The sequence below is a fragment of the Crinia signifera genome, chromosome 5, assembly GCF_055691185.1.
Source record: "Crinia signifera chromosome 5, ASM5569118v1, whole genome shotgun sequence".
NCBI classification, from domain to species: Eukaryota; Metazoa; Chordata; class Amphibia; order Anura; family Myobatrachidae; genus Crinia; species Crinia signifera.
In genome coordinates, this window is record NC_139221.1 from 50,104,723 (window position 1) to 50,393,080 (window position 288,358).

The following is a 288,358-nucleotide window of genomic DNA, read 5'->3' on the forward strand; positions in this document are numbered from 1 at the left end:
GCCCATACACTAGTCCGATATAGACCGATTTCACCGGATCCAGAGGAATCGGCCTAAATCAGATGTTTGACATCACCCTCTGGTCCGATGCAAGGTGTCGGGCACATCGGACCTGAGCCGGAGGCCAGACCTGCTGCTCGTGTGACCTCTGACTCAGCCCCCCTCCCAGCGGCGGGGAATGGGGTTGCATGTGATACATCGCATCTGAAAGGACCGCATGGGGGGGTCGGATGGCCATACACTGCTGTGATACATTGCAGCAGCGTATGGCCACCTTAAAATCCTACACTTTAGTAAACCCATATAGCCACTAAATATCCTTTAAACTTGTAGCATGTGTAAATTTGGGATAGTTTCTTGCCTACATGTATGAACAGGTGCCACAGTTTTAATTAAAGTCATTAATCTGGATATTGAAAAAAAAAAATAGGAATAGGGATATTCCCACACCCCTTAGTGGTGGGTGTGGGGTGACAGAATGTTTAATATTACAATTAATAGTTTTCCTGCTCACAGAGTACAATATATGTCTCATCAAGCTTTGCTATGCTCTGTTTCATGGCTGCCCTGGCATTGTGAGACTGCTGGCATCTGCAGTCCAACCGGAGTAACCCACCTATATACAAATGGAGCATGTCAACATCCCTGATCCATGCTTATCAAAATAACAACAACTACTCTGGTGCCATAGGTAACCCAGCGTAAATGACAGGCTCATACACACTTGGTGGTTATGCCTAGCGTGTAAGGACAACAATGATGGGTAAAATTGCTGGGCTGAAAAACGGTCAGTGCATACACACAGGCCCTTATTCTGGTTCACATTCAAATCCTTCTCAAATGGACAAAACCATGTGCACTGCAGGGGGGCAGATGTAACATGTGCAGAGAGAGTTAGATTTGGGTGAGTTGTTTTGTTTCTGTGCAGGGAAAATACTGACTGCTTTATTTTTACACTGCAATATAGATCTCACTTTAACATAAAACGTCACCCAGTGTGTATGGGCCTTTAGAACCTGTCATTCATGTTATACGGCATGGCTTTGCTCTGACAGGATACTGTGCAATGACGACTGAGTAGGAACCTACATTTATTTATTAGTATTATTTGTACTTGTGTATTATCACGGCGCTCGTTAAGTAGTTAACGTAGTGTCCTATTCAGCTTAGTAGGATCATATCGTATCGCATTGCATGCGATTTGCGTGCAATGGCACTTGTGCAGTTTCACGGCACCCCTGTCCGCAAATCGCATCACATCGCAAATGTGATTTGAATGCGTGTGATGCAATGCGATTTAGCACACCCCCACTATCCACATTTAGCACACCCCCACTATCCACGCCAGCCCCAAAGCGTGGAGAGCGCAGCGAGCCCCGCGACAAATTTGTCTAGATTAAGAAGCAGCAGATAATGGGCAGGATATGCTGTCATTAGGTCACAGTCAAAAGTTCGACCACTATTGGCCAACTGGTGAAAAGGTTGACACAAGCAAAATGTCGACATTGAACACACTAATATGGTGTTCATGTCGACCTATGTGGACATTGACAAAAATAATAAAAAAATCATGTGGACCGTTTCCATATTGACTTAATGTGTGTCGACCTTTTTGAGGCATCGACCTTTTGCTTATCAAAAGGTGGTCAAAAGTGGTCAACCTATTGGTCTGTTGACCTAGACACTGTCAACCAAACAATCGATACACAATGGCCAGAGTATCTCAGTGTATTTACTCACGATCTCCTGTTCATCTTGAAGAAGTGCATTATAAATAAATCAGATGATTCAAATGTTCTGCAGTGGAGTGTGCTAACCTGTTGGGAGAGGGTGCCCTATTAGATATTGTGATTACCAGGGATGTACCTAAGTGTGTGCCAGTGGTGCCATGCTCACAGCGAATTAGCACTGTGGGTGCACCATCTGGCAGGACAACCCCCCGCTGCCATAATGCCGCTACCTACTGCTCAGCTCCTAGGCTGCAACTGAAGGACATTTCAAATGTGGTGTCGGTCACCAGCCGAGCCAATCAGAGCTCATGGACCGGCAGTCACAATTAATGATTGGCTCAGCACACTCTGCATGCTCCACTCTCCTCCTTGGTTTCAGTAACAGCAGTGGTAGGGCTAGACTGGATTACATGTTAAGCATTACTGGGGGCATACTGCAATGGGCACTACACTGGGCATTATGTAAGGGGCACTAGTGGTGGCATTATGTGTAATAAGCACTACTGAGGGCATGGTGGAAGGGGCACTATTGGTGTCATTAAGTGTAGCAGGAGAACTGGGGGCATTACTTGCGGCATAATGTATAGGGGTCATTATGTGTGCAGAATATTGTTATATGGGCATTACGATGTGTGGCAATGTGATATGGGCATTACGGTGTGTGGCATAATGTGTAATGGGTGCTACTGTGTACAGCATAATGTGTAATATACAGTACATTACGGTGTGTGGCGTAATGTGTAAGGGGCATCACAATGTTAGAAATACTATTTTGTGACCATGTCCCTTCCCCATGAAGCCATGCCCCTACATTTTATGGTGCAGTCGCTATTTTGAATATTGTGGGGGTGTGCCAATTCCCTTTCTGGCACAGGGCACCAAGATGTCTAGTTACAGCTCTGGTGATTACACTTGCTGACTTTCTGAGGGCCCCATCTCCTTTCTGTTTAAAACGATTTGCTGCATTGTACAGAGGGGGGCATGGCCACACTTCATTGTAAATAAAACTGTTTTACCCTTTTAAACTCTGTGACAGAAAGAATCTTCTTGTATCATCTTGTAGTGCTACCCATGAAAGCAAAGGTAACGATTGTGTATGCCCTCAAACGTAACTATTTGTATAATAAATGATGGACTGAGTGAAAAACAATCTTTGAAATGCCAATAGGTATTCTCAGTCCCAGTAGCCAAACCAGTGCGCTTAGGGGCCGATTCAGACCTGTACGCACAGGTGCAAATTTGACCATGTCCCCGATGGACCTTCGGTAAATTTTTCATTCACCGGGGGCACTCGCTGCCTTAATTGACAGGCAGGAGGAGTTGCGAGTGGGCAACCGGCATTTCATTGGCATGCCCACAAAACCGGCAGGTGTGCCCATAGAAACGCTGGGCAGGCCCATCGTAATGCAGGCATCTACAAATCGGACATCAGCGTTCAGCCAAGACTTGCTTTTAGCGCAAACAGGAAAAATCTTTAGGTGGTGAGTAACCGTGGAATGATTTTTACTCTGATACGTAAGCATACACCTCCGCTAAGTTGTAGCGTACCGAGGGGATCCGGGGGTGCATTCAGCAGGGTGGCGCCTGCTCATTAGGCAGCGACTATACGCAGCCCTCAGTGAGGTCACAGTGCTCTTACTTTCCTGCAAAAGCTTTTCTAAATTATGATGGTTGTCCTGAAACAGGTCATATACTCATAAATGTCATTCTATAAACTGAAACAAAGCAGAAACTCTCGTGCAACATTATTTTCGTAAATAAAGCGCTGTCACAGCACTAAAAAGGGTAAAATACTGCTTTGTTTTTTTCATTGCTCACACGTGTAGTAGTAGGGACGCTATTTATTTTACCCATTAGTTGCAGTGTATTAAATGTGCCCAAATCTTTGATTTTTATTTAATATACGTGCCATTGTGTTCCCTCTGAAGTTCATAAGGGCTATTAGTGGTATTTTACAGTGTGTGTGTGCAGGGCTGCCACTAGAAATTGTGGGGCTGGGGGAAGATTTCTAGTCTGGGCCCACCTCCCCCCATTTATTGCCCCAGCTGGCTCTGCATATATATATATATATATATATATATATAAAAGCAGATATGGGGTCCGGCATTCCAAACAATAGAAACTCTTGCGGTCGGTGTGCCTCCACAGCTGAAAGAGAAATATAGACTCACGGCAGGGCGGTTGTATCCTCAACATTTCAAATTCAGGATGACAAATTAAATTTGAAATGTTGATGATACAATCGCCCTGGCATTTATTTGTCTTGAGGAATCTGCACACTTAGATTTGTTATTGAGGGTGCCCGTCAGAACTTGATCATATGAAAACTGTATATCCAGGGATATTTACAAGGCAGCACTCCTGTATCCACTTATAATCCACAATTTATTAATCCATAAAATTGAGCATCAAAGGCTTAGAAAAACAATATGCAATTTCGGCAATATCATGCCATTATTAGTAATGGGGGTCACAAGCATATTCACCCATCCTTGCAATAGCTAGAAGTCGGCAGTCGACTAATCCGTTTCGGCTAAAGATGCCTTTCTCACAGACAGTCAGTCTTTAGCCGAACCAGAATAACTCCCAATATGGCTAATTCAGGTTGGATCGCATGAGAAATCTAACCCACATTATGCCCAATGATGGGTTTCTGCGCATGTGCAGGATGCAGCGGCGTAAGTTCGTCCCAAGTTGCCTGGAGGCAAGATAAATATTGGTGCCCCCACACACACACACACAGCACCTTATATAAGTATATGTATGCAAGCAAGCGTGTGTGTGTATGTATATCTATATTATGTTTAAAATACAGAGTGTCTGATGTCTATAGTTCTGCTAGAAGGTGGAGGCAGCCAAAAAAGCGATACTGACAGCTCTCAATGGACGGATTCAAACTTGCAGGGGAGGAGAGGTGCCCCCTTGGGAGCAGGAGCCCGGCGGCAGATGACTCCATTGCCTACCAGAGTAATACACCTCTGGCAGGATGAGTCCTACAATATGATTGATAGGCAGAGGCATTTGCGGGTAGGGCTAGGGGTGGACAACATTTCTGAAAATGGGGATTGTCGCCCCCTTTTTCAGGGAGTGGCTGGACCAAGGCCTGTGTGTGGGGAAGGGGGGGGGGGGTCACCAATCTTTTAAAAAGTTTGCTCCTGTATCAAGTTGAAGTGGTTCATCTCTCACCTGTGGCAAGTTGCATGCAATGTCTTAGTGATTAATCCATGAAGGTGTGACTAGTGCAACCGCAATCTCTACTGTATATCCTGTCCCCATAGAGAGAAACACTTTTATGAATGCTAGTGTTAATGTATGTACTTACCCTTCATGGATTGGGAAGTCTATTACAGATCATTGTAAATGGTCTAGCACCCCTTGTGTTATACGGCTGAAATTATAGTTACATACAGTAGTTACAGAGTAGTTAAGGTTGAATAAAGACTCACGTCCATCCAGTTCAACCTTGGTGTATTTTACTGCTTTCACATTGCAGAAATGGGTAATGACACGGTATTCTTAAATGGGACTTTAAAACGGGTCTGAGCCTTGAGACCTTTCACATTGCAGGTGAAAACCGTTTTAAAAATCATTTAATACCATTCAAAATTCAACCCGTTTAACCCCCAAGGGACACGTTTCAAGCCATTGAAATAGAGCCATTCACACTGCCTAAAAAACGGCTTTAAAATGTGTAGGACTCTGCTTTTTAACCGTGTTGAAATGCCGGTTAACTTTAACCGGTAAATCAACTTTGGCACTTTCACATTGCAGCCTTAAACATTTTAAAATGGGAAAAAAACGGCAATATACCGTTTTAAAAGTGCAATGTGAAAGGGGTATTAGATTGCTCCCCTTTTTTTTGTAAGGACAGGTTATGATTATTGATTGTAGCCCTGTATATTTTTAACCAATAGATGTTTGTCCAACCTTATTTTAAATGTGTTTATTGTGTCAGCTGACACCACATCCCCAGGTAAAGAGTTCCATAGTTTGGCTGCCCTGACTGTAAATAAATGTTTCCGTCTAATGGAACAGAATCTTATTTCCTCTAATCTAAACTCATGCCCCCGTGTCCTTGATTCTTTCCTTACAGTAAAAAGGGCGTCTGACAGTTCCTTATATTGTCCCCTGATATATATGTACATGTTTAGCATGTCCCCCCTTAAACGCCTCTTTTGTAGCGTAAACAATCCTAAATGGTTCAATCTATCTTCATAGCTTAAATTATCCATTCCTTTTATTAGCTTTGTTGCTCTTCTTTGAACTTTTTCCAATTCTATGATGTCCTTTTTTTAGTGCGGGGCACAGAATTTACTCCATATTCTAGATGTGGTCTAACCAACGCTTTGTACAGTGGCTTAATTACATTTGAGTTCCTTGTCTGTTTTATGCATGCTAGTATTCTGTTCACTTTTTTTTTTTACATTGAGCACTACACCCCAGTTTATTGGCTATTTGGACTCCTAGGTTCTGTTCAAGTTCTGAAACACCCAGTGCCTCCCTGCTTAATTTATATCTAGCACCAAGGTTATGTTTCCCAAGGTGCATAACTTTGCATTTCTCCACATTGAACCTCATTTTCCACTTTTTAGCCCACTTGTCTAATTTAGTAAGATCGCTCTGGAGCGTGGAGACATCCTCGGTTGATCTAATTACTCTGCTCAGTTCCGTGTCATCAGCAAAGATGGAAACATTGAGTATATCCACCCCAATGTCATTAATAAATATATTAAATAAAAGGTGCCCAAGCACCGACCCCTGTGGCACTCCACTTAATACTGGTATCATTTTTGATACTGCACCGTTTACTATCACTCTCTGTTCTCTTTTAAACAGCCAGATCCTTACCCATCCACAAATACTTTCCCCTAGTCCCAGATTTTCCATTTTATTTATCAACCTCTTATGGGGGACCATGTCAAAAGCCTTAGCAAAATCTAGGAAGACCACGTCTGCTGCATTTCCATTATCAAGGTTATTACTGACATCCTCATAAAAGCCTAGTAAATTTGTTTGGCATGAACGATTCTTTACAAACCCGTGTTGGCTATTACTGATTAGCCTGTGAAGCTCTAAATATTTTGGATACCATCCCTTAAAAATCCCTCAAATAATTTACCCACTATTGATGTTAAGCTCACAGGCTTGTAGTTAGCTGGGTCATCCCTTTTTCCTTTTTTTTTTTTTAATATTGGTACTACCTCTGCTATTCTCCAGTCTTTTGGTACCTTACCAGATGATAATGAGTTCTCAAAAACATAATACAGTGGTATTGCAAATTCCTCCCTAGTTCCAATAGTACCCTAGGATGAATCCCGTCTGGACCTGGGGATTTGTTTGTTTTGATTTTACTGAGCCATTGTGAAAGTGTTGTGAAATTGATTTTAAGATCTGAGTTTCTTGCCCCATTTATGGTACCTGTATGCTCCACAGTCTGCTCTTCCCTAGTAAACACTTATGAATAAAACTAATTTAACAATTCTGCTTTTCCCTTATCCTCTGTAATGTTATTACCGTTTAAATTGTTTAATGTGCCTATGTTCTCTTTAATTATATGTTTACTATTGATGTATTTGAAAAAATTGTGGGATTGGTTTTGCTGTCAGTGGCTATGCACTCTTAATTTTCCCTTTTAGTTATTTTGATTACCCCTTTACAAATTTTGTTTGATTCTTTGTACTTGCTGAACGCCTCCTCAGTCATGCTATCCTTGTAAATTTTAAATGCTCTTATCTTACTGTTAATTTCTGTCCTTACTTTTTTGTCCAAACATGCTGGGTTTTTCTCTTATTGCCTTTAGGAATATATTTAGTAGTTAATGTATTAAGCACATTTTTCAGCGTATCCCACATTTCCTCTGTATTCTTCCCCTCAAATAACACTTCGCACTCTATTTTTTTTTTAGAGTCCCTGAATAATTTTAAAGTTAAATTTCCTAAAATTTTATATTTTAGCTGGTCTTTTGTGTTGTAAATTACAGAAGTTGATTTCCAGTGAGACCATATTATGGTCACTGTTACCTAGATGTTCTATTACTTTGGTATTTGAAACTAAATTTATATTGTTTGTTAATACTAAATCCAATAATGCCCTATTACGAGTTGGTGTTTCAACCGATTGTGTGATAAATTGATCCTTGAGTAAGTTTAGGAACCCACTACTTTTTGCTGACTTACATGTCGCATTTGTCCAGTCAATGTCTGATAGGTTGAAATCCCCCATAATTAATACCTGCCCCTGATCTGACGATATCTGTATTTGGTTTAAAAGTAGAGATTCATACCTTTCATTAATGTTCGGTGGTCTGTAGCATACTCCAATTAAAATGTTATTAGATTGTTATTAGATATTATTAGATATTTAACTTCACAATGGTCAGGATGTGGTACCAGAGGTGGCAGAACTTAATTTCCCTAACACTGACCCCCCCCCCCCACACACCCCTCATTAGGCAGAGCTTAGACCAGTGTCAGGGAATTTGTGGTCACACAATAGTAACTCCAATTAAAAGTACAACACACAGTAGCACAATCATATTCACATTGCACCGCATGTAGTGCCCTTTATTCATATTAAATCGGACAGTAGTGCCCCTTATACACATTATGTCCACATGTGTCTCTGTCCCTCAGCAGCTCTATGCCCTGTGCCCCTCCAGCAGGTCCCCACCTTTAAGTTCCTCCAGTCCCCTCTCACCCTGTTTTCAGCAATCACAGATCCTTCTCCTTAGTCACGCTTCTTCATTTCAGCGGCGGTGATGGCATGACATCACATACACCGTTCCAGAAGAAGCTGCTGGGACAGGCTTTTCTGTTGGAATTACTGTTCAGGGCTGTGGTAGAGGTGGAACTCAGTTCCCCCTACCATTAGAGGTGGTGGAACTCCGTTCCACCCCGTTCCCCCTCACTTTAATTCTTGGGTACATCCCACCACCTATTACAATTACACTACTCGCATATGTACTTACATAAGCAATTGGTTAAACAACGGGCTGCTCGCCCAATAAAACCTGCCCTTTGTGATGGCTGCTGGTCTCTGGACTTCCGGGTTTGTGAGTGGAGAGTCACTTGTGGCAGGCACAGTGACCTGCTGGCCCCAGGGGATGCTGGGAGGGATATGATAGGATCCTTCTGACAGCACCAAAGTGAAAAGAAGCCCCAAGGCTTATCACCTATACCCTGAACTTCCTTACTCCTCTTGCCACCTATAACACTCACACGCTACTGCTAAATGTTAAATAGAAATTAATTTATACTTTAACAATGATTTTAAAATGTGCAGCTGCACGAATGAGGATGGGTCTTTATAAAACAATCCAAAAAAGAGATTTCTTTTCCCCATCACCTAAAGTTTATCTTGTGCTATCCTGGTCCTTCCTAAATGTGTTCCTCTGTTAACCATGGTAATGGTCTAGTAGTGAGGGAGGCTATTCCCTAAATGGTCATAGATGCCAAATCAGGTACAGCACAACTGGCACACAAGTCTGTATTTTTCACACAGCTACTACTTCAATAAAATATCTCAGTGACATCCGTGTTTGTTTGCGGTTATTATGCTGCACTCACATCTTTCATTTAGTAAAGTCTCTCCTCTGCCGAACTTAGGTGGCATTCGCTTGCCGAAATGGATTTTTGTGATCCTTCTGAGCTTGTGCAACCTCTAATGTCTCTGGAATACGGGCAGCCCCCCCACACACACACAAGTTTAAAATGTTAGAAGTTATTCTCTTCACTGGTGGGTTACACAAAACAGCAGGGTTTCAAATTTATGAAACAAATAAGACCAGAACCACAAGTATTTTAAAAGTCAGTTGGCTACTTTATTTTTAAATAGGTTGGACAAACAGGAAGTAGTAAGGAATTTAAAAAAACGTTTACTTTTCTGCATATGCTCATTAGTTTATTTGAACGTAATCCTGAAAAATGTTAATGAGAAGTGTTTGCAGGAAAGTTTTACCATTGAAGTTTGAACATGTGCAGATGTCCATGGCCTGGTGCATTCACGCCACATACTGTAGACTCTTTACTTGAGCAACAATCTAATATTCTTTGAAAATATGGCACACGTGCCAGAATTTTTTTTCCTTAAATACTCGTTGCCAGGGGTTTCATGCTCGTTGCCAGGGGTTACATGCTCGTTGCCAGGGGTTACATGCTCCTTTCCAGGGCTTTCTTATTCATTGCACTTTAGAATAGGACAGATTGGAATGGTTGCAAGATGTACAGTTTGGAACCCCTGGACCAGGTGGTATTATGTACCACACACCCTACACTTTCGGGATAGAAGACTCTTCCCCATATAAAATAATGGTGTTGACTAATAATTTGCACAGTGATCAAATTGAACCCATTAGTTCATGCATTTTTCATTGTCGTCATTGTTTCCAGCTTTGTCGACATGAACATTATAGGTTTCTTTATGGGAACACTTTGCCTTTTTATTCCATATAATTAACTCACCAGAATTCTCAAGTCCAGTGGCGAATCCTACCTCCGTGTTGGAGGGAGGCTGCCACTGGCTGCGATGCGGACCCCACCTCCGCAGTATCGTCTGCGGTACTGCGCAGGCCCACAGCTTTTATGGCAGTTCGAGGGAAAATGTTAGCAATATCATTCATAGAAGGATACATTACATCTATAGGGATAAGGACCTGGTTAAATTTAGTAAGTAAGCAAAAAAAAAGTCAAATGTCGTCCTAATATAGTCGGTGCCTCGTTGTCCAAAAAAACAGCAATGTCCAAATGTAATGTATGTATTGTTTTTTTCTCTGTTTTTGTTATATTGTATGTCGTGTACTGTAATTGCATAATGCACGGTATGGCGGACAGGTGCAGTGGCACCATATGTTGTTATTTATTGGTATATGGATTATGCAGTGCACTGTTTGTTTTTTGTATATAAAATAAAATAAATTCAAATTAAAAAAAAGTATTAAAAAAAAAAAAAAAACAAGCAACTGGGCAAAACCACGCTGCACTGCAGGTGAGGCAGATGTAACATGTGCAGAGAGATTAGATTTGGGTGGGGTGTGCCCTAACTGAAATAAAAATTGCAGCGTAAACATATAGCTCTAACATTTCTGGGCTACATGCAAAAGCAGCAAGTATTTACTATATACAGAAAAACTATAACCCACCCAAATCTAAATCTCTCTGCACATGTTGATATCTGCCCACCTGCAGTGTAACAAGGTTATGACCAGTTACTTGCTTTTTTACTTTTCTTACAGATATGAATCAGGGTCTAAATACAAATTTTTTTTTTTGATGCTTGGATCGAACAATTTTTAAAGCATATAACAGAATAAGGTCGTTAAACGCAATGATGGCTAACCAGATTTACATGCTTTTGTGTTTCACGTTCAGAATACTTTGTAGGATTTTTTTTTACAAATGTTTTTTAATAATGGAAGGGTCCTTGACAGATAAACATATTTTTATTGTGTCTTTCTGAAGCACTGTAGCCATAACTCTAACATTTCTAAAATTTGTCAGAATTATGTGTACATTTTTTCAAGTGATCATGTAAAAAAATATATAAAGAGACTGGGCTATTTCCTATTCATATGGAAGACAATTGTAATGATTACCATGTATAGTATCCAGTGCTGTACTCTGCAGCAGGCTTAGCCAAACTGGTCCTCGAGATCTACCAATGGTCCACATTTTCCAAATGAACTAGCTGGTGCACAGCTGTATTCATCATTAAGAAACATGCTGCATTCATTCCAAATGCAGGATTTTCAGAAGGGGGATTCCAGAGGGGCGCAGCAAAGCATGCCAGGTCAGTATTTGGTCTATCTATAATAAAGTATTATAGATAGACCAAATGCATATAGAAAATAATAAATATATATACAGGTTGAGTATCCCGTATCCGTGCATCCCGTATCCGAATTATTCCAAAAACCGTGGTTTTTGGAATAATTCGGATTATTTTATTTTTTTTTTACCCCCCCTAACCCTCTTTTCATACTTACCAAGTCCCCGGGCGTCCACAGCAGGCCTCCGGCATCTTCTCCAGGCTCTCCAGCGGTCCCAGGAATGCATTGCGCGAGTGTGTGCGCGCGCCGGTGACGTCACCGGTGCGCGCGCACACTCGCGCAATGCATTCCTGGGACCGCTGGAGAGCCTGGAGAAGATGCCGGAGGCCTGCTGTGGACGCCCGGGGACTGCGTGGAGGCCGAAGGACCACCGGACACCATCAGGGGACAGGTAAGTATGCTAAAAAAAAAAATTATTCCAAAAACCGTAAAATTCCCCTATCCGAAATACTCGTGGTCCCGAGCATTTCGGATAGGGGATACTCAACCTGTATATATATATATATATATATATACTTGCTTCTGGCGGCCCGGCACTCTCCCTAGAGGTTCAGCATGCCCCGGTGCCCCCCCGGATGGGTATGTGTAGATGGGCAGGAATGGGCGGCACTCTGAGGTAACTTCCAGTGATTTATTGAGGTGCGGCAAAAACCTTTTTTTTTGCCGCACCTCAATAAATCACTGGAAGTTACCTCAGAGTGCCGCCCATTCCTGCCCATCTATATATATATATATATATATATATATATATATAGATATATCTATATATATCAATATCTATATATATAGCAAGCCAGTAGCAGATGGCACTCCCAAGATTGAACAATGACTGCGCGGCGGCAGCAACACATGAACAAAAGAATCAACACAGGTTTGTGTGTCAATGTTTAGGGCAAAGCCCTTTATCAAGTCATGTCTTGATAAAGGGCTTTGCCCGAAACGTTGACACACAAGCCTGTGTTGATTCTTTTGTTCATGTGTTGCTGCCGCCGGGCAGACATTGTTCAATCTTGTGAGTGCCATCTGCTACTGGTTTGCTACATGTTTCCTTTGAAATAAAAGGGCACCCCAAGTATCTGCACACACCAGGACGAGTGCCGGGACCCCCTTGTCCTATATATATATATATATATATATATATATATATATATATATATATATATACACACACACACACACACACACACACACACATACAGGGGCGTGAACAGCAGTGTAGACCCCTGGGCATAGCAATGTATTGGGGCCCCTACCGATCCTCCAGCAGTAGGGGTGGGGGAAGCTTTGATGTCCCGCAGGTGGTAGGGGGTATTATATCAACCGCTCAGCATTTAGGGCCTGGATCAGTAATTTCCATTAATTACCCCTTTACTGCACAGATGGTGGGAGATGGGGTGGGAGAAGGGAGCATTGGGCTGAATTAAGGGGCCCTGATACATAACTTCCAGGGTGGTAGAGGACGTTTCATACGCAGAGGAGGGGTGTTTAGTGGAGTGGGCTTTTTATTCATAATTTTCTGGTGGGAGGACAGCTTGCTTGACTGCAGATATCTCCAGCTTCCGAAAATAGATTTCTTAGATTTTAATGGAATTAAAAACTAGAGAATCCCACCTACCAAATGGTATTGGGGACTAGGGGATCAGAGTTCAGGAGGCATAGCAATCTGCCAACGAGTATATAAAACTACATACCAGGTGTGTGGAGCTGAAGCAGTAACCAGCTGCTGGAAGGCTGATATCTCTGGTTCTGGGAAAAGTAGAGACAAGCTACTAGTGTCCATCAAAGGGGGAGAGTCCCAGATTTTGGAATATATCCTCAGAAAAACTCTAAGTCAGACCGAACCTGAAATATCTAACTGGGAAGAGCAATTAACAGGCTTGGATGGGGACCACTGCTTTGAAGTCAGATATCTCTGGTTCTCCGTTTTTTTTTAATTCTTGTACCCATGGAAAGAGGGGACCCTCAGCTTAGGGCCCTTAGACTCCTGGGGGGGTTTCTGGGTGCTCAGAACCCCCCCCCCTGCGTGCGCCACTGTATAGATCCACAGGTTGCCTGAAAAACCATGAACTCTTGATGAATCTTGAGGACAGGTTTGGCTGCCTGTTCTAGAGTACTCAGATCAAAGTACAAAAATCAAAATTTCCTTGGCTTAAAACGAAAATCAATATCAGAATCAGGTAAAAGGATTCCAAGTCCGGAACGACTGTTATCTTGTCCAATAGATTTGCGTTCCACCAGTTCCATATCCATGTACACAAGAAGGACAGTAAGAAACTGTTTTATTTCATTTACTGCAAAGAACCGGCCAGGACATTTGGAGATTCCAGAACCAAAGGGCATTAGATAGTATTTCAGTTTTTTACCCTTTTTATAGAAAACAGTCTTCTCTTTTCCATCTTCTACAAAACGATCATACTTATATTTCTGGGAAAAAAGAAATGGGAAAATTATTTAAAAAAAATTAATGAATGTAAAATGCAATATAACAGTGATAAAAGTCTAATACTAAATTATATCAATTATATTTAAATGAGCATTTAATGATGTGTCATTTACCAACCTCATGTTGGCAAGAGTAGAGCATCACCGGCTAGGGGACTCTGTTTTTCACTCTCAAATCACCAGGAGATCTCAGCAGAGTTTGGTCTGCCCATTACACTGATTTATGTTATTTATTTTGGTGAAGGTTACCGCGTGCATGTTTTGTTTAACCTCTTCATAGTAGCATTAGGATAATGATTTTTTGAATATTGTAGGTTAAGATTCATCGTACAGTACCCAGTGGCAATTTAACAAGAATTCTGTGTTCTGAACCTACCCAATAAAATAATTGGTGCACTGCAAAACAAAAGTCTCTCGATAAAATGCGGAGGTACTGTATTATAATATTTATTTATTTTGTGCATAGAATAGAGTTGCTGTTGCAAATGTCAAAACAAAACATTACAGCCTACACATGATTAGAAATATGCAAATGAGGCATTTTATGCCCATTAAAAGCATCTTTATTGTTTTTACAAACAGGTCCAAGGTAAAGTAAATTTTAGAAATACTGCTCAAAAAAATTATTTATTAGACCATTAATAAAAGAGAATAAAAAAAAATACTTGAATGTAATGGGGAAAGCATAAAAAATGGAATACTACAGTACTATAGCCCAAACTAGGCCAACATCAAATATTGGAACTTGCTCTGTTCTTTTAAACCAGGTGAACAGAAATCTGTGATATCTTACGATATTCAAGATTGGTTACTAATACAATTCAGTGAGCTGGGGGAAACCATGTCTTTGTTTACTTACTCAGTATATTAACCCCTTCCTCTCATGCACCTGAGTGGTATTACTAAACTAATTGAGCATCCCTATGTATGTTGTGAGAGGCAGAAAGGAGCTTGTATTAGGAGGAGATGCAGGTCCTGATATGCCACATGGAGTAGTCTGGGATTGCTCCAAGGTAGGTAGCTCTTAGTTTAGATATACCAAGTAAGGAGCCATTATCATGTGGCTCCTTGCTGGTTAATCGTAGACCCAATTTAGGGTAACGGTGGTGTGGGGTGCGGTGCCCCTGAACTGGTTGAGCTGGGTGGCTCTAGTGTGGCACACCCTTACATTCTATTCACAATTAGCACAATTTTTTTTATTTTCCTCACTAACACTATTTTTTTAATATTTTAATTAGATTTCATTTTTTCCTCTTTATATATATATATATATATATATATATATATATATATATATATATATATATATAGCTTCGGCTTCCTTTCTGTAATATTTATTAATACTATAGTATTTCACTGGTGTGCCACTGTGGGCTTTCTAGCTTATGCTAGTTGTTTGGGGTGCCTAGATATAGCGCTAGGGACCCCCAATATACAGAGAAGCCTTGACGTGACTTGGGGGCATATCATTCACCTGCGCAGGTATATGGGCAGTACGGATGGTGTAATGGTTAGCATTACTGCCTCGCAGCACTAAGGTCATGGGTTCGATTCCCACCATGGCTCTAACTGTGCGGAGTTTGTATATTCTCCCTGTACTTGCATGGGTTTCCTCTGGGTACTCCGGTTTCCTCCCACAATCCAGAAATATACTGGTAGGCTAATTGGCTCCTAACAAATTAACCCTAAAATGTCTGTGTGTGCATGTACATGTGGTAGGGAATATAGATTGTAAGCTCCACTGGGGAAGGGACTGATGTGAATGTTCAACTATACTCTGTAGAGCGCTGCGGAATATGTGTGCGCTATATAAGAAACTGTTAATAAATAAATAAATATTTAACCAATATCTCTGAATTCTATTATCATGTAGTGTTCAAGATTGGTTACTAATACCATTCAGTGAGCTGGGGGAAAAATGTCTTTTTTTACTTACTCATGTCTTATGATATGCCAGACCCAGCCAAAACAACGATCACTATCTACCAGTAGCTTGTGGAGCCCGTCGGTATATTGCAATCCGATTTTAAAATAAGTGTTCATATTAATAAGCCTCTGAAGGCTTTGAGGCCTCAGCATTCCCATTACTGCAGCGCACAGGTGATGACATGACACGTAAGGATCTAGTCGCCTATAGTGGATCCAGTTCCAGCTTTAAAGGAGCCCGCCCAAAGGGAAGCAGCCAGTGTGAGATGATGTGGGATGATGTCACTGCATCTGTGACCTAATGCCCGTGGCTGCATAGAACTTAGCTCCCTCATAGAATAGACCATATACAGCTATTTATTGCCTATACTGCTAAAAGAGAGCACTGTGAAATTATTGCTGTACATACAGTATACTACATTTACCACTGTTACTAAATACATTCCTCAAGCCAATTTTTATAAGTGGAAACCCTCTAGCGCTTAAACATGAATGATAGTACTTCCCTTTGTAGGCGTAGATACTTCTTTACAAACGGGTGTGTGGAATGAATTGTCCTTGTAGTTTAGCTCTCATAGATTATTATAGTCCATGTAAAGAAATAAACAACAGAGACATCAATAATCCACACTATACGATTATGTTCTACACCCGTGCGGATAGATGGAGACTGTGAAGTATTCTTTCTTCCACCCGACACAAGGGACAGACAGATGTAATCTGTGACAAATAGAAATTCTTGTCACGGGGATGCGTACCCACACTTGAAAAAGATCCCAGAGTGGATCGAAAAGCGTTGTGTGTACTTAGAGGAAGGTGATCCCTGGATGACTGCTGGACCTTGGAACTTTGACTGACCTACTCCCTGGCTGGATCATCCGGAAGACCTCCCAGGTTGTAGACTCCAAGTTTGCACCATTGTTCTATTGTATACGGCAGTCACAGTGATTACTCTGTTTGATTTCATTTTATATTATCACTTCTGGATGTGGAAGTTATTAAAGCACTTTTCTGATTTATCAACTGAGTGGCCTGAAAGATACCTTGATGCGATTACCACAGCATTTGCACCAGTGAGTTGGGGTACGCATCCCCGTGACAAGAATTTCTACTTGTTGGGTTAAAAGATACCTTTATATGAGGATACCATACTTCTTAATTGTGAGTCGGGTACGCACCAAAGATTAAAAGATACCTTGATGTGTGTAACCAGACACATTTTTATGTGAGTTTTGGTACGCAATACCATTCATACAGATTACATCTGTCTGTCCCTTGTGTTGGGTGGAAGAAAGAATACTTCACAGTCTCCATCTATCCGCACGGGTGTAGAACATAATCGTATAGCGTGGATTATTGATGTCTCTGTTGTTTATTTCTTTACATGGACTATAATAATCTATGAGAGCTAAACTACAAGGACAATTCATTCCACACACCCGTTTGTAAAGAAGTATCTACGCCTACAAAGGTAAGTACTATCATTCATGTTTAAGCGCTAGAGGGTTTCCACTTATAAAAATTGTATTGTATTTCCATGTTGTGAGGAGTGGTGACTCCTCAATAAGTGTATTGAGACCCATAAGCAGCTGCGCCCTAGGGTGATCCAAATTATTTTTTTCTCTACATTCCTCAAGCCGTATTAATAATAATTGTGTGAACAAGCAATAACCTGTCCCCAACACTAAACAACTTGACTGTTGAGGATATGATTGTACACTGGTATATGATGAGACACAGATCCAATTAATGAAAAACACCATAAGAATATTGCCTTCACCAGTTTATGGTCCGCCGTGTTTTGTCCTTCCTATTATGCATCCTACGTGAATGCTTTTGATAAAAGCTCCAGGGCTAGAATTATTAAAATTTCTAACAAAAACAGGGCAACATCAAATTCTAGATATCTAGGATATTTAATATTGGGAGAGCTATTTAACTTCCACCAAAAAAGATAACTTTTTGGAACTTGCCTGTAGTGGCTAGCTCCATCTTCAGATGCTGTTAATTAGTGGTTTTCTTTGGAGGAAGCTTGGTCTAAGCAAGATCTTGGAAAGATCCCTCTCTGGTGGGCCAGAATGCCTGGATGTCATCACAAGCTTTGCGCATTATGCGTGTAGGGATGATTGGCCCTGCATGCACAGTTTTGTGGCTCAACTTAGAAGTGAAATGATAGCAAACCAGTCAGGAGATTTGGAGTGGAGACAACAGAGATAAGAAAAACTTATTATACAAAGAGGACTCTTCATTAAAGGGGGCCTGTTGGCAGGACCATCTTAACAAAAGTGTAGGCCCCTGGGCAAAGCAATGCCCTGGGGCCCTTACCCATTCTCCCCTCCTAGGGGTGAGGGGTGCTATCAGCAGCAGCTTTGATGTCCCACAGGTGGCAGGGGGTGCTCTATCTTCCACTCAACATGTAGGACCTGGAGCAGTAACTTCTGCTAATTACTCCTTTACTGCACAGGTGGTGGGAGGGAGAACACTAACGTATGGAAGGGGGCACTGAGCTGAATGAAGGGTCCCTTGTAAATGACTTCCAGGGAGGTGGGGGGGGGGGGGGGTTATACGCAGTGGAGGGTTAGATAATGGAGTGGGCTTAAAATTCATCATTTTCCGGTGGAAGTGCAGCTTGTTTGACTGCAGCTATCTCCATTATCTGGAAATAGATGTCTTAGCCTTCAATAGTATAAAAACCTAGAGTCCCACCTTTCAGAAGGTGCTGGGGACTTGGGGATCAGAGATCAGGACTGAGCCAGAGCAATCCATTGACAAAAATATAAAACTGTACACCAGACGTTTGGAGCTGGAGCAGGGACAGGCTGCTGGAAGGCTGATATCTCTGGTTCTGGGCAAGATAGAGACAAGCGGCTAGTCTTCACAGAAAGGGAAGAGTCCCAGAAAGGGAAGAGAAAGGGAAGTGCAATTAACAGGTCAGATCTGGACTGCTGCTTTGAAGTTGGATATCTCCATCTCCCCAGGGGAATTGGTATTCTGGCATCCCTGGAAAAAGGGGATCCTCAGCTATCAGTATAGGGCCCTTATACACCTGGGGCCCCTGGGCAAGTGCCCATTAAGCCCATACGAATAGACGGCCCTGCCTGTTGGTTCATATGAAGCTTATAAATTCATACATGTGTATGGACCAGCAATCCGGTGCTCCTTGACATAGTAAGGAGCGGGGCTCAAGGAACCAACACCATCTGATGATGGCATAGGTTCCCACATGTGTAGCCCTTCATTCTCTATTATTTATTTATTATTTATTAACAGTTTCTTATATAGCGCATATATATTCCGCAGCACTTTACAGAGAATATTTGAACATTCACATCAGTCCCTGCCCCAGTGGAGCTTACAATCCATATTCCCTACCACATGTACACACACACACATATATACATTCTAGAGCAGTGGTTCCCAAACTGTGCGCCGCAGCTCCCTGGGGTGCCGAAGCACTGTCATAGGGGTGCCGCGGCCATTGGCTCTAACACACAGCCTGACAGCCGCATGGCTCCCCCCCAGCCAGGTAGTGAGCCAGCCAGGTAGTGAGTGGAGACAGTCGGCACCGGGGGAATGCGGGCAGGATGAGCAGTCAGCTGGCGGCAGGCGTGGGGGTAACCTACCCATGATCGAACGGCTGAGTGCAGAGTCGGGGGGGGGTGTGTGCAAGCAAGCGTGCAGTATTGCACGTTAGTTACAAGGGGACACCCATCCCCGCTCCCTGTACTTGTCACTATATGTACCTGGCATCGTGGGGGGGGGGGGGGGGGGCAGGGAGCCAGCGACCCGGGCTTCTCAGCGAAGACAGTAGTGGGAGCAGGAACCCAGCCCTGCCTCCAGAGACTGCAGGTGGGAGCAGAGAGCCAGCGACCCAGCCCTGTCAGCGGAGACAGCGGTGGGAGCAGGGGCCCGCCACTGTCATCGGAAGATGCTTTAATGGAGCAGGGACCCTGCACTGCCATTCAAGGCTGCTGGAAGGTGCAAGGAAATGGCCCTGTCATCAGAGGTGGGAGTAGTGACCTAGCACTGCTCCGAAGGCTGCTGGTGGGAGCAGGGACATGATGCTGTAATCGCCGGTGAACATGGGATCGTCCACTGCTGTAGCTGCCAGAGTTACACAGTACTATCTGTACTTTGGAGGCCTGTACTTGGGGGGAGGGGGCACTCCATTTTTTTTAAATAGTGCCACCTTCAGTGGAGGCAGTGGTGGGAGTAGGGACCCAGCTCTGCTGGCACTGGTGAACAGACCTGCTACTGCTGAAGTTGCCAGAGGCACACAGTGCTATCTGTACTGGGGGGTTGGGGAGGTCTGTACTGGGGGAAGGGGGGGTGGTAATTACAAGGGACAGTGATGTCTGTCACAACCCTTTCAAATTCCTGCTGCTCTCCCCTCTCTCTTTCTACCTCACCTTCTATCCCCTCATTTTTCACCCCCACCCTGTCTCTTTACTCTTTTACAACCTCTCCCCATCCCCTCTCTATTTCCCTATCCCTCTTTCTCTTTGTCCCCTCTCTCTGTCAGGTGCTGTTTCTATATCACTCTATCTCAACTTTTTCTCCCTGACACCCTCTCTCACTCTCTGGAAAACACATGGCTGGGGCTACACAGATAGACTACAGACACATGGAGGGGGCTACAATGAGAGACCTAGTGAGAGCCATTGAGAAATGGAGGTGGTAATAGGAGAGAGACGTACAGTAGAAATCGGAGAGAGACTAAGGGCGCAATGGATAACACAGTTTTTCCCTTTCTTTTTTTGTGATTGATGACATGATGTATAGCCTTGATTTTGCATCATACGGGCACCTCTGTGATCTACAGCACCAGGCATGCAAAGTATTTATCTAGCACTATTTAAAAAAAGTTAATGCACTTCTGCACTGTTTCACCCAGGTGGATGTCGGCTGCACCACAGATTCACGATCAACAGCACACATGCCTGGTCAGGTAGGAACAACAGGCAACCACATGGGCATAACTATAGTTAGTGCAAGGGGAGCCATTGGCTTGGAAGGGCCTGCACTCGGGCTATCAATTTTGATCCAACTACTTTAAGAAATGGACCCTTTGGTAACCCTTCTGGTTTATGGGTGCCTTGAAAAAATCATGGAGGCCCTAAGGGTGCCTTTAACTGAAAAAGTTTGGGAACTACTGTTCTAGGGTTAATTTTGTTGGAAGCAAATTGACCTACCAGTATATTTTTGGATTGTGGGAGGAAACCGGAGTACCCGGCGTAAACCCAAGCAAACACAGGGAGAATATACAAACTCTGCACATCTCTGCTAATGTACTGAGACTGTGACATTATGGTGAAGGAATCGACAAGGTTCTTGGAAGATTGGTTGAAAAAATTCTCAATATAAAAGGTGATGTGGTTTGATCATTGCTAAGTTAACTTACACCATGGTAGTTGGCTTTTCCCAGTGAGTAGCTAATTATTGTTGAGAGAAGTGTGGAACTTCAAGAGCATTGAAGCTCCTTGACAGAAGGAAAAAAGTACAGGGGGCCATATGAAGACTTTACTGAATTTGCATAATTAGCTATTTGGATACCAATAGTGCTCAGTATTATCCCAGAAGTAGAATTTATCGAGTAGAAATTTCTCAAGAAGCTACTTGAACATCTTAAGGGTTGAGGCACTGACTTTTGGAATTCAGGAGAGCTCCATCAAATACATGCAGCTGCTGTTTAATGTATTGATTGCAGTGTTGTACGGGTCAACATTATGGTGTCTATCGAATGACTGTAGACATTGGGACGGTTGACAAAACATTGGGATGGTTGACAAAACATACTGATAACTATATCTGCTATAGTGCACAGGTTTAGGAGAGAAGGATTAGTAGCTTAGGTGGATATTGAATCTGCCTTTAGGTTATTACCCATTATCTTTTAAAACATGGGCTTTCAGGTTGAGCGCTTATATTTTGGAATTAAATGTTTGCCCAACATTTCATGTTTTTTTTTAAATGTTTTAGTTTATTTTTACAATTGCGTATTCAGGCTGATACGTGACAATCCGGCATCACACTTAATTGGATGATGTTTTGTCGGTAGTTCCATCTGATAGTGAAGTTTGGCTTTTCAGTTCAGGCTCTTTTTTGTGTAATGGGTGTGCCAATTGCCAAGGAGAACACAGACTGTCCTATTACTTGCCTGTCTTTAATTTATTGAGATTGATACCTGTGACTAGAACTTGCCCTCACTGGCTATGCCCCTTGTGATCACAGACAAAGGTTCTTGTCCCATGGGACCTGGCCAATGGGGGATTCCCTCTCATCAGTAACGCAGCTTGCAGGTATAGTGCTGCCACCACCGGACTCCTCCCACGATCTGGAACCAGAGCTATCGATCAGGGCCCTACCGCCAGCACCCGATTATCATTTGCTGCTGTGTTTGTGTCAACATATGCTGACACATACTATGTAATCGAATAATACATTATACAGTATAATGTATAATTCGATTACATAGTCTGTAACCTGATCCCTAGAGGAAAGATGGGCTCTTGTTTAGGTGGGCCCTATTTGAGGGTGGCCCACTGGGGGTTGCTTCTGTACCCTTGTGGGGCTGCTTAAACAGATGCAGGGCAAAGTGCAATGGGAGACAATTTTGGTCAGATTTTGTGAAATGTCAAAATTTTTCACAAACAAAAATGAAAGTCGGACAAGTCAAATCAAACCAGGAAGGTTTCAGCTCCAAATTAGAGTTAAAAAGTCAGATCCGGGATGCCGTCGTTCCAACTATTGCAAGGAGATCGAGCTAGAATACAAACATCAGTGAGGATTCCTGCACCAGAATCCCGACTGCCGGGATGCTGAACATAAGTATGCTGGGATGGGTTTGTGTTAGGCTGGGGAAGGAGGGGGAAAGGTAATGGTTAGGCTGTGTGGAGCTAGGGTTAGGCACTTAGAAGGGGGGGGGGGATGAGGCTGCATGCTGGTAGGGGGTTAAGTTAAGCAGTGGGGTACAGGGGTTAGGGTTAGGCACTAGTTTAGGGTTGGGGTCGTGCGGCATGGGGAAGGTAAATTTAGTTACTTTCCCCCCTGTCAGGATTCTATCCAATGGGATGCTGGCATCTGTATTCTGACCACCAGTATCCCTACTGCTGATAATCCTTATATATCCCATACCGTGCCTCTCACACATTATATATATTTACATACATTATGTAAATGAGAGGCAGTGCATGTATGTAAGATGCTGTTTAGGTTGTTACATCTGTCCACCACGGGCCCCCAAAGTGTCAGGGCCCCATAGTAAGCACATGGCCTGCACCTTTTTTACTTTATGTCAACGGCTGTTTTTCAGGCTGGGGACAAATGTTTAAATATAATGTTGCTTTAAAAAGTCTCATCAAGTACACATTTACAAAAATGCATGCATAGGGACTTGGCAAATACTCATGGGCAGCTGTATTGTATCCCATTGGTTCTAGTTAATGGATGGCAGTTTTAAGAACATTCTAGGCTGACAGATGGTTAATAATTTAGTATACATAACTTTTCACAGAATAAAGCTGGAAAACTGTGATAAATATAGCTAATTATACAGTACATATATGTTAAAGGTTAATTCTAAATCATGAATTTATAATTACATGCAAAATAGATGGCATTATTTTGATAATTACAATACTATTTCTAAGTAAATCACAGTTGCAAAATGCAAATCATAATCCTGCTTAATTATAGGCGCAAGTATTAACAGGACCACAAAGAAGATGTTGAATGGATGTGAAAATTTAGGATAGTATTGCTCAATAGTTTGCAGAAACCTCCAATTCAGGCATGGCCAAACTACGGCCCTCCAGCTGTTGTGAAACTACAAGTCCCAGCATGCCTTGCCGTAGCTTTGCTATTAGGATATGCTAAAACTATGTCAAGGCATGCTGGGATGTGTAGTTTCAAAACAGCTGGAGGGCCACTGTTTGGCTATGCCTGCTCTAATTGATGGGTTGTTGAACATTTCCTGAATTTAACACATATTGCACAAGTATCCATAAATGCTGTATACAGCTTTGGATGATCAATATCTGAAGCCAAAATGGCCATAGGACTGGTGGGTCAAATACAGCAGATCCAGATGAACAGATTGCAGTGCTCATTCTTCCTCTAGATCACTGGTTCCCAAACTTGGTACTCAGGGACCCCCAACATTGCATGTTTTCCACGTCTCACAGAACCACAAGTAAAATAGATAGCTCCACCTGTGCATCTTTGAGTACACCTGTGCTCCGATCAGGTGATATTGAAAATGTGAACTGTTCAGGGTCCTTAAGAACCCTGTTTGGGAACCACTGTGCCAGATGGTGTTAGCTGTCCCCATATTCACTGCAGTCCATTATCGGCAAACTAGATTTTTGTTTCTGGGGCCAATTACATTTTTTTTTTATAGGTTTACAAAGAGAACAATATTTGGGATATCTGTGCACAGCCATCCAAATCTACATGTTGCCATACTTTATATTATTTGGTTATTTAATTTTAAAAAGTTAACAGACATAATACACACTAGACCAGGGGTGGGGAACCTTTTTTGTGCCAAGGGCCGTCTGTATGGGAAAAAAATCCTTCGGGGGCCATTTGCAAAAATTTCTCTTACAAATTGTCAGGAGGCAGCCGCTCCACCCTCCGGCGGCTTTCGTTGAATAGGAGTGACAGTCTCCAGCAGATGTTGATTCAGAGGAATCTCGTGAGAATTCCCCTGTACTTGACTCCCGGTGGGTGGGCCACTCAGAACGGCTACGAGGGCCGCATACGGCCCCGGGCCTGAGGTTTCCCACCCCTGCACTAGACAATGGGGCAAATGTATTAAGCCTTAACAAGAGATAAATGCAAGGGTGATAAAGAGAGATAAACGTCCAGCCAATCACCTCCTTACTGACTTTTTTCAAACACAGCCTGCAACATGGCAGTTAGGAGCTGATTGGCTGGACGTTTATCTCTCTTTATTACCCTTACATTTATCTCTTGTTAAGGCTTAATACATCTGCCCCAATGTTGGTCACAATATCACTCAGAAAGGGCTTTCTGAGCAATATGGGCAACCATTTTGCCTAGTGTGTACACTGTATATTGTTAATGAGCGGCACCCTCATCCACGCCGTCTCCCCCTCATGCGGCATTGGCAAGTTCTAATGTGTAATATTTTAGAGGCAGAATATCCTATTTTCAGTAAAAAGTCTTACTAAAATAAATTCAACCCCTGTTTAATAAGTGAATGGTAGATTTATTTTCTTCTTTAGTAATAGTTAACTAAAGACTGAAAACAAAAAATTGCAAACATTCTATGCTTTGCTTAAAATATGATTGCTCCGCTAATCCTTCTATAGTGTTAAGCAATCATAAAGCGGTTAGGATATAATTGCTCAATAGTTTGCAGAAGAGAGGGTCAGTTACAACCTGCAACCCTCTCTTCCACTATCAGATGTCAGTAAATATCTTGCCAATTTCATTATTGTTCCATAGACAGAAAACGAGCTCAAGTAAAGACGATAGCAGATGGTTATGTAATCTGCCTATTACATTTTGTCGGAACATTTATTAAATATTCTATTTCACTTGAACAAAGTAGAGATCCTACATTCGAGAATTACAATTTTATAATGTCAGTTTAGTTCAAGAGTTCTGGCTTGTTTCTAAGGATTCATCTAGTCGTTATTTTTTCACATTAAAAAATGATAGCAACTTGCAATAAACATAAGCAAACAGTTCTCTGCAACTATGTAGCAGTGACAGATGTAATCTTGATAAGCTGCTTTTATATATTTGATACAGATTTCACTAATCGCCTAACATTCATTATATTCATATATACAGAGAAAAACCTCATATATACTTGATTATATATATATATAAAAGAAGAGAAATAAGTGCGCAAACAAAACCTTTTTGACCATAAATTGGTGTGGTCATCCACACCAGAGAGGGTTAATAGTCCCGTTCAGCAGTATTCAGTGCACTAATGGTTCCTTATATTGGCCCGGCAGCTCTCAATCACCTGAATTCCACAGGTGTACAGATTCTAGAGAAATAAACAAGAGGGCTCGACGAAGTACGTGATTACGAAACGCGTTGGGGCGTGGCCTGGCGTTGCAGTCTGCCCATCTGCCCAGTTGTCCTGCGGTGGTTGAAGCCGCCTACTGTGGTACGTTATTTTATACCTGCCTTTATTGGAGAAGAATCTTTTTAAGAATAAATATCACCTTTTATACTGCACTATGGAGCGCTCTTGTTTATTTCTCTAGAATATATATATATTTTAAGTTGAGCTTGAAAACGGTTCATTAAAACCGAAACGTCGCTTGCAGACAGTGATCTGATGTATATCTTTGCTGTGAAGACCGACGAGTGCCAGTGATGCCTGTGAAGACCGACGAGTGCCAGTGATTCCCTGTCCCTTATATATATATATATATATATATATATATATATATATATATATACACACACACACACACACACACACACATACACACACAATATATATATATATATATATATATATACACACACACACACACACACACACACATACACACACAGAGTACCACCGCACTCGCCATTCTTACGAATGGGGTGCAAACAGCACTCGCCATTCCCAGGTTGGGGTGCAGTGGCCTGTGACCACGTGCTCTAATAAATACAAATACAGGGGCTCAATAAACTAACTGACCTTAAAATACAAATAATCAAATAAATAAATAATGGGGTTTTAGTTCATGAATTGATCAATGCATTTAAGCTTGCAGCCCATCACCAAGGGACCCCATTTCACTGCAAGTCCTACACTAACAATTGGTCTCTGAAGAGCCTGGCAACTGCTGACACATCATAGCTAAAAGGAATATGTGTTTTTTTCTGGCTTAGAGCTCACCGGCCAAATACCTTATGGCTTTTAAAGGTGAGACCATCCCCAACAGAGCACCTGAATTAGTATTAAGGGGAAGCTGTCACAGGTTTCAGATAAATTAGCTTATCTGGGTGCATGAGAAAGCTATGATCACATATACATATATATATATATATATATATATATATATATATTTTTTTCATTACACAATTACATAAATAACAAACTTTACTGTTTTGTGCTGTATCAGATTAGTGCTGCAGTCAGAGATGGCTTAAGACCCTAGGCAAGATATTGAATATGGGTTGAATATATTACCAAGTTCAATATATATATATATGGTGCTGCACTAAAAGCATCATGGAAGGGGTTAAATGGTATCACCATGGCTTAACAATGTTCATCTTTATCCTGAAGATAATTTAAATAAAATTGAAACGTTGATAAGCAATCGGGCCGCCAGGTCATTTATTAACATATACCTAGTGCCATACCTCCGTGGAATATAAATTATAAATATATATATATATATATATATATATATATATATATATATATATTTATAATTTATATTCCACGGAGGTATGGCACTAGGTATATGTTAATAAATGACCTGGCGGCCCGATTGCTTATCAACGTTTCAATTTTATTTAAATTATCTTCAGGATAAAGATGAACATTGTTAAGCCATGGTGATACCATTTAACCCCTTCCATGATGCTTTTAGTGCAGCACCATATATATATATATATTGAACTTGGTAATATATTCAACCCATATTCAATATCTTGCCTAGGGTCTTAAGCCATCTCTGACTGCAGCACTAATCTGATACAGCACAAAACAGTAAAGTTTGTTATTTATGTAATTGTGTAATGAAAAATACCCAAAAAGTTACTGGAATTTCATTGGTCTCATGTCTTCATGGACTTTGCCCTCAGTCTAGACCAGTGATGGAGAACTTGACACTCCAGCTGTCGTTGAAGTTCACATCCCAGCATAAACTGCCACAGTTTTAGCATTGCCAAATAGCTAAACTGTTGCAAGCCATGCTGGGATGTGTATTTCAACAACAACTGTGCCATGGTGCTCCATCACTGGTCTAGACTGATGAACATCTGTCACAGTATTGAGATGCTTGATTCCTAAGTGACCCATAGTTGTTACAAATCAGTGGTTGATCTTCAGATGTTCTACAGGTTGCCTGACTTTTGTAGCCTGACGGCATGTACAAGAGGATACAACCAATGCTGGAGTAGATTAAGGATGGGCACTGTACCCACTGCAGCAGTGACAACGATCCTTTGATCAAGTGGTTTTACAGCCTTTCTACCTGCTGAGAGGTGGAGGGTGTGTTACATGTATGGGTGCACAGCTCTATTACGGACTGCAATCCTAAAAATGATGGTAGAAATCATCTGTAAGAAGGTACTTGCTAAACGGGTATAGCTTACCTGTTCATCCATCCACTAACATTGGCTCCCTCTGCCCCGGGGCAGATTTAGTGGTTATAACGTCGATAGGAACAATATTGTTAAGTGGCTGCTCCTGGCAGCCCCTGTGAGCTACTGGCAGGGCTCTCTTCCCCCTAAAGCTCCCTGATTTTTTTGTATCTTGAAGGCTTCTCACCTCTTCAGACTACCCCCTTCCCCAGTCTTCTATTCTCCTAGAGAGCACATGCTCCCAACTCCAGAGACTGTCCCTGATGCACCCATGGGGGATATACAGCCTTTGTTCTGTATCCAAATAGCCAAGTCTCAAATGGGGCACTGGAGAGCACTGCTGTAGGCAGGGCCATATTTATCACTATGCTGTGAGGCACGGGCCTAGGGGCGGCACCTACTACAGGCAATTTGAGGACTCTTATTATGTGTATGGCAGCCGCGAGTGAGGAGCAACACGGCCTCACCACTGCCTGCTCAGAGATGCACATATTAAAAGAGTCACGTGAATCACTGTCCCGTGTCCCGGAGGCTCACTGGCTCAGGCTGAGCTGAGCCACTGCCTCCCGTTGGATAAACTATACACACAGTTTATTGGATGCTGTGTATAGAATGGGTGTGCAATGGTGGGGACAGCTGAGCTGCTGGGTGGCACACCCGACCCCAGTGTGTTGTTCCTCCCTTCGGGTCCTCCCTCCCTCTGGGTCCAGTCCAGACTAATGTGTGTCATCATCACACAACACGCCTAATAGGGGGAGGTCAAAAATGTTGTTATTGGGGGTGGCATGACCCCTAAATCTGGCCCTGGCTGTAGGGCAACTGCTATGCCTGAGCCCCTTCCTATCTCTTTCACACAAACATCCATATACTGCTTCTATGTTCCCTCCAACACAATGACTATATCTGCCCAAATAACCCTTCTGGGGATCAACTTTATCAGTAGGTGGTTGGTTAATTTATTGCTGCATAGAAACATACATTTTTGTTTCCCCAAAAATCATTCTGTAATGCTGCCTCATATGGGACTCTCTTATTAAGCTTTCTCTGTCATTGTGTTTATCAGAGGCAGAACTCTGGGAGGCAATGGAGTCATCTGCCGCCAGGCTCCTGCTCCCAAGGGGGCACCTCTCCTCCCTTGCAAGTTTAAATCACTTAATTAAAAGCCATTAATATGTCTTCTGCGGCTGAATTTTGAAATACATGTGTTCTCTCTCTGTAGATATATTATATATAAGGTTGTGTGTGTGTGTGTGTGGGGGGGGGGGGCACCAATATACATCTTGCCTCCGGGCAGCTGGGACGAACCTATGCCACTGGTGTTTATGTTATGTTTGTATCATGCTTCGGATACCAATAGAGAATATTTGGACATGAATGTATTGTTTGTTGTGATGTCCATAAAAATGTAATTCTAATAAATTAGATTTATGTTTTTCTTTTATTTCTTGCTTAGTATTTTGAAAGAGAGATTGGGATGTTTTCAGGGCACTTCCATAAATGTGGACCATTATTTACAGTTTAAGCCACCACCTATTATTTCTATTGCTATAAAATGATCTAGTGACAAAGACAGTAGACATTTAGCCTGGAGTTTTTGGTATCCAATGTGCAATTGTCATTTTTCTAAAAGGACCAGCATTCCGTTTCATCACTATGCCTTTCCTTTACTTCAAGCTACAAGCCCTGTCACCTACAGGGCCTTGAAAAAAACTGACTGAATGCAGGCCGATTATTTCCAGGAGAAGGAGTAACATTAGAAAATGTAAGCGCTGTAAAAGACTCGGGCTCGGCATTACGCCTCAAGTCTCATGACAAGCTCCATTTGAATATTTACCTCAGGATCTTCGTAGACCTCGGGGTCTTTGTGCAAAGCTGGGGGATAGAGGGCTACAAAATCGCCTTTCCTCAGACTCACTGACTGGTCATCCTCCAGTTCCAGGAGGAAATCTTCTTGGACCACACGGATGTTCATGGACGCAGAGCACAATCGCATAGACTCCTTTATGGCACTACCTGAGAGGAAAAAAGCAAAGGCTGACAATGATGCAATTATCATTTGCTAAGAGAATAAATTGGCAATGACTTGACGGCCCTACTGGGCTCAATAACACAAGTCTATTTTCTGCATTAAGAGACGGCAGTACCACTACTCAGAAAGCGTAACTTTTTAATCTCCGCCTGTCATTCTCCTGCAGTTTTAAATACATTTTATGAACGATAATACAAAGAAATTATAGCCAAAAGGAAAACTTTTTTTTTTTACTTGTAAAATTTAACGCACAAAAACAGTAGCATAATGCATGAAGAAAATGATCTTTAATACAAGATAATATTGATTTAGGTAAAAAAAAATGGGCAATCCTGGGAAATGTGGTTTAGCAGCATCGCTGTGCGTTCTCAACTACATCTCCCTTGGCGCTCGCCTATTTAGCAACAAAAAAAAAATGAAAAAAACGTTAAATTGTGGCTTACTATTTGCTAAAGTGAAAATATGTATTTACACACACACAAAGCCCACGTTACAGAATTCTGTTGAAGTCGAACGTCCTTGCGTTCCCAGCGGCCTTTACCTTTTGCTCCTAGCGCGACAGATTTTATGGGTAATTTCCGGCAATTTATCCTGGCAGTTTGAGGAGAAATCCCGATGGGAATAGTATGAATAATTTGCATAAATCATTCTGATCGCAGGCATATCAGCGTAGAGCTGCTGTCTACATCTGCATCTCTCCTTTTGTAATCAAAGCTGACTGTTCTTCCACCAGCTTATATTGGGGCCACAGTGGGCCCTGACCTCTTCTAATAATGGGCTTTTAAAAACGAAATAAAGGAATTAAAGTAATTTTCATAAAAAATAAAAGATGAGAGCAAAATGTAATAATAATAATAATGTATTATTAAATAAAAGCAACATGTTCGCTTAAGCATTCTGCACTTCCATCACGAAAGGTTAGTTATCAGAGGCAGCCGATGCCCAGCATACATGATGCATCTAAAAAAGATAATAACAAACGTTCTTTCAGGAAAAATTAAATCTAGTGCAGCATGCATAGCAAATAAAGTGGCCTTGGATGCTTTCTCGCAGGAGGTTTTTCCTTAAGCGTGCATTTGTCTAAAGAAATGAGGCTGCGGTCAGCTTTGTGTGGCCAGCGCTGTGATTCAATGTGACGTACAGTGAGTCTGTGCATATTCTTTTGGACTGCCTTCGTTACTATAATCAGGCAGAGTCAAATCGGCTTGTTGGTGACGAAGCCAGGGAAACGGCTCTGGTTCCAGACTAAGGCCTTTATTGCGTATAGCCACAAGGCACCTGACACGATAAATTTCAACTGGCAGCGCTCTGGCAACAAAAAAACTTTACATGGTGTAAATCAGTGGTCCTCCACTTTTCTGCTGTCTGCAGTCCTAAAAATATGGAGATGATAATACAAGTGGAGTATAGGTTTAGAAATGGTAGCTGACATATGCAGCGACAAGATTTACCGAGACGGTGAGAAGGAGAAAAAAAAAAAAAAAAAAAAAGAGAAATCTATACAGTATAAATATATACTGGGAACCTGGTACTGCTATAGATAAGCTGGTTTACATTTTACATCTAGGGCAATGCGGTCACATCATATTGGTTGACATTTCTTGTTCCAGCAAAGCCAGGCAGTCTGTGCCCAGCGCAGTATCACAGATGACAATTGGGTAAGCATATCTTATGCGGAAGTTAATCACAATAATAGAGGACAACATGTGGCTTAGCAGTCAGATCGTAAATGACAAATCTGTTTTACCTTCCAGTACCGTTTATGTGGGGAAGACTAGCTTGGCTGTAGCGGAGAGCGATCATGCCGATAATTATTAGATGACAACAGTAATGAGTCAAATTATGATGACTAAAAGATACTGGGACTTATTCAGGTCTGTCAACTAATAGGATAAAGCGGAGCCCCCCCCCCCCCCCCCCCCCCCTGAAATCACCACACACACACACTGCATGCTAAGCACAAGTGTAATATACATTGAAAAGACTCTCAATAAAGCTGCAGCCTTCCCCTTGCACTTGTCATAGTTCAGCAGACAGCGGCAAGTGCTACTAACAGACCAGCTGGGTAGCTTGGGAAGCTTCCATTCTGCACCATGAGGTACAGTAAATTATCTTGCACAGTACAGCAACATCTGTTTCTGTGCTAGTGCTGAACAAACAAGGCAATTTAAAGAATACCTAGGGATAACCAGGCAGCAAAAGAACACGACCCTCACCCCCTCCCCCGTTTCTTACACTTTTGATGTTCGTGCCTTTACGGAACATTAAAAAGAAAATCCATGGTTTGTTTTATACACATTTTTCCACAGACTTCGTAGTATTTTGGAAATAGTCACACTTACGCTTCCGTTTGTTATCCTCCTTCCTAGTACTAAGGTCCCAATGACTAAACTATTTTTTTTTCCTGAAGGAAACGTTTTAATGTCCTTATAAATAGTAAGCCTTAAAACGCTATTTTCTATACTTAGCTCACATGCCTTCAAGCATTTGTCTTCCTATTTCCACTGAATAAATGCGTACTAATGAGAAACAGAGCAAGCTGCTGAGGCAAAGCTGGGTGACTCGAGTCTGGCCTGCCACCAGCTTGTGATAGGCAGGCAAATTGAGTTAAAATGAAAAGTCTTGTCAGCTGAAATACAACACAGTAGCCAAACAACAAGCTGTCAATCACCCAATCAAAACAAGGGACTGCAGGTAATAAAAGGTCATTTGCTTCATTAAGAGATTTGGCTTTTGTCTGCAAGTTAATTTTAATTAACTAGGATCTGGAAAAAAAAAAGAATTATCACAGACAACCTGCAATACATAAAAGGTGTGTACAGTATATTTAACTTATCAGCTGTAATATATACTATAATACTTTATGTATTCACTTTTATGCAAAGGATGATGGGCAGTAGGCTAGCTTATTTTAATATAAGCATTCCTATGTATTCATAATTATTTGTAACATACCCAAAATGAACGCAGCAGATGACATCCATATAAAACGTCAGCTAGACTGTCAATGCCACCAAAGATTGGAATTACCTCTTTGTGATCCGACTACATTTGACTAGGGGAATGAGGAGTACGGTTAGGATGGGATTCCATGGATAAACAATAATTGGCCAGATCTCTCTCTCTATATATATACACTAGTAAGTCCGTTCGAAGCAAATGCTTTGAAAGCTAGTAAGGTAGCTAATGTGAGAGAGAAAGAGATGTAGTTTCACTTGCTGCCAACAGATGGCAGTGTTCCGATGACACGTACAGACACTAGACATATACACAGTAGATGATAAAAGTCTAACTACTCCTCAACTCTATGAGGTGAAATACCATCACTGACCACTAGAGGCTACTCAACAGACAAAATCACTCCTTTTTGAAAGTGAAAGCTATTTTTGCAGAGTTACTGATCTGTTTAAGACTTGCTGGATATGGATTGAGGGAGTTGTGAAGACAGAGATTGGAAGTAGGAGCAGATAGGGACAGGAGGCGGTGTGAAGAGTTTGTGGACTAAAAACGGTCACAACTCAAAGTGAAAGTACATGGCAAAAAATGTAACTTTGATTGGCTGTTAACTGGTATAATATAAATATGCACACAAATATACAGTATAGTAAATATATTTGTGCATACATATTCCGCAGCACTTCACAGAGAATATTTGAACATTCACATCAGTCCCTGCCCCAGTGGAGCTTACACTCTATATTCCCTACCCCAATGTACACGCACACACAATCTTTCTAGGGTTAATTTTGTTGGAAGCCAATTAACCTACCAGTATATTTTTGGATTATGGGAGGAAACGGGAGTACCCGGAGTAAACACAGGGAGAATATACAAACTCTGCACACACTCATGCAACCCATTATCTCATACCTGCAGTCGGTGTACTCACTAGTGTACTTGTAAAAAACTAGAAGTGTGGCACTTTAAGCATATGAAAATTCACCAGAGATCTGTAGCACTTTTAACAATGTTAAATTATTAATTAGTTATTCAGCCATCGTCAGGTTGAATAACCTGACAGTTGAATACTGAAATATTGTTAAAAGTACTACAGGCAGGGCCAGATTAAGGTGGGGGGGCGGGCCTCAGGGGGTCAGTATCCCTGGGCCCCCCTCTATCTAGGGGACCCCTGTGGTTGGCATGTATTTTTTTTTTTTATAATATTTTTTTTTTAGCTAAAGGTTTTATGCATGGCAGTGGGGTAGTGCTGCAGCTTCACCTATCTGCCAATGTGACGATTAATGGTGCTGAGCATTGGGAGCCAAGGCAGACTGACTGCAAAGTGTATTACTGGCAGTTGACTAAGTCCCATGAGACTTTGCACAAAAAGAGAGGCTCGTGCTGTGCTTGGTGGAACTCATCTTATGCTTCTCAGGCATATATATAATATTTATGTTTGTATTAATCCCAGCTATCCATTGACCAAGTTTATACTGCTTTTACTCTGTGTTTTGACAGTGTAATAGTCTCCTGTGAAGTTTGTGAAGTGGGAGGCGGCCCCCCTGTCTATAGTGACCCGGCCCTGACTACAGGTCTCATGTGAATAACATCCGGAGCCTGCACTCCAATATTCTCAATATGCTAGATCCCCCCAATGTACTTTCCTGTACTCCATATACAGGTTGAGTATTCCTCATCTGAAATGCTAGGGGCCACAAGCATTTCGGATAAGGGATTTTTCCGTTTTTTTGAAAAAAAATTTTTAACATACTTACCTGGACGATGATCCCCCGGCGTCCACAGCGGCCTTCAGGATCTTCTTCAGTGGTCCCAGGGATGCATTGTGCGAGTTTGCAGGTGACATCACCGGTGCGCCCACGCACTCGCGTAATGCACCCCTGGGACTGGAGATTCCGCAGAAGAGGATCCTGAAGCCCGCTGTGGATGCCGGGGGACCTGGTAAGTATCAAATAAGGGGCAGGGGGGGGGGGGGAAACAAAACAAAAAATATTCAGAAAAAAACACGGTTTTTGGAATATTTCGGTTTTTGGATATTCGGATACGGGATACTCAATCTGTACAGCAAACGGGATACTCAATCTGTACAGCAAATTCATGGAATGCAGTTAAGGGACTTCAGTGCAAGTAAACTTACAGAGGATGCAGGGACATTTACTTAGATCAATGTTTCGGTTTTCTGCAACCTTTGTCAGGATCTTGACCAAGGTTTCTTAAAACCGAAATGTTAACCTAAGTGGATGCCTCTGCATCATTTTGGGGCTGATCTCCTCACTAGATTCCCTACTAGTCAGAACCAATACTCAAAAAAAAAAAAATTAAACCTTATACAATGTTCCAGCAAAAATACACTTTTTTTAAACATATGATTAATCTGTATGATAATCCAATATTCAAATGATCATAGAATGACTTTCTACCGACTTCTTTAAGGAAGTTGTATGGGGAGGGGAAGTTAAACTCTTTTTGGGAGCACACTTCCCGAGAATGCTTTTTTATGAATTGTTTGCTAAGAACAAATTTTATTTACATATTCATTAAAAATAGTAATAATCCTAATGTGTCCTTGTTGCATGTGATATGACAAAAAAGCAAAGTGTTTTTGGATGTGTAAATAAACCACAAAAATGTGTGATATTGAGTCAGTCCGGTTATTCACCAAAAAACTGTCATCAGGAGGACCTTCATTCGTATCACTAAAGTTTGTCACATAACATAAGTGATAACGTGATAGTAATTTAAATCATTGGTCACCTGGCTGATATTTGCATGATGCTGTTTCTACCTTTGACATTTATGAATATTTCTTGTAAGGAAGGTAAGGAATCACAATTGCAAACAAAAAGCGTTTAGTCTTTAATCGGGACAATTGGATAATCGTAATTGGTCGTTTGCAGGAAAAAAAATTCTCAATGCCAAATCACATCCCTATTATCCACAATGGTGTGTCTGCTACAACTCCTCAAGCTCAAATGTATATAACTATATCTAAACTAAACTTAAGGCTCACCCTAAATAATTGTTTTTGGAGACATCATTCCAGAAAATAAATTTGATCAAGTGCTAACACTAAAGAAATCTGCTGGCAAAGTTCAAATTCATTAATAGAAACATAGGGTGGAAAGTAATGCCGCCCGAGTTCGGCGACCATGCAGGATGCTGGCTGAACTAGGACTTTTTTTTTTTTAAAGGAGCGATCACTTACAATGGTAAACCATGCCTTATAAGTGATTGCCCCTTTAAAAAACATCTGAGTTTGCCCAGCAAGCCACGAGCCCACCAATCTTGGGCCATTCCACCCATAGAATTTGACTTAAGATCAGAACCACTTGTCCATCGAATCTGCCCATTTGAAGAACATAAACCACTTTCTCAAAAAAGGCAAGTGGGTACAGGTACATCGATTATATCATTTTTTAAACCAAGATAAATACATTTTTAGGGGGAAAGAATTACTTACCTTTGGTGGGGGTTATTGTTAGAAATAGCGGCTGTAGCTGAATACAGACTATAAGTTTAGCTTTCCAATCTAACTGGTTGAAATTAAAATCTGGTCATTTCTAGAAGCAAATGAACGAAAGGACTGTTTACTCCCAAACATGGAAAACAAACAAAATGGTCAGACAAATTGGTTACATCATTTTCATTTAACCATTTCCTAGGTTTTGGGAGCAAATGGATGATTGTAATTTGTTCCCAGACATTACCAGATTTTCATTCCAACCAGCCAGATTGGCTTAGAAATAATAATAATAATAATAATAATAATATCTTTATTATCATAAAATGCTCACATACATGAACATTAAACGAAATTCAATTGTGAACAGTACAAAAGATAAGAAAAAGACAATAAAAGTAAAACAACATGCGAATCAAGATCTATACCCAGTAAAAAAATTCTGACTAAGAATTTAAAACACGAATTGCTCTTGGAAAGAAGCTCTACCTGTATCGTTTGGACTTACACAAGACCGAACGATAACGCTTATTGGAGGGGAGTAAGGAAAACAGATCGCTACTAGGATGGGAAGAATCCCTCAAAATACTGTTAGTCTTCTTGAGAAGCTGGGATTCGAATACATGGTGAATACTTGGCAGAGCAACTCCAACTATTTTACTTGCCACTGACACCCCTCTCTGGAGGGCTTTACGATCAGCTGCGGAACAAGAGCCAAACCACACCACAATACCGTAGGTGATTACACTCTCGATAACACCTGTATAAAAATTCACCAAGGTTCTTCTGCTCATACCAGCCAGACGTAGCTTCCTCAAGAAAAACATACGCTGGTGGGCCCTTTTTGTTACAGTATTTATGTGGGCGCTCCACAGATGATCTTTGGAAATATTTATGCCCAAGAATTTGAACGAGTCTACCGACTCCACTTGTTGACCATTCAGGACCAGCGGGCATCTTAGGGCTTTAGGAGACTTCCTGAAGTCAACTATCATTTCTTTGGTCTTGTTTACATTAAGGACCAGACCGTTTTCCTTACTCCAAGACTTCAACCTCGATATCTCCAACCTATAGGCGGACTCATTGTCATTAACAATGGAACCCACGATAGCAATATCGTCAGCAAATTTAATAATCTGAACAGAATCAGAAACTGAGGAACAATCGTAGGTAAACAGGGAATATAACAGAGGGCTCAGAACACACCCCTGGGGGACCCCTGTACTAATTGTCAGTACACCAGACACTCGGTCTCTTGTCCTTACTACCTGAGGTCTATCTGACAGGAAGTCAAGGATCCACCTGCACATAGACCCACTCAGACCAATCTTAAGAAGTTTGCTCGCTAATGATGATGGAACTACAGTATTAAAAGCCGAACTGTAGTCTACGAATAAGACCCGAACAGAAGATCCTTTTACCTCAAGATGAGCAAGCGTGCGATGAAGTAAAATAAGTGCTGCATCATCAGTGGATCTATTTGCTTTATAGGCAAACTGATAAGGGTCGAAACTAAGTGGGATACTTTCCTTAATATGTTCTAAAACCAGCCTCTCAGCTTTTATGATAAGGGATGTCAATGCAATCGGCCGATAATCATTTATCAGTTAATCTAAAGCGTTGTACACATGGGGCGATATATCACCGAGCGATATATCGCTCAGCATTCCGTTTGCATCAGCGACCACAGATGGTCGCTGATGAAAAAGAAACTGCCGGGGGGAGCCTGGCAATGGAAATCAGCTGGTCGAAGGAGCATGCTCCTGCGACCACTACGGGGAAAAAACGGGAGTGGGCACCCGGCGATATATCGCCAGTGCACACTCCCATCGCAGGTAATATGGTCGATCAGCGACCATATTGCCAGCGATATTAGCAAAAATCGCCCCCGTGTGTATGCACCATTATAGTGTGTATCCAGATTAACACTTATTGGATAAAACAAAAAAGCCCTCTGGTGCATTAATACATTGACCAAATAGTATTGGAGCTACAAAGAAGCTGCTTTTTTCAACAGTAAGAGAGCAGAATAAAGTATTTTTTCTATAAATTGTAGATTATCAATGTAAACAAACACACTCCAGTAGTTATCTCTTTAAATAGGAAATGAAAATAAGGATTGCCTAGAACATGTACCATGCATAGAATATATTTAGGTTCATATATTTTATGGTTTTTTTTTTACAAGTAGAATTGAAAATCCAGGCTGTTGTTTACACTTGTACTATTAAAGTAATTAGCTTACTTGCAAGATCCAAAGATAGATGCTCAACATCAGTCCCAATTATAGTATAGAGCAATGGTGGTCAAACCGGTCCTTGAGATCTACCAACAGTTCATGTTTTCCAGACCACCTAGCTGGTGCACAGGTGTAGTCATTATTAAACTGTCACATACTGCATTCATTCCTAACGTCACATTCCTCAGATCTACAGGTAATTTGAAATACATGAACTGTAGATCTCAAGGACCAGTGTGGCCACCCCTGGTATAGAGTGATCGCCAAAGAGAACAAGTTATGGGCTAGTGCAAAAATACAAGTCGAGATGAAATTGGCTTTAGGAATGTCCCTTACTGCACCCTCTACCTTATATCATGCTACTACTCCACACTAGTACACTACATTTCAGAGGTTGCTCAAAGTTGATTTTGCAATACTTAGTGGACATTTCATGATTGCAAAGTACTACCTAATTTCTGAATTTTCTGTAAATCATGCTAATAAAATAATCATAATAAATAATAATTATCAGCTAATCATCCCTGAGTAAAAAAGGGGGATGAACGTGCACTATACAATCATTACTAAATACTGTATACTGTATATTACATGAACCTGCCAACTATTGTTGTATAAGCACTTCATTTGGTATTAGAACTAGTCACAATGACACACAAAATGCTGCATATCATTGTAGGAGACTGTATTACATAACACACAAAATTATGTTATACTGTTTGTTTGGAAAACACTGTAGCATAATTTTTTTATGCAGATACAGGGCAGTATTCAATGTCGGGCAATATATCCGACAGGGGAAATAACGCCCGCCGCCTATACAATGCTGCCGTTTCCAACAGCACTGAAGGTGGATTTCGACAAATCAGATCTGACTTTAAAACAAGCCAGATCTGTTTTGTCAGAAACGGTTGTGGATTTTTGAATTCAAAGCCGTTTCTTGGCAATTCACATCCATTTTCGACACTTGATAGGTAGAACATTGAATGTTGAAGATGGGCTAACCGAAAATGGCCCGGGATTCCGACTGTTGGGACGTTCCAACAGTTGGAATCACACATTGAATACCCCCCTCAGTGGCAATTGTATACAGAATCTAGGCATTCTGCGCATCCTTTCAACCAGCAGAAGCTTCTTGTGCATCCAATTTGCACAGTGATGCATATAAGATGCATTTTATGGGGAAAAAGTGCAAAAATGATATGTACACTACATGAGCTAGTTTCACGGATTAAAGTATATTAAACATTTTTAAGGTTAGAAATCATTTTAAAAATGTTTGTTACAATGTTTCTAATTGTGTACTTAGAAGTGAATTTAAACTTTGCCGAATGCAACTCACCCATACAAAGCAGGTCTAATTATGTCCAACTTCATAGAGCTTTCTAACTTGGCTTCCATTACTTTGGCCGAGTTACAGGTTTAACATGGGGAAAACATCTGGATCTGATTTCTATTTTACCAGGAGCTCTTATTCGGAGCCGAAAGCATCAGACTTTTAATGAACTCTGATGCTATTATACTGACCTGACTGTAAAATGTCCAACTTTTGTGGAAAAATCAGGCATTTCACAAAATTGGATCAAAATCGTCTCCCATTACATACTGGCAAGTCACGTGTGGGATTTTTGGCTGAAAATTGTGTAATAGTATGCAAGTTCTTAGAACATGCCAGCAATCACTTGCAATTTCGGGTGATTTTTTTCAGTAATGAGTAAAAAGATACCAGCGTGGGTTTTCCCCTTTCCCGAGCATAACCAGCCACCAGCTTTTTGAGATGGTCTGATTTTACAAATAAGGTGGACAAAGGTGTTCGGGTCCAACCATATTTCGAAAACTATCACTGGGCACTTGGAAGGGATCCCTTTATTAGGGGTAACCCACTCCCCCAGAGACACCAGCCTGTGCTGACCAGCCAGGAAGATAATGCTTTGACATGGGAACCTTGCGTAAAGTATTGCTCTGCTGTGGGATTACGCCACTGACTGTTGGAGGCTGGTGCTGGTTCCGAAATATGGGGGATCCTTACATTTTTGTCCCCTGTAGTTTTGGAACCAGGACCTATCCAAGAACCCGTTGCTGGTTTTTGAAATACGGGGGGACCCCAACACTTTTGTCCCCAGTATTTCTGAAACCAGGACCGGCTCAAAGAGCCCAGGGCTGGTTATGCTCGGGGGAGAGACATGGTCATTAGGTTGACCCTATTTAGGTCGACCACTGAAGGTTGACAGGCCTTAGGTCAATACATAAAATCTGTTGACATTGGCTAAGGTCGACAGAGTTTGAAGGTCAACATAGGCCTTAGGTCAATACATAAAATTTGTTGACATTGGCTAAGGTCGACAGAGTTTGAAGGTCAACATAGGCATTAGGTTAACAATGGCAAAGTTGACAGTTAAAAGGTCGACATAAGGTTTTTGTTTTAAATTTGAGCTGACAGTTGGTATTTCATGCCCTACCATCCACTAGGGCATGCAGGGAGAATAGAATAGTGTAATGAGCTCAGTGAGGCACAGTGCCTGAAGCATGCTGAGCAGACGCAGTACACTTTGACAGTGTCCATGTCAACATTTGGGATGGAAAAAAACTGAAAAACACATGTCGACCTTTTTGACTGTCGACCTTGCCATTGTCGACCTAATGCTTGTTTCGACCTTCCAACCCTGTTGATCTTAGCCATGTCGACTTATTTCAGGTGTCAACCTAAGGCCTGTCAACCTGCAGTGGTGGACCCAATGACCCAGGCAGGGCAGGGCACCCCACACTGTTTTTTTTTTTGTTTTGTTTTAATATTTACTTTAAAAACACTTTTGTGGACAGAACCATGCACATATCTCACTGATTTGTACATGGTTCCGTCAAATTCACCTGCCAGAAGCAGGTCTATTTTTCTTGCGATTTTTGGTAATTCTTTAGTGTGCAATATGAAAAAAAAAATCATACCTTTTTACTTTTTCAATTTTGATGTTTTTAATGATAAAACACCTGGCTGCAATTTTTACTGTGCGATTTTTAGGGCACGGCAAAATGTGCGATTTTTACAGCAAATTGCACTGTATTGCAGTAAACATGCGATTCGGACATTTTTGACCCCCCCCCCCCCCCCCCCAAAAAAATCACATAGTCTAAAAATCACGCCCTATTGCATCTCGCTTATGGTGTTTACTGCTACAGTGTGTCATCCACACTGACTGTCTCACTTATACAATGAATCATTCTGAATAGACGGCAAGGATTACTTTTTTTTTTTTTTAAATCATGAAAACACAATTATGTCTGCACTACGCATTGATTTCGATTTCTGTAAAACAAACAAACAGAGAAGGCGTGTGTCTGTAGATGTTTGCACTGGTGAGATTTAACCACTGTGTTCAAAGGCCCACACAAAAACAGCAACTGAAACTTTTTGTAAATGCTTGTTTTAACCCCTTAGTGACAATATGTATTTGTACCTCAATGGCCACACTCATTGTTGTGCATTTGCAACACATCAGATGTCAAAATATGCATTTTGACTTACTCAAGTCGACCCTTTGGACATGTTGACTTTTTATGTGTCAACCTTTTGCCTTGTGACCATAAGTGGTCGTCCTATTGACTATCGACCTTTTTGCTTGTCGACCCTATTATGACCACTACCCATCTGCTGAAAAACATAAAGGGTAACACAAAGAGGGGGAAATACTGTACTATTAATAGTTTTTGGTTAAAATGTGCTTCAGTTGGTCTCTCCATGAAGTTATTGAGAGACTATTCATTTGTCAATTTTTTAAATGGCCAACCCCCACCCAAGTTAATCCAGATACAGCCTCAGAACAGGTCTGGGTTCGACTTTGATGTAGGTTGTCTTTCTTGGTTTAATACAATGTTCACCGAGGAATTAGAGGTTCAATAGATTTCTTCAAGATTGATATACTGAGTATAAACTGGTGATAACCTTAATAATGTTAGCTATCGTGAGCAGGGCCCTCTCCCCTCATGTATTTCTTTCCCTTACTTAAACTATCTTCTACTCCCCACTCCCTACAACCTTACCTAACCATTGTTTTTTTTTTCTCCACCATTATTCCTTTTATAGTGTCATGTCTGCTGATGCCGCCAGGTCTATATATCATGTGGCTGTCCACCTTTACCTTATACTAAAGCCGCTGTTTTATTGTTTTGTTCATTTGTTTATGCAATTTGCTTGTTGCTAAGGAACCCTTGTGATGTCATATAAAGAATAATAATAATAAAAGCAGTTCACAGACTAACTACTACCAGATAAAAAGTACTTGGATGAATCTGCACTGGCTGTTGATAGACACCAGATTTAGGTACTGTATGTTCTGCTTCCTCAGATGTGCTTGGTGCTAGGAGATGTCAGAATGTAATGGTACAAACTGACCTTTTGCTGGATGTGACTTGTGCCTGACATAAACATAGTTTTTAATTTAATAACTGTGCACATATCTAAAATACCCTTTATTTATTCTATGATCTCCTCTGTGTGCGAACACCATTATATTCAGTGTTATGTGGCTTGAATGGCTCCTTATATTTAACACTTTGGGTAGTATTCAATGCGGCCGGCGAGGGGGTTAAACAGCGAGGATTGCAGAAAACCAGCGATCCTCGCTGTTTAACCCCCTCGCCCTATTCAACGCTCTGGGGAAATCCTCGCCGTCACAGGACGGCGGGAATTCCCCAAAACAACGAGACCCGCGGCTAATGCAGAAAACCCGCTGTATTTAGTCGCGAGTCTCGCTGGTTCTGGAGCCACATACGTCAATTCCCTCTCGCTCAAAAAATGGAGCGAGGGGCAATTGGCGTATGAGGGGGGGGGGTGTGTTGAATACTGACAGGGTGAATGGTGACAGCGAGCAGGAAGCCCTGCTCGCTGTCGCCGCTCGCCCACGGCATTGAATACACCCCTTGAGTGCCAAGTGAATTTGTCAAAATAGGTGTGAAAATTGCCAAGCAAACATTTTTAATCATCATAATGACCTGTGAGGTTTACCTTATATAAGAAATATAATCTGTTTTTACACAATTTTTCTTATTTGAATTTATATAACAAATTTGAGCGACGCTGGTATTTTTAGCGGATATTTTTCCCATCTCTCACAGGATTATTTGCACATCTCTCAGAGAGATGTTGGCACTCAAAGTGTTAAGAGACTACTACATCAGGTCCTGAAAAGAGGGAATGTCCCGACAGTCGGAATCACTGACCGTTTTAGTTCCTTTCAACTGTAACATGACAGCTGGAATTCAATGTTCACAAACTCAGCGGTTCGGCAAAAACAGCCAGGGATTATCAAAAAATGACATTCCGTGGCCGTTTGCTACAAAACAGATCCAACTTGATTTAAAGTCGGATCGGTTTTGTCAGAAACTGCCTTCAATGTGGTCGGTAACAGCAGCACTGAATAGGCAGAAATAGCGGCCAGGATTGAATGGGTGCCGGACGGGGTCCCGACAGTCAGGATCCCGACCGGCATTTACCCGACGTCGGGATCCCGACTGTCAAAACACTGACAGCCGGGTTCCCAACGGCCACCGGCTATTGCAGCGAGCCCGCAAGGAGCTTTGTTGCGCTCACCATGCTGTCTGAGTCCGGGCAGTCGGGATTCCGATGTCGGGCTAATGACTGTCGGACCCCTGTCCCACACCCGATTGAATACCCCACTAACTATATAAGACAAAGGGTTGATTTATCCAAGAGTACTCCTGAAAGAAAGAATGTAAGTGTACATACTGTACATTACCAGGCAATGCCTTTATTCCAGCACTGTTGTGGTTTGTTGGTTACTACATGCGGAGTTACATAACCAAACAAATTTCTCCGTTGTAAAATATAAATTAAGGATCAGAGATCTAATTTTTACTAGGTCTGTGGAATGTTTAAGAATTAACATTTTCTAGTTTATGTATCATATTGGGTTATATAGTATCAACTGAAGATGATAATAAAAGCTTGGATACAATTAACATACAGTTGGTAAGCAGCATGGATTTGTACACTTGAATGGAAATTAATACATTGTTAAATAAGTGTCATCTTGAATCTCCGCTTATTAGGATAGAATAAAGAGATGTTACATCCTATAATTCATGCCAAGTCATGGGGTTTAATGAGGTAAAATGAAATGTTAACTCAAACTGTACAAAATGGTGTGTTTGCATATTTTTGCATTTTTTAAGCTTTCAAAATAAAATGGGGAAGAAATAAATGTTTTATTCTGTTAAGATTTTTTTTTTAATGGACGCAAATAGCTTTGTGCAGAGAACATGAAAATCCTCCATATTATGGCACTGACCTCACCTGATTTCTTGCCAGGGGTAACTGTGCTTCCAACAAGATTACACCAATTTGTAGGGGTAAATTTTGACTGAAATAACGTTTATTTATTTATTTATTTGGGGGGGGGGGGTACCTTTACTCAAGCTACTTTAATGATAGGGCTTTTTTTTTGGTAACCTAAGTAACTGAATGCCCAGAAATTACAAATATTGTGTAATTGGTCTAACCAATGTCTCAAATGCCCTTTTTAACTACTAGCCACATACAGGGGGAATTTTACTAAGGTGGAAGTTCTTTCACATGGGATGGGATGTTGCTGCTTATTTATTTAGCACCATCTAGAACAGTAGTTCTCAACCTTGGTCCTCAGGACCCCCAACAGTGCACATATTCCAGGTCTCCTTACAGAATGACAAGTGAAATAATTAGCTCCACCTGTGGATCTTTTAAAATGTGTCGGTGAATAATGAGTTCACCTGGGCACATGCTGGGTGACCTAGAAAACGTGAACTGTGTGGGGTCTTGAGGACTGAGAACCACTGCTCTAGAAGATTATAGTTAGTATCTGATTGTTGCCTATTGTACTGAAAGAGAACTGTCATCTTAGTAAATTTTACACCACATACTTTTACAAAATGATTCCAATCTATAAAATAAATCCTTTGCTTTTGGTTGTTATAAAAATATAAAGTAACTAACTTTGACATACGAAACAGACTTATCAGAAATTACAAACCGGTCATCTGAAGAACAAGTTTAATTTCTCTGTGTTTCCACACATTTTGAAAATATAATTGGTCTTACATTCTTTAGCATTTAAGTTCAAATAAGATTGACAATGCCATGCACCACCATGGTTTTGCCACAATGCGAAAGCGCGGTGCCTTCCGGTGAAGAAGACCTGTTACTTTTTCCCTTCGCAAGGGCATTGACAGAAAGTAGGCATCTGGGGAGGGGGGGACCGGACGCTTCATGGGAGTGCCAAGAAAAACGCTGGACATATATATAGTCCAATCAATGCGGCACTCCGCTGTTTGAGCTGAAAATACAACTGCTCCGGTGCCCTCCCTCGAACAAAGGTTCCAAATAGTGTAAGTTTTTTTGTTTTTGAATGTATTTTTAACGCTTTGCAATCCAGTGCGCAACCTAAAATCCCTGTAGGGCTGAATTTTAAATTGCCCACAGGTGAGATGGGTGAGGCACCTGATTGCTGAGAAGCACATTGGTGGAGGTGGAGTCATGGGTGTAATAAATAGTGTTTGTAAGCTCACTTGCTGTTATCCCTGACAACGGGAGGTTACTCCCGAAACATGTCGGTAGCACTATAAAGAACCGATTATAAAGACCTACGAGTGCCGCTCCTTCCTTACACCATATATATATATATATATATATATATATATATACACATACATATATATAGGGGTCCAATTAGGCGGCACTCACGGCAATAAATTGCCGTGAGTGCCGCCTAATTGAACCCCTATACAGTGACTCCCCGAGTGGAGGTATCATGGAGGGCACCCGCCTGACTTATTAAGTCGATACGAGAGTGCCATCCACTACGGACCTATACATATATATACATATATACATACACACACACAAAATTAACCCTTTCCCTGCACTAAATAGAAATTGGGCTGCACTTCTATATGTCCCCTCTGTTAGTAGGGGAAAGAGTTTGGAAGACACACAAAGAAGTATATAGAGTGCGCCCTTAAATGTGCCACCACCAGCTTACAATTCTTATAGAGATTTACAACTATTCGCTGGACGGAGAAAACAACTTTCTTTTAATAAAATTTCGAAGTAATTAAAATTTTCCTTGTACAGAATTCATTTGCAGCTTGTAATAATTCGGTATTCCAGAATTCATAGACACATAGACAATATTATACAGAAAACCCAACGTGTTTCGTCATATCGACTTCATCAGGGGCTGTACATCGATATTCTTAGCGTAATTACACAATCGGTCAAGAGTATCCGTTAACTTGGATTCTTTATAGAGTAGGTGAAATTCACTTAAATCAAATAGTAGTCAAAAACAGAGTGTAGCTCAGAGTCAATGACTGTCCAAGCCACAATGCAAAAGATGTCACTCACCAGTCTGTAAGCTCAGTCAAAAGTGGTTTTAATCAGGCAGCATGGCAGTAGATATGGAGCACTGATAAGTGACATCTTTTATTGGAATTTGGATTTAGCCTATGGTTCACTAAAAACCTATGGTCTTGGATTGTCACCCCAGCAATTGGACTTAACCCTAATGTGAGTGCCAGCCATTTGGACTATATATATATATATATATATATATATATATATATATATATATATACATATATATATATATATATATATATATATATTACTTCAGGATCGGCGGCCTGACCCAAGAGTGGCTGTCACATAGCCCCCAGGACCCGGAAGATGCCTCTGGAGTCTACAGGAGAAAGTAAGTCACTGCTGGGGCACCATGTACATGTTGCTTCATATGAACTCCCACACTAAAAACTAAATATTTCACTGTACTGTATATACAGGTAAGGAATCTCGCATGCAGAATCATAAAAACCACACACAGAGGCAGGTGGAAATGACTGCGGCTTTTAGCTTTTTATAGACACTCTGGAGGAGCTAAACAATTACTAAAAAGACAGGAGCAATTTTTGAATATAATGTACTGGATATCAGGAATGGTGTTATGAATTATTAGTATTAAAATGCTGAATATTAAGAATATTAACATTTACCCTGAAAATCTTCAAGGGCTGATTAATTTGAGGAGCGAGGCTAGACATCTAGCGGGTTATTATGGGGCGAGAAAAACTCAGGCCTTTGTAGCAACAAGCAAGGTTCTCCTGCCCAGATAACGCACCGTGTGATATTGCAAAAGGTTCTGATGGGACAGTGTCTCTAATTGAATAACCCTCTTTTTCCGAAGCATCCTGAATAAAAAGGCCCAATACTGTAGCTAGAATTCCGCATTCCGTACACCACACTTCGTAATAACACAACATACTATTTTTGCCATCCAGCTTTTACCAACAAAAGAAACCTTTTTTCATCCTTTGTTATTACCTATACCAGTTGTATTATTCTCCAAGGAGAAGTCTAGAATCAATTAAAGTAATAGTCTTTTTCATGTTCTAAATTATTATTGGTGATCTCAGATTTAGCCTTTTGTCTTCAATTGTTAACTGCTGAAGCTGTAATGTTTACATGCAACAAAAGTATCCGCAGATATAAACTACCTAATTTATAATTGATGTAAATGGGTATTATCAAGTCAATTAAGCAGCTGTGTCCTCCACCTTCTCAGTAAACAGAAACGTGTGATAAACGGAGTTCGCTGCTACTCGGTTTGAGGCAGATACGAGCATAAATAAATTACCTAGTAAAACCAGGTTGTCCAACTGTTCTCTGGTGATATGTATGTCATAGTCTGCTCCCTGCTTTTGACCTGTTGACTGCAGCAAATGGTCAATTTCGTCACGCACTGCTGCAAGTGCTTCTGGGTGCCTCACAAGGTAGTACATGGCCCAGAATGTTGCCGGAATCGTGTTCCCCACAGAGGCCCAAAGGAAGGCAAAATGATGTGCTGAGAGAAAATAAGTGAAAAGGAAGATTAATAGCATTTATTACACTGATTAGATTTGCAGTGTGCTAATTAAAAGATGTTAGGACACAGACCCAGCCAAGGATCAGTGAATGCTAATGAGGACCAATAGGCTTCTGAAGTCTAATTTTCTGCTTAATGAGAATAGTTTAAAATGTAATGTCTGCAAGAGGGGGAGGGGGTGAAGTAAGGGGAGTATATGCAGCTCTGTTATAATCTCTTTCTCATTATCAGCATTAAGTATCTTGTTTTACCACCTCAGCAAAAAAAGAAAAAAAAAAAAAAATCAATTAATATATACGGTTGTTTGAGAGTAAAACATTTTATCATTAGCCAATTAAAAGAAGCATAAAAAATTTCAAGGTCGCAATTCGGCTTTTTTTATTTCAAAGGTCTACAGTAAATTATTTGGTCTATGGCAGAAAGTAACAATTCACAGGGTCCTTACCTGCTTTGTCATAATCCTGGAGCATGTCGTACTGTTCCAGGGTTTCTTTCCGAGCCTGGACAACCTCGGCCAGGTCAAGCCACGTGTCCATCTTTTGAGGCATGAAAAAGTCTATCAGTTGTGCGCGAATATTCTTGGTATCTCCTAGCAACGCCATCGGTATGTTTATGACAAGATAGGGGAACTTGGCATCAAACTTAGCAAATTTTTCTCTCATTTCACTAATAACTTTGCGACCATCTGCAACAGGATCTCTTCCATAGAGTGTCATAAAACTGGCTTCGAACATGATGGAGCAGCAGAACTGGTACATTTTTTCTGTTTTCCAATCTGTTGCTTGTGAGAATTTCCATTTGAATACATGTTGGAGACTTATCATCATGCTGTCAGTGAGTTTGTCCAAAGGCTTACCCTGCATGATTTTATATATTTTGTTCATATTATTGTGGAGATGTGGGTACTTCGCTTCTGACAGTGGGGGGTAGCCGAACGTCCTAGATGCCATTTCATTAGAGAACTCGTGGAAGTCGAGCTTCTTGCCATTTCGAATGACATACTGGAACTGGGTTGGATCCATGAAAAATGTAATATATCTGCCTGTGTGAGAGAAAACATATCACTGGTGTCAGTTTCCTGATGTTATTATCCTAATCAGCACCAAATACACTTAATAATTGCATGGCAAACCATAAGTGTTACTGAAGAATGCGCGAGTATGGTAATTGGATCCAAAGAAGGTATAAGGATGACAGTCGTTTGCTTATCCACACAGTAATTACTTCAGATGTCAAAAGAGATCTACACTATAAAAAATTAGATTTTCTAGTATAGAAATGCTTGGAATATCCCTGGTCTTTAAAGTTACTACCTTCTGAGCATGCGTCATTCAACCTAATGGGGGGGGCGGGGGGGGATTCAATGTTCCCCTTCCGCGTAAAAACTGCAAAAAATTGTTTGCCGCAAAGAATAGATGGAGTTTGCATTCCTATTCAATGTTTTTCCTTTGTTTCCGATATACAGATATAATTTGAAAGTCTGAAAAGCCATCGACTTACTTTTCAGACCAAAAGCTCTTCCATTCAGCTGCATGTGAGGGGATGTGTAAGGGGGCAGCTATTTGGTCGGGCGGCGTTTACCTGTTCGCTGGGCTGCGAACATAAGCAGTCTAGTAATAAGGGCTGAATCAGGCAAAGGGTGCGATGACTAATAGTTTATACACATGTGCAGAGCAGTTTGCATGTTATGTGCTGTAGAAGCACCTAGTTCAGTGGCGTAACTACTGTAAGGCAGCCCCAGCAGCCGCTTGGGGGAGCAAGCAGCAGCAGGGTCTTTGTGGGCGCCGGCACCCGCTTGACGCACTGACATGCTGCTGCCTGCCGATGCCCACTAGCTGAGCACTGGAGATGAGTCAGTCGCAGTGTGGGTGCAGCCATGGCAGAGATGTCAAATTCCCCCACTGATTCAACTGGCTGTACACAGAGCCGGCTATTGACTACTGTGTACAGGTTGGATGGGAAGATGGGTATGCTAGGGCGGCCTGGGATGCGTTGGAGCCAAGGGAAGCAGCAGTGTCTACTGGTCTCTCTTCCTCTCTCCTGCTTCAGCTTCTCCGTTATGCTTGGGGGGGGTGGAGTTTGGTGGGGGCGCCACAAACATTTTGGCAGGGGGGAGCTAAATTTATAGTTACGCCACTGACCTAGTTTACTATTATTCTAAATACATTCCACACGTCAATTTTACCACCAACCCTGCTTTGGCCTACATTTGCCAAATTTTTATCATAAAAAATTATGACTGTGTATGACGTATTTGCCAAATGAAACTTCCGCCTTTGCATACACACTGAAGAGGAAGTAATTTCTTGTGAAAGAGAAACATTCATGAAAGGCTGATCATCTTAGTTATATAGGGGTAATTCAATTATTGACTATTTTTCGCCTAAGTAAAAAAATCGTCACTTTTCCCAGGTTCTTTTTGGTGAATGGAGATTAACCCCATTCATATGGAGGGCAGATTTACCTAGGCCAAAACATTTGCCAGTGAATTAGACAAAATTGCATCTTTTTTTGCCACTTTTTGCCTTCCACCAAAATAAGGGAAAGGGCATGTCCGAAAAATGCCTTCAATGGTGGGGAAAAGAGCCTCAACTGAATAGTCGGGCATCGAATTAGTACTGTTTTTTTCTGGTACCTGAAAAATTTCACTAACTAAATACTCCCCATGTATTTAATATCATTCATAATTACAAAGATCGTGCTACCTTTCATTTGGCACAATGAACATGTTTTTAGTGTTGCAATAATAAATTAACCTACTTTCATTCAAGTTCCGATCCAAATAATTTGCTGTATGACATATTTTTTTTTTTAACAGATGACATTTGCGCATCCTGCCTTGATGTCACTCAACTCATTTCTCTTTAGCATACAAGCATGGGTGGTGCGGTCTGCAGCGTTGACAGATTTCTTAGCATTACTGGAGGATCGCAGAACGATGGTCTTGGGTTCAGTTCTTGACTGTGGCTCTGATTCAGCTTTGTTAGCAACTGGGCAAAATCACATCGCCCTGCAGGTGGGGCTGATGTAAGGTGCAGACAGAGTTAGATTTGGGTGAGTTAGTTGGTTTCTGTGCAGGTAAATGCTGGCTGTTTTATATTCACACTGCAATTTAGGTTTCAGCTTGAACACATCTCACCCAAGTCAAACTCTCTCTGCTCATGTTATGGTTCAGTCCCGCATAGTCAATATCGCAAGGCAAAATAGTAAATGCTATTGTACCACATACTATTTTAGTTTTGTCAAAATCTAGAGTAGATCAAAATCGCACAGTGTGTACAGTCCAAATCGCATAGCACACATTCTATAGGCTCAAATCACACCTATCACACATATCACCGTGTATGGGCACCATAACATCTGCCTCATCTGCAGTGCAGCAAGGTTTTGCCCAGTTGTGTCCTGTTTTACTTCGCTAACAAATCTGAATCATATACTAAAATACTTTGGTTCAAGTTCCCCTCCAAATAGTTTGCTGTATACATTTTTACAGGTAACCTTTTTATATTCTATCTGGAAGTCACTCAATTTTTCATTCCCTTTAAAACACAAAGAATATGGTTGGTGCAGGTAATACCTATTCAATGTGGCCATTTTCAGAAATTTTTCTGACGATGACTTTGTAATAAACTTGAAACTTTTGCAGAAAATAGTAAATGGCCGCATTTTCGACAAAACACGTGGATCGGCAAGTAATTCACATATCCATATTTTTTCCGACCATGTGTTTTCTGACAGATGAAAAATCGGCACTTGGATTGAATAGGTAAATTCGACTGAAAATCGGTGAAAAGTGAAGATTTTCCGACTATCAGAAAAATCGACGTGGATTAAATACCATCCATAGACTGTTAGCTCTTTTGGGGGGGCAGAACCTGGTGTGAATAAATAAATATTATTTGTAAAGGGTTGTGGAATAGGTGTATATCACAGATTCTCAAAGATGTTCCTCAGAATCTAGTGAAATAATTAGCTCCACCTGTGGATCTTTTAAAATGTGTCAGTCAGTAATGAATGCCCCTGTCTACCTGCTAGGTTAACTGGAAAACGTGAACTGTGTGGGGTCCTGAGGGCCGAGTTTGAGAATCACTGGTGTATATTATAAAAAAATCACTGATACTAAATGAATAATAATAATAATAATATACGTTTACTGAATTTTTTAAAGTTGCATTTTAAGGATATCCTTTTTAATTCATAATTTTAAAATCTTCCAGGCATAGCTACTGGTTATATCATTAATCATAATTACATTTAAAAAAGTAAACATTTTCATGTGAATCTGCTGTACATTCAGATCCTCGTTAAATAAGAATAAATGTATTTGTTCATGCAACCATTTTATCCAAAATAAACATGCTATTAGATTCTGCCTGTGTTAAAGGGACCATCTGTTCCAAAATATCTTTGGGAAGCCAAGTTCTACTTAGTTTCAGCAGTCTGCTTTTGTATTCGTGGAACACATATTCTTACCAGCTACTTCAAGGGCGTACCTCGTTCACAGAAAAATTGTACAGCAGAAATTCATGCACCGCATTAAAACAACTTCAATATCAAGTCTAGATCCTAAAGCTTGTTATACGTCCTTGTCACTTAATTGCTACAGACAAAAATCCATCGAGTGAAGAGACAGACCTGGTATAAAACTGAAACAGCTTGGTTTGTGTTATTGAAAGAACGACTCTTGACGTAATCATTTAAAAGGAGGACTTGCTGAATTTTGTCAGAAATGTATTGATTTATCAGATCTGAAAGCGAATCAAAATCACTGCTTGATTTGACAGATTTGACTCATTTGAGGCAATCTGACCTACAATTGAATGTAACAGGAGGGCAGGGCTTTTATATCGCTGCATTAGATGAAATGGATTTTCCGGATGAAAGAGGAGATTTGGGGGGGCTGGGGGAAGGAGTTAATTACTGGTGTATTTAACAGATTTAAAGACACAAGGAACAAAAAAAGATATTTTATTGGACCAGGAGAACACATGAAGATGCAATCTCTAAATCACTTAGCAAGATTTCAATAAGCCAAATAAGTTTATATCAGTATTGCTTTTATCTAGTTTGTTTTATAAAGCTCTACAAAAAGATAATAACACTAATTCAATTACTATTTTGCACCATAAGGTTGGATTGTCTGACACTCTGCTATTAGGTGCACATTTTACTACAGATCGGAGGCTTAGAAATTAATGCCAGAATCACCTATCTACAATATCAGGCAATAACAGGGTCTAAACCATAGGAAATTTTTTTTCTGGCATTTGACTATGCTCAAGAATTAAATAAAAAATGAAAATATTAAACATTCCGTCTACATTGACTATGATTACCATACTAATTTTTTACTCTCTCCCTAAAAGAAATCAACAATTTGCAATTTGGTTAGCCAAGACTTTCAATTCATCAAATTGTCGCAGTCCAACAACTGCACTTAAGATAATTTTTATGTACTGTACAATATATAGAGTTTCCAAAACAAAAAGAATACACGCAAGTTAATTTGAGCAGTAAATAAAAAAACAAGATATATAAGGAGTCATGGAAATCAGTTTATAAGGGGTATTCAATTGTCGATGATAAATTTAGACACAGAACAAATCAGGGTATTTTATTGTGATTTTTGCCTGATGTTTTGCACATAGGATATGGTATAAGTCCTCAGTCCCATGTATTTTCATGAAAAAAAATGGAGTTTACCGAGCTACTTACTGGGTATTTTGTTGTGCATGCTTGTGACACGCGTAACTAAAATCCCCAATAATTATTGGCATTGGGGACAAATGAATACCCCCGGGGAGCTCAATTTGCCATGGTAAATTACCGTGGCTAATTGAATATCTGGCAATATGTGTCTCTAGTGTTCTAGCACGTAGAGTTTTTGTACACATCATGTGCTTATTGGTCTGATTGACAACAAACTTTAGCAAATGATAACTTGGCGTAAGACACATACAGAGGAGATGTAAAGTTGGAAATCTGCACTTTGCACAGCTTGAAACCGGACAATGCATCCAGGGCTGCATGTGTACATATGCTCTGGTTTTACTCCAGGAGAGAATACGTAGTAGTATATGTGCCAGGTTGATGGAGAGAGAAGACAGTAGTATTTGTTTTGTACCAAGGGGCGTGGATTGACAGTGTTATATAGTAGTGATAAATACTAGTTATATTACAAATCCTGACATGTACATCTTTATTGAAGTATAAACATAAAACAGTTTGTCTAGACCAGGGGTCCTCACACTACAGCCCGCGGGCCAGATGTGGCCCGCTGAGGACGTTTATGCGGCCCGCCGGGTTATGGCAAAATCAGACCGAAAGCAGCTCTAAAAGGAGTGCTGCGGGCCGCGGTCCCTCACCTTCTCCTCCACTGTAGGCTTTTAAAACATGGCCGCAGCTACAGGAACATGGCCACCGGCCTCCAGGTCTATCTTTAGGAGGTTTCCGCTGATGCCTCAGATGCTGGGTGTGGACATCATGATGATGACGCCACCCGCCCATGCATCTGTGAAGCAAGTAGGAGCAGCAGGCTGTTGGGAGGGGTGGAAGGGGAGTCGGGGACCGCTGCCGCATGAAGCATCAAGCAAGCTGGGAACTGCAGCAGCAGCAGCAGCAGAAGGGGAGGATCAAACTCACAAAAAAATAAATAAAGAATTCTGCTGTTTCCTGAGGTGTCCTTCTTTAAATGTGCTAAGGGGGAGCAGCCTGTTGTGTCCTCCTGTTATTATGCAGGGAATAATGCCATATAATAATGCCATGACACCACAGGCCACTCTCCCTGTATAATATAAGTAATGCCATGACACCACAGGCTGCTCCCCCTGTATAATAATAATGCCATGACACCACAGGCTGCTCCCCCTGTATAATAATTTATTATACAGGGGGAGCAGCCTGTGGTGTCATGGCATTATTATTATTATACAGGGGGAGCAGCCTGTTGTGTCCTGTTATACAGGGAGAGCAGCCTGTGGGGGTCCTGTTATTATACAGGGAAGCAGCCTGTGGGGTCCCGTTATTATACAGGGGGGAGAATTTAACTTTACTTCATTTTAAATATTGTATTTGTTCCTTCACTTTAAAATAAGATATATGCAGCGTGCATAGGAATTTGTTCATAGTTTCTGTTTTTACTATAGTCCGGCCCTCCAACAGTCTGAAGGACAGTGAACTGGCCCCCTATTTAAAAAGTTTGAGGACCCCTGGTCTAGACAGTGTTATTAATATATAACTAAATTACTATGTAAAAGACAAATATAAATACAAATGCAAAATAAAAGTATTTTACCCGCAATAAAATACTAATTTTATTATTTATTGATTTCACCTTTAAAAAAATATTAAAATGGAAAATTTTCATGTAGCAGGCTAATTGCAAATTTAGATATAAATAAGGCAAATAGATTGGAGTAGACATACCAGTAATAGTAATAATATGAGTAACCAATCATAAGCAGCTGCTGATTATTAATATTATCAGTGCATATTTTGCACCTGATTTTGGGCAACTGCAGTTTTATGCCTCCTGACAAGTGCATCTATGTTGGGAGCTGGATGAGATATGTGCAGGTTGGTACTCTATGTGGCCCATGCTTGCACATCTCCGCCAACCCCTTGCCTTAATAAAAAGGAAATTGGAAACGACATATTGAGAGATGCGCATGTACAGTCAAGAGAGTGCAATTTGCTCCATGAAAACTCAAATACGCCAATAGCCAACTCTGTTTCAGCCCCACAATACATACAGATGCAGCTTCTACACGTCAAATTATATTTTTTCTTTTCAATTAAATATTGCTTGTATCCTATAAGTGATTCCTTAATATGTGATGTTGTTAAAAATTAGAAATATTAGGATTTAGGATAAATAGAAGGGTGCTGGACGGCTCCCCGACAGTTGGGATTCCGACAGTCATTACTCTGATGTCGGAATCCCGACTGCTCCCTCGTGGGGGTCCACACAAGGGGCTTCATTGCGCTCCCCTCGCTGTGCAGTCGGGGTTCCGACATCTGAGTAATGACTGTCGGAATCCCGACTGTCGGTAATATACCACACCCAAATGGAATGAAAGGATGGTTCTACTGCAAGATATGGTCCTGTACAGTATGGTCCTCCTGTGTACATTAGACAATAATGAGTTTGATTACTATAAGCCAGTTGATTGCAAGCAGATTATTTTATACCATATGAAAAAAAACTAAAGGACCTTATAATATCCTTATCTAGATTATAAACTATATTATACCTTCTATAGCTAAAATAATTAATATTTTATTCTTCAAATACAAATCATTCATAAGAGGAAATGGTGCGAGGTGAGAGGGGAATATGTTAAATTTATGTACTAAAAGTATTTACCCTTCTTATGAAAAAGAAGTGCACTTAATTTTGGGGCCGATTCAGGATCACTTGGTGTGATCTGAATTCGGCCACAGCCCCGATGGTCATGTGCAACCCTGGGCACAAACGGCCTCAGCGAGTTACACACTCACCAGGCTGTATGTTGGGGGGGCGGTGGGTAGAGGGCCGTGGGTCGGAAACGGCGCGGGACCATGGGAACTCATTTTATGGGCGTCGCCATGAAACAGCTTGGCATTCCCCTGGGAACGCAGGCGGGCCGATGCCTTCCAGGAGCAGGAGGCTGACATCACATGACCACATCACCCGCTGTGTCTTTGCCGCTTTGCAGAGGAAATAAGAGTACATTTTCAATGACTTATTTCCAAAAACAGGAGAAATCATTCGAATTGTATGCGCTATATAAGAAACTGTTAATAAATAAATTAATTAATTCTCGGCTCTGCTTCTAGTCAACAGAGCATACAACTGTAAGCGAAAATAAAAACAGCCAGATCACTGCACTTACTAAATTTATATAAAAAGTGTTATTAAATACTTTAGGTCAAAACTGAAAATACAACCACAAAGCTGAATGAAAGTATGTATAATAGAGATATCCTATATACAGTAGATAGATATTAATAATTGTCTGGCAAAACAAAGCTACTGAATTAAAAACAACAGAATATTCATAGCACACGCGAAAGTGTTTTTTCTGGCAGGTAGCGGAATGGATTAGAAACCTTGGTGTGATAATAGAAAGAGCTACAAAACAAATGGCTTAATGCACAGCATCCATGACATAAAGCCAACATTATGTTTGGAAAGAGCACTAGAGGAAGTAGCAAGTAGATTGTGAAGAGCTGTGATGCCATCATGTGAGAGACTGACAGATTCCTTTCTATCTTAATGGAATACACATAACATACTATAAATGGAATGGATGAGACTGCAATGGTTATGATCCTTGCTCATAGTGCAAAACAGAACAAATATAGACCATGCCATTTTTTTTCTGTTATAGCCATTATGTTCTCAAGCGGTATTTGTGGATCATATCCTCATTAAATAGATCAGGTTTTCAATCTTTTAATTTACAATGTAAACATCTGAAGTCATTCTATTATTATTATTAATATTGAGATGAACCATCTGTCCACCATCTGCTGGCTATAAAAAAAAATCTAAATAAAATTCTCTTTCTGATGTGCATCGAATAATTAAAGAAAAACAGATTAAACTAAAGGACTGTGATCCGTTAAGTATCTCGTGTTTTTACTAAACAGGGGTGAAAAAAACAAAAAACAAGCTACAGTACACACTGTAGGTGTCAAATATGAATGTACTTCAATAAGCAAAACAATAAAAAAGTTACTTACCTCACCTTTTAACAGGAAATCATAAAAATAAGATTTTTTTTTGGTGCTTACTAGTTAAATCTCTTTCTCGGACTCTGGGGGACATTTCTTAATCAATGGGTTAGTGAGGAATAGAGGTGTTAAGGAGCTACGTTTTTAGTACTACACAGTATATAAGCTCCTTCCTCCAACCCCTCCTCAGTTCGAGCTTAAAAAGGTTAAAAGGATAGGTTGAATAAACGGCTACTAACATTGTTCACATATACTCAACCATAATGGAGGGATCGGAGTACCCACTCCCCCCGATGAAGGGGTGCCGGACGGGGTCCAGACAGTCGGGATCCGACAGGCATTCACCCGAAGTCGGGATCCCGACTGTCAAAACACAGACAGCCGGGTTCCCGACGGCCACCCGCTATTTTTCCTCGTGGGGGTCCACTAGCCCCATAGAGGGAGAATAGAATAGGTGGCTCGCTACCCGCAGCATGGCGAGCGCAGCAAGCCCGCAAGGGGCTTAGTTGCGCTCACTATGCTGTCTGGGTCCGGCCAGTCGGGATCCCGATGTTGGGATAATGACTGTCGGGAACCCGACTGTCGGACCCCTATACCACACCCCGATGAAGTCAGAGATAGAAATATAACTATTAATTACCAAAAAACACTATTTTCTCTTTCCTTCTCTTTGTCCACTTCTTACCATGGGAATGCAGAAAAGCTGGCCCATGGTCCATACTTATCAGTACTTAGGGGGTGATTCAGACACGCTCGTTGGAGGCCAAAATGCCCAGCATTTTATGGGCGTGCAACAAGCGTGTCTGAATCACCCCCTCAGCATGTACACATCCCATTACATGCTAGTGAAGGGATTCGAGCAACAAGGGGGGGGGGGCAGAGGTGTTTGGCCAGGCGGCGTTTAAGTGCAAACATGCGAAGACAAGCGAACTGGTTTGAATCAGGCCCCAGATTCACTGCACACAAAATCATCAAAATCATGAAAGCTGTAGAATTTAGTAAGTAGCTGCTCTACATAACTGCTCTGCGCTGCCCAGAAAGTATGTACTGCAAGAGTGGAATGTACTGGAGCAGGCCATAGTAGATGTCTGCTTAACAGTGGCCTTAATCCATTTGGCTATAACCTGCTTACATATTGGCCAATCTAGTCTCTTAGCATCTTACAGAATAATTTCCTAATACAGTACTTGCAGTCCAGTCCAAGTAAATTCTAACCACATTCAGTAGTCATTGCCTTGCCTGCTTTAGATTTAAGTGGAAATTAGACAGTACTATATGAATGAAGGACATGCATGAACCGCTTCACTTTCCTCATGGATGACTAAAAATGGTGATTTACATGACAACGCTCCCAATTTGGACACCTTTAATGGTTAGAAGAAAAGCCAACTTCCACAAGGTCTACTTCCTTTTCACAGGATCAATAGGCAGTACCTCAATAGCTGTCAATACCAGATTTAAATACCATGGCTCTTTAGCAGGCATGTCCAAACTACGGCCCTCCAGCTGTTATGAAACTACAAGCCCCATCATGCATTGCCACCGTTTTACTATTAGGGAATGCTAAATCTATGGCAAGGCATGCTGGGCTGTGTAGTTTCACAACAGCTGGAGGGCTACAGTTTGGACATGCCTGCTCTATAGGATGTTTATGTAGTGTTTTAGATGTATGGGTAAAACCAACTGCAAAAAGGTTGTTACTTCAGGTGTGATAGCCAAAACTTCAGGTGTGATAGCCAAACTGAAAGTAGATAGAGAGAGCGCCCTTTACACCAATTCATATATTTTTTCCAAACTCAATGATAATTACCTGCAGAAACCTCCTTTCTCCTTCGCAACAAAACCTTATTGCCAGTGGCGTAACTATGGAGGGTGCAGGGGTGCAACTGCTATTGGGCCCAGCAGCTGGGGTCAAAGTCCCAACAGACAATCCCAGGCACCCTTCTGAATGTTTTTTTATTTTTTAATGAGGTGGTGCGCTGCGATGCAGTGCTGATTGAGGGGTCTGTTTGGCAGTTACAGTTCCTGGAACAGAGGGCGGCAGGGTAGGGCAGGGCCACCAGCTGCAGAGAACTCCACAACAGAGGGCGCTGCAGCTGACTTTTGTAATTGCCGGGAGATTGTGTTACCAGCGGGTGCACAGTGGTTCCTTCATCCTGTACTGCAGGATATACGGGGCGTCAGACTTGGAGGTAGCGCTCCTCCCTAGCAGTCAGCACAGGGAGACAAATGGACAGCCACTGGGGGCACACTCCCTCTCGGTGCAAGACAGACAGGATGACTACCAAAACTAGTGTTCAGTCTAGCACCCGCCATCTTAGAAAACCCTTGCCGCTCCTATTCCCTTCCTGGGGTGTCGCTGTCTGCTGTGGTGTTTATAATAGCACAGGTCTGGTTTGCATATCAGAGCTGATATACAGACCACACTGTGCTAGAAGCACTACAGCAGACAGCGACACCCCAGGCAGGGAAGAGGAACTGCAAGGGTTTACAAAGATGGTGGGTGCTAGAATGAACACTACACACCCAGACAGATAACCATATGGGGTTGGGGTGGGGGGGGGGGGGGTGCTGCTACTTTCCTTCATCCACACCACCAGGCTGCCTGTGAGCCCCCTCCCCCAGGCAAGTATCAGCCTGCCTCTTTGCTCCCTTCTAGGTGTGTCTGACTCCCCCCCCCCCCCAGGTGACTGCCTGTATCCTCTCCGTGCTCTCCTGTGTGTGCCTGCGAACCTTCCCTCTGCTCCAATCTGTGTGTGTCTGCGCCCCTGCCCGCCCCACCCACCCTGCAGGTGACAGCCTGCCCCCCCTGCTACAATCTGTGTACCTGCGACCCACTCCCCACACACACAGCCCTGCAGGTGACAGCCTGTCCCCCTGCTCCTATCTGTTTGTGCCTGCAATCCCCCCCACACACACCTACATGTATTGCCCATCTATGCCCCTTCTCCTTCAGTCTATCTGCCCTGTCTGTCCTTCCATCAATCTATTCCCCCACATGGCGCTCTGTCCATCAAAGCCCTTCCCCAGTCCATCCGGCAGTTTAGGACCCAAGTTTGGGTAATCAAGGACGCTGGCTTAAAAAGGATAGGTAGTTACTTCATCTGGGTTACCAGTGGCGTGACAATAGCCCCGCAGACCCTGCGGTGGAGGGGAGGTGCTGAGAAAGCGTGGGTGCTGGGGCGGTCTGCAGGGCTATGGTTACCCGCTACCGTCTACCAGCTCATCTGTCTGCGGCCCCGGCTCCACAGCATCAAGAGTAGAATAATGGATGCATTGTATAGGGAAGTAGCTTGTTCAAGATGGGAGAGAGAATAGGAGAGGCATTAATAATAACCATTACCATATCCGTACTGCCCCAAAAATATACTACAATGTGCTGCAAACTGTAAATAGAAACTTTTTTAAAAATGATTCTATTAAAAGAATAATACAATTATTCCTTGTATCATGTGCACCTTTAAAATACCATGAGATTAAAAACCAAATGGTTGAGAAAACGAATATGATTTGCCTTTAAAAATGCAGTTTTTCTACCTAAAATTTGCCAGAATTTGAATAGCAGCTATCCAATTAAGAATCCATCTAATTACTTGGCTTTGTGGTTTAAATTTGCTTTTAAACCAAGTGACACATTTATACCTACAGTATAATAAAGTACCATCATATTCTGACTAAACAATAGAACAATGAGAGTCATCACCAATAAGATAGATAAGTGCACAAGAGAATTCTGTATGTGTTGAGCAGTTCTCATATCTATTTAATTTGCACATGATCAAAAAAAATCTTAAGCTTGTGCCATATAGTATGAAATCCACCTGATAATGCCAGTAGAATCTTACAGATAATTACCCTGGCCTAATGCTGGCAGATACGCAGTCCAACAACATAAGGTTGATAACCATTAACACACATTTGCTAAGCAATCTTAGAAGGCAGACATACCAAACTATGCACACACTTGCACCTATAAAAAAATGACAAAAGCATCAGCTTTTCAGAAAACTGTATTTATATTTTTTAAGTAAATATTTTTGTTGTTTTTGGTCTGCAGTTTCACTGATTTATGGCTGTGTCAGTGTTCTCCTAAATGCCCCTGATCTATGACGATTGGCTACATCCCTGAGTCTACTGTGTCTGGCTCAAAGAGCTAGGACTGTTCCATTGTACTTCGGTAATCAGGTGTAAACAGTAACTTAGCCATCCATGACCACTGTATGGAATTTACTCTGCTCTTCTCAACCTGAATTTTACATAATTAATACATTTTGAAAATAATAAAGTTGATGTACTTTGTTAAAGGCGTGTGCTAGAATCTATTCATCCCTTGATTACTTTTCATTTGCACACAAGAGTATACGTATACAAGAAAGGTTTTTCTTCACAGAATCAAGGATTATTTTATTACGAAGTGATATTCAGGGTTCCAATCAACCTTTGGGATTGTACTCACCTAAAATGCAAGGGGGCATGGGGGGGGGGGGGGGGGTCCAGATGCCCAGAAGAACCACCTTCCCCAACCTGACCAGAGGCTTGATTCATGACCCTAATAGCAATTTTATATAACGGTGTTGCTTCTCCTGTTCGGTGGCAGCCGCTTGTCCTATAAAGTCTACTGTCTACGAATATGAGTGCTCAGTTAGTGCACCGGTGTAATCAAATAGTTGATGAATAATTTGTCTGTACAGATTGGACTGCTTGATGAACCAAAAATAAGCAGCTTATGCCCAAAATCCTTGCTAGAGACAAAGTATTCCTCATAGCCAAGGGCAAATGTGTGTTTGTTTAAAGTGTTGCATGCCCATTTGTATGGTACCTGTTCTGGTTCTTCTTTGAATGGAATTTGAGCACTACAAAAGTCTAATGTTAGATATTTTTAATAGAAACATTGGAGTCTGTGTATACAGTATGTGACACTGGGAGAAGGTGTGCTTAGTAAGCTTATGATCTCTGATGTGCAAATTTACAGGAGTGATTATCGATGAACTGCACATGCATGCGGATCTCAGCACGTATGTGCGAGCCCGAATAGTGACAGAAAAAGAATATGGACCGTAGTCACAATCCGCTGGCAGTTTGACAGTCAGGAAGCCTACATTTGGGGGTGGTAACTGGCTGAATTCTGGCAGTGTCAAAAATCTGGATCTGTGATGTCAGTGCCGGTCTCAAGCTGCCCGCCTCCGTAGCAGATGGCCCATAAGGCCAGACTCACTCAAATTTGCACAGACTGGAAAAAATCATCCGATAGGTCGTGAATTGCAAACAGATTTGTGGTTGGATAGCGAATAATGATCCATTCGCAATTCATTCCCAGATTTGCATAGGTGGTTTTTCTTTCCGTCTGGGTAGTGGCTATCTACTTACAGTCGCTTGTAAATTTGCAGATGAGTGATCATTTCTGAATCAGGCCCATAATTCTGTCTCCTTGTTATATTATGTATGAAGTATGACATACTGCACTTAGAACAAGACTATACAGCTTGATCAGTGTTATAAGTTAGGGGCTTATTCTGGTTCGGGCGGCTGGGCCATAAGCGTACGTTCCGGGATTTTTTTTGATCTGCGCATGCGTACCTTCTACAATGCGCAGGTGCGTCGACTCCACAACGCTCACGGACGGTTCTTTCCGTGCGAAAAAACCTGTCCGCAAGAGTACGGTCATTGTGGGCGGCATATGGGCGTGTTGAGGGGAGCGGCCGAAATAATGAGGGAAACTGGGCGTAAACATGGGCGTACACGGGGATGTGCACAAAAAATGTACGGTGCTACTACCACTCGATCGGCGAAAGCACCGTGCATTTCGGACACAAAACAGGCGGCCGCCACCTCCAGACCACCCCTACAGATACCGCATGAGATCGGACACCTGGGTCTGCTAATTAACGCTGATTACTACTCAAACACATACACCTGAATGTAATAAGCAATGCTGCAGGCTATTAAGTGAAAACCATTATGTCACTACCTGCAAGCCACACACAGCCCTCAAACACATTGGAAGCATATCTTTCTACACTTCTCTACATGTAAAGGTTGGTTTCATTTTAGGTAACATTCATTAAAAGACCTGCTTATATATGTCAAGGTAGTTATTTTATAACCATCTACACCCATTCAGAAAGTGTTTTGGTATACTTTAAAAAGCAGGACACTCAATTCACAGAAGTCGACATGTGTCAACTTTTTCACTGTAGCACAAACATACCAGTTTTTTATATGGAAAAAGACACATAAACCACATCTAAGACCAACAAGGATGAGTTGTCCATTGAAAAAAGGAGAGACCCGTCCGTACAAGGAGGCGAACGCTCAGATAGCCATAAGATGTCGGTGTGAGCCGTATACGGTGGCGTACGTTCTGTTGTACGCCAGCTGTCGGTGTCTAGGAATCGATCCGCCCGTGTACGGTGGCGTACGCTCAATTGTACGCCACTCCCCTTTGTCTGTGTTTGTGGCCGTCCGTATGCGGATGTTTTGTGGGTGGGACTTTCGCTCACCGTCCGCGTACGGGAAACGTACGCTGATACGGAACGTACGTACGTTTGGCCGCCTGAACCAGAATAAGGTCCTTAGAGTGGTTTGCATATGGTCTTTTTTTTAACCAAGCTATTCTCTACTACCACATAATAAACTAGTTGTTAATTATTTTCTAAAACAGAGTACAAGTGTACAATTTTTTTATAATTTTTTAGACAATATATAATTCTTTATTTTAAAACAACGGTAGATAAAAAGGAAGAACATTGTTCAAAACTAAAAACGATAAGTGACCACCTATTGTCAGATAAAATGGCCATTCCTGATATATAAAAAAAAATTACGTGTAGATCAGGAGCAGATCCAGAAGAAAATGACAGCAGATGGGTGGTTTTATCGGAGATTGCTACATCTCCACTAACCATGGAGATGTTGTGGGGGCGCCGGGAAAAGGGGCATGGCTTCACTACAAGGGGCATGGTCTCACCAAATATGCCATCCTACAATGAGTGTCCCTTATACATTATGCAACACAGTAGTAGTGCCGCTTAGACATAATGCACATGCAGTATTAACACCCCTTGTGCAACAGTAGTATTTTCTTACACATAATGCCACAGTAGCAGTAGTTTTTTTCCTCTGTTCCCCTCTCCCTATCACCCTACATGCAACAGTGCAGCCCTCATCCGTTCAGTGTGTCTGAGGTGACGTTTCTTTCTAAAGCTGGGAGAGGATGCTACAAAGGTCAGTGTAGGACCTCAGTGAAGTACATACCACTTCTAATTACAGTATATACATAAAAAGTGGGTACCCAGCACCGGCTGCACCACTCTAGTAGTAGTAGTACGTTAATTTATAAGGTGCCACAAAGTGTCTGCAGCGCCAAACAAAAAACAAATTACAAGGTAACGTACAGGGTGTGTTGATAAAATACAGCATAAATAGGGGTATAGCTGGTAGAACTAAAATCAGCATCAGTTCTGAAGTAGGTGTGGAAATTGTCGAGGAGACTGAAGATGAAGTAGAGGAAGGGAAGAACAGGACAGGAGCACAGGTGAGGTAAAGAGGTAGGGTGAGTACATGAGGAAGGAGGGCCCTACTCATAAGAGTTAACATACTAAAAGGAGGTGGGTGGATGAACGAAAGACAATAGGATAAGTAGGAACGGATGGGAACGGAGGCAGGATAGGAGGATCAGAAGAGGTTAGGAGGAGGGATAGTCGAAAGAAGTGGGTTTTGAGGGAGCGTTTGAAGGAGGTAAGGGAATCAGAAAGCCTGATGGGTGGCGGGAGGTTGTTCCAGTGCAGGGGGGCAGTGCGAGAGAGGTCTTGGACATGGGAGTGGGAGGAGGTGATTAGGTGAGAGGTCAGTCGGCGGTCAGCGACGGAGCGAAGGGGACGGGAGGGAGTATGGATAGAGATCAGGGAAGAGAGGTAAGGAGCAGTGGAGGAGGAGAGAGCCTTGTAGGTGGTGGTGAGGAGTTTAAAGAGAACTCGGAAAGGAATGGGGAGCCAGTGAAGAGATAGACAGAGGGGAGGCAGAGGTAGAGTGGCGGGAGAGGAAGATGAGCCTAGCAGCAGGGTTAAGAATGGATTGGAGAAGTGCGAGGCGGGTGAGAGGTAGCCCAGAAAGAAGGATGTTGCAGTAGTCAAGGCAGGAGAGTGAATGAGAATTTTGGTCACGTCAGTGGAGAGGAATGGTCTGATGCGTGAGATGTTGCGTAGGTGAAAGCGGCAAGACTGTGAGAGCACGAATGTGGGGGGTGAAAGAGAGGGAGGAGTCAATTATGACACCGAGGCAGTGCGTTTGGTCGGTGGAGGTGATCTCGGTTTCACCAATGCTGATGGAGAGATAGTGGGAGAAGAGGGGATGTTCGGGGGATGGAAGATTAGAAGTTCAGTTTTAGCCATGTTTAGTTTCAGGAAGCGTTGGGTCATCCAGGCTGAGATGGCCGTGAGGCATTTGGAGACCTTGGACAGGAGTGATGGGGATAGGTCGGGGTAGGAGAGATAGATTAGGGTATCATCAGCATAAAGGTGATAATAGAAACCATAGGAGCTGATGAGGGTGCCCAGAGAGGTGGTGTAGACTCTAGTTATGGGTTGCCCTGCGCACCAGAGAATGTTTGGGTTGCATGGTTGTTAGGGCTGCGGTGGATACTAGTGCCTGGCAACTTTTTGAAATTTGAATCTTCAGTAATGTTGCTGCTCTCCGTACAAAAAAAAGCATCATAGTACCTCCCTGAATCTTCCACTGGTGGAGAGATTTCACATTCTACAGTAGCTATTTATGTGCTACAGTTCTTTCCAAGATATTGTCTGTTATCAGACATTTTTGTTTCTTAAGAATACAGTATGCCTTCGGTACACTGTCGATATATTGACATGACTATGCAAAGGTAAAAATGTCCACACAGCTAAATTGCTTTAAGTAGCATTACAACAGGTCTGAATACTGGTGCCAATATTCTCATGTCCACATAGTCACGAACAGTACAGTGACTACATAATGTATATGTATCCAATGTAATCAATCATTAGTTATACATAATTATAATTAGTCAATCTCTATGAGGAATAGTTAGTCTGCACAATTGCCTGCTACTTTCCAAAATCCATTGAGTATAGACAAAGTATTCCTCATAGCGAAGGACAAGTGTGCATGTCTATTAAAAGTATTGCACGCTTCTTTGTATATTACCAGTTCTAGTTCTCTGGAGATCTTTGTAAGTACTTCAATCTTATGTTAGATATTTATAATATAAAACAGATAAGTATTTGTATTTAGCATATACAAGGCAAAAGGTCCAGTAAATGCAGTGCTGCTGAACCCAACGTGATCAGTTGTAGGGCAGCACAGTAGTGGTTATCTGACTCAGGGGCAGATTTATTAAGCTCGGTGAAGTGATAAACTGTCTGTTTTTTATCACCGGCCAATCAGCTCCTAACTGTGAAGTTACAGGCTTGGTTTCAAAAATGACAGGTAGGAGCTGATTGGCCGGTGATAAAAACCAGACACTTTATCACATCACCGAGCTTAATAAATATACCCCTGAGACTGTGACTGTTAATGTGATAACTGACAGACTGCTATGTGTGGAATATAGCAACTACTTCTATGAACACTACTGGATCTACTGCATACTATATTCTAATAAGCTCATAAAGAGTTTATTCTTGGTTACGGTATAAATGGTAGACAATGTCAACTTTTGGGTGTGTTGACCAATTCCAGGTGTCAACCTAGTCACTGTTGACCATTAGTGGTCAACCTAGTGACTGTTGACCTAGACATTGACCGCATACCTTCAATCTAAGATATTATTAGTAGCTCTATTTTGAAATTGTTATGGTGATCAATGTAACTGGGTGTTGCTCTAAACAAGGCTATGGTTTGATTTAAATGGCACAAGTCTAGTGAAAAACTCTTGGCGGTCACTGCACAGCCACTTCCTAGTCACACTGAAGCAACGGGCGCCTTCAACATAAAATTTGGCATTTCGGAGTGCAAAGCAATGCATATAATGTCCAATGAATCCAACATTTTTTAATTCATGATTCTGGCGCTTCACTTTTTCCACATTTTGTTCTGTTAAAGCCTTATTCCAAAATGAAATAACTTCATCCCCCCCGCCCTCAAAATTCTGCACACAACACCCGTAATGACAACGTGACTAAAGTTTTGGAGGTATAAAAATAAAAAAACAATAAACCACATTATAGATATACTTCTTTGAAAAATGAATAGATCTCTGATCCAGTGAAACAATAGGAAGCGTTTGTCCAAACGTATTTTATTAGAAAGTCCTTCAACAGACGGGCACAAGATATAGCAGAGGATTCTCCAATCAATTGATGGAAGAATTCTCTGCTATATCTTGTGCCAGTCTGTTGAAGGACTTTCTAATAAAATAAGTTTGGACAAACGCTTACTATTGCTTCACTGGATTGGAGATCTATTCCTTCTTCAAATAAGTATATCTATATTGGCGCCACACCACTATGGTTGTCTATAAATTACAGAATACACATTTTTAAATACCTTTTTATGAACATCCATTAAGATGATCACTGTTTTATGAAGTTTCTCAATCTTACTTCACATTTGTGCTTGTTTGGTGTTGAACCAATTGATTACAGCTGAAGATATACTGTGACACAATGTATTACAGAGCCTGGTGCTTATTCTGGCAGCAGAATGTCACAGTGGGATCATGTTTGACTGCATGAGGCTTATTTTTCACCCTGCTGTGCAGAGATGCAACCAAAGGGAAAGCAACGCAATTACCTTCAGCTTCATTTGTTACGAAAACACCAATTATGGCTAAAAATGCTTGTAGGCTGGTAGGATTAAATTCTTCCCAGGTACTGTCCTGGCCCACCAGAATGGCCTATCTGTAGAGGACCATTACTTAGAAAGGAGACATCCAGGCTAATGTAAGCTGAAATACTTCATTCCAAAAAAAAACCCATATGCACGGAGTCATTTCTACAAAGGATAAGATGCAACCCTGGGATCCCTGAAGATATTTAGAGAGCTGTCTCCTTTTTTTTGATCCTTATACAAAATAATGTCTTTGGAAATACTATCATGCACTGTACCTCGCTTTTTTTCTCTCTGGTAGGACTATCAAATTTACGTAATCGGTCTCTTATTAGGAAGATTTCAGTGAACTGTTGACAATGATGTACAGTAGTGCTTCGCCAGGATGACGTCTGGGGAAAATGATTCTGCTGCACCACCACACAAAACCAATTAGAGAACTATTTTCTGCGACAGGTCAGGAATTTACATGGTTTCTCATAGAAAGATGTGCTTTTTAATTTCTTTATTAAGATGACATCCATGTCCCTTGTGCCTTCTTGCAATGACAATCATTTGTTCATCCCATTGGAAAGTACAATCAGCGAAATCGCATCACGGGTACGGGGCGATGCCAGGATCTCTAAGCATCGCTCTACATTTTCCAAATGAACTGCTTGGAGATTGATAATTAAAACAATATCTATTGATCAAAATGGTTGACATGACCTGTATCGAGGCACTGGCAACAAAATAATGAAACTGCCCAAGAGTATGTGAACTTCACGATATTTAAGCAAACTTCATTCCATGGTATTCAGGGTCATCGGTTTAAGCAGAACATTTCTTTTGACCTTTTTAATAAATGCTTTACTAGTATTATCTCTGAGTGAATTGGAAATTCTGATGCTTAAATGATGAACATCCCAGATGCTCTCACCGACAGCATGAGATACTCCTTAAATAAATGAAAATACTAAAGCAAGTAAAATAATCTTAATCTTTCATGTCAAGCATAATGTTTTAAAAGATTATATAAAAGCAGCACCATAGTTTATCATTAACTTAATAACATCCCTGTCCTCTTCTGGACATTATAAAGTCCACTGCTAACTTTTTAGTTACGACTAATATTAGGATTTTCAATTTGAAAGTAGTATTATAATACTCATACCACTTACAAGTAAGTGGGGCAGTACGGATGGTGCAATGGTTAGCATTACTGCCTCACAGCGCAGAGGTCATGGGTTTGATTCCCACCATGGTCCTAACTGTGCAGAGTTTGTATATTCTCCCCGTACTTGCGTGGGTTTCCTCCGGGTACTCCGGTTTCCTCCCACAATCCAAAAATATACTGGTAGGTTAATTGGCTCCAAACAAAATGAACCCTAGAATGTCTGTGTGTTCGTGTACATGTGGTAGGGAATATAGATTGTAAGCTCCACTGGGGCAGGGACTGATGTGAATGATCAAATATTCTCTGTAAAGTGCTGCAGAATATGTTTGCGCTATATAAGAAACTGCTAATAAATAAATAAATAAATATGAGTAAATATCTTGTATATTCTGATTTTTTTTAATCCAGTTCGATATAATGTTAAATTTTTATATTATTTATACTTTGAAAAACATTTCAACACAGAATCAAGGAACAAAATACCAACATATATCCATATAATATTAACACAATAAAACTTTCCAACTTTCTTAAAAAAGAAGAATCATTACAGAATACATACTTGTGTTTATCATAATTTTTAAGTAAACATTTTTGAGTTGAATAATTAACTTTTGTAATAGTGGTGACATCAATTAATATTTAAGTAAGTATACGGTTATACCTAAAGATATACCTATACCTTTAGAAGTAAAATTCTTTACCTGCAAGGCGGATTGTGAAGATGTTTCCATGTTTCTCTTGTTGAGATATCAAGAATTTTAAAGAGTTTTTGCTGAACTGGTAAGCATAACCAAAGAAAGGGAGCCAGCCATTATCCAAAGGGGGTTCTCGATCTCTCCTACAAAAGCAAAAAGTTATATCTTTTGAATGTCTTCAAACATATTTTAAAATAAAAGATGATAGCGGTATATTTAATTAGAGTTGGAAACTGCAGTTTGTAAAAACGTCAGTTTCTGACTTTTAGCTGAATCCATCATTCAACCTAAAAAGTTATATATTAGATATAAGCAAGGAAGGACAGTGTCAGGTGAGCAGCAGCGGCAGCTCATCTGGCACCATCCTCCCGTCCGTCATCCTCCCATCGCTCACTCGGTCCAGGCACTGGGCCAGGATAGCAGCAGCAGCTCACCCAGCACCGTCCTCCCACTGCTCATCCGGTCCCGGCCCAAGTGAGCAGCAGCCAAATCTGACAGTCGGATTTGGCCACATTGAATAGGTATTGTCGGATCCATTGTGACAAATGCCTGTCGGAATGGATCGGATTCTAATTGAAAATACCCCATGCTATACTTTAATAATTTTCAACTCTTCATTCATCAGTGGGTTTTTTCACATACAAAAAATTGGACAGAAAGGTAAACGGCGCTAATGGACTATACCACAAGTATCAGAAATTTTAAATTTATTTTATAAAACACAATAATTCAATTCACAATACCACCGGCCGGTAGAACAATTTCAAAATATTTTTTCAAATACAAAAAAAAATCCATTCTTTGGAGTTTCATTGATACCACATTATACATTGTCTGAGTCACAATATAAGGCCTATTTATGAAATCATAAATAAGGGATAAAGCAAAAAGAACCCCCTAGATTTGAAAAGTTACCAAAAAGGCATATTCAATATTTTAGCACATAATCTAAAATTGATTGAGTTCAGTATATTTTCAATTAGTTTTGAATACGAATATGATATCGTCATTTCTTGGCACATAACAACCTTCAGCTCTTTATTGGTTGTTGTCTGATGTTTGTAGACCTCAACTTTCAGATGAACTCATTGGCTGTTTAGAGGCCTTTCATGAAGCTTCGTAACTTAGCCGGACAAATGAAAATAAACATGCACTTGTGGATTATGTACTAAGATTGAGGATAGCATTTACCATGCATTTTATGTTAACCTTTCAAATCTAGGAAGTTTGTTGCACACCCATATTAAGTGTACCCCAATAACTGCTGTGGTCCCTTCATTTCCAAAAACAGCCCCAGCTTGATAAGTTTTTATGGGGGACTGTAGTACTGTCAGATTTAGCAAGGTCTGCAATGCCAATAGAACAGAAGTCTATAGGAGACCATACACGCTCCAATAGCGGCGGTGCGATGTGTGCTTTGAGGTGCGCGCTCCCGCGGCACCTCATCGCACAGTACAAAAAGTATGTGCTGCACATACTTTTTGTACTTGCTTTTCATCACATTGCATCGCATGCACAAGGCATGCAATGCGATGTGATGGATGCTATTTAAGCCCAGAACGCACGCCGCTATCGGAGCATGTTTGGCCTCCTTATGGTCTACTAATTTGCAAATAATTACAGAAAATAAACCTTTACCTTCCAGCTCTTCACCAGGATAGGTTCATATAAGAACCTACCTCCTGGCAAGAGAACCTTAAAGGAAAAAAATGTAAATTTGCATGAAAATAATAATTTTCTCTCTGCAAAATTTACCCAATTTTTTTTTTAAATCTCATTTACTGCACAAAAAATGTGGATAGTAATAACTATACCCCTGTGTATCACGTTGTTTGCAAATACACATATTTAACAGAATTGAGACAGAAAAACTATGAAACCTTTTTTCAGCGTTGTTTGAGTCATCATGCCTCATCACAGCTTGTGCTCTTGGCAGCCAGACACTTTGCATGTCAAAAGACACGGCATGCCCTGATCAGGCAATTAGAATGGATTTAGATAATTGGGATTCAAAAGAAGTGTATCTCTTTAACAGGGGATGTCCCATCGATCTCAAGCAGCATGACGCAATATAAGCTCAAGATGTTTTTCAGGAATAAATAACAAATTTAGCACTGCGTACAGCTTTATCAAACCGCATATTCCTATAAATGGAGACTTAAAAAGGTGTTTTTTTTCCCCACTCTTCTTTCTACCTGCTATGTAGGTCTCTTGTCATATTTAAAAAGTCAAAACTCTCTTTTCTATTACAGATGTTTAGCTGGCACAATCCGATTTAAACTCAGAAACACAGAGCATGTCTATTTTAGACGGGATTACTACAAATATTCGAATGCAACTCTGATGCTACATCCCATCTGTGAAGGTGACTTACGCGACATGCAGAACAAGCCATTTTGATTAATCACAAGATATTTACTGGTCAGGATGTAATAAAAGATCAAGAGATCACCAGCTTACCACTATCATATACTGCGCAGAAATTGATGTCACCAACTTAACTCTTTGTATGACTACAGGAATATAAGTAAATTATAGAAATTCAGCCATACTGTAGGTTTTTAAAATTAATCTATATGGCTGAACTTCTAGGTCATATCATTTGCGGGAGAAGCCTTTCAGATTGTTTAGAAAAACAGTAGCTTGCTTCTAATACCTCCGTACAATATAGTTAATGATTTATATTGTACGCAGAACATTTTGATATTTACTAAACTAATAATTTGAAATAATATGTATACAATTACGGTACATGTATAATCGGTCACTAAAAAAATAAACATGTCACAATTGACAGCTTAAACTAATTTCCCATCCCCCCCCCCCCCCCCCCCCCCTTTCATTTGGCTTCTCCAGCCTTTGCAGTGATCTCAATACTAGTTGCTTGGTTGGACAATCTGAAGGTAAAATTGTGACAGATAATAAGACAGGCTTTTTTGTCATATTCTAATTTAATGCATCTAATTTCACCCTCTATGCTCTGTCATTTGGTCAAAACCTGTATACTTCACAGTGTTTTTCCGCGGGGTAAGGGAGGACACAGCTCAGAAATCCAGGGGAAAATTAACTTAATGTTCAGAGTCTGTGGACTCAATTCATGGAGATGGACGGGTCATCGTTTGCATCAGACATGGCTAACGCAAAACTGATCAGCGTAACACCATAAAAACCTGTCACAGCACTCTATGCATTATTATAGCAAACGGTATTCAACTTATTTTACATTAAAATGACAGCAGATATAGAACAACAGTCATGTTAATAAATGATTTTGTATAGATTTTAAACCGGCACTTGATAAAAGCGAATATAATAATGAATTTATGATATATCTGGAATAATACAGGAAAACATGTAAACCAATAAATAAAAAAACAATTATTATAACATATTTGGCTTGTTGGAATGAAAATCTGTTAACGTATTAACTCTCTCTGCACGTTACATCTGCCCCCTCCTGCAGTGCACATGGTTTTGTATGTTAAAGAAAGAATTTGCTTTTGCAAGTGAACCAGAATTAGGGCCTATGTGTGTCAAACCCTGGAGATAAAGTGGAGAGAGAAGTAGGGAGGGACCTGCCTTTATCATTTGGGTACTCTTTACCTAGCACGGCGCCCACGATTTTGATCGTGGGCATCGCAGGTAAAAAAATCGCGGGCATCGCGGGCATTGAATGCACTAAAAATCGGGTGCGACGCGACCGACGCGATGCCCGCGATTTCCCATAGGGATCAATGTTAAATTTCTCAATTGACCCGATTTTACTGTTCAATGCCTCAATTGACCCGATTTTTCCATAGGAAACAATGTTAAATGGCCCACAGAGGCCAAATAGGCACCCTAAAGTGTGAAATGGCCCCCACAATTGTTAACGCCACCCCACGATCAACGTGAACCCGAAGCGTGGCGAGCGCAGCGAGCCCGCGAGGGGCGGCGGTACGCGTCCTACGACCTTTTCATACCCCCACTATCCACGTCGGCGTGGAGTTGAGAATAGAATAGTGTGGCGAGCGTAGCGAGCCACCGAGCCCGAAGCGTGGCGAGCGCAGCGAGATACCTTCACAGGTAAACGCGTCCCTTCGCGGGCTTCACAGGTATCCGCGTCCCCTCGCGGGGCTCGCCACGCTTCGGGCTCGGTGGCTCGCCACACTATTCTATTCTCAACTCCACGCCGACGTGGATAGTGGGGGTATGAAAAGGTCGTAGGACGCGTACCGCCGCCGCTCGCCACACTTCGGGTTCACGTTGATCGTGGGGTGGCGTTAACAATTTGGGGGGCCATTTCACACTTTAGGGTGCCTATTTGGCCTCTGTGGGCCATTTAACATTGTTTCCTATGGAAAAATCGGGTCAATTGAGGCATTGAACAGAAAAATCAGGGTCAATTGAGACATTTAACATTGTTCCCTATGGGAAATCGCGGGCATCGCGTCGCACAAGATTTTTTAGTGCATTCAATGCCCGCGATGGGCGCCGTGCTAGGTAAAGAGTACCATCATTTGTACTGGGGTCATGATGGCAGCTGTCAGTGCATCACCCCATCTTTGCTGACATGGGGCCAGATTCAGTAATGCAAAAAAAAGCTAAGTCTGGAACACACTATGGGGGTAATTCTGGTAGATTCGCAAGGCTGCAAATTTGTGGCCTTGCGAGTCCACCAAACCCCACCCGGCGAAGGTGCACGCATATCTAAGGGTCACTTAGATATGCATGCACCCTCGGAAGCAATCTCCGGATGTCAGCTATCCCGCCCCACCCCCTGCCAAGTCACCGGGCGATTTGCAAGGGAACGTACATGAAACACTGGGCGTTCTCATGGGGCAATCACCCGGCACAATCCTGGGTGCGTACGCTTGGCAAACACACTGTTCGCCGTGGCCACACGCACCCTGCGTCTGCACATGAGCAGGCGCAAAACATCACTCCCCAGTGCGAATGCACAGGGGAGCTAAGGGACCTGAATAAGATCCTATTTTGCAATGCGAGGGAAGCGAATGCATTTATATTATTTCTGTAAATGGAAAATACTGATTGTTTTTGCATGTAGCCCACAGATATTAGATAGCTTTATTTTGACACTGCCATTTAGAGTTTGGTTTTAATATACCTCACCCAAATCTAAATCCTTCTGCACACATAACATCTGCCCCGACTGCAGTGCAACATGGTTTTGCCCAGTTGTGTGCTTTTCTGTTTTGCTAACAAAGCTGTATGGGTGTGGTACGGGACTCAGACAGTCGGGATCCCGACTGCCCGTACTCAGACAGCATGGCGAGCGCAAAAAAAGCCCCTTGCGGGCTCGCTGCGCGAGCCACCTATTCTATTCTCCCTATATGGGGGTCGTGGACCCCCACGAGGGAAAATAGCGGGTGGCCGTCAGGCACCCAGCTGTCGGCATTTTGACAGTCGGGATCCCGACGTCAGGTAAACGACTGTCGGGATCCCGACTGTCGGGAACCCATCCGGCACCCAGCTGTAACAGGCCCATCATTTGCATTGCAGTTGCTTGATAATAAATGTTCAGATGGTGTACTGCAGTGGATACAAAGTTGAATAGCATAAGTAAATTTCATCCCCCAAAATATGCATTTTGCACAATATCCGGAGCATGTAAAATGCATATTTACTGTAAGAAAATCTATAATCATAAAGAAAACATATAAGGACTGTGCAGGACAATCAATAACTATATTTATCACATTTATCATTAACAAAATCACTGGCCAGTGAATTCACATGAAATCACAATAAAATATATGGAACACAATTAAGCTGGTCAATAGATAGGGAAACAAATATTTCTATAATAATGTGAAGTGGGAATGTACCTGAAAAAATGTAGCCTCCAATATTGTCCAAAGATGGTAATATTAGTAAGGAAGGTCCTAGTGAAGGTTAGTATTCTCACAGCCCGATGTTTTATTTATTAGTTGTGATTAGTATACCAGTCCATAAACCTGTCATTCAAATACAATCATTTTGAAACATAGCAAAGTGGCCAGACAACAATTATTGGTACTTGTTTCCTAGCAGGGCGCCCACTAAGCAAATTGCTTAGTGGGCGATTCTGCGTAGGAAAATCGCATCGCATGGGACATTTTAGTGCAGTGCAATGCGATGCTTTAATGTAATTTATTCACTGCTGTGTTGGCCCCAGGGGATCGCATCGCACCGATTTTATATGGCACGCGATTTTATATGGTGCGATGCCATGTCATTATCTATACAGTTGTATGACCTACAACAAGGTTTTACTGACCCCCCCACTATCCACGCCACCCCGTGTGGCGAGCGCAGCGGAACGCGTCCTCCCGACCTTTTCATACCCCCACTATCCACGTTGGCGTGGAGTTGACTTGATATAGTGTGGTGAGCGCAGCGAGCCACCGAGCCCGAAGCGTGGCGAGCAAAGCGACAAAAAGGTCTGGTGTACACCATCTTTTTGCTTTTTGGGAAAATTAATGTGTTTTTTCACAAACGTTCAATGAACACAGTGTTTCCAGCTGTTAAATAATGAAGACCATACTCAGAGTCCACTTGTGGTCTGCAATGTCCCAAACTATGGTTAGGTGTCCAGCTTTATGTTAGAAAAAGAATGGACAATTGGGGCTGTAGCCCAATGTTGGTTATCCAGCCGACAAGCGCATGCAGCCTGTACGGTGTCTAGGGTGCCAGGGGACAGGTGTCCAAGTATGTTCTGCTCTGTTCAGGCTAATCCGCAGATGACAGGAGACGAGTGTTCACACTCGTGTGAGCAGTCAGTTATGGGCGTGTGCAGCCTGCACAGTGTAGAGAGGTCAGGGTACAAGTGGCTATATCCATCTTGCTGTGTTCAGATTGGCGGGAGGTAGCCGGCGGGCTTTTGTGCTCCTGTGATGGTGTAGGGGGTGGTGGCTTTGTGAGAGTCCCGGTAATCCTACCACAGAGGTGTGACTTTATAGGAAGCCCCCAATAAATTCACTTAGAAGAGTCCTGCAGGAAAATATCACACTGCATCACCCAGCTCCTGTCACACTGTGGAGTCAACATTTTGGTGTCAACCCCTGGAAGGGGGGACACCTAGGAATGCCCACAACCCCCCCCCCGAAACACCTCTGGGTGACACAACTGCTGTGCTTGGCTTAGACTAGCACTTGAATTGATGTTTTCTGTTTGACTGCACACTCTGCAGATTCCTAATTGTGGGGGAGGATACACTTCTTAATCATTTTACTTGTGCACATATTTAAGCAAGGTCATTTATGATGATCATGGTCATCATCAGCACAGTTAATGCAACAAGGGGAAAGCAGGCGCAACTTTTATACATTCTGATAGGCATAGCACAAAAGCAGGGTAAAATGCCCTTACTGTACTTGCGCTCTGCTAGCTGGCCCTTCCTGTCCTGTGTACACAAGTTATTTGAATTTTTTTTTTTTAAAGTAATGCAGGGCATACAACGCACCAATTAAAAACTCTGATGTAAAATTCGGAAGCCAGTGAATCTGCATCGGAAGACACGGACACAGATTTCAACACTCCCGCAAAAAATGAGGCGATATGCCTCTGTTTTGTGCAACTTTCTCCTCCAACGCCAAATGGCCACAGCATGTCAATCTTACAGTTCACTGTGACAAACATCACACCTGAAAAGAGCATCTGATGCAAACACAGTCTTTTAAAACACTGACCATCTGTGAAAGGATCAGCGACCACCTCTAGGTGGGGGTATTCATTTTTAATTTATGAACAAGTCAGCAATAGGTTTATTTAATTCTAATGAGGCACCATTTAATGAAGTCTCTTTTTTTATTTTAAATAAGGCACTCATTTATTTTATTTTTTTAAATATATATTTTAGAAAAGCACCAATACTGTTTTTTAAGGAGGGCACAATTTTAATTACCATACTGCATACAGCAATTCAGTGCTGAACCAGTTACTGTATTTATATGTAAAGGTAGCTGCATTCTTGGTCACTTACCCACAACCCAAAGAGAACAGAACCTGACTGCTCAGATTGCTAGCACTTGCCCAATGCAGACATAAATTGTTCTACCCTTGTAGAATTGGAAACTTGTGATTTTTTTTCCCAAGATGTGCAAAATATGTCTTTCTTTTTTAGTGTATTTTGCACATGCTTTTTTTTTTTTTTTAACAAAATGTGTTGAACTCTATATCAAACTGAATGAGTACACTAGACCTATAGTTAATGAACTATATTTTGGCAAACGATAATTTGAACAATAGCTTTATAAAAAGATTTAGGATGTCATTGGAATACACCAGCAGGAAGCCACTTTTTGAATATTACAGAAGAAAAATTTTAAATAAGTAAAATCAGCATCATAGTTCAGACTACAGTATATCCCTGTAAATGGGCCCAAGACTCCTGTAGCAATATTTAGTTGGCCTCCACAGATCTAGAGACTGTACCTTGAACATTTCTCCAGAAAGAATTAAAACATTTTGTCTGCTGTGCACTCTGTCATAATAAAACAGATAACAGAAAGCAGATAATTATTCCACACTTCTAATATTTTATTGTAGTGCACACAAGTGGATAGTGAATATGGGGCAACTGTCACATGCACTGGTACATTTTATGTGTGTATGTTCTACAAAGAAGATTCACAAGGATCAAAAATACAGTTTTGAGACTTGTTTTTACATCCTGCCATCTGTCTTATAATGCAATAAATAAGCTTAACTCATTAAAAAAATATTGTATCCCCCATCCTTATTTGACATAAAATGGATTTTTTTTGTAAATATATTTTTTTAAATATTTCTGATGTATAATAGTAGTTTTAATTAATAACATTGCATGATTAATAATTGACAGACAAAATCGACTACTAAATCGGAACACAAGGTTTCTGCTTTCCCAACGTCTGCAACATGATTTAGAAGTATTGTAATCTCTTCCGTGGGATAAACATTAATCCAAGTCTGTCTACAAAAATTATACAATTCATCACAATTCTAAACAGTACTTTGTTTTGTAAAGTCAATTGTTTTACCAGCTTGCGATTCAAATCCACAGTGTATGCAACTGACTTTTTCAACAATATTCTTTGTAACCAGAAAAGTTTTAAATAAATACATAGGAGAGTCTCTCCGCTGCCTCATGCCAGCTCTACCAACACACAGAAGTTCAACAATCCTCACAAAACGTGATTGAAAAGCAAAAGAAGAAGTCCGCTCTAGGCCTTAAAAAATGCAACTTGTCAGAAATGTGTTTGTTTCAAAATGTTGGCATGGACATTCAGTAAATGTAGTTGATTTAAAGCTCAATTTGATTTCCCATAAGAGAGAGAAAAAAATATTTACTGGCAGAATACTTCAAATCAAAAGATTACAAGCAGTGACAAATGTACAAGTAGGCAATGCCTAGGATTATAAATGTCAATTTATTGGGACAAATGCAAAACAAAACAAACCTAAAATTATTATGAACACGTCAAAACAGCTCATGAAGACTCAAAAAGTGTATCGTAAGATTTAAACATTTCTGATTTCCAACCAGGACGCACAGAACCCCTAAAGGTTTGTCTACTTCAAGATTTAAATAAGCTGAAGCAATACCTGTCAATGTTCACAATGGTTAACTTAGATGAAGTTTATGTTTTGTGAGCAATGTTTCTTGGTCCATTCAACAAAAAGACACATCAAGAATCTGTATTTGTACTTTGTCACTTGTAGTGGAACTGTTTAGTTCTTTAGTGGTGTTTAGTACACTACTTTATCACGGAGTCCGATGACAAAATAACCACATGTCACAAATGTCAAATATTGAGAAACACCATAAAATAGTATAGTATTTTTTAAAAGAAGGGAGGTGTCAATGGTGGACTTCCACTAACGCAGGTGTGCATGCTTCATTTTTATAGTGCTCTTAAGCAACTGGAAGTGAACTCACAGCATAAAATTAGGACTCCTTGTGCAGAGAACAGTTGAAATACAAATACATTTTAAATGGAGTGTGTGCATATTGAGCAAATACATTGAACACGTGTTTAAATCGCTGCTCCACGAGCTTGACACCACCATAAAAGTCTAATACAAAAATGCTACAACTACAGACCCTCACAGTTCACTGAGCCATGGCTTCTTTCCACCCTGAAATGTGATGAAATTCAAAGCTGTTTTCTCATGTATACATGGATGCCTTTGCTGTTTCATAGAATAAGCAAATAAACTGTACATTACTGCTTAAGACCCATACACACTAGGCTATTTTGAGCTGAAAGCAGCTCAGTTTTACCATTTGAACTGCTTTCAACTCAAAAGCCGCCCAGTGTGTATGGGCCAGTGATGAGCTCTGATGCGCGCTAATGCATGATCACTGGCCTCCGCTCATCTGCTGTATTACCTGCAGATGAGTGATGGGGTTGATGGCTTTCCATAGCATCCTGCATCCGCTCCGAAAATCGCTCTGTGTGTAGGCACTGAGCGATTTTCAGCCCAACGATTTTCCTTGTCGTTGCTGTGCATACACGTTGGGAAAAAACGCCCAGTGTTTATGCACCTTTAGGGTGTATTCAATCTCAGCCGCTATTTCCGACAGGGGACATAGCAGCAGGTGCCTATTAAATGCTGTATTGCGTGACAACATTGAAGAGGCAGATCAACAGAATAAGCCTGACTTTAAAAGCTATCGGGCCTGTTTTGATGATAACAGCCGTGAATGGTCACGATCATGGGTAAATCTCTACAATCCAGGGCTGTTTACGCGGACAGGCCCCCTTTTTGCCGGTCGCCAGGCGCACCTGGTGCGGTCGTGCAAAATTAAAACGGGCCAAGGTCGCGGCTTTCGGGATGGATCGACAGTTGTGACCCGGAATTGAATAACCCTTGTGTCTCCAAAACTATTCTAAAATGGCCTGGACCTATTTGTTTGAATCCCATAGAAAAGTTAACACACAACTGGATTGTCATGATATGTCAAATTTTATAATCATTCATTCAGCCTACTTGAATGGAGACAAGTAATATCTCTGCTTATTGGAATTATCATATGCACCACACTGAACATATTCCAGAGAATGCAAAGTCGAACAATATCTAAGGATAACAGAAGGAAAGGTATAGACAGGCATGTTAAAGTTGTTAATATTAAGAAGTTTAAAATTCATGGGACTGTAGCAGCATGACTGTAGACAACATCTGCGGATGCAGCAGGCAAGAGGAAACTTGAACCCAGATGAAACAGAAGGCTAGTGAGAATGGAAAGAAAAAAAAAAGAGCCAAAGAAAACTTCCAAATATATACAAGCTGAACTGCAAAGTTTAGGCAGGTCAGTGTCTGAGCACATCCACCAATGCATTTTGAGTGACAGTGGCTCCATGGAAAAGACACAGACGGATATATTTTAGAAAAACAATGTAAAACGTAAAATCTCCAACCAGAATTTCCGAAAATGAGTATCAGGACAATACTTCAGGAAGAATATATGTATATGTCTAGTGTCCGTGTGTAACCAAAACACTGCCATCTGCTGGCAGTGAGTGAAATTACATCTTTCTCTTTCACACATACAGAAACACAGAGGCAATCACAAGGTAGCAGACTAGCTTTTGAAGCTTTTGCTTCGAGCAGGCTTAGCTACTTATTCCTTTAAATCAAAAATATAAAGCAAATTCCAATTTCTCTGAAATATGGTGTAAACAATGCTGAAAGCCACTTCCTTCTGTCACTATCAAGTTATTTTTTGTCACTTTCAGTTCAATTTTTTCATAGAAGGATACAAGCAAAATTTGGAACGTCAGTCGCCTGCCCGGGGCAGGCATCGCCCCACCTGAATCTAGAGGGGGAACACCCAGCGTTTTCATGGGGACAAGATTTGTAAACTTTTAACATAAGGTGTCGGTCCCCCATATGATTAACATGTATACTCTAAAGGCCCATACACACGGGGTGAGTTTGAGCTGAAAGAAGCTCAGTTTCACCGTTTGAGCTGCTTTCAGCCTCCCAGTGTGTATGGGCAGACTATGAGTGGTGAGCGCCCACACCATCTCTAGCGGCTGTCGTTCATCTGCTGGTATTACAAGCAGACTGATCGGCTTTTCAAAGAGTCCTGTCATGGAAAGCCGTCCACAGTGGCAAAAATTGCTCGCTCAACGTGTATGCACCTTTAGAAATGAAGCAAGGATCGCTTTGTGTGTTTACACCCAATCGACAGCAATGCACGGTCCAGTGCATCTCCATCGCCTGACTTGATCTTGACTGTATGCAGTGAAAATCAAGTCAGATTGCCAGTGTTCTCACTAGAGAACACTGGTCAGCACAGATCTCTTAGCACACATGGCTGGTGCATCGCATGTGTTAGTGATGTGTGCCGAGCGAAGAACACTTCTATGTGGCGCTAGATGTGACACATCAGAATGTAATTCAGAATTTATTATAAAGTTACAGGAGTAAAAATAAAAATATGAATACACACACAATTACCTCCCAGGGGTTAAATCAATAATGGCATAAACATTCAAATAGAAATGACGTCAATAATCATAAAGTCCGCAATTAAAGCCGGCGCCTTCTCGTCCAGCACACGAACAATCAGTACTGGAGCCCCCCAAGGATGCGTTCTTTCCCCTCTGCTCTTCTCTCTCTACACGAATGACTGCACCTCAGCTGAGCAGTCAGTGAAAATCATCAAATTCGCAGATGACACCACTATCATCGGCCTAATCAAGGATGGTGACGAGACCGAGTACAGGCATGCAGTGGAGAAGCTGACACAGTGGTGCAGCAGCAACAACCTCAATCTAAACCCCACCAAAACAGTTGAGATGGCGGTCGACTACAGGAAAAAAACAAATGCACTGGTCCCGCTAACAATAGCCAACGCATTGGTGTCGTGGGTTGAATCCTTCAAATTCCTAGGGACAACTATGTCCAGCGACCTAATATGGGGATTAAACATAACCACAAACATCAAAAAGGCCCAACAACGCCTGTTTTTCCTGAGGCAACTCAGGAAATTCAACATCCCACAGGAGCTGCTGTGCGTATTCTACACCGCCATCGTGGAGTCTGTCTTATGTTCCTCGATCACAATCTGGAACGGTGGCGCAAGCGAGAACGACAAAAAAAAACTGCAGAGGGTAGTGAAGACTGCGGAAATGATCATAGGGACCGACCTCCCCTTGATAAGGGATCTGTTCTCATCCAGGGTAAGGAAACGCGCTGAGAAGATCGCAAAGGACAAGCTGCATCCCGGTAACAACCTGTTAGACATCCTATCATCTGGAAGATGGTTCAGGTCCATCCCCGTCAAAACGTCCAGATCCGCAAGAAGCTTCTTTCCGTTAGCCGTCCATCACCTGAACAATCCAATCAAAGCAAATGCAATCCCACTTTCAACAGCCAAACAACGTGTCCCTACTTGGCGACCTGACCACCATAGTCATAGCTAGAAATGAAATGCTTATAATGTCTTTATGTAATATATGTAATGTCCCCCTCCCCCCCCTTTTCATCCCTGCTTGATGCTGCACTGTAATCCACAAAAAAATCCAAGTGTGCGCAAGCATACATGGCCAATAAAGTTGATTCTATTCTATTCTATTAATCACTATTATATTTAAAAAGCTCACCGATAGAGAAAGAAGTACTCCTCATATAGGCCCTTATTCTGATCGGTGCGGCCGGATCCGATTATGCGGCCAGGACCATGTGTGCAAAACCCCGCCTTCCATACGGATCGCCAACTCCGTCCGTACGCGGTAAGAAGCTGGCCGAACGGACCACACGTGTATTTTTCACGGAATACGCCTCCTCCATCTAAGGGAACCTCCCCCATCATTCGATGGTCGCAGACCATCGAATGCAGGACCGAGTGCTCCACCAGCTCCCGCAACCTCAGACCACACGGACATTTCTCAGTGCAAAAGCAGTGATCTGGGCGGGCAGCTGACATCCGGCGATGTCATATGTCCGCCCCCTACACGTGCGTCACGGCCGCATTACCTTACGTACGCCCAGCGTTTGCATGGGAACGCCCATGAAATGCGGGGCGTATGCATATGGTAATGAGCCCAAATAGCCCTTCACGCCCCTCTCCACCCTCTGTTCGGAGTGTTCACATATCATGCGGGATTTGGCCGTACGCCCCGCTCGCACATGCGCAGAGACGCCTCTGCACATGCGCAGACACAAAACATCGGCGGGCCGAACGCACGCGGATATATCCGCACCGACCAGAATAAGGGCCATAGTCCCACTGAATAGGCTGATTAATAAATGGTTTATAGAAGACCCATATGTATCTCATATGGATTGAATCAATACAGTTGTTATGCCAGATTTCCTTCAACCATGCAATGAAGTTTCTCAATAATCAGCACATACCCAGAGTGGTTGCCAGCCTCATTCGCTATCTCCAGATTTCCAGTTTTCCGATAATAGCGTGCAAGCAATGTCTGTGCCGCTTCTGTGGAACACAGTTAATAAAGCAGTATTTCCAACTTACTAAGCATCGGGCTTGGGCACACTGGGTCCCATTGTGGACCTCAAGGAGTCTGTGCAATGGGCACCCACACTCGTTCACTCTAATAACCGTACTCTGGTACTGTGGTAGCTGTTCAGCGCAACCATATTCACGGTCAATGCACGGACATAATAGGTTAATCAGCAGGTAGACAGTTGTGTACGGACTCCGTCCGTTCAGCGTGACTGTGTCAGTGCGCGGCTGTATTGAATCAATCAGCTTGTGGGCAGCAATAAACAGGCTCCCTGGACTCCTCTGTGTCACATCACCTGTGATTGTGTTTTAAGACTAGAATCTACTTTCTTATTTGGAAAAGTAGTATATGCCATCATTCTTGAAACGTGTCCACCTTTCTAAAAAACAATTGATGGTTTATAGGATGTTATTCAAACCTGATGGTTGCTGTGCGAAATCGAATGGTGTCCGATTTGCACATACGGGTCGCAGCACACATGCAGAGCCAAACAGCACCAAAGTTCAGCGATTACTCTATACACAAGCCATTCGCAAGTTGAATGAGCATAAACACAAAAGCAGGACTGCCCTAAAATATAATACAATATAATAGAGAAATTAAAATAAACATTGAAAAAGCAATGAACTAAAATCTAAAACAACAATGACCAGTACGGAGATGGTAATATTGACACTGATGATGGAGTTAGTGGGTTGATTAAAATAATAACTGTAATGGTCAAGTACTTGAACAGTAAAAATCTATTAGTTAAGTCCTTAAACTGTGGATTAGTTGATGAAAAGATAACAGTCCTGTTGTGATAAATATTATTTTTCCTTAGTAGGTGTTAGAAAGACAAAACGGCATCACGATGATAAATGAATATTAGTGCAGTCTATTGATGTTAGTATAGTTACCACTCATGCTGCAATCGATAGCGGTTGCTGTCTTAAGTCAGATATATTAAAGTGTGCACGAATGGCCACCCGGATGGTGATTTAAAGGTTAACAGCTCCCGGCTTGGTTAGCACTCCAACGCTGCCTGGTCTGGATCCACCTTTATATTGTATCCATTTGACCTGAGCCCCGTGTTTAAGTATTATTTTGTATTTTAGATTCTTTTGTATTTTAGTTTAAAAAAAACAGCTACACCATAAAGATGAGGTTACAGATATTTCTAAAGGAGTACCTTTGATTGTGAACCCTATTGTTATGTACAAACTGTTGCCTTTTGTAAATTTCCAAAACAGATATTTTATTTTTAGATAGATCACTTTTAAATTCCCGAACCGACTTAATACAGCAGTTTACTAAGCACATATCGAAGGTAAATTCTATCTATTCACCTACATTTTTAAAATGTATTTAGTCATATTAATCTTATTTGAGCAATCTATGAACATAAATGTAGATTATTATGACGTGGCTAGTATTATAGCTGAAATAAAGGGGTTGTACTTCACCGGCATTTTGAGATTGGGTGGAGTCTCATGTGCAGTGGTCTGTGACCCCCTTCCCTGCTGGAAATAAATATGGCACCAGAATAAAGACCAAAATTAGTTACCTGAACGGCCATTATTAGAAATATTAATAATAGAAGCCATTTTTCCTGGGAGATAAAAATGACTGCAATTAATTAAAAACCTCCCAATATCTGCCAAGTTATTTTAACTACCGTGCATTCCTCACTTAATAAGCCGAATATTTTGACTACAAGAGCCATGATCACAATATTATTCCAAATGCATCACAACAACACTACAAGGAAAATCTCACACCAGTTTTACAATGATTCATGGTCTTGATATTTTTATCCTAACACATCAAGGGTGATAGAAGCTTCTTTTTTCTGTCAAAGTGATCAAAGAGGGGTTGAGAAAGAATCCATAAACAGATGCTGCCCAGTGACAAACCTTAAAGAACACGACTGTGGGGCCAGATGTTTGAGTGACCTTCGGACTATGGAACATGTTGGCATGGTGTTGATTTAGATCACTGTTGGCAGGGGTCTTCGATTCTGTAGCTGAAGAAAAATCTGAATTATGGAATATTTTTTATTTTCTCCTCTCTTCAAAATATAAAACCCACTGGTCAGTAGGGCTGATGGCTGTCAAAGAAGTTGAATTCAAAACACAACCCTGCCAGTAGGTATCACATCAAAAGGAACTTAGCAGAATGAACAAGAACATCTTCGGGCTGTGCCATTTTGCAATCTCTCTACTTTTAACAGCTGTTTCTTGAGTGAATACAGATGCAAAATAATTATACTACATTGTTTAACATCCCGATTAAACCAAACAATGAATAAACAAGTTATCTTATAGAAAAAAAAGGTCTCAGATTGTGAACGATGCATTGAATGATAACACTGGACATTGATTTGAATATTTATTTGATTTGTTGTGTTCAGACTGAATAAGAAAAATTTGAAATCAAAATGCTGTAGACAATTTACAATAGCTAAATATTGTGTTTTAGGGGCCCCCATTGGCTAAAAATGATCTATTGTCCTGTTTTTGAAGTCCACACGGTATTAAAGTCCTGCTTTATAATATTAGATGTGATTGAAGACTGCACACTAGTTCTTACGCTTTTAGACATTTTGTCACTTCACCTGGAGAAATATACACGGCTTATTCTGAATTGCTGATGATGTCCAGTACTTGTCAAAACCGTTATCTGTCAAGCATTTCACAAAATGTTGCAAAATGACAGCTCAGGATGTCTGAATAGATGGAGCCCCGGGAAAAACAGAACAGATAGAAAATTCATGACTTTAAACTACATCAAAGCGACTTCTGTCAACATCTTGTCAAAAGATAGAGAATAGAGCTGTTCATTTCAAGACTTTTTTTTATTACTATTATATAAACACCTTCTTTCACGCACTGCACAAGTAGAGTGAAATCAACACGATGTAGCAACAAATTGAATTGTTTCAAGGAAAGTGCAGCTTTAACTTAACATACAGCATGGAAGGGAATATATAGATGTGTTATACTACACCTAGCCGAGAAACACCCGATGCATGACTGACCTGCGCTGCGTGGTGCAACGTCTCCTGCTCATGAATATGCATTGGAGATTCAATTTGATGCGACAAAACCTCTTCAAGAGACTGCATGGATTAATTTCATATGAAAAACTTATATATGTAACTGAACTTGGCATGAAAAAAAGAAGCGGCTGCTTCGAAAACACAGTGGGACTCAGTTGAACAACACATATACCGGTGTCACATATTACTCAATGCAGTCTTGTCAAGCATTTTGGCACATCTAAGAGGCATCTAGTGAACTGTTAAGGGATGTTTGGCATGACAACAGCAATAGTTTATGAGAATACATCTGTAAGGGTTGTTGAGGTCACAAACATTAGGTATCCTTATTCATGCTGGTCTTCTAGAAAATGGCATGTTCCTCTACACCAGTGGTCCTCAACCATGGTTCTCAAGGCCCACCAACAATCCAGAGTTTATGGCTATCAAGGCTTAAGCACAGGTGCCTTAATTTGTACCTAGGTCAGTCTGATTAAACCATATGTGAATAGCAGAGATCACTATAAAACCTGGACTACTGTTGTGCCTTTAGGACCGCAGTTGAGGACCACTGCTCTACACAATCCTATTGGTGCTAATAATTGCAACAGCTTCACTCACCTATGTGATGAGTCCTGTAACATGAACAATAGAATGCAAATACACTACTGTATTAAAATTAAAATAACAAACTAAAAAAAAAGAAAAAATCAGACAACTAATTTACCAAGAGCAAATTCACACTCACTGATCCAGTCTGGGGTGTTATGAATAAAACTTAAGTAGTATTATTCTGACCTGGTTACTAGCATGTTCGAGCCCCTCCTCACCAGACAATGGTCAGATTTCATGGCACCAAGGTAGTCATCTGACTTACTAGCCCTAGCTAAGTAATTGGTTTGTCAAATCTGAAGAGGAACCAGATATTTAAGCCCCAAGAGAGGTGTTTGTTAACCCCAGAAGAAGTATCTAATTTGCATGCCTCAGAAGAGGCATCTGATATCCTCAACATGGCACGGGTATCTGATGTTCCAGTCCCAAGAGGGGCATCCAATTCAGCAACTCCAAAAGGGGGATCCCATGTCCCAGCTCCGGAAGGAGCATCTCAGTCTTCAGTTCCAAGCAAAACATCTGTTCTGCCAATCAGTGGTGTTTGTTTCTCCACCACCCAGAGGGGTATTTGATTTCATTGCTTCAGAAAAAAAATCTGAGTTGTCAACTCCAAAGGAGTATCTGTTGCACCAACCCCGGGAAGGGTATCTTCCATTTTAGTTCAAGAATTATCATTAGATTTTTCAGGTTCTAGTGGGATTCATTGCACCATGAACTTGGATTCCGGTCAGGCTTCTCAAAAAAGCCCCATGTTGACTGCCAGCATGTCCAAGACTCAGGAAGAGTCATCTGTTTCTCCAGTACAGCCTCATCCTGCCTCAGATAGAGCCAGTATCTCTGATTCCAATACAGATTCTATTTTTTCAGGGATCTTCAAACTCAGTTCAATGCCATTGGTGTGTCCACATAAAAGACTGAACGGGGTTTATTTATAAACAGTTTCTTATATACCGCATACATATTACGCAGCGCTTTACAGAGAATATTTGAACATTCACATCAGTCCCTGCCCCAGTGGAGCTTACAATCTATATTAACCTACCTGCATATTTTTGGATTGTGGGAGGAAACCAGATTACCCGGAGTAAACCCACGCAAGTACGGGGAGAATTTACAAATTCTGCACAGTTAGGGCCATGGCGGGAATAAAACCCAATGCTTTAATTTTTGTACAAGTGCAGGAACTACCTAAAGTCTCCCAGTTTTTTTTCCATGAAGCTCCCACCATTGGCTTACTAGAATCACTGCGGGGAACACAAAGCACCCAATTTCTGACAAAAAGCTATAATCTTCCAATGAAATAAACAAAAACAAAAAAATTATTTCAAATTTCTTGTCATTTGTAGTTTCTGTATCTGGTGCTAAATGCCTTAAAAATCTCTATGTTGCACTTGTATAACACATGCTCAGTGGAAGTCAGAAACCCCCCTTATACTGTAGGTACTGTAGCACTAGAAAGTACACGGGACAGACCTCAATATCTACTCAGCTGGCTTGAAATATTCTCATTTGTAAGAGGTGCCCAATGTGATATAACTACATAATATAGGGGTTTTATTTGGCAAAAATAGGGCTTATTCTGGCTTCCCCTATATATATGAACAGTCTGTCTGATCACACAGCTATATTAACACCCTTTAATAAACTGGACCCTTGCTTTCATAAATGGCTACTGAAATGGGCATCCTGCTTTACTCCCAGTACTATAGACAGTATTTCATTATTTATGAAGCAAAAGTGCTCCTTAGCTATCTATAAACCCAAGTGTATTATACTTTGACTTTAAATGTTGATGTAATGAACCAGCAGTTTTTACCGATTCTGGCTTGGCATACATATTTCATGAGTTTCTGCCAAAACATCTTTATTTTTTTTATTGCCGACATTTGTTTTTTTTTTATGTCTAAAGCCAAATGTAACACCCACTAGTTTGCAGACACTGTAAAGCTGCTGTAGGCAACAGAACCCGATGATAGGGGCCAGTGATCCGGAAACAAGCACTTGCCTAACGTAACAAGTATATGTTCTCATTTTTCTCACAGAAATAATATTTTGTGCAACTTCAAGGTTGAAAATAATACCATGGCTGCTGAATATCTGCAGCAAACAGAAAGGATATTGCAAAAGAGGAACCGCCATTCCCGTAAATGCACTACAGCCTTGCACTGGAAACACCAAGTACATTACAAGTAGGGGTTAGCAATCCATTAGGCGTAAAGTGAAAGAGATAGCAATTTTTTTTTGTAAAGTCAAGCCAAGCTCAATATGCCTTGATTACCACTTACTTTAAATTTTTATTACCGAGAACTGTATGGAGGGGTGTGCTTGCGGCAGCAATGATTGGTAATAATCCCCTTTTACTCATTTACATTGATAGTAAGCATTAGTGAAGATATATGCATTTCATTTCATGGTTCACAAAGAACAAAGTATATGTATATGTGATAGCAGTAGGTGGCTAATGAAATGGTCTGACGAGCATAAGCTTATACATAATCATAGCAGAATGTGGACTAGAACACCTGTTCCTGCTATACAGGCTTGTGATTCTCGAAGAAATCTCGCAATTCACATGAATTGTAAGAATTGCTATTTTGACATCAATAGAGAAGAAAAAAAAAACACTTTTCCTTGCAAATATTAAAAGGGGGGACATAATTATATAAAATCCCTTTTACTCGTGTCCTAAGAGTAATGAAAACTTCACACATGCATGAGGTTCCAGTAATTATTTTAAACTGCCTTCTGTTGTCCCCCTGTGGAACACAGTGGTATTTGTTTGATGCAGTTTAATTAGTGTCAGGGTAATTAATGCTATGCTATCTACATGAGATCAAAACCCTTTCTTTGCAGTGCTCTAGTAGGTAGAATATAAGTACGGAGAGTAGATATAAAACTGGTTTACACACATTTTGACATTAACTGGTACATTCATAATAGTATACTTATTTTTCCTGAATGGTAATGGGAGTTGACTCATAAAATAAAGCAAATGTTTACCTTTGCATTGGTATGAAGTGTAAATGATGTATAAAAAGATGACATTGATATGCAAATTATTTAAAGGAGTTATTCCATTTTCAGACACCCATGTTTATTTCCTGCCTACTCGTTTTAATAATTAGGAGTGATCTGTCGCCTGGCATGTTGGGAAATTCAATTACTGGTGATGTAATGCCAAGCATCGCCATGATGGTCAGCTGCACATATATTGGCCCTTATTCTGGTATGTTCACTTGGACCCCTTAGTTCGCAAGGGGTCTGATGTTCAGCATATGCACAGCCGCATTTCTGCGCATGCATATATGCCGGGTGCGTGCGGCCACGGGGCTGTCTCATTAGCATATGGGAACGCCGACTGGATGTCAGCTGTCTGTCCACCCCCGAGCTTCCACGCATATATAAGTGACTTCAGAGTCACTTTTATATGCGTGTGTCTTCTCCATCATTTGATGGTCACCAACCAGATCCCACAAGGCTGTGAATGTTATGTTACTATGTAACATCCATTCGCAGGCCCTGCGAGCAAATCCCCCTTGCGAATGGTGGGCCGGCATACCACCATTCGCAAGGTGGGGTTTGGTGGACTTGCAAGGCTGCAAATTTGCAGCCTAGCAAATCAACCAGAATACCCCACCATTGTCCAGTCACAGCACTGCTGATATTGTAAGCTTTCCTGCACACCTCTGTGCAAGGGAAAACAATGCAATGTAATGGCACGATGCTCCAGAAGGTCAAATTTGAGTTTAAACAGACGATGTTGCCCAAAGCAACTAATACAATTCTGTCTATCATTTTCTGAAGATAGACAAAATCTGATTGGTTGTACAATGTATGTACAACATCACATCTTTTCATTTTTTAAGCTTTAGTAAATGTAAATGTATCCCAAAAGAATCATTCTGACGTGTAAACTGTAGAAATGGCGGAGTTCATCTCCCAGAAAAGTGACATTCAACTGTTTCATACAATACAGGGAACATCCTTCCTGGTAGTTACAACAGTGTACTTTGTGGGTAGGCTGTGCAGCAATGATGCTATTATTTCACACCGCTGCCCATGTACATAACATGTCAATCGGTTAATGCAAATCAATTGCTGCAAGTAAGGACCGGCTTTTACAGCATATAACCGAATAGTGGTACATACAGAGATTGGTGCCGATATCTCACTGCGCTGCCCATGTGGGTAGTTGTCAGTTAATAACAGTGAGCAGTTCAGTTATTAACTGTATTTTGCCAGATTTCAATACACGCTGCTAGTGGTGCTATTGTTTCACCGTGCTGCCCGTGTATGTGATATCTCAATCAGTGCAGGGAGGCTCGGGGCTGACCGCTCAGACTGAGTATGGTATCAGCTACTCCGATGCCGTAACTGCTTCCTATATTATCTCAGACACATTTATCAATTATTCACATGCAGTATAAAGTATATTCAATCAATCATTCTATAAAGTGTGAGTGTGCCACGCTGCAAGCACACCGCTAGTCGGCGTACTCTTCGCAGTTTCGCTTTTTCAAAAGTTCATTAAAGTGTGCCACCAGCAAGCCACCTTCTTTCCTTTTAAACATTGTCACTGTCTTTGTTGCGTCTTTATATCACTATAACATGTATGTTTTTTTAGGTTTATATTTTGCAGCCTTTTAACTATTGCCTAATAAAAGTTATTTTTTATTGATCTAGGTGCACCAGATTAGGGACAAACTTTCTCTTTTCTACACAAGTTACCGGGTAGAACTTCTTCTCCCAGGAATTTGCCTAGCAGTAAGAATGGGGGTCCGTCGCTGCAGTAAAATGCTGGGTAAAAGCCGTGTACTTCTCACTTGCAGTGAGAACACGGTATAAGTGTAATATTGAGGCTATTGACATCACTTCTCTATCCTCCCTGTTCTACTCTTTTACTCTCTCTCATACCATGAACAAGCCACTTATCTATACAATGCATCCCTTACCTCTGCTCTTGACTCTGTCACTCCAATAACCACTATTCACCCTCAAAGATCAACTCCTCCTCTGCCAAGCCCCACCTCTTCTCCCAACCTCACTGTCTGCCCTTGACTTTGCCATTTGCTGCACATCTTAGCCACCTACTCTCCTCAATACTTATTACCTACTGTGACATTTTTCTCCTGTGTATCCGGTGAGGAAGTCATTGCCCTCATCTATTGCCCCCATCACCACCTCATCGTATCCCTTTCATGGCTCCTCTGCTACCTCTCTCCTGCTGCCTATTCTCATCTTGCCCGCCTTAATCACTCCCTCTCATCAGGCACAGTCTGTTCTGCCTTTAAGCATGCACTTGTCTCCTCTGATCTTTAAAAAAAAAAAAAAACGACCCATCTCACTCCCACCCTTTGTATTTTAACTCCTCAATCATTGTCTACAACTGCCTTACTGCCTTTCTTTACTCCCCCTCACTGCTTTTAGTGTGGATCCTGTCCACGCCACTGAATTGGAAATCACTAAAACCTGCAATGACCTCCTTGCTGCTAAATACAAGGGCAACTACTCTATATGCCTAATCCTTCACTCCCTTGGTCTGTGTGATACTGCCCTCTCCTGGCTGTCTTCCTACCTATCTGATCTTTCTTTTTCTTTCTCCTCTCCTGACTCCACCTCCGACACACTTCCACTAATTGTAGGTGTTACCCAAGGATCTTTTCTTGGTCCTCTCCTTTTCACCCTCTGTGCATCCTCTTTAGGTGAGCTCACTAGATCTTTTGACATTCAATATCATCTGTATGCTATCTCATCTAGGATGTTCCAGCACTTTCTTAGAAGCAACATTTCAAGACAGAGATGATCATCTTCCCACCCTCCCGCTTTACAGATGTAGCCAACCTCAATCATTGTCCTTCATGTTGTAGGTTCAACATGCGTGGCAAAGGGCGAGCACCTTCCGCCATGTTTGTGCATCAAAATCACACCTGCGACTCATTGATGATACGTTATCTGGTGTAGCACAGCGTTTCAGAATCATGGGTACAACTTACCATGCCAAACAGGTAGTAGTATCCATACCGAGGCCACGATGAGTGTGGCTACATCTGTGCCTGTTTATACATTCTGAATGGCTGTATTAGTCATTTCAATTCTATTCTTAAATAGCTATGTTGGATTACGCATTTCCTTAAACGGTCAAAAGTATATAAACACTGCATAATGGAGAAAGAATAATAATACAAGATTCATAATATAATATCATACATATATGATGTATCCGTACGGGGCAGTACGGATGGTGTAATGGTTAGCATTACTGCATCACAGCGCTGAGGTCATGGGTTCGATTACCACCATGGCCCTAACTGTGCGGAGTTTGTATATTCTCCCCGTACTTGCGTGGGTTTCCTCCGGGTACTCCGGTTTCCTCCCACAATCCAAAAATATACTGGTAGGTTATTTGGCTCCTAACAAAATTAACCCTAGAATGTCTGTGTGTGTGTGTGTACATGTGGTAGGGAATATAGATTGTAAGCTCCACTGGGGCAGGGACTGATGTGAGTGTTCAAATATACTCTGTAAAGTGCTGCGGAATATGTATCCGCTATATACTGTAAGAAACTGTTAAATAAATAAATAAATTATGCTCTTGCATATATTTTTATGATAAAATAACAATGTCGAAGAAACAATAACCAAGTACAACTGGTACAATTAATAATTATATATTAATAATTATATATATGATATATATATATATATATATATATATATATATATATATATATATATGGGAGAAAAAAATGTAAGATCATGCGCTAAAATACAGTCCAAAGTCACCAGTAAATAGATGGCCCTTTTTCAAGGGAACTGGGCACCAAAGACCAAGATAGGAATGCCGCACTCTCTCTATAGTGGAGCCTCTGGAACCCACAGAGGATGTAGATCTAGGAAGGAAAGTAGGGAGAGAGGCGCTTCATGGTGCATTAAACGAGTAACAGTTTAATGTAAAAGAGAAATTCTCCAAGGTAAAACAGAGTCCAAGACTCGTACCATAAAACAGAGCACTGTGGACTGGATACCACACGATTCAATGTATAAAACCAAAGGCAAACTGCTCACGATCGACCAGGCACGGGTGTCCACAAACGACCTGCAGAAAGCTGCACCGCTGGCTTGCTATACAACGATCAGGGACGTCACGAACCACCGGTGGTAGAAAGCAGGAGCAGGATCAGCTGGAAAGGCACGTCGTAGGCCACGCCCTGACGCGTTTCGTCGTAAGACTTCGTCAGAGGGCGTGGCTACTACGCGTGCACGACCAGCCTATAACGGCGCCGGACCGGTCAATCAAAACCGGCCGGCGAATGGGGACCGCCCCTATGTAACAGTACGGACAAAGTCAGCACTTCTACCCGTGTAACGAGCAGTGTAGAATTGCCGCTTAGGCAAACAATCCACTCGACTACAGAACGAGTGGACTAAGTCCATATATACATATAAACGGAGTAGACACCACTACAGGCTAGCTGTGAAGTAATTTTTAGAATAGGTATCCACATGGTAAATTAACTAGTGGACTCCCGTGAGTAGATGAAACTGAGCAATTTTTACAATAAAATGCACACATATATTTATATGCTATAAAGCCCATATCAAGCCACAAAGATACATATACATCTCAACAACATACAAATACAATCAAAAAATTAATTATAACAATTGAGTATATAAAAAATTAAATCAATAATTAAAAACATATATATGTCTATAATTGCTACTCGTTACAATCAAGAATGTACATATAAATACACCATTTTTAGTAATATCTAGAGTACATCAAAAGAGAAGAAGAAGGAGAGTCCCCGCTATGCTCCAAGAGACTCATAAAGAGACCCCAAATACTCAGGCGCAATTCATTTTTTAAGGAGGGTCAATTAATAAATGGGGTAATCTCATAACCCTCATTGAGACCTAGCGGGGTTAAAGTATTTAATCGCAAAATCCAAGTAGTTTCCCTCTTCAATAGAAGCTTCTCATGGTCACCACCTCTCTTCCCATGTTTCACTAACTCAATACCTTTAAACGACAAACTGGATGGGTCAGAGTTGTGAGCCTCTTTAAAATGTCGGGAGACACTATGATTCAGGACAGAGTGCTTAATGTTACGGATGTGCTCAAGTATACGTATTTTCAAGCATCTTTTTGTTTTGCCTATATACTTGAGTCCACATCCGCACATAAGCATATATATAACCGATGTAGAGTTACAGTTTATAAAACTGTTAACCTTCAGATCACACCCCTCTATACTGTCACCCTTTCTCATTGAAGGGCAAACTTTACACCTATTACAAGGGTATGAACCATGTATGGTTAGAAAGCTACTGTTGAACCGTTTATCAACCAAGGGTTCAAGCTGACTCTTGGACACCAACGATTTGATTGTTTTGGCCCGCCTATAAATCATTTTAGGGGCATCAGGGATGTGTCCCCCCAGTATAGGATCAAGTTTTAGCACATTCCAATGCCTTCTAAGAATTCTATTAAGTTCTTTTTCTTGCGTGTTGTACTGTGTAACAAAGAACGACAAGAAACTAACAAAATAATTAAATTTCAAAACAAAATTCAGACACAGACATATAAATTCCCTTCTTTCTATTGATATGGAGGAATCATTAGCAAGGCGATTCTCCACAGCACCAATCCCCCCATCATGGGGGATGCTCGTATAGAGCGCCTGTACGTCAATGGAGGCAAATCACGAGCCCTGGATAGGGGCACCTTGTTTAGTTCTAATTCCGTGGTTGCTCATACCGAGTCATCTGGTACCGATACCCTGACCAATGTCCCTGTTAATACTACCAAATCCAGTGATACGTTCTTTGTTACACAGTACAACACGCAAGAAAAAGAACTTAATAGAATTCTTAGAAGGCATTGGAATGTGCTAAAACTTGATCCTATACTGGGGGGACACATCCCTGATGCCCCTAAAATGATTTATAGGCGGGCCAAAACAATCAAATCGTTGGTGTCCAAGAGTCAGCTTGAACCCTTGGTTGATAAACGGTTCAACAGTAGCTTTCTAACTATACATGGTTCATACCCTTGTAATAGGTGTAAAGTTTGCCCTTCAATGAGAAAGGGTGACAGTATAGAGGGGTGTGATCTGAAGGTTAACAGTTTTATAAACTGTAACTCTACATCGGTTATATATATGCTTATGTGCGGATGTGGACTCAAGTATATAGGCAAAACAAAAAGATGCTTGAAAATACGTATACTTGAGCACATCCGTAACATTAAGCACTCTGTCCTGAATCATAGTGTCTCCCGACATTTTAAAGAGGCTCACAACTCTGACCCATCCAGTTTGTCGTTTAAAGGTATTGAGTTAGTGAAACATGGGAAGAGAGGTGGTGACCATGAGAAGCTTCTATTGAAGAGGGAAACTACTTGGATTTTGCGATTAAATACTTTAACCCCGCTAGGTCTCAATGAGGGTTATGAGATTACCCCATTTATTAATTGACCCTCCTTAAAAAATGAATTGCGCCTGAGTATTTGGGGTCTCTTTATGAGTCTCTTGGAGCATAGCGGGGACTCTCCTTCTTCTTCTCTTTTGATGTACTCTAGATATTACTAAAAATGGTGTATTTATATGTACATTCTTGATTGTAACGAGTAGCAATTATAGACATATATATGTTTTTAATTATTGATTTAATTTTTTATATACTCAATTGTTATAATTAATTTTTTGATTGTATTTGTATGTTGTTGAGATGTATATGTATCTTTGTGGCTTGATATGGGCTTTATAGCATATAAATATATGTGTGCATTTTATTGTAAAAATTGCTCAGTTTCATCTACTCACGGGAGTCCACTAGTTAATTTACCATGTGGATACCTATTCTAAAAATTACTTCACAGCTAGCCTGTAGTGGTGTCTACTCCGTTTATATGTATATATGGACTTAGTCCACTCGTTCTGTAGTCGAGTGGATTGTTTGCCTAAGCGGCAATTCTACACTGCTCGTTACACGGGTAGAAGTGCTGACTTTGTCCGTACTGTTACATAGGGGCGGTCCCCATTCGCCGGCCGGTTTTGATTGACAGGTCCGGCGCCGTTATAGGCTGGTCGTGCACGCGTAGTAGCCACGCCCTCTGACGAAGTCTTACGACGAAACGCGTCAGGGCGTGGCCTACGACGTGCCTTTCCAGCTGATCCTGCTCCTGCTTTCTACCACCGGTGGTTCGTGACGTCCCTGATCGTTGTATAGCAAGCCAGCGGTGCAGCTTTCTGCAGGTCGTTTGTGGACACCCGTGCCTGGTCGATCGTGAGCAGTTTGCCTTTGGTTTTATACATTGAATCGTGTGGTATCCAGTCCACAGTGCTCTGTTTTATGGTACGAGTCTTGGACTCTGTTTTACCTTGGAGAATTTCTCTTTTACATTAAACTGTTACTCGTTTAATGCACCATGAAGCGCCTCTCTCCCTACTTTCCTTCCTATATATATATATATATATATATATATACACATACATACAAGAGCATTAAGCTTATTTTATCTGCACAAAACCACTATACTGTACTAAAATAGTAGAAAATAATAAATATGTGCTCTGACAAGTAATTTGGGTAATCAGACAAAATATCATACAATAAACCAGAACAATGGATAATATTTGCCACACATATGAAGGGCCAAACTATAAAAGGTCTGCTTAAGAGGTTGGTGGAAAAACTTATTAATAATTATTAAGCCACAACTAACAAGCAAAGGCTGACCTCTTTATTTTCAAACATCAGTAGCAAAATACTTACAATTCAATAGTTAAAAACAACATTTTAGGTGCCACACTGTTAAAATGCCTTCAGTAGGGTTTTCAACTTATCCCATCAGTTAGTGATTTATAAAAAAAAATTGTATAGTTCTGTGCCAAACTGGAGTTAGTATGTATCTTACCTTGTTTAATTTAGTCACCGAGCCTGCATTATTTACATGTGTCAGTAATTAAAGAAATGACAACCCTGGCCACTTGTCAGACATGCTGTTATGCTGCTCTCTATAAAGAGAGATAATTGGATATGGAATAATTGCAAATTACTAATGGCAGTGTGTATGTGAATATACTTAATCATAAATGGTGTACATAAAAAGAAAATACATTTTTACTTAAAATTATGACCTTTTATATAAAATATAAAAATATAATGGTATTAAAAGACCCTAAAATAAAAATATAAAAAAAGATTATTTTAAATACATAACATTACAGAACGGAGCTACAGGACTGAAAATAGTTGCTTCCCTTGAACCGGCGCTTGTCTCTGTAAACGAGGCAGTTATTATGTTAATACTGGTTATTTGTGAGAAAACTATAAGACATTATGTTGCTCATACACTTAAAACAAGTTACATTCCACTGCTTATGGGACTGCCCAATTATAAGATTTTGGATCCAGGTTTGGAGATTTGTCACTCAACATCTAGTAAGTTGCCTACCCGACACCTGAATGGGCAATATTCGGTATAACACCGGAACGTACTCGACTAGCATTGGGAGTCAAAAAGTTACTAATAATAGTATCCGCGGCTGCAAAGAAATGTATCCTCCAGTTATGTATACAACCGACAGCCCCCCCATTTTCAATGTTTTTGGATAAATTGTCCCATATTTTTAGAATGGAGTTGACAATCTGGAAAACTTGCTCCGTTTGTATTCCTTCTCCCCATTTCCATTGGCGGATCCCATATCCTGGACTCCTCTGGTGGCTTAATCTCACTTGGCCACCTGTGTGAGAGGACGCAAGTCTATTCTTGCAGCTTACCTGTTCCATCTACCTCCAGCGGCATCCAACAGCTCCATACAACTAGTGAGGACTGCAACTACATGGGGACCGGAGCCCACCAGCTAGCGGTGGTATATACCAACTGATAAAACGTGAAAAGTGTTTTTATTCTTTCCAGTTTCTTTATGTAATTTTTATTATCTGTGTTTTATATCACCTATATATCTAATGTGGTTATAAGTAAACATTTACTATATTATCAAACACTTGCGGTACTATATTTTTATGTAATAAGCGCCGCCTAAGCTGCTCTTTGCATGATTGTGTACTTTTTGTCTTGGTGGGGACTGACTACCCCCCCCCCCCCCCCCCCCCCCCCCATTGAGCAGTTGCTTTTTTAGAAGTTTAGCTCCTGCCTAAGCGCCTGATTATATTCTTCTTGAATTTTTTCTTCCCCTCCAGAATGTACTTCTTAATTTGGGCTTATATTAACTTTTCAGGGCACAATAAACAGTGTACAACAGGCACAAATAGTTGCTATAGGCTGCAAACATATATGCGTGTGTTTGTGTAAATGCACCCCCAGACTATGGTTAGGTATGACATATGTATCGTGCTTAAGTACAATAATGTTTAAGACAGAGATGATCATCCCCCACCCCCATGGACTCATCTGGCATTCCACACATGCACCATAGTATTCAACAGCAGTTCCATCAGAGCAGGAGCCAGAATGAAACAGACACCCTCCGCACCCCTAATGCAACACAACAGCAGAACCAGTATCATGCCACTGAGACGAGTCTACAACAAGGGCATAATGATGGTAGGCCAGCAGTAAAGTGCCAATTTATTGCAGTAAGTGGTAAGTGTATTTTTAGTGTGTTATGCATTTGCACACATAGGAAAAGGATATGTGGGTATGGGAAGTCGAGGGTGGTGGGGTCACCATCAATGTAGAGACATCATCAATGTACCAGGCCCCCAGATATCTGTTGTTGGCCCTGAATAATACATAGTACACTAGTAAGCCCGCTCGAAGCGAATGCTTCGAAACCTAGGTGTAGTTTCACTTGCTGCCAACAAACGGCAGTGTTTCGGTGACACATGGACACTAGACATTTATAGATATATCAAACAGGATCTATATATAATATACATAATATAAATTAGTTTCTGCTATTTAGTTGGGTTACAATGTAACAGCTTGCAAACATTGGAAAAATACTGTATAATTAAATAGCATATGGAAGCATTAACGTAAACATTGTATGCAAAGTTCAACAACTGAGAACAAACTATTTGAGAGGACACACAAACAAGTGACCTTGACTGACAAGCGCGCTCCATGCCAGCAATAAACAGCGGAGCTGCAGATAAGTGTTCATTGGCGCAGAGAGTAATTACCTATCTATCAACGTTGCTGATGTGTGCGAAATAGTATAAATGAAACATACATAATGTACAGCAATAATACCAGGCATGCAGAACCTAATGTATTATCATCATTCTCGGGGCCCAGGTTTATGCGGCTGCCACCACTGAGTAAATGCCTTCCAGCCATGATAATTTCATTCTAATCTCTGTTCCATATTATAATTTTCATAGCTAAAAGATACTGAGAGGCAATACGTTTCAATCAAGGGCTAAATAGAACACAACCAGTAACCGGGTGCTTCAAACACACAGATATTTTTATTTCAAAGAAATTCAGTCAATTTTAAAAAGGAACCATAAATGTATGAATGACAAATCTGGTGTAAAGCAATGTCAATATGTGGAAAATAGAGGCGCTAAGACGTTTAAAAAAAAAAGCGTTTTATGAACGAGCGGATGCAATCTTCTTCTAAAAACATAAAGACTTTGTATCGTGTGCCCTTTTTATTCTTTAATACTGTGTTTATGGCAATAAATTAGTAAAGATAAGCAGTGGTCTTTTATAGGAAGCGCTGATAAATGGAATAGCTGTCGCTGTTATTAAGTGAGGGCTTTTACAAGTGCATACAGGGTGCACAAAAACATGGGAACCGGAGCAGCTTTCCAAGCAGTCACATACAAAACAGATAAACATTCTATAGATCATCGTGTACTAAATCCTCAGGTTCTCTCTTAAATGAAATGCAACTACTGTACCAGTGAGAATTAGAGAGGGTATTCTCTCCACCTATGTGTAGATGCATATGTGTATACTGTCCAGCCAATTCATTCTATAGGATGAAAACAGTGTATGGGAAGTGGGGGAAGGTATAATATAACAAATCTTCAAATGAGTTGAGAAGTGGATAAGTAGACGTTTTGCCCATAGCAACCGGTCAGCTTGTAATAATTTATAGAATGAACTTGATAAATGTCAACTAGAAACCAATTGGTTACTATGGGAAACATCTCCCTTTGTTCAGAATTAAGAGGTTTTTGATAGGTTCCCTCCTTAAATGCTATCCTACGTACCATTCCAATTAAAACTGAATAAATGTACTGTGCCTGGTTCAAAGTGGTATACTGAGGTTTATGAAAATGTGAACCAATATTCACTATGCCTATATATATATATATATTACACATACATCCAATATTGCTTGACACAAAACAAGGGAAAGGGTTCCAGTGGTGCATGCAGGAGGAGTTTCAGAGTACCTAGAAAGCAGACTGATCCATCTCCATAGCCCCCATTGATTATTAGATCTATTTATATTGTCAGACTGAGAGCTCAATCTCATCTTGATCACCTTGGAAGCTTCAAATGGGCGGCAATCCCAGTAGCCATAGAGATAGTAGAGGGTTGACAGGAACAGAGAGTGAGAGCAAGGAGGAATAACCTGAGAGTGGACAAGCGAGAAACACTGGCTGGTCTCCAGAGTTTGAGAGGTGGCTGGTGTGTATATATGCACTGAGATTATATGGGTGGCTGGAATGTACAGTATATACACTGAGTTTAAAGGAGTGGCTGAAGTGTATATGCACTGAGTTTATACAAGTGGCTGGTGTGTATATGCACTGTTTATACCAGGGTCCCGAAAATCTGGTCTTACATAGTAGGTAAGGCTGAAAAAAGACTTGCGTCCATCTAGTTCAACCTGGTATAGATATCCATTGCTGATTTGGTAGGTTCTGGTATTTTACAGACAATTTATATTTCTTATTTGTACCCATGGATGTTTTTCTCCAGTAAATGTTTGTCCAACTTTGCCTTGAACGCATTTAATGAGCCAGCCGTTACCACCTCTCTGGGAAGAGAGTTCCAGAGTTTGACTGTTCTGACCGTAAAGAAATTCTTTCTACTAGCTGAATGAAATCTTTTTTTTTTTTTTTCTTTCTTCTTCCTGGCCACCCAGAAAGGTGGGCAACCCTCCCAGATACCGGCGGACCCCCGCATTTCCCCGCAGTGGCAGTTTTAAATTCGAGAGGGCGGGACTAAATATGCAAAGTGTGCCGATTTAGCCCCGTCCCCTTCTCGGAGACCCACAAATTGCGGGATTTGCATTACTGCGGGCAGGGACTAATGATGTCTTCACCCCCAGAAGTGCTGCTGACAGTCTCCTCTCCAGGGTTCTCCTGGAGAGGAGACTGTAAAAGTCGGCAACCCTGGTTTATAAAGGTGGCTGGTGTGTATACACATTGAGTTTTCTATCAGAGCGGCAGCTGTATACAGTGGCGGATTCAGGGGGGGGCACCCGGGCACGTGCCCCCCCTGTCATTCAGTTTGTAGATGAGGACCAGAGCTTTCCAACGAGCCCAGCCCCGTGTCTCTAGCCCCCCGGGAACCGGAGATATCGCCTGGCAAAGCTGTAACATTTTTTCCCCATAGGATAATATGGGACCCGTCAATTCCGACCCCCACCCAGTTCCGACGGCTGCCAGTTCCCCCCCTGGCATCACAGGAGCTTATGGTTGATGTCATTCATTTCCAAATCGCTGGGCCTTCAATATGATACCAGGATGGTCCATATCGGTCAATCGGTTCCAGAGATATAGCGTGTAAATAGATTTTTTTTCTTTTTGAAATGTAATTTCATGGCTGTTCATGTTCTTTGAGGGCAGATTACTCTGGAACCAAACGTTCCAGTTTCACTGTACCAAAATCATTCAAAGCCCACTCAAAAGTTCTTCAATATGATACTTGTCTCATGTAAATGGGTCAGTTAGTTCCGAAGATATAGCAGGGTTGCCGACTTTCTTATTCTCCTCTCCGGGAGATCACTAAGGGTGACATAACTAAGCCCCGCCCCATGCTGGTAAACCAGCGAATTCAGGGATCTCCGTTAAGGGGGTGGGGCTAAAATGACGCGATTGTCATTTTAGCTCCGCCCTCTCCTCTGGGACCCAAGGATTGCGGCATTTTAATGCCGCGATCTGGGGGTCAGCGGTTGTCCCCCCTGAATCCAGGAGGGTTGCCCACCCTTCCGGGGGGCCGGGAGGGGGACCCGGTTTTCGGGAGACTCCCTGAAATTCCGGGAGGGTCGGCAACCCTGAGATATAGCCGGTTAAATGAGATAACTGGTTAAAGGGGGTGGAGGGGTGGTTTTCTCTCCCCCTCACACCAGAAAATGCAGGGACTAGGCTGGTGTAAAAGGGGCCAACCTGGGAATGCATTTTCTGGTGTGAAATGGGTATTATTTCAAATAGCTGGGACCTGCAGTGCTCGGAATACAGCCAGGCTCTGCCACTGTCAGTGGCTATCACTTCTGCCTGGCGGCGGCTGTCCCCCATTTACCACGAGCATGTATTCCCCGTTGGCAATGAGCATGTAATCCCACATGGCAACAAGCATGGAACCTCTGGCAATGAGCATGGAACCCTTGGCAATGAGCATGTAGATAAGCAGCACTTACTGTATGTAGCATAATTTTTAATAGGCATTATGGTGTTTGGCATAATACATAATGGACATCATGCCGTGTAACTTAACGTGCAATGGACATTATGGTGTAAATCAGGCATGTCCAACGTTGGCCCTCCAGATGTTGTGAAACTACACATCCCAGCATGCTTTGCCACAGTTTTGCTATTAGAGAATGCTAAAACTATTGCAAAGCATGCTGGGATGTGTAGTTTCAAAACATCTGGAGGGCCAACGTTGGACATGCCTGGTGTAAATGTTTAATGCGCGCCTTTGGTGGACAATGTCCCTGTTTATGAAGCGTATTGTGAATTTTGTCTTAATCTGTGTGGCATTATGTGAATTCTGGCTCAATCCGTGTGGCATTATGTGAATTTTGTCTCAATCCGTGTGTTATTATGTGAATTTTGTCTCAATCCGTGTGTTATTATGTGAATTTTGGCTCAATCCGTGTGTTATTATGTGAATTTTGGCTCAATCCGTGTGTTATTATGTGAATTTTGGCTCAATTCTTGTGGCATTATGTGAATTTTGGCTCATTCCATTTGGCATCATGTGTAAGGGGCAAGTATAATGGTGTCTAGTATTTTGTTGCATAATGTGTAGAAGTTGTATATGGTGTTGTACACTACACTCAAGGACATGCCCCCTGTTGAGTGGCCACACCCCCTTTTCCAGAGCGCACCTTCGGCGCGCGCACAACTACATCCTTCACTTTTGTTGCCATGGTGGACCTGCGTACTTTAAATGCCAGGGCCTATTTTTAATCCCATTGCCACCCTCTCTCTGCCACTCTCTTATCATGTGCACTGGCACCACTAACACTGGCCCTCCCCACCTAAACCCTCTTTTATCATGGTGCCCCCCCTGTCATTTTATCCTGGATCCGCCCCTGGCTGTATATATGCAAGGAGTTAATGTGAGCGGCCTGTGTGTATATATGAGCGGCCTGTGTGTAAATGCGATTTGCTATTATATGCTGTATGTGAACCCATAAACCTATGGTAGAACACTGGTGACATATAGTATCTAGCAATTCATATACTTGTTTACCAGTTATATTTTAGATATCTTGGGCTTCAGATGGATGCAATATAATGTAATGCGAACTGGTAGGAAACATCTACATAGTGCAGCGATATAAAGGCATGTACAATACGATATGCTGCAAAGGAGAGTATACAGCAGTTTAGCAATAAACATATTACTTCTGTAAAGATTTGTAAGCAGAACTGTTTTAATACCCCCAATTGACTATATGGCAATACAATAAGTATTACATTGAGGAAGAGAAAGAAGATCCTGAATTAGCATAAACATCAGCAGAGATGGTCATCCATCACAGGAGAAGAACGGCAGCATATTCACTACAGCAGGCAGTGAGCGCTGGGTTCCAGCTGACATATGCAGACATAGTTTGCCCTTTGTCATGTATGTGTTTCACCTCAAAAACTGTCAGGGACTTGTCAGAATCAATCAGAAAGTCTATGGCACTTTCCTAATGATGTACAAGTTTGGACAGGATGACATAAAATTTCTGGTACTGCGTGTCAAGTACCATATGAAAACAGATCTCCTCATTACATTACAGCTTTGTATTAAAGGCTGCATCTTACCTTTAAGTGACCTATATCTTCTAATGCTGCAATAGTCACAGCTGGGAGGCTACACAGCACTACATAAAAATACATGGGCCAAGAACAGTTATTAGTCAGAACTGATTAACTAAAGACTACTTTTGTGACGGAATATTATTTAAAAGGGAATCCATCATAAACATTTTGCATAATCGTATTCACATTCAGACACCGCCTTGGGTAGTGTGCTCAAGATCTCTGCTGCCTATGGAGGAAGTTTGCACAAAACCCAGCATATTTTAAGGTTTATCTTGTGGTCTGTAGTATGCCATGATCAATCAGTTTTCAATTTAGCCATATCTATAAGGTCTTGTTCACTTAACCGTTGCGGAGATTTAAAATAAAAATAAAGAAAAAGAAAAAAAAAGGTCCACCACCTTTCAGAGATTCTGATGCGACTTAATGGTGCAAATGATATAATCAGCTAAAAAGGAGAAAGGGGTTTAAGTATCAAAATAATAGTCACCAGTTCAGCAGAGTGACTTTCATCTCTCCAGTGACACTGGCGGCAGTGGTATGCCAGTAAGTGATTATAAGCCAGCTAACGGATGTTAACTGGAACTGGGAACACAAAAAAAAAAAATCTTTATTTTAATAAAACAATGAATCCTTTGGGCACCTGTGGCTAACATTAGATATGGCATTAGTGACAGGAGGACTGTGGCAGTACCATGATAAATAGGCTTTCCCATGCCTGAGGAAGCATCACACGAGGCCCCCGGTGACTGCCATCACTTTTTGCAGGATCTATGCTAAACAGACATCTGAGACTCATTTGCTTTTACTTACACGTTTTTTTTTTAATATATATACTAGCTGGGCTTTAATCCTAGAAAAAAACATCCTCGCTCTTGTATTGTTGCAGCCAAAACATCTACAAGATAGATGTTCAAGAAGGATAGAGTTCTTAAAAAAAAGTATCAACAATGCCAAAGTTAACCAAAAACAACAAAAATGAAAGCACTCTCAGACACAGAGGGATTGAGAACTACAGTAGAAGTCGTTTTAAGATTAGCTCACTTTAGTGCAAGCAGAAACATTTCAGTGATTTCACCATACAAAGGTCACAAATATCTGATCACAAATTGAGCCTATTAATGATGCACATGTTGGGTTTGATTCAATCAAAACGGCAGGTGCTTCTGTGTACATTTACGGAAATGACGGGCATAAAACATAAACATTGCTTATTTTGTTGTTGCACCTGTATGCAGGAAATCACTTTAAAAATATCTGAAATTGGAGTCATGGGTAGAAAATGGACTGTTGTGTAATCGTTTTTCCAAAACTTGTTTCAAAATGGTTATCGGCACAGCAATTATAATTAGTTACTGTGTCACTATGGGACCTTCCTCACGAGTTCTCATTTAGTGGCAAGCTAAACACATGAGAAACACTCGGAGTCCAGGTAGATGGTGAAGAATGAAAACAATTGACCTTTTTTAATGTGTTGATCATTTGACCATGTTGGCCTTTTGATATGTCAACCATATGCATGTTGACAATAAACATTTAGATCTATTGACTGTTGACTTATCGACTGGTACCATATAAAAAAGAGTTTGCTAATTGCTTATAAAAGATTGTAAAAGTATTGAACATTACTATAGTACCGGTTTGTCAAAAAGGCAAAAATCCCTACTAATAGCTAACTTGGATGTTGTCACCACAAATAGAGATTTCCTTATTTAAAAGAAGGCTTCCACCTTTTATTATTTCTTTTTTTTCCCAACTTGTAAATGGAATGCAGTTCGGATTCCACTGTGCACACCCAAAACAGCAAGATAGCTCGCATATGTGCAGACTGGCATTGCCTGGGCAGCCAAGTATTAACAAATCCTAAGCCTCACCCATCCTCTTCTCAGTTAAGGATGCAGTGTGGTTCACAGACCAAAAGGAGTATGTACTGTAACCAGTATTGTTAGCAATGAGTCATTGGGACTTTTGCCGATATGGTTGCTTTGGTTAGATTACCATGATGCTTCTCCTCACCTTTCACTGGGTTTATTCCTTTTATGGGATTGTTCTCTCATTTTCTTACTTATCTTATTTATTTGATGTGAAGTTTGTTTTCTACCTTCAAGATGGTGCATATATCCTTTATAAATGTATTTTGTATTTTAACATAATTTATTGTTTTCTTTTTCCACCTGCTCCATTAGCTCATTCCAATTTTCTTCTTGTACCCTCTCCATCTTAGGTTTAAAATTTCTTTAAAAAGCTCTTATTGGCTAATGGATATCCTGATATAATAAGCTGTATAATACTTAACCACCGTCTCAGCTTTCCCCCTAGTTTCCTCACCTCATGTGTCTCCCCTCCCCTGTTTTCTGTTAGTACTCCAGTTTAACAAAAATTGTAATAGATGAATACTTATTTTAAATCAGAACATCATATAGCATTTTATTGTGATGTGTCTTTCTATTTACATTGTGCTGAACCTTACTTAATTGATAACATGCTTGACATGTCAACGAACTAAATGCTGGAATTTTAATGACTGTTATTTTCTGGTAAATTGTAACTTTTTGAAAATTAAATAAAGAATTTATAAAAACATAAATCTCAAAACAAACATATTTAAAAAAAAATAGATTAAGAAACTGTGGCAATAAATAAGTTTCCACATTAGTGGCAATAAAAAATTAAAATTTTCTGTGCAAAAATGTTAATTTATACAGGCCTCTAGATTCATTTTAGCAGTCAAAACAGCTTCAGATGGAAACATATAACTGGCAACGTAATTTATTTTTATTAACATTGTTGAGTGTCAAGATGTCTTATATCACATTGTTAGGCAGATCATGTAATTTGTTTACTCCGGTATTATAATAATAATAAAAAAAATCAACACAAAATACATTTGAGTTTATTAATTAAGAATTGAACAAGTAAATGCACAGTATTTGATAGGTCTCATTTGTGTTATCTAAAACACTTAGATATATAGCATTTGATAAAATACTGCCAATGCAGGGTCCTTTTAGCAGGGTAAAGTTAACAGTCTGTCAAGACATTAACGTTGCTGATTTCTAAAGAGGAGTCTAGTTCTTGCAACAAATCTGGGTTTATCAGATGGGACAGATTGCTGCTTGTCTGGCTGACTTAGTTTGTGTGACAGCACAGTGAGCTGCCTTTGGGTTCACAAGTCCTTCAAAACCAAAGATTCATGCTAATAGAATGCTTTTCACATGAATCGTGCAACAATCAGACTTTAAAGGTTTATTTATTGGCTCTGACCATCTACTTCTGTTATCAACCATAAGGTCCCATACACTTCATCAACTTCTAACAATGGCCGGGAGCTTGGACAATCTGTCTTGTGTCTTCATTGGTTGAAGCTTCAATGAAGCAGCATCGATTAAAGGGTAACAGACAAAAAGTAGCATCTCATTACCACAAACTTTTTGTCTAAATGGGTAATATCCATTCCAAATGAATTGAACGGTTTTGTAAAAGAAAAAAAAAAAAAGAGAAGTTTTTTGCTCATTCTGTTTATTTATAGTACTATTTTGCTGTGGCCTTGTTCATATCAATTCTCATTTCAGTTAATTTACAAGTTACTTTTGGTATGACTTCGCAAATTAGTATTTAGCTGTGTTTTGATATCAAGTATCCGTTTTAATACAGCATTTTAAATGAAGCTACAAACAAGAGAGTTATCTATGTTGCGTAATAAAATATCTTGTCAGGGTAGCTGCCCTGAATATTTAATTCCCTCTGACTTGCAACCTACAGCCTCGAATCTCACCTTCAGCTCAAAGAAAGGGTAACAACATAGATATGATTATTCTGTAATATATGTAAGATTTATTACCAGTTATTTGTATAGTGCACACTTATTGTTTACCACTTTACAGAGAATATTTGGTCATTCAGAGTCCCTGTTCCAAAGTAGTGTACAATCTAAATTCCCTACTATTATTTAAATTTGTTTAGGAGCCAATTGACCTATCAGTATTTTTTTGGAGTGTAAGGGGGAAACTGTACCAGAGGGAAAGCCGAGCAAGTAAAGGGAGAATATACAAACTACAGAGTTAGCACAGAGGTGGGAATTGAACTCAAGATCTTAGTGCTGTGAGGCAATAATACTAACCAGTACACCATCCACACTGATATAGTTTTAAAAGATTATGCCATATGCATATGGAGGTGCAAATGACAACTTTGTATTTTACTAATAAAGTGTACATGGTTTTGCATTACTGTTTAAGAATCATTCCTCCTGCAACTATTGTACAGGTTGGGTATCCCTCCTCCAAATTATTCCAAAAACCAGGGTCTACAAAATGTACTTTTATTTTTTATCCTTTGCTAAAAACCTACTGGGTACATCTGTAACTGATACTACTGGGGAAATAACATGTAACTGGCACTAACTATGTGCAAGGACACAAGCACATCTAGTGACTGGAGACATTCTTGGGCGGGTGAAAGGACGTGTACAGTAACACTATAAAGATACCTTTCAATGAACATAGGGCCACCTAAGGAGGCGAGTCTCAGTCCATAAGGACCCTTGGTGTGCATCTGTTTGTGGAATACAAAGGTAGACTTATGTGGAGAAGCAGATACCTTTATATGAATATTGGGGACTTTTCTTGAGGTCAGTGTCTTATCATGAGATGTTATATCAGTGGTCAGGGAACTCGGTCCTCATTACCCCGAGCAGTACATGTTTTGCAGGTCTCCTCACAGAATCACAAGTGAAATAATTAACTCCACCTGCGGAGTCACATGTGTCTGAGTAATTAGTACACCTGTGCACCTGCTGGGTTACCAGCAAAACATGCACTGTGTGGGGTAATGAAGACCAAGTTCCTTGACCACTGTGTTATATACAGTGGTTGAAAAAATCTATATAAGGAAAATTGTTGTGCATGGGAGGATAATATCCAGCAAGAAAGACACCTTTATGGGAATTTAGGGACCTTACTTAAGGTCAGTGTGCTCTTTGAGGGATCCTGTAAGAGAGTCAGAGGAGGATCTCTAGGATTTGAGGACTACTGAAACCACATTATCACTTAAGGGGAATCTTTAGAGTTTTGGTTTGGCATATATGGATGTGTGGACGGCGGCACTCTCAGACTTTGAAATAAAACAACGGATGCCAATAATGTGGTCAACGTTTCAGTGCCCGTGCACTTTTATCAAGAACAGCAGAATTCTGTATAGTATAGTGCCTTCCCCCAGCAAGATTGACTGAATCAGCCTCTTCCATTGCATTCTCTGTGAAAAGTCCTTCTAGGAAGGGGGAAGGGAGGCAGGGTTTGGGGTGGGCTGAATACAATACCTTCAACACTAAACCACAATGGGAGTGTCTAAGACGCTGTAGCGACTCATGTTTGATGGAGTGTCTGAATTAACGGGTCCATTCTAGTCAATTGGGAAAAATGTGTCTATTTTGCACCCTGATATCTCCGGTTCTGTGTGTCCTAGAAACTTGAGACTGGTAACATATGAAAGAGGAGACTCTGGGCTTACAGTATTTTATATGACATCAGTAAGGGAAGTGGCAAGCAACCGTAGTTAGAGTCCCCTCCAATTGTCCACCTACTGTAGCTCATTACTACAGAGTACTGCAAATAGTAAATACTGTATAGAGAGGCTAAAGACAGTGGTTTTGCATCCAGGAACTTAGGAGGAGCTTTTATGTCTCCCCATTATACTTATAGAGATATCACTTATAGCTGTAACTGTTACAGTACAATGGGTACTTGTTTCCTAGCACGGAGCCCGTCGTGGTATTAAGGTATGCGATGGACGTGACCGACGCGATTTTAGGGCTATTTTTAGCCTTTTCTCCGACAATTAAAAAATCGCGTCCATCGCATGCCTTAACTCAAGGTATGCGATGCGACCGAGGTGATTTAAAATTGAATGCATTGCATTCAATGTTAAATGCCTATGTAAAATCGACCGATGCGATGGACCCGATTTTACATAGGGAACAATGTTAAATGGGCCAATGGAATGGATTTTTCATTGTATACCCACACTGATGGGTAATTTGTATGTGAAATGCCCCCCCATTGTTAACGCCACCCCACAATGAACGCCAACCCGAAGCGTGGCGAGCGCAGCGAGCCCGCGAGGGGCGGCGGTACTCGTCCTCCGATTTTTTCATACCCCCACTATCCACGTCGGCATGGAGTTGATTATATATAGTGTTGCGAGCGCAGCGAGCCACCGAGCCACCGAGCCCGAAGCGTGGCGAGAGCAGCGAGCCCCGCAAGGGGATGCGTAATACCTGTGAAGTAATGCGCGTCCGCTCGCCACACTTCGGGCTCGATGGCTCGCCACACTATATAAAATCAGCTCCACGCCGACGTGGATAGTGGGGGTATGAAAAGGTCGGAGGATGCATTCCGCCGCCCCTCGCGGGCTCGCTGCGCTCACCATGCTTCGGGTTGGCGTTCATCGTGGGGTGGCGTTAACAATGGGGGGGCATTTGACCCATCAAGGTGGGGATACAATTAAAATTGGGGTCTGGGGGGCATTTAACATTGGGGCCAATGTAAAATTGGGTCTCAGGGACCATTTTACATTGGTTCCAATGTAAAAATTGCGTCGATCGCGTTGCATGCGATTTGGTTACACGCAATGCGATCGACGCGATTTTTTAACACCCGATGGATACAATTTTTAACGCTGGCGCCGTGCTAGGAAACAAGTACCGTACAATGCAATAAAAGCTGTTCCTGCCTGTGCAGATGCACAGAAATCTTTATAGGGAGGCAGGATTTTTTTTGTGTATTAAATACTGTATACTCCAACTGACCTACTGTACTATAGCTGTGTTTAAAAAAAATGATCCCTTTATGAATCAAACTCAGGCATACTGTAAAACATGCAGAGTGGCACGCTTATCCACTAACTTTACAACACTTGACAAGAGCGGCCAGACTTTCCACTCAGATGCATCCTAGCGCCTTTTGACCAAAAAAATGAGACACACTATAGCGTCTGTGCCAGCGCAGACACGCGGAAATGTTAATAGGGAGGCAGGAGTTTTTGTGTGCTAAATATACAGTAATTGACCTACTGCAAATTTGTTGGAAAAAAATAAGTTCCCTTTAATAAACAAACTCAGGTATACTGTACTTTAATGTACAACATGCAGAGTGGTGCGCTCATCCACTAGCCTACACACCTGATAAGAGCTGTCTATCTACAGTACTGTAGCTTACTGGACAGTACAGTAGTAGCAAAGTAGTTCTTGCGCTACAGAGCTTTTTAATACTGTAGTCACTTCATGCACACGCTGCAGCACACATTTCACACATGCACAGTAAAGATTTAAAAAAAGTGACACCTGGTGGATGATCACTGGTATTGCACTCATCCGGCAACTGCCATGGGTAGGCTGAATGAGCGGCGCTACATCTGTATCAGTAACTGAAGAACAAAAAAACAGAGCACTGGTAACAATTAGCAGCACAATTCTTAGTACACAATATAGCTGAGATGTAGGGAAGCAGAGCAGCAGTCTGCATGTTACCATGGGCAAGTTGTCAGTGGTCGAAATAAATGAACACAAGTGAGAAGGGATGCTGTATTGATGGTAGGTGAGTAAGGATAGCTGTAACTGGAATGCAAGAAGAGGGCTGTGAGAACAGGAGGGAAGAGGGCCCTGCACAGAAGAGCTTATAGTGTTAGAGGTGGGTATACTGCGCTCCCCTGTGTGTCGTGGTTTGGCGCTGCTTAGCCTAAGGGGTGTCCCGTGCCCCCTATGGGTCATGCAAGAGAAATTGGGTTGGGCTGAAGCGCTGCCTGGGTATACTAGATACAGTGAATAGAAAAAAGAGAAAGGGTGTATTTGGTGCATAAAATGTTTATTCCAGTAAATAACAAATAGTGCAAAATAATAATAAATAATAAATATAATACAAACTGGTGCATGGGGTGCAATGATGTTTTTGTGGGGATAATGGGTCAGGTGGCCCGTTGAGTACCACTACTGAGAGCCCCTAAGGGTATCGGGGTATCAACAGATCCCTTTGTACCATAAGCCCAAAAAGGGCTTATGTCTCTCAGCAGGTGTAACCTTAAACGGCGCTTGGTTACAGTCTGGGTGTGTGCTGGGGATAAGCAGGGAGCGGCGTCCCCCTGGCCTGCTTCTTACCCTGTCAGCGTTGCGGGGTTGTGCGGTAGTTCACGGTGCACAAGCACTTGGATCCTCCCTTGGGTGGACCTCTAGTGCGGGTGATGCGGCTTTCCCAGTCCTGGAGAGAAGAGCTTATAGTCTAGACTCTAGAGGAAGGAGGAGACAGACAGGCAACATGAGGTGCAGGCAAGAAGGCCTGAAGGCAGGAAGTGAGCATGGCAGTGATGGCCGGGACATAAAGTAAAGCAGTAGGTAGGGAGAACAGCCTCAGTACTAGATTATGCAGGATGACACACTTTGATGAACATTGATGGACTTTGAGTGAACGTTTAAATTATTGCAAGGTTGGGAAAACCTAATGAAGCGAGGGAGCTCATTCCTGTGAAGGGGGCAGCATGGGCAAAATATTGGATATGCACATGGGATGCTGTGACCAGGGTAGAGGAGGGGTGATGGTCATTAGCTGACTAAAGAGGGCCAGAGTAAGTGTGCAGGGAAATAAGTTTGGAGATGTAGGGAGCAGTGGAGTTGAAAAGGGCCTTGTAAGTGAGGATGAGGAGTTTAAAGAATGTTCTGCAGGGGAATGAGAGGCAGTGTAGATTTTCTTGAAGGGGCTTGGCCAGAAGTGAAGTGGTGGGAGAGGAAGATAAGTCTAACTTAGTTGCAGTGCAGAGTGCAGAGTTGAGGACAGACGGGAGGGAAGCAACCTGGTAGCGTGAGAGGCCATTGAGGAGACTGTTGCAGTAGTCAAGCCGTGAGATGACCAGTGAGTCAATTATAGATTTAGTCACACTCTGGGAGAGAATAGGCCTGATGTGAGCGAAGTTGCATAGGATTGATCCTGGGAGTGGCTGTTGGAGGCAAAGGAGAGATGAAAGTAAAGAGCGGAGTTGGGGAAAGCGGAGATGATAGTGCTGACGACATTGATGAGATATGGGGGAAGGGGGGCTGGTGACTGTAGGGAGGAAAGATGAGGAGTTTGGTTTTGTCCATGTTGAACTTCAGAGAGTGCTCAGACATCCAGGAGGAGATGGCAGAGGCAAAGTTGACAGCAGTATATTTGGGGGAGGTTAAAAGTTAGATGGTTGTCCTGTTATCTCCTGTTTATCTTATTTCTAAAGTGTAAATTTCAAGAATAAAATTTACACTCATATTGGGAAAAAAATGTGTTGAAGATGTGCATGACAGCTTATCTACAACTGGGCACCACTAAGCATGACATTTTTAGAAAAGCCACAACTATACTGTGTAAAACCTTTAGATGTACTTTTCCTCGCCTCCCCTTTAAATGTGTGCAACAGAAAATAACCATAGTGGACAATACACAGAATATGCACACCTGGGAGTTTGAACATGAACAGTTAGTAAGCTGCCAAATGTAGTATCTCATTTTCCCAGAAGGAGGCTGATGTTTTCAACCAAACCATTCCTATAAAACTGTACCCAGACCACTGGTCCACTGGATTCAAATGCTCCAGACAATCTAGTACCCCTGTCAGAGAGCTACATGGTAATAGGGGAGTATGTTATAAAAAAAACTATTAATAGCAAGAGACTGCAAAGAACAAGACACAAATTACTAAAACCTCTCTTTTTAAAAAACAGGCTAGGTTTGACCGTACTGCATATAGAGGAATGAGGTGTCTGTAATGCAGACTAACCCTTAAGAAGCAGTTCACCCTAGGATTCAAGGACTATTTTATTTGTGTGACTTGACTGGTTATACCAGCGGTCGCCAATCCGTCATTTGTAAGCTACCGGTAGCACGACTGAGCAAAATGGGTGGCTCGACCACTACTCTCTGCCCGGTCCCCCGCCCACTGCTGCCGCCGCCTTCCCCTGCTGCTGCCTTGGCCCGCACTCCTTGTTTCCGGAGAAGACAGGTGCTAGAAGTCATATTGGACCTCTAGTGTCTGACAGGGAGCACCGGCACTTCCGGGTAACGCTGCAGCACTGTGTTCCCTGTCAGACGCTAGAAGCCAAATATGATTTCTAGCGTGGTGGAAGACAACGGAGAACTGACTCCTTAAGACTTAAGCCAGCAGGGGGATGATGGAGCTGAGCTCTGAACACAGCAGCAGCCAGCAGCGATTATTTTTTTTTGGAGGAATTTATTATGGTGCAACTGCCCACAATGCCCATGTGAAAAGACAGGCATAGTGGAGGAGGCAAGATGGAGGGGGGCAAGCAGTGACCCCCCCTTGGCAAAGAGCAGTAACCCCTGGCAATGAAAATGAACCCCTAGCAACAAAATATAACCCCTGGCAGCAAGCATTGACCCCTGGCAATAAGCAGGTAATTTACATTTTATTTTATTACAAGCCTTACTGTGGGACATTGTGTGCAGAATCATGTGTTAGGGGCATCGCGGTGTGTAGCATAATGCATTTTTGGGGCTGTCCTGCATCCGACCTCGGGCCGGCAGTGTCCTGCGGTGAATAGACTTTGTGCACATGCGCACAGCATCTATTCATAGAGGCTGGGGGCATGGCCAGCAACTCTCAGAGTGCTGGCTATGCCCCAAAGCAGAAACAATGGGGGACGTGGCCTCGCAGGAGTGCCTTCAGTATTAGGAGGTATGTATGCAGCATATTGGACATTGCAGTGTGTGGCATATTGTGTCTGGGGCATTGCGTTGTGTGGCATAATGTGTCAGGGGCATTACAGTGTGTGGCATAAGTGTAAAGGGAATTTTTTGGTTATTATGCATATTTTTTTTCTTCTCATTTTTAGTAGCTCTTCAGGCGGTTTATTTTATGGCAAGTAGCTCATGCCTCCAAAAAGGTTGTAGACCACTGGGTTATACCATTGACCTGTTGTTTTATACAGTTTATAAATAGGTTTATGAATTGATGTAATATTACAGGGTTATTATTCCTTTTATATATTGTCCTACCTTATACCCCATACCCACTGCAGCTCTTAAATGGTATATTGCCTTTTTTTAGCCTTTTCAAATGGGTAGAGCTGCAGTGGGAAAGCTCCAGGGTGCTTTACCCGTTTAACAAATACCGTTATTTGTTAAACGGGTAAAAAGCAGTGTCCTACACGTTTCAGACCCGTTTTTTTGGCAGTGGGAACGGGTCTGAAATGGTATCCCCTGGCACCTGCCCTGCGCCCCCTCCCCTGGTACCTGTCCTGCCCCCCCCTCCCCTGGTACTTACCTGCGTGGGGGAACCGGGCAGCGGATTACATATGCACATATGTAATGAGCGGCTCATTCATATGCACTGCGCTCATTACACATGCGCATAGTCAGCTGCAGGGACTGCCTGGACGCCAGATGCACCCCGCTGCACCACCAGCACCGTGCCCATGCGGGATGGACCCCGCTGCCTCCCCACTGCCCAGCAACCATCAGCCACAGGGAGAGACCCGAAGTACCATGTCCATGCCAGACCCCGCTGGCTCCCCAGCAATGCGTGAACCCCGCTGCCCGGTTACCCACACTACAGACTCCAGAAACTATGCTGATGGCGCAATCTCCACTGACCTGCACAGTCTCAGAGCTTCCCATCAGCTTTACTTTCTCTCACAGGACAGATAGTGGTATTGCATTGTAGTGGGTTACATAAATATATAGATATAGATCTATATTATTACAATTGTGGGTGTTAATTCGGGTTTTGGTGGCTCCTCTCCCCCTATTGTCATATTTATCGATTCACCTTGTATATCGTAGTGTGTGAGTGTGATTGACCTTGCTGTGAGAATGACAAAATGTACATCTTCCACTGCCGGAATCCCAACACTTTCTCCCTCGGTAGGTGTCCACGACACCCATAGAGGGAGAATAAATTAGTATGAGTGGCATGCTGCGTGGCGAGCGTAGCGAGCCCGCAAGGGGAGCAATCCACGTCCCCCCCTTTCGGGATTCCGGCGTCGGGATTTTGAACGCCGGGATTCCGACCATTGGGATTTCATATCAATCCCCTATTGTGCTGCCAAAGTAGACACTGTAACAGCTGGTATTCATTGTAAAAATGGATTTCGCTGCAGTGTCCTGCAGAGACAGAGAGGCCTTGCATAGCCATCTCTCCACATTAAGCTCAGTTGAGCCAGCATGGGCTAGAGCTCTAGTAAAGTCAGTTGACACCTTGGTTAGAACTTGTAGTTCTTCCTGCCAGGTTACTGTAAGACTCCTGCCTATCAAGAAGAGGGGTATTCCTTCATTATTACAATCTGATGTATCTGAGGAAGATGAAGAATTTGTCTATTTAGGGAATTTCTACGAGTCTGACCCAGTAAATCCTCTAGAGGAGGAGCTAGAGGATATATGCTCAGGACATAGATGTACTTATTTTGACAGTTAAAATTATCTTTAAATGTTACTGACCTTGATCCTCCAGCTCTAGTGTGTAATTTAAGTGGTGCATCCAATAAAACCACAATTACTTTCCCACCTTTACAGGGACTGGAGGGTTCCTTATTGACTGCATGGCAGACTCCTGATCAAAAGATTTCAGCTATCAAAACACCAGAGTCCCGTATCAAGTGAGAAACTCCGCACCGAGTTGACGCCTCAATATCTACACTATCTCGGAAAACCACGCTCCCTGTATCGGGTGCTGTCTATTTAAAGGAGGCACCTGTCCACAGACTATTTTCAAGTCTGTCTATTCAAATGCAGGAGTGCTCCTAAGACCTGCCCTGGTTGGCTCATGGGTCAACAAAGTAATAGATAAATGGGCGGAAGAACGCTTTAGCAGTCATAAAGGAAAACGTCCTAGGTCAGAATTGATTCTTTTGGCAGAACATATAAGCGATTCCTCAATCTATCTGGGAGAGGCTTCAGATATTGGGACCCTAGGTTCTAAGATATCAGCACCTACTACTACGGCCAGACGCAATCCTTGGCTCCGTTCTTGGCAAGTGGAAGAAGAGATTAAAAAGGCAGCAGAGTCCCTTACTGTCACATGGCAAGCTCATTTTTGGCCTAAGCTAGACAACTGGTGGGAATTCCACCTTTTTACCTTCAGCTGCTCCTTACCCCAAAAGAACATCACTGGACAGCCCTTTTGGGGTTCCTTTAAGTTCAGGGGCAGTCAGTCCCAGAGAACCTTTACTTCAGTTAGAGGTCAAACAGTTAGCCGTACTTCCTTAGCCTAATCATCCTCCACTGCAACATCACATCAATCAGATATTAAGTCCACAAACAAACCAGTGGCATGACAGGCTATCTACATACTTGGCGGTCCCTAGAGTGGGGGGGCCTGTCTGCTGGATTTCAAAGCCAAACGTTTTCAAAACTGCAAGGACAACTGGGTTCAGCAGATTGTTTCCCATGGATACAAGTTACAGTTTGCACTTCAACCTCCAAACCGGTTCTTTACAACAGGACTCAACGGTTTTGGCGTAAACAGTCTATACATAGACTGTTAGTGGCAGGTATAATAATACCTGTTTCCCTAGGGCAACACGGCATATGCTTTTCATTCCAGTCTTTTTGTGGTACCAAACACGGAAGGCTCAGTATGGCCTATGTTAAATCTCAAGACCCTGAACCCATACCTTGCTTACTACAAATTCAAAATGGAATCCATTCAGGTGGTCATTGCTGGGCTGAAACAGTGCAATTTTTTGGACATTACCAATGCCTATCACCACGTTCCCATTTGGAAATTGCATCAAAGTTTTTACAGGTTTGCAGTCCTGGAACTTCAGTACTAGTTGAGATCCCTCCCCTTTGGCCTGTTATCAGCCCCGTGGGTCATCACTAAAATCATGGTCTGCACGGTATTGGAGCTACATCTACAATGGATTATGATAATCTCATACCTAGATGATCTCCTTCTCACAGCACCTTCACAGTAGATCAGAAGGTTTTCCTGCCACTGAACAGGATTATCTCCTTACAGGACTTGGTTCGGCAGGTCTCGCTGTTCCAAAGGGTGTCAGTTCATCTTTGCATTCGCCTCCTTGGGAAGATGGTATCTTCCTTTAAAGCTCTCCCACATGGCCAATTCCATTCCCGGGAGGTTCCAGCTAGATCTCCTAGCCCAGTGGATGGGGTCTCCTCTCCATATGCACCATTTGGTGAAGCTGGCACCTGAAATTTGTCTCTCCTTCTCATGTGGCTAAACTCCAAAAACCTATTAGATGGTCGAAGATTTTGAATATGGGTATTGGGGTGCTGTTGTCTTGGATCGCCAGTTCCAAGGTTGCTGGTCAAGAAAAGAGACCAAGCTCTCAATCAATATCCTAGAGATTCGGGGCACACACCTGCTTCTGGTGCAAGGTGAGCCATTATAATTCAGTCACACAATGCCACGGCTGTGACATATTAACCATCAAGGCTGTGACATATTAACCATCAACCAGAGTTGCGGAGCGATGCAAGATCTTACTCTGGTCAGAGTGGTATACGACAAGACTGTCAGGATGGTTCTAATTCTAATAAACAAGAATGCCATCATGAATACAAATTAAACAATTTGTTAATGGCAAAAGTTAGATAATAAGGGCATTCCAATAAATGTTCACATACAATGAGATCCTGGGTGAAATGTAATAGGATGAGAGATTCAGAAAGTGAGAGATTTGGAAAGAAATATCCAGTTTTTTTAAAGAGGCAACCTTTTACACTGCAAAGCCAGTTTGATGTTGAATTGTAAATGGTTGCTGCTTTAAAAAAACTGGAGATTTCTTACCAAAACTCTCACTTTCTGAATCTCTCATCCTATTACATTTCACCCCTTCTATCTTATTGTGCGTACACATGAGACAATATTTTAAATGATATGCATTATAATGACCACCATAACGTTATTCTTGAGCATATCCATATCGTTAACCACGGATCATCAGCGCCGACCTTGGTCATCAGTAAGTATAGCTCAATCCTGACTGGGCGTGGCCACTGAATGATATGGTTTGTAACATCATTTAGTATATATGAACTACAGTATATTGTTTTTGATGGAGTTTCAAGCAGTAAGCAATACATACAGTAGAGTATCATACAGCCAGCAGTCTTTGCTTCACCTTTGGTGATAAGTATTATTGGAATTACAGAAACCGGTTGTGCGCACACACAGGGTTTATGTAGATGAGGCTGTCCCACTGTTCTGCGATCACCAAATCCACCCTGACCTGTGGCCTGCTGGCTACATGGCCAAGACCACTATAGCATTGCTATACCCTCAGGACACAGCTATGCCACCAGCATACCTCATCTCATACTTGCCTACTTTTGAAATACAGTTTCAGGGAGATTCCAGGTGCTAGACAAATGGCACGCGCAGTTGAACGTGAGTGTCAAGCTCTGCCCAAGGGGCATGTCTAGCACCACCTTTTTTATTTCCACTCAGGTGTGTATCCTGCTATGGCAGGCGAAATCTGTCTTTGTCTAACACAAAGACAAATAGTCTTAACATTGAATAAATAGGAGTGTATTTTTTCACCTTTTTACAAGTTTCTGAGTACCGCCTTTCTCTGTTGGCTACATATCTGGGTTTCCCTGTAAGCAGGTACATCAGGCTTTAAACCCTGAGTGCTGGGTCCTTATACACCCACCATCATGTTACATTACATTAGACACATCCCCCTTTCCCCATATCACACACAGTATGCATGACCGGCGGATGAGATGCTGATGGTCAGAAGACTGACAGCGGCATCCTGCTGAACAGAATACTGACAGAGGCTGGGTTAGTGCATAAATCTAACCCTCCACACCTACCGTTAGGACACCTTGGAATACTTACCATCTGGATACCAACTGTTGAGATTCCGGCTTGACATCTTCGCTGGTGTCTGGATTCCGGCCCTGGTGTTCGAGCTGCCGGTCAGGATTACAGAGCCGGATTTTTACAGCTTCCCCAAACAGCGCCAAATTACTTTATACACAGTCCCGTCCCCCCCCCCCATTTTACAAACAGCTCCATATTAGATTATACACAGGCCCCCCATATTACACTTAGTATACATACTGTAGTTCATACTACAGTATATATACACAGCCCCTCCCAAAATTACACCTAGTATACATAGCACAATACCACATTTAACACAGCCTCCCACCCCGTTGAACATCCAGCACTATAAAACAATATACACAGCACCCCGCTCCCCTATTACATGACACACAGCACCCTCTCTCCCAGCACACACAGCACTCACCCATCTTCGTGGATCCTTCCTAGGAATGCAGGGAGCCAGCCCCGGGCAGTGTGGTGGTGGAGGGGAGATGCTCTCAGCAGGCCGAGGAGCAGGAAGAACAGGGCTGGGCTGATGCACGGAGACCACACTGACAGTGTGGGGTGCGGCTCACTGCTACTCTTGACAATCCCCTGATTCTACCTCTCTGACAGCAGAATGGCCACCGCTACCCACAACCCTGCGGTGGCCAGACCAGGCCCCGCCCCTGCCTTTCTGGACACGCGCATGCGCAGTCTAGATTTTTATAGAGTGAACCCGAAAAAAAAAAAAAACAGTCGAACGGGGAGCTTTCGGCAATCCTGCCTCATCTATGTCACATTTTATTCTTTACGAATATTTAGTGGCCTGTACAGTTTTTTTTTTTATTTCATACCAAGCCAAAGCACAGTCAACACTTACATCCACTGATTCGGTCACATCTTATACTCCTGACTTTCTCCGTTGCATAACTGCCATTTCTTTTCTGGACACATTTTATGCCTTTGTGCTATGTACTGTGGCTCTCACAGCAGTGTAGTAGTGTGTTCAGCATGCACTTGATGAAGGACACATTCTGCAATTGGATAGTTTATACAATCTCAGATGTGTGTATTTCCTGGTGCTCTGTAAAATCTCCCAGAGGAGCATTTTCCTGTGACACTGCAGTCATATGGAAGAGTTTGGACTTGCTCAATGATTCACATAATGTAATGGCATTTTTATGTCATTTGTAGGCTTGTTGTTGGGAAGTGACACTCGTTGCTGCAGCAGCTCGCAGTCAGTGGGTATATCTGTACAGTTTCTTTGTGTAAAATAAATTTCTCTTGACATTTAGTATATTCAAGTAACTGAGAATATAGCTCATTTCATTTAGCATGGTTTTCTCCAAGCAAGGGAAGTTAAATAACCCATCACACATTGCTATGTCCAGTAGTAAGTACAATTATAATAAATGGAAACTTCTGTATTAACAAGTGTGAACCACAGAATGGCTTGGTGGACTTTAGATTACTTTTCTATTATCCTTCCATAAAAAAAAAAAAATGTATGACTGTGACAGGAAACAAACCCTATAAGCAGGAAGACAGGAGAACCACCGGAGTGAATAATGAAGAGGGTGACAGTGAATGTCGGCATTTCAGTTCTACACAAGAGAATTATTTAATTTCAATTAAAATGTTATTTCGTAGATAAAAAGGCGCAACATAAACAGACTAAGCAGAGGCCCGTAACAGATAACCAGAGGTTATTAAAACAACCAAACCCAAAACAGAACAACAGAGCAAAAGGGAACTACAAACATTATATGTATATGTTCTGTATGAGAGCCTCTACGGTATACATAAACTACTAAATATATACTGTAGGACTAGCCCCTCCTGTGAGGGTGAGAACTGGGGCACATGGTATAGGTTGCAACGCTAAACAATAATTAGTATCTTATAAAAATAGAGATTGGGTGGTCCTTATAATATTTAATATAGTAAAATGACATAATAAAAAAACACCATGGTAAGAATAAATAAAATAACTGGCACCCATAAATTATCAAATAGCCCGGAGAGTCCATTCCTACAAGTACCCCAAACAGGCAAGGAATAATTGTAGATGGATAGTTACCACCCTGGAATAGGTTAATGCAGCATCTTTATCCATTAGTGCCTATGTGGTCGGCCCAAGGCTGGTATTAATAACCGTATTTATCCACCGGAGATGGTTTGTGGAGATGTCGTATTAGCAGATTCCTTAACCCCAAGGCATGAATATGAATCCAGAAAATGGGTGGTACAGAGGTAGTTATTCAGGTTGATTCGCAAGGCTGCGAATTCGCAGCCTTGCGAGTCCACCAAACCCCGCCCGGCGAGCCCCCCCCCCCGCCCCAGCATAAACATCCATTCGCTTTGCTGGGGTGTCCGCCCACATCATTCGATGGTTGGTGACCATCGAATGATGTTTAGCGTGCACGCTTATATAAGTGACTTTTAAGTTACTTAGTTTAGCGTGCATGCTGGCGTGATATGGGTGGGCAGCTGACATCCGGTGATGTCAGCTACCCGCCCCCCACGTCACTGCCTCATTACCATGAGAACGCCCAGCGTTCTCATGGAAACGCCCATGGAACGCTGGGCGTTCCCATATGGTAATAGGGCAGCCCGGCGCTCCCCGCCCATCTCCGCCCCCCATCCCCCTCGCTGCCATGGGTGCGTGCATGCGCAGACGCACAACATCGGTACTGCGTGCGAATGCGCGCAGTACCGATGAAATCTGAATAAGGCCCAGAGTCCCAAAAGGCCAATTTAGTGAGCACAATGGATGAATAAGAGCATACACAAATTCTAAATAGATAAAAGCTCTTATTCTAGGGTGTATATATATGCATTCCCCATTTACAGCCCTACTTGCATTGCTCCCTCTATGCTCTACACAAGCAGTCCTCAAACTATTTTGCTCTGGGACCCCATCAGACAAAAAAAATAATGACAGAACCCCAGCAAGTTACTGCAGAAGGTCATCACATCACATGTGTAGTCAGCTGACAGCACATACATGGCAGCATTGTGGAGGCACAAACTAATGGGAGGAGTCTAACATAACAGACAATTCAGCAGATCTTTCAGACTCCTTGAATCACTGACTGAGATTAGAATAGTCATCAGCCTGATGGTCAGCAACATGGAGTCGTGACCCCATACAAAGGAGGTCGGGACCCACTTTGGGGTCAGGACTCACAGTTTGAGAACCGCTGGTCTACACACATACCACTTCATGTGCAATCTGCAAGTGAACATCATGTTTGAACTATCTCAATGAATTCCACGTTCTCCAAACTCATCAAGCTACTTTCTGGCCATAACCTGTAGTACTGTAGCTCAACTTACTCTCTGCGCCACAACTTGGCCCAATTCGGACTCCGCTGCAAATGCGGCTGAGTCTTTTGCAGCAGCTGCATACACATTTTATGATAAAGCCATGCCTGATTTTTCCAAAATGGAGATGCCCACTTACAGCAACTTGAGACTGTGCATTCCACCTGCCCACTGTTACCTCCCAGGTGCAGCTAATTAAATCCACACTTTCCTATGTCCGATTCTACAGTGGGTCTCTGAGCTGTAACAATAGCGATGCATATGCTGTACGACTCTAAGGTGTGCGCAGACATGCAGTACATTGGGCAAGCATGCGGCACTGACACTGCATCCACCTATGAATCAGGACCATAGTGGCTCTAACAACCCTGACACAATTCTCTTTTCTGTTTAATTTGGAACATTTCCCTCTCCCATTACTACCTTGCTTTGTTCCATTTCCAAATACTATGAAATCAAGCGTATGGATAGGCCATGTTATTTAATACTCATTACTGAGCAGATACTGATGTTCTCACTCTGGTGGATGGACAGTGTGGTTGAGCTGCAAATTTAAAATCATTCTACAGCTGCCTTGTTGTTTATTTATTTTTATTTATTAACTGTTTCTTATATAGCGCATACATATTACGCAGCGCTTTACAGAGTATAGTTGAACATTCACATCAGTTCCTGCCCCAGTGGAGCTTACAATCTATATTCCCCACGACATGTACACGTGCACACAGACATTCTAGGGTTAATTTTTGTTGGAAGCCAATTGACCTACCAGTATATTTTTGGATTGTGGGAGGACAGTATAAAGATTGTGTCCATCCAACACAAAATCATTCATGTTACAGTATCATCTAGTGCGTACCCAATTTTTGGTTTGGTCAGACAACTGCAGGAACCCATGTTTTGTTTTGTATCTAGAACACTGCTGTGTGGCATTTCCTTAACACTTTAAGACACTGTTATACTGGAATAGAAATTCTTTTCAAAGTCTATTTCAGACAGAGGCTGGTTTTTGTCGTCGTCACCACCACCACCACACTGTGGGCCTTATTCTGGTTCACTCTTAGAGGCAAATTCCTTCTCAAATGAACAAAACCACATGCACTGCAGGTGGGGCAGATGTTACTTGCGCAGATAGAATTAGATTTGGGTGGGGTTTTTCTTCAAAGTGAGATCTATATTGCAGTGCAGAAATAAAGCAGTCAATATTTCCCTTCATAGAAACAAAATAACCCAAATCTAATTATCTATGCACATGTTACATCTGCCCCACCTGCAGTGCACACAGTTTTGTCCATTTGAGAAGGAAATTGCCTCTAAGAGTGAACCAGAATAAGGACCTATGTTTGCATGTTATTAGAAGCACTTCAAAAGAAATTCCAATCTGCATTTTTAGTTTATAAAACTTGTAAGGGTCTCTAAAAGCACTATCCCCATAGGGAAAAAAAAAAAGAATCATATTCAACCGGACAAAAACTAGTGCAAAAACTTGAAACATGCTAATGCCCAACAAAAATCTTGAAAACAGAGCAATTATGCAATTGTTATTATTGCTGCCTACTGCCGTCCACTATCATGAACTGTTCCTTCTGTTTGAAAGGAACACATCAGATGAATGGCAGTATTTCAAAGAATTGGAAGCAAATGTTAATGCAAAAAGACTTTAATGAAATCAAGAGGGCAGACTGAAAACACTGAATGTTAAAGTTCTTCTTTCTGTATGTGAACCTTTTCTTTAGTTTTCAAACATAAGGCCCCGTTCACTTCATTTAAGTCCAACAATGACTGTAAGTCTGGTGAATCTGTCCTGTGTCTATCCAGGGTGAAACTGCAATTGAGCGGAATCAACAGATGAACAAAAGCTCACGTTCTGATCTTCAGCTCATTAAAATAACGTTAAAAAAGGGTAAAATCTCAATTGTAAGTGAATTGTGCTGGACTTCTTTCAGTGGGACAAATGTGATTAATAAACCATACATTCATTAGCTGCGGAGCAGAAGTCTACAAAGTGTATCTTCAGGATCGTTCCCTCCCTCTGTTCTTTGTCAAGTTGGGGAGGTTTCGACACCCCCCCCCCCCCCCCAAGAAAAGTTGAAGTAGAATCTTTATAATGAATGTTGTTGTTCACGATTAACTAGCAGAAGCATATACTACGTGCTTCACAATGCTGTGAACATTTCACAAAGTATATGCACTGCTTAAATTAGAGATAGGTACAGTATTTACAAAGAAAATAATGTAAAACGCTCATATTGAGCAATTCTCTGTTCATAATAAACTACATTTTGATTACAGACAATAATCTAAATGCTATAAAATTCACTTAAGACTTACAGTTAAATGTCTTGTATTTCAGCTTTACTCAAACACAGCTCTTTAAAGACAATTGGCTGGATATTGAGTTAAACGTAAATGAAAGTGTGGATGCATCCCTGTCATAGCTACATACTGTGCATGTAGTTTTAAAGGAAGAAGCCAGATCTTTTCCATCTGGCAAGTTCAGTCACTAGTTAGGAGTCGGACAGCTGTGGGTGGAGAAACAATGGGTGGCAGTCAAGAATATACCACTACACTACCAAAAGCGTCCGCTTAGAGCGCGCCAACAGGGTTGAATCATGACAGAACCTAAGCTCATGCCCGGCCTCTGGGCTGACTGAATACTCCGAGCAGACGCTCAGGGATTACAGCTGCTGTCTCAGCCTTGAGGACTTGGACATGAGCTTGTGGTCAGCCATGATTTAGTCCTACATGAGGCACAGACACGGTGCTGTGCCAGGAGCCTACTGACTCCTTGGTTAATTTACTACCATTCGCTTTCATTTCAGTTTGCATTTATTTTAAAAGACTGCATCTCTGTAACCTCCTGAACACAAAACCCAGCCGAGTTTGCTTACGAATAAAAATCATGGTGGAACACACATGTACAAATCAATCAACAGACCATTGGCCAAACTTGGCAGAACTCAATGGGTACCACAAGAATTTCCCATCATTCATTTCTGCAATCTCTGCTGTTAATTCCGCTCAAAATGCACTTTTCAAATAGAAGTGCTTTCGGCCGGCATGTTTGATAAATGCATGCACAGATCAGTGAGATACTGTACTTTATTTGCACAACCACATTTGGGATACATGCAGATGACCGGTGGTCAGGATGCCAGTGGTCAATAAACTGACACCGGCATCCTGAAGGAGGGCATCCTGGCAAGGGCCATTCAAATATACTTACCTCCACTGGTAGATTAAGCCACATATCTACAGCTCTTAAAAATTACATTTCCCAACACTACTGTATAATTTATATGGTATTTACACTAATTTATTTATTAACAGTTTCTTATATAGCGCACACATATTACGCAGCGCTTTACAGAGAATATTTGAACACTCACATCAGTCCCTGCCCCAGTGGAGCTTACAATCTGTACACACTACCACATGTACACACATTCATTCTAGGGTTAATTTTGTAGGAAGCCATTAACCTACCAGTATATTTTTGGATTGTGGGAGGAAACCGGAGTATCCGGAGGAAACCCACGCAAGCACAGGGAGAATATACAAACTCTGCACAGTTAGGGCCATGGTGGGGATCGAACCCATGACCTCAGCACTGTGAGGCAGTGATGCTAACCATTACACCAGCCGTACTGCCTCAATCAAACTATTGTTACATTTGTGTCATTACATCAGGTTTCCTGGCTGAATATGAAACACTGTCATTTTCTTTGATCTGTATTCAAAATCATTTAAACATGTTCATGTGTACTTAAAGCCAGAGAGAAATAGAACGTAATGAAAGCATAACCAGGATGCATCATATAGTATAATGAATTGATAATACAAATACTTATTAAATATAAACACATATGCTTATGCCGATTTGTTAGAGAGATTTGTTAATTGCTTAATGAAAGATGTCTTCAAGAAACTAATTCCTTCATTTAGTTGGATGGATTACATTTTATATGTGAAGATATTAGTATGCATGTAATGAAGTGACAAGGACACAGAAACGCTTTAGTGTTAATAGAGGAAGTGGCACAATCTCAACAACTCACTTGCAAATAGCACTATAATGCTTACTAATTGTTCTAAAAATACCAATTCATGTGTGCTTCATTATTATTATAATATCCCATTACTAAATGCCAGGAAAAACAATACATATTTATAAATACAGTACTATCTGCAGTCAGAGTTCTCCTAAGGTCACTGGGGTTTTATTTGTTTTTCATTTATTTGGTTGATATAGGTAAAAGAAGGTAAAATATTGTTCCAACTCTTTCACACACACACACTATCACTTTCCCCACATGTTGGCAGTTAGAATGTCGTGACAGCCAATCACTGCTCTTGTTTGTAGCGTATTGAATTTTCAGATGACTCAAGTGCAACATTTGTAATAGGACTCCATTCACAAATGATCGTATATGGAACCAGAAAAACGTATGAGGAAGAGGAAAACCAACTGTGATTATTAAAGCAAAGAGGATATTGGTTATATGCAGTGACCGATCTAAGCTACAAATCGACCCTATAGTATTCAGCGTAAAGCTGGGTACATATTATGGGACTTTCGTTAACGATATTCACGATAATGATATTGTTAACGATATTATCATGCATATTGTTCAGTGTGTATCCACTAACAATGCGTGCTCCCGTGGGTCGTTAATGATCCCCCATGTCTTCTGAACATAAAGTCTAATGTAATAATATCATTAATATAGTTATTGATATCATTTAGTGTTTTTATCACCAATTGTTTGTTCTGTGGCATCATCAATATCGGACGTGCCGCATATTGCATAGTGTGTATTGGGCTTAAAGGCACCTACATACAGCTACAAATTCATTATCCGTTATTAATGCGGAAATGCTAGTTTATTCATATTTTAACTAATGGGCAATTCATAACCGATCCCAACTGTCGGACATGTCGGGATTCTAAAGTCGGTATGCTGACCGTCCTAATCCCAACTGTTGGGAGGCCGACCGGGGCTTAGTCCTGAAAAGTTGATGTTTTTGGAGCTTGCCTGTAGGAACAAATGCCATTTGCAGAACACCCATCAAAAACATCCCTTTCCTACCTGGAAGAAAGATAGTAAATATTTTTAAAAACTATCGATTCTGATGCAAATTCTCCAATACCCTCTAAACCCAATACAAATCTGTGGCAGAAAGTTACCTCAAGGCTTTGGTAGTCAGTCTATCATTGCATTATGTGTCACATCTGATGGTGCCAAGTGTGCCAAGTGTGTCGCATGCCATCTGCGATGCCACATCAGGTGCTGGAAGAGGGGTGGTGGTGGAGCGGGGACAGGAGTAGTGGAGCAGCAGCGACAGCAGCAGAATTTGTAACACTGGGTTCTCTCTCAGCCAATCAGATGGACACCTGAATGTAAGGCCGCTGACTGGCTGAGAATGCTCTCTCTCAGCCAATCAGAGGGTAGCCCAGTGTTTTAAATAATTTTCACAGATTCTGGCACCACTGCTGAGTCCCACCGCCACCAGTGCTCCTTCACAGTGCTGCTGCTCCACTGCTCTGGTCCCCGATGCCAGCGCTCCAAGCCCTGCTCCACCGACACCCACGTTCTGGCCCCCACTCCCTGAACCTGCCGCTGATTGCATTCGAGCGAACGCATGTGGTTAAAAACCACATGCAATTCAAAAATATTATGTACAGGACATATTTTTCATGTGACCGGCAACCCCCGCACATCGCATCGATGGATCCATTATTCATGCATACAATCCTTCGATTTATCGCACAGATGCGGTCGAAATCTTGTGTGCTATATCGCCCTAATGTATGGGCTACATTAGAGCTTTGTCTCTTGAAAAGATAAAGTGGGCTCTGGACCTGTAGTGGTCCCATGCTAGCAAGAAAAAAAAAAGTCCCAACACAGTCAAGGACAAAAACTTCCTCCACTCTGGGTTGATTCAAGTTATTCACGTGCTCAGTGCATTGATCATCCCAGCTACATGACACTGGATAAGAGCTGTGAAAAGATGCGCATACAAATAGGACTAGAGTGCTCTTCCTGGATTAGAAGTGTCCTCCTTAACTACAGTGTTTGTCTCTATCATCTTACCTAAAAAATGTATGAAGTTGTAATTGTTCAATTAAGCATAAACAAAAAAGAAGAAAAAAAAAAACACTTAAAAAAATTGTTAGTGTAAATAAAAGAGAATTACTGTAGTCAGATGGAATCCGGTGTGTTTTCTATACGGAATGAGAACTGTGTTATATCCCCCAGAAGGGCAGAGAGAGCCCTCTAGCTTTCAAGTGTATTTTTTAACAGAATTTCAAGCCCGAGAAAGGTACAGCTGCTGCACATAACTATCTGATTGTACAATGAGGTCATCCCACCACCTTCTTTTCAGATCAATATGATTGGTATAAACAATAGTTTGATTTTGATTGCTGTATATTACGCCTGGGTAGAGCCTCTGAATACAAGTGAATTGCTTTGAGACAATGGGCTGGTTCATCACCAAAGCATCTCTTTTCAGACAGCTGCCTCTGCCACACTCACCCTGACAAACGTCCAGAAAAACAGATGGTTTCAGCATTCAACACCAGTTTAGCAAAAACCTCAAGAGGCAGCTATTCAATACAGCTATTTGTCAACCTGGTAGTAATAACAATTCAGTTTTTTTCTGAATTAAAATTTTAAAACCGTCGCACTAAAGAGAATTCTCCAAACCAAATAACCACCATTGAATTAATATTTGAATATACTCCAATACCAAATTTAGAAACAAGTGCGCATAGACAAATGTGACACGGGATAATGTCAACATATTTTGGATAATATTATTAGCAAAACATATTTAACTATTTCTAGTGTGACATCCCTCCCAGGTGTTAGGGAAGTTTACTCCTTACTTATATTTGTGACTTGCATGAAGTGAGGATACAAAGGTTCCATGTCATAGAGATGGAGTGTTCAAATGTGCATTATACCCCCCCGCCCCCTTCCACACTAGATGTGAATTTCCAGGTTATTGCACGCACACATGTAGAAACCTGGGATTTTGCTTAGTGTGAATGCAAATAACCTGGGACTAAATGGGGTTATTCAGACCTGATTGCATGGCTGCAAATTTGCAGACTGGCCGATAATTGATAGACTTCAGAAGCTGTCGGGCCGTTTTGCCAATAACGGCCGTGGATTGTCGATATCCGGGCCGCAGATCGACAATCCACGACCATTTTCGCAGCCACACCCCTTTGCGCCCATCGGCAGGCGGGACATTGAATCCCGTCTGTCGTTATGCAGTCGATCTGACCGCAAATGAGCCTGGATCACGGCTGTCAACGGGGATCGACAACCGTGATCCCACATTGCATACCCCCCTGTGAGCACAGATAAAAAAAAATGTGCATAGAGGAGACTCAGAATTGCCTGTGGACGCATACCCTTAAAGTCATCTAAAATGTATTTAATCATCCATGCCAAAAACATGTGGAAACAGGCCCAAAATGTAATTTCAGTTTAAGAGGAATGTTATTTGTGGCTTATTATATATATATATATATATATATAATATATATATATATATATATATATATATATATATATATATATATATATATATATATATATATATATACAGTCGGGCAAAAAAGTATTTAGTCAGCCACCAATTGTGCAAGTTCTCCCACTTAAAAAGATGAGAGAGGCCTGTAATTTTCATCATAGGTATACCTCAACTATGAGAGACAAAATGAGGAAAAAAAATCCAGAAAATGACATTGTCTGATTTTTAAAGAATTTATTTGCAAATTATGGTGGAAAATAAGTATTTGGTCAAAAACAAACAAGCAAGATTTCTTGCTCTCACAGACCTGTAACTTCTTCTGTAAGAGGCTCCTCTGTCCTCCACTCGTTACCTGTATTAATGACACCTGTTTGAACTCTTTATCTATATAAAAGACACCTGTCCAACACTTCAAACAGTCACACTCCAAACTCCACTATGGCCAAGAGCAAAGAGCTGTCAAAGGACACCAGAAACAAAATTGTAGACCTGCACCAGGCTGGGAAGACTGAATCTGCAATAGGTAAGCAGCTTGGTGTGAAGAAATCAACTGTGGGAGCAATTATTAGGAAATGGAAGGCATACAAGACCACTGATAGTCTCCCTCGATCTGGGGCTCCCCGCAAGATCTCACCCCGTGGGGTCAAAATGATCACAAGAACGGTGATCAAAAATCCCAGAACCACACGGGGGGACCTAGTGAATGACCTGCTGAGAGCTGGGACCAAAGTAACAAAGGCTACCATCAGTAACACACTACGCCGCCAGGGACTCAAATCCTGCAGTGCCAGATGTGTCCCCCTGCTAAAGGCAGTACATGTGCAGGCCCGTCTGAAGTTTGCTAGAGAGCATTTGGATGATCCAGAAGAGGATTGGGAGAATGTCATATGGTCAGATGAAACCAAAATAGAACTTTTTGGTAACAACTCTACTCGTCGTGTTTGGAGGAGAAAGAATGCTGAGTTGCATCCAAAGAACACCATACCTACTGTAAAGCATGGGGGTGGAAACATCATGCTTTGGGGCTGTTTTTCTGCAAAGGGAACAGGACGACTGCTCCGTGTAAAGGAAAGAATGAATGGGGCCATGTATCGTCAGATTTTGAGTGAAAACCTCCTTCCATCAGCAAGGGCATTGAAGATGAAACGTGGCTGGGTCTTTCAGCATGACAACGATCCCAAACACACTGCCCGGGTAACAAAGGAGTGGCTTCGTAAGAAGCATTTCAAGGTCCTGGAGTGGCCGAGCCAGTCTCCAGATCTCAATCCCATAGAAAATCTTTGGAGGGAGTTGAAAGTCCGTGTTGCCCAGCGACAGCCCCAAAACATCACTGCTCTAGAGGAGATCTGCATGGAGGAATGGGCCAAAATACCAGCAACAGTTTGTGAAAACCTTGTGAAGACTTACAGAAAACGTTTGACCTCTGTCATTGCCAACAAAGGGTATATAACAAAGTACTGAGATGAACTTTTGTTATTGACCAAATACTTATTTTCCACCATAATTTGCAAATAAATTCTTTAAAAATCAGACAATGTCATTTTCTGGATTTTTTTTCCTCATTTTGTCTCTCATAGTTGAGGTATACCTATGATGAAAATTACAGGCCTCTCTCATCTTTTTAAGTGGGAGAACTTGCACAATTGGTGGCTGACTAAATACTTTTTTGCCCGACTGTATAAGGAATTGAAATGGTTACTACAATGGTATTATACCCCAGTGAGGCTATCCAAAATATTTCCCTCCTTCTCTTGCATGCTGGCGTAATTGTGGTGACAGGAAAACACTACTCCATATTTGCCGGACCTGCCCTTCTCTCTCCCCTTTCTGAACTAAAGTTCTCCTCCTCTTCAGATCTATTTCCAGTAATCCCCCCTATCTCTAGACCCATGGTCATTCCTTCTCGCTCACCCACTGCCATACTTAAACCCCTCCATAAATAAATATTGTCCCATATTTTAGTTGCAGCCAAATCTCTCATTGCTAGACAATGGAAGACCCCTAGCCCTCCTTCAGATTGGCTCAGATCAACTATTACCTCCACGATTGTCCTCATAAATGTAGCATTATTTGGAGTACTTTTATCCTGCGCATGGCTCCCGTCACTTACAACCAGGGCCGGCAACAGAAATCTTGGGGCCCTGTACAATTATATTTCTGCCCCTCCCCCCCCCCACCTAATCCCAAATCCAAACAACGCTCTTCTGTATGAGCCTCATTTAACCTTTCGCTGCTCCAGATCATGCTTTCAGGTGCGGACTTCTCTCATTCTCAGTCCTGCTGGTTTGGCTCCTGGCTGCTGCTTCCTTATGGCTTCTGGCTGCTGCTGGCATGTCACTTTCACAAAAGAACGCTGAGCACTACGAGCAGGCAGGGCAGGTCTTTCACAGAGTGTGGAACAGACCACCCGCGCATGCACAGTAAAAGTACAGGAACCAGAGACTGAGGCCACAGCACCAGTGGCAGGTACGGCTGTGCGCCTGCGGCCCCAGTCCGTGTGCACACACAGAGTAGATGGCTCTGCGCGCCGAGTGGCAGGGCGCACACACAGTAGATGGCAGTGGCACACAGTGAGTCAGTCAGACTCAGACAAAAACAGATGGTGCACAGTAACGGCCGGGCCCCAAAGGTCACCTAGTACAGGCAGTGGCAATGCCGGGGCATGGAAACTCTGGGGCCCTTCAGATCTCTGGGGCTCGTCACACTTGTCCCCCTTGACCCCCCGTCGCCTGCCCTGCTTACAATTTGAAAGGCTTTATTTAGTGCGTTTCTGTATTTGGTATTTCTCCAGTTTCCGGCCATCCCCGGGCCCCCGCAAGACTTCCCCTCTTTGTAACAGTTTGTTTTGTATGTTTATATTTATTTACAATTTGTGGTGTTTGATTATTAATGTGTGTGATGATACATTTGTATTTGTCTATAATTACTCCCCCCCCCCTTTTCCTTCCGTTCCCCATTTGTGCCCCTTCTATATATTTTTTCTATAGTTTAATTTTGGAAATGTGAGAAACGTGTTTTCTTTATGTCTATTGTGAGTGATTATGTACATTTCTATGCTAAAACAAAGAGTTAAATTTTTTTTTTACTGTATACACAGGTCTCATTAGACAAACAGAAAGTGTACAGAAACAATTACATTGTACATTACCAGGGGGCATGCAGATAATGCTAACATTATCTACATTACTCCAAATACAATCAAATAAGTGAATGTGCCAAAACAAATTTTGCACTGCATAGGTAATAAGGTTTTGAAGAGAACAAATGAACTCTATCTATTCCAGGGTTTAGGGAACTTTTTATCCCAAAATATATGTAGATGCGCCGATGTTACCCCCTTGATTTGAAAGGAAGGAAATTCATACATTGTTAATTATTTTAATTCAAATTTTTACACATACATATTATATATAATATTCTGGATAAATTATCATGAATATGCACATACTTATTTATTTTGCTCGTTTCTCGACGTAGCAGCAATTTATCTCTGTCTCCAACCCTAATAGGATGGGGAACATGTTCAATGGCCCTAAGGGTGAGGGTCACAATTATGAACAGATTTAAAATGCCGGGGCACACTGTGGTTAGTGACACCATTTTTTATGTTACGCAAATGTTTCAATGCCCTAATCTTAAAAACCCTCTTAGTTTTACCAACATAGAGGTTACAGCTGCATGACAATATGTAAACTACGTCGAGAAACGTTCTGGATTTTAAAATTAAATACTGTAACTCTGTATGGTTTAAATGAAGGTTACGAGATAACCCCTTTCATTAACCTTTGATTACAGGTTTTTAATCCAATTTTTTACTGTTTATTGTCTTTGCATTTTTTGTTGTTATTTTTATCATTTTCATCTATGTAATTTTTCATATGTATATATTTTGTATATTTTTTATATGCATGTTCTATGTTCAAACATTATGATGTTTATTGTTTATTGAGCATTGTCATAATATTCTATATTGGGATTATTTATCTATGTTTAAATAGTGTTGAGTATATATGATATTTGTTACATAATTATATTCTGTGTAACTATGCCGCATATTGATGCGGTTCTGATCGGCAATTATTTAATTGCTGTTTCTTCATAATGCTCTATTTTTCTATTTTTATATGTACTTAATCTTTGGTATGTTGAGTTACTTTTGCATTATTTGCACAGATAACATGCATGTTTTTATACGTGTTTAACAATATTTTTATTGTACAAGGCATTGCCATTACCGCACATAGGGTTAAATATCCATGTGTGGCTGTGATTACTATGGTTTAGAGGGAGAGGTTCTCGTGATGACCGTACCACAGGCTCTTTTTTATTGGCTGTTGGTCTCCTTATAAACCCTGACGGGTGGTCACAATGCCACGCCCTCTGACGAAGTCTCTCTGACGAAATGCGTTAGGGCGTGGCTTGTGACACCCGCACTCTACGCTTGATCCCAGCGTCTCTCCGATTCTGCTGTAACCTGGTCCCTGTCTTCTCAGCATACACGGCGCAACCCAGCTTAAGTCCAGAATTGGCACTACAGTATTAGAGATAGAGTAATGCCCCTGCGCCTTCCCTTGTGTGTTTTACCACACTGCATATACAGGTGATCCGGCGGCGGCACTCAGAGGACTTATCAAATGAATCAATAACACAAAGTGTAGCAACGTTTCAGTCTTTTAATCAGACCTTTGTCAAGCTTGACAAAGGTCTGATTAAAAGACCGAAACGTTGTTACACTTTTGTGTCATTGATTCATTTGATAAGTCCTCTGAGTGCCGCCACCGGATCACCTGTATATTATACACACATACATACATTATATATATATATATATATATATATATATATATATATATATATATATATATATATATATATATATATATATAAATAAATCATATCTCCTCTTAGTCGCCTCTTTTCTTATGTAAACATCTCTAACGTGACTAGCCTTTCCTCATATCCGAATTTTCAGGTTCCAAGGTGTTTTTATGGACTGGTGCCCAGAACTGTACATCATATTCCAGATGAAGTCGTACCAACGATTTATACAGTGGCATGATTACACTGTCTTCCCTAGCCCCTATGCATACTAATACCTTCTTGGCTTATGCTGCGGCTCTTTGACACGGAGCACTGCAGATGAGGCTGCTGTCAATGAGAACCCCCAAATCCCTTCACATTAACAAGATCTCTGTAGCCTTATCTGAGTAATGAGGAGGATGGACAGCCAGAAGGAGCCAGCAACAAGGAGAACAGCACAACTTGTGATTGACACAATCAAGCAGTGGGGCAAGAGACATATACAGTACACAAACAATTTTGTAGGAGCAATAGCCCACCAGCAATAGCCCACCAGTGGGCAGAGGACAGCTAACGTCTGAGTTGTGTGGGATCTCTCCAAATTACTCAGTTTCCATAATAAGAGGTTGTTTTTTTGATTAAATTGACCCTGCTTCAAGCATGTTTACATACAGTATTTGCATGTGGCACGACAATTAAATGATGAGCAAGTAATGATATGTTGTGATTATATAAATCAAAATAAATAAATAAGAAATGATAATAATTACTGTAGGTGCTATTTTATAGAAGTCCTAAGCTGCATACTGTATAAAACGGTGATCAATAGCTGAAAAAAGAACCAAATAATATCTTAATATAGATTCTAGGATTGATATGGGGTCAAAGTCTCGCAGGGGGCTTAGTCCAGACCACTTTTGGTTCCTCCCTTATCCCTATCTCTGCCCCGCACCCAAATCCCTCCTCCGACTGTCCAGGCTTGTTACAAAGTGCTGTAAAAGAGTCACTCAGACATTCCTGTGCCTCTGCCTTCTACCCATCCCTTGCATGCCTCATTTTGCCAGGTTTGCCTCTGCACCCGCTCCCTATGTATGTCTCTGCCTCACCCCCTTGTGTGCCTCCATCATTATATCTCCTTCTGTCAGCCCTTCTACATCTGTCCCTATGGCACCTTCACCTTGTATGACTTTGCCAGCCTCAACTTGGCTGACAATCATAGAAAAAGAAAAAAAAAAAAACGACATCGGGATCCCGACTGTCATAACGCAGACAGGCAGGTGCCCGACGGCCACCTGCTACTTTCCCTCTATGGGGCTCCACGACCCCCATAGAGGGAGAATAGAATAGGAGGCAAGCGTAGCGAGCCACTGTGCCCACAGCGTGGCAAGCGCAGCGAGCCAGCTAGGGGCTTTGTTGTGCTCGCCATGCTGTCTGAGTCCGGGCAGTCGGGATCCCGACGTCGGGCTAATGACTGTTGGGATCCTGACTGTCGGAACTCTATACCACACCCGCTTGCTTGAGGTACAGTGGCCCCTTGCTACACCTCTGTGCCCACCGTTCCTGGAGATGGGGAGGACTAGCCTGTCTCACTTGGACTAGGCATGTGATGGCTACCCTGTAAATTAAGGGAGATATATATATATATATATATATATATATATATATATCACACACACACACACTTTAGCTCATTTTGCAGTCTGGGGTTGGATGCCATTCTTTTTTTTTATTGTTTTATGTTGGAGTTTTCAAGTCCAAGCACTTAAGTGGTAGTGGTTGTCGCAGTTTATTAGGCAAACTCACAAAGCCACTGATTTGGTTCACATTGTGTGTCCGCTTGTATTTTCCCCAAACTACTCCCTCATACATCACAGTTCCCCTGGCTCACACGATACCAGGTACATTGGGAATATACAGGCACTTTATTGTTTATTTCCACACAATTAGTTCTCCAGTCGTCTATGGGGGTAATTCGGACCGGATTGCTCGATTGTGAATTTTTGGAGCCCAGCAATCATTTAGCCGCTGCCCGCCACAGTTAAATCTCACCCATGTGCAAGGCTGTGAATGACATCACAGCCTTGTGAACTTCTACAAATCTATTTGCATTACACTCAACATCGAATGAGTTCTGTAGTGTGTGCAGCGGCTGAGTAGCCGGGGACTTATTCGGTAACTGGGAAAACACTGGCTGATCGGGGCCGGTGCGGACATCAGATGTGCTCCTCGAAAACATCTAAACCTGTCTTCATTTTTTCTGGTCACTCCTTGAAAACAGCTGGGTGCCACCCCCAAACACTGGCCGCCTGTCAGTCTCCCTGTATATGGCCAGCGCAGGGAGACCTAGCGCATGCACACTACAAGCCATGGGCATGCGCAGTGGTTCTAAATTTCGATCGGGCTGCCAATTTGCAGCCCAGCGATTGAGTCAGAATCAGGCCCTATGTACTATTTCCGAAATCTTATAAACCCTCTTTGAGACCTCATACACACTTAAATTTTATTTTAGGAATAACGCATATCGGATTTTTCCGACCATCCCCAGGCTTTTAAATGTGTTGAAGAGTTTCAACAAAAATACTAATCAGTCGGAGAACACCAGAAACGCTTATTTCAAGTGTCAGACCCGTTTACATGCCATGAAAACACAATTAAACCAAGACACCAGTGTGAGTATGCACCCTTAGATTCTCTCAGTAGAATGACTTGGGTCATGTGTAATGAGAAGAAAAAAAAAAACAACCTCATTAATAAATTACATTTTCTTCCCTTTAAAAAAAAAACATAAAAAGTTATTCCAGTTTTCGTTTCCAAGCATAGAAAATATGACATGGACACAATATTATGCTTCCGTGGGTAATGTAGCATTTAAGCTACAAATCTTCGGAAAGCATCCATACCTAAATATTTTACATTATATTTAGCTGTTCAGGCTCTAAGCGATCCATGTCAGATTCACTGGGTGTCAAAAACAAAAAAACGGTATGAGCTCCGTCTCAACATTCAAAAACACATACTGCAAAAGAAGGCTGCAAAAGCCGCCTGTGCGTCATGCAATAAGCTGATACTTCAGCAGTCAAGGAGTACTATTTGCAAACACAGCCCAAACCTAGAGGAGCATAAAATTTACCCTACAGCTAAAAACTTTATATGTGGCACATTTTATTATTTTAACAGGAGAAATTGTATTCTGCAATAATGGCCGTTACACATTGCCATGGTCTAGAGGACTCCAGCAGGCCCGTGACATTAATAGTAATAATTGATTTTACCGTCCAGCAAACCAGATGCCTTTAGTTTAAAAGGGACAATTTACAAATCAGAACAACCGCAGTGGGAAGTTTGGACAGGAGCATAGCCTCACATAATCCAAGCTCCGGGCTTATACAAAACAGAAAGATGCGCGCATTGGACACAGGCTAAATTAACCAGCACTGAAATATGGAAGGAAGAAAATGGGGTCAAATCCTATAGAGAGTAAACATCGTTCTGGTTGATATGCAGTGGCAGAAAACAATGTCAGAGCTTTAAAATAGCTTCTGTGAACACATGTATCTATTAAGCTAAATTTAGGAGTTACAACTCAAGTATCGTGGCTGCTCTGTTGCCACTGTTGTCTAGTTAGTATGTCAGCTAATGCAGGGCATCTCCATCCTGCCCTTACAGACAGCTAACAAGGCATGTTTTCCAGATCTCTTCACAGAAATAAACAGCACCAGCCGTGGGTCTTTTAATATAGCTCTGCTAATAATTTATACATTTATGCTTCACCAAGGAGAGATTGGAAACGTGTACTGTTAGTGTAACAGTATAAAAGCTTCTGCATGAAATACAAGTGTTTATTATCAGAAGTATACTACTTTTACATCTTATGATGAGATCCGTTACGTATATAAAGCACAATAAAATAAATACATTAAAAAAAGAGTATCGATTGAGAGGGGACGCGATGCCTCTGTGCCTTGCGGGGCTCCCATGTCCCTAAAGTATCATGGCATGCCCTTTTTACATGCACGCAAGGAAAGAATGCCAGGGACAAACTTTAGCTCAAGTCCTTTGAGTCGCAGCAACAACTTTTTTGTGATTTTGGCTAATGGTCATTGCACTATCCAGATAAATCCTGGGGGATAAAAATTACCCATTTTCAGGCGTTAACGCATTTATTCCCAGACCCATGCATTATTGTGGCTCCGAGGGTGGTTTTTCTGGGATTATGCTGCATAATAATGGATTATAGCTGGCTGTAAAGGGCTAATTGGACAGCACAGGGAAAGCCATTAGATATTCTCCTTAAGCTGCCCTAACACTAGAACAACCTAGAACAAACTAGAACAAAGCAGACAGTATGTATTTTGCATGATCTCAAATATAGCTCCCCTCTCACTCTCTCCTCACCTCGTATTTCAAACTGTCTATCTGCCATCTCTTCTTGGATGTCCCAGCGCTTGCTTAAACTGCACATGTCCAAGACTGAGCTGATCATCTTTCCACCCTCCCGCATAACCACACTTCCTACCATTCCATTATCTATTGATGGAACAACTATCTCTTCTAGCACACACGTACTCTGCCTTGGCGTTATTCTTGACTTTCAGCACCTCTTAGATCTGTCGTTTCCACCAAAAAAATATTTCCAGGATGCTACAAAGATGAATCTACTCACTAGTCATCTCCAGATTAAACTACTATAATCTCCTCCTTTCTGGCCTCCCTATTAAAACACGTCTCTCCACTGCAATCTATCCTCAATGCTGCTGCCCAGCTCTTCCTGCTCTCCAAAAGTACTATGGGGGTTATTCTGATTCACTCGGAAAGGCACAATCACTCTCAGATGGAAAAAAACATGTGCACTGCAGGTGGGGCAGATGTAACATGTGCAGAGAGATTTAGATGTAGGTGGGGTGTGTACTTCAAACTGATATCTATATTGCAGTGTAAAAATAAAGCAGCCAGTGTTTACCCTGCACAGAAACAATAAAACACCCAAATCTAACTCTCTCTGCACAAGTTACATCTGCCCCACCTGCAGTGTCATTTGGATTTGTCCATTAGAGAGTGATTGTGCCTTTCCGAATGAATCAGAATAACCCCCTATGTCCACCTTCCCTCTCTTATAAGCTCTACACCTGCTCCCCTTCCCCTTCAGAATACAATTCAAAGTCCTCAGAGTTTCAGAGGTGTGGGCCCGGGAGCTCCTTCACGATGTGGCTTCACAGTTTGCCGGCCAAGCCACACACCCAAGGCTGGAGCTTTATGCGCTCTTTAAGCCTGGCGCCCGGCGTGGACGCTCCTATCAGAGTGTGTCTGGAGCCGGCCCTTTCTGCGGGAATTGACATTAGATTAATACATTTTGCATGCAATCGTGAGGTGGGGTGCGCACGCCTATGCAGCTCTCATCCTAACACTCTGTTTTATGATTGCTTCTACCCATGTAGCCATTGATGTAACAGTCAAATTTAGATGCAAATGAATCCTTGGGGGGGACGGGGACGACACTGCAGAACATTACCCATTGGCATAATGGTCCGGATTGTAATTTGGAAGTTAAAAAAAAAGACTTTGTATCTGGAACAAATCATGTTAAATGCAATGGGAGCAAACATTTATATTTTCTTTGTGGATGGGATCATTGGATAGACAGCAACTAGGTCTATAAGCATTAGGTCGACATGCAGGAAGGTCGACATGACTGAAGGTCGACACAATCATTATGTTGACATGGTGAAGGTCGACAGTCAAAAGGTCAACATTGGGTTTTTTATGGGTTTTTTTGTCCCAAATGTTGACATAGTCAACATGAACACTGAAACGTAGCACTGCATCCTCTCGCATGGCTCACTGTGCTCGCCATGCATTGGGCTCGGTGCCTCGCTGCGCTCGCCACACTATTTTATTCTGCCACCACACCCAAGTGGATGGTAGGGCATAAAATACCGCCTGTCGGCACAAAAAAAAACATGAAGACCCCATGTTGACCTTCCCCATGTCAACCTAATGCTTGTGTCAATAAAATGACCCTGTCGACCTAACCCATGTCGGCCTTCAGTCATGCCGACCAAGATAGTGTTCGTTCTAGCACTCCCCATCTTTGAAAACCCATGCAGTTCCTCTTCCTTGCCTGGGGTGTCACTGTCTGTTGTAGTGGTTCTAGCACAGCTGTGTATCACTGTATATCAGCACTGATATGCCAACCAGACCTGTGCTAAAACACCACAGCAGACAGCGACACCCCAGGTAGGGAACAGGAACTGCATGGGTTTTCAAAGATGGCGGGTACTAGAATAAACACTCCAAGTGACCGTATCCCTTCTTTGTGTAGGTAACATTCAATGAGCTGTGAAGCAGGCACTCATAGGGGAATTTTGTTCTCCTGCCTAAAAAAATAATTTAAAAAAATAAAATTGCATAAAAAAGCACATGTCCATGATTTTATATGTTTTCACCCGAAATTGAATAGCCCGACTCTAAGCCCCCCCCCCCCCCCCCCCCCAAAATAAAACCTCTTTTTTTTTCCCCCTCATAAAAAATAATTGGGGCTAATTGAATTCCCCCATAGGTTATTTGCTCTGTAATAAAAAAAATAAGTAAAATACCATTCCGAACTCTGTGTGGAATTTTGTTAACATGTGGATTTTAAATTGTTACCTTATTCAAATTTTCATAAAAGATGCCATTTGAGCAGTGTACTAATTAATACAGAATGGAAGTTATGCTGGGTACACACCAGGACGACTAGGGCCCGATCAGCACAATCTAGATCCGATTCCGATCAATTGGATGCAGATTGTGTGCTGATTGGGCCCTTTTCTGAGCTGGTGTGGAGCGATTCCGATCCGATGCGCGGTCCCGCGGGTCGGTCGGTCGTTATTGAGATCCTACCTGCTGCAGGTAGGATCTCAATGACGACCATACAACCGGGTGCGGGTCGCCATCGGATCGGACCCGCTCACGGTGCACATCGTGAGCGGGTCGTGCCCTCCCGCGTCATCGTGAGCGGGTCGGACGAGACACTGACGACCCGCTCACGATGTGCATCGTGAGCAGGTCGTCCTGGTGTGTACCCTACATTACATAGCAATATGCTAGCAAACATTAATTTATCATTTTAGGCTTTGGAAAATGAAAAAAAACTTTATATTAACCTGTATATGCACATTTTCTTAATGTTGTAAATACTGTATGAGTAGGACAATATAAGTGATGCAGATTCATGCACTACAATGCTTTACAGTCTACACACAGCTTTATGGAATACTAACAGACTTCTGTAATGGCTAATATACTAGTGTAGCTATTCATGTATTTACCTGGTCTCCTCATTGGTTTATTTTCTGTAAACAGAATCAATGTACAACTGAAATATAGTTGTAAGCTGCAAGATTTACAGCATGAGTCAATGGCCTCACTTTCTTATGCCCTCTGCTGACCATAAGAGATAATAATGAAATCTATTCCATATTCCAACACATTTTTGGCTATATTTTACAGCAATTAAAAAAAAAAAGATATTAACGTCAAGTAGAAAAATAATTGAAATAAAACAGATCATCTTTATGGCTGGTAAAAACAAGAAATTGGTTTATAGAACTTTGCTTAATATTTGTATAAAAATAGTAATAATAATAATAATAATAATAATAATAATAATAATAAATATATATTTGTTTAAAATCATGCAAAAATAAGAAACCAGAAACAGATTATTAAAAAACAGAATAGCCTTGTTCTCAATGCTAGGCAAATTCCCGGGACTAGCGTGTCGACCAGGTAATTTGACAGTTTGAATGAGTCAACCCGTGTTGAAATTCCCAGGTCTCCAACCCTGCTTTTAACCCGGATTTTAGACCCAGGTATGCAGACACGGGTTGACCCATTTACACTGCAAAAAATAAACTTGTAAAAGACAAATTACTGTGTAGAACTGCTTCACCCGGGAATTTGCCTTAGCAGTGACAACGGGGGGTCCGTCGAAGGAGTCCCCGGCATTAAAATGCTGGGTAAAAGCTGGGTATTTCACACGGCATTAGGGGGTATTCAATCCCAGGCACTATTTCCATAGGGAATAGTGCCCGTCACTTATTCAATGCTGCCCTTACCGACAGCATTGAAGGCAGTTTCTGACAAAACAGATCTTTAAAACAAGTTGGATTTGTTTTGTCGGAAATGGCCGCGGATTGTCAAATTCACAACCGTTTTTGACTATTTGTGGACATTCCGATTAAATATTTAATCTTTCGACAGAAGGCCATCTAGAGACACTACTCTCGCACAGACTGTTGAGTTTTGGTTGGAAGGCTCTAAAAACGGCCCAGATTCCAGCTGTCAGGGTGATCCGACAGTCGGAATCTGGGATTGAATACCACCCTCAGTGGTCATTCTAGCACCCTACATATTTCAAAACTTGTACAGTTTCTTATCCCTGCCTTGAATGTCGCTCTCTGCAGTGGCGCTTTTAGCACAGGTCTGGTCTGTAGATCAATGCCTAAATACAGACCACACTGTTAGGAGAACCACAGCAGAGAGCGACACCCCTGCCAGGAAAGAGGAACTGCACTGGTTTTGGAAGATGTGGAGTGGTAGAATGAACACTATCCACTACTAGCTTTAGTACTGGCTTGGGACCTCTGTGTTCCTGATTGATTTGCTTTCTATTGGAGATATTTGGCTATATATATATATATATATAGCCATATATATATATATATATATATATATATATATATATATATATATATATATATATATATATATATATATATATATATATATATATATATATATATATGCAAACAGGAAACGGAGGCACTCAAGACAAACAAATGAAAACTCAGAACTCAGCCTGTTTTGTCAACGTTTCAATGGTCTGCTGCCATTTTCATCAGGACACAAATACATATAAAAGCACTCACCCTTTTATGTGCTCAGCCATCACCACAAGTCCATGTGCGCCGTGCGGGCGTCCTCCCGCCGCGGCTCTCACTGATGACGTCACCCCGTGCACCCGTCACCATAGAAACAAACAATAAACTGTCGGGAATAACAACGTTATAAATAGGCATATATGCACACATATGGGGCAAAAAACCAGCAGCATGAGTATATGTTACAATAACAATATGAGGCAATACTACAAGAAGCAATTTAAACCTAAAGTTTCGTTTAGTCCATTAGGACTAAGTGTATCAAGGGTAAAGATCCACTTCGCTTCCCTCTGCAGGAGCAACCTGGATCTATTACCACCCCTTGGCAAAGGAGGAATGTGGTCAATTATTTTGTGTCTGATGGCAGTAGGTGAATGACCCATGGTCGCGTAGTGTCGCGCCACGGGTTGTTCACTGGTGCCTTTCAGAATAGCTGCCCGAATGGCCTGTCGATGCTGGGCCATTCTAACCTTAAATTGGCAATCGGTTTTACCGATATAATATTTATCGCAGGGGCAAACTAAAACATAAACCACAAATTGTGATGAACATGTTAAACGATGTTTAATTTTAAACTCCTGGTTCGTACGTGGATGTTTAATGGATTCACCTGTCCACATATAGCTGCATGTGACGCAGCCCGTGCACTTGACACAACCCTTCTTGGGTACACCCAAGAAGGTGCTAGATGGACTACTGTCAAAATTGGTGACATCACTGTGAACCAACCAATCACGCAAATTGCGCCCCCTGGAATAACTGGTGACCAATTTTTTGTTAGATAAAGATTTTAAATCTTTATCGGTCGTAATAATGGGCCAAAAATCTTTTATGGCTTTCCTGGAAGCCGTGCTAGCAGTGTTATACTGTGTGGGCCAGAATAATCGATTATCATGACTTTTTTTGGGTTTTCGTTTTAATGTAGTAACTCTGGGGATGGCTAGAACACGTTCCTTAGTCTCCAAGAGCATCCTGCGATCATATCCACGATCCAGGAACTTGCTGATCATAAGATCAAGTTGTTTATTGAGGTCACATTCCTCACTGCAGATCCTGCGTACACGCAACATCTGCGAGTAAGGTAGACCTTTGACCACCGTAGGAGGGTGAAAACTTGTAGGTGTAAGCAGCATGTTCCTATCGGTGGGCTTAACAAAAAGAGTCGTGTTCAATAAGCCATCAGCCAGGGAAATTCTAACGTCCAAAAAGTCTATGACACTATCAGAGATGGTAGCTGTAAGCTTAATTGGACTAAAGCTGTTATTCTGACGATCAATTATTTCAGTGAGTGACGCTGCAGTGCCACTCCATAGTAATATCATATCGTCGATATAACGAGCATAATAAAAAACATTCTTACTGATGGTGGGATCTGAAAAAAATATCTCCCTTTCAATTTCCATCATGTAGGCATTGGCGTACGATGGAGCCACAGAAGACCCCATCGCACAGCCAGATACCTGTAGGAAATAATCACCATCAAAATAAAAATAATTTTTAGTCAGCACCATCTCTAATAGGTCACAAAAAAAATTAACATCAGGGCCACAATATGCAGAATCACTGCAAATCAAATGACGTGTAGCTGCAATCCCCTCTGAATGCGGGATGCTAGTATACAATGCATTGACATCAATGCTACACAGTAAGCAACCAGATGGGACCACAGGAAGATTTTTTAAAGCAAGCAATAAGGCCGTAGTATCTTGCAAGGAATATTGGGATCTCTGAACCACCGGCTGAAGATACACATCAAGATACGCAGAGACAGGCTGGAAAATTGAACCCCTGGCAGAGATGATGGGTCTACCAGGGGGATCCTCCAGCCTCTTGTGTATCTTTGGCAGAGTGTATAATAGAGGCTTCTTAGGAAACTCACAGGTAAGAATATTTTTAACCTTATTGCCAATGATACCCATCTCAACCGCTGAGACAATGTATCTATCTAATTCCTTCTTGAAAGGAATGGTGGGATCCGACCGAAGAGGCTGATAGGTAGAGCTGTCTGCTAGCTGCCGTCTGATTTCAGATTTATATGCGGACAGATCTTGTACCACGATCGCACCGCCTTTGTCGGCGGCACGAATAACTATATCACGCCTGGCACCTAGAGCTTTTAAAGCAGCCATTTGAGCTTTATTCAGGTTAGGACGAATGCAATTAGATGCAGAGTCCAAATCGATGGTAGAATTGTCAATCAGTCTCACGAATGATTTAATCGATGGACTATTCGATGGGGGGTCAAACGACGATCTAGGAGCCAATTTCTGTAATTCCGCAGGTAGAATGTCGCGGGATTGAGCGGGGGTACGAGATCCAAAAAATTCCTGTAATTTCAGCTGCCGCTGAAGTTTGAACGTCTCAGTTTTCCAGAGGAAGGAGTCATGGTAAGTAGTGGGTACGAAATTTAACCCTTTGTGTAACACTTCACATTCCACTTGAGACAACGGGGTAGAAGAGAGGTTAAACACTACCTCTTGCCTCTCGGAGGTTTGCCTCCCTTGGAGCCGCTTCCACTGGCCTCCTCTACGGCAGGGTCCCCTTCTCCTGCTCGTTGGGCCCGGGTCCGTACGGCTAAAGGGATAAATTTACCTCGTTGCATTCTCTTCCCGCGTTGTTCGCGGTCACTTGCAGAATTGGCAGTATCATTAGATGAATCCGATTGAAAGTCACGCTGGAATCTTCTTCTGTTTTTAAAACGGTTGCTATGTTGGGTATTGCCTGTTAGCCAACCATACACATTGTGAGATTCGTAATCGGCTTTCACTTTAAGATACTTCTCTTTTTTGTATTTAAGTACATCACGCTTATAGGTGTCAACCTGGATTTGAATTTTCTCCAGCCATTTGTCTGTATTATCAGACTCGAGGGTCTTCTTGTGCTGTAGATCGAACGCTGCTATTTTCTCTTTCGTCAGATTAAGCTCCTTAGTAGATTCTTCTATGACGAGCAAAAGCAGGTCGAATGAGCACTTATTTAAAATTGCGCACCACTTTTTGCAGAAAGGGACGCTATGCCTTCCGATGGTAGGGACGTTGTTAATACGGAAGCCCCTGGGGATTCTTTTATCAGAATAATATTCAGACAAAGTGGCGGCGTGGAAATAAAAATCCAATTCTCTTTTCTTTAAGCGCATGATTTCATGGTATAAATCAAGTGTGGAAGAGTTCTCAACCGAGGCAAAGACTTTTTCTTTATACACAATATTGCCGGCTTCAGCGTCCGAATAGGAGTGCATATCACCCGCTTCCAGAACCACTCGTTCAAAAGCGGTATCCATTGTGCAACGATTGTATGTGCACAACCAGACAGTCACAGAAAAGTTAAAAGTGTGTCAAATGACACCACACAGATGCGATGATGAAAGAGAACTGTAGGTAATCAAACCCAGGTGCCTTGTACAAATAAGTCACAACAAGTGGAGTGACTCAATTCAACAATAGATGCAGGTACTGGCACTCACAATAGCCGGATAACTGTGCTTGTTGCCGTCCAAATAGTCGACATCACTTGCATGTCGACATACATGCAAACAGGAAACGGAGGCACTCAAGACAAACAAATGAAAACTCAGAACTCAGCCTGTTTTGTCAACGTTTCAATGGTCTGCTGCCATTTTCATCAGGACACAAATACATATAAAAGCACTCACCCTTTTATGTGCTCAGCCATCACCACAAGTGACAGTAGTCCATCTAGCACCTTCTTGGGTGTACCCAAGAAGGGTTGTGTCAAGTGCACGGGCTGCGTCACATGCAGCTATATGTGGACAGGTGAATCCATTAAACATCCACGTACGAACCAGGAGTTTAAAATTAAACATCGTTTAACATGTTCATCACAATTTGTGGTTTATGTTTTAGTTTGCCCCTGCGATAAATATTATATCGGTAAAACCGATTGCCAATTTAAGGTTAGAATGGCCCAGCATCGACAGGCCATTCGGGCAGCTATTCTGAAAGGCACCAGTGAACAACCCGTGGCGCGACACTACGCGACCATGGGTCATTCACCTACTGCCATCAGACACAAAATAATTGACCACATTCCTCCTTTGCCAAGGGGTGGTAATAGATCCAGGTTGCTCCTGCAGAGGGAAGCGAAGTGGATCTTTACCCTTGATACACTTAGTCCTAATGGACTAAACGAAACTTTAGGTTTAAATTGCTTCTTGTAGTATTGCCTCATATTGTTATTGTAACATATACTCATGCTGCTGGTTTTTTGCCCCATATGTGTGCATATATGCCTATTTATAACGTTGTTATTCCCGACAGTTTATTGTTTGTTTCTATGGTGACGGGTGCACGGGGTGACGTCATCAGTGAGAGCCGCGGCGGGAGGACGCCCGCACGGCGCACATGGACTTGTGGTGATGGCTGAGCACATAAAAGGGTGAGTGCTTTTATATGTATTTGTGTCCTGATGAAAATGGCAGCAGACCATTGAAACGTTGACAAAACAGGCTGAGTTCTGAGTTTTCATTTGTTTGTCTTGAGTGCCTCCGTTTCCTGTTTGCATGTATGTCGACATGCAAGTGATGTCGACTATTTGGACGGCAACAAGCACAGTTATCCGGCTATTGTGAGTGCCAGTACCTGCATCTATTGTTGAATTGAGTCACTCCACTTGTTGTGACTTATTTGTACAAGGCACCCGGGTTTGATTACCTACAGTTCTCTTTCATCATCGCATCTGTGTGGTGTCATTTGACACACTTTTAACTTTTCTGTGACTGTCTGGTTGTGCACATACAATCGTTGCACAATGGATACCGCTTTTGAACGAGTGGTTCTGGAAGCGGGTGATATGCACTCCTATTCGGACGCTGAAGCCGGCAATATTGTGTATAAAGAAAAAGTCTTTGCCTCGGTTGAGAACTCTTCCACACTTGATTTATACCATGAAATCATGCGCTTAAAGAAAAGAGAATTGGATTTCTATTTCCACGCCGCCACTTTGTCTGAATATTATTCTGATAAAAGAATCCCCAGGGGCTTCCGTATTAACAACGTCCCTACCATCGGAAGGCATAGCGTCCCTTTCTGCAAAAAGTGGTGCGCAATTTTAAATAAGTGCTCATTCGACCTGCTTTTGCTCGTCATAGAAGAATCTACTAAGGAGCTTAATCTGACGAAAGAGAAAATAGCAGCGTTCGATCTACAGCACAAGAAGACCCTCGAGTCTGATAATACAGACAAATGGCTGGAGAAAATTCAAATCCAGGTTGACACCTATAAGCGTGATGTACTTAAATACAAAAAAGAGAAGTATCTTAAAGTGAAAGCCGATTACGAATCTCACAATGTGTATGGTTGGCTAACAGGCAATACCCAACATAGCAACCGTTTTAAAAACAGAAGAAGATTCCAGCGTGACTTTCAATCGGATTCATCTAATGATACTGCCAATTCTGCAAGTGACCGCGAACAACGCGGGAAGAGAATGCAACGAGGTAAATTTATCCCTTTAGCCGTACGGACCCGGGCCCAACGAGCAGGAGAAGGGGACCCTGCCGTAGAGGAGGCCAGTGGAAGCGGCTCCAAGGGAGGCAAACCTCCGAGAGGCAAGAGGTAGTGTTTAACCTCTCTTCTACCCCGTTGTCTCAAGTGGAATGTGAAGTGTTACACAAAGGGTTAAATTTCGTACCCACTACTTACCATGACTCCTTCCTCTGGAAAACTGAGACGTTCAAACTTCAGCGGCAGCTGAAATTACAGGAATTTTTTGGATCTCGTACCCCCGCTCAATCCATCGACATTCTACCTGCGGAATTACAGAAATTGGCTCCTAGATCGTCGTTTGACCCCCCATCGAATAGTCCATCGATTAAATCATTCGTGAGACTGATTGACAATTCTACCATCGATTTGGACTCTGCATCTAATTGCATTCGTCCTAACCTGAATAAAGCTCAAATGGCTGCTTTAAAAGCTCTAGGTGCCAGGCGTGATATAGTTATTCGTGCCGCCGACAAAGGCGGTGCGATCGTGGTACAAGATCTGTCCGCATATAAATCTGAAATCAGACGGCAGCTAGCAGACAGCTCTACCTATCAGCCTCTTCGGTCGGATCCCACCATTCCTTTCAAGAAGGAATTAGATAGATACATTGTCTCAGCGGTTGAGATGGGTATCATTGGCAATAAGGTTAAAAATATGCTTACCTGTGAGTTTCCTAAGAAGCCTCTATTATACACTCTGCCAAAGATACACAAGAGGCTGGAGGATCCCCCTGGTAGACCCATCATCTCTGCCAGGGGTTCGATTTTCCAGCCTGTCTCTGCGTATCTTGATGTGTATCTTCAGCCGGTGGTTCAGAGATCCCAATATTCCTTGCAAGATACTACGGCCTTATTGCTTGCTTTAAAAAATCTTCCTGTGGTCCCATCTGGTTGCTTACTGTGTAGCATTGATGTCAATGCATTGTATACTAGCATCCCGCATTCAGAGGGGATTGCAGCTACACGTCATTTGACTTGCAGTGATTCTGCATATTGTGGCCCTGATGTTAATTTTTTTTGTGACCTATTAGAGATGGTGCTGACTAAAAATTATTTTTATTTTGATGGTGATTATTTCCTACAGGTATCTGGCTGTGCGATGGGGTCTTCTGTGGCCCCATCGTACGCCAATGCCTACATGATGGAAATTGAAAGGGAGATATTTTTTTCAGATCCCACCATCAGTAAGAATGTTTTTTATTATGCTCGTTATATCGACGATATGATATTACTATGGAGTGGCACTGCAGCGTCACTCACTGAAATAATTGATCGTCAGAATAACAGCTTTAGTCCAATTAAGCTTACAGCTACCATCTCTGATAGTGTCATAGACTTTTTGGACGTTAGAATTTCCCTGGCTGGTGGCTTATTGAACACGACTCTTTTTGTTAAGCCCACCGATAGGAACATGCTGCTTACACCTGTGGCAGTACGGATGGTGTAATGGTTAGCATTACTGCCTCACAGCGCTGAGGTCATGGGTTCGATCCCCACCATGGCTCTAACTGTGTGGAGTTTGTATATTCTCCCCGTACTTGCGTGGGTTTACTCCGGGCACTCCGGTTTCCTCCCACATTCCAAAAATATACTGGTAGGTTAATTGGCTTCCAACAAAAATTAACCCTATAATGTCTGTGTGTGCATGTACATGTGGTAGGGAATATAGATTGTAAGCTCCACTGGGGCAGGGACTGATGTGAATGTTCAACTATACTCTGTAAAGCGCTACGGAATCTGTATGCGCTATATAAGAAACTGTTAATAAATAAATAAATAATAAGTTTTCACCCTCCTACGGTGGTCAAAGGTCTACCTTACTCGCAGATGTTGCGTGTACGCAGGATCTGCAGTGAGGAATGTGACCTCAATAAACAACTTGATCTTATGATCAGCAAGTTCCTGGATCGTGGATATGATCGCAGGATGCTCTTGGAGACTAAGGAACGTGTTCTAGCCATCCCCAGAGTTACTACATTAAAACGAAAACCCAAAAAAAGTCATGATAATCGATTATTCTGGCCCACACAGTATAACACTGCTAGCACGGCTTCCAGGAAAGCCATAAAAGATTTTTGGCCCATTATTACGACCGATAAAGATTTAAAATCTTTATCTAACAAAAAATTGGTCACCAGTTATTCCAGGGGGCGCAATTTGCGTGATTGGTTGGTTCACAGTGATGTCACCAATTTTGACAGTAGTCCATCTAGCACCTTCTTGGGTGTACCCAAGAAGGGTTGTGTCAAGTGCACGGGCTGCGTCACATGCAGCTATATGTGGACAGGTGAATCCATTAAACATCCACGTACGAACCAGGAGTTTAAAATTAAACATCGTTTAACATGTTCATCACAATTTGTGGTTTATGTTTTAGTTTGCCCCTGCGATAAATATTATATCGGTAAAACCGATTGCCAATTTAAGGTTAGAATGGCCCAGCATCGACAGGCCATTCGGGCAGCTATTCTGAAAGGCACCAGTGAACAACCCGTGGCGCGACACTACGCGACCATGGGTCATTCACCTACTGCCATCAGACACAAAATAATTGACCACATTCCTCCTTTGCCAAGGGGTGGTAATAGATCCAGGTTGCTCCTGCAGAGGGAAGCGAAGTGGATCTTTACCCTTGATACACTTAGTCCTAATGGACTAAACGAAACTTTAGGTTTAAATTGCTTCTTGTAGTATTGCCTCATATTGTTATTGTAACATATACTCATGCTGCTGGTTTTTTGCCCCATATGTGTGCATATATGCCTATTTATAACGTTGTTATTCCCGACAGTTTATTGTTTGTTTCTATGGTGACGGGTGCACGGGGTGACGTCATCAGTGAGAGCCGCGGCGGGAGGACGCCCGCACGGCGCACGTGGACTTGTGGTGATGGCTGAGCACATAAAAGGGTGAGTGCTTTTATATGTATTTGTGTCCTGATGAAAATGGCAGCAGACCATTGAAACGTTGACAAAACAGGCTGAGTTCTGAGTTTTCATTTGTTTGTCTTGAGTGCCTCCGTTTCCTGTTTGCATGTATGTCGACATGCAAGTGATGTCGACTATTTGGACGGCAACAAGCACAGTTATCCGGCTATTGTGAGTGCCAGTACCTGCATCTATTGTTATATATATATATACATATACACAGTATATTTTTTTTACAATTGCTCTATTTAAGAAGTTCATCTAAGGTCATTGTACGATTTGATTTTTATGTTTTATCATCAAAATACTTTTACAAAGAGTTATTACAGATGGGTACATGTGGCTTGATCTTTAAATGTGTGTTAATATATGTAGTACTAAATTATTATAAACCTAGTACACTATGGGCCTTATTCTAATTCTCTCTGACAAAATCCTTCTTAGATGGACAAAACCATGTGCACTGCAGGGGGGCAGATATAAAATGTGCAGAGAGAGTTAGATTTGGGTGAGTTATTTTGTTTCTGTGCAGGGTAAATACTGGCTGCTTTATTTTTACACTGCAATATAGATCTCACTTTGAAGTAAAACCCCACCCAAATCTAATTTTCTCTGCACAAGTTACATCTGCCCCACCTGCAGTCCACATGGTTTTGTCCATCTAAGAAGGATTTTGTCAGAAAGAGTGAACTAGAATAAGGCCCTATTAGCGAATAAAAGATGCAAAATTTTGTAAACCGTGCAGGATTTGGGTAAAAGGGCAAAGAACAGATCCTACAGAATGAGACCGATTTCTTCTGGTTTTTCTTACCCAGATGTTGTACTTTCCTGAATGTTTTGCATCTTAATTCACTAATAGTGTAATAACGTAGTAAGTATTGAGAGTAGGATTAGTCTTATTGTCACAAAGGAGTATAAAGAAACATATGAAGCATAATGGGTCATGTGCCACCAGTCACCCATTTACAGTATGTTGAATCAGGTCTTCTAATTTACATTTGAAATGATTTGCATCTGTTTCAGTACCGCTGTCCTTCAGTGTAGCCACGCTCATTGTTGGAATCCTATGAAGTACCCAGGGACAGTTTAGAAATGGGGCAGATGGGACTACAGCTCCAGGCTTGTACATAAAAATAGGCCCATCTTCATGGGGGTAAGATCAGCTGTCTAACTTTCAACACGGTCTACCATATATCTTAATACAAAATTTGTATTTACATTTTTCAGACAAAATGATGCAATTTTTCTGCTTTTATAAATGTAGGGAAACACAGGAGCCGATAGTGTAGGGGTATGTGCACGCCCACTGGCCACACAGAACTGGTCACAGCTCCTCCTCTTCTCACTATAGGAAATTGATCACTTTAAACCGAGGCCAATGTGGCACTATATCATGCCCTGAAAGTACCACTGTCTAGCATTGTTGCTGCTCTCATTGGATCTTTATGCCTGAAGTACTAAAATCCAGAAGAGGTGATGCTCTGGGAGCTTGTTCCAAAAATGTATGCACTAGAAGCCAGGGCAGGCGACAGGGGGGGTCAAAGGGGAGACTCATACCAGGCCCCGACAAGTAGAGGGGCCCCAAAGCTTTGAGGAACTCAGGGTCTGTAAGCATGACTGGCTACCTGTCTGGCTACCCGTACTAATGAGTTTAATGACACAACACACCAAACCACACAACGCACAATGCTGTGCCCTCCCATCTGCCGTTCCCTATTATATTGCATTGTGAATATTAATTATCTGTTTATTTCTATTATTGAAAATACATTCAATATGCAATGTAATAACAATCCGCGTTCTGTGTTGGGGGGCCTCAGAGATATCAGTGTTCCGGGCCCCAAGATTTTTGTTGCCTGCCCTGCTAGAAGCTATGAGCTGCATCTGACTTTTTTCTAGATTACCCTGCTCTGCAGTCCCGGCTATGCCTGATAATTAAATCAGGCGCAGTCTGTTCCTCTGTGTTGGATTCTATCACCTGAATTCACCTGAATTCCTGTCTATGGCTTTCCTGGACACCCCTTTCCTATTTTATTTGCATACCTTGCATTTGGTCCTACAGCCTCGACTCTTGGTTCATTTGGCCACTCTTAGATATAATACCTGTAGAATTGTACTAGTTCCTAATCCAGCATCTCTGCCTGCAGCCCAGTTCAGGATAATACGTGCTTGCATGGGTTTACTGTGGGTACTCCAGTTTCCTCCCACAATCCAAAAATATACTGGCAGGTTAATTGACTCCCAACAAAATGAACCCTAGAATGTCTGTGTGTGTGTACATGTGGTAGGGAACATAGATTGTAAACTACACTGGAGCAGGAACTGATGTGAATGTTCAAATATAATCTGTAAAGCGCTGCGGAATATGTGTGCGCTATATAAGAAACAATTAATAAATAAATAATAAATGGTTCTGTTTTTAAGTAGTGTCCATATAAATTCTCGTTGTTACCATTGACCTAAAAGGACTGTATATCAAAACTAACACACGCTGTCCCTGGATATAGCTATGGATCAGCATCTGTCTGACTGCAATGCCATCTCCCTTAGAGTAGCTCTCGGGAAGTTCAGTTCATATACTCAATATTAGTCTGTTTCATTTGCAACATACTTCAGTGCTTTTCTGAACTTTCCAATGTTTTAATACAGTAAACTCTTACTGGGCAACTTTGAGCAGAAAGCAGCTCAGTTTTGTCTTTTGAGCTGTATGTACGGGGCAGCAATGAGCCGTGATGCGCACTCCCGCATCATAGCCGGCCCGGCCGCTCATCTGCTAGTATTACCAGCAGATCAGCGACGGAGTGGATGGCTTTTCATAGTCTCCTGCTATGGAAAGTTGTCTGCCCCTGGGAAAATCATTACACGGGTGAAAATCGTTCAGTGTGTATGCACTGAGCCGTTTTCATCCCAGCGAGTTTGTCCATCATCGCTGTCCATCAGGGCCGTTTTAATGCATGGGCTTGATGGGCAGTTGCCATAATTCTAGGGGCCCAACGCCCAAGCCTTCCATCCTGGGGCACCAGAAAGCCCCCCCCCCCCCCATCCAGTCAGTGGCACTGTTTGACACGCTGATAGTCTCCCTGCGCTGCACCACCAGGCCCGCAGACCATTATTGGTGCTACTGGAAGTGGCTGGGTGAGAGCAGCCACCAGCCGGTGACAGCTGGGAAGATGGCGCATCATCCCGGCCCTGGGCACAGGATTCCATCTGTTGCTTTCCTCATTACCTCCCAGCGATGTATACCGGCCTCCTTCTCCCAGACTCTGGTCGTGGTGAGCACATGCACCACCATGGCCGACCCCAACTGGGTTGTTACAATACATGGGTACTGTAAAAGGTGCCCTGCTAACACAGCCAGCCATACATAGCATATGGTTGTGTAATATATGATCATTAATATGCATGATTAGGCATGGGAAATAGTAGCTGTGGCAACCCACTGTAATAGTAAAAATAACCATTGCGCTAGCGATGTTTATAAAGCCCACTGCACAGTATTAGGTACCTTTTCCACTGCTATTTGCAAAGTATATTAGTTTTCCATGCAGAAACATTCTATAGTCTATGTTTTGTTCTTCTCCTGCGTATGTTCTTGACAGCGGGGCTGGCATCGTCTGTGATCCACGGTTGTCTAGGCAACCCGCTGGGCACAGTATGATGTCATAGGCAAGGGACCCGGAAGACATCATCGGAAGCCCGCATGATGCCCGCTCGGCCCGACGCGGTGACCGGGAGCCAATGCTATTTAAGTTATTGTTTGTATGCATTACTTGCTTGTTTCTTATAGACATACAAGCCTGTTTGTCTTGATAAAAGGGCTGGAAATGCCCTGAAACGTCGACCTATGTAAATGCTTGTATTTTGTTTGTCACTAAAAATAATTCAACTATAATATATTAATATATATTTAGAGTAGGGGCCCCGCTGCACTGCTTTGCCCAGGAGCCCATAATGATGTTAGAATGGCCCTGCTGTCCATACACGCTGGCCAAAATCAGAAATGGGGGCATTATCACGATTTTTTTTACCAATGTTTTACTTCAGAATATTCAAGTTATAAACCCTGTTTATTTAATCCAAAACATTTCCCGCTTTCACGCAACAAGGCAATAGGGCTGGTTATCGGGGATGTTGTTTCATGTGCCTGAAGCATACAAAATATAATCCCTGATAACTTCCGTGCATCGGGGACAATTAAATATCCCCATGGGGCTCAATTATCCATGGTAAAGTACCGCACCCCTTTCATTCTGGTGTTCATGGTAATCAAGCCAATAGTGAAATAAATATCAGGCATTAGTGACAGCGTTAACATTATATTTTCATAGCTAGTGCTAGAACTAGCAAGTTTCCCTCAATGGATGAGGATGGTAACTGGGCTTTGGAATTTGGGTATTACAAACAGAGGCATATTACAACAGTTGCTATACCTAGACATTTATAACCCCTGCCATAAAGTGCAGTTCTATGCTCTAATCTGCAATGCGGAAGACATTAAGGCAACGGGATACAGAATTATCACAGGATGGTAAATTACAGTACATCAGCCTTTCTTGCTAAAGGTCAATTACACTTGAATTTAGTCATTTTAAATGCCACTTTATACAGTTGTTAATATAGACTGATACATTAGGACACGGCCCATCTCAACCCTTTATATAATAAGCGGCTGAAAGATTTAGGTTTTCATAGGATCATCAAAATTTTTAGGAGGCAAAGGAAAATAGGGTCTCCTTTCCGGCCCAAAGGTTATGTTCGCTATATAAGCATATACTTGTGGTTGTGAATAGGTACATCATAAGTCATTCTTTAACATTTGTTAAACTTCTTCTTACAATGTGCTTGGAAATTATAAATAACTGCCCCAGCTCAGTCAAAACTGGGTGGACATTTCTTGCACAGGCTAAAAAAAAAAAAAAAAGGCATCCCAAAATGAAACTTATACCAAAGAGAGATTGTATTTAACAGTTTGTGTACAAAAAAAAAAAAAAAACCCGGTAGTTGGAACACTGTTCCAAGCCAGGTCGGATCCGGGATTTGCACCATTTATACTGGAGTGCCAACCCGCAGTGTAAACATGGGCGACACTGGAACCACTGATCACCCCGTCGGGAATGCCGATCTTCGTCCTGGGGGCAAGCCCAGCACCAAGGTAAGTTGCTGGGCTGCCCCCAGCCCCAGTGCACCCCCCCAGCCCCCATCCGTGAGGTGAATGGATGCCACACACAGGCATCTATTCACCTCCTCCCTGCCTCCGCTGCAGTCTGCAGAGTACAGCAGCAGAGGATGTGTGGGCCACCCTACCCCCCTGCACAACCTCCATGTTGACCGCAGGACACTGCGGTCTGAGGTTGGGATTCCCCCATTGCTGTAAACGGAAGCCGGGTCAGGAGGCCCAGAGTACCAGTTTACACTGCCCTCCACCCAGGTCCTGCCTGTGTTCTATCCTGGTCAGGACCTGGGTAGAAGTACTGTGTAAAAGGTTAAGGGGTATAAGATACTCAAAGGTCGCATCATGTGACCTTGAAATGTAGAAGTCAATAGTTAAACCTAAAACAATTTTTTTTTTTTAGAAAAACCATGGCCACTTCGCTTCAAATCAAAACCAACATGAAAGATCTATCATAATTAGAATTTATGATTCCTTTCAGTTGACTTTGCAAACATAAACTTTGTCGTGTTTGCAGCCTTGTTGCATGAACACTGTGGGCCTTAATCTAGTTCACTCTCTGACAAAATCCTTCTTAGAGGGACAAAACCATGTCCACTGCAGGGGGGGTCAGATGTAAAATGTGCAGAGAGAATTAGATTTGGGTGAGTTATTTTGTTTCTGTGCAGGGTAAATACTGGCTGCTTTATTGTTACACTGCAATATAGATCTCACTTTGAAGTAAAACCCCACCCAAATCTAATTCTCTCTGCACAACTAACATCTGCCCCACCTGCAGTGCACATGGTTTTGTCCATCTAAGAAGGATTTTGTCAGAAAGAGTGAACTAGAATAAGGCCCTGTATCACGGAGGGCTAAAATTGTACATATGAAAGTAACTTTAGGTAGTCTATCATCCTACCGGTTCAGTTGAAAAGTTTTAACTTTTAACGTTAAACAGTCTTTCTAGATATGCCATGATATGGCATGGCATGGCTCTGTAGCATCCAGGTATCTTTTTTGCTACTTTTTCCGCTAAATATCGTCCATCAATTTAATCAGCAGAGGCTGCTTGTGCATTCTATTGCCTGTGTTTTGCAAATAACTGTCACACGGAACAAAAGCATTATGTATTTTGTGACTGGTCTTGCATGGAGGATAGATGCACATTGCATGGCAGAACTGGCAAATTTGTTTGCAGCAAAGACATTGGAAAAAAGGGTCATAAAGCGGCTATCTTCACGCATGGAAGACACTAGCTGAATCCAGTCAACAGGCACATGGTGGGATAGTCATCCAGAGAACATTGGGATGTTGGTCTGCCACATGCTTTTTTAGCCACAAGTATACAAAGTGTACACAGCACAACACAACGGGTAGACATCAGGACAAAGCTTAAAGAGAATGCACAACAGGGAACCATTGCTTAAGCACAACATAACTACAATTATTGAAATAGAGTCACTAAAAATAAGTTTTCCTTTAAATATTTATGGAATATAATCTACAGGAAAATTTAAACTAGAGTGGTAAGGACAGTGCATTTTCCCTGTGGGTGCACCGGCTGCAACCATCTGCAATCAGCTGCTTATGTATGTGCCACCACCAGCTGCAATGTTACCTGCTGTAATGTATAATGGGAGCGGTGAAGCAGCTTCTTTTCTGCTGGATGCACCTCTGCTAGAATACATTATAGTGGGCATCATTGCAACTGTCTGTCCTGTGTGCTCCCCCTCTCTTGGTTGATCTAATGGGTGTGCTATAGGAGTGTTCACTGGCATGTTATAGAACTGTTGCAAACTCAATACTTGCTTGCTCATATTGTTGGACAAACTATGCACTTAACATGGGGCTAGTTTCAATACTGAGAACAATTGCTGCAAGAAGGTATTTTGGCTTGCACACGACCGATTGGATGTAGATTGTGTGGTGATTGGGCCCTTTTCTGTCCTGTTGTGATCCGATTCCGATCGAATGCGTGGCCCCGTGGGTCGGTCGATCGTTAATCAGATCCTACCTGCAGCATCTAGGATCTGGACACAACCATACACCCGGGTGCGGGTCGCGATCGGATCGGTACCGCTCACGGTGCACATCGTGAGCGCGTTGTGCGCTCTGCGTCATCATGAGCGGGTCGTCCTGGTGTGTACCCCGCATTAGATGGACAAAACCATGTGCACTGCAGGGGGGCAGATGTAAAATGTGCAGAGAGAATTAGATTTGGGTGAGTAATTTTGTTTCTGTGCAGGGAAAATACTGAATGCTTTAATTGTACACTGCAATATAGATCTCACTTTGAAGTAAAACCCCTCCCAAATCTAATTCTCGCTGCACGAGTAACATCTACCCCACCTGCAGTGCACATTGTTTTGTCCATCTAAGAAGGAATTTGCCAGAAGGAGTGAACTAAATTTTCTCTCTCAATGCATCCTCTTTAGGTGAGCTCATCCACGCTTTTAACTTCCACGAACAACTATATACTAAAAATCTATATTTCCTCCAACCTCTACCCCTCTCCCCACACTCGTATATCTAACTGTTTCGTTACTATCCCTTCTTGGATGTACCAGTGCTATCTTAAACTTAAAATATTTAAAACTAATCTGGTCCTTTTCCCACCCTCCCACATAACCTCACTTCCCACAATTTTATTATCTATTTATGGCACAATTATTTCCAGTATGCTGTCCTGGAACTTGTCCATGATTCCTCAATCTCCTTCAAACCACATATTCATTATCTTTAGCAGTAATGCCATTTCGACATCAAATTTTTTTTACAAGATCAGACCCTGTCTCACACTACAGGCTAATACGGCCCTCGTGCACTCACTGTCATCTCCAGATTGGACTACTGTTAACTCCTATCTGGCCCTTCCTGATAAATCCCTCTCCATTCCAATCCATCCTCAATACTGCTGCACGCACACCCAAATGTACTACATCCACCTCCCCTCTCTTACAGGCCCTATATTTGCTCCCCTTTTGAATACAATTCAAGCTTCTTATAGGGTGTACTCATGGGTCCACCCAGCGGCCGTCGATACTGATTCTGTATTGATGGCTGGTGGGTGCTGGCATCGGCTAGGAGGGAGGGATTGCAGAAAGATGGCGCATGAGGGGGGGATGCTGCATTGAGCAACATGGCACTGCTTTTGATCTAACAGATAGAAGGAGACATAGAATTGCCTGTTAAAGTCTGTTTCTGCTTTCAGTCCCAATGCCGCGGGCCACGCATAGGGATGGAATCTGCTTCGAATGCAGCCAATACTGTTCGATCAGTGCCATTTTCAATTTGATTTGTACTATATACAGTAGTCCAAATTGAAAAGGACACTGAATTGCACCGTGTGTACACAGCATTACACTCATTGACAAAGCCAACACCCATTCCTCAACCATCTACATATCTGACCTTATTTCCCTTTACACTCCTACTTGCCCTACTGCCTCTCCTGACAACCAATTACTTCCTCTGATCCGCTCACTACCTCTGGAATTCTCTGCCTCTCCTTATCTAACTCTCCACCTCTGTACAAAACTTGAAACAGGCTCTCAAAAAACATTTCCTTGACAAAGCAGGTTTGAAGTTTTGCAGAAGGGTGTCCTTTCCACTGATGCATCGATATTTATATGCCGTTGACTTGTCCTGCATTATCTGGTACATTGTTTTTCCATTTGGCTCATTTATTTATGTACTATGTGCTGCAGAACTCAACTTGAGGCACCATGTAATTGTGGTTTATGTTTTGCAGAATCTAAGGAAGCAGCCCACTGCAGAGACATTCCATGAGAATATTATACATCCCTATAGAGTGACTGGAAATTCCTTTACAATATCAGGAAGCCCAGACAATTCAGGGCACTGTAGTATACATCCACCCTCTGGGAGGAACGTTTCAGCTGGCATGCATAGTTATAAAGAAGTGTCTTTGATCCATCTTTGACAACATAAGAACATCTTTGTTTAAAATAATGGCTCAATAGCATTTGAGAGGCTTCCGCCATCAAGCTAGAATAGAACTAATATCAGGGCCGAAACTAGGTGTTTCGGCGCCCGGGTCGGCAGTCATTTGGACGCCCCACCCCCCCGGGGTCCGGGGTCTGGAGAAGGTTAACTCCGGCTCCTAGCGCTGCCGGGCGGTGGGCGGGAAACAGATTTTGAAAAGACTTGCCGGACGCTGATTGGCTGAATTCAGCCAATCAGCGTCCGGCAAGTCTTTTCAAAATCATCAGCGCTTCCCACTGCCAGGCAAATAGCGAGCGGCTGTGTATGTGAAAGCTGCCGCTACACCAGTCCCTGGACCCCCGCTGCCAACATACCTGTGTGTAGCGTCCAGGGGTCCAGGGACTGGTGTAGCGGCAGCCTTCACTCACTCCGTCTCCTAGCGCTATCTGCCTGGCGGCGGGAAGCGCTGATGACTTTGAAAAGACTTGCCGGACGCTGATTGGCTGAATTCAGCCAATCAGCGTCCGGCAAGTCTTTTCAAAACCTGCCTCCCGCCCACCGTCCGGCAGCGCTAGGAGCCGGAGTTAACCCACCAGTCCCCGGGACCCCGCTAGGACCTGGCGTTAACCCACCAGTCCCCGGACCCCCGCTGCTCATCCCAGGGACCACGCTGCCGGGACACCAAACTAGCGCCCCCACCCTCCAGCGCCCGGTGCGCGTGACCCCCTAGCCCCCCCCTAGTTACGGCCCTGCTAATATATAATAATATTTGCTTCAAATAATGAGATATCCTTTGGGTGGGGAAATACTAAATGCATTTATGTTTCAAAAACACCTTATACACAGAGCTGGAACGTAATTTTATGTAGTGTTCATTCTAGCACCCGCTATCTTTAATAACCCATGCAGTTCCTCTTCCCTGCCTGGGGTGTCGCTGTCTGCAGTAGTGCTTCTAGCACAGTGTGGTCTGTAGATCAGCACTGATATGCAAACCAGACCTGTACTAGAAACACCTCAACAGACAGCAACACCCCAGGCAGGGAACAGGAACTGCATGTTTTTTTAAAGATAGCGGGTGCTAGAATGAACACTATTATGCAATACTTTTAATAATTTTGTGCATGAAATAAAGCTTCTGTACATTGAACCATTGGAAAGTAAAGGTGTCACTATCTCATTCGCAACAAAATATTTTTTGAAATTCAGAATATTTCGAATATTGGCTTTTTTGATACGGTAAACAATGTATACAGCAGGACAGACAGCAGATGAGGTTATAACATGAACGGCTATACTGTAGATCATAGGGTCAACAGTAATTAAATCAACAGCGCCTAGGTGGATATGGTGAAACGGCCAACACAAGCAAAATGTTGACATGGGAATGGTCGGCACATGTAAAAAGTCAAACATGAGGTTTTAACCTTTTTTGTGTCAATTTGTAGATTTGGGCACATGAACCCGCTATTAGTGTACCTCTTCTCTCGCCGTGCTTTGGGAAAAGCGTTTTGCTACGCTGCCGTTGTGCGCGATACACGTTACCGTTCCCAAGCGCAGCCAATGTGGATGGTAAAGTATGAGAAACGCTTGCATGATACCGGTAGCCCCCCTTTCTGTGCAGCCTAGGGGACACGGATTACTTAACATGTATTCCGCGTCCGCTCGCCACGCTTCGGGCTCGTATTCCGCGGGGCTCGCCACGCTTCGGGCTCGGTGGCTCGCTGTGCTCGCCACACTTTCTATTCTCAACTCCACGCCGACGTGGATAGTGGGGGTATGAAAAGGTCGGAGGACGCGTACCGCCGCCCCTCGCGGGCTTGCCACGCTTCGGGTTGATGTTGATCGTGGGGTGGCGTTAACAATTGGGGGGGCCATTTCACACTTCAGGGTGGCTATTTGGGGTCTGTGGGCCATTTAACATTGTTCCCTATGTAAAATTGGGTCAATTGGGCCATTTAACATTGTTCCCTATGTAAAATCGGTAATTGCGTCGGTCGCATCGCATGCGATTTTTTGGCCGCATGCGATGCGACCGACGCAATTTACATTTTACCATTCATTTCTACCGTATGTAAAATCGCGGCCATCGCATCGGTCGCATCGCATGCCATTATAATGGCATGCGATGTACATGCAATGTCCGCGATGGGCGCCGTTCTAGGAAACAAGAACCCAGATCTCTAAAAAAAAAATAGAGAAATGAACCATTAATACAACATATGTTTTTCATTACATAAGTTAAACATTTCCTTTAGAAGCTACCGTGTTTCCCCGATAATAAGACACTGTCTTATTTTTTTTTTTCCCTCAAAAAAGACCATAGGTCTTATTTTCGGGGGAGGGCTTATTTTAATAGATGCTCCATGTTACATGCCCCACTGTGCCTTTAAGAAATGCCATCCCAGTGATCCAGATAATTTAATGTAATTTAATTACATGCCCCCACCTGTTTGTTTTATTATTACCGTACTTAAACGGTATCTGTGTGGTGAGCAGTGTGGTGAGCAGCAGCCAGCCGCGTGATATGTGTATCCCCCGCTCAGCCCCCGCTGCCTCCCGTTGACCCCCGCTGACCCCGCTGACCCCCGCTCACCCCCGCTGCCCTCCGCTCACCCCCGCTCACCTCCGATCACCCACGCCCGCTCACCAGCAAAACAGCAGCTCCTGTTCCCAGGGATGCATTGCGGTAGGCGTGACGTCACGCCTACCGCAATGCATCCCTGGGAACGGGAGCTGCGGTGTTGCAGGTGAGCAGGCGTGGGTGATCGGAGGTGATCGGAGGTGAGCGGAGGGCAGCGGGGGTGAGCGGAGGGCAGCGGGGTCAGCGGGGGTCAACGGGAGGCAGCGGGGGATACACATATCACGCGGCTGGCTGCTGCTCACCACACAGATACCGTGAGTTAGAGGAGGGCAGCGGGGTCAGCGGGGGTCAGCGGGGGTCAGCGGGAGTCAGCGGGGGCTGAGCGGGGGATACACATATCGATCACATAAAATAACATGGGGAAAATGATAGGGCTTAATTTCGGGGGAGGGCTTATTTTGGACCAGCGTCCAAAATCTGGGGTAGGGCTTATTATCGGGGTAGGTCTAATTATCGGGGAAACACGGTATGACCTTACATATATTTGTCTACATAACTACAAGTAGTAAAGCAGGATGCAGAGTTCAAAAGGCAACTTGGAACATGGGAAAACTATGTAATTTCTATGCTTTCACTTAAACACGATACAGTAACTTGATGTTTTGTTACAGATGAATGTTTTAAAAAATGCCATGAAAATGTCCATTGTGTGTGCCCTTAAAACTGATCAAACTAAAAGAAATGAAGGATTAATCACAAGCTTGCCAGAAAGGTATGATTCATTCAAGCTTATATAACCACAAAACTGCAATAGGAAGCTTAAGAAAAAGATTGTCAACTTTGAACTAGAAGCATTATTTACCAATTTACTCAGAAGTGCAAATGTTCAGTAACCCGTGGCAACCAATCAGCAATACTTCTCATTCCAAAAAGCTGGATGGAATTTCAAATCAAGGATAAAGTGGAGCTGTGTTTAACACTATTAAGCCTTAGAGATAAATAAAGTGAACAGAGATAAAATGACCAACCAGCTGCATTTTTTAAAACAGCCTGTAAAATGGCAGTTAGGGCTGACTGGATGGGAGTTTATTTCCTTCTATTTTATCCCTCTCCAAGGGCCAGATGTAATAGCGAGTGTGATGGCCTTGCAGGATGCTGGTCGTTTTTTTTTTTACAGGGGCAAACATATGCCATGTAAAGGATTGCCCCTTTAAAAAAAACAACCCGAGTTCATCCGACATCCCGGATGGGTTATATGATTTAAAATCGTTAATACCCCTTTCAGACATACGCGAAAATCCCGGGTTTTTTCACTTGAACGCGCCCAAACCCGGGACTAGTGTATGTCTGAAAGGGTATACCCGGGATTTTACTCCCGGATACTGAGCACCTGCAATTGACCAGGGTTTTTCCCGGTATTTAACTCCCGGGTATAATACCCGGCTTATGTCTGAATGGGTTTACCCGGATTTTTCAGTTTTAAACATGTGATGTGGCTTTTTTTTGCTGCTGGGGCGTATCCCATTTTAATGATGAAACACTGAAATGCTTGAAAAGCCTGGCTTATGTGTGAAAGGGGTATACCCGGGTATTTCCTGGATTTGAGGTGTAGTGTGAAAGAGGGTCTGTTACTAAAATCCCGGGAGTGACCTGGGTTGAAAATCCTGGGTAAACCTGGCCAAAATCCCGGGTAGTATGTCTAAAAGGGGTATAAAAGACCCATTTAATCCTCTGATCATTAAATCAATCATTCTGTGTGTGTGCATAATATTGTTTGGCCAGGAGTGTTCTGGATTTCAAGACAAATTGTATAAGACATTGGATTGTTCATTAAATCTATCCATGTGTAGGCACCTTTATGAAGAGTAATTGTTGTTAGGTCAGGTGTGCAAGACAATGGAGACAAGGCATAATTCCGATTTATGGGCCCAATTCAGACCTGTGTTCGGAGCCCAGTGAGTAGGTTAATGCCACCCCACCATACGAGCCCCTTTGAGGGCTACAAGTACGCACAGATGAGAAATCCTTCAATTGTTACTTACCATCGAAGGATTTCTCCTCCTCTCACCGACGCTTGCAGCCAATGCGTAACCCTGTTGCTTCATGTATGGTAGAAATATCGGGGCGGGCACAGAGTTCATGCGCCCTGCCCGAGCAGGCAAAGGAATGCCTGCATTCACTCGAGCCCGCCCAGCATTTTTGTAGGCACACCCATGAAACACCGGAGGACCACCTCGCCAAGCCCCCGCCTGTCAATCAGGCTGAGAGAATTACTGACAATGCGCATGTGCAGTAGTCCCCCCATTGGAAGAGGGGCATAATTCGGACCTGTGTGTGCACGTCCGAATCAGCCACTATGTGAAAAATGTCCTGCTGCTAGAAGAAAAAGTACATATTCTTTATAAAAAAGAAGTCTAATTCTGATCCTCACCTCTACAGTGGGAATTCCAGTGCTGTGCTCACCGGCGACCAGTAGATGGCGTCTGAAAGAGCAATTTAAGTGTTGCTCAATTTGGCCGCTGGTGCTAACATTATTGTTATGTTGTTCTGTCATTTTGATGGGCTGGTAACTAGCACCATTACAATACCCCACCCCCTCTCCCAATAAGCATCCGTTCCACACATATCCCCGATCCTAACTTACAATGGGCTGGTTATAAGCATCACAATACATCTAGTGTATTACATATTTCTAGCAGTTCTAACATTGTTTATATGTTCTTGGTGTTGCACATTCGGGTAGTCAATAATTCTGTCCACCAACAAATACCTGGAAGTACAGTGTAATAAGTGGGCATATTTCAGTTGAAATATTAAGTATTCTTTACTTACAGTATTAGAGTTGTCTACAGAATTCCACATAAAATAGGTATAATCCTATATACACAGCATTATAGCTAGTGTTACCCTATCTTTGTAAGAAGGGTTGCCCTCTAACACAGACAGCAAAGTGTTTGTTACAGGTGAGCCCATAGAGCTTGCTGCAGTCACTGTTTTCAGAAGGGACATTGAACCTTGTACAGTGCATTCAGCATTACAATAGCAGAGAATCCATGTACCCTGTATACAGCATTTCCCCAGCCCGGCCCCATAACCCATGTAAGGTGTGTACTGTACATCTGGTGGTGTTTGCAACTTTGTATCATTCATTCATTAGTTACAGTGCACGGGTGGGCAGCATGTGGCACTCCAGCTGCTGGGGAACTACATACCTCAGCATGCCCTGCTAGGATATATGCTAAGTGACAGGGCATGCTGGGGTGTGCAGTTGCACAGGAGCTGGAGCACCAGAGGTTGCCCTACCTGTGCTGCACGTATTATAAGCCCACGTACCTCCTCCTTAAGGTGACCCACATCAGGGAGATGGTTACCAGCAGCAGGCCGGCTGCAGTCACACACTGCAAGGCGTCAATCATGGTGCTCTCACCAGTCCCACCAGTGACAGCAGCGATAACAGCACACAGACAGCGCACACAGACAGCGCACACACCAAAACTTTCTCAATCCAGTGGGTGGGCGTGGCCGTGACAGTGGAACTCCTTCCTCTCAGGCCGCCGCCGTGTTCCTGAGTTCTGACGGCTGCTGCTGTTGCAGCATGAGCCGGAGAGCACAGTTATGATACAGTGACAGAACACGAGGGAGATTCCATTATTGCCGAACACAGCACTCGTCTGCTCTCCAGCTTTATTGTTCCTCCCACAGGATCACATCCAGCTGCTGAAAAACTACAGCACCCAGCGTGCCGTGCATGCCTCCTGCCAGGCCGTGCTGCTGAGACTGTTACCTGCACAGCAGCTGGGCCCAGCCTCATGCAGACTCCCTCTGTGATGCAAGGAATGTGCTGCTCTGTAGTTACTATGCGTCTGTATTTATCACCTATACACATCCTAGCATAAATGAAATTCCTGAATTTTTCAATAAGAAACATTTGACCTAGGGGTACCTTGAAAACATTTTGATGCTCTAGGGTGCCGTGATTCAAAAATGTTTGGGGTACCCTGACTTACTGTGTATTAGACCCAGACCCATTGATAGTTTGAGAGAAGAGGATGCCCCTGTGCACACTACATGTGGATCCCTTTATCTCCGAGGTGCTGTAGATGCTGCACATGTGTAGGTCTTCACTAACATGGCACCCACTGTTTTGTTCTTTTGCTTGTAATTCCAAACATTACAACCACCATGTGATCAGCAACAAAACTTTACTGCCTATCATCAGGAAAATGGCCGCTGCACCATTTTTTAGAGTGAATACAGCCACAGCAGCAGTGGTGGTGTTGAGCTCTAAAGCGATAAGTAATTCAGTATGGGTGCAGGGTGTGCGGTGTGGGACCACTGAAGCCATATACACTATACATGTTATAGATAGGACTGTACCTGCTCCCTATGTTTATACTGTGTTATCACTACTACTTGAGGTACTCTGATAAATGAATTATGGCCCGAATGTATTAAAATACACCCCAGGAACAAGGGCTCCAAAAGGAACATGCTGCTCTAATGTGGCTGGTGGGGTTTGAATTCCAAGGGTGGGAGCAGCAGCCATTTTATTTAGTGCATTTCTGTTCTTGGAGCCTGATTCAGAATTGATCGCTGGGCTGTGTATATTCTGAGTTCAGCAATCAGGTAAATGCCACCCCTCCTGGGTGAAATCCCGCCCATGTGCACAGCTGCAATTTCATTTGCAGCCGGCACGTGGGGCGAAACCATTCACCAGTGAACGACTTTTTCCCAGTGTGCAGCACCGAGTAAGCCAGGACTACTCAGCACTGCGATGGCCATGGGGGGGAAAGGAGGGTGCTGATGACTCCGAATGGCTGTGGAACACCTGCCTTTTCTGGTGAACTCCCAGAAAATGGCAATGGCACACCCCAAAATGTCTGCCTGCTGTCAATCGGACCGCAAATGACCAGCGATCACAGGCGTTTGGCAGTGGCGGCAGTAATGAATATATTTCTGGTGCAGACCAGCAATGCATGCGTTACCCCCATGACATGATGTACGTTGGTAGGCAGTGGCGGCTGTAACTTATATAGTGCTGGCCATACTGTACGTTACTGCCTCATATTTTATTAATAAACATTGGTGGGGAGGGGTGCCAATAATATATACATTGCTGGCCTGTGCCAGCAATGTGTATATTATCAGCTAATAAATAAACATTGGCGGGCATGGGTACCAGTAATATATGCATTGCTGCCCCGTTCCAGCAATGTATATATTACTGGCTAATATAAATAAACATTGGTGGCCAGTTTTATTTTTGTGCTGCTGCAAGCAGGGGAGCGGGAGCTTTTGAGGCTGACTGATTGGGCAGGCAGCGGATGGCTTTTCCTCCCTGCTTCATGAATATACAGAGAAGGGGAGCGGGAGCTGCCGTGCAGACGGGGAACCTGGAGCTGCTGTGGACGGCAGGCATGAGTATACGGGACAGGGGGAGCCGGGGGGCCAGGAGATGCTGCTGCGGATGGGGGTGGCTTTTCCTCCCTGCTCCGTGTGTATACGGAGCAGGGGGAGGGAGCAGCACTTGTTGCCAGATAGGTAATTGTTTGCATAAATTATAACTTAGAATCAGAGATATTGTTTTCATTAAACATATTATTGATGAAAGGTGACTTTAACCATAGTGAATAGTCTAGATAGATAGATATAGTGTAGTGAGGAATAGATATAAATGTATTAGGGGAATGCTTATATGATTTAGGATAGTGTTTGAATATGTCTGTATATAGATCTACAATTGTGTCTTACTGCAAGGTTATGGATTTTTATGTAGGTCTACTGTATGCCTGATTCACAGCAAATAAATAACTAGAACCTGGTAAAATAAAGAATAAAGTCAACAGGTCATCTGGTTGTTAGGCCACATAATATGTAAACAGATCCTGGTATGTGCAGGGGGATGTTTAGATACAACGTTACAGATCACAATCAAAGATCTGCATACCTTAAGAAGTGTAGAAGCCAGCTGACCTACTGTACTGTCCAGTTATGGTGCAGGCCAGAGGCAATGACAACACGAAAACAAACTACTCCAACAGGTTATAATTGTCCATGCCAATACCCTAGGCAAAACAGATCATTGACACATCAACACAACCAAGGGGAAGCCTCTGAAGATTAAAGAAATACTATGTTTTATGATCTTGGGATCATAAATACCCTACATGCTCACCACCTTGGGGCAGAATGAGCAGGGCATGGTTTATGACACTGTGGAATCTGGCAACCCCATAATTATCTCCCACACTGGGCACAATGGGAATAGGCCAGTTTGAATGGGCAAAATATGGGATAAAAGGAATGAGCTTATGGGTAGAAGTCAGTCAGCAGAGGGACATCAGGAAGTGAGACATCAGGAGGAGAGGAGAAGGATGAGAGTAAGAAGGGGAAGATGAATAAAGCTTGGTGGAGATGTTCACACCTAAGGAATGGAACAATGAACTTGCAAGTATTCAATTGGTGTTAGTAATTGTCTAAGTTTGTTCATTTGTTTTATGTTCAATGTTTTATAAGGAAGTATAAATATAATTATAATTAGCATATCTATCACTACTGTGCACAACTTATTCTGTATGATTTGTGTTTTTCCTGTAAATAAAATATCTTTGATCGGAGCGGCAAAACCAAGTTTGAACTCACTTTGGAATCATAATTTCATAATTCCTATATATGAGAATTGCATGTATGTATCAGCAGCCTAGGTTGTAAGTCTGACGCAATATATTTGCAGATATATAGGATAAATGTGTATTATAGAGTATACATCATTTATTATTATTGAAGAGTCCCCTTTTCAATAATTGGCACCCCAGGTATTAATATAATATAAGATTCCCAGTCCACATCTGGGGTGCCAAATGTGGACTGGGAATCTTCTATTATATTAATACCTGGGGTGCCAATTATTGAAAAGGGGACTCTTCAATAATAATAAATGATGTATACTCTATAATACACGTTTATCCTATATATCTGCAAATATATTGCGTCAGACTTACAACCTAGGCTGCTGATACATACATGCAATTCTCATATATAGGAATTATGAAATTATGATTCCAAAGTGAGTTCAAACTTGTTTTTGCTGTATCTGATTTTATGATTATAATATTTATAAGGAGTAGCAGATGCTGTAAGCTGGCTACCAAATCTGCAGAATCACAGTGGGGATATATCATATATCTATAAAAACTTATTATCATTGTGTTTTTGTATCCTGTAATTTGTTACCTAGAATAGAGTATTAGTGATTAGAGCTGATATTCCATGTTTCACAATAATGGTGACCTGGAGTTGTTCAGTATGTACTGCAACTGAATACAATATTTATTGGTAGCGGCACAAGGGCTATCAGCCTGCCGGCAAATTACAAGATCACAGTGGAATAGGTTACGAAGAATTTAAAGGCCTAGGAAAGAGAAAATGTGCACAGTGGAAATAGTATTTCCAAATAAATGAATGTATGTACCAGATATTAGAGGAACCTTAAGAAACCGGTCACTCTTAGGGAGAGGATATCTCGGGTACTAAAATAAGAAGTATATGAATAAATACAGCATTGTAAAATGAGTGCAATGCTGAAAATGCAAAAAGTTGCTGTGGTATTTAGGAAAATGCACAGAGCAGTGACTTTACAAGTTGAGCAGGAATGTAAAGAGAAATCAGGATCACGCCTCAAGAGCGCATGCCTGAAAATGAATGCAAAAATGCAATAATTGTTAAAGTCCCTTAAAGGGAAGAAAACCAAACAGGAAAAAGTAGAAATAAAAGCAAAAAGCCTGGCAGTTTGTAATCAAACTGGCAAGATCTCTCATGAGGAGATAATAGAAACACCCAACACTGCACAGAGAAATCGTGTTGCTGTATGTGAGACTCTGTACACAGGGTCTACAGAAAAATACATGTTGCAGGATTGCATCAATGTGCAGCCTACAGAGGCTGTTATGGTCACACACACCATAAACAAACAAGCCTCTCTGATAGAGGAAGGAGGCAACACTGTGCAAGATGTATCCATCCTCAAAAGGCACATTAACACAAAGAAGGGAATAGCAAAAGGAGATGATCTCTATAATGATTTTAGCCAGTGGGAAGATCAGTGTAACGTCAGTGTAACTTATGTGGAGAGTTCTTCTACTGAGCACACTCTCAGAGTTCCCATTATGATGGAAGAATTTGTTACTAAAGGAGAACGGTCAATAGCCTTAGGCCCAGACAGCAGCAGTGAAGTACACACAGGGGTGGAGCAGTTCTCCATGATGCAAACTCCCATGGTAACCAAAGTTGTTACACATGCAACCCCTAAAATCATGTGTCCACCCAAAAAAGTGTTTAAAGGGAAGATGTATGAAATTAATTTGAGCATGCATGTTTACATACATAGCTCTCACACCTTTGTAACCTCCACACAGCAGTTAAGACCAACTAGTAGTGGAGCAAATGTTTGCAGTCTCTCAGAGAGACCAAATGCAGATCAATCTGAAAACACCACACCAAGGTTCAGCAATGATACAAAGTGTCACCAGGATGAATGTGTTTTTCTACCCTGGAAACCTGACAATTTTGTTATAGATCTGGACAGGCAGAAAGCCCTCCTGAAACCTGCAAAAGGTATCCGGCATGGATTAACAAGTTTCTCTCCCCACAAGAATATTTTTCAGGACTGGCAAAATTCTCCAAGGCTGAAGAGTCACACTGAACAGCAAGCACTGCAGATGGAGAAAGGCTGGATTCAGTCTGCTTCAGGGAGTGCAAACACAAGTCAGACGGTGGTATCACTTTTTTTACTTGTAAAACCCAATGTAGCCATTGTTTGCTTTCAGAGGATCTCACATGGTAAACCAGCCCAGTTTTCCAAGTTAAATCTGCCCAGCATCATATATGCAGCAGAGTTTGTGCTGTCAATGACACACAAAACTACAGAAAGTAAAGACTGCCACGGACCAGCAACCGTTGCTAGTTATTAAGGGCCTTATTCTGGTTGGAGCGGCCGGGCCGTACGCGTACGTCCCGGGGTTTTTCATGATCTGCGCATGTGCAGATACGCTAATGCGCCGGCGCGAACACTCCACAACGCTTACGGCCGGTGTCTCAACGTGCGAAAAAACCTGTACGCGAGTGTACGGGTAATGGGGCGGCATAGGGGCGTGTTGATGGGAGCGGCCGAAATAATGAGGGAAAATGGGCGTAAATATGGGCGTACCCGGGGGTGTGCACCAAAAATGAGCGGTGCTACTACCGCGCGATCGACTAAGGCACCGTTCATTTCGGACACCAAACAGGCGGCCGCCAACCGCCAGCTCAAACCACCCCTACAGATACCGCATGCCAGCGTGCGGCTGAGTTGGCTAATTAACGCTGCTTACTACTCAAACACATACACCTGAATGTAATAAGCAATGCTGCAGTCTATTAAGTCCAAACCATGATTTCACTGCCTGCAAGCCACACACACAGCACGCAAACACATTGGAAGCTTATGTTTCTATACTTCTCCACATTTAAAGGTTTGTTTAATTTAAGGTAAGAATCTTTTTATACGCTAAGGTAGGTATTTGCTAAACAGTTAGACACATTCACTACGTGCTTTCATAGACTTTACGCAGTAGCACACTCAATCTACACAAGTCGACATGTGTCAACGTGTTCACTCTAATACTAACATAGGTTTTGTATTTAGGATACAATAACATAAACCACATCTAACACCTACAAAGGATGTTTCAGCAATGTTTGAAGCCCATGACCACTATTTTCCACACAATCTTTGTATAGTACCCAAAATAATGACCTGTACCACTATCTCATCTGCTATGATTTGGATTTGACTACACTCTGGATGTAAGATGCCACCAATCACATTATTGCACTCTCATCTCTCTAACAAAGGATTCCTACATCTGCTTATGACACTGTCAAATCATATATATTTAAAAAGTTATGCATGTTTGTTCACAAGCTAATTTATCATGTTTGGCCCATTCACACATCTTTTTTTAGGGATGACACATATGCATTCCTACACAAATGTACATTTTCACCCTTGTTTGTCTGCCTCACCCACTCCATGAGGAAAGCATTGTTCTGGACCTGCTTTTACCTACTACTGTAGGAGCTACCTCACCTGCACACAAACTGCTTTCTCACCTATTAAGTGGCTCTGCACATGTGCTGACACAAACTAATTAGCAGGGAAAAGTTGGATAGGAACATGGGAATGGCCATGGAGAGGGTTACACATGGGAAACTTCGACCACACTGCAACAAATGTTCAAAAATACCCTGGTCAGTAAGTACACATAAATCTAGTATTTGTTTCACACAAGAAATGACACATACCACAATTTAGATTTAATTTGTAAAATAAATTTATTTGCTGTTCAGCATCACAGCTTGACACTTTAATGTGAGAAATCAAATAAACAAATAAAATAGACACACAAATAAGAAAACAGCCAGAACAAGAGGTTGCATATCTCCAAACATGTGTTACCCTGCAAATGCAATGGTGAAAGAAATGGGGACACCAGAATACGTACTGCAACAACCAGGGTGAATACTAAGCAAGATACACACCACCAAAAAAAAATATCCTGCATTTGTAGAGGTCAAAATACGAACTTTCATGCCCATGGCACGCAAATGGATCGATGGCCAACTCAGGAAGCGGATGTCCAGTGCAATTTAAACCTTTGGCCTCCAACCACAGAGGAAGTGAACCAGGTCTCATTTGGGCCCTTTTTTGCCCCTTTTAGATGGGGCCTTGGGGACAGGGGCCTTTGGCTCAGCTGGCTTTCGGCGTCTTCCCCTAGTCGACACAGGAGGGTCAGCCGAGGTGGAAGGTTGGGGAGCAGCTTGGGGTGGGGCAGCAGATGGGGGATTGTCCCTTAGGGACCTGGCGGTGGACAGCTGCTCCGCAAGAAGTTCATTCTGGCGGCTGAGGTGTTGGCCAATGCTTACTATGCCAGCCGCCAGAGTTTCATTAATGCGGTTCAAGGCCTCAACCTGCAGCTGGTTTGTGGCCTTCCACTCCGCCAGAAAATCCGCCACCTGCTGCTGACGGATCGCAGCATCCACACCTTGCTGCTCGATCCTGTCCAGCGTCACCAACAGGCTCTCATTCCATGTCTCCTGGGGCCGGGGGCGACGTCTTGGTGGAGGCTGGACCACTTGCTCCACCTGTGGCTCTGCAGAGGAAGATGCTGCCGGTACATCCTGGCTTTCTGCTTCTGCTAGGATAAGAATTGAAAACAATGTCACCATCACATACGCAATAAAAAATATCTTTATAAATACAATGCATTACTGTGACTTACCATCAAAAGCAGCAGCAAAGACCTCCGCCGGGAGCTCACTGTCCATATTGGAGATCCCCCTGATCTCCCCCACATCAATCACGTCACAGGAGTCCAGCTCCAGGGGGGTATACTCCAAATGGTCAGGCATAGGACCTCTCCCGGTGGACATGCTGTGGTTGTACCGGTCAGTCATCTTCCTCTTCAGTGTACTTTTGAAGTCAGTCCACCTACAAGTTTAAAAATACAAATATCACCATGAGATATGTGCACCACTGTGCTACGTGTAGGGTTACCACCTAGTCCCTTTAATTCCGGACACATGTTACTTACACAGGTTCTGTGGCAGTTTAAAATTAGGTGAAGTGGAGTCTTGAAGTCAGCCAGCCACAGAACCTGTGTAATTAATATGTGTCCGGAATTAAAGGGACTAGGTGGTACCCCTAGCTACGTGACATTTCCTAGTGTGGGTGATCTTATGTTTTTTTGCCATATGTGTCCCACACACACATTCATGTCTCAATTAGGAGGCATTTCAGTGTCTCATGTCATTCATTAGGCCACTAAATGCACATACATACATCACTATGCAGAAATGACATCATCCATGGCCAAATTAGGCACCTCCACCTGGTGTGAAACTACACATTCCACCATAGCTTGACAATGTGGTTATTATGGAGTAATTTAACTATGGAATGGCATACTGGGATGTGTAGTTTCTCACCAGCTACATGTGCACAGTTTGCTCATTCTTGTTTCAGTAGCATCATATGGAACATGTTACAACAACTCTTTCAAAAACACACTTTCTCTTGTCCCATCACATACTTCACATGAGCAGAACTGTGCCCATAACCTCACATCACACCAATGGTGCATGTTTCATATATCAATGTGGGTTATTAGACATGGTTGTGTTCACATGTGACATTGAAGTGTAGCACTATCTACAAACACACCTTTCTATTAGTCTCAAAACATACATGTAACATATGTACACACATATGACATTATCAGGGGGACAAAGACCAGGGCAATTTTTCAGCAGTCTCCAGCAGGAACTGAGGCCCTTATTCTAGTTCACTCTTTCTGCCCAAATATTTCTTTGATGGACAAAACCATGTGCACTGCAGGTGAGGCAGGTGTAAAACCCCACCCAAATCTGATTATCTCTGCACAAGTAACACCTGCCTCACCTGCAGTGCACATGGTTTTGTCCATCTAAGAAATATTTGGGCAGAAAGAGTGAACTAGAATAAGGGCCTCAGTTCCTGCTGGAGACTGCTGAAAAATTGCCCTGACAAACACACTAACCTTTTCTTCACCGCGTCCCAAGTTCTGACCACTGGTGCCACCTGGTTCACTTCCTCTGTGATCTTGTCCCAAAGGTTTCTCCTTGCACTGGCACCCGGCTTCCTGGTTGCCAATTCAATCCATTCGCGTGCCCTGGGCACTAGAATTCGCATTTCGGCCTCTACAAATGCAGGGTTTCTCTTTCTGGTGGTGGTATCCTGCTCAGTCATCACCCTAGATGTTGCAGCACGTTTTCTGGTGGCCCCAGTTCTCTCACCATGCACCTGCTGGGTCACACCTGTTTGGAGAGATGCAACCTCTTGTTCTGGCTGGTTGCTTGGCCCTTGTGGAGCTGGTGGAGGTTCACCAGGGCCTGTTACTGAGGAGCCCGCTTGATCTTGCAGGCTACTCCTCTCTTGGGCCCTCCTTCTCCGCTCCTGTTCCCTCTTGTTCAGTGCATCAAGCAGGGATTGTGCTGTAGCTCTCTGCAGAGCGTCCTCAGCTGCGGAATCGTCTGAGTCAGACATGTTTGCAGCAATTGTGGGCTGCATCTGACTGAATATTTATATGTTAATCTCCCGCCATGAACAAGGGGGCGTATATTTTTCCACGCAATGTAGATGCAAATTTACGCCGATATTTCCCGCCGATAATTCCCGCTTACATTACGCAGGTCTCAACCACCTGATCAATCACCTGTATATGCAAATACACAGGTTGTGGAGCATTGTGGGCTACATCGTGAAATGTGTGCACCTGTCATTCCAATGATGAGTGTTGTCAGCTGGTATCTGTTGGAGTTCGTGTATGCCTTGTGAGTCACATTTCAAAACTACACGTTACAATGCTTTCCTTACATATGTAATGTGTATGAAATTGTCATACAGCAACATGTCGCATTGTGGCCCTTTAAGCAGCGTAGTTATAAGTAGAGGGTTGCGTGTATTATTTTCCGCACACTGTAAATACAGTACTCTCCATGGATATCGGTGTATCGTGCCCCCTTTAAGCAGCGTAGTTATAAGTAGAGGGTTGCGTGTAGTATTTTCCGCACACTGTAAATACAGTACTCCTCTCCATGGATATCGGTGTATCGTGCCCCCTTTAAGCAGCGTAGTTATAAGTTGATGGTTGCGTGTATTAGTTTCAGCACACTGTATATACAGTTCATCTCTACATTGAATGCATGCTGTTGGTTGTGGTGTGTGAATATCGGAACGGTCCGCGTAAGTTTCTATTCGCATCCAGTTTGTTACTGTAAGAGGGATTAATAAAGTTAATACCAAACAAACAATTTTTTCGACCAATCAGCAAGCACCAAAAGTGATATATGTACCTGCAATTAATAACTGCGCCATTGCCACTATGACGTCTAATCGTGCTAGGCCCTTTTCCACCCCTGAGCTGTTGGCCCTGGTCGACGTTATGGACCGTCACCTGGGGCCCAGGGGCCCATATGTTAGCAATGCCGACAAGCGGCGGGCGTATACTGCTGCCCGCCGCCTGATCTTCTCTACGACCGGCGTCCGCAGAAGCCTGGGGCAGGTTGAGCGGCGCTGGTCAGACCTGCGCCGGCGGCAGCCGGTTTTTCTCAGCAGCCTTCGCCGCCATATTGCCCGATGTAAGTTTTGATTACTAGTATGTCAGCGTTTTTTAGCAAAGTTTTGTGTACTTTTTATAAATATGTTCCTGAGTATGGGGGTGTATATGGGGGTGTATATGGGGGGTATATGGGGTGTATATGGGGGTATATGGGGGTGTATATGGGGGGTATATGGGGGTGTATATGGGTGTATTTGGGGGTGTATATGGGGGGTATATGGGTGTATATGGGGGTATGGGGGTGTATATGGGTGTATATGGGGGGTATATGGGTGTATATGCGCAGTCTAATTTTTCAGCAAGAAGGCTGAAAAACCGGGAGGATCCCGGGACTTTCCGGGGGACCGGGATAAAGATTTAAAAGCGGGAGGGTAGGCAACTATGATTTATCACCCTCCCCCCCCCACTCCCTATGGATCCTTGAATAGCTTAATTAAGCTGCTATCAAAGTAAGCGTGAGTAAGAATGTGTGTCTATGTTATTGGTATTTTATAAGTGTGGGTTATATAAATGTGTGAGAGAGAGAGAACGAGATACACTCACCTCTATACATCCTGCTTTTTGCCCATAATAAAAACAAGATTTGTTGCTTTTCAAAAATTCAATAAATACTCAGAACTTATAACAGTTGTAAAAATGGTTGTTGTAAAACTTATAACAGTTGTAAAAACAGCACAGATGGTGTAATAGTTAGCATTACTGCCTCACAGAACTAAGGTCATGGGTTTTGATTCCCACCAGGGCCCTAACAGTGTGGAGTTTGTATATTGTCCTCGTGCTTGCGTGGGTTTCCACTGGGTAATCCGGTTTCCTCCCACAATATAAAGATATACCGGTAGATTAATTGTCTCCCAACTCAATTAACCATATGATGAAATATATGATTCAGATCTGATCGCAGTACAAATTTGTTTGGAAAATGGGCAAAACCATGTGCACTGCAGGTGGGGCAGAGGTAACATGTGCAGAGAGAGTTACATTTGTGCGAGTTATTTTGTTTCTGTGCATGGTAAATACTGACTGCATTATTTTTACACTGCAATTTAGATTTCAGTTTCAACACACCCCACCCAAATTGAACTCTCTCTGCACATGTTACATCTGCCCCACCTGCAGTGCACATGGTTTTTCCCATTTTCCAAACAAATTTGTACTGCAATCAGATCTGAATAAGGGCTATAGATTGTAAGCTCCTCTGGGGCAGGGACTGATGTGAATGGTCAAATTTTCTCTGTGAAGAGCTCTGGAATATGTGTGCGCTATATAAGAAACTGTTAATAAATAAATAAAATAAACATTAGTGCCTATGTCTATATTTTGTACAAATGAACACATAAAATATACTGCACTGCTAGTGTTAAGGGGCATACACATGAGGATATATAAGAACCATTTCCCTGGTTGCACTGGAGTTGAGGCGGACCTAATTTGCCCCTCCAAACGTGGCAATTATAGGTGAAACTGTAGTTCCTGCAGGTATCAGCCATAAGTCAGAGGGGATCAACAGAGGTAGTGCAGGGTGCAGGGTATCAATGTACTTTCTACGCTAGCCTAAAACATATATTTAAGTTGCTATAGTTGCAGTATATACAGTCAGTTCCATATAGGAATTATAAGTCTATGTATTAAAGGTGTGTACACATGATCAGGCTGCTGAGTGCACTGAGCGATTTTGGCTTTGTGCACTGAGCAATTGTGACTATGGAGGTCATTCTGGTTGGCTCCCTAAGCAGTGTTATTTTGCTGCTTAGCTAGCCTTGTAATGCCGCCCACTGTGAGTGCGAATGCCCACCCCCCGCTGCACGGCTAATGTACCCGCCGCACTGCGAATGACTGTTTTGCATAAACATCCATTCACAGGGTAGTGCGCAGGCCCGAAATTATTCAATGCTCACCAATGCAGTCTCTGCTGACTTAGATCTGAGACGCCTGCTCCGAGAACTGGTGGCAGCTGACATCTAGTGATGTCAGCCGGCCCCCCCAGAAGGCAGGTACTCACCAGTGTTCGCATGGGAATGCCCAGCATTTTCCTGGGCGCAGCCAGCATTTTCTGGGTATGCCCAGGAAATGCACCCCGCTTCCTAAACCCCTCCCCTGCGAGCGCCACGGAGATTATGCAAATTTTCCGAATGCGCCCGCATAGAAGCCCTGTACATGCGTAAGCAAATAAGCGCATGTGCAGAGCTTCAACATCGAACCCTATTATCGTGAGATCTAGAGCAGGAGCCAGCATTGTCCCTGCATTGGGAATAGGATAACGCTAGCCCTGGGCCCAGGGTGGCTTAACGGGCAATGTATGCCTAGGAGGCTGTTCATACATCACCCGCGCCACTAATTACTGGAGATTTGAAGGGAACAGCCACGCCAAGCATTAAACGGCAGGGCTGTCCTTAGCACACATTAGGTGTGCCCGTAATACATTTAATAAAAGTTACGCCCCCCCCCCAGTTAACTTGTGTTAAGTGCAGCATATACACTTAACGCTAGTTCGCTGCCCCACAGCCTGTAACATGATAGTTATGAGTCGATTGGCTGGTACTTTATCTCTCTCTACTTCAACTATCTCCAAAGCTTAGTACATAGACCCCTTAGTCTAATGATCATAAAATTATATTAGTAAATAATAAAAATGCAGTAATAAAAACCTACTGTACTGTATGTGTGGTTAACTCAATATTAATGTATTTACGCCTGTTATTAAAAGTGGTGAGGAACAACAATTGTTTTCCCATCCCACACTCAACAATACATTGTATCCCCTTCTCTACTTAACTATTTCTATTGTTCTTGTTTAATTGGCTGATCTTAAGGTCCATACACACTGGGCGATTATGCCCAGTGTGTATAAACAGCTATGATCGCTATCATCACACTGAGCGGCTTTCCCCCTGACCAGCGCCGTCAGCGAGGAGAGGACAGCTTTGCATAGCGCAGTGCTATGCAAAGCCGCCCTCAAAGCCGCTCATCTGCTGGTAATACCAGCAGATAAACGGCTTTCCTGGCAATAATGCGGGAGCGTGCAGCCGTGCTCACCGCTCATCGCTGCGCCGTACACACTGGGTGGCTTTGAGCTGAAAGCCGCTCAAACTTGCTGTTTGAGCTGTTTTCAGCTCAAATCGCCAAGTGTGTATGGGCCTTAACTTGATTCTGCAGTGGTAGGGGCATATTTTTTAGGTACTTTTTACCTAGCACGGCGCCCATCGCGGCCATCGCGGGCATTGAATGCACTAAAAAATCGGGTGCGACGCGACCGACGCGATTCCCGCGATTTTCCATAGGTACCAATGTTAAATTTCTCAATTGACCCGATTTTTCTGTTTAATGTCTCAATTGACCCAATTTTTCCATAGGAAACAATGTTAAATGGCCCACAGAGGCCAAATAGGCACCCTAGAGTGTGAAATGGCCCCCACAATTGTTAACGCCACCCCACGATCAACGTGAACCCGAAGTGTGGCGAGCGCAGCGAGCCCACGAGGGGCGGCGGTACGCGTCCTACGACCTTTTCATACCCCCACTATCCACGTCGGCGTGGAGTTGAGAATAGAATAGTGTGGCGAGCGCAGCGAGCCACCGAGCCCGAAGCGTGGCGAGCGGACGCGGATACCTGTGAAGCCCGCGAAGGGACGCGTTTACCTGTGAAGGTATCCCCGTCCCCTCGCGGGGCTCGCTGCGCTCGCCACGCTTCGGGCTCGGTGGCTCACTGCGCTCGCCACACTATTCTATTCTCAACTCCACGCCGACGTGGATAGTAGGGGTATGAAAAGGTCGTAGGACGCGTACCGCTGGCGCTCGCCACGCTTCGGGTTCACGTTGATCGTGGGGTGGCGTTAACATTTGTGGGGGCCATTTCACACTTTAGGGTGCCTATTTGGCCTCTGTTGGCCATTTAACATTGTTTCCTATGGAAAAATCGGGTCAATTGAGGCATTGAACAGTAAAATCGGGTCAATTGAGAAATTTAACATTGATCCCTATGGGAAATCGCGGGCATCGCGTCGCACCCGATTTTTAGTGCATTCAATGGCCGCGATGCCCGCGATTTTTTTACCTGCGATGCTCACGATCAAAATCGTGGGCGCCGTGCTAGGTAAAGAGTACCATTTTTTATATATTGACATTAATTATCTCTGTGTTGTAAATATATATTAATAGAATTAGCTCTATGGGACCTATTCCTTTTCAGGGACCTATTGGCTTAATGAACGTATATGCATTGTAATTGCCTAGGTGAGCTGACACACCTGTGATCAGGAAAGTAATTTTGCATTGCTTTTTTGCTCTGCATCATGATCAGGAATTTCCCATAACTCCTTCACTGAGTAAATCTTCCCCAGCCAGGAAGTTTGGCGGCATGACCCTGCCCAGTGTTGTGAAATTATATTACTGGTGCCTTCAGGAATTCAAGTGTATTACTAAAGGATTGGGTTGTAGGTGAGTAATTGTCATGAACTAATCGGGATTATTAGAAAAATAATAAATGCGTTTGGTTATTAACATTCCTAAGTTTATGTGTTGTTTAAGATTAATTGATTTCAGCAATCACTGCATGTAAGAAAGCGTGGGATTACTGTTGATAAATGCTTTTAACTTCTGCTTTGTTTTATCTACTGTAGCTTGAGTGGTACTTGAGAGTTACAAATGGTCAGTTGGCAAAGGAACCAAGAAAGAGGGGAGGGGGACAAGTTCTGGTGGCTCCCACAATTCTGTGCGAGATGGAACGGTCCTATCTGAAGAGGAGGAGAAGAGAACCTGTTAGGAACAGGGTAAGTTTGGGGGAGGACCAGGCAGAGCGACAGCAGGGCAGATCAGAGCATATAATAGAGAAGGGGGCAGAGCAGAGAGGGTCAGAGTGGGAAGCAGGCTGGGGTGTATAGGCATATGCTGGTCCCTAGTATTTTCATATAGTAAACAAAATAAATCAAAGCACTTCCTTCCATAATTCTCAATTATTTAGAATAATTGATAATATTTGAGAGTAGAAAAAATATCTGTATAGTGGTAGAGTGGTGAAAATATAATGAGGGGAAATCACTTACCAAGTGTCCACTGCTAACACTGCACACACCACGTGTCCACTGCTAACACTGCACACACCACGTGTCCACTGCCAACGCTGCACACACCACGTGTCCACTGCCAACGCTGCACACACCACGTGTCCACTGCCAACGCTGCACACACCACGTGTCCACTGCCAACGCTGCACACACCACGTGTCCACTGCCAACGCTGCACACACCACGTGTCCACTGCTAACACTGCACACACCACGTGTCCACTGCTAACACTGCACACACCACGTGTCCACTGCTAACACTGCACACACCACGTGTCCACTGCTAACACTGCACACACCACGTGTCCACTGCTGACACTGCACACACCACGTGTCCACTGCTAACACTGCACACACCACGTGTCCACTGCTGACACTGCACACACCACGTGTCCACTGCTAACACTGCACACACCACGTGTCCACTGCTAACACTGCACACACCACGTGTCCACTGCTGACACTGCACATACCATGTGTCCACTGCTGACACTGCACACACCACGTGTCCACTGCTAACACTGCACACACCACATGTCCACTGCTAACACTGCACACACCACGTGTCCACTGCTGACACTGCACATACCATGTGTCCACTGCTAACACTGCACACACCATGCGCCACAGTGCCAGTGGCCAGAGGTGTTGCTTGAGCCATGGCACCTGAAACAAGATCATGTCATGGCATCCTCCCTCGTTTATATAGAATACGGTCACTAGGTCGACCACAGGAAGGTCGATATACATTAGGTAGACCACTGAAGGTCGACAGGCCTTAGGTCGACACACTCAAAAGTCGACATGGGTCTAGGTTGACACAAGCATTAGGTCAACATGGGGAAGGTCAGCCGTGAAAAGGTCAACATGGGTTTTTTTACCTTATTTTTGAGCCGACGTGTGTCGACAGGCGGTATTTCATGCCCTACCATCCACTAGGGCATGGAGGTAGAATAAAATAGTGTGCCCAAAGCATGGCGAGCGCAGTGTGCACCAATATGATGTCCATGACAACTGTGTCAACACTTGGAACAAAGAAAACGGTGAAAAATCCATGTCGACCTTTTTAGTGTGTCGACCTAAGGCCTGTCAACCTTCAGTACAAATTCAACAAAAACAAGGTTAAGTCCAATTTATCCTGCACTATATAAGCAGCCTTGGTCACACAGCCAATCAATTGAAGAACCACTTCAAAAAGCATATACAATACCACAGACAGGTGCTGGGAGGTTCCCTGGGCGCTTATTGTTGGATTTTGGGTGGATTATTCCATGTAAATGAAACCCAAAAAAGAAAAAAAGAACATACAATAGTGTAATACTGTATTATTGAAATACTGGCAATTAGTGGACTATAACGATAATATTGACCCGCACCAATAAAATTGTCTACATTTGATAGTAGACAAATGTGCTTGGTTGAATGCATCATTAAGGAGGATAAAGAAGCAGAATCTATTGGTGACAGATTGTCCCTCAACCAAGCGCATTTGTCTACTATCAAATGTAGACAATTTTATTGGTGCGGGTCAATATTATCGTTATAGTCCACTAATTGCCAGTATTTCAATAATACAGTATTACACTATTGTATGTTATAAGCGCCCAGGGAACCTCCCAACACCTGTCTGTGGTATTGTCAACCTTCAGTAGTCGACCCCATGTATCACACCCATTCATATAAACAAACAGACGCTGTCCCCAACAGAGAATAAAGCAATATAGCCCCACACAGAAGACTGACCTCATCTGATTGGCTGTCACACAAGTCCTGCGATGACTTGTGCCCAGTGTAAAAATCAATAGATAGTGAGACTGTTACAATGGGTTTTGGACATATTCATGCGGCTGCAAATTGATTTTTAGCCGTACACATCCACATAAATGCGGGATTTCACTCTAGCGGCAGCTGCTTAACTGAATGCTGGCCCCATAAGGGAGAATAGCCCCCTGTAAGTCGGTAAACTGACCTTCAGAATCCCGACAGTTGGGAGGTCATCCGGCACCCTTCAAACAACTTTCAGTTGCCATGGGGCAGCACCACTTACACACCCCCGGTTACAGCACTGAGAACAATCGCATAGCATTTATTCGGGTAAGTAAAACTTTACATTTTATATTAAGAAAATACAAAATTGTGTACCAGGGAATAGGTCTAGGGGTGTAATATTGCAGGGGCGGTTAAGCTACGGGCAAATAAACCATAGTAAATCTTAAATAAAACATTCCAGTATCCTATGTGGAGTAAAACCTGCAACCAAATTTAAATTCGTACTTTTGTTGCCAGTTCGTCTGTGAATGAGAGTAAGTTGTTTATCTTTTCTTTGTTTCCCAGCCAGAAATGTCTCTGGACTGCGTTACTGAACAGCTGAGACTCTACCCATGGTAGGAAGCGAAAAGTCTGCTGGAATATGGAATATATCTGTAGTGTGTGCGATATATAAACATAGAACATTGTAGAGATAGGAAAGAAAAAATATTTGACGTAACCATTGTTTAACAAAAAATTGGAGATAAATTCTGGTTGTGAAACACATGAAATATTTTCTCATCCATGACCTGCTAAAGATATCTCAGGTGGTTCTAGAAATAAGTACTATATGGTTTTAGAGGAAAACAAGCACAAACCGTTTATATCGAAACGACACACATACCAATCCCAAATGTTATATAGTAACTGAAATAAAGGGCTGAATAATATAAAACATTGTATAAAACACAGGATAAAAGCAGTGTGTATAAATACAGTGTAAACAATGGTGTTTGCCCTGGGTTCACCAGAGCCTGAGGCCACTTTTAGAGTTATGCTAAACCAGTGCTGTGAATACTGTTTAATTGCTTCTGTGATGACAGGTTCAAGTGAAGTTAGAACGATTCTCTGGGGAACGATTCAGCGCTGATGACGCTGCATGCAGCATTTTTATGAGCATATAATTGCTCCCATATGACAGCGTCGCTGTGTTTTCCCTTTATAGGACTGCGTCTGCAAACAAGCATTTCAGTGCTTTAAATGGCAGTCTTTTAGTTGGAACAGGGATGGCGTTCAGAACTTACATCTTGCACCATCTTGGGATTCACAGCAGCTAACTCTGCATGGAACCGACCCCTAGTTATATCTTCTTTCCAAAAGACTTTGGGTGAAAACAAAATATTGTGGAAGGGATGGCGCAATGGATTAAAAGGGTGCAGCCCACTATACCATGGGGTGCAGCCCACTATACACCTTCCCCAATGGACAGATTTGCACAACAAAGATTGTATAGTGTGGCGCAACCCTCTTAAACGATGTTCACAGAGTAGACTTTTACATAGGAAGCAAATTTTTTATTAAAAATAGGCAGAAAGAGATAAGTATTAAAATAAACAAATGGGAATGGTACAATACTTATGGAATGCACTTTTGTCCTGGGTGCAAACAGCAATAAACATGAAGTATCTCACCATGGGCCTTATTTTGGTTCATTCTTTCTGACAAAATCCTTCTTAGATGGACAAAACCATGTGCACTGCAGGTGGGGCAGATGTAACATGTGCAGAGAGAATTAGATTTGGGTGGGGTTTTACTTCAAAGTGAGATCTATATTGCAGTGTAAAAATAAAGCAGTCAGTATTTTCCCTGCACAGAAACAAAATTACTCACCCAAATCTAATTCTCTCTGCACATGTTACATCTGCCCCCCCTGCAGTGCACATGGTTTTGTCCATCTAAGAAGGATTTTGTCAGAAAGAATGAACCAAAATAAGGCCCCATGTGCAAGTACTGCGGTGGGCTATGCTTATGAACAAGACTGCGGCACCACTGCAGTACGCTTGGGTAGTGGATTTCCCCTGTGGACAAAGTAAAGTGCATCCAGATAAAGTGTTCTTGTGCCAAGGTGGTCAGTTTTCAAAAGTGCAAAGGCATCAATTAGCAGCTGTGGTGCTGCCACAGTCGTTCATAAGCATACCTGCACATGGTGAGATACTTCATGTTTATTGCTGTTTACACTCAGGACAAAAGTGTATTCCATTGTACCATTCCCATTTGTTTATTTTAATATTTATCTCTTTTTGAAAGAAACATATAGAGTGTGCCTATATTAGTGCCACCGCCAGCATACACTTCTCAAGTGGTAATACAACAATTTGCTGGATATAAAAATAATTTTTTCATAAAAAAAAATTTCAATACAATTTTTTAAACACAATTCTTTTGCAGCAGTAAGTCCAGTTTTTCAAGATTCAAACATTCATAACGTAAGCATCAGACTGAAAACCAACGCGTATCGTCATTTTGACTTCATCAGGGGTTATGAATCATTAATCTGGGTACGAGGAATTAATCGGTCAAACGAATATCCGTTTAATCAGATTCCTTATACTTGTTAAAAAATTCACTAGAATCCAATGATAATCTCAATAAAATGTTGCTAAGACTGTTAGGGAAAACAGGCTAAGACTGTTAGGGAAATTGTTCGCTTGAAACATGAAGATGGATCCAAAGCTAAGTTCAAGACTCCAAATCCTCTCCTCTCAAAAGCTGCAACTTATCTCTTTCTGCCTATTTTTAATAAAATTTGCTTCCTATGTAAAAGTCTGTGAACATCGTCTTATAGGGTTGCGCCACACTATACAATCTTTGTTGTGCAATTCTTTCAAAAAAAGGTAGTTTTTTAACCCCTTCATGACAGAGCCAGTTTTTGCCTTCCTGACAGAGCCCTTTTTTTCAAATCTGGCATGTATCAGTTAAGTGGGGATAACTTTTTTTTGCTTTTACTTATCCCAGTGATTTTGAGATTGTTTTCTCGTGACACATTGTACTTCAAGTTAGTGGTAAATTTTCGTCGATACAGTCTGTGTTTTTTTGTGAAAAATACCAAAATGTCGTAAAAAAATGGAAAATTTAGCGATTTGCAAAATGTTAAATTTTCGGCTTGTGAGACAAATAATCTTACCACTCAAAATAGTGAATAACTAACATAGACCATATGTCTACTTTATGTTGCCATCATTATTTCAACCTCATTTTCATTTTTTTGGACACTAGGAGGCTTAAAATATGAATAGCAAATTCTCAAATTTTCAAGAAAATTTCAAACTCTGATTTTTTTAGGGACCAGGTCAGTTATGATGTGACTTTGAGTGACTTGTATGTGAGACACCCCCATAAATGATGCCATTTCAAAAACTGCACCCCTCACAGTATTCAAAACAGCATTTTGGAAGTTTGTTAACCCTTTAGGTGTTTCACAGGAATTAAAAGAAAGTGTAGGTGAAATTTCAAAATTTCATTTTTTTTTGCAGATTTGCAATTTTAATACATTTTTCTAAGGAACACAGTAGATTTTACTAGAGAAATGTGACTAAAAATTGATTCCCCCAATTCTTTGGTTTTCATAAATATCCTATATGTGGCCCTAGTGTGCACGGTGACCAAACCACAGGCTTCATAATAGAAGGAGCACCTACTTGATTTTGGAGCCTCCTTTTTATGAGATTATTTTTTAGGCACAATGTAGGTTTCTAGGCACCATAAGATGCTAAAAGTTAGGTACCCCCCCACAAGTGACCCCATTTTGCAAACTACACCCTTCAGGGAATTCATCTAGGGGTATAGTGTACATTTCAAACCCCCAGGGGTTTCACCAATTGTGGTACAACTGGGCAGTGAAAATGAAAAAAAAATAATTTTTCATTTTCACAGCTCAGTTGTATCAAAATTGGTGAAACCCCGGGGGGTTTGAAATGTACACTATACCCCTTGATGAATTCCCTGAAGGGTGTAGTTTGCAAAATGGGGTCACTTGTGGGGGGGTTCCACTGTATGGGTGTTTCGGGGGTCATTCAACCAGAATCTGTGCTGCAAAATCCAAAAATCACTCCTTCCCTTCTGAGTCCTGCCATGCACCCAACTGGTATTTTTTGGTCACACATGAGGCATTGCCGTACTCGGGAGAAATTGGGGCACAGATTTTGGGGTGCTTTGTCTCCTTCATTCCTTGTGAAAATGAAAAATTTTGAGCCAGATCTGCATTTTTGTGTAAAAAAATGTAATTTTTTACAGAAAAATGCAGTTCTGGCTCAAAATTTTTTATTTTCACAAGGAATGAAGGAGACAAAGCACCCCAAAATCTGTGCCCCAATTTCTCCCGAGTACGGCAATGCCTCACGTGTGACCAAAAAATACCAGTTGGGTGCATGGCAGGACTCAGAAGGGAAGGAGTGATTTTTGGTGGTGGAATGAATGGTGGGTGCTATGTCGCATTAGCAAGACCCCCGAAGCACCAATACAGTGGAACCCCCCCACAAGTGACCCCATTTTAGTCACCAGCTTTGGGAGGGGGGCTGGCGCTGCGGCTGGCGGGGGGGTGGGAGGGGTGCTGGTGCTGCGGCAGCCGGGTGGGTGGGAGGGAGGGGGGCTGCCGGGTGGGAGGGGGGGGGGGCTGGCGATCGGTGCGGTATATACACACACACACACACACACACACATATATATATATATATGTGTGTATATATATATATATATATATATACATATATATACACACACATATATATATATATATATATATATGTGTGTGTATATATATATATATATATGTATGAATAGTTTTTCAGTGCATCCCTGCCCCCCCTGGGCGGCGAGGGGGGATGTCTGCTGTCAGGGACAGCAGACATCACCTAACTGTCACTGCGTCTCTAGACGCAGTGACAGTTAGAAGTCATGACGTATATATACGTCATGTGTCGGGAAGTACTTCCCGACCATGACGTATATATACGTCAAATGTCGTGAAGGGGTTAAAACGATTTTTGCCATTGTTATTTTAATGACAGGTTAAGCTGTTGGATGTTGATCTAGTGGGTCAGTGCCATAGGCCTAATTGGAATAAAGTTCAGTGTAACAAACAGGAAATGTGGCCTTAACCCAGAGATCGTAAAGGTGACCAGCAGGTTGCATAGATATCAGAAAAATGGTGCTTTGAAACTTCTGCACTCTGAGGACATTGTCAAAGGGACATTCAAAAGTTTTGCACTTAAGGTGGCCATACATCAGAAAGATATTGTACCCAATCATACAATCTCAATTGGTTGTAAAATGGATTGTATGCAGATTGTGTGCACATCTTATGTACACAATCATACAATCAATCAGTAGATGGATTGTATGACTGATTGTATGATGGATTGTATGCAGATTGTGTGCACATCTTGTGTACACAATCATGCAGCAGATGGATTGTATGACTGATTGTATGATGGATTGTATGCAGATTGTGTGCACATCTAGGGGGTTATTCTAGTTCATTCTTTCTGACAAAATCCTTCTTAGATGGACAAAACCATGTGGACTGCGGGTGGGGCAGATGTAACTTATGCAGAGAGAATTAGATTTGGGTGGGGTTTTTCTTCAAAGTGAGATCTATATTGAAGTGTAAAATCATGCAGTCAGTATTTTCCCTGCACAGAAACAAAATAACTCTCCCAAATCTAATTCTCTCTGCACATGTTACATCTGCCCCCCTGCAGTGCACATGGTTTTGACCATCTAAGAAGGATTTTGTCAGAAAGAATGGACTAGAATAAACCCCCTTGTGTACACAGTCATGCAGCAGATGGATTGTATGACTGATTGTATGATGGATTGTGAGTAGATTGTGTGTCCAAAACCACCAAGGACTGCCGGGGATTTCAAGGGAAATTGTACACAATCATGAGCGCAATCGATCTTAAGACCGATCTTTCTGATGTATGGCCAGCTTTATGCTGGGTACACACCAGGACGACTAGGGCCCGATCCCCTCAATCTAGATCCAATTCCGACCAATTGGATGTAGATTGTGTGGTGATTGGGCCCTTTTCTGTCCTGGTGTGGACCTATACCGATCCGATGCGCGGTCCCGTGGGTCGGTCGGTCGTTATTGAGATCCTACCTGCTGCAGGTAGGATCTCAATGACGACCATACAGCCGGGTGCGGGTCACCATCAGATCGGACCCGCTCACGGTGCACATCGTGAGCGGGTCGTGCCCCCCCGCGTCACCGTGAGCGGGTCGGACGAGACACTGGCGACCCGCTCACGATGTGCATCGTGAGCAGGTCGTCCTGGTGTGTACCCTACATTACTGTGAGTCATTGGCAATGCTTATCAATGCTTCCAGCAGAAACACATAATCATAGGCAAGCAAACTTGTGTGGCCACCAGTAAACGCAAGGTAAACATTGGGAAAGTGTTTCCATTCCCTATCATATTAACCCCTTCAGTGGCAATCTCGAGAATTTTCCAGGCTGTGCCTCAGTGCCCAGTCTGGCAAGCCCGGAAAATTCTTGGGATTGCCACTGTTTGGAGCCGGACAGAGCTGCTGAGTTCACTCACTGATCTCAGGCAGCTTTGCGCTGCCCGGCTCCCTCCCCTCTGCGGCGCCGCCTCCTCCTCCCTCCTCCTCCTCCCTCCCCTCCGGGTTTCTTATTCAAGTCCCCGGCGCCGGCTTATGACAAGCGGCTGCCGGGGACAGGGACGTGGCGTGGGGGGTGCAGGTCCGGGCATCCGCTGATTGACAGTGCAGCGGCGCTGCCCGGACCTGGAGTAGTGGTGTTTTTTTTTTAAGGGAGCGCTCCCCATATTAAACTCGCCCAGTGGGGAGCACTCCCAGAAAAAAACCCACCACTGAAGGAGTTAATATTAAATTTGACCATATTGTGGATAATTAAGTGTCTCCTTATTACAAAGTTTACTGGGGAGCCCTAACAGACCCAAAGGGTAAAATTCAGGGCCTGATTCAAGAATGACCACAATGCAGCTACTATTGCAGTTTCCTCTTCAATGCAGCTCCAAAAATGAAAAGAGACTCTCACCAGAGCGGCAACAACTCATTCGCAACTGCAAAATGTGAATAAGTTGTTGCCGCTCTGGTGAGAGCGGCAAAATGTCTGTGTATGCACATGTCTGTGTATGCACATGTGGTAGGGAATATAGATTGTAAGCTCCACTGGGGCAGGGACTGATGTGAATGTTCAAGTACAGTATTCTATGTAATGCTCTGCGGAATATGTGTGCGCTATATAAGAAACTGTTAATAAATAAAAATAAATAAATAAAATGCAGGCGTGTTATGTCTGTATTCAGATCATGTGGCACCTGTGTTGCTACTGCTGCAGCCAGTCTGTGTAGCCATACACCTACGCCAGGAATCATTGTTTCCCTGTCTTGCATATGTGCTGCATATGTGCATCTACAGAATGACACCAAAAAAGCCCCATGAAAAACATGAGTATACCATTTTTGTGTGTTGACCTTTTGCTTTTCTGAACCATTTGTCTATGTCGATATTGTGCCTGCAAACATTTTTATTGTCGACCTACAGTAATATACTAAACCTGACCCAAAGTAACTGCTTGGCTCATATAGTCTATGGAACTGTATGCACATAAGTCACCCATATGTTTTATTACTCAGAAAACGACGCAATTGAAATAAAGACTCGGACACAAATAACTGGACTCGTAGACAATAAATAATGACTCAGACAACTGTATAAATTGGAAAATAAAGCTCACAGCCAGAATTTATTAAATCGAATGGCTGGATTGAATTAATTAATTAAAAAGTGGCCAGGCAGCATGGCCCCTCGGTAATAGCTTATGCAATAACTAAATAAATGGGCGTGGCCTCGACCACGCCCTGCGTGACCATTACTGAGTAGCTCCATTTCCCCTAAATTGGCCTAGCCTTTGCCCATCCCTCAGATGTTGACCTGGTCCCCCCCTAAGGTAGTGACCGACTCGCCACTGTCACAGGGAAATGCTAGTCAATTTCTGTCACGCTAATCTCTTTTAAACCGAGGAGCCATGCTCTCCGCCTTCCACACCTTACATGCAAGGCCCTAAGCCTTTGCACTTCTCCTTTTCACCTTGCTCTCCCTCCTTGCAAGGCCCTAAGCCTTTGCAATTCTCTCTTGACCCTCTTGCTCCTTACTTGCCAGGCCCTCAGCCTTTACAAGCCTCAACATGAACTTACACAACCAACATCTTTTCTTACTTCGGGTGGGTGGGTGGGAATCCGAAAAATTCAGCAAGAGGAATAATTTACCTCAGCCAGCTCTTAAATAAACTCCTAAACCCCTCCCCCTGCTCTGCTATCACTGGCTGGCTGCTCTACTCCCAACCAATAGCTATCCCTGACTGAAACACCAATCAACTATCAGCTAACTAATTCTTCATACAAAAACATGGTGCTTATCTAATCTCAAGCTCAGGTAAGCTTTCGATTCTATTAAGTCACCCATATGTTTTATTACTCAGAAAACGACGCAATTGAAATAAAGACTCGGACACAAATAACTGGACTCGTAGACAATAAATAATGACTCAGACAACTGTATAAATTGGAAAATAAAGCTCACAGCCAGAATTTATTAAATCGAATGGCTGGATTGAATTAATTAATTAAAAAGTGGCCAAGCAGCATGGCCCCTCGGTAATAGCTTATGCAATAACTAAATAAATGGGCGTGGCCTCGACCACGCCCTGCGTGACCATTACTGAGTAGCTCCATTTCCCCTAAATTGGCCTAGCCTTTGCCCATCCCTCAGATGTTGACCTGGTCCCCCCCTAAGGTAGTGACCGACTCGCCACTGTCACAGGGAAATGCTAGTCAATTTCTGTCACGCTAATCTCTTTTAAACCAAGGAGCCATGCTCTCCGCCAAAACAAGGCCGCCAAAGAAGGCCGAAGTCCACCACTTTAAACCAAAACACCCTCCCCTATCCAGCACCCCCCAGCAAGGCTGTGACAAACAGCTTCATCCCCTCTCTATTCAAATGCACTCCATCTGCTCTATAGAGCTCCACGGCCTCATATTTTATTCCTGGGTGCCTGATCACCACACCTCCAATGCTCCACATAAATTTGGACACTGCTGCATTAATCTTCCTCCTTACCCTGTCCAAAGCAGCTCCTCCTTGTGTCCCTCTCCATACCCTCCTCGGAATTATTTCCGACCAGCACAATCTCACGTCTGGCCATCTTTCTCTCATGCCTTGGAGGTCAACTGTTATTGCTATAATCAATTCAACGCCCTTGCATGACCCTAAGTCATTGCCTCCGGCGTGAATAACTAGCACATCAGGAACACCCCATTTTTTCTCTGAGGCCAACAATAAGTCCCAAATCCTAAACCAGGAAAGACCCCTAATTCCAATCCATCTCACCTTACTATTTCCTGACTTAATCTCATGCTTTCCTGCCCAATACACGTATGAATGTCCCACAATCCACACCCTACCCACCACATCAGCCGAACCTATAACAAAATTATGTAAAATAGCATTAGAACTCGTTCTTAATTAACTTATGCTAAAGCAACTAGCCAAGGAAAGGTAAACTCAGTTTTTTAGGCGACCCAGATGGATGTGAACAACACAAAACCTCAGATTTTAAGAGGAAAAAAGTGAAACGCCATCCAATCCCCCTTTATAAAAGGCAGGCGGCTTACGGCCCTGGGTTACCTAAAGAACAAACTCGCCAGGAGCGCACTCTTTATAACCTATCTTCCCTAATGTAAGCCTTAAATGCAGCGGATTTCCAACGCCCTAAGCGCTTTATCGCCTCTTCTGAAACGCCTGCTGCTGCCGCGCAAGTAGCTGCACCTATCCTAAAAGAATGCGACCCATACTCCTCCTCCGGCAAACCTAAAGCCACTAAACACTTATTAAGCACGCTACAGAATTGAAATTTGGTCAGCGGCGTCCTGTCCCTATGTACTAACCACTGAGCTCCCCCAATCGGCCTAACCGACTCAAACTTCCTCGCCATTTCTACCGGGCATATCTCCTTCTTCTCTTCTGCCTTTATAGAAATCCACCGCCCTCTTCCCAGCTGGTCTGTCTTTGACCTCTGAATCTTAACTAAAATAAGGTCTTCCTTTATTAAAACATTCTCCCTCAAAATTCCCGATGTCAAACAAGCCTTACTCCTAGCAACTAACTCCCCTACCCTGAATGCCCCGAAAAAGGCTAAAACAAACGCCAGACTGAACAAGGCTGCCTCGAAACCATCCAACGCTATCCCCGATACTGCTTTAACTAAGTCCTGAAGCAGACCCGGATCTATTGGCCTTCTCAAATCCCCTACCCCCTTTTGCTCCTTCGCCCAACCCTTCAATGCCTTAGACAACATGAAAGATTTAGTTGGGTTTTTCAGTCCCTTTAGTTTTGAAAAATAAGCAATCCCTGCTAAAATACCTGACATTGCCGCTCTAGACCTTCCTTCTTCATGACATGACCAAACAAATTCCAACATGGCCTCCTCTTGACACTTACCCTCACCCAACCTTGCAGAAAAAAACGACCATTCGTTCCAAGCCGCTGAATACGTTCTGCGTACCTGGTGCCAATGCCTTCAGAGCTAAACCTTCGATGCCGGCTCTATGATCTGCCATAAATGAACAGGACAAATCACGCCCTCTGCATCTGCTGTTGGTGCCAACCCCCTAAATCTATCCCATTGAAATCTAGATAAAGCATCTGCAATCTCATTTCTCACCCCTGGAACATGCCTAGCAGTAAAGGAAATGTTTTCCTGCAAACAACGCAAAATGAGATGTCTAAGCAAGCGCATCACCTCCGGGCAAACTGACCTCTGGTTATTGATCGAGTGAACGACCCCTAAGTTGTCACACCAAAAGACAATACTATTATTTGAAATCCTCCCTGCCCACAATTCTACAGCCACAATAATCGGGAACAATTCCAAAAGTAATAAATTGCCCGTAAACCCCCTCGACCTCCACGAATCCGGCCACGGTTCTGCACACCAATGCCCTTTAAAATATGCCCCGAATCCCTTAGCTCCTGATGCATCTGTAAACAACTGCAATTCCTCATTCTTTACAGGCTTCTGCCAAATCCTGACCCCATTAAAATCCTGCACAAAGCAAAGCCACACCCTCAAATCCTCTTTCAATTCCCCCGAAATTCTGACTAGATGATGGGGCTTTTTAGCCCCTACTGTGGCCCTTTCCAGTCTTCTACAAAAAACCCGCCCCATAGGAATAACCCTACAGGCAAAATTCATCAAACCTAACAATGATTGCAATTGCCTCAACGAGACCCTTTTAACCCCTAAAAATGACTCTAACTGCTCTTTCAACCTATCCACCTTGTCCCTTGGAAGCCTGCACATCCCCTTTCGCGTATCTATTTCAATACCTAAATAAGATATCTTTTCAGCTGGGCCTTCTGTTTTTTCCTCCGCTATGGGCACACCTAAAACCCTAAATAAGGCCTTTGTTGAAAAAAGCAACTCTGCACACACCTCCGTACTAGCAGGACCTATTAGCAAAAAGTCATCAAGATAATGAGTCACTCCCTGCTGCCTACACCCCGCCTTAATGCACCACTGCAAGAAGGTGCTGAAACACTCAAAGAAAGAACAGGAAACCTCGGTAAACATCTATCAATATAATACCTGCCCCCTAACTTAAAACCCATATACCTAAAAGAATCCGGGTGTAATGGCAAAATCCTGAACGCGGATTCTATATCCACCTTAGCCATAAGGGCTCCCTGCCCATAACTCCGCACTAGGACCAACGCTTGATCAAATAATTCATAGCTCACGCTACAAACCCTTTGATCTAACGCTTCATTCACTGATCCCCCTTCCGGGTAAGATAGGTGTTGTATTAACCTATACTTCCCCGGTTCCCTCTTAGGAACCACCCCTAGCGGAGAGATGCATAGGCCCGCTATTGGTGGCTCCTCGAAAGGCCCTACCATCCTGCCCAACTTCACTTCGTTCTCCACCTTTTTCTCCACCACCTCTGGGAAATCTCTAGCCGACTTTAAATTTCTAGCTGCTGATGCCATCACCCTATCCACTATTGGTAAACGAAAACCTAATGAAAAACCATCTAATAAAAAGGCTGCCTCCTCCCTAAGAGGATAGAGCCTCAACCACTTCTCCAACTCCTTGATCCTAATTGGAGATTCCGCTTTGCCTAACGTTGGGTCTAGCCTCCCCCCTTCCCGCTGCTTGCCCTCCCCTTGAACAGTCTTTTGCTGGATGACCCCCTCCGCAGAGTAAGCATACATGCCTGTATCTGCAGGCTGCTCCTCTGACGCACTGTGTATTGTTAAATGCGTAGCACTTTCCTTTTCCGGGTACATTGTACCCGGGTCTACCAAGAAAAGGCTGCTTCCTTACTGCACCCGACTCGAACACACCCCTCGTCTGCTGGGTAACTTCCAGCCACACCTCCACGTCTTTGTAACCGAAACTATAAACCTTCAACCCATCCTGCTTTTTTCTAAACAGCTCGTCATACTGCCTCCATGCATTCAGCTTACCCGACACATACATGCTATGGATTAAATGGAAGTATTTAAACATGTTTAAATGCTCCGCAGGTCTAGACTCCGTGTAACATGCAGCAAATATGTAAGCCCCCGCCAACCAGTTAGCGTATGATCTCCTGGCCTCCTCCGCAGCCGGGCCCTTAGCCTTTACCGCATCCAAAGCCTTCTTCGCCTCATGTGTTATGGAAAACATATCCACAAATCTTCCCCTCCTAATCTTGTCCCTGATTTTTGATCTCAAACCCCTCAAAATAGCCGTATTAGAGCAGTGAACCGCATCACCTGAAGCATCTGGGCCTACCCTGGCTGCGCTACTGGCTACACTCCTAGAACCTCCTGTCTCTTTTTTCTTTCCTCTAATCTTCTGCGCAAAATACTTCATAAGCTTACGCGGCCTACCATCCGAGCTGGATGAATCAGTAGAGCTGTCAGAATGAGAACCTGCCACATGCAGCTGCGCCGCTTGCGCATTCTCACCTGCTCCCGCTGACGAAGGCCCCGCCTGCTCTTCTGCAGCGACTGATGGTCCCGCGTCGCACGGTGCGCCCACCGCGACTTGACTCGCTGACTCCAAAGCCTCTGAAACACTACCCGGTCCTGCCGAAACAACCTGTAAAGGAATGCTGACAGAGGTAGTGTTAACCACATTTTCCCTTACTACACTTGACACCGGCACCTCTCCGCTCCCTGCCGCTCCCCCATTCTGCTCATTGCCCTGCACCACTTGCTGCGCCTCTGCTGCCGGACTAGGAGGCCTAGCCCCTATAGAATGGGTTGGGGGAGGGGGTGGAAATTGATAAACTCCCTGCTGACCCCCAATGGGCACACCTTGCTGCCCGCTACCCCCATAAAAACCCACAGGTACCTGAGCATATCCCGAATTTACCCATAGCTGCTGCCCTTGCATACTGGGGGCCACGCCCCTCCATGCCTGATTCGGGGGCTGGTAAACTATCTGCTGCGGATTGCACCACTGAGGGCCACCCAACAACTGACCCTGCATGCCTTGCTGGACCGTAGCCGCATTAAAATACGGGGACCAGCTCCCGAACTGAACAGCCTGTAATGACGGCTGATTAATTGGAACCCCACTAAACCCTTGGGGCCCTGTGGGAGGAGCGACTGGCAACGGTCCCTGCCCTAATACAGGGGTAGCCGGTGGCTGTGCAAACACAGCTAGTGGGGAGGATCTGACCCTCACCAAGGGAGAAAACGCTCCCCTCCCTGAATGAGGAGACTGCCAGTCGCATACTCTGACCTCTGTCTGGCTGCGCGCAGGGGACAGGTTCGCTGCCTGAACCTGCTGCTGCATATCTCCAGCCCCTGAGGCTGTGAGAATGCCCCTTGCTGCATTGTAGTCCACAGTGGACAAAATGTCCGCAGGTGATAAGGGGGCGGGGCTAACCGCCACCTCTGTACCCCCACTCACAGATATATCTCCTCTGAACTGCGGGCTCCCCTCCCTGCTGGGCGCCCTGCTGCCCTGCGCCCCCCTAGCCAGCCAGGCCTGTAAGCCAGACGGCGAGGGAGCCGCACCCAGCGACGCCACAGGCGCGGCCGCCATTACCGCGTCATGCCCGCCAGCCGAGCGAGCAGCCGCCCGCCCAGCCGATGCACTGCGCCCACGCGCCCTCCCTCTAGCCCCCACTGAAGTACTTGCGGGAGTTGGGGCTGGACGCGAACCCCCCGCCGCTGCCGCCGCCATGCGCGCTCCCCTAGCCGCCTGCGATGACGCGGCTGCCAGTAACGGCCTTGCCACCTCCGCCAGACGCCGGGGAGGGGGAGCACTGCGACGAGGACGCGACATCACCCTACCTACAGAAAATTATATCCCTACACTACCCAACGTAAACCCGCGCAGCTATGAGGCCGCAATGCGCAAACAGGCCGCACTGTGACAGCGCTCCCTGACAGAAAAAGTTGTCAGAAATAATTAGGAAAGCTTGAAAAAGAAGTTGTAAGATTAGGGACAGACCAGGAAAGTAATAAAAGGTTGAATAATATAGAAATAATAAATTAAAGAAACACTTAGCCTTATCAGACACCAGGGAACAGCAGTCTCCAGGAATCCGAAAAATTCAGCAAGAGGAATAATTTACCTCAGCCAGCTCTTAAATAAACTCCTAAACCCCTCCCCCTGCTCTGCTATCACTGGCTGGCTGCTCTACTCCCAACCAATAGCTATCCCTGACTGAAACACCAATCAACTATCAGCTAACTAATTCTTCATACAAAAACAGGGTGCTTATCTAATCTCAAGCTCAGGTAAGCTTTCGATTCTATTTTGCTTTGTAGCTTTTTTTATCTGTGGGCTATTTATTAACAAAGATCAAAAGTGCAAATGAGCTAAAATTGATCTGTCTTAAAAAAAAATAAGTATGATCTCATTCTGATGTCTTGAAAAAGGTCTTAAATGCAGACCGAAACGTTGACAAGAAAACTGCATATATATGTGTGTTGCTATAGTGGAGCACCCCTACATTGACTTATTACTGGATGTGAGTGCGGATCATATATATATATATATATATATATATATATATATATATATATATATATATATATATATATATATATATATATATATATATATATATATAGTGACAGGGAACACATACACCAGATGAAATTCCACGTAAAAAGTGTCTATTTTTCACAGATTTCACCAGCATCTTACAGGACATACTGTACCACTGACCACAGCAGGTCTTTTACATGCAGGGTGTGAATTCCTTTAGAGACCAGTAAGTTCTAGGACTCCTAGCACTAACCACTTCAGTCAAATCATCAATTGTTATCATTTGACTATTCAAACTTTCCTTTGCAAACACCGTCCCTACCATCAACCGCTAGTTTCAACGGCATTTCTTTCTAGCAACGCACTCTAACATCGTGCCCTAGCATTGATTTATTTGAATACCTGCTACTGTTTGCATCTGCTGATTTTAAAGTTTATTGCTGTTCTTCTATACTTTTATCTCCTCATCATCATCCAATTCACCTCCAGAGAGTCCACGCTGATATGAACCCCCATCAGTATTCAGCATCAGTACCCATCATCACCAGACGTACCCTCCTCTTTGCCTGTGGTATTGATACTCCAAGTCCTGTATAGAGTACAGCTTAATACCTGCCAGTGTCTTGCAAGATACTCACCTCTTATTCATCCATTGATGGTCATCCTTAGACATCAGTGACGGCATCCATACTTCAGGTACGGATGATTCCTGTTTCCTACGGTTCCATTCCGGCCAAAGAGTCCACTTGGATAATATCCGAGCCACTCCTTTAGCTCCTGACTGTCACGCTCGATGTAATTTGTGGACCCGGTACTGGCACAGGGGCTTCTGGAGTGTCTGAACCTTGGTATAACAAACATGCTGGACGAATAACTGGCTGTTGCATGAAGAGGTTTATTAATGGAGGAATGGCAACAGAAGGAGAGAGTTCACCTGCTGAGTTGTCGACGTCACTGACGTGAGGGTTGGCACTTGACGGCAGGTTTTTACCAGAAGCGGGCACTGGAAGGACCACCGGGAGTGTGGTGTAAAGGCGGGCAGGAATACGCTGGCAGGCAGAACCTCGGCAGGAACTAAGCGAAGAACGGATAGATTGCTGGAATTAGGAGCCTAGTCAGACTGCAGTGGAGCACAGGAACTATGGCCACAGTACTAGACTGTGGAGATGTTGCACTGGCAACTTCCTGTACCAGGCCTTTCCCTTAAATACCCTTTTTAAGCGGTTCCCATCAATTTGGGACGTCCTGGAGGAAAGTAAGGGCAAAACTCGTTATTTGCCCATAAGCAAGATGGCGCCGCGGAAGTCCAGGAGGGCCGGGAGGCCGCCTAGACACACGCGATCGAGGCCAACACCCTGCACCCCCACCAGTGGGTCCCCGCTGTGCTGAATTCCCCCTGCAGGCGGTTGGACTGACGATTCTATCCCCTACCAGTACCATTCCGGTCAGACTATACTTGGGCAAACCGGAGTCCAATATTTGTTCCTTTCTTCCAAGTCCAAGACCTTCTAACAGTAATTACTATTGTCTACATTAATTTGTTCAATAAATAACAACTTGATTTTATTCCTGTTTCCTCCATCATTGGTCACACCTTCAGGCTCTGCATACACACCTGAGGTTATCCACAAGGGTGCCCATTTTCAAATTCACACAAACAGTCACCTCAGTCGTAAAAGAAATAAGAATATAACTAAAGAGATCATCAATGGATTTGGCTAGTATTTAATTTTCACAATAATGTATTTTACCTTGCAGTCATAGGAGTGGTACTTCTGAAAATAAATTGACTGAAATGTCCAAATATGACCCCTTTACAAAACTATTGTAACTTCAAAAATCTGTGCCCAAGCTGCTTCTATAATAATTTATGTAATGTTATGATCACATTACACACAAGACTGTGGGTGGTATTCAATTGTTATATCACGCCCAATGTCCCATCTTAAATGTTGGGAGATTATAGAGCAATATTAAATTTTTTAAAATGTTCTTAAAATAAGAACTACAATTATTTATCTTCTATGTATTATGTGTCTGTATACATTTGGTAAAATATATAGAATATATGTACAATACTATTAGATATACGGTGTGTAATCAGATTGTTAGGAAGTCAGATTTTGAACCTACTGTATATAGCCATTCTCTTTATAGGTAGCACTGAGTACGTTAAATGAACAGATTTTTATAAGATTTGTTTTTGTGAATAATTTAGCAACCTAGAAGCTTCTGCCCCAAAAGTTCTCTGACTGTGTATAGTAGTTAGCAGCGAGTGAGCACAGAAATGTCACTGCAGCCTGGTCGCATTAAAATACCGAGTTCTTCTTCTGCTACCTTGACTGGTGTAAAGTTGGTTCCCAAGGTAAAAACTAAGTGGTCTGCTGGCATATGGTGTAGCCTCCATTTAAGTGCTAAAAGCTGGATACTGTTTTGGAGAAACAGATGTTGTTGAGTGCAGCAATGCACTACTGAGCCTGTCTAACAGCTGGGAATCCTTTGTGACCCATACAGCTAGAAATAAACATGGCTCCGGCTTGGCAAAAGTCTAAGAAAGCACATTTTCATTTGTTAAGAGCTTATCAAAATGAAGAATAAATGTTTTTAGCCATAAACTGATTTTAGTCACAGGAGTAATCCTTGCTGCAGTTTATGTGATGGCCTGATATTATTACTAGCACCCATTGCCAGATGAAGGCTGCAGTTGCATTGACAGATAGTGCAGATGGAAAATAAACATCTGCCCCAATCACGAGAGAAGACCAAAGACAAGGTTGACGAATATTGTCTGGCAGGGTTTTCTTTGCAGGAAAACATAGAACAGCTACAGAACCAAAACTACTGGCATCGTCTGGTCCTTATGTGGTTACTTATGTGGTTACTGACCATGAAGAGAGATGATTAGTATGTGCTCTCAGAGGAGGAGAGGTGCAGATGCTCAGAATGATATCATTCCAACTTGCTAGCATAGGCTTTCAGGCAGCAGCACCATGCTATTTGTAAATCGCTCTTATATTGTTTTTCATGGTTCAACAACCTTTCGAACTAAAAAACTTTCTTGGCAAATGTTACATCGAGGATCACTTATTTCCTATTTTATTGTTTTAAAGACACAGATCTTTGTTCCGAGAAGCATGTAACATGCCTTAATATTGTTTTGTTGTTGTTTCTTTGCACAGTAACCCACATCGTCAAATTCACTTTATTGCTTAAATGACACAGTCGGTAGGCGTGAGTCTATGTGGTCTGCCACATTCTTCCCACTCTTCCAGTTCACAGACAGGAAGTACATTGTCCACCATATGATGGGAGGAGCTTGGTGCATTATTAGTTCTCCTGAAGAATACTGGCTACCTACAAACATCCATTTCATACTGCACCATACTTGTCATTATTGTCTCCTTTCTAGGACCTGGTTAATGGATGTTCATCAGATGCACAGCCTTTGTACACAGCAACTGTACTAAATTATGTAAAACAACAAGAGGCATCTTAGAGTCTTAGAGGGGTTGTGTGATAGAAGCCTGTTGCCCACCACATCCACTATAGGTTCCAGGGCTTGGTGCCTATGCCGTACATGACCAAACTTTCAAAAACAGCATTTCCTGAGGTTCTGGCCATAGTTTGAAGTTTCCTGCATCCTGCCCTCTATGGTTGTCATGATACATTCAGATTTCCAACAGCTGCATGAAGGGACAGGGTATAGGAGTCACCGGTGGTGTTTTTTGTTGATCCGGCTCGGTAATTGGGCTTACTGGTAAGTCCTCAGAAGGATGTCTGAATGTAGCAGGTCAGATATACTTTCTGCTCATACAGCCCCATCAAGGTGGTGAACTCGAACTCTGTAGGCCGGCAGCAACTAAAATGACCAGAGAGGATGAAGGAAAAGGAAGTCTATAGCCAAAGTTCAATCTGCTAGTAAGCTTGAGCTAGACAGGAATGCAGACCGATACAGATGGAGAGTTGCTGATAGAGAGCTGAGTTGAATCCAGGAATTAGAATCGGAAGTGACAGGAACGCTGCAGAGGAACCGGAGTAGTAGCCAGGAGTCTGGACTGGAACGGATCCTCACAGAAGGATAACTAGCATTGTTTTGACGTCAGTTTGATCATTCTGGCCAGGCTGTTCTGCTTGGCTGGAGGGAGGGGCAGAGAATGAAAGGCTTACAACAAAATGGGGCCCGGAGTGCAGACCTGTAACTGCACTGCACTGCACTCCGGCGCGCCTGAAACATCTCTGGAGAGGGGGCGCTGCGGCTGCTAGCAGCGTGATACCTGGCCGCCGGACAGCCGGGAGGAAGGACTGGAGACCTCACCGAATTGTTCCGGACCGGTAAGCGCCGCGGCCAGGCCGCGAAAATAGGGTTAAGGCTCCCTGAATGAAGGGGCAAGGTGTAGCCATGAGGGTATCTGGATGAAGGGACAGGGTGTTGGGGTGAGTCTCAGGTGAGGCTATCTAAATTAAGGGACATGGTGTCGGGATGAGTCTCATGTGAATGTATATGGATGAAGAGGCATAGGGCCTTATTCTAGTTCACTCTTTCTGACAAAATCCTTCTTAGATGGACAAAACCATGTGCACTGTAGGTGGGGCAGATGTAACTTGTGCAGAGAGAATTAGATTTGGGTGAGTTATTTTGTTTCTGTGCAGGGTAACTACTGGCTGCTTTATTTTACACTGCAATATAGATCTCACTTTGAAGTAAAACCCCACCCAAATCTAACTCTCTCTGCACAAGTAACATCTCCCCCCCCCCCCCTGTAGTGCACATGGTTTTGTCCATCTAAGAAGGATTTTGTCAGAAAGAGTGAACTAGAATAAGGCCCATAGTGTAGAGGTTAGGCTTCTGGAATGAAGAGACATGGTGTAGAAAGGAGGGTGTCTGGATGAAGGGATAGACATATTCAGAGACATAGTATAGAGCCACAGCACCTGAATCAAGCCCATGTCATGGCGCACCCTCCATATATACACAAACACACACACACACATTGTCCATGACAGGGACGAAAAAAACATGAAATGGTCCCCACAGCAAAAAAAAAGCAAAGACTCTGACACTGTGATATAGTCTGTGCTCTCTAGTGCACATGCGCCATCTTCCCAAATATCAATGGGAAGAAGGTTCCGAATTGGGAGGAGTAAGAAAGATAGGAAGCAGGTGCCCTTTATCCCATACCATGAGATGGACACCGGAGTGTTGTGGTTGTGTACATAGATGTTCATGTTTGGACATAAAATGGACAGCTGTTTCAGGCAGATCTTTTGCACTCAGCATAAAATAGGTGCAAGTCCCAACAATAATAAAGACAGTAATAACAGAAAGCAGGCTAGCCTTCCACACATGATTGCAACATCTGTCTTTAGTATAAGGAGGTAAGTAGCCTGAGGTGTTTGACATAGATAAGCTGGCCAGTTGGCCATGCAGAAAACTTGGGAATTTGCAATAAGTTTGGGGCAGATGTACTAAAGGTGCCCACACATGTGATTATTGCATGTGATTTAAACTTTTTAGTTCAAATTGTATTGCGTCTAGTTCAAATTGCACAGTGTTTATTTTGTTACTTTGTTATTTGTTTAGTTATTTTTGCAAAAAAGTTTGTGCAGGTAGGTATTTTTAAACTTGGTCGCATGCACCTTGTATTGTAGTGTAGTCAAAAATAGGGTGTGCTTCATATCACTTGTAGTTCAAATCGCACCCAGTGTACAGTCCAAATTGTATAGCACAAATTGTATGTCTCAAATCGCACCTAGCATACATCTCACCGTGTGTGGGTACCATTAGTCTTGGTGAATTATAAAGTGTGTAGGGATAAAGTACAAACCAATCAGCTCCTAACTGCCATGTTACAGGGTGTTTTACAAATGATAGGGGATGATTGGTTGCCAGTTGATCTCTCCTCTTTGTCACTATTTAAGGCTTAGGGCCCATACACACTGGGCGACTTTGAGCTGAAAGCTGCTCAAAACAGCCTGTTTGAGCAGCTTTCAGCTCAAAGCCGCCAGGTGTATGCCCCAACGATGAGCGGTGAGCGCTACTGCTACATTGAGGATGGCATTGCATAGCTCTGCGCTATGCAACACCATCCTCCCCCCTCCGTTGGCGCCGGGCATGGGGAAAGCCGCTCAGTGTGTATGCACTGAGCAGCTTTCCCCACAGCGGTGATTGACATCATCACTGTCCATACACCCTGGGCATAGTCGCCGAGTGTGTATGGACCTTAAGTACTTCTGCTTGATTGTCCTAAAACATATTGCAAATGTAATCATTAAACAACAAATTCTATAAAAATGACAACCCACAACTCAAATATTTTTACAAGCAACCTTTATACCTTAAAATGTCAATTTAAATTGTACATAAATGAAAGATGTATTGAACTTGCAAACAATAGAATTGAACTGTCACAGATTGATTTGTAGGTACTTATTTCCTAGCACGGCGCCCACTATCTAGATTGTATGTGTTGGGCCAATATCGCAAGCATTGCATGCATCTTATGTGTTTGTGCGGCATAAGATGCATGCGATGATGCAATTGACGCAATCGACGAGATTTTTACATTGGAATGAATGTGAAATGGTCCCTGAGACCCAATTTAACATGTATTCCAATGTAAAAAGCCCCCAAAACCCCAATTTTAATCGCTAACCCCCCCTCATGGGTGAAATGCCCCCCCCCCCATTGTTAACGCCACCCCACTATTGATGCCAACCGCGACCTCCGACCTTTTCATACCCCCACTATCCACGTCGGCGTGGAGTTGATTTTAAATAGTGTGGCAAGTGCAGTGAGCCACCGAGCCCGAAGCATGGCGAGCGGGACGTGGAATACATGTGAAGTAGTCCGCGTCCCCTCGCCACGCTCGTCACGCTCGGCACTATATAAAATCAACTTCACGCCGAAGTGGATAGTGGGGGTATGAAAAGGTCGGAGGACGCGTATCGCCACCCTTCGCGGGCTCGTTGCGCTCGCCACGCTTCGGGTTGGCGTCGATAGTGCTGGTGGCTTTAACAATGGTTATTGGGGGCTCATGATTTTTATCTTACAGCATGTTATGGATCTCATGGATCTTATGCATCTTATGGATGCATAAGATCCATGAGATGCATAAGATGAGATCCATACAATTAAAAAATTGGGTACTTTTGCATGCGATTTTTAACAGAAATGCATCCAAATGCATTGAAATTAGTATCAAACATGTTCAATGGCCCCCAAATGTCATTTTTCAGGCTGTACCACCCCCACTATCAACCCGAACCCGAAGCGTGGCGCGGCGGTACGCGTCCTATGACCTTTTCATACCCCCACTATCCACGTCGGCGTGGAGTTGAGAATAGAGCCCGAAGCGTGGCGAGCGGACACAGATACCTTCACAGGTATACGCGTCCCCTCGCGGGCTTCACAGGTGTCCGCGTCCGCTCGCCACGCTTCGGGCTCGGTGGCTCACTGCGCTCGCCACACTTTCTATTCTCAACTCCACGCCGACGTGGATAGTGGGGGTATGAAAAGGTCGTAGGACACGTACTGCCGCCCCTCGCAGGCTCGCTGCGCTCGCCACGCTTCACATTGATAGTGGGGGTGGTACAGCCTGAAAAATTACATTTCGGGGCCATTGAACATGTTTGATACTAATTTCAATGCATTTGGATGCATCTCTGTTAAAAATCGCATGCGATTGCATGCGATATGATTGCATGCGATCGCATGCGATTTCTAAAAATGCTTAAAACCGCAAAAATCGCATCCCATCGCATGCCATCGCATGCCACTACATATGGCATGCGATGGGAGCCGTGAAAGTACACAAGTACCAAAAATTGCTTCAATTGTATTGATTGTATGCCTTAAGTAAGGCATACAATCTATGCGATGGGTGCCATACTAGGAAATAAGTACCGATTTGTATTTCTATTCTTCATGGATAGGTATCAAATTTCTCTATAGAGAGCATCACATACTGTCATAAACATTACAGAAATGTTACCCACTGTTTCCTATATACCATAAAATCTCCATAAGCTCAATGTCTGTTGCCCAGCAATGAGAATACTCTTGTTTATCCTTACATTACAGGATACGAGCAAAGGCAAGTGAGATTTTCCTGCTGAATAACGAGATTGATTTTTCGAAATGTTTTACATGATGTATTTCACAATTGATTTTCTATGGTGTTGTAAATTTGTGCATTATAATGTTTGCAGATTATTAACAATGTACGGTATGATTGACATGTAATTTGTCAAAATTTTATAATGTTTTGTTTTCCTTTTTTTCTATATTCTTTGCCATTTGTTAGTTAAAATGTTTCCAGGCTTCAGGCCACTTTTGAGGTATGTACATGAAAAAAATATTAATACACTACAGAGTATTTATTGCAACAGATTTAGCCTTTGCCAAAAATGAAAATGTGTGAATGAATAATTCATTTATAAACTTCCGTCAGATGGGACTAACATGTCTGCCCTGAGCTCACAACACAAATATTAGACCAAGGTGTAACATGTTTGTCAAAATGCGAGGAACTATTCAGTGACAATCTATGGAAAGCAGTTTAGTACATCATTGTTAATTGACCTGTCATTGACATATATAACGCAATAATTTGTTAAATGTATCAAAGTTAAATTTTTATTCTTTGTGATGTTTTGCGCTACCTTTTGCTACTGACCAGGGGTTATTTAATAATTGTATGCAGCATCTTTTAATAGGGGTTAGTATGGGCCTGATTTCTTTAGGGTTATCCTCCGACCACCTTCCCTTTAGCCTTGTCCTATAAAGTTTTTAAATATGGGGAACCCTACACTGATTTATCCCTATTTTTTAATACTAGTCTAGGCATACAGATTCAGTGCTGGTTATTTGGGGGGACCCACACATTTGTCCCTTATTTTTTAATATTGGATTAATTTTTACAGTAACAAAGTATGCACCGTACTTCCTACAAACCCACCCACCACTGACAGGTCTATGGTTTGGGTGGATTTGCTGTCATTTTACAGCTGTTTTTTGCTTGGTTTCAAAACCCATCATTAGTGAACTTGGGTTCCTCTACTTGTCTTTTTTCAAAAAATTCTAATGTGCTATAAAGGTTTTTATTTATTGTTTTGCCATCAGTGTTCACCTTAGTAACTTGTTGGTTTGCAAACCGATGGTATAATCTCCAAAATCCCAAACTTCAACTTGAATAAATATACTTTCAAGAATCTTTACACACATGGCAAAGCTAAATTAAGGGGGTCCTACTTTTCCCACTTTCCTACTTGAACTTAGGACTCATTCTTCACTTGATACTTGTGGCTCTGTGTACACCTTATGGTCCCTCTACACGGAGAGATTTGTGCCAGAGAGTAATAATGGGAGATTCAGCATGAGAGATTTCAAATCTCTCACAGAAAGTGTTTAGGTGACTTCAGGGGAATAAAAAAAAGTCTTGAAATTTAAATAATGAGTTGAAATAAAGCCTGGGGGAGTGTAATCTTCATTTGTCTATAATAGAAAAATAAATAAATAATGTAAAGAAATGTTGTGGGATTCCCCACATGAGCATGACCAGCCCCGGGCTCTCAAATACCAGGGGAAAATTTTTTGGAAACCAGCATCGGGCTCAAACAGCCATCAAGGTAATGCCACAGCCAGGGGACAATTATAATATAAGGTCCTGTGGCCAAAGCATTACCTCTGTGGCTGGTCAGCCTAGGCCAGGTCCCTGGAGGGGGGGGGGAACCAACCCAATAAATGCCCCCCCCCTCCCTCCAGGATGCCACTGGCCTGGGCTGAAGCCCGAGGCTGTTCCTGGCACCCCAGGGCAGTGGGCGCCAGGCTGATAATTAATAAAATCATTAGTGGCCTTATAAATAAACTTGGTGGCATAGTTCTCCTCGTCACCCCAAACAAATAATCATTGGTGGCATAGTGTGCGTGTTTGTCCTCCCCCAAGCAAATATGGCCGATAAAGTTGATTCTATTCTATAAATGTTGGTGGCACAGTGTTCTTTCTTTCAAGGAAAACAAAAGAATGTCTGTGGTACGGTGCACAGAAGGTGAAGAAATTAAAATATAACTTTTATTTCTGGTCTCTAAAATTTCTGAGGATTAAAATCTAACATACAACATATAGGACACAATTTTAAAAAGGAAATAACATTCCTAGCATAGCAGGGGTTAATTGCTGGTCTGTTGGTAAATATTGTGTGTGTTGATACGGGGTAGATAACACAGTGATGCTTGAGAAAGCGTATAGCTAAATGCGTGTCGGCGTTTCTGCTTAGTGGCACTTGTTTGGTGTTGTAATCAAATTGTATCTGTACTAGAAATGCTGTAAATGTGTTGACGGGCATTATCTACATCATGCCGCTGCATATCAGTGAGCAACGGCACACGTTGTTATAGCCAGCAGCTATATACTAATTTCGATATAGTGCTGCTTGGCTTACATGCTCTAAGGTTGCATCAGGACTGATGCAAATGATACATTGCCTCACTGGGTGACAGGAGCGGTCAGGATGCTGCCCGCATTCAGTACCCTGCTAACAACCAGTACTCCACTCTCAGCAGCATTGCAACAATATGGCTGACCTGATTAAGATACAGTGTTACTGCATGTACTAAGGACACAGTTCCCAGCATTATTTGATACTGCAAAAAGCACAGTTAAGCTGAAGGTGATACATTGTTACTAAACGTACTGAGCTTATTTCTATTTGTTGTTTTATGTTACAAGCATCACTGTGTTATCTACCCCGCATTAACACACAAGATATTTACCAACAGACCAGCAATTAACCCCTGATATGCTAGGAATTTCCTTTTTAAAATTGTGTCTAATATAGTCCTATATGTTGTATGTTAGTTTTTAATCCTCTGAGAAATTTTAGAGACCAGAAATAAAAGTTATGTTTTAATTTCTTCTCCCTCTGTGCACCGAACCACAGATATTCTTTTGTTTTCCTTGAAATAATCTATCCAGGGTCTAGCGGTAGCACACCTCCAATTTGATATGGACTGAGTCCTATAGAGACTTTAGGATAAAGAGGTAATACCTGTTACTATATTGAACTCCCCAGTGCGATAAATTTTGTCCTTCTTTTTCATAGAGTTCTTTCCCCTCCCCCTAGTGCCCCCCCCCCCCCCCAGAAAAAAAAACAGGTTTAATCATTGGTGACTAGTGGACCCCCCCCCCCCCCCCCCCCCAAAAAAAAAAAAAAAAAAACAGTGTTATCATTGGTGGCTCCCCCCTGAATCATTGGTGGCACAAAAAATACTTACCCAGGCCGGAGTTCAGCGTCATGTCCTCTCACTCCTGCAGCTTCCTCTGAGTGAAGAGGGCGGGCGTGTCACGGCAGACCAGGAGGCAGCATCAGCGGGACTTCAGGTAGGCATCGGCGGGGCTCCTTGGAGGCGACGGGCTTGATGGCGACATTCTGCGGCGTCTACAGTTGCTCATAAGGCCCTGCTCATTTGTCCGGGGCCACAAATGCGTGAGATGAGCAGTTGCTTTTGAGCGACTGCTCTCAATTGACCAACGGTCCGTTCTGAATCATGGGCAGATTCAGAACGACAGCGATTTACATGTGTTTTCAGGTATTTTCTGAGTGATTTATTAAAATGCCTGAATATCGCCGTGTGTGTGGGGCCCATTAGAGACAATCTGTGGCAGCTCTCAGGGGTCCCCCAGACATTCACTGCTAGCTGCCTTATTGACCTCTTTCCTTTGACCTACAGACAAGCCGGTATGTATAGACCCTATTTTTTATTTTTACAAATCGCTACTGGTTATTACTTAAATGGGTTGGGTGGGGATGCCCCCTCCTCTCTTGGTTTTCTTCATATATATTGCTATTATAACTTTAGAACATTATATTTTGATAATTATTATATAAGTGGGCAAATATAAAAAGTATCTCAATGTGAGACCACTAATAAGAGACAAAATGGTGCTCTGAGCAAACTGAGGAGTCAAAGCTTGCAAACCAGCTAGAACTTCTGGTAATATGGGTCCTGAGGCAGCAGCAGTCAACATTGCTTAAAAAAAACTCCCTTATGGTGTTCTCATTAATTAACTGTACTGTTTGTTGATTTTAGATTGATTCACTACATTCTCCGGAGAGTATTTTTGGAATCTGTATAATGCCATTATGCAGAATTTCATCTTCAGGTCTTAAATTCCCAAACTGGTGTTTTGCTGGGACATATAGAAGATGAAGAGAGAACCAGGATGTGTTAGATAAATATGGTAATCAAAATATTTTAAAATTCAGATGTAATTTTTGAAGGTTCTCCCTATAGAGTGAAAAAAATTACCTGAAGCAAAGTATGACTGACAGGCTCAGTTTAGCAAACAGAACAACAAATGGTATGCAAAACAGAAAAAAAGAAGTGTTTGCTGCTAATTACCCAAAAAAATAATTGTAATTAAGCTGTTTACTAAATACCCACATCTAACTGAGGGTCCCTGAACTGAAGATGTATTTTGTTTAAATGTTTCTCATCATTTCAAAAAGGTCTTTAATGGTATTAATTTGTCCTTTCAGGTTGTTGAAAATAATTTGTTCACCTGGCAGCATATTTATATGTTTATGAGAAATATAATGTACTGCATAAAATACTTCTATCTGCTCTTTATATAAAAGTATGCCAGTCACCATGAAATGCGTCCTGGTTCTACTGTGCAGTAAAAGTGTGGAAATTGAGAATTACTGTGGCAGAAAGTAAAATAAAGTAATTAAAGACTATACACAAGTTATAAAAATGTAAAAATGTATAGATGGGCCAAATGGCTCTTATCTACTGTCAAATTCTATTTGTATTATCAGTTTCTTCCTTGTTAGTATATTTATACAATTAAAGTGACATCTATATAACTATTCATTGTAATGTCTTATAACAATTTTTGGGTATGAGAAAAGAGCCCTTTGAGTTACAATGTGATTAGGGACAGGCTGGCACTTAATGATGCCAATGGCAAATTACCTACATAATACAGATTGCCTAATGATACTGAAGCATTTTGGAATATTCCAAGTACTTTTTGGTTCATATTTCTGCCCTCTGGTTTTGGCATCTAAGGCTATGTTGGCAAAACTCATCTTCCTCGTTTTCTATTGTTAATATTTTGTGTAACCCAATTGTGTCCCCTATTCATTATATACAGTGGTGGTCCAATACATTATACCAGTGGTTCCCAAACTGTGCGCCTAGGCTCCTCGGGGTGCCTTGAAACACTTGCAGGGGTGCCTCAGGTTGGTGGTCCAGAACCAATTCAAATTATTTATGGTCAATGAAATAGGCAAAATCAGTGCTTGCGGCTTCCAATAATAAAATATGTGGACAAGAAGGGAATCATGTTCCTCGCCATATAACTGGACCTAAGGATAAAATTTAATTACAACTAATTTATTTTTAATATTTTTTTTTTAAATTCTCAGTAACAAACTTTTGGCCTAGGGGTGCCGTGAAAAATATTATGATACTATAGGGTGCGTGAATCAAAAAGTTTGGGAAACACTGCATTAACTATAAATTATACAAAAAAAGTATACCAGTGTAATTATCCCACACTAAGAGGGGTATTCAATCGCCGATGACCATCACCCTACGGGGGAGATGGTCGCCTGGCCCTATTCAATGCTGTCTTCCCCGACAGCATTGAGCAGGGTTTCTCGGCAGAACATGCCCGACTTTACTAGCTGTCGGGCTCATTCTGCCGAGAACGTTCGGGAAGTGACGAGCTGCCGGCTGCAGCTCGCCTCTTCCTGGCCGCAGCTCTCACTCCCCGGCAGACGGGACATTGAATCTCACCTGCATGTTCTCAGTCGAGCTGACCGAGAATGGGAGAGGGTCACGGCGGTCGAGCAAGCTCGACCGCCGTGACCTTAACATTGAAAACCCCCCTAAGGGGTTTATTAATTAAGGATCTCAAAAGCAAAATCTTTCTCAAAATGACAAAACCATGTGCACTGCAGGTGGGGCAAATGTAGCATGTGCAGAGAGAGTTAGATTTGGGTGAGTTATTTTGTTTCTGTGCAGGGTACATTTTACAATTGTACAATGTACAATTTTTCAAAAATACTTGATTTTCAGCAACTTTTCTCAGATGACAAAAGGCCATAAAAGAATATAATATTAATATAGCCATGGATTCCTGACAAGGGTTGAAAAATAAAGCCAAACAAAAATAATATTTGTACTCCAGATATGCAAACTCCAAATTAGCCTGTTTTACACTAAATTATATAATTCACCTATGCAGCACACTTATGATGTGCACCAAAAAAGTCTGAATATGAAGGATTGACACCATTCTGTTGTATATTATTTTAAAATATCATGCAATGTTTAACAAACCATCACTTCAGCGACAAGTGCTTGGTCTGTTTGGGCCCAACAAACACATTTTTAGAAGGACTACCTTATTAATGATTGGAGGTAGTCAACGCACTTGCAACTCGTCAGGTCCGTTTGGTGTCGCGTTTCTTCAGGTTTGTTATATTTTAACCCCCTGGATGCCTACTTGGACTGAAGAGGATCGATCTGCGCAAGATGGATATCCATTTCACGGGTACCCTATGGATTCTAACGTTTATAGAGAGGGTGTGTGACACCAGCCCAAGATCAGTCTATTTTTATCACACTAGCCAAGTAGGTCCTGGGTTACACACAGACTGCTCACAAAGGAAGTGAGTTGAGTTGAAGTTGATGGTGATGAATTTGCAGATAATCGCAACATTTTTCACCCATGCACAGGACAGGTTTTCACTCTGGTGGGGTGGTTATCTGATTGCAGGGCTCTGCAAATTAGCAGAGACGTGATCAGGTCTGAATAACCCCCTTAATATTCAACCAATTAACTGAATTTATAACTGTCTGATCCAACTTTGAACAGATGACCTAATATGTACTAATTGCTTTTAGAGGAAAATGTCATCAAAATAGATTGACCTACTGTAAGTCTATCAAAACATTATGGAAAGTGGAAGAATACTTGTTTTCCGTTGGCAAACAATGGCTTCCAAGTTAAGTACTTTTCTAGCACAGAAATGATAATGTTTTACACATCAAGAAATATCTAATCTGTTTCGCTTTGAGGTGTGATATTTTAAGAATTTACAATTTGCAAAGTATAGCGAGCATTCCAATTTGCATCTAATTACTTGCCTTGTGTATAACAAGGAGAACACCCACATTCTGTTTTCTGGAAAAACATCCTGGGGCGTGTGTTCTATCTCAACTTAAAATCACAGTACAAAATAAACCTGCCCAATATTTTTGTCAGAAGAAATTATGCATTTCCACATTACAGTTCACAAAGATTATGAATATGAATGAAACAACTGATATAGTACTCTATATTCACACATTACTACCCCCAGTACACAGCAAAACAACATTACAACAGGAGTATAAGCAGGGTCATATCTACTATGAAACTAATGAAGGTTAAACGTCAGGCCTCCAAATCCTTTATGGGCTCTGAAGCTATTTTTTTAATGAGTGTTCAGTATTTTCAACAAAATTTAGGTTTTTTTCAGTGTGTGTTATAAAAATAAGGCTATTTTAGTGATATAATCATCATCACTTAAGCTGGCCATACATGAGAACGATCAGCATCCGTTCCAGATCGTGCCAAGATTTCCCTTGAACTTCCCGGCAGTCCGGGACTCAAGATTTGGGGCCTTATTTTGGTTCATTCTTTCTGACAAAATCCTTCTTAGATGGACAAAACCATGTGCACTGCAGGGGGGGGGGGGGGGGGCAGATGTAACATGTGCAGAGAGAATTAGATTTGGGTGAGTTATTTTGTTTCTGTGCAGGGAAAATACTGAGTGCTTTATTTTTACACTGCAATATAGATCTCACTTTGAAGTAAAACCCCACCCAAATCTAATTCTCTCTGCACAAGTAACACATGTCCCACCTGCAGTGCACATGGTTTTGCCCATCTAAGAAGGATTTTGGCAGAAAGAATGAACCAAAATAAGGCCCTTTGTGCCTTTTTGACACATTGGGGCAGATGTATTAAGCCTTAACAAGAGATAAATGCAAGGGTGATAAAGAGAGATAAACGTCCAGCCAATCAGCTCTTTACTGACTTTTTTCAAATACAGCCTGTAACATAGCAGTTAGGATGTGATTGGCTGGATGTTTATCTCTATTTATCACCCTTGCATTTATCTCTTGTTAAGGCTTAATACATATGCCCCATTATGTGCCAGCGATGAACTTATGATGCAACGTATGATCCAGCTGCCACATGCGATTGATCGTATCACGATTGATCATATGCCTTACAAAAACCTTGCTCTCATCTTAAAGATTGGAGCTAAATTTAAATAGTGGACTGGCTTTACTAGGGTGTATAAGAAGCAGGCACCATTTTAGCCCGGTGCACTTCTGTTTCCTTTGTGACTAGTGAGGCTTGGTTTTTTACCTGCTAAACATTTCACGTTGCTAGCTACTGTGCGTTGCTTTTTTTTGCCTGACAAATTTTATACTGCTTACTATCGTGAGTTATATATCCTGTATTCTGTGGTGATCCGTGTCACTATACAGTTCTGCTGTCCTATGCTGTGGTCAAGCTGAGTGGGCAGAGGGCGAGGGCCCAGCACAGGAGGAGGATGAAGTCCTGCTGGACCAAGAATTGGTTGCTGGAGAGGGAGAGTCGATCCTACATGCCTCTGCTAATGGTGACTATGTTGTGGTGCCTGGCTACAGGAAGGTCCATAGAAGACCTGAAGTTTTGGAACCCGTATCTCGGCTTAAGCTTTGGAGCGTAGCATCCCTGAGACCAGCAAGGAAATCGTGTCCCTCCCGCAGGTCACAGTGTCCCGTGGGTGGAGGGGACAGTTGGAGGTAGCTGGTTATCTCCGCTGCTCAGCTCTGCAGAAACATGGTGATCGCTGGATAGATTCCATGTGCATGTGCACAGCATCTATCAATACAACGACAAGAAACAGGGGCTGCCCATCTGCTCTGGGAGTGCCGGGCATGCCCTCAAAATTTACAAAAATGGAAATTGCGCCGCTCGATCCCGCCACCTCTGCTTGACCTGCATGCACAGTGTACTGTCTGTGATTGCTGGCCATAACCCCAACTGTGTGTACTGTACTGTGACTGTTGGCTGGCCATAACCTCACTGTGTGCATACTGTACTGTCGCTGCTGGCTGGCCATAACCCCAGTGTGCATACTGCACTGTCACTGTCGGCTGGCCATAATACCACTGTGTGCATACTATATTATCACTGCTGGGTGGCCATAACCCCATTGTGCATACTGTACTATCACTGCAGGCCGTACCGCCACTGTGTATACGATACTGTGCCTGCCATCTGTATCCCAACTGTTAATACAGTCCTGTCACTACTGCCCTAACTGTTAATATGTTACTGTGACCTCTGTCTGTACCCTAACTGTTAATACAGAACTGCAATCGCCATCCATACCTAACTGCTAATACGTACTGTGAATGCCTTCCATACTCTAACTGTTAATACGGTACTGTGACTGCTGTCCGTACCCCGATTGTTTATACGGTACTATGACCGCCATCCATACCCCAACTTTTAATACGTACTGTGAATGCCTTCCATACTCTAACTTTTAATATGGTACTGTGACTGCTGTCCATACCCCAATTGTTAATATGGTACTATGACCACCATCCGTACCCCAACTGTTAATACATACTGTGAATGCTGTCCATACCCTAACTGTTAATACGGTACTGTGACTGCTTGCTGCCTCACTATTTATTATTTAAAAAACTATTATTTAAAGTAAAAAAGGGAGAAAAAATGTTTTCTTTTTTACTGTGTGTACTTTTTTACTTTTAATGTGGTACTGTGACTGCTGTCAATTCCCCGACTGTTTATATGGTACTGTGACTGCTGCTCCGCCATTTATTATTACAAATGTAAAATTAAAAAAATATAACAATTTGAAAAATAGAAAAAAAATAGTTTTCCTTTCTTTCTGTCTGTACTCCCACTGTGCAGAGCCGGCCCTAGCCTAAATGATGCCCTAGGCAAGATTTTGGCTGGTGCCCCCTAGCACCGCCACTAGTTCCACCTCTGACCCTGCTCCCCTTTCCCAGCACCATCAACCCTCATCATAGCAGTCATCATTTTGGTGCTCCTACCAGCAATATTTTAAATAGAAACAGTGCACACATTTGGTGTGCAGCCCAAACAGGGGTGTGTTCTTGCTGGGAAGGGGCATGGACACACAATAGTACCCCCAATTCACATTATATCATGCGATGGTGTCCCTTATTCACATTACATCACACAGTAGTACCACTTTGCCTTATATACATTACTCCTCACATTATTCACATTATACCCTTAGAAAAAAATCCTGAGAAAATATCGTATTTTAAGCACTTCCATGGCCACACTGCAACCCAGCACAAAGCAGTGTGTGCTGGGCAGAGGAGAAGAGCTGCAGCTGCTGCTGTCACTTGGGCCCCCACTGGGCCCTTCCATCAGACTTTGGCCTGGGTAATTTGTACCCCCACCCCTTTCTCTCGGCACCCCTGATAATACCACACAGTAATGCCCCTTACGCATGACACACATTATTAATGTCCTTATAATCATAATGTCCCTTACACATTATGCCAACCTTTATTAATGCCCTTCATACACATAATGACACACATAATGCCCCTTACATATATGTTGCACATTATTAATGCCCTTATACACATGACACACATAATGCCCATTACACATATGTTGCACAAATTAATAATGCCCTTATACACATAACACACATAATGCATGTTACACATATGTCGCACATTATTAATGCATTTATACATGACACACATAATGCCCATTACACATACAGTATGTTGCACATTATTAATGCCCTTGTACACATGACACACATAATGCCTATTACACATATGTTGCACATTATTAATGCATTTATACATGACACACATAATGCCCCTTACACATATGCTGAACACTATTGCACAACCAACCCACCCGCAGACAGCACTCGCACAGCCGCTAACACTATGACCTCTGCCTCTGCTTGGTTATTGATGTTTCCTCATACCTCAATAGGCCATGCAGCTCCTGGCCAGTTCTGCTAAAGTTGGGTGCCTTTTTTTGCTGAAAATTCATCTTATTTGCATTGTTATGACCAGCACACACAAGGAGCTTCCGATGATTAAAATGATATGCAGCATGCCTATATTCTGTGTGCGACTGTGGCTGTACCTGCATCCGTATGCAGGTACAGCATCAGTCGCACACAGAATATAGGCATGCTGCATATCATTTTAAACAGCAGAAGCTTCTGCTGCCCCTAGGCATTCCAAATGCCCTAGGCACTTGCCTAGTCTGCCTATGCCTAGGGCCGGCTCTGCCACTGTGTATACGGTACCATGACTGCTGTCTGTATCCCAATTGTTAATTCATTATTGTGACTGACGACCATTCCCCAACTGTTAATATAGCACTGTGACTGCTGTCCGTACCCCAACTGTTAATATGGTACTGTGACTGCTGTCCATACCCCAGCTGTTAATATGTTACTGTGACTGCTGTTCATACCCCAACTGTTAATAATGTGACTGCTGTCTGTACCCAACTGTTAATATGGTATTATGACTGCCGGCTGTACCCCAACTGTGTATACAGTACTGTGACTGTCAGCTCAACTGTTAATGCGGTACTGTAACTGCTGTTCGTAACTCAACTGTTAATATAATACTGTGACTGTTGACTACTGTGCGCCCACAGTTTTTTTATTATTATTATTATTATTTAAAAAATATATTAAAAGTTAAAAGAAAAGAAAAAAATAGTTTTCTTATTTTTCTGTCTGTACCAAACTGTTAATACGGCACTGTTACTTCCGGCTGTACCCCAATTGTTAGTACGGTACTGTGACTGCTGTTTGTAACCCAACTGTTAATACAGTATTGTGATTGCCTGCCACTCCCCAACTGTTAATACAGTACTGTGACTGCTGTTCGTACCCCCACTGTTGGTACCACTGTATGGTACTTTCACTACCTTCTGCTGGCTGTACCCCCACTGTGTATATGGTATTGTGACTGTTGCCTGGTTTATGCGGTGATAGATATGGAGGGTGAACAACTGAGCAAAGAGAATGAAGCGTATACCAGTGCTGTCAGCAGTCATGATACTGATACAAGTCCATCAGCCTCAACTACTAAAGCAGTTGCCCAAGGGAATAGAGATCTGAAGCCATAGCATGTTATATTGAAGCAAAGTACTTTTTCAGTGAGAAAGATTAAAAAATCTAAAGTAAATTTAGCTACAGAGAAAAAAATTGGCAATATGCCGTTCACCACTTGAATTGGAATGGAAAGATTAAGGCCTTGGCCACTATTTATAACTGATGGTTTTACCTCTTAAGTAAGCCCTCCCTTTAGAGGTGTAAAAAATTAAACTCATCAAGGCACAGGAACCAACTATGTGCTCATAAACATCACAAATCCCTGAGGAGCAAGTGTGTCCACGGTGCCATGTATGAGCCTGATCTTTCCAATACTGTACTGGAAAAGTGGGCACTTGCCACCATTTGTGCACAGTCTGAAAATGTGGAGATGAGCAGTACAAGCCAGCATGCTGACGTAGAAATTGAGGATGCTTCTGTGGAAGTGCACCAAGAAGAGCATTATATTCATGTAGCTGGCGCTGATGAGGCTGTTGTTGATGAGGATGATGGGGCTGAGGATGTTGGTGATAAGGAGGTTGGTGATGAGGATGTTGATGAGGATGTTATTTGCATCACTCAGACACCAGTGGAAACAGTTGTTGCCCATGGGATGAAAAAGCTCATTGTCATGCTTGGGCAAAAGACAAAAAAATCCACCTCTTATGTGTGGAATTATTTCTACCCAAATTCGGTCAACAACTGTCAAGCCATATGTACCTTTTGTTAAGCTGTAGTAAGTAGCGGTAGGGACATTCACTATCTAGAAACATCTTCCAACACTGACAACCTCTTTAGGGAGATTATTAAAAAATGGCTTACTTCACTTTGGACTCTCATTGGGATTTGTGATTGCTAACAATGCCAGCAATATTGTGAGAACATTATAGTTGGGTGAATTCCAACACATGCCGTGTTTTGCTCACACAATTAACCTGGTGGTTCATAATATTTTCAAGAGTTGCGGGGATGTGCAGGTGATGGTCTCTTTGATCCGAAAATTTTGGTTCATTTTCAACATTCGGCAAGTGCATGTCCATGATTGCAAGACCATCAAGTGATGTTGAATGTGCCATGCCTTCAGCTGAAGCAATAGGTAGTTACAAGGTGGAATTATGTGCTTCAGCAGATGGAGGAGCAACAAAAGTTCATCCAAGGGTACACAATAGCCTATAATATTGAGAATGGAGGGGGAACACACCAGATTCAAGCGCAGTGGAGAATGATTTCAGTGTTGTGCAAGGTTCTCAAATCTTTTGATGTTGCCACATGTGAAGTCAATTCAGAAACTGCCAGCTTGAGCCAGGTCATTCCCTTTATTAGGCTCTTGGAACAGCAACTGGAGAAGCTGAAGGATGAGCTGAAACAGGGCGAATCTGCTAGTCATGTTGGACTTGTGGACAACACCCTTAATTTGCTTCGTCAGGAACCAAGTGTCATCAGTCTCTCGAAATCAGATCACTATATGTTGGCAACCATTCTTGATCCTAGATTTAAGTCATACATTGTATCTTTTTTCTGACAAATAGAAATCTGAAGAGATGCAAAGAGCTGTTGATGGACAAATTGTCAGCTCAAGTGGCACGTAACACTGCAACATCTCCTCCGTCAGTTTCTCCTCCAACTGCAGCTACTAGGAAAAAATGACATTTTCCTAAGGGACCCACTGGTGGTGACGCAGATCTTTCTATAGTTGGGTCTAAAAGAACTAGAAAAAAGTATATGATACAGCGCTGGGTTTTTACTGAAAGGAGTTTTATTTGAATATAAATAGTTTTATTGACTAAATAAAATAAAAATCACACAATGGATATTTCATATGAGAATTCTCATGAGATAAAAATAAAAAAGTTAATAAAAATACAGTATATAAATGTTAAAAAAATGGATGATTCCAGCTAACATTCAAGTGTATTTGGGAGAATCAATTTTGTGTCCAAATCAACACAAGTGAGTGTATAGTTACCAGACAGTTCAACGTCCTTGTTAGGAAGGATATAGCCAAGTCCCGTGATTGCCCAGTTGGATGCCAAACATCACTTGATTATCGGTAGGTGCAGTTTTTAAGGTATGTCAATACCTAACTTGATTGCTGCTTAGTGGGGGGGTGTTACTGGTCCGGAAGGAGTCTGGTATGGTTTATCCGAATATGGACTGGAACTGGTGTGATAGCAATGTCTTTCCAATAGCAGACTAGAACAGGAATGCTGTGGCTCAACGTGTTTCGGCGTGTTCACACGCCTTCTTCAGGAGCTGGAGTCTAAAAGAACTGCCTACAATTAGGGTCATGTCTAGCATGACTCCATCTGATACGGTCACTACTGAAAGAATGGTGGATGATTATTTTAGTGATAGCATCCAAATAGGCATGTCAGACATTAACTTTGTCTACTGGAGACCCTTGCACACACTAGCTTTGTTTTACTTAAGTTTCCCATCCTCTAGTGAGTACTCTGAAAGGATTTTTAGGGCAGCCAGGAAGCTATTCAGAGATTGCCGTAGGAGGCCAAACTATGGAGAAGATGATGTTCATCAAAATTAATTACAAATTCCACCAGGAAGAACTTTGCCGGCAATTATGTCCACAAAATACAGAAGCATCTGTCATGGTGGATTCCAGTGGGGACAAATTAATATTGTGAGAAGAAGTGGATGTACACACTGATGGGGGTAAGGAATCAGAGGATGAGGATGGCATCTTGTCTTTGTAGAGACAGTTTCTACAAGGAGAGATCATTGCTGGTTTGTTTTGTAGGGGCACAAACAAACCAATATTTTCAGCCACATGTTAGGTATAGCAGTTCCTGTTGATGAAATGATTGGTTTGTTAATGTGTGTATGTCCTGTTTATACACAATAAGCATGGGTGGGAGGACCCAAGGACAATTCAATTTTGCACCTCTTTTCTTTGCATTATGTACACAAACCAATCATTTCAGCCCTGTCACTCAAATGTTTGGTTTTGCTGGTTTGTTAGACTGTGTTTAATATATGCCACATAAGGTTGGATGGTAGGGCCCAAGGACGGTTCCATCTTGCATATCTTTTATTTGCATTATGTTCTGTTTGAAGCAGTGCTTAATAACTTATTAATAAGACACCATGGGTCACATTCTATGGGCTGAGAGAAAAGCGCATATATTTTTCGCACTCCACATCGCCGCTCTTCGCACTTTCAGAAATAACATTTTTTAGTCATAATTCGCATATTTAATGGGATGCGCATTAGAGGCTAAAAAGTTTGATTGAGTGCGATAATGAGCGATTTTTCGGCATGAAAATGTGCGATTTTTAGGCATGAAAATGTGCGATTTTGGGTTTGTATTAAAAAAATAAAAATAAATTGCGTGGGGTCCCCCCTCCTGAGCATAACCAGCCCTGGGCTCATTGAGCCGGACCTGGTTCCAAAAATACGAGGGGCCAAAAAGTGTAGGGGTCCCTCGTATTTCTGAAACCAGCCCCGGACTCTTGGACCGGTCCTGGTTCCAAAAATACGGGGGACAAAAAATCTGGGGGTCCCCCGTATTTTGAAACCAGCACTGGGCTCCAACAGCCCGCAGTGTCATGCCACAGCCGGGGGACACTTTTTACATAAGGTCCCCCGGCCGTACCATGAGCACCATGGCTGGTCAGCCTTGGACGGGGTACCTGGAGGAGTGGGGACCCCCCCAATAAAGGGGTCCCCCCCAAGGCTTCACCCGCCCAGGGCTGAAGCCCGGGGCTGTCACCGGCGTCCCTGGCCAGTGGACGCCGGCCTGATGGTGTAAAATCTTTCAAACCTAACATTGCTTTATACAGGAGAACTACAAGTCCCAGCAGACCTCCACCGCAGGCTGGGACTTGGAGAACCACATGTCCCAGCATGTGGGGCATTAATGGGCCAGCTGGGACTTGTAGTCCACCTGTAAAAAGAATGTTAAAAGAAAACACACACACAGAAAAGTAAAACTTTATTACATACACATCCACACACCTCACTTTTACAACCACATACTCACCGATCCAGGATCCAGCGCTGGTCTCCCTTCTGCTGCAGAGCCGCTACCCCCGCACTGACAGCGGGGACAACCGGCTGTCTCCGATGCAGCTAATAGCTTCTGTCGCATTGTCCCAGCACAACAGAGGCTGAGAGCATCTTCGGCTTATGCGTCTCCATGGAGACGCATAGCTCAGCCAATCAGGGCTGAGCTATGCGTCTCCATGGAGACGCATCGCCCAATCACGCTCTCAGCCTGTGTTGCACTGGGACAACGCGACAGAAGCTGTTAGCTGCATCGGAGACAGACGGTTTTCCCCGCTGTCAGTGCGGGGGTAGCCGGCTCTGCAGCAGAAGGGAGACCAGCGCTGGATCCTGGATCGGTGAGTATGTGGTTGTAAAAGTGAGGTGTGTGGATGTGTATGTAATAAAGTTTTACTTTTCTGTGTGTGTGTTTTCTTTTAACATTCTTTTTACAGGTGGACTACAAGTCCCAGCGGACATGGATGTAATGTAATTGAGGTTAATAATAACCTAGTATCAAAAACTGATCGAAAATTTATAATTGTAACTATTTTTATGATTTGAGAAAAAAAAAGATCCAAAATTAACAAGGGTGTTTTTGGCAAAATAAAATACAGATCCAAAACCAAAACCGAAAAAATTGGCCGCACATCTCTACTATAAATGCTTAAATGCTGTGTCCACTTCATGACTGAAAATTGCTAGAACCAATACAGGTACTTGTTTCCTAGCACGGCCACAATCTTATGGATCGTGTACCTTTAAGTTAAGGTACACGATCCACACGATGGACCCGATTTCCTTTGAAATCAGGTCCATTTTGCCGGCTAGGACACAATATCGGGGGCATCGCGTCGGTCGGGACCATTAACATTGGTCCCGACGCGACCGACGTGATGCCCCCGATATTTCCATAGGCTTCAATGTTAAAAAATATTTTAACATTGAAATCGTGTCGGGAAAGGTAAAATATCGGGGGCATCGCGTCGGTCGGGACCATTAACATTGGTCCCGACGCGATGCCCCCGATTTTTCCATAGGCATCAAAGTTAAAATATTTTTTAACATTGAAATCGTGAGAAAATGTGAAAAATGTGAAATGGGCCAATATGACCCATTTCACATTATAGATGTCCCCGTCGTCACCCCACGATAGACGCCAACCCGAAGTGTGGCGAGCGCAGCGAGCCCGCGAGGGGCGGCGGTGCGCGTCCTCCGACCTTTTCATTCCCCTACTATCCACGTCGGCGTGGAGTTGAGAACAGAATAGTGTGGCGAGCGCAGCGAGCCACCGAGCCCGAAGCGTGGCGAGCGCAGCGAGCCCCGCGAGGGGACGCGTATAACTTCACAGGTATACGCGTCCCCTAGCGGGGCTCGCTGCGCTCGCCACGCTTCGGGTTGGCGTCTATCGTGGGGTGGGGTGTACGCCGTTAAATTTGGGGGGGTTGGGAATATTTTACATTGAATCCAATGTAAAATCGGGTCCCAGGGACCCGATTTACATTTCATTCAATCAAAAAATCGGGTCGAAAATCGGTCGGTCGCGTCGATCGCATCGCATGCGACCAAATCGCATGCGATGCGATCGACCCGATTTTTCCGACACGACCACCCCGATGTAAATCGGTGTGGCCGTGCTAGGAAACAAGTACCCCAATACACATTGCAGAAAGTTGATTGCTGCCAATATAAGCCGCGACGTCTGAACTCACCAAAAGGCAAGGACACATTTATTATAGCGCAGTCTTTATTTGGCGTCTGTCCTGCTCTTTAGTAAGTACAGGCACTGAATTTGCATAGAGATCAATGATCTCTGCAGTGACAGGCAGTTTAAACTCTGCCTGTCATTGTACTGGAGGTAATTACTTTGAGCTTGACCCACAATGACACAATTACACCGTACACTAAATATCTTTGGCTCTCCTGCTATTTTTTTCCTTTATATTTCTGAATATCTTCAGAAGTTCCTTAATGTAAAATATCTTAATTTAAGGCTTGTGGTCTTTTATTTGTTTAATAACAACTGCCACCACTTGTATCTCTGCTTCTGCTGGATGTATAAGAGATGTTCAAATCTGCAGCAAATAATTTATCAATTTAATTCAATAATGGTTCAAATTTGTACAATGTCGAATTGACTTACAAGATGAATTTCTTCATTGCTCAAATTAAATTCAAAATTATTTTTTTAACTATTAAAGTATTATATGAAAGTGTTTTTAAGTATTTGAAACAAGGAAATTCAAACAAATTTTCAGCCGCTACGACATATTAGAACATTTGTACTCAGTGTACATACTGTAACTTACTAAGGTGGCACTAGCATGAAGGAAAAAATGATAATTTTTACTTATCAATAGCTGATTAATAAAATATTTTTGGGGCTCAGTTCAGTTGAACAGTGATGCAATTTAAGCTTTTTTACTGCAAAAATTGTGATAATATTGCCTAAAAATTTATATTTTTTAAGAATCCTGTCTTGAACTTAATTATCCTAATGTCCCTGAGAGAGGTAGCTGCAGAGCCAGCCACTATACTCTGGGCCCTCCTCTGCCAGGGGGGCCTCAGTCAGAGCACACTGACATCACCGTCTCTCCCTCTTGTCACGTGACATAAGGATATACCTGGGCAGCCAGAATGAAAGCAAGACAGTGAATAGTGAAGTCAGAGACAGAGGGGGCAGCTTTCATGAGCTGACAATGGACCTTTCCAACTAAAGGAGAGTAGGGATGGCCATCGTTGCCATTGCCATCGATGTTTGCCATCGATGGCAATTCGGCAACTGGCCATCGATAGTGCTTAACTATGCAATGGATGACCATCGATATTTTTACAAATCGATGGTCATCCATTGTGTTTAATTGATTGGCCTGTGGGCCAATCAAAACACAGGGGTGGGGCTTCTTGGGTGTCAGGGGGCGGAGCTATGCTCCGTGTCCCAGCACTTTTGAAAAAAAAAAAAGCAAAACATCGTTTTGCTGTTCCATCGATGGAGGGAAACCACCTGGTACTCCCCCATCGATGGCAAAAGTATTCGACATCGGCCATGAACCATCAATGATTTCGAATCATCGATGGTCAATGGCCATCCCTAGAGAAGAGATAGAAGGGGGGAAAGGGCTGTAAGAGATACAGGGTTCCCCTCCCCCTATTAATAGCAGGAGCAATTAATTATTCCTGGCCTCGTGCAACTTGTTATCTGATGAGAACATTCACATATCTCTGAACTTTGACAGGTCCCCAGTCGAAACTCCCAAAAAGGGGTCATGGCTTAGAACAAAAGGGAAGTGGTTTCATAGAATGTCTATGATATTGAAGCCACGCCCAGAATTTTGACACTGTGTGGGCATGGTCAGATCTGTGTGAGCTGCTGGCCACCCTCTCTGTCCCTCTACCTCTCGTGAATAGACGCTCTGCAGTGTGAGCATACGCTAGGCAATTCAGCAGAAATTTGGGCTCTTTTCCTGTGATTACAGTGATCAATCACAGGGAAAAAAGCCCAATTTGAAGGTGAATGACAGCAGGTCCGATGCAATGCTCTGTCCCGTGCGCATTGCACTGGAGCCTGCGCGTTGCACCAGCTGCAGAAGCAATCTCTTCTATTGCTTCTGAGCCGGGCAAGCTTGCCTGGTATTGCATGCAATAGGAACGCATGAGATATACTGCATGCAATCCTGCCACCTGGGAATGTACAGGGGGGGGGGGGGGGAATGCCAGAGACTGAGGGGAGATTGCGCCTTAACTCTTATAATTATCTAACAGGGAACCACAAAGGTATGATTATATCCCAGCTATAAATTAAACAGTGTCTCTTAGTAAATAAAGCCAGCAAACTGTTGCTGCTTTGTCAATGCTTCATGGATGGTCCACCTGTAATTGTGTAGACACTTAATATATAGGTAGAAAGGGAACAAAACATCATTAATTGCAGACCATAAAACACTAGATAGAGAACACATTTAGGGGCATGTGCAATCCCGGGTCATGACTGTCGAGCTGGCCCGACAGCCGTGACCCTGTCCCGTTCTCGGTCGGCTCAACTAAGAATCGGCAGGCGGGATTCAATGTGCTGCCTGCCAAACACCAAAAAGAGAGTATAGCCGCAAGATACGGCCATGGATCGGCAAGCTAAGGCCGGGAGCTCGTCAATCCACGCTCGTTCTAGGCAGAATGGGCCCGACTGCTTCTAAAGTCCATTTTGCCGAGATCCCTGTTCAATGCTGTCTTTCCCGAGAGGGAATAGGACCCCACCGCTATTTCCCCCATCGGGAATAGCGGCGGGGGGTTGAATACCCCCCTTAATTGTAGACTGGAACTCTGTTGATATATTGAAAGATTGAAATGTGACAAAAATCCAAGAATTACTGTTAATTGGCTGTAGCTCTATTAGTAATATATAGTGGAACAGGAACAGTAAGCATTTCAGTAATATAAAAAATGTATCATTCAGATCATTTGAATATTACAGAACACTTTCCACTCCACTTTATGTTATATTATGGGCAGGTTAAACTGTAATAATGGAGTGAAATAAACTACAAATTGAAAGATCAGAATAATATTGTACATTATTAGACTACTTGTATCACTTGAATGGAGAAATGATAAAACACGGCTTGCTCATCTAATTTATTCACAATCAGTACACAGCCATCTGGATTTCCTGCTTTCCTTTGAGAGTCACATTTGGTCTATGGCAAGGTTGGAAGGCGATAAGGACCAAAAGTGAAAGACAACAGACAAGGAAGCAATTATTTTTCCCAAATTAGGGACTTGCATATATTTACAAATGAAAAACTTGGATCATTGTTTTTAATTAATGGCTCTTTCTCAAATTCAAATTTTTGGCAGCCTTAACAAGAAAAAAGTAGAAATCTTATCTTTCGATGTAAATGCACATTTTAAAATGAGTGTGTAGCACCTCTTAATGGTGACATTCAAAATAACTAATTACTGTCCAAAGACTACAAACATATTTCTAATCATAATTATACAAACGTTGATACTGTAATAATTTGCTGTATATAGTATTGATACAATCAGCAGCATGTGATGTCGGTATACAGTATGACTAATGGCACCATCAAGCTGTATTATACTGGGTGATTTACCAGACCTTTGACAAGGAGCAACTTAATTCTAGCAAATGTGATATCCCTTTGGTCATTGGACAGTTCCAAGAAGATAATAGACAATGCAATGCAATACTGATGAATCTTCGAGAACTCGATGACAAGCCTTAATGTATTGAGACTTACTTGCCAAGGGATTATCAGCAATGTAATAAGCCTTGTTTCAGTTGTGATAAAGTACAGTAATATAATACTAGTGAATAAGAAACATTATTATTATTATTATTATTATTATTATTATTATTATTATTATTATTATTATTATTATTATCCTATGTATAGAATCTATATATGCCAGAGGACTTTGCATATAAAGTAAGATTTAATCATTCAAATCAGTGCTTCATACACACTGATTAATTGAATTAGAATCTAATTAATGTGCCATTAGGTCTTTGGAATGTGGGTGGAATCTGAAGCTTGCAGAGAAAATATGTGAGGAAAACCCATGACCCCAGCACTTTGGGTAGTATTCAATGATATTTTTCACTATGTGCAGCGAATCCTGTTTAGGATTCGCTGCACATTCGCCGGCATTCGCCGTCCTCGCGATCCGCCGCCAGCCCTCCCTCTCCCCCTATTCAATGCGTCAGGGGTTTCCTGCCCCTGACCGCAAATTTTAACACCCCTGGTGAATGCAGCAGGGAGCCGTAGGGACGGCGGAAGGCAGGGAGATGGCAGCAGGGGGAGACACAGCTGGCGGGGACACAGACAGCAGAAGCTGCAGTCCCGAGGAGACAGGGCAGGCGGGGAGGTGGAGGGAGCGCTGCGCTGGTTCCGCTTGTGCATATGTAATTAGTGGGACCTAGTGCAGTGAATATTAATGAGCGGCTCCCCGCCCCCTGCTGACGTCATGTAATTTTTTTTTTATTAAATATATATTCATGTATATGAATCCAAATAGCAAGACCCTTCACATAATAAAATTAATGATTTTTTGATGAGAAAAAAAGAAAACCTTTATTTTATAAGACCACATTACAGTTACACCCAAAAAAGATGGCAAATGCAAAACGATGAAACATGGCGAAAATCACGGTGAAAGCAGTTCTCCCTCCTAGCATTGAATACAAAACCCCATAGAAATACATCAGTGAATTGCAGCGAGCATGAAACGAGAACTGTCTGGCATTCGGCAAACAGTGATCATTGAATAGGGTGAATCAGATTTTCAGGGCAGAGCGTGAAAACAGTCCAATTCGCCGAAGAAAAAAAAACGGTGAATCCATAGCACTGAATACTGCCCTTTGAGGCAGCAATGCTAACCAATGTGAAGATATTGGTACTATGCTATGGCAAAATACGTTTTTGTATCTTGCCAAGATGGTTTTATACTGTATGCGAGCAGTCTTGGACACAGTGGAGCGATATATTACCACTGTGAATGCGCCAAAGCTGCACTGCGCATGTGCAGCAAATGATTAATGATTGCGGTCACACAGAGGATTTATTCACAAAGAAAGTGACAGGTACTGTAGTCAGCGTCTGGGGGTGGTAGAAAAATAAAGCCATATCAGGACTGTTTTCTGGGCATTTCCCAGTTATCCACTACATATTTGTTTGCAGCTGCGGACAGGGCCGCCACTAGAAATGTTGGGGCCCCCCCAGTGGCACAGCGCCATACCTCCGGCCGCAGCATGACAGCACCTCGCCTTCCCCTACCCCATTACTTACCATCACCCGCGTCGCGCATCGTCCGGCTCCTTCAGTGTCCTCCACGGTCAGGTCCAGTGCACACACTGCACAGTGCAGCCTGCAGAGCGCCGAGCCCCTCTGTGTCCTAGGCTCTGCAGGCTGCACTGTGTCTTGTGCATGCCTGGCTGCCAGCGCTGAGTGGGGGAATACAGGTGCGGGAATGCGAGTGCAGGGGGGGGCTGGGGGCAGCTGTCCGGGCCCTTCCAGGGGCCGGGGCCCGGAACAGCTGTACCCAGGGCACCCCCCTGTCGGCGGCCCTAGCTGCGGATACCCAGGCTTTAAGGACAACCGCTCTGTAGACAGCAGAGGGTTATTCAGAGTCGGGAGCACCACCGGGGCACCACTTATGTGAATGAGAGGCAGATGTGTGATGCCAGCAGTGGGCATCTCTGTGTAGAAGGGACATTAGCATATTTCACCAAGTCCACTGCAAATTAAATTACGCATGCAACTATGTGTGCCTCTGAAGGAAGCCCTCTGATACTTGCTGAGAGTAGGCTACCTTGCATACCTTCCCAAAAAGGGCGTGGCCTCAGCAACAAGGGGCACAGTTTTGTGGGGACATCCACAAAAAGGGGCCAGTTTTGTCACTATTTCATCCCTGTTTTGTCTCTGTGAGCTGCAGGCCATGCCCCCTGTTCCTCTCTTCAGGGAATAGATGCTGTGCGCATGCTTGATAGAGCTTGATGAGCGGGAGCTTGATGGAGGATCCTGGCGGGGGCCCTGGTTCGATTGGTTGTAGTGTTCTGTGCTGCAGAGAGGCTGCTGGGGGGTGGGTTGATCACACTGTTCACACCCATCTTAACTTGCCCTGGTTGAGAGGCTTGCTGCCCCCTTGATAAGTAGCTGTTTAAAAAATCTAAAAACTTTTTCACTAAGGGGGTGTGCCCACACCTCCCACGATTAGGCCACACTCCCAGTCAAGGCATAACGTGTAATTGGCATAACAGTGTGGCATAATGTGTAAGGGGCATCACGGTGTGGCATAATGTGTAATGGGCATCAAGGTTGGTGTGTGTCATAACATGTAATGGGCATCAAGGTGTGTGGCATAATGTGTAATGGACATTACAGTGTGTGATGTAATGTGTATGTGGCATTACTGTGTGCAAAATCAAGAATAGATTTGAAGCAAATGTAAAAAAAAAATGATAAGGTGGGGCTGGGGTAGGTCAATGAGTAGGCTGTGAGTGTGTCAAGGGGCGTGCCACTGTCCGGGAATCTCTCAACACAAAAGTGGTAACTCTATGTGTGGTTCTAAGTGGGCTATCTGTGGAAGCACTGAGTAACACGACAAACACATAGAGAATGACAGACGGTAAACGGCTCGTCGGGAGGTCTGTATTTCAGTACACAGCAGATTCTGAACACGACGTGGTGAATGCTCTCCACAACAGCTGCTTTCATTGCTAACTATTTTTGATGTAAATGTCAATAAAGCTGCAGGCCCTATCATATTTTTGGCCTTGATTGTCCGTCTCTGCCTATGAAGGCTGGCAGGTGGGGTTTCATTTATCTACTCCTAGGAACATGTCCGATAATAATGACTGTCTCTGGAGATCGTTTAAAGTGATTGAGAGCAGCGATCGGGACAATAGGCTGCTAAATTACATTGCCGAAATCCGTCTGACAGGTGACTGCATTTTATACTCTATAATCACCTAAGGGGAAAAATCGAAAACACTCTGTTACGTCCTATTAAGAGCGCTTTGCTCATTGATTTGATAGCCATAACTACAGTTTGTTATTTACATTAAATAAGTCCAACATGTCTCTATAAAAAGTATTGATAAAAGTGTCTTAATCATTTAATATTCGGTAAGAAATCCGAAAAATGCGTCTTATTCTCACTATATAAATGTCACTTTAAAGAAGGTGGAAAATAAATGGTTATAAAGCCTGAAAAAAGACAATGATGAAAACAGAAATTATATAAATAATAAACAGAAAGACTCGAGTGAAGAAGATGAGACAGAATTGCTTGTATATTCCAAATAGTACAATTATCAATCCACTCAGCACCAGCATCTGGCACCTTGGCAGGCCACATAGGCGCTTGTGCTGGTAGCTTTGGAGCTGCTTTTGATCCTGATTAGTTGCCCCTGGTAACACTGCAGATGGGTTCTGAACAGTTATCATCTATCTATCTATCTATCTATCTATCTATCTATCTATCTATCTATCTATCTATCTGTTGATTTTTTTACACATCTCTAGTCTTAATGTATAATTGTTGCATCTGTTGGTAATAAATGACAGCTATGAAAACGGAAGACATTGGTTCTAATATTTTCTGACTGGTGCTGTTTACTGATTGGATCTTCATGTGAAATCATATTGCAATTTAAGAATTCAAATGTGAAGAATTGTAATACTGGGAATACTGTATACTACTCATATAAGGAGAGTATATGACTTGTTTTCTAAAACAGACAAAATTGAATCAAAGGCTGTACCAATGAAAATCTCAGGTTTTTATTAGTCAGTTGCCTGTGGCTTTATAACATCTACACTTACGGTATTATTAACCTTTGTTATTAACTTTCCTCTATTTAATGCCAACCAGTGGCCAATTTCCCAGTAGGCATATGACGCATTCCTAGACACAGGTATCATTAGGTTGACAGTAGGGTGGCCAATCCCGGGATCGGGATCGGCGGGATCCCGGGATTTGGCCCTAAAAACGCCGGGATTTGAATCCCGGGATTGGAAGTTCCAATCCCGGGATTGCGGGATTGGCCTGCGCATGCGCAAATCTAATGTCGGGCAGCGCTGAGACCAGCTCAGACGCTGCCCGGCTTCTCCCAAACCCCGGCGCGCTGCTCTGTGGCTGCGTGCAGCGTGACCTGATGTCAGAGGTCACGCTGCGCAGCGCGTCTGATGCTCCGTGCACGCTCACCGCTAGGTACCTGTGCATTCACTGCTGCCCGGGTACTGCGACGTCAGTCTCCCGTACATCTGCAGGCCTCCAGACCACCGCTGCCCGGCTACCGCACATCTGCCCGCCTCCAGACCACCCGCACACGGCCCCCAATGAAAGCCGCCGGCCTCTGAACATCACTGCCCGGCTCCCGCAGCAATGGTCGGGTGAGTTAGACTGGGTTTGGGGGGGACTAAAGTTCGTCATTATATTGATGAACTCAATCCCGGGTATCCCGGGAATCCCGGGATTAGGCATTTTTCAATCCCGAATCCCGGGATTGAAAAATAGCCCCGGGATTGGCATCCCTAGTTGACAGTGTCGAGGCGTGCATTCAAAAGGTTGACCACTATTGCAATTCTAAAAGCAACAGAACTTTGTGTCAAAAGAGTTAGGAAAAACACAAGAAAAAGAAAGCCATTGTGGTTTGCAAAAGAAGTAGCAAGTATTGTGAAAGCAAAAAAGTTGGCCTTTAAGAAATTTAAGCAGACGCAGAAGAATGAGGACAAAGAGGTGTATCTTGTTAGACAGAAGGAGGCTAAGAAGGTAATCAGATGTGCAAAAGCACAGGCTGAAGAGAAAATGGCCCAGTCAGTGGGTAAAGGGGGGAAAACTTTTTTTAGGTATATAAGTGAAAGGAGAAAAACAAAAAGTGGAATAATTAGACTGAAGACAGAGAGTGGAAGTTTTCTTGAGGGGGACAATGTAATAGCAGATAATATTAATAATTATTTCTGCTCAGTATTCACTGCTGAAAGAGAGGGGAAGGGGCCACAGTTAAGTTGCAAGTATAGTCAGAAAACTGAGGGAGAGACAAGTACATTTACAGAGGAGAAAGTCCTCACAGAACTCTCAAAACTGAAAGTGGATAAATCAATGGGGCCAGATGGGATACATCCAAGGATACTAAAAGAGCTTAAAGGGGAGCTGGTAAAACCAATAACAGAATTATTCAACCAGTCACTAGCTACTGGAGTAATCCCAGAGGACTGGAAAACAGCGAATGTAGTCCCACTGCACAAAAGTGGAAGCAAGGAAGAGGTAAGCAACTATCGACCAGTGAGCCTTACATCAGTAGTAGGGAAATTGATGGAAACACTCTTAAAACAAAGAGTTGTAGAATATCTCAAAACCAGCAATTTACAGGATCCAAAACAGCATGGGTTTACTGGGGGAAGATCATGTCAAACAAATCTTATTGACTTTTTTGACTGGGTGACTAAAGTAATAGATCAAGGTGGGGCTGTAGATGTAGCTTATCTAGACTTTAGTAAAGCTTTTGACACTGTCCCACATCGCAGACTGTTAAATAAACTTGAAAGCTTGGGATTGGATTCTAAGATAGTTGAATGGATAAGAGCGTGGTTGCAGGACAGAAAACAGAGAGTTGTAGTAAACAGAGTACAGTCAAAGGAGGGAAAGGTTACAACTGGAGTACCCCAGGGATCTGTACTTGGACCGGTGCTTTTTAATATCTTTATTGGTGATATTGCAAATGGAATTGAGGGTAAAATGTGCCTTTTTGCAGATGACACAAAGGTATGCAACAGGGTAGACACACCAGGAGGGGTAAAACAAATGATTGAGGATCTAGGCAGATTAGAGAAATGGTCAAGAGAATGGCAACTACAGTTTAATGCCAAAAAATGCAAAATCATGCACTTGGGTCTCAGAAATCCAAAGACTCAATATAGTATAAATGGCACTATAATGGAAACTACTGAGGAAGAGAGGGATCTAGGTGTCACTATTTCAGGGGACTTAAAAGCAGGTAGGCAATGTAACAAAGCAATGAAGAAGGCAAGTCAGATGCTTGGTTGCATAGGGAGAGGTATCAGCAGTAGAAAGAAAGAAGTTTGGTTTTGTGTGCTGCTGCTGCGGCTAATCCCATCACCTGCGTCTGATTCCCTAATCACTTGGAGGGATAAAAGCCTGGCTCACAGTCTCCTCCTTGTCTTGAACAACTCGTCAGTTTACCTGTGAGTTCTCCAGCGTCAGCTCCTGTCAAGACTCCTCTTGCTCCAGAGGTCTGGTTTCCTGAGTCCGCTGTCACCTGTGTTATTCTCAGCGTCCTGGTTATTCCACTCCTACCAGAAGTCTCCACGAGTTCCATCTGCCGTGTGATCCTGTCTTCTTGTGCAGTCCAGGTTATCTGCTTAGCGTCCGGATATCAGTGGGTTCCGTGCCCGTCTCCCTTCGGTTTTCAGGCCACTCCAGCGATCCCCTGTGATCTCCAGTATCGGCTCCCTAGCCGCTCCAGCGATCCCCAGTGGTCTCCAGCGTCTTCCTGTGTTACCCTCGTGTCATCCCCGGCTTCCAGGCCGCATCTCACGGTACTCAGTTCCCTAATACTGTGTACTCCCTGCTATTCACATCCCTCAGTGCCCTCCGTGTTGCTGTCAAGCATTCAGTGCCATCGATCACCATCAATGGTTTAAGTACCCCTTAAAAGACTCTTGTGTTTCAAAACCCTGCCAAAGCCACAGGGGAACCTGGGCAGAGGGCCGCGACCTGGTCGGCAGTTGCAGCGAAGTCCATATCCCCTTGCGGGGGTCCCTGGTGAATACCACTGTCGGCTTAGACCCTGCGCCTCTGCTTTAGGTCTCAGCCAATCCTCTGTGTCCTCGGCGGGTCGTCTTCATCCATCCTCCGTGCATGAGCTCCAGCTACCTCAAGCCTCCTCGCTTCCAGTTCCCTGCGTTCTCCACTGGCGCACCCAGGTCAGTGCCGGGAACACAGATAGTCCAGGCCGTGACAGATTGTTCAAGACCGATGGACTCGGCACGCGACCATAGTGTGGGGCCAGCGGCTCTCCAAGATGTTACCTCGCGTATAGAGACGCAAGAAGCGGCGCAGCAGCAAGTGATTACGTACCTCCAGGATGTGTCCACTCGTCTGGATTCCCTCCAGCAGTCTCTCCGCCCACCTCCGCCTCCGGTACCTAATCAGCCTGCCACTCATGCCTCAGCATATAATCCTCGTCTTCAGCTGCCTACTCCTAATAAGTATAATTGCAATCCCAAAGGTTGTAGAGGCTTTCTCAACCAGTGTAACATCCAATTTGAACTTTTGCCGCAGAACTTTCCGACAGCCAGGACCAAGATAGCATATATTGTCTCCTTGCTAACTGGTTCTGCCCTAGATTGGATATCACCCCTCTGGCAAAGATCTGATCCAATTCTCACCGATTATGACAGATTCGTCTCTACCTTCCGACGGATATTCGATGAGCCAGGAAGGCCTGCATCAGCCTCTACAGAAATTCTCTGCCTTAAACAGGGTTCTCGTCCCATGGGCCAATTTGTGGTCCAATTCCAGACCCTTGCTTCCGAGCTTAAATGGAACAATGAGGCGTTAACAGCCGCCTTCTGGTTGGGCGTCTCAGAACGCATCAAAGATGAACTGGCCACCCGAGATCTCCCTGAGCAGCTTGAAGAATTAATTTCCTTGTGTGTTAAAATAGACCTGCGCCTAAGAGAGCGAGGTCTAGAGAAGTTAAAGAAAGTAGTTCCCCGAGTTCCGCCTCCGCCTCAGCACCGTCCTGCGATACCCGCTACAGAAGAACCTATGCAGATAGGTAGATCTAGGTTATCTACAGAGGAACGGTCCAGGAAGCAAAGAGAAAAACTATGTATTTACTGTGCCGCCCCCGGCCACTTCATTGGGTCCTGTCCCGAGCTTCCGGGAAACGCCAAGCCCTAACCTGCAGTGGGGGAGTCAGGTTAGGTTGTTTCAATAAAACTCCTCCCACCACTGACTTGATTCTACCTGCTGCCCTTGTGTCTCCAGTGGGTACCCTGCATGTCTCAGCCCTGGCAGATTCCGGGGCTGCAGGGAACTTTATCTCAGCCGAGCTGGGAAAGAAGTGCAAAATTCCGGTTCTGCCTCTATCCCAGCCTCACTACTTGACAGCGGTGGATGGAAGTAGGATTCCCGGAAGCGATATTGTGCATCGGACAGTACCTGTCTCGTTCCATGTAGGGGTACTTCATCAAGAATGTATGGATTTCCTGGTCATTCCTAAGTCCTCCTATGACCTTGTGTTAGGGTTGCCGTGGCTACAACTTCACAACCCCCGTATCAATTGGAGATCTCTCCAAATTGTGGAATGGAGCGAATATTGCCAGAAACATTGCTTGACTGAAGTAACTCCGGTTCGATCCTCCGCAGTTAAAAATCTTCCGGGTCTTCCCTCAGTGTATCACGAATTAAGTGATGTTTTCAGTGAACAAGCCGCTGATGTGCTGCCTCCACACCGCCGATGGGATTGTCCCATCGATCTTATCCCTGGGAATTCCCCTCCTAAGGGGCGCACCTATCCCCTGTCAATCCCTGAGACCAAAGCGATGTCCGAGTATATTCAAGAAACTCTCCAGAAAGGTTTTATCCGGCCCTCTTCCTCCCCTGCTGGTGCAGGATTCTTTTTCGTGAAAAAGAAAGATGGAGGGTTACGCCCGTGCATAGACTATAGAGGTCTCAATGAAATAACCATCAAGAACAGTTATCCTCTTCCCTTGATCACTGAGTTATTTGATCGTGTCAAAGGTGCAACATTTTTTACCAAGCTTGACCTCAGAGGGGCGTACAACCTAATCAGAATTCGCAAAGGCGACGAATGGAAGACTGCCTTCAACACCAGAGATGGGCATTACGAGTATCTGGTGATGCCCTTCGGTCTCAGTAATGCCTTCGTCAATGAAATTTTCAGAGATGTCTTATATAAATATCTTGTTGTGTACCTCGACGATATTTTGATTTTTTCTTCAGATCTCCAGTCTCATCGTTCTCAAGTCAAAGAAGTGCTATCCCGTTTACGTGCTAATAAACTGTACGGTAAACTCTCTAAGTGCACGTTCGAAGTTCCCCAGATACCCTTTCTAGGGTATATCGTGTCTGGCTCAGAGTTGCGAATGGATCCCGCAAAACTTGAAGCCATCAATAGTTGGTCCCAACCAACCACCCTCAAAGCAGTCCAGCGTTTTATTGGCTTTGCCAACTATTACAGGAAATGTGTCAAAGGATTCTCTACACTCATCTCCCCCATCACAGCTCTCACCCAAAAAGGTGCCGATCCAGCCGTCTGGTCTGAAGAAGCCTTGTCCGCATTTCACCTGCTAAAGCAAGCCTTCATATCTGCTCCCATCCTCCAGCAGCCAGATACAGACAAACCCTTCCTCTTGGAAGTCGATGCCTCTAATGTGGGTGTTGGTGCTGTGCTCTCTCAAGTCACTGACGATGGCAAACAGCACCCCTGTGGGTTTTTATCTCGAAAATTCCTCCCTGCCGAGAAAAACTACTCCATTGGTGATCAAGAGTTGTTGGCAATTAAACTTGCACTGGAAGAATGGCGATATCTGTTAGAAGGGGCCAAATTCCCCGTGTCCATCTTTACAGATCACGAGAATTTGCTGTATGTCCAGACAGCTCAGTGCTTAAATTCCCGTCAAGCTCGTTGGTCCTTATTTTTTTCACGATTCAATTTTAAGATTTTCTACCGTCCTGGGTTCCAGAATGCAAAAGCTGATGCACTGTCCCGTTCTATGGAAGATGACACAGTGCTGCAAGAGCAGCGTCCTATCATCAGTCCTACGGCTTTTGCCGCTACCCATGTGTCCCCTGTGCCACCTCGAGGAAAGATGCTGGTTCTACCAGAGCTCCAGCCCAAGATCTTATCCTGGGCTCATGCCTCGCCCTTCTCCGGCCATCCAGGAGTTCTCAAAACTCTCGAGATCCTTCGCCGGTCATATTGGTGGGCTCACATGAAAAAGGATGTCCAGGATTTTGTGGCCTCATGTCCTACTTGTGCCCAGCATAAAGTCCATCGTCAATCCCCTGCCGGTGCTCTCCTTCCGTTGCCCACTCCCATGCGTCCCTGGACGCACATTTCCATGGACTTTATTTCCGAGCTCCCAAAGTCTCAAGAATGTAATACCATCTGGGTGGTGGTAGACCGGTTCTCCAAAATGGCACATTTCATCCCATTGACTGGCCTGCCCTCTGCTCCCAAGCTCGCCCAGATCTTCATTCAACATATCTTTCGACTTCATGGACTCCCTGCAGATATTGTCTCCGATCGTGGAGTGCAATTTGTAGCCCGCTTTTGGAGAGCTCTCTGTTCTGCCCTGAAGGTAAAATTGAACTTTTCTACAGCGTACCACCCGCAGTCTAATGGGCAAACAGAGAGGGTTAATCAAGATCTTGAAGCATTCCTCCGCCTGTATGTCTCTTCGTCACAGGATAACTGGGTTAGTCTACTGCCCTGGGCAGAATTTGCCCACAATTTCAGATACCACACAGCTACCGGCTACTCTCCTTTCTACGTAGTGTACGGTCAACATCCTCGACCACCGGTCTTTGAGCCTTTACCAGCCTTGGAAGTGCCTGCCGCATCTTCCACACTCAAGCATTTCTCACAAGTTTGGAAAAATGTGCATGTTTCTCTCAAGAAAGCCTCAAAAAGATACAAATTCTTTGCTGACCGTAAAAGGAGGGCAGTTCCTCAGTTAAAACCCGGTGACAATGTATGGCTCTCTACTCGAAATCTCCACTTAAGAGTTCCGTCCATGAAGTTCGCCCCACGATTCATCGGGCCTTTCCCTGTGATCCAAAAGATCAATCCCGTAGCTTATAAACTGAAGCTACCACCATACCTGAAAATCCCAAATTCCTTCCACATATCCTTATTACGACCTCTTGTTCTCAACCGATTCCAAAGTGCTACTCCCGAGCTCCCCAGAGTTTATACCCATCGAGGGGTTGAATTTGAGGTCGATAAGGTAGTGGATTCTCGCAGAAGATATGGAAGCATCCAATATCTCATCGATTGGAAAGGCTATGGTCCGAAAGAAAGAAGCTGGATCAATGCTGCAGATGTGCATGCTCCTCGTTTGATCGCAGCCTTTCATAAAGACAATCCGAGTAAACCCAAAGGGTGTTCGGTGCCCACCCTAAAAGGGGGGGGGGGTACTGTCAGGAACCCCGGTTCTCACACATCTCGCATGAGCCCCTTACCGGCACGCTGGGGTAATATTCTCCGTAGATCAGCTGCCGGCACAGTCGGCAATCCCTGGCGTGATGTATTCTGTTTCCAAGTTGCCCCTGCGTCACTGTGAACTCCAGGTGTATTCCCTAATCAAACTGCGGGTCACATGATCCAGGTAAACTCCAACTCACTTCCTGGTTTGTGTGCTGCTGCTGCGGCTAATCCCATCACCTGCGTCTGATTCCCTAATCACTTGGAGGGATAAAAGCCTGGCTCACAGTCTCCTCCTTGTCTTGAACAACTCGTCAGTTTACCTGTGAGTTCTCCAGCGTCAGCTCCTGTCAAGACTCCTCTTGCTCCAGAGGTCTGGTTTCCTGAGTCCGCTGTCACCTGTGTTATTCTCAACGTCCTGGTTATTCCACTCCTGCCAGAAGTCTCCACGAGTTCCATCTGCCGTGTGATCCTGTCTTCTTGTGCAGTCCAGGTTATCTGCTCAGCGTCCGGATATCAGTGGGTTCCGTGCCCGTCTCCCTTCGGCTCTCAGGCCGCTCCAGCGATCCCCTGTGATCTCCAGTATCGGCTCCCTAGCCGCTCCAGCGATCCCCAGTGGTCTCCAGCGTCTTCCCGTGTTACCCTCGTGTCATCCCCGGCTTCCAGGCCGTATCTCACGGTACTCAGTTCCCTAATACTGTGTACTCCCTGCTATTCACATCCCTCAGTGCCCTCCGTGTTGCTGTCAAGCATTCAGTGCCATCGATCACCATCGATGGTTTAAGTACCCCTTAAAAGACTCTTGTGTTTCAAAACCCTGACAAAGCCACAGGGGAACCTGGGCAGAGGGCCGCGACCTGGTCGGCAGTTGCAGCGAAGTCCATATCCCCTTGTGGGGGTCCCTGGTGAATACCACTGTCGGCTTAGACCCCGCGCCTCTGCTTTAGGTCTCAGCCAATCCTCTGTGTCCTCGGCGGGTCGTCTTCATCCATCCTCCGTGCATGAGCTCCAGCTACCTCAAGCCTCCTCGCTTCCAGTTCCCTGCGCCCTCCACTGGCGCACCCAGGTCAGTGCCGGGAACACAGATAGTCCAGGCCGTGACAGCTCTTATTTACCCTGCTACACCTTTTGCAAGTTCATTTAGAAATAACCCCACAACAATTTTTTCAAATAACAAGATGGAGAAAGCCTCATGATGACTTGTAGAGGAAACCTATAGGGATGCATGGCTAGTCACACCAACCGTCACTCCAACCACTGCAAAACATTGCTGGCTGGGACTTGTAGTGTAACTTATAGAGGGTTCAAAAATGTAGTGGCAGATACATAGGGATCAATAATGTAGAGTATATTGAGGTCAATAATGTAGTGATGGGCATAGAGTTGTCAGTGATGTAGTGGCAGGTATAGAGGAGTCAATAATGTGGGGTATATATAGGTCAATAATGTGGTAGCGGGTATAGAGTTGTCAGTGATGTAGTGTAGGGTATAGAGGGATCAGTGATGTAGTGTAGGGTATTATTATTATTATTATTATTATTTTATTTATAAGGCGCCACAAGTGTTTCGCAGCGCCGTACAAAGGAACAATACAGGGAGACAAAAACTTGGCATAACATTGAATAAATAACAAAAATACAGTACAAATAAAGAGCACCACAGTTCAATACACATTACAGCTTAAATGTAAGTAGTGAGGACCCAATCAACATACAACTAGAGGCTTGAGGCCAATGATGGAGATGAGTATGAAGATGGTCACTGAGTGTTGGAGTAAAGGAGAGCTGTGAGTGAAATGTGAAGAGAAGTGGGCTTTGACAACAGGAGGGAAGAGGGCCCTACTCGGAGGAGCTTACAATCTAGTAGGAAGGGGAGACAGACAGATTACAAGAGGTGCAAGCGAGGGGGTGGTGGTTAGATAGCAGGATGTAAACAGGAAACAGGCAAGGGGTCGGAGAACCAGCTGGTTTATGCAGTGGAAGGGTACGCTTTGATGAATAGGTGAGTTTTCAGTGCCTGTTTGAAGCTTTGCAAGGTCGGGGAGAGTCTAATGGAGCGAGGGAGTGCGTTCCACTGAAGGGGTGCAGCACGGGCAAAGTCCTGTACTCTAGCATGGGAAGCAGTGATCAGGGTGGAGGAGAGACGACAGTCGTCAGCTGACCGTAGAGGGCGGGAGGGTGTATGAATGGAGATGAGGTTAGAGATATATGGAGCAATGGAATTAGAGATGGCCCTGTATGTGAGTGTGAGGTGTTTGAAGAGGATTCTGTAGGGGAATGGAAGCCAGTGCAGATTTTGTTGAAGGGGAGTAGCAGAGTTAGAGCGGCGGGAGAGGAAGATAAGCCTGGCTGCAGCATTGAGGACAGATTGGAGAGGAGCTAGTTGGGATTGAGCGAGGCCAGTGAGAAGAGCATTACAGTAGTCAAGCCGTGAGATGACTAATGAGTGGATGATCAGCTTAGTTGCACTCTGTGAGAGAAAGGGCCTGATGCGAGCAATGTTGCGTAACTGGAACCGGCAAGAATGGGCCAGGGCTTGGATGTGGGGTGCAAAGGAGAGGGAGGAGTCAAGTGTGACACCCAGGCAGCGGAGTTGGGGAACAGGGGAGATGATGGTGTTGTTAACAGTGATAGAGATATTAGTAGGGGGCATAGCTCTGGGTGGGGGAAAGATAATAAGTTCGGTTTTGTCCATATTCAGCTTCAGAAATCGCTCAGACATCCAGGTAGAGATGGCAGCGAGGCAGTTGGAAACTTGAGAGAAAACAGTGGGGGACAGATCAGGAGAGGAGAGGTAGATTTGGGTGTCATCTGCATAGAGGTGATATTGGAAGCCAAAGGAGTTAATGAGTGCACCCAGAGAGGAGGTGTACAGAGAGAACAGAATGGGGCCAAGGACGGAACCCTGAGGGACCCCGACAGGAAGGATAGAAGGTGGTGAGGTAGAGCCAGAGGCAGAGACTGAGAAGGAACGGTTGAAGAGGTAAGAGGAAAACCAGTTGAAGACTGTGCCAGAGAGGCCAATGTTTTGGAGTGTGTGGAGGAGGAGAGGGTGATCCACAGTGTCAAAGGCAGCAGATAGGTCCAAAAGGATAAGCAGGGAGAAGTGACCCTTGGATTTGGCTGACAGCAGGTCATTGGTGACTTTCACTAGGGCAGTCTCAGTGGAGTGAAGTGGGCGAAAGCCAGATTGAAGGGGATCTAGGATGGAGTGGTCAGACAGGTAGCTTGTGAGACGCCTGTAAACCAGCCGTTCTAGTATTTTAGAGGCAAATGGGAGAAGAGAGATAGGGCGGTAGCTTGTGGGAGATAAAGGGTCCAGGTTAGGTTTTTTAAGAATAGGCGAGACCAGAGCGTGTTTGAAGGGTGAGGGAAAGATGCCAGTAGAAAGAGATAGGTTAAAGAGGTGAGCAAGGTGGGAGCAGCCAGTGGGGGAGAGGGAACTGAGGAGACGGGAGGGGAGAGGGTCCAAGGGACAGGTAGAGGGGGGAGAGGATGAGATGAGTGAGCGGACTTCCTCAGCTGTAGTAGGGCAGAAGGATGACAGAGTGGGGTAGTTGGTAGGGGAGGATGATTGGGGTGGGTGGGCTGCAGAGGGGGTATGGAAGGAGATATCATGTCGGATTACCTCAATTTTAGAGAGGAAGAAGGAGGCAAAGTCAGTGGCAGTGAGGGATGAAGGGAGGCGGGGTGGTGCAGGGCGAAGTAGAGTGTTGAAAGTATCAAAGAGACGTCGGGGATTGGAGGAATGGGAAGAGATGAGAGATTTGAAGAAAGATTGTTTGGTATAGGAGAGAGCAGCGCTGTAGGAGGAGAGAATAAACTTGAAGGGTATAGAGGGGTCAGTGATGTAGTGTATGGTATAGAGTTGTCAGTGATGTAGTGCAGGGTATAGAGGGGTCAGTAATGTAGGGTATATAGGGGTCAATAGTGTAGTAGTGAGTATAGCGGGATCAATAATGTAGGGTATAGAGGGGTCAATAATGTAATGGCGGGCAAAGTGTTTTCAGTGATGTAGTGGCAGGTATAGAAGGGTCACTAATGGAGTGTAGGGTTTAGAGGGGTCAGTGGTGTAGTGTAGGGTATAGAGTTGTCATTAATGTAGTGTAGGGCAGTGGTTCTCAACCTCGGTCCTCAAGGACCCCTAACAGTGCACGTTTTCCTTGTCTCCACATAGAATCACAGGTGAACTAATTAGCTCCACATGTGATCTTTTAAAATGTGTCAGAGGATTATCTGGAAAACGTGCACTGTTGGCCGGCAGCCAGTGTCTTCTCCCTGCCCGGCGCCCTGCTTCCGCTGGCACCGCAACAGCTTCCTCCTGCCCAGCTCCCTGCGCAGCCTCCCCCTGCTCCCTCTGCCTGGCTCTCTATTAGCCAGCATCCCCCACCCGCTGACGACCGCCGCACGGCTCCCTCCTCCTGCAGCTCCCCGGGGACTGCATATGATAAATCCATGCGATTTATCAAATGCAAAATGGCACATCAAGTGCCTAATTGTGTTTCCCTCCCGGGGAGCTGCAGAGTAAATCAGGTCCAACTTGTCCCTAGGACAAGTCGGACTAATTTATGGGGTCCTTAAGAAACACAGAAAACCAAATCTCATAGTGTCGATCTTAAAGGATATACGGAAAGGTGGAATAAATACTCCGTACACTTTTGAGCAGGTTGCACTCTGATACTCATACAATCGGTTCTAATCTGATATCACGCCATTGGTTCCTGTCCAATACTCATTGGTTCCACTCTGATAGTCAAGCCAATAGTTTCAGTCTCAAAATGCACCACCATTTCCAGTCTGACATTAACCACAATCCTGGTTTCCTGTCTTACTCCACAGACTCCATCTAGTACTAGGTGACCCAGTCAGGGGGCCTTTACCTGCACTCTAGGCAATGTGAAGTCCAAACTCCCTTGCTGGGGTCCATGGCAAAAATCACGGACATTTGGTACTAGTTATAGACCCCTTAGTCTCAGAGCAGGAATGATTTAGAGACAGTCACTTTTAAGTCACCAACTCCGGATCCGGACCAAAGATCCAAGTCTGCATTCACAAAAACTCTCTGAGCGTAACATTTGCCTTGTTATCCCAAAGACTTCTTTAATGAGTAGCAGCAAATGTATACTTCGCCATTCTTATAAAAGCGTCATCAATATAGCCTAGTGGTCCTACAAACAAAAGCAGACTCTAACAGAACCTGACAGTACTAACCATGACACTTAAATCAGGAGAGTTGGGTACTGGGTTGGAACCGGCTGGGCTGAGTAGCAAAAGGGACTGGCAGTGCTAAATACCAGGTGGGATAAGCAATGCTGGGTACTAGGCCAGTACTGACCCTGCTGGGTAACAGGTTGGGACCGGCTATACTGGATATTGGTATTGTTGGTAACCAATATTGCTGGCAACTAGACTGGGACCAGTAACACTGCAAAGTAGCTTAGAACTGATAGCCTAGTTAAACAAACTTGAACTGGTATTACAGTAGCTGGTCTGGGATCAGTAGTGTTGCAAAGTAGAATAGAACTAGCAGAGCGTAACTAGAACTTTGTGGGCCCCATAGCAAAATGTATAATGCCCCCCCCCCCCCGGCAATGCCCATTACGCATTATACGACACACTGTAATGCCCCTTACAGAATATGCTACACACCATAATACCCTTACACAATATGTAACACACCGCAAGGTCCCATACAGATTATGTGACACACCGCAATGCCCCTTACACATTATGCAACACACTGTAGTAATACCCGCACACAATATGTGACACACCGCAAGGCCCTATACACATTATGCAACACACCGTAATGCCCCTTACACAAAATCTGACACCGCAATACCCTTACACATTATGCAACACACTGCAATGGCCATTACACAATATACAACACACCGCAATGCCCCTTACACAATATGCAACACACTGTAATACCCTTACACATTATGCGACACACTGCAAAGCCCATTACAAACTATGCCAATAGTCACAGCCTGATATGATAAATACATTAAGAAAAAAAACACATCAACTCAGATCAACACATAAAAAAAAGTAGATAAAACCTTTTTAAAATGGTGCTGCTACAACATGTTTATCTCACCAGCAACAGCAGCAGCAGCCAGTAGGACTTCACCCGTACTTTCTGTTCCGGCCACACACTAAGCTGGCAGCGTGGGCCAGTCTGCCAAGCAGGATGCGGGGAGGGCATCCTGCACATCACTCCTTCTACTCTCCATGTTCAGGCTTCACATGGTGATGGCACCACCCCCCTCGCGGCTCCTTCTGCAGTCAGTGGCGCACAGCACCAACCACGCCCCCGCCTCCTTACGCACACTGCCACCTCTTGCCTGACCACTACTGCACGGTGCTACCCCCACCCGGCTCCTTCCCCACGGTGCAACCCCCCACCTGGCTTCTTACTTGTTGCCATGGTGGAGGCGCGCTGAAGCAGGCGGCCGCGGCAGCTTTATAATTAAATAATTTAACTACCGAGGGTGCAGGGGACTGCTTGCTGTCCACAGTCCCCCCCCCCCCAGCGGCTGGGCCCCATAGCAGCTGCATCCCCTGCACCCTCGGTAGTTCCATAACTGAGAACAAGTATCTGAATTAACCAAGCGGGAGATGGTATCAAATGGCAGTGTAACTGTAGCTGAGTGCTGATCCTGGAGATCAGGAGCCAACAGACACCAATCTATCTATCTATCTATCTATCTATCTATCTATGTTGCACTAATATATCTATCTGTGCTGCACTTGCAATCTGCGAGAGCACTTTTATAGGGACTGCTTTGCTCTGATTGGTGGCTGAACTCAGCATACTGTCATACCCCGCAGTGCCGGCCGCGGGCACCTTTACTCACCCCACCGGCCCTTTGGCTCCTGCGGGTGCTTGGCCGAGGGGGTCCAAGGGGCAGCCTCCTCTGGGGAGTCTTGGTATCACGGCGGGTCCGGTGGCGATTTAGGCACCGCCATCTTGGCCGGGTCACTTGACCGGCAGGCTGTGGAGAGGGGCTGGCTTGCTGGGCTGGACAGGGCTATAAAATCCAACAGGCTGTAAGCCTCAGTGCTGGTGCAACAGTGTAGCTGACCAGAGCACAGCTCTGCAGCAGCCTCCAGTGTCCTGGTCTGGTACTGCGATTCTGATCTCGGTTCAATCCTCTGTACCCTGCCTCTGCCTGATTCCTAAACCTTCCTGTTTAAGTTCTGTTAACCTGAAGCCAAGATGGTCTTGTTTAAGTTCGTTTATGCTGAAGCCAAGTTGGTACTGTTTAAGTTCTGTTATCCTGAAGCCAAGTTGGCCCTGTTCAGTTTCATTGTCCAGAAGTCTCTCGGCCATCTACGTTGGGCTGACATTACACTACAGCTCTGTCGCACATCCGAACTGCTCCTAAGCTCGCTATCTCTCGGATACATGAGTTCTCCTGTCGAGGGGCCGTGACCTGCTGTCCAGACGCTGCAAAATCCAAACCTCCATGTGGGGGTCTCTGGTGAAGACCGCTGAGCAGTTAGACTATGCGCCCTCGCTATGGAGTTCCCATCGATACTCACCCCTGGAGATTTATGCGAAGGTCCTACATCCAGCCCACTAAGTTCCAAGTGCTGCCTGTGCGGTCCCCTCCAGTACAGACACCTGAGGTGGGTCCTCAACCTCCGTCAGCCGTGACACATACCAATGGTCAGGTGACTCTTGTCAGGATGTCAGCATCAAGAAAAGAGAGTCAGTGGGAGATGACTAGGGTTATGGGTAATATGGTAGACACATATTAGGTCGACATGCATTGGGTTGACCACAAAAGGTCAACATTCTTAGGTCGACACATGAAATAGGTTGACGTGGCTTAGGTCGACAGTCGCATGAGTTTTTCGTGTTTTTTTGTCCCGAATGTTGAAATGGTCATCATGGACACCGTCGAAGTGTACTGCGTCCCTTCTCATGGCTCACTGCTTTCACCTTACTCTGGGCACTATATGGGTGGAATAACATAAATCCTGACAATATTTGTCAAGCCATCTGTAGCATTTGTAAATCCAAAGTAAGCAGAGGGAGGGATGACAACCATTTACTGTAGGAACGTCCTCTCAGTTACATTATTTGCAGCAAGTTCATCCATATTATTTATCAAAATCTGCAAAAATCCAAAATATTAAGCAGTCTAGTATCCTCTGCAAACACATACCAACACCCTCATCATTAATCTCCTCATTAATAGTTAGAGGCAGTCCTTCCAAAAAAATGGTTTGTGGGGTTCCAAACACATAAAACCCTTCAGCCACAAAAGTAGCAGTCCTTGTCGCTGAAGTGCTTAGTTTGTTGTACTCTGAATGTCCTTTTTAATATACAATATTATGGTGGGTGGGAATGCCAACATTTTTCATCTTGATAGTTACAAGTTTTTAGGTGCCTGCGCACAGCTCTCGGTTGTTCGGTGCAAACTGCTTCACTTTTCAGATGACCAATCTGGATTGGGTTGTCAGATTAAGAGTAGATTAGTGCAGCGCTCTGCTCCTTAGTGTGTATGTGGTGAGATAAAGGACATGTTTGCACTGTTTAAAGTAAAGCAGTTAATCACCCATACCTGCCTGTCCTATACTATCCCACCACATACACACTAAGGAGCAGAGCGCTGGACTAATCTCCTTTTAATTTTTCATCTTGAACCACTTTTGGGGCACATTGATGTCTTTTTTCCATAAGCAAGAAATTTTATTGGCTATTTCTTTCATACATTACTAATTTGCAACACATTTTTAAACAAGAACTGCGTTGTGTTGTGCCGCTGCTCTGTTGCTTAGTTTAGCCATTATTGTAAGCTGTAAAGTGGAAAACATCTATTCAGTATTACTTGGAATTAATGTTGCTGAGGATAATAATACCACAGGAACAAAACAGACCCAAATTATTTGATTTTGCCGGTTTTGAGCAATTTAATTTTTTATAAGAAAAAATTGAAACAGATCCAAAATCAGAACACACAAGGGTGGTTTGGCAAAACAAGACATCCTTTCTATCCTGGTAATATAGGTGTGTTTATAGTATTTAATTGTTAAAGGAGTTAAGCAACAATATTAATTTATGTACATGTGTAATTTAATATACTTTGTATTTAGTTTTCAAACTTTATACTGTAAGAAAATCATATCTTTTTCTCCAAACCACAAAAATCCAAAGTCACAATTTCTTTATAAAATATATTTAAATGCAAACGAATACAAAAATAAATACAAAGTGTATTAAATTACACGTATACATAAAATTAATTATTATATATATTTTTATTTTTCCTTCTCTTCAAATAATATAATGGGGCCATATATATACTGGTCCATTTAGAGATATTTCAGCTGTGACATAGTATATTTACATTTATATTTGGGTTTATGCTATACTTCATATATGTATTGTAGAAGGGAATTATTATAGAAGAAGAAAAATAATAATGATAAGATACAAATTCCCTATATAATGAATATCAGTATTTACTAAGATAAGATATCCCTCTCCTAAGAAGGTTTAGATTAAACATACATATATGTACTATATGCTAAACACACTACACTATGGCCCTTATTCTGATCGGTGCGGCCAGATCCAAATATGCGGCCAGCACCGTGCGTCCTAAACCCCGCCTTCCATACGGATCGCCAACTCCGTCCGTACGCGGTAAGAAGCTGTCCGAACAGACCGCACGTGTATTTCTCAAGAATACACCTCCGCCATCTCAGGGAACCTCCCCCATCATTCGATGGTCGCAGACCATCGAATGCAGGACCGAATGGCCAGGCAGCTCCCGCAATCTCAGACCACACGGGCATTTCTCCGTGCAAAAGCAGGGATCTGGGCGGGCAGCTGACATCCGGCAATGTCATATGTCCGCCCCCCACACGTGCGTCACGGCCGCATTACCATACGTACGCCCAGCGTTTGCATGGGAACGCCCATGAAACGCGGGGTGTAAACATATGGTAATGAGGCCAAACAGCACTTCACACCCCTCTCCACCCCCTGTTCGTAGTGTACACATTTCATGCGGAATGTGGCCGTGCGTCCCGCTCGCACATGCGCAGAGACGCCTCTGCACATGCGCAGACACAAAACATCGGCGGCACGAATGCACGCGGATATTACCGCACCAACCAGAATAAGGGCCTATATATTGCAATGGTCTAAATATTATGACCTCTAGAATATCACTTTATGATTATACACAGTGATAAAAAACATCCTTTTTTATTTTTATTTCTACTTTTTTATTTATATATATATATATATATATACTAGGTGATTCATCGCGCCCTACGGGCGCTCTTCACACCGGCGTAAGGGGCTACGCCCCTTAATTTGTGAACATTTGTATTGTGAGAAATATGGTTAGAATTGTATGAAAGATGCCCTGTATTGCAGCTTCTGGCAGTGGGTGAGGGTCCAGCATGGCAGCACAGGAGTACCGGACGGTGGCCCTGAGCCAGTGTCTCCTCCTACTGGGTGGGAGTTAGGGTGCATGAGAGCAGGAGGCTGGGATATGAGGCATGATAGGGCTATGTGGGCAACACAGCGTCAGCGATTACCCAGTGGTGGAAGTTACGGTTCAGGAGAGCAGGAAGCTGGGTAGTGATAGGGGTGTGTGGGCATACGGGGGACTAAAGAGGGTGGTGGACACTGTGCAGCTTCTGCCAGTGGGTGAGGGTCCAGCGTGGCAGCACAGAAATACAGGAGTCAGTGTCTCCTCCGACTGGGTGGGAGTTAGGGTGCATGAGAGCAGGAGGCTGGGCGGTAAAGCATGATAGGGGAATGTGGGCAACACAGGGTGAGCGGGTCTCCACTGGCGGAAGTTACGGGGCAGGAGAAAAGGAGGCAGGGCAGTGTCCTCCCACATTGATGGCAAAAGTATTCAACATCGGCCATAAACCATCGATTATTTGAAAATCATTGATGGTCGATGGGCATCCCTAGAACTGGAGGAGGGTGGGGGACAGTATGCAGCTCCCGGCAGTGGGTGAGCGTCTCCTCCCACTGGGAGGGAGTGAGCGTGCATGAGAGCAGGAGGCTGTATAATAGTGGTATGTGGGCAAGACATTGATAAAAGTTGTGGTGCTGGTGCAGAGGGCAGTGGGGAAACCTGCAGTGCGGCAGCCAGGGCCGGATTTCCCACCTAGGGGCGGTACCTGCTTGTGGTGGTACAGGATCCCCCATTGTCACGGGGGTACGTGAAATGCAGGAGCGGGGGCCGCGGTGGTCCGCTGGGGGGTGGAGTTGCCGGAAGGGGGTCTGCAAATTGCGGGAGGGGGGGTGGTGTGTGGGGATCCGCGGTTAGCGGGAGGGGGCGGGGGTCCGCAAATCGTGTGCGGGGGGGCTTGAATCGTGGTAAGGGGGGTCCGCAAATTGCGGGAGGGGGGTTGTCGGGGTTAGTGAATTGCGGGAGGGGGGGTTGCGGAGGTCCGTGAATTGCGGGAGGGGCGCGTGGGGTGCCGTGAGTCAAGGGGGGGTGGTGCGGGGGTCCGTGAATCGCGGGAGGGGGCATGAATCGCGGGAGGGGGGGTCGTGGGGGGTTCCGAATCGCAGGAAGGGGGGTATGGGGGGTGCCGTGAATTGCATGAGGGGGGCATGAATCGCGGGAGGGGAGGTCCCCGAATGTGTGAATTACGGGGCGGTCGCAAATCGCGAGAGGTGCCGAGGGGGCCCGCAAATCGCGGGAGGGGGGCGGGGGTCCGTGGGGATCCGCGGTTAGCGGGAGGGGGCGGGGGTCCGCAAATCGTGTGCGGGGGGGCTTGAATCGTGGTAAGGGGGGTCCGCAAATTGCGGGAGGGGGGTTGTCGGGGTTAGTGAATTGCGGGAGGGGGGGTTGCGGAGGTCCGTGAATTGCGGGAGGGGCGCGTGGGGTGCCGTGAGTCAAGGGGGGGTGGTGCGGGGGTCCGTGAATCGCGGGAGGGGGCATGAATCGCGGGAGGGGGGGTCGTGGGGGGTTCCGAATCGCAGGAAGGGGGGTATGGGTGGTGCCGTGAATTGCGTGAGGGGGGCATGAATCGCGGGAGGGGGGGTCCCCGAATGTGTGAATTACGGGGCGGTCGCAAATCGCGAGAGGTGCCGAGGGGGCCCGCAAATCGCGGGAGGGGGGCGCTACGGGGGGTTTCGTGAATCGCGGGAGGGGGGGTCGTGGGGGATTGCGAATCGCAGGAAGGGGGGTGTGGGGGGTGCCGTGAATTGCGTGAGGGGGGCATGAATCGCGGGAGGTGGGGTCCCCGAATGTGTGAATTAGGGGGCGGTCGCAAATCGCGAGAAGTGCCGAGGGGGCCCGCAAATCGCGGGAGGGGGGCGCTACGGGGGGTTCCGTGAATCGCGGGAGGGGGCGGCGCGAATTGCGGGAGGGGGGTCGCAAATCACAGTAGGGGGGGGGTGCCGTGAATCGCGGGAGGGGGGGTCGCGGGGGGCCCTTTTAATGCCGGGAGGGGGGGTTGCAGGGGTCCCGCGAATCACGGGAGGGGAGGATGCAGGGGTCCTGCGAATCGCGGGAGGGGGCTCGCGGGAGGGAGGGGTCGCTGGGGTCCCGCGATTTGCGGGAGGGTCGCGGGGGTCCCGCGTTTCGCGGGAGGGGCTGGTTGCGGAGGTCCAGCGAATCGCGGGAGGGGGTGGTCGGGTCTGGGACGGATATTAGACAGCACTTACATCGACAGCCATTACATCGACACCATTAGTTCGACAGCTCAATAGGCCGACATGGTTTTAGGTCGACATACCATTAGGTCGACATGTCATTGTGTCGACAGCTCATTAGGTCGACAGCTCATTAGGTCGACATGTTTTTAGGTCGACACTGCCATTAGGTCGACAGAGTCTATGTCGACAGTCAAAAGGTCGACATGGGTTTTTTCACTGTTTTTTCGCCGAAATCGACAGTCAACATGGACACAGTTTGAAGTGTACCGCAGCCGCTCGCTATGCTTCAGGCACGGTGCCTCGCTGCGCTCGGCACACTATTTTATTCTCCCACCACGCCCTAGTGGATAGTAGGGCATGAAATACCGCCATGTCGGCACATGTCGGCTCAATAAACAGTGAAAAAACCCATGTCGACCTTTTGACAGTCGACATAGACACTGTCGACCTAATGGCAGTGTCGACCTAAAAACATGTCGACCTAATGAGCTGTCGACCTAATGAGCTGTCGACCTAATGACGTGTTGACCTAATGACATGTCGACCTATTGACGTGTCGACCTATTGACGTGTCGACGTAAGTGCTGTCGACGTAAGTGCTGTCGACGTAAGTGCTGTCGATGTAAGTGCTGTCTAACAATAGTCCGGATACCGGGGTGGTCGCGGGAGGGGGGTCGCGGGGGTCCCGCGAATCGCGGGAGGGGGGTCGCGGGGGTCCCGCGAATCGCGGGAGGGGGGGTTCGCGGGGGTCCCGCGAATCGCTGGAGGGGGGTTGCGGGGGTCCCGCGAATCGCGGGAGGGTGGAAAGCGGGGGTCCCGCGAATCGCGGGAGGGGGGGTCGCGGGGGTCCCGCGATTCGCGGGAGGGGGGGGTCGCGGGGTCCCGCGATTCGCGGGAGGGGGGGGTCGCGGGGGTCCCGCGATTCGCGGGAGGGGGGGGGTCGCGGGGGTCCCGCGATTCGCGGGAGGGGGGGTCAGGGGGGGTCCCGCGAATCGCGGGAGGGGGGGTCGCGGGGGGGTCCCGCGAATCGCGGGAGGGGGGGTCGCGGGGGGGTCCCGCGAATCGCGGGAGAGGGGTCGCTGGGGTCCTGGCAGAGGGTAGGGATGTGCAGGAGTAATGGTGGATGGTGGCTGTGGAGTAATGGTGGATGGTGGGCGTGTACTGTAGCCCTGGCTGGGCGGGGGGAGGTGATGTCAAGGGGGTGGAACGTCAGACACATGAAAGTGAAACTGTTCTACACAGGAACGTTCTCCACAGGGGTTGAGTGACAGATCTGGCTAAATATATAAGATATATATATATATATATATATATATATATATATATATATATATATATGCTTGTAACCTTATTTGTGTCTCACTACTTAAAATAACAAAAAAACTTTCTAGGTATCTAATGCTCTGTACCACAAATATATTTCTGATTAATTTTATCTCTCTCTACTCTGTCATGTTGTATATAAACTGAATTAAATACTGATACAGATGATTGCAAGTAGTTTTTGAACATTCTGTGTAACCTCTATACTTATTGTTACTTATTGGACATTATTTGCGAAATATGTATTCTCTATTTGTAAGGAACATACTAATACATTTGTAATATATGTTTGAAATATGCTTTATAACTGGACACACCAAATTAATTTGAAAGCTAATCTGACAATTGACTAATTGACTGATTGATACGCGCTATGCAGCCTTTAAATAGCATTGCCACAAAAGTAGCCATCCGTCTTGAGAAAGATCCTTATTACCATAAAGACAAAACTCGTCGATGTCACTTCTGAGTCACACTTGCAGTCTCCGTGTCCCTCACGCCAATCCACGCCAGCTGGTCTGCCGCATTCTTCAAGCCTAATTCTTCAAGCCTATTTCATTAATTATAGACAGTTATATCCCCAACCTCCTATCTATACTATCAAATCTTTCAAAATAATTTTTTTTCCCCCACCTAGTGCAGGCCTCCCTCAAATCCCCCCCTTTTCTCTAGCATTCTTCAAGCCAACAGCAAGTCGCCTCACTGAGCAGCAGCGTCCTAACTCCACAGCGGTCAAGGTGTTCCTCCCACAGGCTGACAGCCAACACACCCGAATATTCACCATCGCCATAATTCTATCCCCTCCTTTGGATTGGACTAGGTGTTAACCGTTACATCTAGAGGGTTGAGCCGCAAATTTGAACGTGCTCCCCGTCACCATACACCAACAACGCCCATCACGGAGGGTGAGGTATACAACTACTAATCTACGGATTGTTTGTTAACAAAACATCATTGGCCCATCTGCTTTGCTTACTAACTGACTTCGTGCATATACCCCTCTGCATACCCGCCCCTTCCCCAACTTGTCACCACTAACACTTCTGTGTGATTGCTATTAACATTGGAAAATCTGAGCCTCTATGCTAGCGTGACCTTAATGGCCATTTGGTTTTTTACCATTATTTTTATGTAAATATCATATTTGATGTAGCCATAATAATTGTCTAAAGTTCATTTGTCTTTTTATATTTATAAATATTTTCTACATTCAGTGGTGCATCCAGTTTTCATTTTGTCCAAAGGTCCCAATTGTTAATCAGCCCACTCAGCAGCGCATGGTGTTTTTAGACATATATTGTTGTACCCACCCTTTGTGAGCTCTAGCAAGCTCATCTAAAACACCTGCAGCAGCAGCGGAGCTAATTATTACATATAATTGTACTAAAAATGTCTTTAAACAGCGCCAGAATAGTGTGACCTGTGTGAAGCATTCCTACAGGACTCCCCCCCTCCTCCATAACGTATACATAAATGAATATTGTTGCTTGACTCCTTTAACAATTAAATTGGAATCTGGAATGAAGAATTATATTGTAAACTTTGTCAACAGTCAGCGCTAAAAGATTTAAGGTATTAAAAATTTCAACATTTTCATAGATAAATCTTTAAACCTTTGAACTGTTCCTAGGGATTAAGGACAGTTGGCACCTAGGTCTGTAGCCTGCTTTGCCACAAATCCTGGCCTGTTAACAATGAAAAAAACAAATTTTAATATGCAATATTGCAGGAGAAATCCGACACTGTAGTTATTATTACCACAATAAAAGAACATACTGTGCCAGGATTAAATATCAGAGTTCATGGCTCCTGTATAGAGGATTTATGTATAAATTGGGGTCAGTTGTTTATGCCACTATGACTGAGTGAACAGGGATTTTGCCTTTGAGCGATTTTACACTGACAGTCCCACCTGAGAGTAGTACGTTAGTTGTTCCTGGAGAGCAACTATTAGTTGCCATTTGGGAGGATTGTCCCTCAGGTTGTTGCACTCTAGATAGGTTCTTTTGCTTCAGTTACCTGCACAAGCTTTCCTAAGCGACATTGATAGCCATATGTGAAGCTGCGGGAAAACAGATGCTGCTTTTCCATTTGTGAAATCGGGTTGCTGGAAAATAATCAGGTTTTAAGCCTACGACATTAGAGTTAATAAGTCTAAAGACACAATATGATTTGTTTGCAAAACATCACTTGACAGGTGCAATATGCAGTAACTAGATATACCGATGATACAAATATACAGAACGCAAATATTACATTTTCATTTTTTTTTACAATAATGATAGAGAAATTGTCATTTTGCCACATAAATCTGCACCTGAGTATCTACATCTGCCAATATCTGTGATTTCATTACTAATTGTGTTCTGAGAATATAACATTGTACTGACATGTGCGAGTTGCGTCAGAAGGAACACAACTCTTTTTCCCATGAAGTAGGCACAACTTTCTTATTGTTGTTACAGTCAGCTACATGTATTAAGCCTGGGAGTGCCAGCGCTGCAGTGAGAGATGTGCAAAATATGCGCTAAAACTGCCAGGGTCGTAGTCGGGGAAGATGAATCACTTTGGTTATTGCCGGCAAATATTTTGAAGTCATTTAACTGAAGTTTAGTTAATTATTGTGCCCCCATAAAACAGTCACTGGGGCAGATGTATTAAGCCTGGTGAAGAGATAAACTAGAGATAAACTGGAAGGAGATAACGCACCAGCCAATCAGATCCCAACTGTCATATTTCAAACACAGCTGATTGGCTGGTGCATTATCTCTTCCATGTTATTTCCACTTTATCTCCAGTTTATCTCTTCTCCAGGCTTAATACATCTGCCCCACTGTGAGCAAGGCTGGTATTTTTAGCTAATATTTTGAAGATCTGTCACAGCAACATTGGCGCTCAAAGGCAAGTATTCAATGCTCCAGCGAGCGCAGGGGCAACGTGCGCTGTCATGCTTTCACCTGCACTCGCCATGCTTCTCCAGTCAGCTGGACTCGCCACCAGCCTGCCGGTCACCGTATTCAACACCTCAGGGGCTCGCTGCCCTTGACGGCGAAAATAGCCCAATATGTGCTATTTTCCCTCTTTTCTGTGACAGGCCCTTGAATATGCCAACCTCTTTGCCATTTTTCCACCCTATACTAAACCCTTTGTATTTTTCCTATGCCAGTCTCCTGCCTTTTCCAGCACACACACATTTTATATATACATATATAATTAGTTGAAAGTATTTACACAAATAGAGACACACCCATGATCAGACCGCCCAACCAGAACACTGGTCACACCCCCAACATTGTTGGGTGCTGGCCACAACCCCTACTATTGCGCATAATAGGTCCTTAATCATTTTCAGCTCCAGGCCCATTTAGACCTTAATCTGGCCCTGGCTGCTACTGCAGCTATCATATATATTGCACAGTCAATGAAATTACAGTTACAAGCTGATTAGTTGCTATACTCAGCTCCTCCACTTTATCGCTATGAGAAATGTGATACGAGAGAGAGAGAGAGAGAGAGAGAGAGAGAGAGAGAGAGAGAGAGAGAGAGAGAGAGAGATTATCAACAAAAAGCAACTGCAGTAATACTTGTGGTTTTCTCTTCTTATTGACAATGACTGTGGCTTGGATTAAATTGACTGAAGTTGAGCCCTGGAAAATAATTCAGTATAAGAGAACTACTTAGACTTTATGTACAGTGCATATCAACATGGGTGTATATATCCTCTGGGAAATAAATGCCACATCATCTATATATTTACAATCTCATTTAACAGAGCATGTACACAAATGAGTAAGTACACTATGCTATGGGTGTTAGTGTGGTACATATTGGTTGCTTGTGAAGTTGTGAAGCATTAAAAAGTTGCAGTTGTACTTATCACATCCTGTTAGCGAAAGTCCGATATATAAATAAAACATACCTACATTATAGTTCCTGTTTTACTAAATGTTCTTAATTAAGTTATTACTGTATATACCCAACACGCTGATGATGGTTTATTGTATTAGTGTATTTTGCATGCTGCACAATGTTATATCATTATCACTGTACGAACAGGAGACAAATAGTAGTAGTGGGGTATTTGCATAGCAATTTTTTAATACTGTCCCTATACGGTAGCTTAAAGTTATGACATCATTAGTAGGGGTGAGCGGGTTCGGGTTTCTGGAATCCAAATATCGCCGAGCACCCCGGATCCGAGTACAGACCCAAGCACTGTTTGGGGTTTCCCGCCAGGCTCGGGTCTAAGGAAGCGCCAGTTTGTACAGAGACATCCGGAAAAGTATCCTCAGTGTCCTGAAAAATGCAGTTGTACTCACTGTCCACTTAAACACGGACATGTGGACAAGTGGTACAGGGTAAACTAAGGACTGTGGGGTAGATTTATTAAGCTCGGTGAAGTGGTAAACTGTCTGGTTTTTATCACCGACCAATCAACTCCTACCTGTCATTTTTCAAATGAAGCCTGTAACTTCACAGGTAGGAGCTGATTGGCCGGTGATAAAAACCAGACAGTTTATCACTGCACCGAGCTTAATAAAACTACCCCTATATGACTGTGACAGCCCACTGGCTAGATGCATTACCTTCCGCAGCAACAGCATCTCTGACACAATAGCTCCTTCCAAGGCAGGTTACGCTGTGTATCACCGGTTCCAGTAAGAGGCACAATGCCGACAACCTCTTAGAGAGGAAGTCAGACGGTTGAGATGTGAGGTGGACCAAACTCATTGAGTACTATGGCTGCATGCTCATTTCATCTTTTTGAAATAATGTATGGGAAATCACTTACAGTATGTCCCTGTGTTCTATGGATTAACTGTATTGCACTGTGTTTACTTTTATATCTTTTATATATTAATGGATGCATATTAAAATTTCAAGATACGTCATATAATTGTATATGACACTTCCTAAAGTTGGCCAAACACTTGTACGATTTAGGCCCTTTTCACCCGATTCTGATGGACCGGGCTGAGAAATCAGGTGAAAATTACCAATATCGTATGTGTTTATCCTCCATTTCCAATCCGATTCACGGTCCTGTGTGCACCTGATCCGGAGATTTGTAAGCTCTGACAGAATACGGCAGTACTTGCTGGGGGTGGGGGGTCATAGACATGCACATGATATGCTAAAGGACCACATATGATGTGTCGTATACGGTGCAGCCACTAGGGAGCCCGGCGGCTCCCCAACGGGCAGTTGCCGAGGTATCGCATACAAACCTGCATGTAATACCACAGATTAGTGTACGGAGGCCTTTATAGCAAGACAGTAATTGTGCACAATAAGTCACACTGATGTCATACAGTAGCTAAACTGCCCGTACTTTTCTGTATCCTCTACATCCTGGTGGAGGAGTAGGACAACTTTTTGAAACCCCCACTCTCCAGCACTTGTCGTTTTGTCCTCATGATCATGTTAATTAAAAACCTGATGTACATACAGCTGATATTTTTCACCTTAATGAACAACATTAATTCCAGAACATGTGTGGCTGTGGTCACATTGCTACAAATTAACTTCTCTTTCCTTTATCTGTTTCCAAGAAAGTCGTCCCCCCCCCCTGTTAGCCTGGAAAAAAAAAATATACAAAAAATATGACACTGTAGCTCTAAGCAGCATAAATTACAGGCATCAATCAGATAAGCTTAAATTAAAGCCCACGTTTGGCAAACAAATATGAATATGTTAATCTCATCTGCGGATCAAAATGATTTAGTGCCAGTGTTCACCCCCTACTGATCAACATGAAGGTCAGCGAAATCTGATTGATTCTCGTTGAGAAATGGAGTATTGCCTTTCAAAAGAAGTCTTCTTACCCATTCAATAACATTCATTCGAACTGGCAATTTCAACATAGCGTGAACAGATTTATTTTAAAACGAAAATGCAGTGCCCCCTTTTATTTATGTAATATACGGCAGATAGCTAAATTAAAATGTAAAAGTGTCTGCTTGGGCTTTGTTCAGGGTTTAGAATCCGCTAACGTATAATGTGATATGTTGGAATCTAAATAGCTGGTGAAAATCAAATGCTACACCTTTCAGATATTTTATTGCCATAAATCATTCTTTTCAAATCATGTTTTCCATGCTTCGCACACTAAGAGTAACAGCTTAAGCAATGCATATTATGAGACAATCTCCAACTATATACGGACATGCAGCAAGTGAATAATAACCTTGAGAAAGACCTGTAAGGCAAAGCGTGAACGCCAATCATAGTGACTAACGCACTTTAGGTATATTAAATGACTGTCATTTTCTAATATAACACATGCACATACAGATGTATTGACACTCATCAAAGCTACGACATAGTGCGGCGGCAACTCATTTCCCGCCATGAACACGCATCCTGGAATGCACGTGCATCTTTTTTTGCACCCGCAGTCATTGACTTTTCATTAAATGCAGCCTGGTGTGTCTAGTGGCCGCGTACAGACACGATGAGCATGGCTACATCTGTTTATAAATAGTGAAGTACAGTGGAATACTATGGCGCTATATACCTAAGTGTTAATAATGTTAATACAGGTTGAGTATTCCTCATCAAAATATCCGTTATCCAAATTATTGAAATGTACTTTTTCTTTTTTTTTCTAAAAATGTACTAGTGTAACTGGCACTACTGGGGACATCTGTAACTGGCACTACTGGGGACATCTGTAACTGGCACTACTGGGGACATCTGTAACTGGCACTACAGGGGACATTTGTAACTGGCACTACTGGAGACATCTGTAACTTGCACTACTGGGGATATCTGTAACTGGCACTACAGGGGATATCTGTAACTGGCACTACAGGGGATATTTGTAACTGGCACTACTGGAGACATCTGTAACTTGCACTACTCTGGATATGATATGTACTGTAACTGGCACTAAATATGTGCAAAAAAATGATGGTTTGGCATTCGAGTTCAGTGCCTGAAATAGGACACAAACTTTGTTTCATGTTTTAAAACCTTGTTTCATGCACAAATAAAATATATTTGTGTGTATTTCATGTGTTTAATGTGTTAATATAAATATATATATATATAAATGTTCCAAATCTGCCGGCACTCAGTGAGAGTAATGCTAGTAATGAAACAACGGGCCCTGGTGCCCAATAGAAAGTCAGTACACACACTCCAAAAGAATGGCACTCCAGAAGCAAAGATTTCAGCACATAAAAGCGTGTATTAAGAAACCAAGCTTTCGGGGTTTGATCCCCTTCGTCAGCTGTAGTGTATCCTGACGAAGGGGATCAAACCCCGAAAGCTTGGTTTCTTAATACACGCTTTTATGTGATGAAATCTTTGCCTCTGGAGTGCCATTCTTTTGGAGTGTATATATATATATATATATATATATATATATATATATATATACATACACTACCACAATAGTGTTAGGCGCCCTATAGTAATTTTAGTGATTATTTCTGTCTTTCCTTATTTGCAAGTTTTTCCAAAAGAACCATACATATATTTACACTTAAAAGGTTGTTTATTAAAACATGAATTTCTTAAAAACAGGTTCTTCTTGTCATAGGAGTACAATATTTGATTTTACAGATGAAATCAGAAACCCAACGCATTTCTGTCACGGCCGCGGTTAAGACGCGCCGCTCACCTGTTCATCTCCGGCGGGGCCTGCGGGCCATCCGTCCGGGTGCAGGGCGGGGAGCGCGGCGTCCAGGTCTTCCGGCTGCGACCATCCTTCTGGGGCCTGCGGCACACGCGTCCAGCATGAGAGCTAGCCAAAGTTGTATGTCTCCAGTCCGGACGCCGCCATGTTGTCGTAGCCAGCCAATGGTTCAGAACCCCAGTTCAGCTCCTCCAATCAAGATCTGCCCTGGGGGATAAAGCAGAGCCCTCTGGGGCATACAAGCGCCAGTGCTTTGTTGTCAATCCCTGTGGAGGAAGCTTCAGCCTGAGCTCTCGTCCTTGCCCTGTGATATCCCTGTCTTCGTTACCTGCAGTTCAACACCTGATATCTGGATACCTGCAATTGCATTCTGCTCCCAGCCCTTACAGCGTCACACCTGTTCCCTGGACTTTGCAATTGCACTCTGCCTCCAGCCCTTTCAGGTTTGCTACAGTCTCACAAACCTCTGCACATGTTGCAGCCCTGCGTGTCTGTTGACACATCTCCACACCTGCTGTCGACCAGCTATACCTGTTGCCAGCTCTGCGTGTCTGTTGACACATCTCCACACCTGCTGTCGACCAGCTATACCTGTTGCCAGCCCTGCGTGTCTGTTGACACATCTCCACACCTGCTGTCGACCAGCTGCACCTGTTGCCGGCCCTGCGTGTCTGTTGACACATCTCCATTCCTGCTGTCGACCAGCTGCACCTGTTGCCAGCCCTGCGTGTCTGTTGACACATCTCCACTCCTGCTGTCGACCAGCTGCACCTGCTGCCAGCCCTGCGTGCCTGTTGACACATCTCCACTCCTGCTGTCGACCAGTTGCACCTGCTGCCAGCCCTGCGTGCCTGTTGTCACCTCGCCACTCCTGCTGCCGATCCGCTGCTCCTGTCGTCAGTCCTGCGTGTCTGTTGACACATCCTCACGTCTGCCTGTGGTCCAAGTTGCACCTACTGCCAGTCTCCCGTGCCTGCGGACGCCTCACCATCCTGCTGTCTGCCTCCGCACCTACTGCCAGTCTTCCGTGCCTGCTGACGCTTCACCATCCTGCTGTCTGCCTCCGCATCTACTGCCAGCCCTCCGTGCCCGCTGACGCTTCTCCATCCTGCTGTCTGCATCTGCACCTGCTGTCAGTCTTCGGATGTCGCTGACTTCCGGCGTCTACTGCCCATTGCCGTCTGCACCCACAGTCCGTCTTTGTGTTCCCCAGTAAGCTAACAGAGACTCTGGGACCTTTCCCATCATTCTGGACTTTCAGTTGTTGCCCAGGTACTTCACTGGGTTTCCCAATCTACAGTTTCATATATGGTCTTGCCTTCTCATGTTGGTGCTACAATAAAGAGTTATATCAAACCTGCTACTCTCCAGTCTCCTTCAAGCCGCAAACACCCAACCTCCAGGCCTCAGACAGATCCACAAGGTACCCCTAGCGTGACAGTAAGCACTGGCCCAATGGATCCGTCCGCCAGCCAGGAGTTCTTCCAAAATGTGGTCGCTCGGCTGCGAGCACTGGAGGAATCCCAGCAGCAAGTTACTCAAGCCCTCCAAGGCATATCTCAAAGGCAAGCCTCAAATCCTCCGTCACAGACTGTCTCCTCGTCTTTACGATTGTCTACCCCTTCTAAGTATAATGGTACCCCTCGTACCTGCCGGGGGTTTATCAATCAATGTGAAGTACATTTCTCCCTGCAACCAATGAACTTTCCTTCTGATCGTGTTAAAGTGGCTTACATTGTCTCTTTATTATCAGATTCTGCATTGGACTGGGTCTCCCCACTTTGGGAAAGAAATGATCCTCTGCTCTCCAAGTACTCCGACTTTATTTCTCAATTCAGAAAAATTTTTGACGAACCGGGACGAGTATCTTCTGCTGCTTCAGAAATCCTGCGGATTCGTCAAGGCTCCCGCTCCGTTTCTCAATATGTTATCCACTTTCAAACTGTGGCATCTGAACTGAAATGGAATGAGGAGGCGCTAATTTCTACTTTCTTGGCAGGGTTATCTGAACGCATGAAGGACGAGTTAGCCACCCGAGATCTTCCTACCTCGCTGGGTGAGGTCATATCACTCTGCAATAGGTTGGACCTCCGTTTCCGTGAGCGTCAACTAGAGAGATCCCGGCAAGAGCGAGGCAAGTCTAGTTCCGTTCCTCCTCGCCTAGGGCCTACTCCTCCTCCAAATTCTTCTGATGAGCCTATGCAGATTAATCATACTCGCCTAACTCCCGAAGAACGCCAGAGAAGACGGCGACAGAATTTATGCTTGTACTGTGGGGAATCTGGTCATCTATTAGCCAAATGTACCCGTCGTCCGTTAAACTCCCGGTCCTAGTTGGTTGGCCGCCAATTTTATTTCAGCCCAGTTTGTGTCCTATCACGGCCTGGACTCTCAGAAACTTTCGCAGCCACTCCATTTATCTGCCGTAGATGGGAGTCTTATTCCTCAAGCCTCCATTACTCATCGAACTCTGCCCATCAAGATTCAAGTTGGGGCGTTGCATCAGGAAGAATTGTCTTTCTTCATTATTCCTAAAGCGAACCATCCTGTAGTGTTGGGGTTTCCTTGGCTCCAGCAACATTCTCCAAGAATCAATTGGAGCACTATGGAGGTCCTGTCCTGGGGTACGAACTGCCGTCATACCTGTCTTCCCGAATTAGTGCGCATCCAGTCCACCTCGTCTACGTCTCCTGATCTTCTTCCTCAAGCCTACCAAGCCTTCTCCGACGTCTTCTGTAAAGGTTCAGCCGACAAATTACCTCCGCATCGGTGCTGGGACTGTCCCATCGACCTTATTCCAGGTAAAATGCCTCCAAAGGGCCGAACCTATCCGCTTTCTTTGCCAGAGACAGAAGCCATGTCCCAGTATATTAAAGAGAACTTATTAAAAGGCTTCATCCGGCCTTCCACGTCTCCAGCAGGAGCCGGATTCTTTTTCGTTAAAAAAAAAGATGGTGGTCTGAGGCCCTGTATTGATTATAGGGGACTGAATAACATAACAGTCAAAAATAAGTACCCGTTACCTTTGGTGACTGAGTTGTTTGACCGAATCAAAGGGGCCAAAGTCTTCACTAAATTGGATCTCAGAGGAGCCTATAACCTTATCCGTATCCGAGCAGGCGATGAGTGGAAGACAGCTTTTAATACTAGAGACGGTCACTACGAGTACCTTGTTATGCCGTTTGGTCTCAGCAATGCTCCAGCAGTATTCCAAGAATTCATGAACGAATTATTCCGTGATTTACTGTATTATTCCGTGGTTGTTTATCTCGATGACATTCTTATTTTTTCTCAGAATATTCCGGAACACCGTCAACACGTGAAGGAAGTGTTACAGCGATTGCGATCCAACCAGCTATACTGTAAATTGGAGAAATGCGAATTTGAGAAGTCTTCAGTTCCTTTTCTTGGTTACATCATTTCAGGTACCGGGTTAAGCATGGATCCTTCTAAAGTGCAAGCAGTTCTTGATTGGCCGCAACCTCATACCCTAAAGGCGGTTCAACGCTTCATTGGCTTTTCCAATTATTATAGGAAATTCATCAAAAATTTTTCTTCCATCATTTGTCCCATCACAGCGTTGACTCACAAAGGAGCCAATCCTGCCAAGTGGTCTCCCGAAGCGGTGGCTGCATTTCAGCAATTAAAAAGTGTATTTACTTCAGCTCAAATTCTTCTACAGCCTGATTGTTCTCGCCCGTTTATTCTGGAGGTGGATGCCTCTTCTGTTGGGGTTGGAGCTGTACTTTCACAGAAGTCTGAGGACGGTCACCTACACCCATGTGGGTTCTTCTCCAGGAAGTTTCTGCCAGCCGAGATGAATTACCCCATTGGTGAACAAGAATTACTAGCCATTAAATTGGCCTTTGAAGAATGGCGGTACTTGTTGGAAGGGGCTAAGTTTCCTATATCCGTCATCACAGACCATAAAAACTTGTTATATTTGCAGAACGCCCAGTGTCTGAACCCCAGACTAGCCCGATGGGCCTTATTCTTCACGAGGTTCGAGTTTGTGTTATCTTTCCGTCCTGGGTCTCAAAATGGCAAAGCGGACGCACTCTCCAGATCTTTCACGTCCACTACAGAAGATCGTACCATAAGCCCAGTTCTCAGCCCTACAGTGTTTGCCAAGACTGCTGTAGTATCCATTCCTAGAGGAAAGACTTTTGTTGATCCTGGACTCAGATCATCTTTGCTTCAGTGGGCACACTCCTCTCGTTTTTCTGGTCATTGCGGTGTAAAGAAAACTTTAGAATTCATTAAAAGAGCGTACTGGTGGCCGTCCATGAGGAAAGATGTCACTGACTTCATAGCATCCTGTACCCAGTGTTCTTGTCATAAATCTTCTCGTCAAGCTCCAGCTGGTCTTCTTCAACCATTGTCCATACCTGAGTCACCCTGGTCACACATATCCATGGACTTTGTCACCGATCTACCTCTGTCACAAGGGTTCAACACGATCTGGGTCGTCATCGACCGTTTCTCCAAGATGGCACATTTCGTTCCACTAAAGGGCCTTCCGTCTGCTCCTAAATTGGCTCAAATATTTATAGCTGAAATATTCCGTCTACATGGTCTTCCGAGAGAAATTGTATCTGACAGAGGGGTACAATTTGTATCAAAGTTTTGGAGAGCGTTGTGTAGTGCGTTGCAGGTAAAACTGAACTTTTCTTCGTCTTATCATCCGCAGTCCAATGGTCAAACAGAAAGAGTAAATCAAGATTTGGAGACCTTTTTACGCCTGTATCTGTCCTCCTCGCAAGACAATTGGAAGGAGCTTCTGCCTTGGGCCGAATTTGCACATAACAACTCTTATCATTCCTCCACCGAAAAGACTCCCTTCTTTATTGTGTATGGCCGTAATCCACGTGTTCCAGAATTCCAAAATCTTCCTGTTTTTGATATACCAGCTGTTAATTCGTCTGTCCAATTTTTCTCAAGCGTTTGGAGGAATGTTCATGCTTCATTAGAGAAAGCTTCCCAACGTTACAAGAAATTCTCTGATCGGCACAGACGGGCAGCCCCGAAACTCAAGGTGGGTGACAGAGTTTGGCTCTCCACCAAAAATATTAGACCCAAAGTTCCGTCTATGAAGTTTGCACCTCGATTCATTGGGCCATATACAGTAATTTCTGTGATCTCTCCATTGGCTTATAAATTACAGTTGCCTCGTTCTTTGAAAATTTCTAATACATTCCACATCTCTTTATTAAGACCATTGATATTAAATCGATTCCAGAATAAAGTACCCAAATCTCCTCAGCCTCAAGCTCATCATGATGTTGCTTTTGAAATTAAAAAAATTGTGGACTCTAAAATTCGTTCAGGACAAGTCCAGTATCTGGTAGACTGGAAAGGCTTCGGTCCAGAAGAACGATCCTGGGTGGATGCTGCTCGCGTCGATGCTCCCACTTTGGTCCGTAAGTTTCATCAACAATATCCAAGAAAACCATGGAAGTGTCCAGAGTCCACTTCAAAAGGGGGGGGTGCTGTCACGGCCGCGGTTAAGACGCGCCGCTCACCTGTTCATCTCCGGCGGCGGGGCCTGCGGGCCATCCGTCCGGGTGCAGGGCGGGGAGCGCGGCGTCCAGGTCTTCCGGCTGCGACCATCCTTCTGGGGCCTGCGGCACACGCGTCCAGCATGAGAGCTAGCCAAAGTTGTATGTCTCCAGTCCGGACGCCGCCATGTTGTCGTAGCCAGCCAATGGTTCAGAACCCCAGTTCAGCTCCTCCAATCAAGATCTGCCCTGGGGGATAAAGCAGAGCCCTCTGGGGCATACAAGCGCCAGTGCTTTGTTGTCAATCCCTGTGGAGGAAGCTTCAGCCTGAGCTCTCGTCCTTGCCCTGTGATATCCCTGTCTTCGTTACCTGCAGTTCAACACCTGATATCTGGATACCTGCAATTGCATTCTGCTCCCAGCCCTTACAGCGTCACACCTGTTCCCTGGACTTTGCAATTGCACTCTGCCTCCAGCCCTTTCAGGTTTGCTACAGTCTCACAAACCTCTGCACATGTTGCAGCCCTGCGTGTCTGTTGACACATCTCCACACCTGCTGTCGACCAGCTATACCTGTTGCCAGCTCTGCGTGTCTGTTGACACATCTCCACACCTGCTGTCGACCAGCTATACCTGTTGCCAGCCCTGCGTGTCTGTTGACACATCTCCACACCTGCTGTCGACCAGCTGCACCTGTTGCCGGCCCTGCGTGTCTGTTGACACATCTCCATTCCTGCTGTCGACCAGCTGCACCTGTTGCCAGCCCTGCGTGTCTGTTGACACATCTCCACTCCTGCTGTCGACCAGCTGCACCTGCTGCCAGCCCTGCGTGCCTGTTGACACATCTCCACTCCTGCTGTCGACCAGTTGCACCTGCTGCCAGCCCTGCGTGCCTGTTGTCACCTCGCCACTCCTGCTGCCGATCCGCTGCTCCTGTCGTCAGTCCTGCGTGTCTGTTGACACATCATCACGTCTGCCTGTGGTCCAAGTTGCACCTACTGCCAGTCTCCCGTGCCTGCGGACGCCTCACCATCCTGCTGTCTGCCTCCGCACCTACTGCCAGTCTTCCGTGCCTGCTGACGCTTCACCATCCTGCTGTCTGCCTCCGCATCTACTGCCAGCCCTCCGTGCCCGCTGACGCTTCTCCATCCTGCTGTCTGCATCTGCACCTGCTGTCAGTCTTCGGATGTCGCTGACTTCCGGCGTCTACTGCCCATTGCCGTCTGCACCCACAGTCCGTCTTTGTGTTCCCCAGTAAGCTAACAGAGACTCTGGGACCTTTCCCATCATTCTGGACTTTCAGTTGTTGCCCAGGTACTTCACTGGGTTTCCCAATCTACAGTTTCATATATGGTCTTGCCTTCTCATGTTGGTGCTACAATAAAGAGTTATATCAAACCTGCTACTCTCCAGTCTCCTTCAAGCCGCAAACACCCAACCTCCAGGCCTCAGACAGATCCACAAGGTACCCCTAGCGTGACAATTTCGTCTTTTAACAAGACTTCATCAGGGGTAAAGACATTTTTACAGTAATCTCTGTTTAGAAAGGATGGTAGCTACTGTATGAGGGCCTTCTCAGGACCTTCTTAATATTTCTGAACTTTGAAGTGAACCATATAAGGATAAATTCAGTTTCTGTAATAAAATATTTTTGATCAACTATACTGGTGTTGTCTTCATTTTCGTCTAACCAGAACGATTAGAAATATATATGTGACCCTTCTTTTTATCAAGTTCTGGTTCAAGTTTTCCTCAGTTTAAAATCTAGATTTTCAATTGAATTTCAGATAACATGATTTTAGCTGATTTTAGCCAATAATTATGGATGTTTTACTGGTCTTTTTTTTACTAGAACAAATCAAACCAGAACACTTGAGGGTGGTTTTACCAAAACTTAATGATGAATTATTATCAAAACCAAAACACAGGAGTCCACACACACCTGTAATTTTGGTACTTAGGCAATCTGAATATTTAAGAATGCCACACTTTGTCTACAATAATGTAATACCAGGCCCACTGGTATACTGGGGAAAGTTCACTGCTAGGGTGGGATTTCACTCTTGCTGGACAGTGATTACCTGATTGCAGGGATCGCAGCCCAGCAATCAGCTCTGAATAATCCTCTATAAATGTATTTGAATTAAACTTGTTTTTATCCTGTGCTCGGTTATTTGCTCTGTTTTGCTTTACTCCACCCTCAGAATCAGGATCACTGTACAGTAAACATTAACTTTAACATGCATTCATATAACCAGAAATACCTGTGTATACTGTAGCATGCATTTATATAAACAGAAATACCTGTGTATACTTTAGCATGCATTCATATAAACAGAAATACCTGTGTATACTTTAGCATGCATTCATATAAACAGAAATACCAGTGTATACTTATTTAGCATGCATTCATATAAACAGAAATACCTGTGTATATTTTAGCATGCATTCATATAAACAGAAATACCTGTGTATACTTTAGCATGCATTCATATAAACAGAAATACAGTGTATACTTTAGCATGCATTCATATAAACAGAAATACCAGTGTATACTGTAGCATGCATTCATATAAACAGAAATACCCGGGTATACTTCTTTAGCATGCATTCATATAAACAGAAATGCCTGTGTATACTTTAGCATGCATTCATATAAACAGAAATACCTGTGTATACTTTAGCATGCATTCATTAAAACAGAAATACCTGTGTATACTTTAGCATGCATTCATATAAACAGAAATACAGTGTATACTTTAGCATGCATTCATATAAACAGAAATACCTGTGTATATTTTAGCATGCATTCATATAAACAGAAATACCAGTGTATACTGTAGCATGCATTCATATAAACAGAAATACCTGTGTATACTTTAGCATGCATTCATATAAACAGAAATACAGTGTATACTTTAGCATGCATTCATATAAACAGAAATACCTGTGTATATTTTAGCATGCATTCATATAAACAGAAATACCAGTGTATACTGTAGCATGCATTCATATAAACAGAAATACCTGTGTATACTTTAGCATGCATTCATATAAACAGAAATACAGTGTATACTTTAGCATGCATTCATATAAACAGAAATACCTGTGTATACTTTAGCATGCATTCATATAAACAGAAATACCTGTGTATACTTTAGCATGCATTCATATAAACAGAAATACCAGTATATACTTTAGCATTCATTCATATAAACAGAAATACCAGTGTATACTTTAGCATTCATTCATATAAACAGAAATACCTGTGTATACTTCATAGTTGCCTTAGCCTCATGCATTCTGCAGGAGACTCTCTCTCTCATTAGTCTAGCAATCTCCCTCATTTCACCCAGCCCACATTACACTGTTACATTTTTTGGGAAAAAGGGAATGAGAGATAGATCAATTTACATTGAATCATCAGCACCATTTCCCAGCACTTTGGCAAGTATAGTATCTCTTACTAACTGCTTTGGGGCTCATCTACTTTTGTCATTTTAAAAGATTCCTCTCAGATGTAGCAGTACACACCCACCATTCTAGGTGCCGTGTTCACATTCTATTTTCACAATCTCTCCATATATGGAACTAGACACGCCCTTTGGGTGGAGCATGACACGCCCAATCAATGGGGCGCTGTGCAAAATTCTACTACCAACTATAGTATCCCTGAAACTAGTTTTCAAAAGTAGGAAAGTATGGTATACAGTACTTTAGCATGTATTCAACAGAAATACCTGTGTATACTTTAGCATGCATTCATATAAACAGAAATACCAGTGTATACTTTAGCATGGGAACATTGCAAAATTCACAGTCATATTAAGAACAATGTTGATAATTATGTAACAAGTCACTGAGTCAGTGCTTTACTTCATATCCTTTACTTTTGCACGGAAGGTTGAGTAACTGTGCACTCATATACTGTAGGTCTCTCATGGCTCTTATTTCCAATGAATGATTTCCAATGGCCTTTAGTTCTACTGTTCCCATAATCAAATATAGTATTGCTGTCAAATACAGCATTTTATTAAGTAAGTAAGGAACAGGACTCAAGGCGCTTTTTTTTTGTTTTACCAAAGAAAACAATGAGGACTTTGTCAGATATTATTTGATCATGTTTGTACAAAGTGAATTGGTAAAATAAGCTGAATGTGGCCAATGCTGTTCATTTGTAGCCTATGGGCCTAATTCTGGTTCACTCACAGTGGTCTGATTCTGGCTTACTCACAGTGGCCTAACAATAGCCCCGCAGACCCTGCGGTGGCGGGGAGAATCAGAATCAGAATCAGCTTTATTGGCCAGGTATACTTGCGTATACTAGGAATTTGTTTTCGGTTTGCTGTGCAGCAGCCAGGTGTTCATGAGTTCACGTGTCAACAGGTGAATCGCTTGAGGAAAGAAACTTTTTAGGCTTCTGGTGGACCTGGTGGGAATAGCCCTGTAGCGTCTGCCTGATGGCAGCAGATTAAACTAGCCATAGCCAGGATGGAGTTGGTCCTTGACTATCTTCGTTGCCCGCTTTTTTGCTCTGGACAGGTACAGGTCCTGGACAGAGGGAAGGTCTGTCCCGATTATCTTCTCCGCAGTTCTGACTACCTTTTGGAGTCTGCATTTGTCTCTCTCGCTGTTGGAGCTGTACCAGACCAGTATTGAGGAGCACAGTACATACTCCACAATTGCAGCGTAGAAAAGGAGCAGAAGCTTCTGTGGGATGTTGAACTTCCTCAGTTGCTTAAGGAAGACTAGCCTCTGCTGTGCTTTTCCAACAAAAGTATCAATGTTGGGCCCCCATTTAAGGTCCTGGGAGATTGCGGTTCCTAGAAACTTGAAGGAGTCCACTAGCGACACCACACTGTCAGAAATTGTTAGCAGAGGAAAACCAACAGCCTTCTTCCTAAAGTCCACTACCATCTGAACGGTTTTGTGGGTTGAGCTCTAGATGGTTGCTGCTGCAACACTGGGCCAATCGGTCCACTTCTTCTCTGTAGGCCGATTCGTCCCCGTCCTTGATAAGGCCAATGACGGTAGTGTCATCGGCAAATTTGATTATCTTTGCTGATTTTGCCTCTGAGGTGCAGTCGTTGGTGTACAGGGAGAAGAGCAGGGGTGAGAGTACACAGCCCTGGGGGGCTCCTGTGCTGATGGACCGCACTTGGGAGGTGAACTCCTCCGTTTTCACAACTTGTTTTCTATCAGTCAGCAAGTCCACAATCCAAGAACACGTAGCTTCAGGGACTCCTAGGCGGAGTAGTTTCATGTGAAGGATGTTGGGGATGATTGTGTTGAAAGCCGAGCTGAAGTTGACAAACAGGACCCTTGCATAGGTACCAGGCATATCCAGGTGCTGCAGAATGTAGTGCAGGCCCATGTTGACTGCATCCTCAACGCATCGATTAGATCGGTAGGCGAACTGGAGGGGGTCTAGCTGGTGGCCAGTCAAAGCTTTCAGGTGGTTCAGTACCAGGCACTCAAATTTTTCATGATCACAGACGTCAGAGCTATCGACCGGTAGTCATTCAGATTTGTAATAGTTGATTTCTTGGGGACCGGAACAATAGTGGAGCTTTTGAGGCAGGAGGGAACCTTGCGTAGCTCCAGTGATTTGTTGAAGATCCTGGTGAATATGGGGGCAAGTTGACCCATGCATACTCTCAGGGCAGATGGTGACACCCGGTCAGGATCTGGTGCTTTCCTTGGTTTGGCTCTCTTGAACATCTCCTCCACCTCTACTTGGGTGACCTGGAGTGACTGGAGTTGGCTGTTGACATTTGGGGCAGCACAGAGGGTATGGTTTGGTTCACAGTGGACTACTTTTTCAAACCTGAAATAGAAGTTGTTCAGCTCATCAGCTAGGTCTTGGTATATGGCAGTGGGTTTGGGTGTTCTCTTGTAGCTGGTTATAGATTGCATTCCTTTCCACACAGATACAGGGTCATTAGTGGATAGGTAATTTGTCAGAGAACCACTTTTTTTGCTAGCCTGATTTCTTTTGTTAGGGAGTTCCTGGCTCGGTTGTATTGTGCTCTGCCACTGCTGCTGTAGGCCTCCTCTTTGGCTCGGCAGAGTTGCCTGAGCTGGGCATTGAACCAGGGCTTGTTGTTGTTGAAGATGCGGTAGGTCTTGGTGGGTATACACAAGTCCTCACAGTAAGTTATGTAGGATGTGACAGTGTCATTCAGGTCAGTTGCCGAGGCTTCAAAGACCCCCTGTCCGTGCAGTCGAGGCAGGACTCTGAGCTGCTCTCAACTTCTGTGTATAGGTAGGAACTAGGTGGACGAGGCAGTGGTCAGATAGTTCGAGTGCAGCACGGGGGATTGACTGGAAGGCAGATTTAAGGGTGGTGTAGCAGTGGTCAAGGGTACGCCCTTCCCTGGTGGGGCACATGACTTGTTGTTTGAACTTGGGTAGCTCCTGGCTTAGGTTAGTTCTGTTGAAGTCACCCAGCACTATAAACAGAGAGTCTGGGTGTTTTTGCTCCATGTCAGATATGCTGGTGGCCAGGTGGTGCAGGGCTTCCTTTGCGCAGGAGGCAAGGGGGGGATGTACACTCCCACTAGGACAATCAAGGCAAATTCCCGGGGGGAATAGAAGGGTTTGCAGTTGATACATAGCATCTCCAGGTGAGGGTTGAATGATTTTCCTAGGATCGTGACATTAGTGCACCATCTATCATTGATGTAGAAGCAGATGCGCCACCCTTTGTTTTCCCTGAGAGAACCTTGGAGCAATCAGCTCTGTAGAGACCAAATCCTGGCAGGGACACCGGGGGTCGGCAATGTGGTCATCCAGCCATGTCTTTGTGAAGCATAGGACAGATGATCCTGCAATGTTCGACCTTGTGCTTCCCATGAGGAGGGACAGCTCATCGAACTTGTTTGCTAGTGAGCGCACGTTTGAGAGCAGGATCACGGGGAGTGCAGACCAGTGCCCCCGCCGCTTCCACCCCACTAAGGCACCTGCATGACAGCCTCTCCTCCATAACCAGGGCAAGTACACACTGTGGGTTAATCCAGGTTGGCCTCTGCTGGCAGTGCTGGGGAGCTGATGGGCTGTGGCTCGGTCTGGGACCACCGCCACACTGCCCCGGGGTTTTTCTTTTCTGCTACCTCTGTGAATGGTTCTCCATGGTCGCCGGTCTAATAAAAAATGTGACACTCACAAAATGGCTGCCCCCATACAGCAGAGAGTTTTTGAGGATGCTAGAGGAGGCAGCGGCCTCCTCTAGCATCCTTAAAAACAGTCTGCTGTATGTGGGCAGCCATTTTGAGAGTGACACTTTTCATTAGCAGCAGGAGCCGGGAGAGCCAGTACCGCAGGCAGATGTGGCAGGTCCCGGCATGATGTGGAGGGGTAAGGTAGGCTTGGGGGGGTGTTAACTCTACTTAGGGGTTAACTCTACTTGGGGGGGCACTGCCAACATTTTTGCCAAGGGGACGCATATTTAATAGATATGCCACTCGCAAAAGCAAACTCCTTTAATGGATAAAACCATGTGCACTGCAGGTGGGGCTGATTTAACATGTGCAGAGAGAGTTGGATTTGGGTTAGTTATTTTGTTTCTGTGTAGGGTAAATACTGGCTACTTTATTTTTATACAATATAGATACAAATCCCACCCAAATCTAACTCTCTCTGCACATGTGACATCTGCCCCACCTGCAGTGCACATGGTTTTGTCCATTAAAGAAGGAGTTTGCTTTTGCAAGTGAATCAGAATCAGGCCCTATGTAAATGTCTCTTTACACTGAATATTTATGGGATCTAAGGCCTGATTCACACACCTGATTGCACGGCTGTGAATTTGCACAACAAGAGATTATCCATACACAGCGCACCAAAACCAGCAACATTGCTAGCGACACCATACATGAATAATGTTCGATTAGTCCTTCATTAACATTGCTGCACGGTGTATGGGCAACCTGGGCTGATGGCGATTCATTATGATTTTGGAAAGAATCCCTGTCGCTCCAGTGTGTGCCCATCTTTATTTACAGCATATTTTCCAGTCCGTGAAGCTGTACCTGTATTTGTAACAATGGCATCTTCTATATCAGGCTTGTCCAAACTGTGGCCCTCCAGCTGTTGTGAAACTACACATCCCAGCATGCCTTGCCAGAGTTAGCATTTCCTAATAGAAAAACTGTGGCAAGGCATGATGGGACTTGTAGTTTCACAACAGCTGGAGGGCCATAGTTTGGACATGCTTGTTCTATATACTGTAGTTTCTGAAATACATTGCCAAATATCTGAGGCTTTTGTCATGAGGATATGTGTAAATCACAAGTGTGTCTCTTGGGAAACAATTCTGAAAACATGTTGGAATGCACTGAGTGTGCAATCTGATATTATGTTTGCTCCCCTCATACTGTCACACACTGCAGAAGAACCTTATATGGAGTCTTACAAATATTAATGTAAAACATATTTACAAAAGCAATCAAATAATTGCTTTACATTTCTGATACATGAAGATAGAGGCAAAGTAAAGCCCTACACACTAGCTGATGCTGGCCTCGGTCAATATAGTTAAAAATATCGGTCCTGGGTCGCCGATATTGAGTGTACACACTGAACGATATCGCTAAACAATATCGCTCAGTGATGTCAAAAGGACTTGCTGAACATGCTATTGGCTATAGAGTCAAATTGACCGACATGTTCAGCTGAAGGGGTCGTTAGTGGGGTCGTTAGTGATGCACAGGAGTGCACATTGTTGACAATTTTGAGTTTACACACAAGAGGGTATAGCAAAAGATGTCCAGTATCATATTAAATAACTTTTGAGTGGGAATCGAATGATTTGTTAAACTGGAATGTTTGGTTCCTGAGAAATTTGCCCTCAAACAGCATGAACAGACAGAAATTACATTTCAGAAATAAAAAAAATCGGTTTACCCAAAATATCTCCGGAACCATTATACCCATATGGACCAGCCTGGTATCGGATTGATTATGGACCAGCCTGGTATCGGCGATTTGGGTTTGAATGAGAAGCTTCTGTGATGCTGGGGGTGGGGAACTATCAGCCGTTGGAACCGGGTGGGGTCGGAATTAGCGGGCCCCAAGTTAACCTATCATGTTAACCTATGGGGAAAACGTTCCAGCTTTGCCCGGCGGTATATACGGTTTCCGGGGGCTAGCGACGCGGGGCTGGGCCCGTTGAAAAAGCCCCTGTCCTCAGCTATAAAGTGAGCTATGTCGGAAATGACAGGGGGGCACATGCCCGGGTGCCCCCCCCCCCCCCCCCGAATCTGCCCATGGCGATGTGTGGAACCACGCATTGCCATCACTGCAGGGCATATACATGGAGTGATCTGTGCACCTTTTCTAAGCAATCTGGTCTAGTCAGATCGCTTACGAAAGGGGCCGAAATCACCCCATGTAAATGCCCCTTTATATTTGTGCTACTGAAAAGTGCAAGGTATTGTAATATGCTAATGATACAATTCGCCGAAAGCAAACAGCGAATGCCAGACAGTTCTCCATTTCATGCTCGCTGCAATTCGCTGGTGTATTTCAACGGGGTTTTCACTGTGATTCGCCGAGAGTGTATTCAATGCTAGGATGGAGAACTGCTTTCTCCCTGATTTTCGCCATGATTAACCATTTTGCATTCAACATCTTTTTATGGTGAACTGGAAAGTGATCTTTTAAAATAAAGGTTTTCTTTTTCTTTTTTTTGGTGTCAAAAAATCATTAATTGTATTATTTGAAGGGTCTTGATATTTGGATTCATGTACTTGCAGCACATGAATATATAGCAAGCAGGGGGGTGGGGAGCCGCTCATTAATATTCACTGCACTGGGTCCCGCTCATTACATATGCACGAGCGGGACCAGCGCAGCGCTCCCTCCACCTCCCCATCTGCCCTGCCTGCCCAGTCTCCTCGGGGAGGCCGCTTCTGCTGCCTGTGTCCCTGCCAGCCCTCCTTCTCCCCCCTGCTGCTGTGTGCCGTGTCCGGCACAGGCAGTGAAGCTACCATCTCCCTGCTCCCTGCGGCATTTGCTGGGGGGGGTACAAATTCCCGTCAGGGGCAGCAAGCCCCTGATGAGTTGAATAGGGGGAGAGGGAGGGCTGGCAGCGAATCCTCCAGCCCTCCGAATGCCGGCAAAATGTGCGGCGAATCCTAAACAGGATTTGATGCACATGGTGAAAATTTTCATTGAATATTACCCTCTGTTTTCACAGATCCCTTTTTCTATAACATCAAGTTTGAAATAGTTCTTTGTCCTTGCAAAAAATGCTTTCTGTTATGACATCATTTAGTACATAAAGGAGTAATTTGGTCCATTGAGTGGCCTGTGGTGGTACTTACACATACACAGACATTCTAGGGTTAATTTGTTGGGAGCCAATTAACCGACCAGTATATTTTAGGATTGTGGAGGAAACCGGAGTTCGCAGAGGAAACCGACGCCAGTACAGGGAGAATATACAAACTGCGCACAGTTAGAGCCATGGTGGGAATAGAACCCATGACCTCAGTGCTGTGAGGCAGTAATGCTAACCATTACACCATCGGTACTGACCCACTTCATAGAGGTAAAGAGTAGTGAAAAATGCTCAATCCGAGGATTCCTGGGATCACAGGATTGGCTTCCTTAATTTAAAAAATAAAAAAACGCCCCAGCTGCCCCAAATATTTACTTACAGTACATGTGTGAATGTTGCTGGGTGGGCTTTGTGTCCGGGTGCTGGTATTGAAATCCTGGCAATTTTGGATCTAAATCCCGGGATCCCACCGATCCCAATCCCGGGATTGGCCACCCTAATGAGGAGTACTTAGCCTTTAATATAAATAGATAATTAATCTTATTATTATTTGCATGAAAATATGTTAAACGTGCTCTTGTTGTTATTTGTAGTACCCACTAGCATTGTCATTTTTCCACTGCTTGTATAAACAGACATCAGTCGCACTTTGGATGTACCATCGGATAGACCATCACTACTAATCCCCTGGAGCCCTTACAGGTGTATGACAACACAGTCGCTGGCTGAGACACCCCCCAAAGCAGTCCCATATGTGCTTGACATGTCTGTATCAGTCACGTCTGTGTTTGATGTGCCACTGCCCCTTACCTCCCACAGACACTCACTGATTGTCAATCAAACTGCATCCAAATTCACACTGTGACCTCCGCCACAGGAGCATCGGGAAACTTGCACAATGCAGTAATATTTGATTATCTGCTCAATCATCTGCATTGCAAATACTAAGGGGTCGCACCCACAAAATCAGGGTGGCTAATAAGATCGACCCCTTTGCGTCCACCTCTAAAACAGGCCCTTTGTTAGCCCAACATTGACATTGATAAACTTTGCCAGTCAGTAATGTATTGTGTTTAAACAAGTAATCAGTGGCATCAGAAGGCATTCATGGCAAAAGACTCTTATTATCAGCAGCATCGGATAATTGATGAGTTGATATTAATATAGCGATGTATTGTACTTAAACATCTTATCCAATTCTTATAAAATGTATTCATTTTAAGTAGAAGTGGCAATGGCAGATCCATCATTTTTTATTTTAATTTCCCAGTTCCATAAAAGAAATAAGACAGGGTATTAAGCATAAAACCAAGCTCTTTTATAACCCTCCTGCATTATTCATTTTCTGACACATTATAGTTTTAATTAAAAGTTCATGAGTTAATTAAAATCTTTATCAATGCACTTTTGCACTTTTTCTGGCATTGTGTCTTGTTTTGATGATATTTTTTTTTAATGCGCATTCAGTTCTTTTTAGCCTAACTATACTTTGTGCAACGGCGTTAGTTTGTAGTGGTACTTTGTTATATACAAACATGAACTACTGTATTTAAAAGGAATTTATTTTTCCATCCTTGGTCATTATTCATTTTGTCTTTTAACATTTGTAATCAATTACAAAATGTGTCCAGCACATCTTACAATCAAATGTAGATTAACAGCAGATTCAAAAATCCACGAATACAGGGTCCACAACGTGTTAATGTAGGACTGTGTTGGTAATACATTTCTTTCTTATTTCCAAGTGTGATGTGTGATTTGGGTCCAGCACATAGAGAAAGCCACCACTGCTAAAATCACTGGTTGTGCACCGTAAATGATATTTGAAAATCTCCTATTTTTCTTTTGTTAAATAGATTCATCACTCATTATTGCCCATGACGTTGGCATTTTTATTGGTAAAGAATGTGATTTTGTATTACAAAAATGTTGGAAATGTACAGTAACCATCAAAACAGAAGTAACACACCTGCACAGACCCCAAATTTAATTAGACTGTACTAACCCAATGGGTGACATTTAATAGGATGAGAGATTCAGAAAGTGAGAGATTTCGTAAGAAATCTCTAGTTTTTTTAAAGCGGCAATCATTTACACTGCAAAATCAAACTGGTTTTGAAGTGTAAATGATTGCCGCTTTAAAAAAACTGGAGATTTCTTACTAAATCTCTCACTTTCTGAATCTCTCATCCTATTAAATTTCTCCCTATATCTCATCAAAATAATATCTACAATTGGGTAGGGATTATTTGATAGACAGGGTGACATTTAACAGGATGTGATATTTTAGTAAGGTTCTGAAATCGCACCATATGCAATGTTGTCAAATGTTTGTTTACATTCACGTCTCCTGCCACATCCTGGGGGGTTAGTCCCGCCCACCAGCCAATAAGGAGCGGACTTTGCCTGGTGGGTGGGACTAACCAATGGCATGTGGGAGGAGCTGCGCGTGAATGTAAACAAACAAACACTCGCAGGGGTACTGGCAGGCGGAGATGGCAGCGATCTGTCTGGGAGGCGTGTGGTGAGTATAAGTTCCCTAAAACAGGTACCTGATTGGACTCTACTTGGAGAAGAGGACAGGCCTTCGAGGGAATCCATAGGTAATGTATGGGTGAATGAATGTAGTGTGTAATAAAGTTACTGTTTGTGTGTGTGTGTGTTTTATTTCACTAATTGTCATGTTGTGGAACTACAAGGCCCAGCGGGCCAATAATGCGTTGCATGCTCGGACTTGTGGTTCTCCAAGTCCCTGCATGCGGTGCAGGCTTGCTGGGACTTGTAGTTCCACCACATAACACATTAGTTTCATCTATTATTAACCATTTATCAGCCCGGTGCCCACCGCCCCAGGGGCATCGGGGAAAGCCCCGGATTTCAGCCTAGGCAGGGTTAACTCTGAAGGGTGGGACTCCTGTATTGGGGGAGTCACAACTCATCCAGGGTCCCTGCCTGGGCTGAACAGCCACAGGGATGAATGCTGCGATCTATGAACTAAATTTATTGAATTTTTGTGACATGACCTGCTGATTTTGTTAATATTTCATCTCCAAATTCGGTTTATCATAGGAAAATATATTTTTCTAACAAAATACAATTTATTAATTAAATTTTAAACAAAACAGGGTACTTGTTTCCTATCTGGGCGCCCATCGCGGGCATCGCGTGTACATCGCATGCCATTATAATGACATGCGATGCGACCGACGCGATTACCGCGATTTTACATAGGGAACAATGTTAAATGTCCCAATTGACCCGATTTCACATAGGGAACAATGTTAAATGTCCCAATTGACCCGATTTCACATAGGGAACAATGTTAAATGCCCCCCCCCAATTGTTAACGCCACTCCACGATCAACGTCAACCCGAAGCGTGGCGAGCGCAGCGAGCCCGCGAGGGGCGGCGGTACGCGTCCTCCGACCTTTTCATACCCCTACTATCCACTAGGGCGTGGAGTGAGAATAGAATAGTGTGGCGAGCGCAGCGAGCCACCGAGCCCGAAGCGTGGCGAGCGGACGCGGATACCTTCACAGGTATCCACATCCCCTTGCGGGCTTCACAGGTGTCCGCGTCCCCTCGCCATGCTTCGGGCTCGGTGGCTCGCTGCGCTCGCCACACTATTCTATTCTCACTCCACGCCCTAGTGGATAGTAGGGGTATGAAAAGGTCGGAGGACGCGTACCGCCGCCGCTCGCCACGCTTCGGGTTGACGTTGATCGTGGAGTGGCGTTAACAATTGGGGGGGGGGGGGCATTTAACATTGTTCCCTATGTGAAATCGGGTCAATTGGGACATTTAACATTGTTCCCTATGTGAAATCGGGTCAATTGGGACATTTAACATTGTTCCCTATGTAAAATCGCGGTAATCGCGGCGGTCGCATCGTATGCGTTTTTTTGTCAGCACGCGACGCGACCGACGCGATTTTTTTGCTTGCGATGCCTACGATCAAAATCGTGGGCGCCCAGATAGGAAACAAGTACCCAAAACAGTGTACATTGTATAGCAGAGATTGGTAATTAGTTACTAAGTACATGTCAATTGCATGTTAAGCCAGGGCTTGATTTTACGTTTCCTGGAACGTCTAGAATGCTCAGCAGCAGGGATGTCTCTCATCAAAGTCCAACAGTAATCTGCCATCATGACTACGTACGTTCTACGTACTGTAGTTCGTCGCTTTCTTGTTGCCCATAAAGTTCTTCACCACCAGAACATAAGCACGCTTCCAGTTCCACTTTTATCATAGAGTTTTCGAACGGTGGAGCTCGGATGAGCTGACAGATTTGAGGACCATAGAAGATACCAGCTTTCAACTTCTCAATTGTCAATCCTGGAAAAGCCTGGCACAAGTAAGTGAAACATCCACCATCCCTGTCCAGAGCTTTGGTGAATTGGTTTATCAAGCCAAGCTTGATGTGCAGCAGTGGGAAGAGTATCCTGTCTCTGTTCACCAGAAGGTTGTTGATGACATTCCATCTGCCTGGCACCAATTCCTCCCCTACAGGCCATTCCTTCTTTTTGTAATGTTGAGATCTGTTCCTACTGTCCCACATGCACAGAAAGCATGGGCACTTTGTGAACCCCGACTGTTGTCCCAACAAAAGTTCACCATCTTAATAAATGATCATAATAAATTTGTATTTTGTTCAGGTCTCTGCTATACCTGTCATAATACACCAATAATGCGAAAATACATATACACATTAACGAAAACGAAATAACTAAAAAAGTTGACCTGATTGACCAAAACCATTGTCATTTTTTAATACAGTACATCATAATTATACAAAATCAGTAAAAAACACTTGGACAATTTTTTTTTTCTTATATGCATACATTATGTATGAGTTGAATACATTTCTGTAGAAATCTTGTTACCTTATTTATGAACCACCACTGTGGATAAAGATTTAGGGCAGTATTCAACGTGAAAAATTCTCTGTGCATGGCGAGAGATTTTTTCTCTCGCCATGCACTCGCCCTGTTCCGGAGGGCTCGCTGCCACTCCTGCTCCCACTATTCAATGTGGTTAAGACTCGCCGCCACTCGCGGCGAGTCTTAACCCCTGCAGCGGACGAGCGTCCGCGGCAGGGAGCTGGCAGGGAGCCGGGGGACGGTGGCAGCCAGGGAGATTAAAGTCTCCCTGGCTGCCCCAGAACATATGTGGAGGGGAGGTGGGCTCCCCGGGACCCAGGCAGCACAAGCTGCCCCCCCCCCCCCCCTATAGCCAGCGGGGGACCCAGTATTCACTGCACCCGATCGTGCATATGTAATGATCGGATGCAGTGAATATATGAATATCTAATCAGCGGCTCGAGAGCTCCGGCCCCCTGCTGGCTGCTCTGTGTCAAAACAAAAAAAAATTAATTTTTTTTTTTATTAAATATATATTCATGTGCTATAAGCACATGAATAAAAATAACATGCCCCTTTACAGAAAAAAAATCCAGATTTTTTTTTACACCAAAATTAAATAAAAAAATCTTTTATTTTAAAAGTTCACATTCCAGTTCTCCATGAAAAGATGGAGAATTGCTACACGGAGAGACACGGCGAAAATCACTTAAAAAGACGGCGAAAATATCACATTTAATAGGGTGGTTCACTTTTGGAGAGCAAAATGCTCCTTCCAACGTGAAAACAGCACAAACTCGCCATAAAACAAGGCAAATTTTTCTCATTGAATACTGGCCTTAGTGACGAGATTAGGTACCAAGCAATCCGCTCCTGTCATTTTACAGATTGCATTCGAAAAATATCAGAAATTGATTGTTTGCAACATTATTTCTCTCCACTTTGTCTTTCTCTAAGCTTTAATAAATTATCCCTATAATAGTCAGACTGTTAAAATAAAATTACTTACTTTTACTTTGGAATCTAAGACAATGACTTGTGATATGGAATTGATTATTATCTGTTACAAATGTGATACTGAATGAATAGTAATCTT

The 288,358-nt window shown here is 43.2% G+C and overlaps 1 protein-coding gene across 1 annotated transcript; it reads right to left on the reverse strand.

Moving 5' to 3' along the window:
- Positions 1-12,437: 12,437 nt before the first annotated feature.
- CYP7B1 (cytochrome P450 family 7 subfamily B member 1) lies at positions 12,438-171,653 on the reverse strand. The gene is made up of 6 exons (XM_083187175.1): positions 171,309-171,653; positions 71,193-71,329; positions 49,258-49,854; positions 48,585-48,791; positions 30,053-30,231; positions 12,438-13,977 (listed from the first exon to the last, which is right to left on the reverse strand). Exons 1-6 carry the CDS (start codon positions 171,389-171,391, stop codon positions 13,687-13,689), a joined length of 1,494 nt encoding a protein of 497 aa, XP_083043301.1. The 5' UTR covers positions 171,392-171,653; the 3' UTR covers positions 12,438-13,686.
- Positions 171,654-288,358: the final 116,705 nt, after the last annotated feature.

Bases quoted from the DNA above. Each gene is read 5' to 3' on its own strand.
- CYP7B1 (XM_083187175.1), bottom strand. From the start codon at position 171,391: ATGATTGACGCCTTGCAGTGTGTGACTGCAGCCGGCCTGCTGCTGGTA. The intron at 71,330-171,308 runs GTACGTGGGCTT...TTGCTTTTGTAG, and splicing joins TGGGTCACCTTAAGGAGGAG to GAGAGATCGAGAACCCCCTT. The intron at 30,232-48,584 runs GTAATTTATTTA...TTTTCCTCTCAG, and splicing joins GGACAACCTGGTTTTACTAG to GTAGTGCCATAAAGGAGTCT.